Raw genomic sequence first — 288,358 nt, forward strand, 5'->3', positions numbered from 1 at the left:
AAAAACTTTTTCTATTTTGGATCTTTTATTTTTTTGTTTCAATTTTGTTTATTTCTGCTCTAGTCTTCATTATTTTTTTTTTCTGCTAATTTTGGGTTTGGTTTTCTCTTGTTCTTCTAGTTTTTTAAGATGCATCATTAGATTGCTTATTTGAAGTTTTTGTCTTTTTTGATTTAGGTACTTATGGGTATAAATTTCCTTCTCAGCACTGCTTTTGCTGTATCCCATCGGTTTTGTGTGTAGTGTTTCCATTGCCATTTGTTTCACAAAATTTTTCAACTTTCTTCTTAATTTCTTCATTGGTCATTCAGGAGCATATTGTTTAATTTCTAAATGTTTGTATAGTTTTCAAAATGTCTATATTGATTTCTAGTTGTATTACACTGTGGTCAGAAAAGATGCTGAATGTTATTTTATTTTCTGAATTTTTTGAATGTATCAGGAGTTGTTTTGTGCCCTAACATATATTCTATTCTTGAGAATGATCCATGAGCTGAGGAGAAAAATGTGTATTCTGTAGCTATTGGATAAAGTGTTCTGTAAATATCTACTAGAACCATTTGGTCTATAGAGTAGATTAAGTCCAGTGTTTCTTTGTTGATTTTCTGTCTGGCAGATCTGTCCAATGCTGAGGGTAGAGTGTTGAAGCCTCCAGCTATTATCGTATTGGTGTCTATCTTACTCTGTAGCTCTAATAATGTTTGCTTCATATTTCTAGGTGCTCCATTGTTGGGTGCATATATATTTACAATAGGTATATCCTCTTTAACAAAAAGATTGAAATAATTAAGAAGAATCAAGCAGAAATTCTGGGCTGGAAAAATGCAATTGATGAAGGTTCCAAGATGGCCGAATAGGAACAACTCCAGTCTGCAGCTCTGAGTGTGATTGACCCAGAAGATGGGTGATTTCTACATTTCCAACTGAGGTACTTGGTTCATCTCATTGGGACTGGTTGGACAGTGGGTGTAGACCATTGAGGGTGAGCTGAAGCAGGGCGGGGCATTGCCTCACCCAGGAACCACAAGGGGTCAGGGGATTTCCTTTTCCTAGCCAAGGAAAATGATTATACCTGGAAAAATGGGACACTCCCACCCAAATACTGCACTTTTCCCAAGGTCTTAGCAACCAGCAGACAAGGAGATTCTCTCCCATGCCCAGCTCAGCAGGTCCTATGCCCATGGAGCCTTGCTCACTGCTAGTGCAGCAGTCTGAGATTGAACTGCAAGATGGCAGCCTGGCTGGGGGAGGGGCATCTGCCATTGCTGAGGCTTGAGTAGGTAAACAAAGCAGCCAGGAAGCTCAAACTGGGCAGAGGTCACCACAGCTCAGCAAGGCCTAATGCCTCTAGACTCCACCTCTGTGGGCAGGGCTTAGCTGAACAAAAGGTAGCAGACAACTTCTGCAGACTTAAACCTCCCTGTCTGACAGCTTTGAAGAGAGCAGTGGTTCTCCCAATATGGTGTTTGAGCTCTGAGAATAGACAGACTGCCTCCTCAAGAGGGTCCCTGACCCCCGTGTAGCCTAACTGGGAGACATCTCCCAGTAGGGGACTACAGACACCTCATATAGGCAGGTGCCCCTCTGGGACAAAGGTTCCAGAGGAAGGATCAGGCAGCAATATTAGCTGTTCTGAAATATTTACTGTTCTGCAGCCTCCACTGGTGCTACCCAGGCAAACAGGATCTGGAGTGGAACTCCAGCAAACTCCAACAGACCTGCAGCTGAGGGACCTGACTGTTAGAAAGAAAACTAACAAACAGAAAGGAATAGCATCAACGTCAACAAAAGGGACATCCACACCAAAACCCCATCTGTAGGTCACCAACATCAAAGACCAAAGGTAGATAAAACCACAAAAATAGGGAGAAACCAGAGCAGAAAAGCTGGAAATTCTAAAAACCAGAGCTCCTCTTCTCCTCCAAAGGATTGCAGCTCCTTGCCAGCAACAGAACAAAGCTGGACGGAGAATGACTTTGACGAGTTGACAGAAGTAGGCTTCAGAAGGTTGGTAATAACAAACTTCTCCGAATTAAAGGAGCATGTTCAAACACGTCGCAAAGAAGCTAAGAAACTGAAAAAAGGTTAGATGAATGGCTAACTAGAATAAACAGTGTAGAGAAGACCTTAAATGATCTAATGGAGCTGAAAACCATGGCACGAGAAATTCGTGACACATGCACAAGCTTCAATAACCAATTCGATCAATTGGAAGAAAGGATATCAGTGATTGAAGATCAAATTAATGAAATAAAGTGAGAAGACAAGGTTAGAGAAAAAAGAGTAAAAAGAAATAAACAAAGCCTCCAGGAAATATGGGACTATGTGAAAAGACAAAATCTACATTTGATTGGTGTACCTGAAAGTGATGGGGAGAATGGAACCAAGTTGGAAAACACTCTTCAGGATATTATTCAGGAGAACTTCCCCAACATAGAAAGACAGGCCAACATTCAAATTCAGGAAATACGGAGAGCACCACAAAGATACTCCTCGAGAAGAAGAACCCCAAGATACATAATGGTCAGATTCACCAAGGTTGGAATGAAGGAAAAAATGTTAAGGGCAGCCAGAGAGAAAGGTCGGGTTACCCACAAAGGGAAGCCCATCAGAATAACAGCAGATCTCTCTGCAGAAACCTTACAAGCCAAAAGAGAGTGGGGGCCAATATTCAACATTCTTAAGGAAAAGAATTTTCAATCCAGAATTTCATATCCAGCCAAACTAAGCTTCATAAGTGAAGGAGAAATAAAATCCTTTACAGACAAGCAAATGCTGAGAGATTTTATCACTACCACGCCAGCCTTACAAGAGCTCCTGAAGGAAGCAATAAGCATGAAAAGAAACAACCAGTACCAGCCACTGCAAAAACATGCCAAATTGTAAAGACCATCAAGGCTAAAAAGAAACTGCATCAATTAATGGGCAAAATAACCAGCTAACATCATAATGACGGGATCAAATTCACACATAACAATATTAACCTTAAATGTAAATGGGATAAATGCCCAAATTAAAAGACACAGATTGGCAAATTGGATAAAGAGTCAAGACCCATCAGTGTGCTGTATTAAGGACACCCATCTCAAATGCAAAGACCCACATAGGCGCAAAATAAAGGGATGGAGGAAGATCTACCAAGCAAATGGAAAGTAAAAAAAAGCAGGGGTTGCAATCCTAGTCTCTGATAAGACAGACTTTAAACCAACAAAGATCAAAAGAGACAAAGAAGGCCATTACATAATGGTAAAGGGATCAATTCAACAAGAAGAGCTAACTATCCTAAATATATATGCACCCAATACAGGAGCACCCAGATTCATAAAGCAAGTCCTTAGAGACCAACAAAGAGACTTAGACTCCCACACAATAATAATGGGAGACTTTAACACCCCACTGTCAACATTAGGCAGATCAACGAGACAGAAGGTTAACAAGGATATCCAGGACTTGAACTCAGCTGTGCACCAAGCAGACCTAATAGACATCTACAGAACTCTCCACCCCAAATCAACAGAATATACATTCTTTTCAGCACCACATCACACCTATTCCAAAATTGACCACATAGTTGGAAGTAAAGCACTCCTCAGCAAATGTAAAAGAACAGAAATTATAACAAACTGTCTCTCAGACCACAGTGCAATCAAACTAGAACGCAGGATTAAGAAACTCACTCAAAACCGCTCAACTATATGGAAACTGAACAACCTGCTCCTGAATGACTACTGGGTAAATAACGAAATGAAGTCATAAATAAAGATGTTCTTTGAAACCAACGAGAACAAAGACACAACATACCAGAATCTCTGGGACACATTCAAAGCAGTGTGTAGAGGGAAATTTATAGCACTAACTGCCCACAAGAGAAAGCAGGAAAGATCTCAAATTGACACCCTAACATCACAATTAAAAGAACTAGAAAAGCAAGAGCAAACACATTCAAAAGCTAGCAGAAGGCAAGAAATAACTAAGATCAGAGCAGAACTGAAGGAAATAGAGACACAAAAATCACTTCAAAATATTAATGAATCCAGGAGCTGGTTTTCTGAAAAGATCAACAAAATTGATAGACCGCTAGCAAGACTAATAAAGAAGAAGAGAGAAGAATCAAATAGACGCAATAAAAAATGATAAAGGGGATATCACCACCGATCCCACAGAAATACACACTACCATCAGAGACTACTATAAACAGCTCTATGCAAATAAACTAGAAAATCTAGAAGAAATGGATAAATTCCTCGACACATACATCCTCCCAAGACTAAACCAGGAAGAACTTGAATCTCTGAATAGACCAATAACAGGCTCTGAAATTGAGGCAATAATCAATAGCTTACCAACCAAAAAAAGTCCAGGACCAGATGGATTCACAGCCGAATTCTACCAGAGGTACAAGGAGGAACTGGTACCATTCCTTCTGAAACTATTCCAATCAATAGAAAAAGAGGGAATCCTCCCTAACTCATTTTATGAGGCCAGCATCATCCTGATACCAAAGCCTGGCAGAGACACAACCAATAAAGAGAATTTTAGACCAATATCCTTGATGAACATTTATGCAAAAATCCTCAATAAAATATTGGCAAACGGAATCCAGCAGCACATCAAAAAGCTTATCCACCATGATCAAGTGGGCTTCATCTCTGGGATGCAAGGCTGGTTCAACATATACAAATCAATAAATGTAATCAAGCATATAAACAGAACCAAAGACAAAAACCACATGATTATCTCAATAGATGCAGAAAAGGTCTTTGACAAAATTCAACAACCATTCATGCTAAAAACTCTCAATAAATTAGGTATTGATGGGACGTATCTGAAAATAATAAGAGCTATCTATGACAAACCCACAGCCAATATCATACTGAATGGGCAAAGACTGGAAGCATTCCCTTTGAAAACTGGCACAAGACAGGGATGCCCTCTCTCACCACTCCTATTCAACATAGTGTTGGAAGTTCTGGCCACGGCAATCAGGCAGGAGAAGGAAATAAAGGGCATTCAATTAGGAAAAGAGGAAGTCAGATTGTCCCTGTTTGCAGATGACATGATTGTATATCTAGAAAGCCCCATCGTCTCAGCCCAAAATCTCCTCAAGCTGATAAGCTACTTCAGCAAAGTCTCAGGATACAAAATCAATGTACAAAAATCACAAGCATTCTTATACACCAATAACAGACAAACAGAGAGCCAAATCAGGAGTGAACTCCCATTCACAATTGCTTCAAAGAGAATAGAATACCTAGGAATCCAACTTACAAGGGATGTGAAGGACCTCTTCAAGGAGAACTACAAACCACTGCTCAATGAAATAAAAGACGATACAAACAAATGGAAGAACATTCCATGCTCATGAGTAGGAAGAATCAATATCGTGAAAATGGCCATACTGCCCAAGGTAATTTATAGATTCAATGCCATCACCATCAAGCTGCCAATGACTTTCTTCACAGAATTGGAAACAACTACTTTAAAGTTCATATGGAACCAAAAAAGAGCCTGCATCACCAAGTCAATCCTAAGCCAAAAGAACAAAGCTGGAGTCATCATGGTACCTGACTTCAAACTATACTACAAGGCTACAGTAACCAAAACAGCACGGTACTGGTACCAAAACAGAGATATAGACCAATGGAACAGAACAGAGGCTTCAGAAATAACACCACACATCTACAACTATCTGATCTTTGACAAACCTGAGAAAAACAAGCAATGGGGAAAGGATTCCCTATTTAATAAATGGTGCTGGGAAAACTGGCTAGCCAGATGTAGAAAGCTGAAACTGGATCCCTTCCTTATGCCTTATATAAAAATTGATTCAAGATGGTTTAAAAACTTAAAAGTTAGACCTAAAACCATAAAAACCCTAGAAGAAAACCTAGGCAATACCATTCAGGACATAGGCACGGGGAAGGACTTCATGACTAAAACACCAGAAGCAATGGCAACAAAAGCCAAAATAGATAAATGGGATCTAATTAAACTAAAGAGCTTCTGAATGGCAAAAGAAACTACCATCAGAGTGAACAGGTAACCTATAGAATGGGAGAAAAGTTTTGCAATCTACCCATCTGACAAAGGGCTAATGTCTAGAATCTGCAAAGAACTCAAACAAATTTACAAGAAAAAAACAAACCCATCAAAAAGTGGGCAAAGGATATGAACAGACACTTCTCTAAAGAAGACATGTATGCAGCCAACAGACACATGAAAAAATGCTCATCGTCACTGGCCATCAGAGAAATGCAACTCAAAACCACAATGAGATACCATCTCACGCCAGTTAGAATGACAATCATTAAAAAGTCAGGAAACAACAGATGCTGGAGAGGATGTGGAGAAATAGAAACGCTTTTACACTGTTGGTGTGAGTGTAAATTAGTTCAACCATTCTGGAAGACAGTGTGGTGCTCCCTCAAGGATCTAGAACTAGAAATTCCATTTGACCCAGCAATCCCATAACTGAGTATATACCCAAAGGATTATAAATCATGCTACTATAAAGACACATGCATACATATGTTTATTGTGGCACTATTCACAATAGCAAAGACTTGGAACCAACCCAAATGTCCATCAATGATAGACTGGTTTAAGAAAATGTGGCACATGTACACCATGGAATACTATGCAGTCATGAAAAAGGATGAGTTCATGTCCTTTGCAGGAGATGGATGAAGCTGGAAACCATCATTCTAAGCAAACTATCAGAAGGACAGAAAACCAAACACCGCATGTTCTCACTCATAGGTGGGAATTGAACAGTAAGATCACTTGGACACAGGGTGGGGAACATCACACACTGGGGCCTGTCATAGGATCGGGGGCTGGGGAAGGGATAGCATTAGGAGAAATACCTAATTTAAATGATGAGTTGATGGGTGCAGCAAACCAACATGGCACATGTATACCTATGTATGAAACCTGCACGTTGTGCACATGTACCCTAGACCTTAAAGTGTAATAAAACGAAAGAAAAATGCAATTGACACACAGAAGAATGCATCAGAGTCTTTTTAAATGTTTCTTTATTTTTTTCTGTTTTTCTTCTAAAAAAGGGACAGTGTCTTTTAATAGCAGAATGGATCAAGCAGAATAAAGAATTAGTGAGCCTAAAGACAGGCTCTTTGAAAATACATTGTTAAATTGTTAAAATTAAAAATGTTAATTGTTAAATTGACTTCTTTATCATTGTATGGTGACCTTTGTCTCTTCTTACAGTTTTTGTCTTAACATCTGTTTTTTTCTGATATAAGTATAGTTACTCCTGCTCTTTTTGGTTTCCATTAGCATAAAACGTATTTTTCCACTCCTTTATTTTCAGTCTATGTGTATCTCTATAGGTGAAGTGTGTTTCTTCTTGGTTACAGATAATTGGGTCTTGTTGTCTTATCTATTCAGCCAGTCTAGGTGTTTTGACTGGAGCATTTAGTTCATTTATTCAATGTTATTATTGATAAGTAAGAACTTACTTCTGCCATTTTGTTAATTTTTTTTTTTCTGGTTGTTTTGTGGTCTCTTCCTTCTTTCCTTTCTGCCTGTCTTCCTTTTAGTGAATGTAATTTTTCTCTACTGGTATGTTTTAATTTTTTGTTTTTTATTTTTTATGTATCTGTTGTACGTTTTTTGGTTTGAGGTTACCATGAGGCTTCAAATACTATCTTATAACCCATTATTTTAAGCTGATAACTTAATACTGTTTGCATAAATAAAGGAAAAGAAAAACTAATAAAAACTCTACACTTTTTAACTTTATCCCTTTACCTTTTAACTTTTTGTTGTTTCTATTTATATTTTATTGTACTTTTATGTCTTCAAAAGTTGTAGTTATTATTTTTGATTGGTTCATTGTTTAGTCTTTCTATTTAAGATACAAGCACCACAGTTAGAGTGTTATTCCATTTTTCTGTAGTTATTATTACAAATGAGTTTTGTATGTTAGATGACTGTTCATTGGTCATTAAAATTCTTTTCTTCCTGATTGAAGTATTCCCTTTTGCATTTCTTGTAGAACAGGTCTGGTGTTGATAAAATCCCTCAGCTTTTGTGTGTGTGTGTGTGTGTGTGTCTGGGAAAGCCTTTATTTCTCCTTCATGTTTAAAGGATATTGTTGCCAGATATACTATTCTAGAATAAATGTTTTATCCTTTGACACTTTTAATATTTCATGCCACTCTCTCCTGGCCTGTAAGGTTTCCACAGAGAAGTCTGCTAACAGACATATTGGAGCTTCATTTTATGTTATTCGTTTCTTTTCTCTTACTGCTTTTAGGATCCTTTCTTTATCCTTGACCTGTGGGAGTTTGATTATTAAATGTCTTGAAATAGCCTTCTTTGGGTTGAATCTGCTTGGTGTTCTATAATGTTCTTGTACATGGATATTGATATCTTTCTCTAGGTTTGCAACATTGTTATTTTGCATTTGCATAAATTTTCTACCCCTATCTCTTCTTTACCTTCTCTTTAAGGCCAATATATCTTAGATTTTTCCTTTTTAGGGTATCTACTAGATGCTGTAGGCATGCTTTATTGTTTTTTATTCTTTTTTTCTTTTGTCTCCTCTATGTATTTTCAAATAGCCTGTCTTCAGGCTCACTAATTCTTCGTTCTGCTTGATCCATTCTGTTATTAAAAGACTCTGATGCATTCTTCTGTATGTCAACTGCATTTTTCAAACCCAGAATTACTGCTTGATTCTTTTTAATTATTTCAATATTTTTGTTAAATTTATGTGATAGAATTCTGAATTTCTTCTCAGTGTTATCTTGTACTTCTTTGAATTTTCTCAAAACAGGTATTTTGAATTGTCTAGCTGAAAGGTCACATATCTCTATTGCTCCAAAATTGGCCCCTGGTGCCTTCCTTATTTCATTTGGGGCGGTCATGTTTTCCTGGATGTCACTATGCTTGTGGATGTTTGTCTGTGTCTAGGCATGAAAGAGTTAGATATTTATTGTATTCATTGCAGTCTGGGTTTTTAAAAGTCTTTCCGTGGATTTGAAAGGACTTGGGTATAGTGATGTAAGCCATATCTGCATAGGGGCACCTAAGTCCAGTAATGCTGTGGTTCTTGCAGACTTTTAGAGGAACCTCCTTAATGGTCTTGAACAAGATCCAGAGGATCTCTTTGGATTATCAGGCAAAGACTCTTGCTCTCTTCCCTTACTTTCTACCAAACAGTCTCTTTCTCTCTCTTTTCTGAATCACCTGGAGGTGGGAGTGGCATGACACTAGCATCTCTGTGGCCACAACCACTATGACTGTTCTGGGTCAGACCTGAAGTCAGCACAGCACTCGGTCTTGCCCAACACCTGCTGTAACAACTACCTAGCTACTGCTTATGTTCACCTATGGCCCTAGGGCTCTACAATCACCAGGTGGCAAAGCCAGCTAGGGTTGTGTCCTCCCCTTCAAGGTGGTGAGTTCCCCCAGGCCCTGGATATGTCCAGAGGTACCTTCAGGGAGCCAGGGGCTAGAGTCAAAAGCCTTAGAAGTCTGCCGGTTGTTCTACTGTACTGAAGCTGAGCTGACACTTAAACCAGGAGTTACAATTTTTCCCACTCTTTTCTTCTTTTTCCACAGGCAAAGATGCCTCTCCCCATGGCCATTTCCCCCACAAACACACAGGGAGTATTGCAAGGCTACCGCTAATGTTCCCTTAAGGCTCAAGGGCTCTTCAGTCAGCTGTGGTGAATGCTGCCTGGCCTAGGACTCACCCTTCAGGGAAGTGGGCTCCCCTCTGTCCCAGATCAGGTCCAGAAGTGCTGTTCAAGAGCCAAGTCCTGGTTCTAGGGATGCCAAGAGCCAGCTTGGTGGTCTATCCCCCTGTGGCCAAGCTGGTGCCTAAGGTGTAAGACAAAGTTCCCTTTACTTTTCTCTCCACTTTTCTCATGCAGAAGGAGTCTCTACCTGTAGCTACTACAGCTGGGAATGTGTTGAGTGTCACTTGAAGCCATCAAGTCTCAGAGTCTTACCCAAGTCCCATAGCATACTACTTGGGTATTGCTGCTAGTTATTCAGGACCCAAGGGCTCTTTAGTCAATAGGTGATAGGTCTTATCAGGACTGGGTTCTTCCCTTCAAAGAAGTGGGTTCCTTTCTGGCTGAGGGTGTGTCTAGAAATATTGTCCAGGAGTTAGGATCTGTGAAGGAGGCCTCAGGACTCTGACGGGTGCCCTATCCTACTGTGGTTGAGCTGATATCCAAGATGCATGAAAAAGTTCTCTTTACTATTCTGTCTCCTCTCCTTAAGCAGAAGGAAGGGTGTCTCCTTTGGAGCCCCGAACTATGAAGCCTGGGGTTGAAGGAAGGGTGGCTCAAGTGCTCCCTTAGCTGCCTCGGCTGGCATCTCATTAGGTCATGTGCCCCCTCAGTTCGCTGACTCTGAGCCCAGTTCTTCACTAGGATTCACCTAGCAGTTGTAGTCCTTGTGGCCTAGACTGACTTTCAAGTTTATTTAGAGCCTCAAAGCATTTTAGCCTGTGGTGGCAAGGCTTGCCAGAACTCAAGTTCCCATCACTGGGTTGGGTGATTCCCTTCTGGCTAAGGCTGCTTTAAATAATCCCTCTGTGGGCGAGTGTCCGCTGGGTTCTGCCCAGTTTTGCCTTCTGCTATGACAGAGCACCATTGAGGTAAATGCAATATCTGGCAATTGCTGCACTCTCCCAAGCACACAGATTCTTTCTCCACTGCATGGCTGCTGCCAGGGCATAGGAGATGGGTGATAGCAGTGATTAAAGACTGTCTCCTACCCTCCTCAGTGCCTTTTTGAGCCATTTGAAGTTAAAGCCAAGTACTTTGATTGTCATCTGATTTTTGGTTGTTATGAAAGTACTTTTCTTGTGTATAGATAGTTGTTAAATTTGTGTCCTCGAAGGGGGACAATTGGTGAATGCTTCTATTCGACCATCTTGTTCTCTTCCTGCCCATTTTCTAATGTAAGAATTTACTGCTATAAATTTCTCCTCTTACCACTGCTTTAGCTGCATTCCACATATTTTGATACTTCGTATTTTCATTTGCACTGAGTTTTATGTATTTTATTTTCTTTCAAGACTTTCTCTTTGACTTGTGGATTATTTAGATGTGTGTTTAATTTCCTCACATTAAAATATTTTCCTGTTGTCCTTCTATTATTGATTTCTCATTTGATTCCATTAAGGTTAGAGAACACACTCTCTATGATTTCAATCCTTTAAAATTTGTTGAAATTTGTTTTATGGCCCGTAACATAGTCTATCTTGGTGAATGATTCATGAGCACTTAAAAAATATGTATTGTTCTGTTGTCGGGTAAAACTTCCTATATATGCTAATTAGATCTTGTTGCTAGTTCTACATCCCTGCTGATTTTCTGTGTAGTAGTTCTATCAATTTCTACAAGTTGAATTGTTGAAATCCCTAATTATAATTGTGGATTTGTCTATCTCCCCTTTTAGCTCTATAAATTTTTTCCTAATAAATTTTGAGGCTGGTTTTGATGTGTATACTTTTGGGATCATTAAGTCTTGTTGGTGAATTGATTTTATTATCATATATAAAGATTTTCTTTGTCTCTGAAGTCTACTTCATCATTTTTGTATCTACTTCTCCTATTTTAAGAATTAATGCTTGCATGGTATATTTCTTTCCATCATTTTCTTTTAACATATCTATGCAATTGAATTTGAAATGAGTTGTTAGTAACCAGCACATGGTTGGGTTGTGTATGGTTTGTTTGTTTTTGTTTTTTCAGATTTATTTGGACAATCTTTGCTTTTTGAGTAGTGTGTGTTTAGACTATTTACATTTAAGGTGTTGATTTGTTAATGCTTAAGAAGTCTTCCATTTTATTATTTGTTTTCTGTTTATTTACACTGTTTCTTGTTCCTCTTAGTCTCTCTCTTCTTGCTCTACTGGAGGTTACTTGACCAATTTCCAAAATTTTATCTTAATTTATTTACCACATTTTTGAGCATATTAATTTGCATAGCCCTCTTAGTGGTTGCTCTGGGCATTGCAATATACTTATGAGATTTATTACAGCTGTCTGGTAGCAAAGTTTTACCACCTTGAGTGAAATGTGGAAACTTTACTTCCATTTAGGTCTCTGTATTGTACTTGCTTTAAAATATTGTCTGGAGTATCAGATGGAGTATTTTTTTATAATCATCATATAAGTTATGGGTTGAATTGTTTCCCCTCTCCAAATGTTGAAATACTAACTCCCAGTACCTCAGAATGTGACCATATTTGGAAATAGGGTCATTGTAGATGAGGTTATATTGGAGTACGCTGGACCCTTAATCTAATATAATTAGTGTCCTTAGAAGAACAGAAGAGAGACACAGAGACAGAGACACACACAGGGAGAATGCCATGTGATATGAAGACGGGGATTTAAGTGCTGTAGTTACAAGCCAAGGAACACCAGAGTCCAGAAAATCATCGGTAGCCAGGAAGAGACAAGGAAGGATTCTCCCCTATCCAAATCAAAGGGAATATGACCTTGCCAACACCTTGATTTTGAACTTCCAGCCTCCAAAACTGTGACATAATAAGTTTCTGTTGTTTCAAGGCACACAGTCTGTGGTACTTTGTTATGTCAGTCCTAGGAAGCTAATACAGGTTTTGGCTGCTGGGAAGTAAAACACCCTACTCTCTATTTCTCTCCTCTGAGACTGTAATGATATGCATATTGTATATTTTATTACTGTCCTTCAGTTCTCTGAAAGTCAGTTTATGAGTTGGGAGTGATAAGGGGAGGGGGAGAGGAAGTTTGAGAAGAGAAGATAAAGTGAGATAATTATTTTGGAGTATGGGAGAAAAAAATTTATTAGGGGAATATAGTGGATTGCTAGGAATGGAGTAGGGCAATATTAAGTATGCATTTGGTATTGTGGTCATGAAATTAATGACAGATCATATGCTATACCATGCATCTTGTACATTATGTCATGTATTATGTATGGGGTATTTGTGTGTATGTATGTGTGTGTGTGTAACACTTCAGACCCATGTATAACTAAGTACTTCAGGACTTAGAGTAATCTATGTTGTTTTTCTTTTAAATAATTCATTTCAATCCAAGTCAACCATAATTTATTAAGGCCTGTACTGTTTATTACAAGGCTATTTTATTTCATTTTCCAGGTGAAAGGTAGTAAGAAAATAATTTTTGTAATACCACACTATAATAAAAGTTACCAGAGCCTCCTAAAATGTGTGTTTCTTGATTCCCCAGATCTAGCTTTTGATTCATCCTCCCAGACCATCTTGGTTAAAGTCGGATCACCTAGTCAAAATGAGTCTTTGCAGAGCTCTTAATTGCTCATTGGTGACACACATGGGCTATCATCATAGAAGGTGGGCAGGATGATTAGATAGTTAGGTGCTATGCTATGTAATTGGACAGTCTTAGCTCAAATCCTGGCTCTGTCATTTATTATCTTTGTGACCCTAGACAGGTTACTTAACCTCTCTATACCTCGGTTTCAACATCTGTAAAATAGAGATAATAACAGTCCTGAACTCATAAGGTGTGAGAAATTAACTGATAATATGTAGAGGACTTAGTATGAAGCTTGTAAAACAGCTTACTGGTCATATTTGTCTCTCAAGGGCCACTTTTGTGTTTTATTTTATTTTATTTTATTATATATATATATTTTTGAGACAGAGTCTCACTCTGTTGTCCAGGCTGGAGTGCAGTGGCACAATCTCGGCTCACTGCAACCTCTGCTCCTAGATTCAAGCAATTCTCCTGCCTCAGCCTCCTGAGTATCTGGGATTACAGGCGTGTGCCACCATGACCAGCTAATTTTTGTATTTTTAAAAGAGACGGGGTTTCATCATGTTGGCCAGGCTGGTCTCGACCTCCTGACCTCGTGATTCACCTGCCTCGGCCTCCCAAAGTGCTGGGATTACAGGCTTGAGTCTCTGCACCCGGCCTTGTGTATTTCTTAGAGAGCCTCCCAGTAAGAATCTCTGACTAGCACCCCTGATGGCAGTGACTATTCTCAGGCTGCCCACTTCTTACTCCCTCCCTCAGCCTCAGTCCATTCCACATAAATGCTCTTTTGGGCTTATTTCACCTCTCTTGGGCATTATTACTTTTAAAAGTGATTGCCGTCTAGCTCCCTAACTCCTGGACAATGTCTGTTTCCTGGAAAATCACGCTTTTCAGCTCTGCTGTCGAACAGGCAGTGCAACCATGGCCCTGCACCTCTAGTCCTCCCATGTGTGAATTTTAAATACGAGTCCTTATGTTTTCTGCACCCCAGGGGATAATTGTTTTTGAAATGCTCCACACTTTGAGTCCCCTCTCGCTTGGCTGAGGTGAGAAAAAATATCCCATCTGATCCCTCATGAGAGACAGAGAGGGGAAACACTCAGTACACCAACAATTCTCCAAAGAAATCCTCCACCTATGACTCTCCAACCTCAACTCCTTAAATACATGGGAGTTGAGTGATGGTCTAATTCTGTTTCATCATTCTCTTAGCATGTCTTTTTGGGTGGCTTGGCATTTCACTTAAGGATATTTGCGGTGGTGGTAATAGTCATTCATATTCTTCACCAGATCTTTCCTCCTTCTTGGCACAGAATGGGATTACATATCTTTGCCTACAATGAAGTCAGATAAAGCCAAGTGACTTGTTTTGTCCAACGAAATGTGAGTGAAAAGCTTTTGGCCAGAAACTTTATTATGTATTTATTTTAGAGACAAGGTCTTGCTCTGTCACCCAGGCTGGAGTGCAGTGGCCTGATCATAGCTCACTGTAACCTAGAACTCCTTAGCCAGAAGCTTTACAAGTCACTGTTGTATGTTGAAATGTATCCTCCATAAGCCTGGGACTCTAAATGACAAGGATGAGCAGGGTGTCCTTGCTGATATGCATTGGTAATGTTGTGTGAATAAGAAATATAGTTTTGTGTGTCAACCACTCATATTTTGGGGTTGTTTTTATAGCAGAACCTAGTCCACCCTAACAGGAATATATTTGACATTTATTTGTACTGGTCTTTAGGTTCTCTGTGAAGTTCAAGAAAACGTAAGTGATAACATTTTATATTCTTGTTAAATTATTATTAGTAGTATTTGTTATGATTATCATATTTACATTGGAACTTGTGTGATTGTCACGTTTATGGGAAAGTGACTAATCAGAGAGACGAGGAGATAAAAAACATGATTTCACACCCTAGTTCTAACACTAATTTTATATAGCTAGGCCTTCTAAATTTTCCTCAAATATAAAACAGAGATATATACTTCCCCTGCCTGTTTCACTGAGTTGTCTTAAGCATCAGTGAGATCATGGATAAGAAAGTGCATTGAAAACTCTAAAGCAGACCACAAACATAACATACAAAATTGTGGTTCATATCCCAGGCTGTGCATCAGAACATTTAGTCAGACATTATTTCTGCATTTCTTTGCAATTATTTGTGCAGTGAAATGTATCAATTCCTCATTGGATGGAATAATCTATGGTAGCTTTCTAGTGATCAAAAAGCCTTCCAGTCACGTCTGTTCTATGTTCAGCACTATACCACGCCATTGGAGAAATGCTAGATAAGTCTAAGGTATGGCTCATAGCATCAATAGTGTATTCTTGAAAAATGTTTAGAGTGTGAATGTTAAGTGTTTTTACCACAAAATGATAATCAAATGAGGTAATGCATATGTTAATTAGTTAGATTTAGCCATTCCATAACACATATATACTTCAAAACATCATGTTGTACACAATAAATGCATATAATTTTATCTGTCAATTAAAAATAAATTTTTTGAGGAAGAGGAATAACAAGATTTTAAAAACTGCAAATGAAACAAAACCTATAATTCAGGCAGAGTGAAGACCTTGGCAAATTAACCACCTGCAAAAACAATGATAGGCTGGGCATGGTGGCTCATGCCTGTAATCCCAGTGCTTTGGAAGGCTGAGGAAAAAGGATTTCTTGAGGTCAGGAGGTCAAGGTTATAGTGAGCTATGACTGTGCCACTGCACCCTAGCCTGGATGGCAGAGTGAGAACCCATCTCAAAAAAAGCAGTAATAAACTGGTAAAATTATTGAAACAACAATTTCAGAACTCTGAACATTAAGCAGAGGGACACAGTAAATTGAAAAGCATTTATTCAAGAAAAACTACTGAATCTCAGTAAAAACAGTGGGATTTTTTTTAAGTTGAGGTTGCTCCCATCCCTCCTCCCCCTACCCCACCTACCTAATTCTGTGCTGCAGTATTTATGAAGACAATTAGCTTGGCTACTGGCTGGAGGTGGCTGATCTGACTTGGAGCTCTGCTGAAGTCCAAATGCCCAGGGATATTATTGAAAACAATAGTGACCAGTGCCAAAAAATTAAAGGCTAATGCCATAGCTGTCTGAGGCTATGATACTGGTTGAGCAAACTAGAGACCAACCAAAAATGATAAGTGGAGATCTGGGGAATGAGACAACTTTAGAAGGTTTTGAAAAGGCTGTCATATTCTTGAAGAATCCGGAAGTCTGTGTGCATGTGCAGGGCTAAGAACATACTGAGCAAAGACCAGAGAGGGCCCTAGTAATCTACTCACACCCAAATGATGGAGAGGCTCTGCATAAGCAGAAAGTAAAAGCCAAGGCAGCTCAATTAACTGGATTAACTTTGAATGCATGCCCCAACCCCAAAATCATCTCAGCAAAAAGTGGAAGCTTTATTCGCTCAAGGTCTTCAAGTACAACCTGTTTAACATTGACCAATATTTGTTGGCTAGTAAGCAATGCTGATCCAGGGATGATTCCTAGGAAGCTGTCTTAGTCTATTTGGGCAATTGTGACAAAAACGCCATGAAACAAAATGCATAACAAAAATGCCACAGACTGGGTAATTTATCAACAACAGAAATTTATTATTCACAGTTTCAGAGGCTGGGAAATCCAAGATCAAGTGACCAGTGGATTTGAAGACTGGTGAGGGGTCACTCTCTGCTTCAAAAATGGCACCTTCTCACTGTGTCCTTTCACAGTGTCCTCACATGGCAGGAAGGCAAAAGGGCTCCTGTAAGCCTCTTTTATAAGGGCACCAATCACAATCATGAGAGTGGAGCTCTCATGACCTAATCACCTCAATGTCCTCATCTCTTAATACTATCATCTTGGGGGTTAGGTTTCAGCATATAAATTTTGGGTGTACACAAACATGCAGACCATAGCAGAAGCCAAGCTTAAAAATAAAAACAATTAAGAAAAACAACAGATTAGACAATTCAGTGGTTGCACATTGGAGGGAAGACAAGTACTGTATATTTAGTCCAGGCAAATCATTAAATATACAAACAAAAAATAACAACATTAACAACAAGATCCTCCAGTAGCAACAGCAATCACTGGGAGGCGTGGGGAGAACATAATCGATAGTTGCTACAATATTTTATCTAAAATATATTCAGTTGTCAACAAAAATTTATGAGACATGCAAAGAAATAAGAAAGTGTGGCCCATACACAGAAATAAAAATCTACGAACAGAAACTGTCTCTAAAGGAGACCATATGTTGAACTTAGTTAAAAAAGACTTCAAGTATGTTTTTATAAATATGTTCAAAGAAGTAAAGGAAGCCGTGCTTTAAAAGTTAGGGGAATTGCACCACTGCATTCCAGTCTGGCGACAGAGTGAGACTCCATTAAAAAAAAAAAAAACAAAGAAAAAAATAAAAAAGTTAAGGGAAATTATTACTACAATGATTCATAAAATAGAGACTATCAATAAAGAGTTGGAAATTAGAAAAAAGGAGCCAAATGGAAATTCTGGAATTGAAAAGTCAAATAACTGAATAAAGAAATTCACTAGAACTGACACCTCACATGGCTGGGTACTCCTCTGAGACAAAACTTCCAGAGGAATGATCAGACAGCAGCATTCGCGGGTCACGAAAAACCACTGTTTGGCAGACACCGCTGCTGATACCCCGGCAAACAGGGTCTGGAGTGGACCTCTAGCAAACTCCAACAGACCTGCAGCTGAGGGTCCTGTCTGTTAGAAGGAAAACTAACAAACAGAGAGGACTTCCACACCAAAAACCCATCTGTACATCACCATCATCAAAGACCAAAAGTAGATAAAACCACAAAGATGGGGAAAAAACAGAGCAGAAAAACTGGAAACTCTAAAAAGCAGAGCACCTCTCCTCCTCCAAAGGATCGCAGTTCCTCACCAGCAATGGAACAAAGCTGGACGGAGAATGACTTTGATGAGTTGAGAGAAGAAGGCTTCAGATGATCAAACTATGAGCTACAGGAGGAAATTCAAACCAAAGGCAAAGAAGTTAAAAACTTCGAAAAAAATTTAGACGAATGTATAACTAGAATAACCAATACAGAGAAGTGCTTAAAGGAGCTGATGGAGCTGAAAGCCAAGGCTCGAGAACTACGTGAAGAATGCAGAAGCCTCAGGAGCCGATGCGATCAACTGGAAGAAAGGGTATCAGCGATGGAAGATGAAATGAATGAAATGTAGCGAGAAGGGAAGTTTAGAGAAAAAAGAATAAAAAGAAATGAACAAAGCCTCCAAGAAATATGGGACTATGTAAAAAGACCAAATCTACATCTGATTAGAGTACCTGAAAGTGACGGGGAGAATGGAACCAAGTTGGAAAACACTCTGCAGGACCTTATCCAGGAGAACTTCCCCAATCTAGCAAGGCAGGCCAACATTCAGATTCAGGAAATACAGAGAATGCCACAAAGATACTCCTTGAGAAGAGCAACTCCAAGACACATAATTGTCAGATTCACCAAAGTTGAAATTAAGGAAAAAATGTTAAGGGCAGCCAGAGAGAAAGGTCGGGTTACCCACAATGGGAAGCCCATCAGCCTAAGAGCGGATCTCTCAGCAGAAACTCTACAAGCCAGAAGAGAGTGGGGACCAATATTCAACATTCTTAAAGAAAAGAATTTTCAACCCAGAATTTCATATCCAGCCAAACTAAGCTTCATAAGTGAAGGAGAAATAAAATCCTTTACAGACAAGCAAATGCTGAGAGATTTTGTCACCACCAGGCCTGCCCTAAAAGAGCTCCTGAAGGAAGCACTAAACATGGAAAGGAACAACCGGTACCAGCTGCTGCAAAATCATGCCAAAATGTAAAGACCACCAAGACTAGGAAGAAACTGCATCAACTAACGAGCAAAATAACCAGCTAACATCATAAAGACAGGATCAAATTCACACATAACAATATTAACTTTAAATGCAAATGGACTAAATGCTCCAATAAAAGACACAGACTGGCAAATTGGATAAAGAGTCAAGACCCATCTGTGTGTTGTATTCAGGAAACCCATCTCACATGCAGAGACACACATAGGCTCAAAATAAAAGGATGGAGGAAGATCTACCAAGCAAATGGAAAACAAAAAAAGGCAGGGGTTGCAATCCTATTCTCTGATAAAACAGACTTTAAACCAACAAAGATCAAAAGAGACAAAGAAGGCCATTACATAATGGTAAAGGGATCAATACAACAAGAAGAGCTAACTATCCTAAATATATATGCACCCAATACAGGAGCACCCAGATTCATAAAGCAAGTCCTGAGTGACCTACAAAGAGATTTAGACTCCCACACAATAACAATGGGAGACTTTAACACCCCACTGTCAATATTAGACAGATCAACAAGACAGAAAGTCAACAAGGATACTCAGGAATTGAACTCAGCTGTGCACCAAGCAGACCTAATAGACATCTACAGAACTCTCCACCCCAAATCCACAGAATATACATTTTTTTCAGCACCACACCACACCTATTCCAAAATTGACCACATACTTGGAAGTAAAGCTCTCCTCAGCAAATGTAAAAGAACAGAAATTATAACAAACTATCTCTCAGACCACAGTGCAATCAAACTAGAACTCAGGATTAAGAAACTCACTCAAAACCACTCAACTACATGGAAACTGAACAACCTGCTCCTGAATGACTACTGGGTACATAATGAAATGAAGGCAGAAATAAAGATGTTCTTTGAAACCAACGAGAACAAAGACACAACATACCAGAATCTCTGGGACACATTCAAAGCAGTGTGTAGAGGGAAATTTATAGCACTAAATGCCTACAAGAGAAAGCAGGAAAGATCCAAAATTGACACCCTAACATCACAATTAAAAGAACTAGAAAAGCAAGAGCAAACACATTCAAAAGCTAGCAGAAGAGAAGAAAAAACTAAGATCAGAGCAGAACTGAAGGAAATAGAGACACAAAAAACCCTTCAAAAAATTAATGAATCCAGGAGCTGGTTTTTTGAAAGGATCAACAAAATTGATAGACCAGTAGCAAGACTAATAAAGAAAAAAAGAGAGAAGAATCAAATAGACGCAATAAAAAATGATAAAGGGGATATCACCACTGATCCCACAGAAATACAAACTACCATCAGAGAATACTACAAACACCTCTACGCAAATAAACTAGAAAATCTAGACAAAATGGATAAATTCCTCGACACATACACTCTTCCAAGACTAAACCAGGAAGAAGTTGAATCTCTGAATAGACCAATAACAGGAGCTGAAATTGTGGCAATAATCAATAGCTTACCAACCAAAAAGAGTCCAAGACCAGATGGATTCACAGCGGAATTCTACCAGAGGTACAAGGAGGAACTGGTACCATTCCTTCTGAAACTATTCCAATCAATAGAAAAAGAGGGAATCCTCCCTAACTCATTTTATGAGGCCAGCATCATTCTGATACCAAAGCCTGGCAGAGACACAACCAAAAAAGAGAATTTTAGACCAATATCCTTGATGAACATTTATGCAAAAATCCTCAAAAAAAATACTGGCAAACTAAATCCAGCAGCACATCAAAAAGCTTATCCACCATGATCAAGTGGGCTTCATCCCTGGGATGCAAGGCTGGTTCAACATATGAAAATCAATAAATGTAATCCAGCATATGAACAGAACCAAAGACAAAAACCACATGATTATCTCAATAGATGCAGAAAAGGCCTTTGACAAAATTCAACAGCCTTTCATGCTAAAAACTATCAATAAATTTGGTATTGATGGGACATATCTGAAAATAATAAGAGCTATCTATGACAAACCCACAGCCAATATCATACTGAATGGGCAAAAACTGGAAGCATTCCCTTTGAAAACTGGCACAAGACAGGGATGCCGTCTCTCACCACTCCTATTCAACATAGTGTTGGAAGGTCTGGCCAGGGCAATGAGGCCGGAGAAGGAAATAAAGGGTATTCAATTAGGAAAAGAGGAAGTCAAATTGTCCCTGTTTGCAGATGACATGATTGTATATCTAGAAAGCCCCATCATCTCAGCCCAAAATCTCCTCAAGCTGATAAGCTACTTCAGCAAAGTCTCAGGATACAAAATCAATGTACAAAAATCACAAGCATTCTTATACACCAATAACAGACAAACAGAGAGCCAAATCAGGAGTGAAATCCCATTCACAATTGCTTCAAAGAGAATAAAATACCTAGGAATCCAACTTACAAGGGACGTGAAGGACCTCTTCAAGGAGAACTACAAACCACTGCTCAATGAAATAAAAGACGATACAAACAAATGGAAGAACATTCCATGCTCATGGGTAGGAAGAATCAATATCGTGAAAATGGCCATACTGCCCAAGGTAATTTATAGGTTCAATGCCATCCCCATCAAGCTACCAATGACTTTCTTCACAGAATTGGAAAAAACTACTTTAAAGTTCATATAGAACCAAAAAAGAGCCCACATCGCCAAGTCAATCCTAAGCCAAAGAACAAAGCTGGAGGCATCATGCTACCTGACTTCAAACTATACTACAAGGCTACAGTAACCAAAACAGAGATATAGATCAATGGAACAGAACAGAGCCCTCAGAAATAACGCCACATATCTACAACTATCTGATCTTTGACAAACCTGAGAAAAACAAGCAATTGGGAAAGGATTCCCTATTTAATAAATGGTGCTGGGAAAACTGGCTAGCCAGATGTAGAAAGCTGAAACTGGATCCCTTCCTTACACCTTATACAAAAATCAATTCAAGATGGATTAAAGAGTTAAACGTTAGACCTAAAACCATAAAAACCCTAGAAGAAAACCTAGGCATTACCATTCAGGACATAGGCATGGGCAAGGACTTCATGTCTAAAACACCAAAAGCAATGGCAACAAAAGCCAAAATTGACAAATGGGATCTAATTCAACTAAAGAGCTTCTGCACAGCAAAAGAAACTACCATCAGAATGAACAGGCAACCCACAAAATGGGAGAAAATTTTCGCAACCTACTCATCTGACAAAGGACTAATATCCAGAATCTACAATGAACTCAAACAAATTTACAAGGAAAAAACAAACAACCACATCAAAAAGTGGGCGAAGGACATGAACAGACACTTCTCTAAAGAAGACATTTATGCAGCCAAAAAACACATGAAAAAATGCTCACCATCACTGGCCAGCAGAGAAATGCAAATCAAAAGCACAATGAGATATCATCTCACACCAGTTAGAATGGCGATCATTAAAAAGTCAGGAAACAACAGGTGCTGGAGAGGATGTGGAGAAATAGGAACACTTTTACACTGTTGGTGGGACTGTAAACTAGTTCAACCATTGTGGAAGTCGGTGTGGTGATTCCTCAGGGATCTAGAACTAGAAATACCATTTGACCCAGCCATCTCATTACTGGGTATATACCCAAAGGACTATAAATCATTCTGCTATAAAGACACATGCACACGTATGTTTATTGCGGTACTATTCACAATAGCAAAGACTTGGAGCCAACCCACATGTCCAATAATGATAGAGTGGATTAAGAAAATGTGGCACATATACACCATGGAATACTATGCAGCCATAAAAAATGATGAGTTCATGTCCTTTGTAGGGACATGGATGACATTGGAAATCATCATTCTCAGTAAACTATCGGAAGAACAAAAAACCAAACACTGCATATTCTCACTCATAGGTGGGAATTGAACAATGAGAACACATGGACACAGGAAGGGGAACATCACACTATGGGGACTGTTGTGGGTTGGGGGAGGGGTAAGGGATAGCATTGGGAGATATACCTAATGCTAGATTACGAGTTAGTGGGTGCAGCGCACCAGCATGTCACATGTATACATATGTAACTAACCTGCACATTGTGCACATGTACCCTAAAACTTAAAGTATAATAATAATAATAATAAAAGAAATTCACTAGAGTGGCAGAGCAGCAGGTTTGAGCTGAAATAGGAAATAATCAGTGAACTTGGAGACAGATCAATAGGGATATGCAGCCTGAAGAACACAGAGAAAAAAGAACAAAGAACAATGAACAGAGACTTAGAGTAATTTAGTACACTTTTGTGATGGTTAATGTTAGGTGTCAACTTGATTGGACTGAAGGATGCCTAAACAGCTGGTAAAATATTGTTTCTGGATGTGTCTGTGAGGGTGTTGCCAGAGGAGATTGACATTTGAGTCAGTGGACTGGGAGAGGAAGACCCACTCTCACTGTGGTTGGGCACCATCCACTCAGCTGCCAGCATGGCTAGAACAAATCAGGCCGAAGGAGGTGGGAAAAGCTAGTTTGCTGAGTCTTCTGGCTTTCATCTTTCTTCCATGCTGGATGCTTCCTTCTGTTCCTCCTGTCCTTAGACATGAGACTCTAGGTTTTTCAGCCTTTGAACTATTGGTTTGCTGGGGGCTCTTGGGCCTTTGGCCACAGACTGAAGGCTGCATTGTTGGCTTCCCTACTTTTGAGGCTTTTGGACTTGGACTGAGCCATTACTGGCTTCTTTTTTCCTCAGCTTGCAGACAACCTATCATGGGAATTTGCATTGTGATCATGTGAGCTAATTCTCTCCATTAAATGTCTTTTCATATATACATGTATCCTATTAGTTCTGTCCCTCTGGAGAACCCTAATACACCTGTTAAGCACACTAACATATGCATGATGGGAGCAGTGGAAAGAGAAGAGAGAAAAAAAGGAACGGAAAAGAATATTCAAAGGAATAATGGATGAGAACTCCCAAAATATGGCAAAAACATTAATTTGCACTTTCAAGAAGCTCAACAAACTACAAGTAGTGTAAACTAAAGGAAGTCCACACCTAGACACACCACAAAAAACTGTTGAAAAACAGACAATCTTGAAAGCAACAATACAAAATGACTCACAAAAATACCCTAATGAAGAATAGCAGCTGACCTCCCATTAGAAATCATGGAGCCAGAAGGCAATGGGATGATATTCAAAGTGTTGAAAGAAAAAAACTGTCCACCAAGAATTCTATCTTTCAGAAAGGAAAATGAAATAAAAACATTCTTAGTTAAACAAAGACTGAAAGTTCATTGCAGTCAGACCTGCCTTACAAGAAATTCCAAGTTTTCAGGCTGAAAAGATATAAAACCAGATGGTAACTTGAATCTGTTATGAAGAAATAAAGAACACAGGTAAAGTAATTCCATAAGTAAATATAATAGAATAAAGATATATTTAAATCTTCTCTTAGTTTTTAAAACATTGAATAAAATAATTAAATTGTGTAAAACAATTTAAAACTGTATTGTTGGGCATATAACATATAAAGATGTCCAGGTGTGGTGGCTCATGCCTGTAAAGCCAGCATGTTGGGAGGCCGGGGCAGGTGGACTGCTTGAGGTCAGGAGTTCAAGACCAGACTGGCCAACATGGTGAAACCTCCTCTCTACTAAAAATATAAAAAATTATATTTTTTGTATATATAAAAAATATATAAAATGTGGTGACAGGCACCTGTAATCCCAGCTACTTGGTTGGCTGAGGCGGGGAAATTGCTTGAACCCTGAAGGTGGAGGTTGCAGTAAGCCAAGATTGTGCCATTGCACTCCAGTCTGGGTAGCAAGAACGAAACTCCGTGTAAAAAAACAAACAACATATAAAGATATAATTTGTCCAAAAGCAATAGTATTGAGAAGAGATGGAAGGGAGCTATTGTGGAGCAGTTTGTATATACTACCAGAGTGAAATTAGGATTAATTCAAAGTAGATTATTTTAAGATGCAAATTATAATCCCAACAACAACCCTAAGAAAACAACTCAAAATATATTAAAAACAACAACAAAGGAATTAAAATGGTATATTAGAAAATATCTATTCAACAAAAATAGGTAGTAAAGAAAAAGGATAAGATTAATGAAGGCATGAGACATGTATGGAAAAAATACCCAGATAGCAGACATAAATCCAACTACATAAAGTTACATTAAAGAAATAAATTAAGGAACCCGGTGTAAACATAGATTGTCAGATTGGATAAGTGAAACACAGGATCCAACTATTTCCTGCCTGCAAGAGATTCGCTTTAGATTTAAAGCCACAAACAGGTTGAAAGTAAGTGGATGGAAAAGGATACACCATGCAAACAGTAACCATAAGGTAGCTGAAATTGCTATTTTAATATCACACAGAATAAGCTTTAAGACAAAAATTGTTACGAGACAAAGAGAAATATTTTGTCTTGATAAAATTGACAATTTGTTTTGAGACAGAATCTTACTCTTTGCTCAGGCTGGAGTATAGTGGTGTAATCTCAGCTCACTGCAACCTCCACCTCCTGGGTTCAAGCGATCCTCCTGCCTCAGCCTCCTAAGTGTTGGGACTAGAGGCATGTGCCACCACACCCGGCTAACTTTTGTATTTTTAGTAGAGACAGGGTTTTGCCATATTGTCCAGGCTGGTCTCAAATGCCTGACCTCAGGTGATCTGCCCGCCTTGGCCTCCCAAAGGGCTGGGGTTACAGACGTGAGCCACCACATCAGGCAGAAATTGACAATTTATCAGAAAGATGTAAATATTATAAACATGTTTGTATCTAACAACAAAGCCCTAAAAATACTTAAAACAAAGCTGACAGAATTGAGTAAAACAGACAATGTGACAATAATAGTTAGAAACTACAATATTAATAGAACTGCTAGATGGTTAATCTGTAAGTATTAAAGCAACTTGAAGAACTGTATTAATCAATTTGACTAACTGATATAGAAGACTGCATCTAACCACAGTAAAATTCACATCCTTTCAAAAGTGCACATGAACTATTCCGCAGGGTAGACTATATGCTATGCCTATATAAGTCTCAGCAACTTAAAAGGATTGAAACCATGCCAATTATATTCTCTGACCACAAGGAAATTAAATTATAAATCAATAGAAAGGCATTTGCAAAATCCGGAAATACTTGGAAATTAAACAATATATAGCCAAATAGTCCATGGATCAAAGAAGAAATCACAAAGAAGATTAGAAAGTATTTTGAACTGAATGAAAATGAAAACACAACATATAAAAGTTTATGGGATGTAGCTAACTTAGTGCTTAGGATAAAATACATAGCTTTAAATATCTGTATTACAAAAGAAGTTCTTCAATCAGTAATCTAATATTCCAACTTCAGAATCTAGAAAAAGAAGAGCAAAATAAACCCATGACAAAGATAGGGAGCAGGCGTAAATAAAATTAGAGCAGACATAAATAAAATACAAAACAGAAAAACAACTGGGGAAATCAATGAAACAAAAAAATTTATTCTTTGAAAAGATCAACAAAACTTGAGAAATCTTTAGCTAAACTGACCAAAACAAAAGAGAGAAGATACACATCACCAAAATCAGGAATATAAGAGGGGACATCAGCACTGAACGTACAGCCATTAAAAGGATTATAAAGAAATATTGTAAACAAATTTAATCCAATAAATTGGAAGACTTAGATGAAATGGACAAATTCCCAGAAAGGCACAAATTACCAACACAGACTTTAAAAGAAACAGAAAATCTGAATAGATCTATAACAACTAAAGAAATTGAATATATAATTTAAAATTTCTCATAAAGAAAACCCAGATGTGGGTGGCTTCCCTGGTAATTCAATCAAACATTTAAAGAAGAAATGGTGCCAATATTCCAAAATTGTTCATTATTAAAAGTCCCCTGCTATTATTGTATTGCAATCTATCTCCCCCTTTAGATCTATTAATGTTTGCTTTATATATTTGGGTGCTCCAGTGTTGAATGTGTGTAAATTTACAATTGTTATGTCTTCTTGCTGAATTGACCCCTTTATCATTATAAATTGACCTACTTTGTCTCTTTTTATAGTATATGACTTGAAGTCTATTTTATCTGATATAAATATAGATAATCCTGCTCTTTTTGGTTTGGATTTGCATGGAATATCTTTTTCCATCCCTTTACTTTCCGTCCATGTATGTCTTCGTAGGTGAAGTGAGTTTCTTATACGCAGTATATAGTTGGGTCTTTTGTTTTTTGTCCAAGTGCTTCAGAACATTGTTCGGGGCAAAGACTTTTTAAGTAAGACCTCAAAAGCATAGGCAAAAATGCAAAAATAAACAAACGAGATTATGTCAAGATAAAATCGTAGGTTGGTGCCAAAGTAATTGTGGTTTTTGCCATTAATGGCAAACAATTCAATAGCAAAATAACAAATAATCAAATTTAAATATGGCTAAAAGATATGAGTAGAGATTTCTCAAAATACAACATACAAATGGCTATTGGGTATATTAAAAATACTCAACATCACTAATCATCAGGGAAATGCAACTCAAAACTACAATAATGTAACATCTCACCCCTGTTAAAATGACTTTTATTAAAAAAACGAAAAATAACATATACTGGTGAGGATGTGGAGAAGAGGAACCCTCGTACCCTGTTGGTGGGAATGTAAATTAGTACAGCCACTATGGAATGTATATCCAAAAAAAAAAAAAAAAAAAAGGAAATCAGTATATTGAAAAGATATCTGTACGCCCATGTTTATTGCAGCACTACTTACAAAAGCCAAGATATGGAATCAACCTAAGTGTCCATCAACAGAAGAATGAAAAAAGAAAATGTGGTATGTATACACAATGGGATATTATTTAGCCATAAAAAAGTGAAATCCTGTCATTTGCAGCAACATTGATGGAACTGTAGTTCATTATGTTAAGCAAAATAAGCCAAGCACAGAAAGAAAAGTATCACATGTTCTCACTTATCAATGGAAGCTAAAACTGGTTCTCATGGAGGTAGAGAGTTGATTGGCAATTACCAGAGGCTGGGAATAGTAGAGGGGAGGGGAAATGAAGTGAGGTATGTTAATGGGTACAAAAATACTGTTTGATAGAAGGAATAAGATCTAGTGTTCTATAGTACAATAGGGTGTCTATAGTTAACAATAATATATTGTATATTTCAAAAAAGCTAGATGAGAAGAATTGGAATGTTGTCAACATAAAGAAAAGATAAAAGTTCAAGGTGATAGATATCCCAATTACTCTGATTTGATCGTGATCATTACAAACTGTATGCATGTATCAAAATATCACGTATACCCCCAAAATATGTACAAGTTATGTATCGATAAAAAAAGAAAAGAAGACAATCACTGTGCAGGGAAAAATTTTGCATATCATATTCCTGAAAAATAAGTTGCATTTAGAATATAAAATAACTCTAAAAATTAAATAATAAGACAAATAATCCAATTAAAAATGGGCAAAAAAATATTGGAATAGACATGTTTCCAAGGAAGATAAAGGAATGGCTAATAAGCACATGAAAAGATACTCAATGCCAGTAGGAGATACCACTCCACAATTACTGGAATGACTGTAATCAATGCAACAGACAAATGTTGATTGCAACGTGGAGAAACTGGAACCCTTAATCATTGTTTGTGGGAATGTAAAATATCACAGCCGCTTTGGAAAACAATGTGGCCGTTTCTCCAAATATTAAACATAGAGGTCCCAGTGACCAAGCAATTCCACTCCTGGCAATCTACCCAAAAGAACTGAAAACATATGTCCACACAAAAACTTGTAAGCAAATGTTCACAGCAGCACTATTTACAATACTCAGAAAGTGGAAATGACCCAATTGTCTCAATTGATGACTGGATAGACAAAATATGCTATAGCCATACAATGGAATACTATTTAGCCATAAAAAGGAATGGAATACTGATACGTGCTATCACATAGATGAAACTCAAAAACATTATGCTAATTGAAGCCAGACACAAAAGACTACACGTTATATGATTCCATTTAAATGAAATGTGATGTAAAGGCAAATCTATAGAGATGGAAAGATTAGTGGTTGCTCTGATATGGAGCTGGAAACAGGGATTCAATGTAAATAGGAATAAGGTATCTTTTTTTTAAAAAAATTTTATGTTATGTTCAGGGATACATGTGCAGGTTTGTTGAATAGGTAAACTTGTGTCATGGGAGTTTGTTGTACAGATTATTTCATCACCCAGGTGTTAGTTTTTTTTCATGATTCTCTCCCTCCTCCCACCCCCACCCTTCGATAGGCCCCAGGGTGTATTGTTCCCCTCTACATGTCCATGTGTTCTCATCATTTAGTGCCCCCTTATAAGTGAGAACATGCAGTATTTGGTTTTCTGTTCCTGCATTAGTTTGCTAAGGATAATGGCCTCCAGCTCCATCCATGTCCCTGCAAAGAACATGATCTTGTTCTTTTTTATGTCTGCATAGTATCCCATGGTGTATATGTAGCACATTTTCTCTATCCAGTCTACCATTGATAGCTATTTAGGTTGATTCTATGTCTTTGCTACTGGAAACAGTGTGACAATGAATATATGTCTGCATGTGTCTTTATAATAGAATGATTTATATTCCTTTGGGTATATACCTGGTAATAGGATTGTTGGGTCGAAAGTATTTCTGTCTTTAGGTCTTCGAGGAATTGCCACACTGTCTTCCACAATGGTTGAATTAATTTACACTCCCACCAACAGTGTATAAGTGTTTCTTTTTCTCCACAACCTCGCCAGGATCTGTTATTTTTTGGCTTTTTAATAACAGCCATTCTGACTGGTGTGAAATGGTATCTCACTGTGGTTTTAATTTGCATTTCTCTAATGATTAGTGATGTTGAGCTTTTTTTCATATGCATGTAGGCCACATATATATCTTCTTTTGAAAAGTGTTCATGCTCTTTGCTCACTTTTAAATGTTTTTTCTTTTTTTTGTGATTTTAAGTTCCTTATAGATGTCAGAAAGTAGACCTTTGTCGGATGCATAGTTTGTAAATATTTTCTCTGTAGGTTGTCTGTTTATGCTGTTGATAGTTTCTTTTGCTGTGAAGAAGCTCTTTAGTTTAATTAGATCCCATTTATCAATTTTTGCTTTTATTGCAATTTCTTTTGGAGTCTTCGTCATGAAATTTTTACCAGGGCACATGTCCTGAATGGTATTGCTTATGTTGTCTTCTAGGGTTTTTATAGCTTTGGATTTTATGTTTAAGTCTTTAATCCATCTTGAATTAATTCTTGTACATGGTGTAAGGAAGGGGTACAGTTTCAATCTTCTGCGTATGGCTAGCCAGTTATTCCAGCAGCATTTATTGAATAGGGATTCCTTTACCCATTGCTCTTTTTTTTTGTCAGATTTGTCGAAGATCAGACAGTTGTAGGTGTGTAGTCTTATTTCTAGATTCTTTATTCTGTTCTATTAGTCTATGTGTCTGTTTTTGTACCAGCACCATACTGTTTTGGTTACTGTAGCTCGGTAGTGTAGTTTGAAATCAGGTAGCATGATGCTTCCAGCTTTGCTCTTTTTGCTTAGGATTGCCTTGGCTATTTGGGCTCTGTTTTGGTTCCATGAATTTAAAAATGGTTTTTTTTTTTTTTCTGGTTCTGTGAAGAATCTCAATGGTAGTTTAATAAGAATAGCATTGAATTTATAAATTGTTTTGGGCACTATTGCCATTTTATTTTTTTCAGTTTCTAAAAGCAGAGAAAGTATGGCCATTTAAAAGATATTGATTTTTCCTCTCCATGAGCACGGAATGTTTTCCATTTGTTTGTGTCATCTCTGATTTCTTTGAGCAGTGGTTTGTAGTGCTCCTTGTGGAGCTCTTTCACCTCCCTAGTTAGCTGTTTTCCTATGTATTTTATTCTTTTTGTGGCAATTGTGAATGGGATTTTGTTCCTGATTTGGCTCTCGGCTTGACTGTTGTTGTATAGGAATGCTAGCAATTTTTTCACATTGATTTTGTATCCTGAGACTTTGCTGAAGTTATGAGCTTAAGAAGCTTTTGGGTTGAGACTATGGGGTTTTCTAGATGTAGGATCATGTCATCTGCAAACAGGGATAGTTTGACTTGCTCTCTTCCTATTTGGATGCCCTTTATTTCTTTCTCTTGCCTGATTGCTCTGGCCAGGACTTCCAATACCATGTTGAATAGGAGTGATAAGAGAGGGCATTCTTGTCTTGTGCCTGTTTACAAGGGGAATGCTTCCAGCTTTTGCCCATTAAGTATAATCTTGACTGTGGGTTTGTCGTATATGGCTCTGGAATAAAAAGGTATCTTATGGGGGTAATGGAAATGTTGTAAAACTGGATTATGGCAATTGTTAAATAATTTGGTAAATTTATTGAAAATTATTGAATTTTACACTTAGGTGGCTGAATTTTATGGTATGTAAATTATATCTCAATGCATGTTGTAAGAATCTATCATTCAGACCTCCATTTTTCAACCATCTAGTCAACAGGACAGAGTATACCATGACTATGAGGTTATGAACAACTAATTCTCCCAATTTTTTATTTTGTCCATTATAGAATCATGGGGAAATAACTCACTTCTCAAATAACTATTTCCAAATAATCAATGCAAAAGAATTTATTTTAAGAAAGGCAAACTCAGGAGGTTGAGGCTGCAGTGAGCCATGATCATGCCACTGCGCTCCAGCTTGGGCACCAGAGTGAGATCCTGTCTCTAAAAACAACAACCAAAAAGGCTGGGAGTGGTGGCTCATGCCTGTAATCCCAACACTTTGGGCAGATCACCTGAGGTCAAGAGTTCGAGACCAGCCTGACCAACATGGTGAAACCCTGTCTGTACTAAAAATACAAAAATTAGCCAGGTGTGGTGGTGGGCACCTGTAATCCCAGCTACTTGGGAGGTTGAGGTAGGAGAATCGCATGAACCTGGGAGGCAGAGGTTGCAGTGAGCTGAAACCATGCCACCGCACTCCAGCCTGGGCGACAAAGTGAGACTCTGTCTCAAAAAAAAAAAAAAAAGAAAAGAAAAAACTAAAAGAGGGTGAAAATTTAAAAGTTATTTTATTATACCATCAATAGGAAAGGCTAAATAGTCATGTGTTCTCCTCATCAACAGGACATATCGGGGAAGAGTTGGTAAGTCAATGCAAAGTTACTGATTTGCAGAAGAGTGGATGCTGCCTGATTTAGCAGATCTATTGTAAATCAACTTTCTCACTTTGGTAGTTTTAATACTTTAAAAATATTTGTAAGCAGTTTTAATTTAAACATGTGATAAAAGCTTTTGAGATTTGTAAAAGTGTACCTGCTTAACATGATCTCGTGTGGTGAGAATATAAATTTTCTTTGTTTAATTTTAAGCTTAAAACAGTACAAAGGAAAGTGTATTTGTTTTTTAAGAACCTGAGGCAAATTTAATTCCCAATGCTGATTTTCCTGTGGGGATCCAGTGATTGAGTTGTTAATTGAGTAACTCCTTTGTAAAATGCAACATGATGGGTATATTTCCTTTCTAGAACTTACTAAAGAAATGTACAGAAACAGATGCATATTTTTAAAATTTTAAGCTTCAAAATAGTTTGGCATATTCAGTTAGACTGATATAAGTTACTGTGCATTAATGGTTATGTATTTTATGGTTTGAAACAATGCCTGAGCTGGGGAGAATCTTGAAGGTCCAACTATCAGGGGATTAAAATTAGGGCCATCGAGATTAACTCAAAGCCAAAGACAAGTCAGGCTTGTCTGCATTTTATTTAAGGAGTGTGTGCATAAATAGTTCACATAATCCAAAGTTAGTATAATTCTGACAAAAGACAGAAGGTATTTCTATTTAATGACTAAAGTGACACCAAAATGTGGCAATAGCATAACACAGCTTATCTTTCACATACTTGCCCACTTTGAAATTAATTATGTTCTTCCTGATGATTTTTTTTACTTGAACTATTTCAAAAGTTGCATGCATAGTCAAACTCTCAATATTTTGTATTGTACTATCTTAAATTTGCATAGTTAAAATTCCATAAATTGTGACCAAATTGGAACGTGTAAAGCAGTACTCTCTGATCTCATCTCTCTACTCCTTTCCAGCCACACTGGCTGTCTTCTAGTTCCTTGAGTACTGAATACTGCATGCTTTTCCTACCAAAGGACCTTCACATGTGCTCTTTCTGGGATGTTACCCACTCTCATCCCCAACTTCTTCTTCACCTAGGTAAATCCTACTCATGCTTAGGGTGCCACCCTCAGTATCAGGTCAAGTTTCTTCATCAGTGGTTCTCATGAAAGTATATTCCTTCAGAGTTCTTATTTCAGTTTTAAATTATATACTTATAATTGAAGTGCGTTTTTGATTAAGTTTTTTTTTTTTTTTTTGAGACGGAGTCTCGCTCTGTTGCCCAGGCTGGAGTGCAGTGGCGGGATTTCCGCTCATTGCAAGCTCCGCCTCCCGGGTTCACGCCATTCTCCTGCCTCCGCCTCCGGAGGAGCTGGGACTGCAGGCGCCTGCAACCACGCCCGACTAATTTTTTGTATTTTTAGTAGAGACGGGGTTTCATCATGTTAGCCAGGATGGTCTTGATCTCCTGACCTCGTGATCCGCCCACCTCGGCCTCCCAAAGTTCTGGGATTACAGGCATGAGCCACCGCGCCTGGCCTTGATTAAGTTTTATAAGGAAAGAGTCAAAGTCCCATTTTGCTCTCAGTAGCTACCATGGTTGCTGACACACAAATGGTGCTTAACAATAATTTGTTGAATGAATTAATTGAATAATGAACAAATATATACATAGTTACTTCATTAAATTCTAATTCAGCTATGGCAACCCAGATAATAAAATGAATCATGGGTTTTATTTGTTTTTATTTTTATTTTTAGTTTTAGTTTTTGAGATGGAGTTTCACTTTTGTCTCCCATGCTGGAGTACAATGGGGTGATCTCAGCTTACTGCAACCTCCACCTCCCAGGTTCAAGCGATTCATGTGCCTTAGCCTCCTGAGTAGCTGGGATTACAGCCGCACACCCCTACGCCTGGCTAATTTTTGTATTTTTAGTAGCGACAGGGTTTCACCATGTTGGCCGGGTTGGTCTCAAACTCCTGACCTCAAGTGATCTGCCTGCCTGGGCCTCACAAAGTGCTAGGACTACAAGCATGAGACACTGCACCCGGCCCATGGGTTTTAAAAGGGAAGGACCCTTCAATATTATAATAGGTAATATTTATTGAGCCTTTTATACATGCACCAGTCACTATTTTAAATGCTTTTTGTGCATTATCTCATTTAATTCTCCCTCAAATCCTGTGAGATAGGCATCATAATTATTTTCACTTTACTGGTGAGGAAGTTGAGGTAGGTCTTATTATTATCAAGAGGAAAGCTTGGATTCAATCTGGGTAGGCTGACTTCACACTTTATGCTCTTAAATGTTATCTAGCCCAACCTCACCATTTCCCAGATGAGGAAATTGAGGCCCAGAAGGGAAGTGACTTGTTCAAATTCTTAAACAAATTTAGTGGCAAAGCCAGGCATAGAACCCAGGTAATCTGGATTAATAATGTGTAGCTTTAACTAGCTTATTTGGCTACTGATAATAAATTAACTCTAATAATAAATGTTCAATATAATGACTCTTCTAATTTTATCTTTAAAATGTTATCTTTCTCCAAATGAAGATCAAAGGCTCTTTGAGCCAGGAGTTTGCTAATTTTCTTAGATGAACACCTAATAAAAGGAGAAATATTTGGGGAAGGGAGATGGAGTTATTTCTAAGGAATCAAAATAAGAACTATTAGTAAAACACTTTACATCTACTAAAAAATAGCAAATGTTAATTATGACCTGACCGCTCAACTGGTGCCAAGGCTTTACAAGAAGGTCTTTGATCTTCCCAACAATCCTGTGGGAACAATAGTATTGTTATACTAGGTTTGTGTGTGTGTGTTTGGGGTGGGGGGGAGGGGGGTGGTGATTAGAGGCTCTGGGATATAGAGAGATTAAAGTAATTGGTCCTGGCCGGGAGCGGTGGCTCATGCCTGTAATCCCAGCACTTTGGGAGGCTGAGGCGGGTGGATCACGAGGTCAGGAGATCGAGACCATCCTGGCTAACACGGTGAAACCCCGTCTCCACTAAAAATACAAAAAATTATTCGGGCGTGGTAACAGGCGCCTGTAGTCCCAGTTACTCAGGAGGCTGAGGCAGGAGAATGGTGTGAACCTGGGAGGCGGAGTTTGCAGTGAGCCGAGATTGCGCCACTGCACTCCAGCCTGGGTGACAGAGCGAGACTCTGTCTCAACAACAACAACAACAACAACAACAACAACAACAACAACAACAACAACAAAGTAATTGATCCCAAATCACATAGCTAGTAAGTGATGGATCTAAGCTCACTCTCAACTCTGATTCCAAAATAGGGAGAAGGATGGAAGGTGAAATATTGGCTACTGACATTTTGTGACATTGTTCCCTCCATAACAATGGATGGAGGTTCTTTTCCTCTAAGGTATTTAAGGACAGCAAATCATTAGTTATTTTATATGTGATCATTTATCTTAAATTGGCCACTGGGTGTTTCTTAATTTAAACTATTAAATTATACCTGTCTGTTGTCTGTGAGCTCCTAGAGGGAAACACATGTGCTTTATATTTCAATTCTTTGTTTTCCTAGCATCTAGCACAATATCTGACACAGAGTGAACTATTTATTAATGGCTATTAATATTAATATTTATATTTTTGACATGGTATAGTTAATATGGTTATGCTGGAAAATGAATTTTGAGTTACAGACATGGGATTGTGGTAAGACAAACATAAAGGGCTTTGCCAGCTCTGGTGAAAGTCTTTGAAGATTAACAGTTGTGCAATCTTGAGGAAATTTACTGCACCAATCTTTGTCCCAATTTTCTTATATGTAAAATAGGGAAGATGCTTCCTTTGCAGGGTTGTTGTAAGAAATTGTAATTCATGTAAAATAACTGACACATAGTAGACAATAAATAAATGAGTTATCATCTTGGGTCAGTGAAGAGGAGATAGACTGAGATTCCATTATGATGTGGGGAAGATGTTTTAGGGAATTCATGACCCTAATATAGCAGTTTTTAATTTGTGACTTCCACAAAATTCTATGTAAAATTCTGAATATGTTTGTTTTTCTGGGGAGAAGGCCCACTGATTTAATTCGTTTCTTAAAGTGGTATGTGGCCTATAAAGTTTAATAACTATAGCTCCAATTACTTTTAAGTAGAAATCTGTATTAAAATAGTGCCATAATCTCCCCAAAATTAGGTCCATCAAAAGCTCAGTTCCAAGACAGATCAAATGCCTTTAGACAAAGGACCTACCATCTTCCCCCTAAGCTCTAGTATGATCTCAACTTTTGCCAGGGAAGAACAAAAAGGATGTGAAACCACAGGGAAAAGAATGGGACCACTCACTTACCCCAACTCTGCCACTAGTTTAGTGCAAGAATCTTTATCTAAGGCCATGTTCACCAGAATACACCTCTGAATCCTGCATGGAGTGAAGAATACGCATTTGGAATCTCTATCACATGTGAAACTTCTAGAACTTGGGAGAAATGAAGACTCAGAGCATTAAATAGGTCTGATCATAGGGTCTTTAACTGCTCTGCCCCTCGTTCTCCATCCTCTCCCACCGCCTTAGACGTGAAATTCAAAATCTCCTTCACTCTTTAAATTAATGAGTTGGGGGTTTGGTTTCAATGTCTTATGGTCCATGGTGAAGAGAAAAAGACAATACAGTACATATTAAACAAAGGACTATCTGATTGTCTTTTGGTGTTAAATGATCTTCTGTGATTTGATAACAAATGATTTTTTAAAATACTCCCTACTGAGCACAATAAAAAGCTGGCTACTATAAAGACTCTCCTTTCCATTTCTTTTTTCTTGTTAAAAAATTTCCAGGTCCAGCATGGGCAACATAGTGAAACACGGTCTCTAAAGAAATACAAAAATTAGCCAGATGTGGTGGTAGTACAGGTAGCACACCTGTAGTCTCAGCTCCTTGGGAGGCTGAGGTGGGAGGATCACTTGACCTGGGAAGTGTAGGTTGCAGTGAGCCAAGACTGTGCCACTGCAGTCTAGTCTAGGTGGCAGAATGAGACACTGTCTCAAAAAAAAACCCAAAATTTCCAGATGTGAAATCCAAGTCCAAAGGTCACTGAATTAGGGCAATGTTGCAATAGTCCAGGTGAAATACCATGAAAGCTTGAATTAAGGCAGTGGTAATGGTGATAGAAAGGCAGGAGAATTGAGAGTGGCCAGTTGGATGTGAGGTTGGAAGAGGCATGAGTTGCTGGCTTGGATGGATGGCAGCATCATTCACTGAGCTAGGGCACACTCAGAGGGTAAAGAGCTAGAGCACACTCAGACTTGAATAAATGTCTGAGGATGTTGCAGAATGTCCAAGTAGAGACAGCCAGCCTACAACTAAAAATATAAGCCAGGAACATGGGGGAGATTTGTGGACATCTAGATGGTAGCTGAAGTGGTAGAAGTGGATGAGGTTATCCAGTGAGAAGAGAGACATTTCCTCATGCACACTTTTCAATTTCTTTGAGCGGTGGTGTTCAAAACCAAAGAAGTGACTGTTGGCTCACGTGTGCCTCAATGATCTTGCTATGGTTAGCCAACACTCCAGGCTGATGGGTGACTCAAACAGTTTGGGCAATTGAAAACAAAGTTCAATTTTTCTAGACATAGCAAATACTTTGAAATACTGGGTACTGTAGGGACTGAGTTCGGGAAAGTCCTGAATAAAGGAAACAAGGTTCATGAGTGAGTGGTAAGTAACATGATGTAGGAACTGTAGGGAATTATGGAAAATCTGACATCTTTTGGGTACCAGGCAAATCAGCATTTATTACTTTCAATAAACAGCTTTAACACTTTGAGAGGACTGCATCTCTGCAGATTCCATCTGGATCACAAAACAAAGACACAATTTGTTTTAAGGTCTTTGAAGACTGGACACACTAGAAGATGATTCCTCAATTTGAGGGGCAAAAGAATCCCCTACACAAAACTCTAGCCCAGTGCTTCTCAAACTTTAACATGCACACAAAACACCTAGGGATCTTGTTAAAATTCAGATTCTCATTCAGCAGAATTGGTGTAGGGCTTGGAATTTCGCATTCCTAACAAGTTCCCAGATGATGGCAATGCTGCTGGTCTAGTCAAAGTATTATTCAAAGTATGATTAGAACCTTCTATGGCAATTTGACATTGATGAGTGGACTTGTCTCAAACAGGGTACCAACTTTTTGCAATTCGTTTCTTTCCCCTTATGTTATGTTTATCTCGAAATGTAATTTTACATGTTAAATCTAATACATTTGGGCTTTTATTTTGCATATCTTTTTTCCATTTAACTTTCTTAGAAATTCATTTTTGTTGTGTTTTATAATAGTATTGGTCTGTGATGGATTGCAAAAACTATTGGTCCCTCACCACAGATAGTTTGAGAAACACTGCTCTAGATGATAAAGAACGTTTTATTTGGGACATAGATTTAATTAGAAATGGTTTGATTTCTAATACATATGATTCTAAAGCAGTATTTTAAACTTTTCTTTTTATTTATTTCATAAACAATAACAAAACTCAGCTAGGTAACATTATGACAGTTTCACCGTACATTCAGTCACAAATATTTGAAACCTTCGCAACAAGAACAACAAAACCAGAAGTGTTACAAGAATAATTTACAAGAAAATCTATAAAACAGCAAGAAGCTCACAAATGTTCATTTTTTTTGCACAAGATCACTACACTCTTTCACAACATGTTTTGTGTTACAAAATTTCCAACAAAAGTGTATTTTTTTTCTTTGTATTGTGGTTTCTAAAACCAGAAACTTTGAAGTAAATATCCTTTTATTAGCACCTAGTGGTGCAGAAAAAGGAAAACTCTCACATACAGACACTTCACAGCACTTTTCTAAGAAAAATATACACTTACAAAATATGTTACAAATTGGCACACTTAAAAATATACAAGATTTTGTAGACGTCTTAAGAGTGATCCTTAAGCTTTAAACTTCAATTGATTCTACAGATTATTTATAAAGCTTAACTCTAAAAGAAAAAAAAAGGCAAATAATTTCCTAACATTTTTAAGTTGCAGTGTCATATGTCAAACAGAAACTTAGGTTACATTCATAAAAAGGGCCTCTAACGCTTTTATTTTAAATTTTCTTAAATGCTTAAGGGGCTTGGGGAAGAAGAAAAAAATGGGAATAATCATTTTCTTTAGCACCATAAATCAGCAACTTACTAAAGAGGTGCATTCAGTTCTATGGAAACTAAGGACTAGTACATTCAAAACTCTGTAGGCAGCAAACTCCAGTCAGTGCTACAGGTAGCCCAGTAGAGCATCTTAAGATTTCTACTCTCCTCACTGGGAGTGAAAAACAAAAGGCCTCTTCTAGTTTTCATTCTAAGCCTTTTTTTGTGCTGTAAATAACCAGTCATCTCTCAAACAGGCAGAATGATTTCAATATCTCTTTTCTTCTTTTTGAAATGGGATGTCATTCTGAGACTCAGAAACCCCTGAGCTTGTTAGATGGACAGACATCCTTTCCATCTTATGTGGATGAGTGTTTCTTCAGTGTCTTTAGTATCAATTTACCCAGATACTGATTTTGAAAGCCTCATTCACACCATAAACTTTGTTCTAAACCTCTGTCTTTTACATTGTCCTTCTCCAATGCCTTACCTCTTAGTTACGATTCTGAAACCAAGAGTACATCTCAAGTATGTAGCTGCAATGGGAGCTCTGCTTCACGACTGTAGCTAGTGTTTAATGCTGAGTAAAAAATGTGCCTTAAAGGGTAGCCTGAGTCCTGTCATCAAAATAATCACATGCTGGCTGAGGACCCTCAAGCTGATGACAGTGTTTCCCAAGTTAAACAGCCCAACTAAAATTTTTTTCTCCCTTATTTGGGTCTTTGAGAAACCTTTACAAAATCCCTGGCCTACATTGTGTTGACAAGATTCCTGTTTGTTACTAAAAGTTTGATTTTGGTACTAAATCTTCTAAATGTAACTATAGGCTTAGTGAATTTTATGATTAGAAAACAAACCAACCTCACATTAGTTTTATTTTATAAAAAGAACATATTTCTGTAGTGATGGGCAGTCATTAAAAAAATCCCTAAATGAAAATGGTTACTCCTTAAATTAGATAATTTCTCAATAATAAAGGAGAAAATAAACATTTCTATTTCTAGCAATAGTTAGGACTAGCTAGTGCTCCATTCTCCTCTTCAGCATAAAAACTTAGCTCTCTTCAATTCTTGGAACTGTTCTGAGAGCATCTGTAAGCTGAAGACATGTTGGATCTACATCACACTGGTCCAGCTTGGTAATAGCAAGCATGGCTAAAAGGTCCTTGGATATGGTTTTTCTCCTTTAGGCAGTAAATGCTAATTGAAACCTACTAAAACAGAAATTCACTAGAACTGCAAAACCTCACATAGGACTTAGGATGCTTGCTAGAGTTGTTTATAGCTTTTGAAGCATCCTTTTGCCTCTCTCTTACACACACACACACTTCCCTCCGTAGCCCCCTCACACACGCAGATGCTTCCCAGCAAGGAAAAAGTTCAGAGAAGGTGAAAGTTGTCACAAAAGCCCAGCTAGCACCAAGGACTTCAGTGAGATGGCTGAAGAAGTGATGATCAAAGTAATGCAGGAGGTTTGAAAACATCAGGAAAAGGTAAGGCCTTGACACATAGTTGCAGAGTAACAAGAAGTCAGAAGGGAAAGCTGGGAGGAAGCAGCATATGTGAAGAAGCTGGTATAAGAGACCTTGGCGAGGCAGAAAGGATGGTCACTGGTTCAAGCCAGTTATCACAGCCCAAACATGACCCCCAAAGTCTCAATACCCTTCTCCATATAATATAGCACCTAACCAGGGCAGGAGATGAGACCTATTCTTAACAGATCTTCAGGGAAAAGGAATTTCTAAGTTTCCTCAGTCATGTGATATAATTTGTCCATGTGGGCACGAGTGTGTGTTTAAAATTATATTTGAGGGATGAAATACCACCTATTGGGTACAATGTACACTATTTCGGTGATGGGTACACTAAAAGCCCAGATTTCAACACTAAGCAATATATCCATGTAACACAACTGTCCTTGTACCCCTACTCTATAAAAATTAAAAAAAATTTAATTAAAAAATTAGATTTGAAAATAGCCAAAGCAATTAAAGGCAATTAAGAATGGGAAGGTTTCCTTCTGAACTTCCAGAAGAAAGCAGCCTAAGATTGTTGAGCCCTGACAATTTGGGCAGGTGGGATATGAGACCATAAAAGAAAAATTCTAAGACCAAGGTCTGAGATTAAGTAAGAAGAATAAGGGAGGTTACCATTTCCAGGAAAGTAAAGATTAAATGGGACTCTGTTAGGGAGGCATTAATAGGAAACAGCTTCTCAGAGGGGGAAGGTTAGAAGGGAGCGGTAATCAGGAATTTCAGACCAAGGATAATATATATTTCTGACTTGAGATACCAGTGATAGGGCAAAACACTATTTTTATACTCTACTAAGGCAGCTGGTTATGACAGGAAGAAAAAGAACTGTGAGAGCAGAGACAGGACCAACAAAATGCTAAATGATGAACATCTCAGAACACAATGTACTGAGAGGAATATTAAATGCAATTAAGAGAATAAACATCTTCTGCCTCGGCCTATTGCTCATTTCTCAAACTCTGTTTCTTTTTATGTTTCAGTACAAAGTGACTGGTTATGCGTCACTAATTTATATATTAAAAACATATAATACACTGCAGGCCAATTAAAAAGGTACTTTAAAATAACAATTCTCTTTGGAGAAAGGGATGAACTATGCCCTAGAATTGGCCCTTAATGGGCTCCATAGGAGCAACTGAAAGAATATCCATTCCAAAGGACTTATGATAGCAAGTTCTCACAAGGAAATTGTTTCCAACAGTTTCAGGCTGTCCTACCCCACTCACACCCCATTCTCCAAAGCTGAACTGATACCGAAAAAAAACTGGGACAACTGCTCCCATATTTACTTTTATAAAAACACATTGTATTAATGGAACATTTTCTTTATTTTTTCATTAATTGCCACCTTTTCATTACATAGAAAGCACTCCACTCCTCTAAGCCAGCAGGTGACTCTGAGGTCTGGAGTCTTGGGGATCACAATACAGGCAGAGTTGGTGATTCCAAGCCAAAATTCAGCTGCAAAACAGAAAAATCAAAAACAAAAACAAAAACAAAACAAAGACCAGTTTCTAGGGACTGGCCATAGCATTTAGTACAGCTAGCTATCAGAATAGAGAAATAGAAGAAGGTTTTCCAGTTTGGTTATTTTCCCTTTTGAATGGTAGCTATGGGGCAGGAGACATGTTTCATCTGGTGCCTTTCCACTAAGTAATTTTCCAGGGCTCACTGCAAACAGAGCATTAAAGCCTAGGAATGGGCCTGTACCAGCCTCACAGAATGCTCCTCACCCACTCATCCCCACAGACACAAGAGACTGACGCTGGGAACACACATGATCAAGAACACAGGCTTGTTCATTTTACGACCCAGCTGTAAGGAATAGAGCAGGCTGGTGAAAGGAATCATGGACCGGGAAGTGTATATACTTATATACATGACAGGCTTCCTTCCATTTCTCTCTGACTACTTTCAAATGTTGCTTCTCTGTTTGTGAATACATTTAGGTGGCATTGACTAGGTAGGTTCATATTTTGCTTAAAATTTTCCTTTTGAAACATCTTCCCTTTTTTTGTTAAATCCCCTTTTTCCCTTCCCACTTATTCTCCACCCTCCCACCCCAGCCTATATATTCACAAGTTAATAGGTTAGTAACAATATTAATAAGAATAGTAACAACGACAACAACTAACAATATTAATAATATTAATCCCCTATATCTGTATAGCACTTTATGATCTACAAAGCGCTCTCACATCCATTATCTCATCTGTGCCATAATGCATCAGTCATCAGATGCACAGGCCTTCAATTGTGCAAAGAAAAGAGATCAAATGTTAGAAGTCAAGTGGTGAATAAAAGGGAAGAAAAAGTAGTAGTGAGGAATGTTGGGGCTGTGAAATTTTTTTTAAAAAGTAGGGGGAGTACTGAATAAAAAATGTGATTTAAAAATTTGTACTTAAAATTGAGATTTAAGTTTAGTGTGTGGCATCAAATATTGGTTATCCTCAGACTAAGGGTATATGGCCCAAATCAGTTGTTGCCACAAATTGTTCATCTTATCTGATAGTAAATGTACTTTACTCATAAGAAGAAAAATTTGGTTGAACTGGGATGCCTTAACATTTTCTTTAAATGACATTGGCATTGCAAGATTAAACACTGAAAGAACACTAAAGCCATGATATGAGTGCACTTTTGACAAAACTGGAATAAAACATTTAGGAAACTATTTAAATAAAAGCATTCTATATACTTCATTTATCATTAGTGTTGATTTTATAGCTATTTTTATAATTTATCCCAGACTATTATAAAATATATAAAACTGAGATATAAAGTATCAGCAATATAACTTTGCACTTTAAATAATTTTCAGCTACAGATTTTGCTTTTAGAAAACAAACTTTGAAAGCAGCTGTTTTGTTTCCTTGTAAAACGTTCTGTAAATGCATATACTTGGGTCCCTGATGGACTTAGCTGTTGTGGCCTTCAGACTTTTCCAAAATTTTAACCCTTACACAATGGAACAAGAAAATCTTTATTTTGCCTTGTTTAGCTGTTCATGTTTCCACACAGGACAGTAGAGTCTAAAACTTTAAAAGAACGTGTGTGTGTGTATATATATATATACATATATATACACACACACACACACACACAAACATATACATATATATGTTTGGGTGTGTATATATCCATTTAAAAATAATTAATGAGCTTTAAACTGTGGGTGAATCTGTGAGATGAGGTAAGAAAATTTGGCACATTTCAAACAGTATCCTTTAATTTTGGTAAATTGTGTAACACAACATATTTTTCCACCATGATCTACAGGTGCTATCCACATAAGTGGGGGTGGTTAATAGCAAGAATCACTGGAATGTTTCTAGTAAATTAACAGGGACAACTTCCCCAAATACAACCAAATGTTGATATAGAAGTAAAAATATATACAGTACAGTCACTTGTTTGTAGTTTGGCACAATGTTTTCAATTTTTTCCTTGTGGGTAAATAGTGCATAAACTACTTGTGCAACTGTATGACTTTTTAAGTCTTTTACATAGAACATGAGATTAAAGTTTGCTCCAAAGACGTATTCCCACAATTTAAAATTCTTTTCTTTAAGCACTTACATGTCAACATACATACCACAAGGCATATTTTGAAAGAAATAAAACACAAACATCAAATGTCTTTCTGGAAAATGCGAGTCTCTTCTTCAAACACAGGTAAAACCCAAAAGGTTGTTTCTGCTTTTAGGAGATTGTAGTCGGAATCCCTGCAGAAAAATCAAACAATTTATGCCATCTGAGTTAGTTTTAGTGTATGTCCCACAAAGGGATCATACAAGCTAAATTTGTTAACATCATACTAGATGCCGTATGATGTAGAAAAAGATACAAATAGCATGGGGCACTAGAAAGCCCTCCTATTTGCCACATGTTCAGATTTTGTTTTCCAGCTAATGCTCTTTTGTTTAAATGATCTTGGCTTTTTGTCTACATGACTTTTAAATTCTATTTTTCAAAATCTGTCTTACTGCAAAGCCTTTCACTTCCAAAAATCATTCAAGAGCATATTTTAATTCTATTTTCTTAATATGTAGTAACTAGTGATGAATAGCAGAAGAAGAAATAGCTTTGTTAGAGCTTATCCCTAGCCAAGCCACAACAAAATTGCCCAATCTTTTGGGTGGCTTAAAGGTATAGGGATTTTCATGCACTTTAAAATTTTCTTTTTACTTTGAAAAAGAAGGGAATGGGACAGTTTCTTTCATGCAAATTTTTGCTTTCAAGAGGGAAAAAATGAGGGACTGCGGGCTTAGTAGGTAGTAGGAGAGCTAAGGGTGCATCATCTCAGCCATACTGGTGCAGTATTACCTCAGTTTTTCAAAAGAAGCTGTCCCAGACTCATCCTTGTGGACCTGTTCTCGCTCCATGTGCTTTCCCTTACATTTCTCATCTCTCAGGGCCTTGGAGCTGGATTTGTGACGATACAACTTTTTGTGTGTCGGTCCGTTATTGCCTAAAGTGCTCATGTTACTATACTTTTTATCAAAGAAGGTAGAGCGAGAGTCCTCGTTATAACCAGGCATGTTTGCACGACCAGGATCACCTATTGCTGTTTTCCCATTGCTTTTGCTCACACCCTTGATTGACCTGTGATTCTTAGTGGCTCCTTGGGACCCACTGTTGATCTTTTTCTTAGACTCCTGTGGTGTCCCAGCCAATATTTTGAGGGTTTTTAATTTTAGACTATTGGACTCAGGGGAGTAGAATATGTTGGGATCCCCATGGTGCTCCATGGGTTCCCAAAGGGGCTCTATGGAGGCCATCATGAATCTCTGCACATCTGCCATACCAGAGGCAATGTTGGACAAGATATAGGAAGGCTCCTGAAATTCCCGTTGGTCATCATCCAGAAGGCTGTTGGTGTTGGTGCCCATGCTCATATCACTCCAGCCTGGGCTGCTCTCCTTCCCCAAGGCCCAATCTCCAGAAAGTCCCTTTTGACTTGGCATCTTCATAGAGGCCATAGGGCCACCATGTTGGATACATTCAGCCAATGTCTTCCCAGTGGAGGATATGGTGTTGGTTTGGCTTCCCCCACGGCCAATGCCAATTTGCATTTTCTCTCCATTGATGGCAGCCATGTATTTCCCTTTCTTTGTGGACTTAGGGACCTGGCGGGAGTTTTTGCCAGGTGGTTTTTCAATCCCCTTGTTGTTACCTTTGAGGGATTTTTTCCTGGTGTTTTTCTGAGAAGAGCTTTGGTTCATAGCCCCACTCTTGCTGGGTGAACTTTTCTTTCTTGATTTTGACACTTTGTTGTTGGTACTAATTTGACCAGATGGATCATTAAATGTTGACAGGCAAGGGTTTTTTTGGAGCAGGCTGACAGAATCCTCATCATTGAACATATGGAACTGAAACTGGTGATTATTTAAAGTAAATCCATCCTCCATTTGGACCTGCCGTGAAAGGGTACTGCAGTCCCACTTGATTTTTTCCACACTGTCCAATGGTCCTGGGACACCCTCTTGGAACCCCTTTAGTGTTCCTAGTGTCTTCATACTCTCACATCTGGTAATTTGAGGGGAAAGACTAGGGGTGTCCGGTGGGGACATCTCTGAAAGGGAAGAGTGGCGGAATTTGTCAGGGGTGAAGTTGGATATATCCAGGAGGTCAGTGGACTCCTTTAGTGGTGCTATCTCATCAATGCTTTGCTGGATCACCAGCTTAGGGCTGCAATGGGCCAGGAAGTCATCAGTGATATCATCATCGCCATCCTTTTCACAGGACTTCAAGCTTAAGGAGCAATAATTACTTGAGCTGACAGAGAGTGGGGCCATTGAATCAAAGCTAAAGAGCCGACCATCATCCATATTGACTGGCCCCTGCTGGAAAGGAAAGCAGATCTCTCCATTATTAAAGTGACATAATTGGTAAGAGTCATCAGATGGGAGTTGGGTATCTTGCATGGAGTCATACAGGACCTTGTTGCAATTACTGCCACCACTATTGAGACAGATTGGATTGTATGTTGTAGGTGTGAGGTTATTTTCCATGGAGACTACTTGGGAGGCTCCAAATTCACTGGATTGGGTTGGGGCTATCTCCCTTGAGACTTCAGCCATGAATTCCTGGGTGCCAGAAGTAGCCTTGTTGGGCCACACATTTCTATAGTTGCTTGATTCCATTTTGAAGTTATGAGATGACTGCTGCAGCTCAGAGTCAGAGGATGAGGTGAGCACACAGTCCTGGGTAGGCTGGAGGGGTACAAATGATTTTTCGGTTTGAGTGAGGCTGCCTTCATTTTGCTCTGGAGAATGGTGGCTGAAGTATGAGATACTAGTGTTATTTGACAAGTCAGAAGCATCTAACAATGTCTGCAGATACCCTCCCGGGATAACAGGTATATTAGTGGTAACATTAGCAGATGATAAAGGCATTTCAGAAGAGCATGTCGTTGGTAGAAAAGTGGAACTCTTAGCAGCCTTTGCCTCATGAAATTCAGATAGACGGGAACTGTTTGATGTCCCAGGAATAACTTCATTCTTTAAATTAGCCTTTGAGGATTGGTTTTCCAAGAGAGGGCTCATTTGAACAATTGGCTTGCTTTCTTGCCCAGCAGCTTTGACTTTCTTAGATTTTAACCTAGCTTCACTTTTAAATTTGATTTTATTGAGCACTTTCCTCTCTGGCCCCTTAAACTCTGTGTCTTGGGCTTTGACTTTCACTGAGTCAGGGCCTGTGATGTCATTTAAATGTGATCCATTTGCACAGCTAGGAGCACCCAGAGGTGCTGACTTCAGTGTACCTTTTAGGCCTCCATCTTCTTTATGATTACTAGCGTGCCTCTGATCATTACATAATGAAATCTGTTTACTACTTGCTGAAATTTCAATGGATGGGATTCTTTGAATCCTGTGCCTGTTGCCAAGTTTAGATTTTCGTTTGCGAGCAGGTGGCAGAAATGACACCTCAAAGCTACCTGGTTCAAAGCTTTGCTTTTGGGAAAAAGGTGTCTTGATGGAGTCCGTGTTGGTGTTTCTCTGCTTCTTCTTCTTTTGCCAGAAGCCTTTCAAGGGTGCCAGCTTGGCATATTTGTTGAGCTGATTCTCACTCAAATTCACTGTTGTCTCACTGGCATCCACCTTACCCAACTTCACCAGCATGTTCTTCTCACCTTTAAAGCGATTAATGATGATATATTTGATAATAACAGGGGGCTCCTTACGGGTTACTTTTCTTCTCTTTTTGGGACACCATTCATCATCATCTTCCTCTTTGGAACCAACTGGCAGCCATTCCTTCCTCTCATTTACTTTTTCACCCTCTAGTGAGTCAACATCATATAGATAATCTTCACTGTATCTGACTTTTCTCTTGGCTCGCAGCCCATAGTTCTGTTGGGAGGAGGAGCTGCCAGAATTAGTGTCCCGAGCCATATAGCGACTACAGTCCTTGATCTCACCCATAGCATCATATGAGATCTCAATGAAGGAACTATCATCACTGAAACTCCCTGATGTCTCCAGGGAATTAGCAAGATGGCCCTGCTTTGGATTCTTAAGTTGCTCTACTTCAGTCCCACTGCATGGTTTATTTAAGGCAGGCTTTTCTCCATTATCCTTTCCATCTTTCTTCTCTACACCTTTGTCTTCCTGTCCTTCCTCTTTGCCTTTCTTCTTGTCCAAGTTTTTATCTTCCTCCCCCCAGATGATGCTCACATCAGGGACCTTGAATTGGGAAAAATCACTGCTCTGCTTCAGGGCCCCACTCTTAGACTCTCGCTTGGGGCAGGTAGTAAAGACGCTGGGAAAAAAGTTGAATTGGGCATCTTCCTGCATCAAAAGAGTAGTCTTGTCTCGAACATTGTCCTGAAAGGATTCATATCGAATTTTCAGGGAGCAGACATCACTGCCTAGTGTTGATTCATCATCATCAAACATGTAGTTATCCACATCTTCTTCAGAGAATAGGTTGACAGACAGCTCATTTTTGGAACAGAGGTCAAGCAGTTCAATCTTACTTTCACTAATAAAAGTCTCGAAGTAACCCCAATCCTGATTGGAATTTGCAAGCAAAGCTTCTTCTGTATTGCACTTGTCTAACAGTAATGCCTCATAATAGCTTTTCTGAGCCGGATCCTCCAAGTCAATGTCAGGTTTCTCAGTTTCTCGTCTGTCTCCTGCCCTTGACTTATGCAGGGGGAAGCCTAGGAGCTGGTCTGAGAGCAGCTGCTCTCCATATTTCATATTTTCTCCAGCATTAATACACTGAATCCCTATATCAGAGACTGCACACGTTTCATAATCCCTATTTAGATCACCAACTTTCAGACTGATCCCTGGCTCAGGATCTACTGCATCCTTGGATTCCATGAAGCAGCCTAAGCAAGTCCGACTTGGCTGCATGAGACAGTCCCCATTCAGAGCTGACATGCCTGCAGGCTCCATTATGGCAAATGGAGCTTTCTCACATTCATTGGGAAGTGACCATGTGTTCAGGCCTTTTGCAATGCCAGATGTGAGGGAGATGGCATTCACAGAAGCACTATTAGCAGCATGTTCGGGTGCTTCAATCAGGCCCAAAGGAGAGGGCGGGCTCTGCATACAGGGCTTCTTAGAGGGTAGAGGCAGGAGACCTCTGGGATACATCAGGGTCTCTTTTTGTGCCACCGGTGTAGGCTGGATAGGTGCAGCAGCTTCTAGAGCTGCAAATGACTTCATTGCCACATCCTGGTCCTCTGAGTCTAGAAAAAAGGGAAAGAAATGACAGGAATAAAATTAAGAGTCTTAGACCAGACTCATTAACTCTCTTTCCCTTGATCAGTTTCTGGTACTTGATCTTATTATATAAGCTAAGCCTTCACATCTCTATCTTTACAAATAAAAACTACAACGTTAAAGAACAACGCTGATTTTATATTGAACATTCATGCAAATGAAAAATAATAATTATTTAGGCCGAGTTTCTTCCTCAGAAAAAGGCAAAGCTCTCCTCAGAAATGAGAAAAGAATTGGACTGCTTGATCAATTGGAAAGTCAAGGCTTTCAAGGGGAAAATGCTCAGATGGAACATTAATACTTTTGAGCTACGAGGCTCAGGCCTGTCCTCCAGATCCATGTTCTGGAAGCTCCTAGTGACTCTACAAGTTCCTTTTCTTTTCTTTTCTCTCTCTCTCTCTCTCTCTCTTCTCTCTCTCCTCTCTCTCTCTCTCTCTCTTCTCTCTCCTCCCTCTCTCTCCCTCTCTCCCTCTCTCTCTTTCTTTCTTGTTTTTGAGTCTTGCTCTATTGCCCAGGCTGAAATGCAGTGGCGTGATCTCGGCTCCCTGCAATCTCCATCTCCTGGGTTCAAGTGATTCTCATGCCTCAGCCTCCCGAGTAGCTGGGATTACAGGCACCTGCCACCACACCCGGCTAATTTTTTATATTTTTGGCAGAGATGGGGTTTCACCATGTTGGCCAGTCTGGTCTCGAACTCCTGACCTCAAATGATCTGCCCACCTCGGCCTCCCAAAGTACTGGGATTACAGGCATGAGCCACTGCGCCCGGCCACTCTAGAAGTTCTAAGCCTCACATCACAGCATATTTCTAATTCACTAGGAATTTTGAGGATCTTCATCTGGCAGATATGATTTGGGAGGGCAAAGTGGTCAGATTCAATGCCTCTTAGAGACTCTTATAGCCAAGTTAGATATTTGGTGGAATAAAGTTTACAATTAACATTCATTTCAGAGGCATCCTGGACTCAACCTGTCCCAACTTTGTGGGTACTGAAAATCCATAGTAATAACAGAGGACTACCAGGAGAGATATTAATATACTATAATTAAATTCCCTTACCATTTTCTTTGACCCCATTAATCAGAGTGTTTTCTCCGTTGGCTGAGGCAACAATAGCCTTATCTTGTTGGTTATCCATGAATATAACCTCTTATTGTTTCATTCCAAGTCCAAATGCTGTCCAACCTGCACATTTCAAATATATAATATCAGTCATTAAATTTGTTTTATTTTGTGTTTTATAGGTTATTTCAGCTAGAGGGGTCTTAAAAGGCTCACTGGGATTTACCTGTTTCCAGATTGACTTCATCACTGCTATTGTTTTTGTTTCACAATTTATACCTACCACATAAAGTCAGTTTGGAAACTCACACTCATTCATACATCCTAGATCCTTCTATCACCTCTGTGCCACAATATTATTCAAAACTGAAATCCAAGGAAGCAGACAAACGTATCCCTTCCTCCAAATAGTAATGCATTTAACCTAATCATGGTTGCCTGATTAAGAAGGACACAAAGCAAAGACAAGACTAACCTGAGATAAGGTGTGTTTGTATGTGTGTTTGTGTGTGGCAATTAACTTTATTTTTGTTTGCCTCATTTCTATTTCAAATGATCAGATGCTCTTCAAAAACAAGGCAATTCATATACATACACACATATACATCATATTCAGATTTTCTCTTTCTGTGCCTTAAAATTTGACTGCTAAGGATGAAGAAGGTAGAGAATTCCTTGGTTTCTCGACTTCCAGGACTTTAACTTGGACTTTGACAAGTATTCCTCCAAACTCACAGCAAATTTTTAAAAAATGTGACTACAAAGAAGATTAGATTTTCTGAAAAGGCCCCAGCATCATCTGATATTTTTAGGTCATAGGACATATATCTATCTGTAGCCCTTCATCTCCTGCCCACCTACCTGAGTGGTATTTATGTGCAAAATGATAGGAGATGAGATGGGGGTATCTGCCACATGCCACTACAACATCTAGCCCTCCCCCTGTCCCTAGACCTTCTCCCCAACTGAGTATCTATCCCTTTATTAAAAAGCATATGGTATTGATAGTCAAGCAGCTATTATAAGAATCTCAATTGTATAGTCATTTATCCTAATGCATGCAATATACTCTAAAAAGTAGGTTCAGCATTGAGAAACAGGAAGCAGTAACAGTTCCACGTGATTCAATCTATAAAATATTTTACCCATCTGGGCCTATTCCCTTATCTATAAAATACAAAGACTGTATTAGGCAGTCTCTCAGTTTTAAAAATGTTAGATGACTCTGGGTTTCCCCTAACACTTATATATTAGAATTGCCACATTTTCTTCTCATTTTATATGAGATCTGATTTGATGCATAGGCAATAAACCATGGGTGCCAGGGAAAAGAGAAAATATATGCTTACTTGTATTTACACAGAAAAGGGCTGGAGAGTTTTAAAAGATGGAGAGGAGTGGATAGCAATGTCCAAGTCCCCACCCTTTGTCAAGGAGGGCTCATTTGTAGTAGAACTGAATGAACAGATTGGATAGCTGCCTCTGCTTCAAAGACGACCCTATAAATCAGATGGAATCATATTGCCATCATGGATTACTCTGTGCATTTTTGTTTTGGAGTTCAGTAGAACTTCAGGTATCATTTACCCCTCTTTTGCCCCTCCACTAAGTCCATCTTGGCAGGAACTTGATAAGGGGCAAATTACTTTTAGATTTCAATAATTTAATGTCTTCTTATCCCTTATGTCTATAGTTAACTACAAGCAAGTCCATTTTTATCACCAGGAAGTCCAAGGTATGGAAAGAGAGACTATGACAGCCAAGGTTGTAAAACAACACAATGAGAGATCTATGAAAAAAACCCCCCAAGTTTCCTGACCAAGAGACTAGGTGTTTTTTCTTAAAACACAAAATGCCATCTCCATGATTCTTACCAACTCCAACCCCTGACTAAAACAGGGCTAGACAAATACAAGTTTCCACATGTTACTGATCTATACTTCTATACCCTTTCAGGTAGGAAAATACAGAACAGCTGCCACAGATAAGCATCTGTTATCAGTAAAAATTAATGTACCATGAAATATATATAGGAACAATACATTTAAGTATCAACAATTATCCAAACTTTTTTTTTTTTTTTTGAGACAGAGTCTCATTCCATCACCCAGGTGGAGGGCAGTGGCCCTTCCAGAGTTCAAGCGATTCTCGTGTCTCAGCCTCCCAAGTAACTGGAATTAACAGGCACGCACCACCATGCCCAGCTAATTTTTGTATTTTTAGTAGAGATGGGATTTCGCCATGTTGGCCAGGCTGATCTTGAACTCCTGATCTCAAGCGATCCAACTGCCTCAGCCTCCTGAAGTGCTGGATTACAGGCATGAGCAACTGTGTCTAGCCAATTATCCAGTCTTTTCAGGCAGGACAAGAACACTATGTCAGGGGACATATTAGTGCTGCTGTAACTTTACTCTGGGATGTTATTTCCCTAAGAACATAAATTGCCTCTAATGGAAAAATCTGGCCAAGCACCCAAGATTTATGACTCTGAAGTAAAGGGAATCTTATAAGGTTGAGAACAGAGAGGAGATACACTTTGGCAAAAGATAAAGAAGAGGTAGAGTGGGGACATGGGAGGTTGGATGTATAATTAATTACCTCATAAGTTTGGTTCTATTAGAGTCTATAACTTTTTTTGAAAAGGGAAAACTGAGTATCACAGATATTAACTTAGTGATTATCAATAATTTGGGCCTTTGTTCTCCAGAATTAGTAGGCTAGACCTTGAGCAGACAATCCTTTAGTCCTTTCCTATGATTTTTCAAATCTCAGCTATAAACAGGACAACTAAAGGTATATATTTTTCTACATACCTATTTACTTATACCTTGGCTGCTTATAAAAATAATTTTGGGGAGGAATTATAATTTCTTACAGTTACAATACAAACAACTCTGGGCTTGCTTTAGCTTTCCCCCACTGATCAGCATTTTAGGACAGTAAATTAGGTGGGGTTTTAAAATCTATTTTGAGCTAAAATTGATTAACACTTTTGGAAGAATGTACAACAAATTGCTTTGCTGATCACAGTAAATTACACAGTGTAATGGCATTAAAATAACATTAGCATGGAGATGGTATTTTGAAGCAAGGAAATGCTCCATTAGACTGGAAAAGCAATCCCTCCTATCTGCCCTTCCCCTCAGCTGGGCTTGAGAAAGGCTCATAGATCCTGTAGGCTGCTATCCTCTTCCCCAGCGGCCTTGAAGTCTAAGGTCTCAGAGTCTAGGTGACCCACACCAACATTTGTGTTGAGGATGTCCTTGGCTTTTCCCAACTGGTGAAAAAAATCAAGGCAAGAAAGTAAGTCCTGTTTTTGTCTATGGGTCTGGGGCAATATAGCCTTTGGAGTTTGAGTAGTGCCAATCTCTGGGATACCAGTTTAAATCAATTCATCAAAATTATTAGTACTACCTGTGATCACAGTATTCTATCAAGTACAGCATAGAAAAGACAGATAAATGAGGCTAGATCTCTGTTCTCAAGATGCTCAGAGTCTAGAGGGGGAAAGCAAGCTACAAACAAATTGTAAGTATAATACACTGAAAGAGGGGCAGAAAGTTGCTATGGGAATCCCAAATGGAGGGAAATTACTCCAATTCTAGAATTCTAGAGAGGCGGGAGATTTGGGAAGGCTTCACTAAAAGCAGCAACATTAAGGTGAACCTTGAAGGATGACCTTTCTGGAGGTGAGGATGGGGAAGTTCAGCGGAGAGAAAAGTATTCCAGGCAGAAGGACCTTCATGAAATGCTACAAGTCTCCCTCCCACTCCAGTCTATCTTCTAAACAACTGCTATAGAATCATAGCAAGTTGACAAGGTACCTTAAAACTTTGTTTTGCTTTGCAAAACACTCTCCTCAATCAATCCTCACCTTCTCCAGTTGTATCCTCTTTTCATTCTGTTCACTTCCCCCTATGTTCCTAAATATTCTAACCCTCTCCACTCCCTTAATATTAAACCATTTGTTTTTGCTTCCCTGTGTCTTGCACTTGATATTCTCTCTGTTTGGAATCTCTGTCCCCTTTTCCCATTCCTTCCCTTCCCCTTTCCCAACCTCCCTTTCACCTCTCTGTACTCTTCCCTTCTCAGTTTTTCCTTGACACATTCCTTGATTCCCCACTCCAAACAAAATTAGTCTCTGTCATTCTCTGTATTCTCAAAGAATTTTTATCTCCTCTGTGTTTATCATCTTATACAAGCTTTACTACTTTATATCTGATACCCCCAAAAGACTAAGCACCAACACCCCCAACTCCACAGGGCCTAGCTCACATAGTGCTTATAACATGGTATGTACTTTATAAAAACTGGTTAAACAATGATGTTGAATGGTAGGAAAAGATGGGAGAGAATTTAGGGAATAATGTTTGGCTGAAATAGGTACAAACAAGAAAATATAGTGGAAAGATAAACTGAAATATACTGTGGAGGCCAACTAAATTGTAATTCAGGAAGATGCTGAAGGGTTTTGAGTAGTGAAGAATATTAGGACCAGTGAAAGTGGGAGAGACAGAGGGGGGGAAGATAGGAAAAAATGTTCAGGTGTGAGATGTCAAAAAGATTAGAATTCAGGAGGAGGAAATAGGAATGGAAAGGAGATGTTAGATGTAAGTAGAACTACATAGGTGTGCTGTATAGACCTGAAAGATGATTTAGATGTGACAGGTAAGGGAGCAGTAGTCAGAATATAGAGAGAAAAGACAGATCAAAGAGTTAATAGATGACTGTGAAAGAAGAATCATGGGTGGTTGGATTCCAGACCAGGGTAGTCTCAGAAATATCGGTGCCAGGATCTTCTTGGGAATAAAGCAAGGCCAGTATGAAGACCCATTATCAGGTACAACATGTCTAATGAAGCTGACCAGGACCTTAGCTGTCACACTGGAAAGAAAGCAACTGACAAGCAAGCTGTTACAGATGGGGAATCTTCAGGTTGGGTTAGGGACTGTAATGAAGCAAGGAGATGGTACTGCTATAGCAAATAGGCCCACAGACAGTTTTCCAAGCTAGCCCAGCTAGCTCTGTCTAGTCTGATTCTTCCCAGTCTAGCTTTAGTCAGAATAATGGATGGCAGAATCAGCAACAGTACAGGGAGCACATTCTAATCCATAACTCTGCTTGGCTAATTCTATTTTCAGATATCTATCAGGATTTTAAGACCCTAAGCTAGAAATACGGAGGTATGATGATGTTAAGTACAGGAAACATGCTTAAATGAGCAACGATACAAGTTTTAACAATATTAAGGGTGAGAAAGACATCAAGAAGAGATTACTACAGCTACACTGTAAAGAATTCTATATATCTCAAAAGTATGGTATGACTCTATTAAATATTTCCTCTCTCATGATAAAGATTCCAAAATTCTGGCTGGGCGTGGTGGTTCACACCTGTAATCCTAGCACTTTGGGAGGCTGAGGTGGGCGAATTGCTTGAGCTCAGAAGTTTGAGACCAGCCTGGGCAACATGGGGAAACCCCGTCTCTACAAAAAATACAAAAACATTAGCCGGGCATGGTGGCACGTGCCTGTAGTCCCAGCCACTTGGTGGGCTGAGGCAGGAGGATTGCTTGAACCCGGGAGGTTGAAGCCACAGTGAGCCAAGATCGTGCCACTGCACTTAAGCCTGGAGGACAAAGTGAGACTCTGTCTCAAAAAAAAAATTCCAAAATTCAAAAGATATGCACAAAAAACTCATATAGAAGAGGGGATACTGTATAATGGACAGAGTACGATCATTAGCTAGGTGTCCTCAGACAAGCTCCCTCCCTTCTCTGGTACTTAGTTTTACTAGCTATACAATAAGGGAGAAAAACTAGATTATATCTAAGGGTTCTTTTAGTTCCTAACAATCTAGAATTCATTTAATTTTTGTCTCTTTCTTTCTTGCTTCTTTCTTCTCTCTGTCTCTCTCTCTTTTTTTTTTTTTGAAACAGAGTCTGGCTTTGTCACCCAGGCTGGAGTGCAGTGGCATGATCTCGGCTCACTGCAACCTCCGCCTGCCACTCAGCCTCTCGAGTAGCTGTGATTACAGGCTACCATCACGCCCTTCCTTCCTTCCTTCCTTCCTTCCTTCCTTCCTTTCCTTCCTTCCTTCCCTCCCTCCCTCCCTCTTTTCTTCCTTCCTTCCTTCCTTTCCTTCCTTCCTTCCCTCCCTCCCTCTTTTCTTCCTTCCTTCCTTCCCTTCCTCTTCTTTCCTTCCCTCCCTCCCTCTTCTTTCCTTCCCTCCCTCCCTCCTCCCTTCCTTCCCTTCCTTCCCTTCCTTCCCTCCTTCCTTCCTTCCTTTCCAGAGTCTCGCTCTATCCCCAAGGCTGGAGTGCAACAGCGCGATCTTGCTTCACTGCAACCTCTGCCTCCCAGGTACAAGCGGTTCTCCTGCCTTATCCTCCTAAGCTAATTTTTGTATTTTTAGTAGAGGCGGGGTTTCGCCATGTTGGCCAGTCTGGTCTGGAACTTGTGACCTCAGGTGATCCGGCTGTCTCGGCCTCCCAAAGTGCTAGGATTACAGGCATGAGCCACTATGCCCAGCCTATTTTTTCGTCTTTAAAAATTGAAACTAATTACATGTACTACAAAAAATTGACATGCAAGAATAAATTCTGATTTAAGTTTTGTGTGATACTGAGATGAGCCTGAGGGAACTCTTTAATCCCTTCCATCTCATGTCCTTTCCTGTATGCCTCTGATTTTTATACACACATACCCCAATCCTGTCAGGGGTAGCAAGTAGGGTGCTGCTGGCGGCGACAGGGCTCCGTATGTATCACCTGCCTTCATTTTTGGCAGCCACCAATCTAAGAGGGACCCTCTTTGCCATCATGTTCCTAGGCAGAAGTGATAGTGGCTGCATTTGTGTCCTAGCTCAGTGCCTCAACATTTGGGTCTCCCTTCCCTTTTCTTTCTCTCTGTACCGGTTTTATCTGTACCATTTTTTGTGACATCACTCTAAAGAAATTTTCAAGAAGAGTAGGTGCATAAGACGATGAATCAATGAGAAAGCATGTACAAATGCACTGTATATATTAAAGCACTATACAAATGCCAGGAAACAATATTCATTAAGACTGGAATTAGGGGTAGAAAGAACAAGCAGAGGCACTATTAGGTTCAAGTCAAGAATAGCCAGCCTCCTCACTAGTCTTAACTTTTAAACCTTATAACTATAGGTAGCTCAACTTCACTGACACATCTGAGTCCCTTTGCCTTTGTGAAAGAATTTTATTTTCAGGACTTCTGCCTGCTTTCTTTCTCAAATCTGAGGAAAGAGTGACAGAAGAGTATAATCACTGTTTCTCAGGTGGGGTATTTCTTTCTAAAGACAGTCACTTTCTCCTTGACTCTAGATCCAAATGGGCAGTATAATGGTATATTAGGAACAGAGAGATCAACCTGGAAGACCCATTTGTGTGTGGAAGATGGCGAGTCCTCTGAAGAACCACACCACTATAGCCTGGCCCTTTCTGAGAATGCATTTATATAAGGACTATATCCTAATCAAAGAGTGCTTTTGTTGCCAGGCAGCACTGAGTTACATTTAATGCTTGAGCGCAATAACTTTAGGCTAAATTATCTTTTGACTTTCTCCATATGGTTTCTAATCTATTTTCTTATTACTAATTTATCCTGTTAACTGCATTTTAAAAAATGTTATTACATTCTTTTCAGAAATGTAATCACTAAACCACAGGGCTGGAAGGATCTTGGAAGATAGTCTCATCCCAAACTCCCCATTTTACAAGTGGGGTAACCAAGTCCCAGAAAGGGGAAACTACTTGCCAGTGTTACATAGTGATTTGGTAACACATACACATTCTTGGATGTGGGATGTATGTTGCCTTCTAGTCCAGAAATATCCCCATAGCACCAAGTTACTTACCAAGTGGAATGTAAGTTATCAATAAAAATAACCACTAATCAGAGGGCTACTAACTTTTTGTTTGTCTTTATTGGAGGAAATGCTGTCAGAAATAAGAAAGCTGTTCTTACTTATCCCAAGAGGAGAAGTGAAAAGTAGAGATAAAGCCAAAATCCATCTGAGAAGTAGGCACTGCTCTTCCAGCCTCTGGTTCTAGAGCTCTGTATTGTCACCCCAAGGCATACCCACCCAAGCAACACATTTCCTCCTTACACACACACACGCACACACACACACACACACACACAGGACATTCATGTACACTCAAAAAAATTATGGTGACTTTCTTCTTCCATCATGGAAGCAGGATGCAATATAAAGGACTGGAAGTTGGAAGATGAAAAAAGCTGGGAATTCTTTGGAAGTGCTAAAATAAATTCAGCTATTTAATAATGACCAGTTAAGATACCATTTGAAATTTTGGGGGGAGAATAGAGGGACTAGGGATACCATGACAAGTACAAAAGTTTCTTTATTTTTTATTTTTTGAGATGGAGTCTCGCTCTGTCGCCCAGGCTGGAGTGCAGTGGTGTGATCTCAGCTCACTGCAACCTCGGCCTCCAGGGTTCAGGTGATTCTCCTGCCTCAGCCTCCCGAGTAGCTGGGACTACAGGCATGCACCACCACACCCGGCTCATTTTTGTATTTTTAGTAGAGATGGGGTTTCACCATGTTGGCCAGGCTGGTCTTGAACTTCTGACCTCAGATGATCTGCCCACCTCAGCTTCCCAAAGTGCTGGGATTACAGGCGTGAGCCACTGTGCCTGGCCCAACTTTCTTTCTTTTTCTTTTCTTTCTCTTTTTTTATTTTTATTTTTTTATTTTTTTTTTTTGTGAGACGGAGTCTCACTCTATCACCCAGGCTGGAGTGTAGTGGTGCGATCTCGGCTCACTGCAACCTCTGCCACCTGGGTTCAAGTGATTCTCCTGCCTCAGCCTCCTGAGTAACTGAGATTACAGGCGCCTGACACCACGCCTGGCTAATTTTTGTATTTTTAGTAGAGATGGAGTTTCACCATCTTGGCCAGGCTGGTCTTGAACTCCTGACCTTGTGATCCACCCACCTCGGCCTCCCAAAGTGCTAGGATTACAGGCGTGAGTCACCGCACCCAGCCTTCTTTTTCTTCATATATATACATATATAAAATTCCAAGTGATCATAGTTTTCTTTTACTCATTTCTGACTTCATTCTAACTTCCAAAGCAGAAAACAAGACCATAAAGAGATAAACATCAAATTAATTACTATATTTCAGAACCCCTAAGAATTATAGAACTATCTATTCATTTCCCTACAGATCAGATATTTTTAGGTAAGTACACAAGAATAATGCATAAATGGTTCCAAGTAAATTGAAGACAATGCATACTCAAATACAAAACATCCCATTAAAAAAAGTGATACTACTGTCCTGGCCCAGGAAACAATCTTGGTCCCACTGTAGTTTTCCCATGAGATACTGAGGTAGCTGTTACAGGTAACTGGGAGCCTCAGTTTTACCATCCATAAAATCTCTGGCCTTCCTTCTTAATATCAGGGTAGTTCCCAGGCCATCCTAACATGTGTACTTGAAACAGTGATACCCTTTCTATATTCTAAGCAGTGAAGAACAGCATAGTTCAACACTGAAGAAGGTCTGTGAATCTGGGGCTTACTTGAGCACTCCACTTCCTTACCTCTCTTGGCTATGTGGAAACAAAATACAAACAGCTTGCTGGAAGGCTGGGACTGTCACATGGGTGTGGATGTATGTTAAGTTTTTTCACATTTATTAAATACCTGTTTTATATGTTAGACTATGCCATGAGGAAAACAGAAGTGAGAAACACAAGCTGTAGCCTCAAAGCACTTACAATCTTAGAGAGGTAGGCATGTACTTGGCAAAGCAGGTATCTCTCAGTGGGACAAGTCTTAGATTGGCTCAAATATTTATTTCTGTATTTTGATTTTACTTTCAAAATATTCTCCTAGCCTTGTTGATCCCCAGATAGGTCTTCTAGATATTGGTTCAACGTGAATTTCTTTCACCAAGAAAAAAAAAATCCCTTTGGTTCACAGGCTTGGGCCCTACAGGAAAAATAAATAAATAAATAAATCCATCTCTGATCACTCCATGAAGATAAGTGCACTTCCCACTTAACTCTGGACTTGCTTTCACTAAGTACACAACTGCTAGGCAATCCATGCCAAGTGGTAAAACTACTGTTTCAGATCCCACCCTCATCACACTCCTTTTGCAGATATGCTTGTAGTGGAGCCCAGCAGTCATGCTCAAACTGATAGGCTGATAAATGCTTAGACCTTTTCACAGCCAGAAGACCTGTCACTGCCAAAGGTCAAAGGACTCAGGCATCCTCCATCAGTAAGTGAACTCCACTGGGGTAAATTTTAAATTAAAAATTTTTTTTTTGAGATGGAGTCTCACTCTGTCATCCAGGCTGGAGTGCAGTCACGCTCACTGCAACCTCTGCCTCCTGGGTTCCAGTGATTCTCCTGCCTCAGCCTCCTGAGTAGCTGGGATTACAGGCACGTGCCACCATACCCGACTAATTTTTGTATTTTTGTAGAGACGGGGTTTCACCATGTTGGTCAGGCTGGTCTCCAACTCCTGATCTCGTGATCCACCATACCCGACTAATTTTTGTATTTTTGTAGAGACGGGGTTTCACCATGTTGGTCAGGCTGGTCTCCAACTCCTGATCTCGTGATCCGCCCGCCTCGGCCTCCCGTAGTGCTGGGATTACAGGCGTGAGCCACCGCACCTGGCCTAAATTTTTAATTTTTGTGGGTACATGATAGTTATTGGCTACTTATATATGGGGAAAGTACTTTAAGATGACTTTGACCATCTGTACAATACTTTTACAACTGCTGTTTAATTTTTATTCAACAGAGGAAAGGAAAATTTCAATAATTCCACAAAAGCACCCAGGAACCCAAACACACGTGTTAATAAGGCCATGTCCCCCCACCCCCATTAGAAGCATTTTCTCATATTCCTTTTATTTGCCACATGAGACAAGGAATGGGCTATCCAGGAGCAAGGGAAAGGATACAGGGCTAAGAAGAGTGGAATATCAGAAAAGAAGAGGGGTTGGGCCTAAGAATAAGTATGTTGCCATTCTAGTTAGAATTCTGTAATAGCCTAGCAATCATTTATACTATTAACTCTCTATTCTGACCCCTCACAACTCATTACTGTTACCCATACCCAAGGCAGCAAAGAAGTCCTCAGAGCACCATAGTTTGAAATAGTTCACTAGGTAGCACCCAACTCAAGCCAATCCTGGCTGATGCCCAAAGCCATACACGTGGCATTCTGGGGGTGCTGTGCTCATTAAAGTCTGCATAGGAAACACCCATTGCACATGCAATTCCGAAGCCCACATTTCTTGAACAATAGTCAGCTCTGCAGGACTCCTCCCAAATCTAGCAGCCAAATCCACAGTAGGGGAGAACTTCTAGGGGCTAGCCTTCTGCAAGTTCACCTACTGATGGGCGAAACAGGTCCTGGAGAGGGCAAGGATGAACGCTGTTTCCTGCAACTACAGTGTACACTTACCTTTTCTGTGCCAGGATTTGGGCTCACTTGCAACATCCAATCTGTCCCCTCCAATATAATAGCCTCTAGTCATATGCAGCTACTTAAATTTAAATGTAAATTAATTAAAACTTCAGTTCTTCAGTAATACTAGAAAAATTTCAAGTGCTCAGTAATCACCTGTGGCTAGTGGTTACAATATTGGACAGAGCAGATACCGAACATTTTCATTATCACAGAAAGTTCTACTAGACAGCACTGTTATTCTTGTTTCCTAACTAACTTGTCTATTTGCATGGGATGGCCTAGGGTTTTATTTATTTTATTGGTCTCAGGTGCAGAGGTTGATGTCATCATATTCTTCAATTCATCAGTGATCCAAGAAAGGCTTCCCTTTTGCCATTATTCAGTTATTCTGATTTATTTCCACAGTCTTTCTTAGGTAACCATTCTAATGTGGTAAATTGCGGGTATCTTATCTCCATGGAATAGAGACTCTTGTCCTGTCCTTCAATATTCTAACTTACCAGAATTACTCTTTGCCCATTTTAGACCATTGTCCATTTTTTGCTTGGCTCTGATCCTGTATGAGGTTTCTTCCTTAATTTCAAATAATGGGTTTCCATCGGTCTTTGGTCTTGATTACCTAGACTCAGGTTATTAGCTCACAGAGTCCCTTATTTCTTTTGCTTGTTTCTGACTCTTCCTACATCTTCTTTTCTTTGCCTTTCTGCCACTCAAGATTCAGTGTGAAGGGTAGTTTCTTGACTAAAGTGTTCTCTGAGCGGTGGGGGTTAGGAACTTAATGGAGACAATGTTGCTAGACTGACAACCAGAGATGCCCAGTGCCTGATGGGAAGTTTCATGTTCTCTGTTAGCTTGACACACTAGGGAAATAACCTTTTAATCCAGTGCAGCATGTTTCATTTAGTCGTGTTAGCCAGTTCGAAGATGTTATGAAAAACATCCCCAGAGAGACTTAACATTTGAAAAACATTCTGAGTTTGAACTTAATTCAACTACTCCAGAAGGCTAAAACAATGGAAGATGACCTTTTAGGCACTTCATATGCCAGACACTGTTAGGCCAGATAATGTCATGCCAAATTAGAATGTCTGTCTCTTGGGGAAGAGGAGAGTGGGTGGGAAGAAGGGGTTGTAGGTATTATTTTAATTAAAATCATCTTTTAAAATGATCTAACATAAAAAATTAATAATCTACAGAGACACAAAGAAGGATTAAGCAGGGGAAACATGATGTCATTAAGATGGCAGGAACAGAATGAATATATGTTCTAATAAACTTTGATAAGTGATATAGACAAATTGGAACTCATTTAGATAAAAAGTCTAGAACAAGAGGACTCAAAACTGATTTAAAAAAAAACTTTTATTTTAGGTTCAGGGATACATATGTAAATTTGTTATATAGGTCATAACATGGGGGTTTGTTGTACAGTTTATTTTGTCACCCAGGGACAAAGATTAGTACTTAATCGTTACTTTTTCTGATCCTCTCCCTCCTCCCTCCCTCCACCCTCAAGTAAGCCCCAGTGTCTGTTGTTCCCCTATTTGCATCCATGTATTTGCATCATTTAGCTCCCACTTCTATGTGAGAACAAGTGGTATTTGGTATTCTGTTCCTGCACTAGATTGCTAAGAATAATGGCCTCCAGCTCTGTCCATGTCCCTGCGAAGGACATGACCTCGTTCTTTTTTTATGGTATTCCATGGTGTATATGTACCACATTTTCTTTATCCTATCTGCTACTGATGAGCATTTAGGCTGATCCCATGTCTTTGCTATTGTGAATAGTGCTGCAATGAACATATGTATGCATGTGTCTTTATAACAGAATGATTTATATTCCTTTGCATATATACCCAGTAATGGGATTATTGACTTGAATGGTAGGTCTGTTTTTAGCTCTTTGAGGAATTGCCACCTACTTTTCACATTGGTCAAATTAATTTACCCTCCCACCAACAGTGTATAAGCATTTATTTTTCTCTACAACTTCGCCAACATCTGTTATTTTTTGACTTCTTAATAATAGCCATTCTGACTGGCATGAAATGTCATCTCATTGTGGTCTTAATTTGCATTTCTCTAATGATCAGTGACGCTGAGATTTTTTTCATATGATTGTCTTCTTTTGAAAAGTGTCTGTTCATGTCCTTTGCCCACTTTTTAATGGGGTTGTTTGTTTTTTCTTGTAAATGTGTTGAAGTTCCTTAAAGATGCTGGATATTAGACCTTTGTCGAATGCATAGTTTGTAAAAATTTTCTCCCATTCTGTAGCTTGTCTGTTCACTCTGTTGATAGTTTCTTTCGCTGTACAGAAGCTCTTTAGTTTAACTAGGTCCCATTTGTCAAATTTTGCTTTTGTTATGGTTGCTTTTGGCATCTTTGTCATGAAATCTTTGCCTATTCCTATGTCCAAAATGGCACTGCCTAGGTTGTCTTCCAGGGATTTTATAGTTTTGGGTTTTACATTTAAGTCTTTAATTCATCTTCAGTTGATTTTTGTATATGGTGTAAAGAAGGTGTTCAGTTTCAATCTTCTGCCTATATCTAGACAGTTATCCCAGCAACATTTATTGAATAGGGAGTCCTTTACCCATTGCTTGTTTTTGTCCACTGTGTTGAAGATTAGATGGCTATAGGTGAGAGGCCTTACTTCTGGACTCCCTTTTCTGTCCCATTGGTATATGTGTCTGTTTTTGTACCAGTACTATCCTGTTTTGGTTACTATATCCCTGTAGTACAGTTTGAAGTTGGGTAACCTTGGTGCCTCCAGCTTTGCTCCTTTTGCTTAGGATTGCCTGGGCTACTTGGGCTCTTTTTTTGGTTCCATATGAATTTTAAAATAGTTTTTTCTAGTTCTATTAAGAATGTCCTTGGTAATTTGATAGGAATATCATTGAATCTATAAATTGCTTTGGGCAATATGGCCATTTTAATGATATTGATTCTTCCTATCCATGAGCATGGACTATTTTTCCATTTGTGTGTGTCATCTCTGATTTCTTTGAGCAGTGTTTTGTAATTCTGAGTGTAGAGATCGTTGACCTCCCTTGTTAGCTGTATTCTTAGGTATTTTATTCTTTTTGTGGCAATTATGAATGGGTTTGTGTTCCTGATTTGGCTCTCAGCTTGGATGTTGTTAGCATATAGGAATGCTAGTGATTTTTGTACATTGATTTTGTATCCTGAGACTTTGCTGAAGTTGTTTATTGGCTGAAGGAATTTTTGGGCTGAGACTATGAGATTTTCTAGACACAGAATCACGTCACTTGCAAATAGGGATAGTTTGACTTCCTCTCTTCCTATTTGGATGCCCTTTATTTCTTTCTCTTGTCTGATTACTCTGGCCAGAACTTCTAATATGTTGAATAGGAACGGTGAGGGAGGACATCCTTGTCTTGTGCCAGTTTTCAATGGAAATGCTTCCAGCTTTTGCCCATTCAGTATGATGTTGGCTGTGGGTTTGTAATAGATGGCTCTTATTATTTTGAAGTATGTTCCTTCAATACCTAGTTTATTGAGAATTTTTAACATGAAGAGATGCTGAATTTTAACAAAGCCTTTTCTGCATCTATTGAGATAATCATGGGGTTTTTGTCTTTAGTTGTGTTTATGTGATGAATCACATTTATTGATTTGCATATGTTGAACCTACCTTGCATCCCAGGGAAAAGTCTAGTTGATCATGGTGTATTAGCTTTTTGATTGCTCCTGGATTCAGTTTGCAAGTATTGTGTTGATGATTGATGCATCAATGTTCATCAAGGTTATTGGCCCTAAGATTTATTTATTTATTTATTTATTTATTTATTTATTTATTTATTTAAGATGGAGTCTCACTCTGTTGCCCAGGCTGGAGTGCAACGGCAAAATCTTGGCTCACTGCAACCTCCGCCTCCCTGGTTCAAGTGATTCTCTTGCCTCAGCCTCCCAAGTAGCTGGGACTACAGGCAGGCATTACCACGCCCAGCTGATTTTTTTTGTATTTTTAGTAGAGATGGGTTTCACTATGTTGGTCAGGCTGGTCGTGAGCTCCTGACCTCAAGTGATCCGCCCGCCTCGGCCTCCCAAAGTGCTGGGATTACAGGCATGACCCCCAATGCCTGGCCCAAAGTTTTATTTTTTGTTGTGTCTCTGCCAGGCTTTTGAATCAGGATGATGCTGGCCTCATAGAATGAGTTAGAGAGGTGTCTCTCCCCCTCAATTTTTTGGAATAGTTTTGGTAGGAATGTTACCAGCTCTTCTTTGTACATCTTGAAGAACTTGGCTGTGAATCGACCTGGTCCTGGGCAATTTTTCAGTTGGTAGACTATTTATTACTGATTCAATTTTGGAGCTTGTTACTAATTCCTTGTTCAGAAAATAAATTCCTCCCTGGTTCAGTCTTGGGAGAATGTATGTGTCCAGGAATTTATCCATCTCTTCTAGGTTTTCCAGTTTGTGTCCATAGAGGTGTTTGTAGTAGTCTCTGGTGGTTGTTTGTATTTCTGTGGTGTCAGTGGTAACATCCTCTTTGTCATTTCTCATTGTATTTATTTGTATCTTCTCTCCTTTATTATTTATTAGTCTGGCTAGTGGCTTATCTATCTTAATATTTTTTTTCAAAAAACCAACTCCTATTTACATTTCTCTTTTGAATGGTTTTTCGTGTCTTGACCTCCTTCAGTTCAGCTCTGATTTTGGTTATTTCTTGTCTTCTGCTAGCTTTGGGGTTGGTTTGCTCTTGCTTCTATAGTTCTTTTAGTTGTGGTGTCTAATTTGAGATATTTCTAGCTTTCTGATGTGGGCATTTGGCACTGTAAATTTCTCTTTTAACACCGCGTCCCAGAGACTCTAGTATGTTGTATCTTTGTTCTTATCAGTTTCAAGGAAATTCTTAAATTCTGCCTCAATTTCTTTCTTTCTTTCTTTCTTTTTTATTATACTTTAAGTTCTAGGGTACATGTGCACAACGTGCAGGTTTGTTACATATGTATACATGCATTATTGGTGTACTGCACCCATTAACTCCTCGCCATTTACATTAGGTATATCTCCTAATGCTATCCCTGCCCCCTCCCCCCACCCCACAACAGGCCCTGGTGTGTGATGTTCCCCTTCCTGTGTTCAAGTGTTCTCATTGTTCAATTCCCACCTATGAGTGAGAACATGCGGTGTTTGGTTTTTTGTCCTTGTGATAGTTTGCTCAGAATGGTTTCCAGCTACATCCATGTCCCTACAAAGGACATGAACTCATCCTTTTTTATGGCTGCATAGTATTCCATGGTGTATATGTGCCACATTATCTTAATCCAATCTATCATTGATGGACATTTGGGTTGGTTCCAAGTCTTTGCTATTGTGAATAGTGCCACAATAAACATATGTGTGCGTGTGTCTTTATAGCAGCATGATTTATAATCCTGTGGGTATATACCCAGTTATGGGATCGCTGGGTCAAATGGTATTTCTAGTTCTAGATCCCTGAGGAATCGCCACACTGTCTTCCACAATGGTTGAACTAGTTTACAGTCCCACCAACGGTGTAAAAGCATTCCTATTTCTCCACATCCTCTCCAGCACCTGTTGTTTCCTGACTTTTTAATGATTGCCATTCTAACTGGTGTGAGATGGTATCTCATTGTGGTTTTGATTTGCATTTCTCTGCTGGCCAGTGATGATGAGCATTTTTTCATGTGTCTGTTGGCTGCATAAATGTCTTCTTTGGAGAAGTGTCTGTTCATATCCTTCACCCACTTTTTGATGGGGTTGTTTGTTTTTTTTTCTTGTAAATTTGTTTCAGTTCTTTGTAGATTCTGGATATTAGCCCTTTGTCAGATGAGTAGGTTGCAAAAATTTTCTCCCATTCTGTAGGTTGCCTGTTCATTCTGATGGTAGTTTCTTTTGCTGTGCAGAAGCTCTTTAGTTTAATTAGATACCATCTATCAATTTTGGCTTTTGTTGCCATTGCTTTTGGTGTTTTAGACATAAAGTCCTTGCCCATGCCTATGTCCTGAATGGTATTGCCTAGGTTTTCTTCTAGGGTTTTTATGGTTTTAGGTCTAATATTTAAGTCTTTAATCCATCTTGAATTAATTTTTGTGTAAGTTGTAAGGAAGGGATCCAGTTTCAGCTTTCTACATATGGCTAGCCAGTTATTCCAGCACCATTTATTAAATAGGGAATCCTTTCCCCATTGCTTGTTTTTCTCAGGTTTGTCAAAGATCAGATGGTTGTAGATGTGTGGTATTATTTCTGAGGCCTCTGTTCTGTTCCATTGGTCTATATCTCTGTTTTGGTACCAGTACCATGCTGTTTTGGTTACTATAGCCTTGTAGTATAGTTTGAAGTCAGGTAGTGTGATGCCTCCAGCTTTGTTCTTTTGGCTTAGGATTGTCTTGGCACTGCGGGCCCTTTTTTGGCTCCATATGAACTTTAAAGTAGTTGTTTCCAATTCTGTGAAGAAAGTCATTGGTAGCTTGATGGTGATGGCATTGAATCTATAAATTACCTTGGGCAGTATGGCCATTTTCACAATATTGATTCTTCCTATCCATGAGCATGGAATGTTTTTCCATTTGTTTGTGTCTTCTTTTATTTTGTTGAGCAGTGGTTTGTAGTTCTCCTTAAAGAGGTCCTTCACATCCCTTGTAAGTTGAATTCCTAGGTATTTTGTTCTCTTTGAAGCCAATTGTGAATGGGAGTTCACTCATGATTTGGCTCTCTGTTTGTCTGTTTTTGGTGTATAAGAATGCTTATAATTTTTGCACATTGATTTTGTATCCTGAGACTTTACTGAAGTTGCTTTCAGCTTAAGGAGATTTTGGGCTGAGACAATGGGGTTTTGTAGATATACAATCATGTCATCTGCAAACAGGGACAATTTGACTTCCTCTTTTCCTAATTGAATACCCTTTATTTCCTTCTCCTGCCTGATTGCCCTGGCCAGAATTTCTAACACTATGTTGAATAGGAGTGGTGAGAGAGGGCATCCCTGTCTTGTGCCCGTTTTCAAAGGGAATGCTTCCCGTTTTTGCCCATTCAGTATGATATTGGCTGTGGGTTTGTCATAGATAGCTCTTATTATTTTGAGATATGTCCCATCAATACCTAATTTATTGAGAGTTTTTAGCATGAAAGGCTGTTGAATTTTGTCAAAGGCCTTTTCTGCATCTATTGAGATAATCATGTTGTTTTTGTCTTTGGTTCTGTTTATATGCTGGATTACGTTTATTGATTTGGATATGTTGAACCAGCTTTGCATCCCAGGGATGAAGTCCACTTGATCATGGTGGATAAGCTTTTTGATGTGCTGCTGGATTCGGTTTGCCAGTATTTTATTGAGGATTTTTGAATCAATGTTCATCAGGGATATTGGTCTAAAATACTCTTTTTTTGTTGTGTCTCTGCCAGGCTTTGGTATCAGGATGATGCTGGCCTCATAAAATGAGTTAGGGAGGATTCCCTCTTTTTCTGTTGATTGGAATAGTTTCAGAAGGAATGGTACCAGCTCCTCCTTGTACCTCTGGTAGAATTCGGCTATGAAGCCATCTGGTCCTGGACTTTTTTTGGTTGGTAGGGTTTTTATTATTGCCTCAATTTCAGAGCCTGTTCATTCTGCCTCAATTTCATCATTCACCCAAAAGCCATTCAGGAGCAGGTTGTTGAATTTCCATGCTATTGCACTGTTTTCTGTGAGTTTTTTTTTAGTCCTGATTGCTATCTTTGTTGTGCTGTGGTTTGAGAGTGTGTTTGATATGATTTTGGTTCTTTTGCCTTTGTTGAGGATTGTTTTATGTCTGATTGTGTGGTTGATTATAGAGTATGCGCCATGTGGCAGTGAGAAGAATGTATATTCTGTTGTTTTGGGGTGGAGCATTCTGTAGAGGTCTATCAGGTCCATTTGGTCCAATGTTGAGTTCACGTCCTAAATATCTTTGTTAACTTTTTGCCTTGATGATCTGTCTAATACTGTCAGTGGAGTGCTAAAGTCTCCCACTATTATTGTGTGGGAATCTAGGTCTCTTTGTAGGTCTCTAAGAACTTGCTTTATGAATCTGGGTGCTCCTGTGATAGGTGCATATATATTTATACTAGTTAGGACTTCTCGTTCAATTAAACTTTGTACCATTATGTAATGCCCTTTTTAGTCTTTTTAAAAGTCTGTGTTGGTTTAAAGTCTGTTTTGTCTGAAATTAGGACTGCAACCCCTGCATTTTTCTGATTTCCATTTGCTTGGTAGATTTTCCTTCATCCCTTTGTTTTGAGACTGTAGGTGTCACTGTATGTAAGTTGGGTTTCTTGAAGATGGCTTATCATTGGGTCTTGCTTTTTATCCAGCTTACCACTCTGTGCTTTTTAAATGAGGCATTTATCCCATTTACATTCAAGATTAGTATTCATATGTGCGGATTTGATCCTGTCATTATGTTGTTAGCTGGTTATTATGCCTACCTGTTTGTGTGGTTGCTTTATAGTGTCATTGGACAGTGTACTTAAGTTTGTTTACGTATTGGCTGGTAGCAGCCTTTCCTTTCCATATTTAGTGCTCCTTTCAAGATCTCTTGTAAGGCAGTTATGGTTGTAATAAACTTCCTCTGCATTTGCTTATCTGAAAAGGACCTTATTTCTCCTTTGCTGAGGAAGCTTAATTTGGCTGAGTATGAAATTCTCGGTTGAAGATTTTTTTCTTTAAGAATGTTGAGACTGGGTGTGGTGGCTCATGCCTGTAATCCTAGCACTTTGGGAGGCTGAGGCAGGCAGATTGCCTGAGTTCAAGAGTTTGAGACCAACCTGGGCAACATGGTAAAACCGCATCTCTACTGAAAATACAAAAAAAAAAAAAAAAAAAAGTAACCAGGTGTGGTGGCACATACCTGTAGTCCCAGCTACTCAGGAGGCTGAGTCAGTAGAATTGTTTGAACCTGGGAGACAGAGGTTGCAGTGAGCCGAGATCGCACTACTGCACTCCAGCCTGGGTGACAGAGTGAGACTCTGTCTCCAAAAAAAAAAAAAAAAATGTTGAATATAGGCCCCTAATCTCTTCTGGCTTGTAGGGTTTCTGCTATTAGCCTGATGAAGCCCCCTTTGTAGGTGACCTGCCCTTTATCTCTAGCTACCTTTAACATTCTTTCTTTCATTTTGACCTTGGGAAGTCTGATGAGTATGTTTCTTGGGATGATCATCTTGTGTTGAATCTTGCAGGGATTGTCTGTAGTTCCCAAATTTGACTGTTGGCATCTCTAGTAAGGTTGGAGAAGTTTTCACGTATGATATCTTGAAATATATTTTCCAAGTTGTTTGCTTTCTCTCCCTTCCTTTCAGAAATGCCAATGATTTGTAGCTTTGCCCTCTTTACATAACCCCATATTACTCAGAGGTTTTGTTTGTTCCTTTTTATTCTTTTTTCTTTATTTTTGTCTTATTTCAGAGAGCCAGTCTTCAAGTTCTGAGATTCTTTCCTCAGCTTGGTCTATTCAGCTGTTAATAGTTGTGACTGCATTGTGAAATTCTTGTCTTGTGTTTTTCAGCTCTATCAGATCTGTTAGTTTCCTTTTTTATACTGGCTATTTCATCTGTCAGCTCCTGTATCATTTTATTGTGATTCTTAGTTTCCTTGAATTGGGCTTTGGCATTCTCCTAAATCTGAATGATCTTTCCTACCCATATTCTGCATTCTATTTGTTATTTCAGCCAATTCAGTCTGGTTAAGAACCCTTGTTGGAGAACTAGTGTGATCATTTGGAGGACATAAGACACTCTAGCCATTTGAGTTGCCAGAGTTCTTACATTGGTTCTTTCTCATCTCTGTGTGTGGGTCTTCCTTTCACTGCTTGGCTGCCTCTGATTGAAGTGGTCAGGCAGGGGCAGGGTGGTTGTGCTGCAGTCCTAGGTCGAGTGGCCCTGACTAGTGAGAAGTGAGGACTGCGAACTGCATGGAGAACAGACTTTTCCATGAGGTGGGTTCTCTGTGCTAGGGGTCCAGACCAGTCTTTAGTCCTCATGGACTCTCCAAAGCCTGGAGACAGCGAGAGTGAGGGCTGCAAGACAGCAAAGAGGGCAACCTGCCCCTCCCACTGGGAGCTCTGTCCCAGGGAGCTGCAGAGCTGCTACTGGCTTGATAGGCCCAGCAGAGGGTGGCTGGAGGCCCAGGTTGGGAGGACTCACCCAGTGAGGAAATATAGGATTGAGGACCCATATAACAGTCTGGCCACTTTTCAATAGGGCTGAGATGCAGTATGCTGGGGGTCTGCTCCAGTCCCTAATCACTTCAGATTTTCCAGCACCTAAGGTATCGACAGTGAAGGCTGTGAAACAGCAAAGATGGCGGCCTGTCCCTCTCTCTGGGAGCTCCATCCCAGGTAGGTATGGACTTGTTGCTGGCCTGAACACACCAGTAAGGATGGTTGTAGGCTTCGGTTGGGAGATTCTGCCCAGTGAAGAGAAACGGGATCCAGCACCCATGTGAAAAGGCAGTCTGGCTGATTCTTTGTAGAGCTGCTGTACTGTGGCAGTTGACTGCTCTAGTCAGTCAACTGGAACAGCAAAGATGGCTACCCATCCCTCCCCTGGGAGCTCCATCCCAGGGAGGCTCAGAACCACTGACAGCTGGAAAACCCCGGCAAGTGTGGCTGGTGACCCCAGTCAGGAGGTCCCACCCAGTGAGGAGAAGTAGGGTGAGGGACCCATGTAAAAAAAGCAGTCTGACTGGTTTACCAAAGGGTGGCTGCACTGAAGGCAATAACAGCAAAGATGGTAGCTTGCCCTCCCTCTGGGAGCTCCGTCTTAGGGAGGTGTAACACTGCTATTGGTGGCTGGTTAAAGTTCCAAGCCAGTGGGTCTTATCCTGCAAGGTTCCATGGAAGTAGGGTCTGCAGACCATCACTGCTCAGCCTCCTGGATTCAGCCCCTTTTCTAGAGGTATGTATGGGAGGGGGGGTCTAACCTCCAGGTTTGCTGGAGTTGCAGCCTCTTTTGCTGGGAAGCCCGGATATCTAAAGCTCCCAGGGCTCCACGTGTGCCTTACCAGCTGCTCTGCCAAGACTCCACATAGCTTTGTGTGTCAGACTGCAGGCCCTGGTGGAGTGGGTTCACTAAGGGATCTCCTGACCCAAGGGTTGCAAAGATCCATGAAAAAAAGCATGTGTCTTCAGTGTTGCTCACTCATTCACCACTTCCCTGGGTGAGGGAGGTTCCCCTGGCTCCATGTCACTCCTGGCTGGATGGTCATCCTGCCTTGATTTTCTCCATTCTCTGTGGGTTGGATTGTTTCCCTGATAAATCCCAATGCATGTACCTGGATGTTTCAGTTAAAGGTGCTGTATCTACTTGCCACTTCTCTCCATGAAAGCAGCACGCATTAGCTGCTTCTAGTTGGCCATCTTGGCCAGCCTCCCCGAAACTGATGTTTTGAGAAAATTTAAGAAATGTGCTTTCTGTCTTCAGATCCTTAAAGAGCTATCACAAAAGAGTGAAATGAAATGTGTTTAGTTAGACCACAATGGAAAGTAACGTGAGGGAGGAAGACTGTAGCTCAACATGTAGACTGATAGATTTGTCCAAAGATGAAACGGGTGCTATAAGAAGAGCATAGGGAAAACAGTGAGCTCCCCATCAATAGAAGTACTAAAGCAGTGGCTGGGCAAAACTTCAGCAACATTAAAGAACAGGTTTAAACATTGGATGGAGAAGCTGGACTAGATAATTTTAACTCTATGTGACAGTAAGAAAATCACTTGTACAAATCTTAAACCAATTCAATGAGCTTTAAAAAAGACATAAAAGAAAACACAGCAAAGCTAATAAAACTGGGTCCCGCTCAGGCTACCCAGCCATGTGCGTGAGAAAAAGAAAAACAGAACACATTCGTACAGTCTGACACAAAGTACAGCCTTTAATATGGGCCCATAGCAACAAGGAGCATGGTCTTTGTATGGACTCAAGTCATGTTGGGCATGTTTTTATAAAGCACAGAGAGATTTGTCAGGAACAAGAGGCTTAGGGCACTGGAGGAATGCTGTAGGTTTTTGAAAATCTTAAAGAACTGATCTATAGTTTTTTTTTTTTCTCAGCCAAAATCATGATAGTGTCTCCAAAGCAATTAAGATACATGCAAACTGGCCTAGGAAGATGAGGGTTCATGCCCTTAGCACCTTGGCACCACCTCTTTCCCATCAAAACAAAAACAAAAACAAAACACCTGTGTTTCCTTTCAGAAGGCTCTGCCACATATCTCCAGGACTCGGTACAGAGTTTGAAAGCTGGATAAAATGACACTCTACTTGTCTGGATTTTATTGCCTGCTGTACTCTTCAATTTCCCTTCTAGCCCAGGTTCGATTACAATCAAGGTATGCAGAAGGCACACAACATGCAATGAACCTGCTACAGTGCCAATTAAGTGCAAATATAACCTGAAAATTAAAAGGAAAATCAAATGCCAACACTATGAAAAGAAACTACAGAGAAATAAAGGCAAAGAGTCCTTCCAGTGCCACTTGAGCTCCGGAGCACTGGCTCTGCCAGCGCTGAGAAACCGACCAATTTTGTAAAGATGTACTGCTGCAATGTGTCTGATGGGATATATTCAGTCACGGTATCCGAACTTTGTAAGACGAACTCTGTGGCAAGGCTGGAAAAGCACAAGAATTTGTTCTTAAATTATAGGAATCTGCACCATTTTCCACTGGAGTTACTGAAAGATGAGGGACTGCAGTACTTGGAGAGATTGTATATGAAAAGGACCTCCCTGACAACCTTGGTACAGTATTATACTATAAAAAAATCATTTATAAATGTGGTCCTGATCAAGATACACTGTATGTACCACCCTAAGATAGTCAAACCAAGACTTATATCCCCTGTTGTTATATACACAGGTAATATAAATACACACACAGGGGTTTCTCATTGGCTATGAATTTGTTATCCAAATCCCTGCTGCTATGAGGTTGCAGGAGAAATTGTGTAGGGAAGCAAAATATTCACTCTTGTACCACTTATAAAATTAGTCCCCGTTCATAAACCCCTCTTCATTTAGTGTGTGTATCTGTCCTGACTTGAAATTTGTTTGTATGTTAAGCTTCTGAGGTGATATTTGGATGTTACTTTGTATGACCTTTTCTGGCTATCACTTAACCTCATTTGAATCTTGTACTTGAATTCTAGTTCTTACTCATTTTAGATGATTTATTATATCTTATTACTTTGTGAATTCACCCATTCTTCATTCTGTTCTCTATATTGGATTTTCCTAAATATCTGGGAAGTATATCTGATTGGCTTTATGTATATGGCATATTTTCCTGGAAAAGTTTTATTTAATCTGTGAACAATACCTACAGTGGGTAGAAAGCATTACAAAATTAGTTTATCTTTGCTGTGTCTGGAAATAGAAAGTAAATAGATATGTATGTTTCTTTTTGTCATTGGCATATTGATATATATGTTCAGTGCCTACTTATATTTTTGAAATTAGATTTTTCAGTTTTCCAACTTGGAGAATCTATATACAGTTATACAAACCCTTTTTGCAAAGTCAGTATTGCATGATGTGCAACCATACTAGTACTTTTTAACCCTTTAGGCAAGAAGCAGTGTAAGAAATATCTTGTCAAGGATTATAGCCCAGATTTTCCCATGTTTGTTCTTTATGTATAAAGAAAAATTCATAAGATTACTTATTAACTATCAGTCATAGCCCAATGGGGTAGACTTTGTTCAAAGAATTGACCTTTGCTTATAAAAATTAAAATAAGCTTTTGGTCTTGTGGTAGTTTCTCAGCTTCAGTTTTTTATTTATGAAAATAAGAACCTACTATACAGTAGACTGATATTTATAATAGCTTATAGCAATATATTTTAATTCTCTGCAACCTTTTTAATCATCAAAGATTAAATTGTTGCATATGTTAAAAAATAAAGGCAAAGAGAATAAAAGAACCTGTTTTTAGCCTAGCAATGCAGCTCCAGTTTTGTTATATAACATTCTATCGTCCCACACATCTGCATACTCTATACCTTTATCAAAATTTGCATACTCTATACCTTTATCAAATTGGTTGTTTTAGTATATTTATAATCAATATGTCTTATAAAGTTGATTTCATAAATTTATTTAGTGGCATATGGCTGCTCTGGGTTTCTAAGACAACAAATGTACTTTGCCTTAGCCACCCAGTATCTCATGACTGGTCGCGATCTTCAGGTCTTGAATTTGGGTACTGACAGTACTGAGGTAGTTTTGGCCTAGGGAATGGCTCCAGCATGAAGGTGGTGGTGGTGGCTAACATTAGAGGTTAGTTTGAAATCCCTGATTTCAGCTGTATAATCTGGGCTGTGGAATAAAAAGTCTTAAATCAACCTTAGGGATATTGTCTAAAAGTAGCTACCTGTTACTGCTAAACATTCTCTCAGTGTCTAGTACAGGGCTTAGTAGTTTAGTTTCTTTCTCTCTACACCTATTTTGGTTCCAAAGGCATACGGTATATAATATAATAATAATAGTGAAAATGATAATAATAGCTAATATTTAAGTAGTGTTATCTTCTTTTGGAGCTGGGTAGAGGTGAGGGTGGGGAGAAAGGGAAATTAATCAGTATTGAATGAAATCACTAGGCTGCTTTCTGGTCTCTGTCTTCCACTTAGTAGCTATGTGATGCTGGATAAATCACTGAAACTCTCCAAGCTCCAGTTTCCTTATCTGTCTAATAAAAATAATAGTTACCTCATAGGCTTACATGGTTATACAATTTTTACATACAAATAAAATTTAACTCTCACTCTGTGTGTGTGTGTGTGTGTATGTGTAAAGAAGTACAGTACCTGGCTCATAGTGGGTCCACAAAAGTGGTAGTACTTATCTTCTTCTCCCTCTTCACCACTCAGAGTACCATTTAAAGAATTCCTGATAGGATACTCTTAAATTGTGAAGTGGAATCCCCAGGATCCTGTGGTAATTCAAGGAGGGGGACACAGAAACCAGTGCTCAAAGCAACTAAGCAGAACTACAAGAATGGGGAGAACTACCTGAATGGGGCAATCAGGTCCTTCCTTCATCTTTTCTGTTGATCTCTAAGACATTTTGTGGTGCCAAAAGCAATGGGAATGATAAAGTTCCTACAGCCTATATAGTGTCTGCAAATATTTGCTGAATGGAGACAGAGCCGTGGAACATTGTGGGATATGGTTTAGGATAAATTGAAAAACCTTGCCTTCTGCCATGCAGTCAAGCTCCTCCACTACAGTGTGGATGGTTTCACATGGCCCTAGTATAATCCTACTTTTTATCCCACCATTTTCTACCTCTCCCCACCAGGGCTATCCTGGAAGACCATATTTTGCTTTTCCCCAACATCTTAACAAACTTATTCTATCAAAACTCAAAACAGCCTGAAGTGGAATCCAGAATCCATTCAGGTTTTTAGGTGGAGAGGCAGGTCAGAGGAGAGAGGAACCAATGTTTTCTGCCCCTGAAAGCTGATGACAAAAGTCTCTGCTACTTTTTCTCTCCAGCCCCTCCTTGGGGAAAGAAAGAAACACCTCAATTTCCATGACCTGCTCCATTTAGTCTCCTTTAACCAATGACAGTTTCAATCTTGGTTATTACTCCATCCAGTTATGCAACAAGCAGAAAGCAGACCTTGATATGATATCTTTAGAGTCATCTGTTCCTTGCAGAAATGGTGGAAGCAGGACCTTCTGAAAAAATATATTAGTCATTAAGGCTTTTACTTTAAAGTCCTCAACTTCTTACCTCTTCAGGTATCCACTGTCCTCATGTCTTTCAAATGCTTATCCAGCTTCTTATTCAAATTTTTAAAAAGGCCCCTATTTCTTGGGGAAATAACTGGGGGGTGGGGGAAATCAAGCTACAATTATACTTTTTAGCAAGAAAAAAAGAAATCAGATGGTGATGAAATCTCAGGAGAAAACATAGATTAAAGTCTGCACTTTCTAAATCTGTTACTTAACTAAACACATCTGTTAAAAATGATGTCTGTGCTGCACATGTATATCTATAATAGTGCTAGCATTAGTATTCAGATAGGATGTAGGTAACCTGCCCCATTTTAAAGATATGCTCTCAGAAAAACTTTCTCCCAGAGTTGGGGACTGGGGGATTCTACAAGGATCCATCCACAAGCTCACCTGGTTACACTATATGTCCACAATATGGGAAGGAAAGATTAATGTTTATTGAGTGATCCTCTACTAAGCACTTTAAATATATTTATTACTTTAATTCAAACAATGGTCTTACAAGATAGTTATTACTATCTCCTTTAATATATAAGGAAACTGAGACTCAGTAAAAGTTAAGTAACTCTTTCAGGCCCACCTGCCTAGCAGGAGGGGAATCAGGATTCAAACCTAACATTGAGTTAGTACAAAGCTCATGGTCCTGCTATTCAATCACAGGCTTTTGAGATGTCTGGGCTGAGAGCTAGGGTTCAGTCTTTGGTGGGGCCATCAAGGTGGACTGACTCGCCCCAAGACTGGTAGGGCAACCTTCAACTCATTATATGCTGCTCTATACAATCAAGTTGAACTCTTTACATATAAAACATCCTTTAAAAGAAAAGTAATGGTCAGGTGCGGTGGCTTACGCTTGTAATCCCAGCACTTTGGGAGGCCGAGGCGGGTGGATCACCTAAGGTCAGGAGTTTGAGACCAGTCTGGCCACTATGGCAAAACCCCGTCTCTAACTAAAAATACAAAAATTAGCTGGGCATAGTGGCGGGCGCCTGTAATTCCAGCTACTCGGGAGGCTGAGCCAGGAGAATCCCTTGATCCTGGGAGGCAGAGGTTGCAGTGAGCTGAGATTGCCCCACTGCACTTCAGCCTGGGCGACAGAGTAAGACTCCGTCTCAAAAAAAAAAAAAAAAAAAAAAAAAAAATAAGAAAACGAGAGAAGAGGTTGCAGTAGGTTCTGAACTTGATGAACATCTGTAATTGAGAGCTGGCATTTATTTGAGGTACTTCTGTTGGCTCAAACTTATCAAAAGAACACAATAGTGTCTTATCTATGAACAGCTTTTTGCACATCTTAGAAAGTCATACTTTTTATTTTTTCCAATGCTACTTCTAACTAAAGTTAAGGAATTTATAAGTGAATATGGTAACAGGATTATAGAGGGCTTTACAGTTTAATAAAACTATCATATCCATCCTACCACTTGAAAATCATTACACTGTGAGAGGAAAATAATTATCATCTTGATTTACAGATGAGAAAACTAAGGACAAGGGAAGTAATAATATATTACTTTATCACCTTAGTAATGGCTTTATCACCTTAGTACGTGGCCCTGTAAAATAAAGATGAAGATCCCTGTCATTTCTACTTAACAGGGCTGTTGGGGGCTCAGATGAGAGAAATAATGAATGTAAGAGTGCTTAATGTCATCAGCTACTTTGAAAGAAATCAGACCTTTGGAGCCTAGAAGAGTTATAGTCAGTTTTAAATAAATATTCTGTGGATCATGCATTCTGTTGTCACTTATGATACATCGTCATATCAACTCAAAACATTCTTTGTGAAGAAATAAGATGACAGCTCACCTTAAAATGTGCTCTGTAGCTCTTTGATACTTTAGGTAAGTACTTTTAAAAATTAGTTGAGAATAAGATGAATGTGATGATATTGCTGACTATATTACATAGCCTCTTTCCTCTGAACTCTAAGGATCACTAGGGTCCAAAGGAAACAGCTTCATTTAAAGGCCAAGATACCACCAGTAAGAAGGCAGGAATAGTGAGTAAGATGATGAGTCAAAGGATAGAGAGGTGCAGCAAAATATCTCCTAACATCTGCCATTATGGGGTGAGGAATGAAGAAAACTGCACACTCACATTTTGATCTTTTCCCAGTGCCAGTGACAGCTTAATTACCACTCATTATATACTAAGATAAAAATATCATTATGTGCCTAGATCAAATGAGTCCACTATTAGGCCACCTATGGACTAAGCAGTGTCATTCTGGCCCCTGTTAAAATATTTTTTTGGGGGGAGAAAGGAGACTGTTATCCTGACCCACGTTGTTTTTTCCCCCACATCAGCTAATGGATAAGCAGACCCAAGTTGTTTTTATTCCTTGCTTCCTGCCTTATTCCTTTCTAGCTCCTTTTCATTTTTTGCTCCAATCATTTTCCAATTTTCTTGTCTCAACCAGTTCTGTACTGTCATTTACCTCTTCTCACAAAATGTTCCAGCATATTTACAACAATTCTGAAATAATTGCACCACACTCAGATATGGCATTCTCATCTCCACCTATTCCATAATATGTCCAAATTGATGTTTTTGCCAGGATACTGGGCCTTGAAAAGGTGAAGGCCAGTATTATTATAAAGACAGAGCCGTAAATATGATCAAGTAATTAAAGATCCAGAACCCCTATGGAGACTATCTAATAAAGGGCATCTTGCCATTTGCAAAAACATCACAGAATCAGTTTAGAGCCTGCTATTTTGTTGATGCCTTGAACACTACCAAGATTGCTCTACCAGAGAGGCAGTCTTAGGTTCTTGGAATATGAAGAACTGAGATTAAGGAGCTGGAGATTTCCAGCCAATGGGTATGAAGGGCTGAATATTTTTTAGGTGGGTTAACATGACAAAGTTTGCTGCTACTTCTTACCCCTAATCTCACCCAAGTGGACTAGGGTTCAATCCTGTTGCCTCAGAGCGACAGCTCTACCTACTGACACTAAAATCTGTGCAGTCACCCAAATTGTTGTCACCGAGAAGCCATAGAAAGATAAGGCAATATTGTGACTTGATTCCATTTTGATGGAGAGGTCACAGTAGGCTCATTGCTAAATTACTGTGAAGAATAGTGTGTCACCTTAGAGCCAATGATCTCCAAACATTTAATTGCAGCAAGTGATTTATTTGGTATTTTCTGTATGATTTATTTATACTGAAAACACATTTTATGTATTTACTTATTCATTTAACCATAAAAGTGATAAAGGACAAGGGGACAAGATATATAGAATTTTACCTGGAAAAGGCATCATGGCCTTTGTACTCCCTTTAGATAAAATTCTGGCCCTGTTGAACAAAGAAGGAAACCCATCCAAGTAGAAGGGGAATTTCTCCCAAAATGTGAGCATGTCATCATTTCTCCATGTACCTTAAGTAAATGAAGAATGTTTGTGTGTCTGATATGCATGAACAGGCGGCACAGACAGTGTTTGCAGGTGAATGGCAATAAACAGCTCTCATTATCAATGCCTCCCATATGGTATCTTTCATTCCTTCTTGAGCGTTTCCAAGTGAAGCTACACCATAATCAAGGTCCATGGGGAAATATAGGGATGAAGATGAATGAGTTAAACTGGAGTCACATCACCCTTAGGAGTGGGATCACTTTATTCCTAGAAAAGTAGGATTATCTTGGCCGGGCGCGGTGGCTCACGCCTGTAATCCCAGCACGTTGGGAGGCCGAGGTGGGTAGATCACCTGAGGTCAGGAGTTCAAGACCAGCTTGGCCAACATGGTGAAACCCCGTCTCTACTAAAAATACAAAAAATAACCTGGGCGTGGTGGCGGGCACCTGTAATCTCAGCTACTTGGGAGGCTGAGGCAGAAGAATTGCTTGAACCTGGGAGGTGGAGGTTGCAGTGAGCTGAGATCGCACCACTGCACTCCAGCCTGGGCAACAAGAGCGAAACTCAGTCTCAAAAAAAAAAAAAAAAAACAAACAAAAAAAGGAAGTAGGATTATCTTATATAACAATGAATGAGTCGACTTTTCAAGATTAAAAATATGGCATTTCCCCAGGACCAGTTATACGTTAGACTTACTAGTTACTGACCATTTCTCCAACATAACCTTAGCCCAGTTGTATGCAGTCAAGTAAACTGAAACCCAGGCTGCTATTTTAGCAGCTGCTGATGGGGCTGGGTTAAATTCTACACATTAGCGACTACTTAAACAACAAGCTGGGGGAAATGTTTGCTGCTTTTAGATGAGTGCAAGTTTAAGTTCCAACACTAAGTTGACCTATCCCCTCTAATGATAAGGATATTAACATCTATCAATTACCTGCTGTGTGCTAGAAACTTTATGTTGATATACATTTAACCCTTACAAAAACCCTGTGAAGTAGGTAGGAATTAGCATTACTATATTATAAATGAGAAGCTCTAAAGCTTCTCAGAGAGTTTAAGTAACTTGCTCAGAGTCACACAGCTTTACCATCATTATAGGCCAATATGCTCAGGTCAGAATAGACATTTTTGACCCTGTTTAAATTTTTAAAATTGATATATCATAGTTGTACATACTTTTGGGGTACACGTGATAATTTGATACATGTATACAATGTGTAATGATCAAGTCAGGGTAATTGAGATATCCATCACCTCCAACATTCATCTTTTCTTTGTGTTGGGAACATTACAATTTTTCTCTTCTAGATATTTAAAAATATACAATAAATTACTGTTAAATATAATTTCCCTACTGTACTATCGAATCACATATAGGCAGTTTAAGGAGGGAAGAGATGCATGTGTGTGTCAAAGTGAACAGCAGTTTCCTGAGTAACTATAAGAATACATTGCTACTTCAATATTTTTCTCGTTTTCCATGTAATTTCCCCTTAGTTTACAGTCTTTTTGTGCTGGTGTTTTGCTCAGTTTGTCTTTTGTACTGTTAAAATATGCCCCAACAGACAGATAAAATGGACTCCCTGTGGCTAAAATGAGACACACCAAAAACAGAATCTCATGGCCAGCAGGATTGGGGCTTAGTTAAGTATTTCTGTGTTATTAACTGCCATAAGCTTTTTCCCCTGTAATTAAGCAGAAACCAGCTCCCAAAAAGCATTACTGAAACAACTACAGCTGGAAAATTTCCCAGTTGACCGAGATAGACTGCCTGATGCCAACCTATTGAATCCACTGACCTCCACTCTCTATCCCAAGCCCCTGCCTTGCAGTCCCACCACAGCTCTGATTGGACAGAGGACCTGTCTTATGAACATTTTTTACTGATAAATGGCTGCAGACCTTGAGCCAGTTTCAACCAACTTATAAAGACTGTGCATGAACTTTGTGTCCTGTAGTTCACCTTTAGATGTAAAGAGCCAAATTCCACCTCATTTTAATACTAAAACCTCACCCCAAAGTGAACATGAAATGCATGCTACATACATGTTTACCCACTGTGCATGGTGCCTGATTCCTCTTATAAATATTCATAGATTTTTCCCAACCTAACTCAATTATGTATGGATGGCTGACCCCAGCTCCTTGCCCCTTCTGTGGGGCTTGTACTGAAGCTGCACTCCCGGATCTACAGATTGTATCTCCTCTGAAAATAAAGTCTCCTTTCCTTCCTCCATGGATCTCATCTCCCTTTCTCCCTTCCTCCCTTCCTTCCTTCTTTTCTTTTTTCTTTCATCTCGCTCTCTCGCCCAGGCTGGAGTGCAGTGGTGCAATTACCTGCTGTGTGCTAGAAACTTTATGTTGATATACATTTAACCCTTACAAAAACCCTGTGAAGCAGGTAGGAATTAGCATTACTATATTATAAATGAGAAGCTCTAAAGCTTCTCAGAGAGTTTAAGTAACTTTCTCAGAGTGACACAGCTTTACCATCATTATAGGCCAATATGTTCAGGTCACAATAGACATTTTTGTCTCACTTTTACCTTACATTACATTTTGTCTCACTGCAACCTCTGCCTCCCGGGTTCAAGTGATTCTCCTGCCTCAACCTCCAGAGTAGCTGGGATTACAGGTGCATGCCACCACATCCAGCTGGGGTTTCACCATGTTGGCCAGGCTGGTTTTGAACCCCTGACCTTAAATGATCCGCCCACCTCAGCCTCCCAAAGTGCTGGGATTACAGGCATGAGCCACTGTGCCCGGCTGATCTCATCATCTTTTAACAGTACTTCCTCAATTTCTTTTCAGAGACAACAAAGGCTTTCATTTTAACCCAGTCACATTAACACAAATGCTGGGTCCTCCAGCTCTGAGAAAGCCTGGAGAAGATTCTTGCACATTCTTGCTGCTGCAAATAGGTCAAGTTCAGACGCCATTCACCAATTCATCTCTGGGAACTTATATCTTAAGCCTATAAGCTAACCATTTAAAGTTAAAAATTTGTTTCCAACAAATAGATATGTTTTTCACTAAAATCACCTATGATGCCAGAGTTCTGACTGATTGAGTAAGACGTAATCTGACCTTCTAAGCCCCAGTGTTCTTATTGTTCTCTTTTCTTTGGCCATATCTTGTTTTCAATCATCCTCTTCCATGACTACGACCACATCTTACAATGGAAGCTAACAAATGGGTTTCTGGTAGTAGGTGTCTGTCTCTGTTCTAATTCACCCTGCATGCTGCTTTTTAACACACTACTTTTTCAGCAGTCTCCTGGCTCAAGAACTCACAATGAGTCACCACTGCTTACTATATACAGTCAAGTCTCCTTTGCCAGGCCTTCAGGGACATCTATAATCTGGCTCTATCATACCTCAGCAGTCTTACGTGGCACCATGCACAACACCTGACATGTTCTTTCCAACTCAGAGGCTCCTGCCCTTACTTTCCCAACATAGGCAAGATCTCCCTGCCTTCTTCCTCTGTCTTTCTTAAGCTGAAAGGCCCAGCCCACCTTGACCTCTACTTTTCTGAATGCCTTTTGCTCCACACTATTTGACACCTGATGCTATTTTGTCTTAGATTGTTTCATTTCTTCTAACAAAAGACTTAATTTTTCTGTTTTGTAGACCCAACCAGAATATGAGCTCCTGGAAAGCAGGCTTTTAGGATTTTACATCTACCACCATACCCTGCCCCTAAACACATAGCTGGGCTGCAATAAGGGATCACTAGATCCTTGCTGCTTGATTCCCTCAAAAATATTTCATTTGGTGAATCTGGGACACAGATTTATATAGTTTATACTTGGAAATGGCTGGGGGAATGTAGGTTCAATTATCATTTAAGTTTGTTACATTTTACTAATTGCCTTTATATACTTCCTCCGCCAAAGCCAGTCTGCTGTAATTATTCCTGGGCATTCGTTTGGGAACTTCACCAAAATACCAAAGGAAAATAAAATCTAACCACATTCAAGTGATGTAATTGCTACTGGTCTTTGTATCAAACACAGATAAAGGTTAGGTTTTTGTCTTTCCTAATGTTAACTTTAATCAGTGTTCAGATGAACTGAACCTAAGCAAATGTGGGTCTATAAATAGGCCTGGAACTCTATATACCACATGATCTAGTTGGAGGCATGGTTCATGGATGTAATAAAAATTGTGTGCCTTTTGACATTTGTTGACTAATCTGATAAAACCATCTTACTGTTTTTTTTTTTTTTTCTTAGAGATGGGGTCTGGCTCTGTCACCCAGGCTGGAGTGCAGTGGCATGAATATGGCTCACTGGGCTTTACCTCCTGGGCTCAAGCAATCCTCCTGCCTCAGTCCCTCCCGGGACTACAGGCGTGTGCCACCATGCCTGGCTAATTTTTTTTTTTTTGTATTTTCTCTAGAGATGGGGTTTCGCTATGTTGCCCAGACTGGTCTCTAACTCCTGAGCTCAGGCAATCGGCCCGCTGTGGCCTCCCAAAGTGCTGTGATTACAGGCATGAGCCACTGCGCCTAGCCCCATCTTAAAATTTTCACAGCACCTTATAGGCTATAAAATATTTCATATCTGTTATTTTATTTGATCTGTACAACAAAGCTATGAAGCATGTATTATCTCTTCTAGGGAAGATGAAACAAACTCAGTCAGAGAAGTTAAGAAACCTACCAAAGCCTCAAGGCTAGGAAGTGGTAGAAACAAGACATGAATCCAAGGTGCAGAGAAGTTGGGCAGGGAAGGGAGAGTACAGCACAGTGGGGGCCCTGGGGACTCACCTGAACATGAGCTGTGTGATAGGTACTGTCAGATGAGACAAATATGAGTGATTATCCTTACCCTAAAGGTACATAAATGTGTGAGAATATAGAAAGCCTGGGCAACTGTTAAGTCCAAAATGAGGTCTTCAGACCTATGGTCCTTCCATTATTCCACACTGCCTCCCACAGTTCTGTTGCTAGGGCCCAGCTCCCACTTACCACATTCTAGCTCTTCTCCTTTTAGCTTTCAGAGGCCAGCTTTTGGCATCGTTACAAAGTAGACTTTGATAAAGTTTCACTGCTCTCCGGAGAAATAGTAAGAGAATGTTAGCTGGAAATGAATATTGAGAGAGGTTGCTACGATCTCCTTTAGAGAGAACTGAATCAGGTTAGTGGCATAAATCGATGAGGGCAGGAGTTTTGTATTTTTGTCTATTGCCAAATGTGCAGTTGGTATGGAACAACAAACCATAACGTTTGAAAAAGAGAGATCAGAGGAAGAGTGGAGGGAGAGGTGAAGGAGGAGAAGAGGGAGAAAGAACAAGAGGGAAGCCTTAGGTTTCCTTAGGTGTATGTGAAGCCTTAGGTGTATGTGAAAGCCTTAGGTGTATGTGAAATTTATACTAAGATTTTCCCTCTTACCAGGGTGTGGTGTAGCTCAGTTTCGTGGAGGCCAGTGGTTTATGTGTATGTGAAATGTATGTGAAAGCCTTAGGTGTATGTGAAATGTATACTAAGATTTTCCCTCTTACCAGGGTGTGGTGTAGTTCAGTTTAGTGGAGGCCAGTGATTTATGTGTATGTGAAAGCCTTAGGTGTATGTGAAATTTATACTAAGATTTTCCCTCTTACCAGGATGTGGTGTAGCTCAGTTTAGTGGAGGCCAGTGGTTTATGTGTATGTGAAATGTATGTGAAAGCCTTAGGTGTATGTGAAATTTATACTAAGATTTTCCCTTTTACCAGGGTGTGGTGTAGCTCAGTTTAGTTGAGGCCAGTGGTTTTTCAATATTTGATATTCTGGAGGACAAGACAGGAACTGACTGACTGAATGACTGACTGAAAATTTGTTAAGTCCTCACAATATAGGGAACTAACCAGATGACACAGACATCTGAAGGGCTGGATGGTAGGCAAGAACTTGAGAGACCTGAACAAAACAGTAGCTGAATGACAGTGTTTCCCAGAGGATAAACCCAGAGATTTAAAAGGATGAGGGGTTGGTGGTTTAAGGACTCATACTCTCTCTCAGGAGCTACATTTACTTTAAACTTCTCTGAGTTAGAGTGCCAGAGAGACCTCTGGAGTTGGCAGCTTCTTCTAGGCCAGGCAAAATCCTTATTACCATGAAAAAGAGTTCTGAAATGCTTTCAAACTTGTAAGAGAGTTCCCTTTGAGCTCAGGTTTGGAAATTTGGCAACTAACATTAAATGCTAGTGAGCAAGTTAGAATATCTTAATAAAATATACTTCACATTCAGAGTTGACCAAATCAAGAGGCAGGAGGTTCAGGGTCTTAGGTCCCTGCCATGATTTCAAACTTCCAAAAGAGCCAGTAGACCAGAAAGCCCTAAGTCCTCCCTACTACAGACCCTTCCTTCATATAAGGCCTTCTGTATGGGGCCCTTACTTCCTGCTACAACACATTCCAACATTTCTGTATGGTTTTCAAGACTTGCCCCAAACAATTCTTGCTGCCCTGGTTCTTAGGCTTGGCCTCATTACTCTACAGACCATGTTCTTCCTCCCACCCTCTTTATGTGCTTTCACTGCTAATTCTGGAATACCCTTCGCTCTGCATTTCACTTAGTAACATTATACTCATTTGTCAAGGTCTACCTCCTCCTTAAAGCCTTTCCTGATTATTAGAGACTTAGCTAATTTCCTTCCTTCTGAAGAGTAAATGCTATCTGGCCTGGGTAAGGGAGGCAGTGTGGTGGAGAATTTAAGATAGCAGTACAGGACTAGAAGAAGATTCAAGTTCTAGGCCTTCCAGTAATTAGAGTAAATGAGAGGCAGTTATCTAAGCTTCAAGCATTTGTTTGTTTTCTATTCTATTTCATCTTTATTATTCATTGCTTGCCTGCTATATGTAAGTTGTTGATGAATCCTATCTAGATCTTGCCATTGAGGATCTTAGAGTCTAATAAATGATATATATATAAATAATTAGAATAAAAATAGGAAAAATGGTTAAAAACCACGAGAGCATCATGGAAAGTTCCTTAAGAGGTCAGAGGAAGTTAAAATTAATCTCTCTGTAGAAAATAGCATCTGAGCTTGGCCTCGGAGCATGAATGAAAATATGTAAGAATAAAATAATAAATAAGAAAGTGTTAGAAAAGTATAGAATGTGATACAAATGCAAGGGCTAGTATTTTAAATGGGGTGAAATGTAGGAGCTGTTTTAAGAAAAGATAAGGTAGGGAAAGGAGTGATTCCATCCCTCAATTCTAGGCAAAACCTGCCAAATACTTTATTTCAAAAGAAGCAATGAGTTCCCTTGATGGCAGGGCCACCATTTAATCTCTGTCATTTTCTGCTAGCACATTAAAGAGCCTACATTACATTGTATATGAAGTTTTTAGGGCCACCTGGAGCAGAGGGCTCAGAAAAAGTCTCAGATAGGGCTCAATAAAGTCTGGCAGCAGAGGGTCAATTTGAGGAGAACCATTGACATGGCTCCAACGTAAAGGGTAAAAGAACATACCAGGTAGACAAATGAGCCAGCTCTAGCTTACATGCAGAATAAAGGCAGCTGCCTTAGGCCCCATTCATGAGTTTGGGGAGAGCTACAGCAGCTCTGGGGGTATAAAGCAGACAAAGAGGCTTACAGCAGCTAAAATGCTATTAACAAATACTCCATTACCAAAGTTCCATCAGGAGGTTTATTGTCCATCTGTAAGATATGCCCACTTTCTCAAGCTGTTCTCCAGTCTACTTGGTGCCATTACCACCTGAGTTCAGGCAGTACAGGCTACCCTTGGCAAATGCTTTCAGTAGTTTTAGGTATGAGTATGTGCACTTCCTCAGGATGTTCCCCTCCACATCCTAGCATACAATGCCTGAGCTTCCTTTCTATAGTCATTTCCGTCATCCTTAGAGGGCAAATTTTTATAAAATGATTGGGCTAGGCTGGGCATCTAGTGCAGTATTTAGCTCAAAATCGTATTTCAATAGTATTTAGGTTCACATAAATTCACTTCAATTCAATTCAGACTAAAATTCACTGTTGGTATTAGTTACCACGATTATAGTATAATTAACCATAGTCTTTCATTGGGACTTGCTCAGGGTTTTCTAGGAAGCACCTGCCTATGCCTTCTGCAAAGGCTCAATTCTGCACTTTCCTTAAGAGGATCACATCCTTGCCAAAACTCCACAGTGCGTAGTGAAACAATTTGGCTTATGCAAAAATCCCAAGAAATATATAGCTATGATAAGAAAGTACAATGTGAAACTGATGAGGGACAGAATGGTAGTGGTGACGAAATTATCTCTAATCATAGAGAAAAATAAAATCCTCAGTGGGATTGTTTACAGCTTCCCCATTCATTGCCCTGGAGAGTTGTCTTAGATACTTCCATTCTTACTGCACTTAATCACACCCCAGAATAGCTCTAGCTCTCTTTACTCATATGTATAATAATCCCTCACATTTAATGTACTGCTTTATACTGTGTGTATGTATATGCAATATTTTATATATATATATATATACACACATACAATAATTTAATACCTATCTGTGAAAGAAAGAGTTAACCCAGCAGTCTTGAGTTGCTCAAATCGTATACATTTTTAGAAGGGCCCACTTGTGTGACTGGTCCTTGGCCAGCTCCTGGGAACTGAGGTCTTAGAATGTTCTCTATTCTAGTAACTGGTAAGGGCATTGTGTATGCCCTTTCAACCATGCTGTAACAGCCTGTCTAGGTATCTTGTGCAAAAAATATGATTTATGGTGAATGCATGCTTTCTTTCCAAGGGATATGGAGTTTCAGTCACTAGTTACCCCAATAAAAATCCTGGAGTTTCAGGCTCAAGTACGCTTCCCCGGCAGAAAACACTTTGCATATGTTTCTGAACTTCATTGTTGGAGGATTAAGCACAACCTGTGTGACTCTATTGGGAGAAGACTCTTGGAAGCTTGCACCTGGTATCCTCCGGTCTCTGACTGATGTACGTTTTCCCATTATTGATTCTGCTTTCTGTCCTTTTGATATAATAAACTGTAGCCTGATTGTAACAATTTATGAGTCCTGTGAGTCCTTCTAGCAAATCAGTGAACCTGGGGATAGTATTGGGGGCCACCAGTACATTGCTTTACAATGTCATTATGAGGATTACCACCTCCATTTTACATATAAAGAAACTGAGATCAAATGGCTTGAGCTGGAAGTAGAATTCAGTTCTTTCCAAATCCCATGTTCTTTCTACTATACTGAACTGCTCCCTATATAATCTTTTTTTGTGGTTAAGGGGTAGATAAAATGGTATCAGAGGTACCTTTTAGCTCTGACAGACATTAACTGTTTATGTCTAAAGTCCATATGAAAAAAAGGAGGATGTAAAACTAAAAAAAAAATTTTTTTTCAAGTTATCTCCACTCATTCCCCCTTTGCATAGTTCACTTCTATCTTAGGGTGTCAAGGGCTCTACTGAAACTCTACAAGAATGCATAGGCAAGGAAAATTACACTTTAAAGAATGATTAGTTCTATTATGCATGCCTTCCCCCAGGCATTCTGCTTAGTCTCTGACAAATAAAAACTGTACACATGGATTTGAGAAAGATCCTGGTTGGGTTTGTTCAGTGGCATTATTAGGGTAAAGATGAAAGGCAAAGTTTATAGCCTTGTCTGACCTGGCCTTGCCAACATAACCTTGCTGTGCTCCAAACGCCTAAAGGGCTGGCTTTGTCACTCAACACTCTGCATTCATCTGTGTAGTCTGTCTGACTAAGCCATATGTCCTGAGAATGGTGGAGGAAGAGACTGTGCTTAGATAAGGTAATAGACAAAACTTATGAAATAAATCTGCTTTCATGAAATTTGGTGTTTATGAAATATATGTTTTATATTTTATAGAGAACACTAAAGCAAATGAATGAGTTAGTCTACAGCCTTGCTTTTATCCCCAACACTAAAATCTCATTCGGTGGGTTTTAAGGCCCTGGGATGAGCTATTTTTTGTCATGGTGGGCCAGATTTTCCACTGAGCGAGGGAAATGGGCAGGCACCTGCCAGTGTAGCAATCAATCTTATCCTTGGCAATGGCTTCCTAGAGGGTTTTTCTGCTCAGGGTTTGGAATCAGCAAGTCCAGTTGTACTATAATGTGTGGGAGTTTTCATAGATTTATATCACACAGAAAAGAAGACTGATTGTCTATGCAGAGAATGTTGGGTTGGTTGTACAGTGTAGTGTGGAGGGTGGGTATACAAGTTGTCTTTTCAAGAGCTGGAAAAAACCCTTGATAAAGTGCTTAAAAAAGAGATAAACACACCAAGATTGGTTTTTATCATACATGGAAGGGAATATCTAAAGAGAAAGGAAGAAGAGGCAGATCAATTACCTACAGAGATACTTTCTGGCACAGACTAGCACACAGCATATCACATTAATAAAACTGAGCTCTGCAAGAAAAAAGGTAGACCATTCTCCCTCATTAAAAAGTTCCAGTTTTAAGCAACTATTACTATTCTGAATCCAGCACATTCCCCCACACACAATCACCACACACCTAGCCAAATGAGCACATGACATTCCTAAACTAAGGACACTCTTTAACCTAGCCTCCACTTACAAACTCAAAAAGGCACATATTGACTAAATGATTCTGACAGGAGAAGGGGAAAATATGTAGAATTTAGAGGCCAAAGAGAAGTAGATAACTGAAAACAAGGTTGTACACACACACACACACACACACGTGAGCACATGTGCATGTGCGTGTGTGCACACACACACACACACCCCTATCACTAGTCCCTCCCATGCCCTAAATTACATCAACTGTTTTCAGTTAGGCTAAGCCCCTTCCACTGGAGAAAAATAAAGATTGAAGCTATGGGCCGGGCACAGTGGCTCACGCCTGTAATCCCAGCATTTTGGGAGGCTGAGGCGGGCAGATCACGAGGTCAGGAGATCGAGACCATCCTGGCTAACATGGTGAAACCCTGTCTCTACCAAAAATACAAAAAAAAAAAAAAAAAAAAGAAAAAAAATTAGCCAGGCGTGGTGGTGGGTGCCTGTAGTCCCAGCTACTCGGGAGGCTGAGGCAGGAGAATGGCGTGAACCCAGGAGGCGGAGGTTGTGGTGAGCCAAGATCACGCCACTGTACTCCAGTCTGGGCGACAGAGCGAGATTCCATCTCAAAAGAAAAAAGAAAAAAAAAAAAGATTGAAGCTATGGGAATGACAGTGTCCCTTCTCTACTTGATCAATACCTTCTTTGGCTACTGTTAAGATGCACTCTCCGTGACCAGTAATAATAAAGCAAGACCTACATAGCTAATTAGTTGTTACTTTTTGGTCTGGGTTTCAGTTTCCCCAATTGTAAAATGAAGGGTAGAAACTGGACCTCCCACCTCAGGTCATATCCTATGATTCCCTGACTCTATTACAAACCATTGCATGTGTCACATGACAGATGCCAAGGATGCCTTCAAGCCTTACTTCTTACATACAGGCCCACACATACACATGGGGCCTTTCTTTTTGACTCTGACAGGCAGGGGAGCCCAGAGGGTTGAGACTTTCTAAATGCAGATAAATAAGCTGAAAAGATTACAATGAGTAGATTCTGTTTTCCCCAGCTTACCTCTTTGGGCGAGAGAGCTGTGCTGAGATGCAAGGGCAAGGTTGAAAAAAACCTGACAACAGTTATGGTGACAATGTTTTGATGATTATTGGTTTCTGCACTGCTGGGAAGAGAGAGTACACTCCTCAAACCTTGAAAGTACACTCCTCAAACCTTCCTTTAAGCTTTGAACCAGAGCAACTGCAGATGATTTCTAGGGTAAAGGTAAAGCCACCTCTATAACTGAGGTTTGCTGTCCCCTGGTACATACCAAAGGATCTGGATCCAGAGCACCAGAGTCAATCATGAGTACCAGTTGGAACCCAAAATAGTAACATCTACTGAATGTGCCAGTATTTACTTGGTAAATTGAAATAATGTGGATTTTATGAGGGTGAGGAATTACCCTATAAAATCGTTCAATCTGGAATCAAGTATTTTCTGTAACTGCTACACCAAAAATTAAACAAGTAGATAATAATAAATTACCCACCCACTAAGTTCTGAGGAAAATACTGCATCACTTCAGAGACTAAATATCTACCTCTCCTGATCAAGGTAAACAGATTGTATTTTTAAGTCAGATTTATTAATGTATGATGCCACCTAATATCAATAGTATTTCATATTCTATTTGGTTTGATCATTAATAATCATTCATATTTGTATGATGTTAAACTTATAAAGTCCTTCAATATATTTCACATTATGTATCTTAGGTTGATCTCTGACAACAGCCCTGTGAGCATGAATGGGCAGGTATTATCCTTATTTTAAAGATGATGAATATGAGGCCAAGAGAGTTGGGACAATAGATGGCTGGCATTAGAACCCAGGAATCAAGGTTCTATGCTTCCTTTACTTTGCAATGAGGTCAGCAAGGGGCACAAACATGACATGATGTTGCTTACCCCATTTCAGGTCAAAACTCATTATCTAACCTAAAGTTTACCATTACACAAATTTAGCTGTTGGGATACTTGCCAACATGAAACCCAAGCCTAACTTCCTGAAGCAGTATAAAGGTACATGCCAGGAGTCATAAATCAGGTATTTTATTTCCTGAGTGTGGCTAGAATATCCCTTTGCCAAGAAAAGGGAAGGGGGTAGAGTGATATAATTTTCAGTCTCCCACAATCTCCCAGACTTCCAGCTCAGAGTGCCAGCAAGTACCCCGCCATCTAATGGTCATTTGCAGAAACTTCATCTTCCAGGTAGGAGAAGAAGACATCCCATTGATATTCTTTTATTTATTTATTTATTTATTTATTTTTATTTTTTATTATACTTTTAAGTTTTAGGGTACATGTGCACATTGTGCAGGTTAGTTACATATGTATACATATGCCATGCTGGTGCACTGCACCCACTAACTCATCATCTAGCATTAGGTATATCTCCCAATGCTATCCCTCCCCCTCCCCCCACCCCACCACAGTCCCCAGTGTGATATTCCCCTTCCTGTGTCCATGTGTTCTCATTGTTCAATTCCCACCTATGAGTGAGAATATGCGGTGTTTGGTTTTTTGTTCTTGTGATAGTTTACTGAGAATGATGTTTTCCAATTTCATCCATGTCCCTACAAAGGACATGAACTCATCATTTTTTATGGCTGCATAGTATTCCATGGTGTATATGTGCCACATTTTCTTAATCCAGTCTATCATTGTTGGACATTTGGGTTGGTTCCAAGTCTTTGCTATTGTGAATAATGCTGCAATAAACATATGTGTGCATGTGTCTTTATAGCAGCATGATTTATAGTCCTTTGGGTATATATCCAGTAATGGGATGGCTGGGTCAAATGGTATTTCCAGTTCTAGATCCCTGAGGAATTGCCACACTGACTTCCACAATGGTTGAACTAGTTTACAGTCCCACCAACAGTATAAAACTGTTCCTATTTCTCCACATCCTCTCCAGCACCTGTTGTTTCCTGACTTTTTAATGATTGCCATTCTAACTGGTGTGAGATGGTATCTCATTGTGGTTTTGATTTACATTTCTCTGATGGCCAGTGATGATGAGCATTTTTTCATGTGTTTTTTGGCTGCATAAATGTCTTCTTTTGAGAAGTGTCTGTTCATGTCCTTCGCCCACTTTTTGATGGGGTTGTTTGTTTTTTCCTTGTAAATTTGTTTGAGTTCATTGTAGATTCTGGATATTAGCCCTTTGTCAGATGAGTAGGTTGCGAAAATTTTCTCCCATTTTGTGGGTTGCCTGTTCACTCTGATGGTAGTTTCTTTTGCTGTGCAGAAGCTCTTTAGTTGAATTAGATCCCATTTGTCAATTTTGGCTTTTGTTGCCATTGCTTTTGGTGTTTTAGACATGAAGTCCTTGCCCATGCCTGTGTCCTGAATGGTAATGCCTAGGTTTTCTTCTAGGGTTTTTATGGTTTTAGGTCTAACGTTTAACTCTTTAATCCATCTTGAATTGATTTTTGTATAAGGTGTAAGGAAGGGATCCAGTTTCAGCTTTCTACATATGGCTAGTCAGTTTTCCCAGCACCATTTATTAAATAGGGAATCCTTTCCCCATTGCTTGTTTTTCTCAGGTTTGTCAAAGATCAGATAGTTGTAGATATGCGGCGTTATTTCTGAGGGCTCTGTTCTGTTCCATTGATCTATATCTCTGTTTTGGTAACAGTACCATGATGTTTTGGTTACTGTAGCCTTGTAGTACAGTTTGAAGTCAGGTAGTGTGATGCCTCCAGCTTTGTTCTTTTGGCTTAGGATTGACTTGGCGATGCGGGCTCTTTTTTGGTTCCATATGAACTTTAAAGTAGTTTTTTCCAATTCTGTGAAGAAAGTCATTGGTAGCTTGATGGGGATGGCATTGAATCTGTAAATTACCTTGGGCAGTATGGCCATTTTCACAATACTGATTCTTCCTACCCATGAGCATGGAATGTTCTTCCATTTGTTTGTATCCTCTTTTATTTCATTGAGCAGTAGTTTGTAGTTCTCCTTGAAGAGGTCCTTCACATCCCTTGTAAGTTGGATTCCTAGGTATTTTATTCTCTTTGAAGCAATTGCGAATGGGAGTTCACTCCTGATTTGGCTCTCTGTTTGTCTGTTGTTGGTGTATAAGAATGCTTGTGATTTTTGTACATTGATTTTGTATCCTGAGACTTTGCTGAAGTTGCTTATCAGCTTAAGGAGATTTTGGGCTGAGACAATGGGGTTTTCTAGATATACAATCATGTCGTCTGCAAACAGGGACAATTTGAGTTCCTCTTTTCCTAATTGAATACCCTTTATCTCCTTCTCCTGCCTAATTGCCCTGGCCAGAACTTCCAACACTATGTTGAATAGGAGTGGTGAGAGACGGCATCCCTGTCTTGTGCCAGTTTTCAAAGGGAATGCTTCCAGTTTTTGCCCATTCAGTATGATATTGGCTGTGGGTTTGTCATAGATAGCTCTTATTATTTTGAAATACGTCCCATCAATACCTAATTTATTGAGAGTTTTTAGCGTGAATGGTTGTTGAATTTTGTCAAAGGCTTTTTCTGCATCTATTGAGATAATCATGTGGTTTTTGTCTTTGGCTCTGTTTATGTGCTGGATTACATTTATTGATTTGTGTATATTGAACCAGCCTTGCATCCCAGGGATGAAGCCCACTTGATCATGCTGGATAAGCTTTTTGATGTGCTGCTGGATTCGGTTTGCCAGTATTTTATTGAGGATTTTTGCATCAATGTTCATCAAGGATAGTGGTCTAAAATTCTCTTTTTTTGTTGTGTCTCTGCCTGGCTTTGGTATCAGAATGATGCTGGCCTCATAAAATGAGTTAGGGAGGATTCCCTCTTTTTCTATTGATTGGAATAGTTTCAGAAGGAATGGTACCAGCTAATCCTTGTACCTCTGGTAGAATTCGGCTGTGAATCCATCTGGTCCTGGACTCTTTTTGGTTGGTAAGCTATTGATTATTGCCACAATTTCAGATCCTGTTATTGGTCTATTCAGAGATTCAACTTCTTCCTGGTTTAGTCTTGGGAGAGTGTATGTGACGAGGAATTTATCCATTTCTTCTAGATTTTCTAGTTTATTTGCATAGAGGTGTTTTTAGTATTCTCTGATGGTAGTTTGTATTTCTGTGGGATCAGTGGTGATATCCCCTTTATCATTTTTTATTGCGTCTATTAGATTCTTCTTTTTTTCTTTATTAGTCTTGATAGCGGTCTATCAATTTTGTTGATCCTTTCAAAAAACCAGCTCCTGGATTCACTGATTTTTTTGAAGGGTTGTTTGTGTCTCTATTTCCTTCAGTTCTGCTCTGATCTTAGTTATTTCTTGCCTTCTGCTAGCTTTTGAATGTGTTTGCTCTTGCTTTTCTAGTTCTTTTAATTGTGATGTTAGGGTGTCAATTTTGGATCTTTCCTGCTTTCTCTTGTGGGCATTTAGTGCTATAAATTTCCCCCTACACACTGCTTTGAATGCGTCCCAGAGATTCTGGTATGTTGTGTCTTTGTTCTCATTGGTTTCAAAGAACATCTTTATTTCTGCCTTCATTTCGTTATGTACCCAGTAGTCATTCAGGAGCAGGTTGTTCAGTTTCCATGCAGTTGAGCGGTTTTGAGTGAGATTCTTAATCCTGAGTTCTAGTTTGATTGCACTGTGGTCTGAGAGATAGTTTGTTATAATTTCTGTTCTTTTACATTTGCTGAGGAGAGCTTTACTTCCAAGTATGTGGTCAATTTTGGAATAGGTGTGGCGTGGTGCTGAAAAAAATGTATATTCTGTTGATTTGGGGTGGAGAGTTCTGTAGATGTCTATTAGGTCTGCTTGGTGCACAGCTGAGTTCAATTCCTGGGTATCCTTGTTGACTTTCTGTCTCGTTGATCTGTCTAATGTTGACAGTGGGGTGTTAAAGTCTCCCATTATTAATGTGTGGGAGTCTAAGTCTCTTTGTAGGTCACTCAGGACTTGCTTTATGAATCTGGGTGCTCCTGTATTGGGTGCATATATATTTAGGATAGTTAGCTCTTCTTGTTGAATTGATCCCTTTACCATTATGTAATGGCCTTCTTTGTCTCTTTTGATCTTTGTTGGTTTAAAGTCTGTTTTATCAGAGACTAGGATTGCAACCCCTGCCTTTTTTTGTTTTCCATTTGCTTGGTAGATCTTCCTCCATCCTTTTATTTTGAGCCTATGTGTGTCTCTGCACGTGAGATGGGTTTCCTGAATACAGTACACTGATGGGTCTTGACTCTTTATCCAATTTGCCAGTCTGTGTCTTTTAATTGGAGCATTTAGTCCATTTACGTTTAAAGTTAATATTGTTATGTGTGAATTTGATCCTGTCATTATGATGTTAGCTGGTTATTTTGCTCGTTAGTTGATGCAGTTTCTTCCTAGTCTTGATGGTCTTTACATTTTGGCATGATTTTGCAGCGGCTGGTTCCGGTTGTTCCTTTCCATGTTTAGTGCTTCCTTCAGGAGCTCTTTTAGGGCAGGCCTGGTGGTGACAAAATCTCTCAGCATTTGCTTGTCTGTAAAGTATTTAATTTCTCCTTCACTTATGAAGCTTAGTTTGGCTGGATATGAAATTCTGGGTTGAAAATTCTTTTCTTTAAGCATGTTGAATATTGGCCCCCACTCTCTTCTGGCTTGTAGGGTTTCTGCCGAGAGATCCGCTGTTAGTCTGATGGGCTTCCCTTTGAGGGTAACCCGACCTTTCTCTCTGGCTGCCCTTAACATTTTTTCCTTCATTTCAACTTTGGTGAATCTGACAATTATGTGTCTTGGAGTTGCTCTTCTCGAGGAGTATCTCTGGGGTGTTCTCTGTATTTCCTGAATCTGAAGGTTGGACTGCCTTGCTAGATTGGGGAAGTTCTCCTGGAGAATATCCTGCAGAGTGTTTTCCAACTTGGTTCCATTCTCCCCGTCACTTTCAGGTACACCAATCAGACGTAGATTTGGTCTTTTCACATAGTCCCATATTTCTTGGAGGCTTTGCTTATTTCTTTTTATTCTTTTTTCTCTAAACTTCCCTTCTCGCTTCATTTCATTCATTTCATCTTCCATTGCTGATACCCTTTCTTCCAGTTGATCGCATCGGCTCCTGAGGCTTCTGCATTCTTCACGTAGTTCTCGAGCCTTGGTTTTCAGCTCCATCAGCTCCTTTAAGCACTTCTCTGTATTGGTTATTCTAGTTATACATTCTTCTAAATTTTTTTCAAAGTTTTCAACTTCTTTGCCTTTGGTTTGAATGTCCTCCCGTAGCTCAGAGTAATTTGATCGTCTGAAGCCTTCTTCTCTCAGCTCGTCAAAGTCATTCTCCACCCAGCTTTGTTTCGTTGCTGGTGAGGAACTGCGTTCCTTTGGAGGAGGAGAGGCGCTCTGCATTTTAGAGTTTCCAGTTTTTCTGTTCTGTTTTTTCCCCATCTTTGTGGTTTTATCTACTTTTGGTCTTTGATGATGGTGATGTACAGATGGGTTTTTGGTTTGGATGTCCTTTCTGTTTATTAGTTTTCCTTCTAACAGACAGTACCCTCAGCTGCAGGTCTGTTGGAATACCCTGCCGTGTGAGGTGTCAGTCTGCCCCTGCTGGGGGGTGCCTCCCAGTTAGGCTGCTCGGGGGTCAGGGGTCAGGGACCCACTTGAGGAGGCAGTCTGCCCGTTCTCAGATCTCCAGCTGCGTGCTGGGAGAACCACTGCTCTCTTCAAAGCTGTCAGACAGGGACATTTAAGTCTGCAGAGGTTACTGCTGTCTTTTTGTTTGTCTGTGCCCTGCCCCCAGAGGTGGAGCCTACAGAGGCAGGCAGGCCTCCTTGAGCTGTGGTGGGCTCCACCCAGTTCGAGCTTCCCGGCTGCTTTGTTTACCTTATCAAGCCTGGGCAATGGCGAGCGCCCCTCCCCCAGCCTCGCTGCTGCCTTGCAGTTTGATCTCGGACTGCTGTGCTAGCAATCAGCGAGACTCTGTGGGCATAGGACCCTCCAAGCCAGGTGCGGGATATAATCTCGTGGTGCGCCTTTTTTTAAGCCCGTCGGAAAAGCGCCATATTCGGGTGGGAGTGGCCCGATTTTCCAGGTGCCGTCCGTCACCCCTTTCTTTGACTCGGAAAGGGAACTCCCTGACCCCTTGCGCTTCCCAAGTGAGGCAATGCCTCGCCCTGCTTTGGCTCATGCACAGTGCGCGCACCCACTGACCTACGCCCACTGTCTGGCACTCCCTAGTGAGATGAACCTGGTACCTCAGATGGAAATGCAGAAATCACCGTCTTCTGTGTTGCTCACGCTGGGAGCTGTAGACTGGAGCTGTTCCTATTCGGCCATCTTGGCTCCTCCCATCCCATTGATATTCTATTTTCCGTCCACATGGAATATGGTGTGAGAGTGATCACTATTTCAGTCCAGCTCAGGAACAGATATTCTACTGCACCATACATACATACTCAACCCAGACTTCTTGGAAAGGAATTGTGTTAAAAGTTAGACCTACCATATGATACAGCAAATACACTTCTAGGTATTTACCCAAGTGAATTGAAAATTTACATCCACACAAAAACCTGCTTGTGGATGTCTCTAGCAACTTTATTCCTAATTTCTCAAAGCTAAAAACAATCAAGATGTCTTTCAACAAGAGAATGGATAAACAAGTATTCTTACAATGGAATACTATTCAGTGTTTAAAAGGAACTACTTACATAAAAGGAGCTATTGATTCACACAACATGAATGAGTCTTAAATGCATTTTGCTAGGAGACAGAAGCCATACCCAAAGACTACATATTGTATTATTCCATTCATATGACACTCTGGAAAATATAAAACTATAGGGATGGGATACTTATCAGTAGTTTCTGAATATTAGGGGTGGGGGAACTGGTTGATAACAGAGGGGATTCACAGAGGAATTTTGAGAGTGATGGAACTCTTCTGTATGGTATTGGGGTGGTGAGCACATGACATTATGCATTTGTCAAAACCTATAGACCTGTAATTTACAAAGAATGAGCCTTAACATATGCAAATGCAAACATCAACCAGATGTCAGAGGATCCCAGGATGAAATGCAGACTGTGACAAATGAATCTAACTGTATTACAAATGTGTGACATAAGTGCACTGAGGAAGGGGGTACGAAGCTGATTTAACTTTGAAAAATTGTGTTTTAGCTAGAAAGTATAAAGATAAAAGACAAATAACCATACATAAACACTGTACTGTAGTTGATAAAGCTGTTGTCATGGTGGTATAGATGAACAATTGTGAGACTGGTTTGAATGTACTGGGTTTGAACAAGTAAGTAAATGGATGGTGGGTAGTGGAAGCTAAGTTTGTCATTGTTATAGGGGGAAGTTACAGATAAAAAGAAAGGAAGGCTAGAATGAACCCTGTAGTATTGGATTAGAGTTAGAGACATCAATATAAACTCATGTTTAGCTTTATATATATTATATATATATTTATATATAATATATATATTATATATATACATATATATTATATATATTATATATATACATATATATTATATATATACATATATATTATATATATATACATATATAATATATATATATATACACATATATATTATATATATTATATATATACATATATATTATATATATTATATATATATACACACACACACACAATGGATAGACACACAAATGATTATAGATATATATGTATACAAAGGTTAGTACATAAACAAACATATATTACCCAGTTATGTCCACTGAGAAAGTCTGGAAGCAATGATAGCTTGGTAAAAATGACCACTCCTAGATCTTGGTTTCTAAATAACATTTTCCAATAAAAGGAACCAGAGTTATTTGGATAAATGGTTCATTCTAGGGCTAGGTCAGGGAAAACACAAGATGAGCCTGGAGTATCTTGTAGTACCAGAAAATTAGCAAGTACTAAAAAGATAAAAGGAAGAGGGCATGTGTTTAAAGGGACGCAGGAACCAACCTGAAATAATTCCTAATGGCTAAAGCAGGAGCATTTGAGTAACAAAATAGATAAGGTAGTATCGGATTAAAGCCCAAAGTATAAAATAAATAAATATTAGCCCACATATACAGCATAAATAAATGATCAAATAAATGCATAAATGGTGGAGAAAAGACATATCGTCCTAACAGAAGAATTCTAAATAATGTATGTAGATACTCCCCTTTCAAGGAGGTAGAGCTTGGGTGTGGGCTGGACTTACTTCCAAAGAATAGAGAATGAAAAAGGAAAAAGTAGTTGCTTTACACTGCAAAAACATGGCAAACACAACCTTAACCAAATGACCAAAGTTAAATGTGATAATTAGTAGTGATGTCTTGTTAAAGGCTATTATGTGCGCCTTGAAATAATGTAATGAAAATGGAACTTTACCTCTGTGAGATTCTTCTCCAAAATCTATAACCCCAGTGCAATCATAAGAAAAACATCAAACTACCACAAATTGAAGGACATTCTGCAAAATACCTGACCAGTACTCTTAAAAATCTTAACGTTATGGAAAAGCAGAGAAACTGCCACAGACCAGAGAAGACTAAGGACACATGATGATTAAATGCAATGTATTATCTTGGATTGGATCCTGATATTTTAGAAAAATGATAATTAATGGAAAAACTGGTGAAATCTGAATGAAGTCTGGAGTTTAGTTAATAGTAATATACCAGTGTTGATTTCTTAGTTTTTATAAATGTACCATAGTAATGTACAGATGATAACATTAGGGGAAACTGGGCAAACGGTATATTGGAACTCTTTGTACTAGCTTTGCAACTTTTCTGTAAGTACAAAAGTCATCTCAAATAAAGTTTAAAAATTAAACCATGTTCACACACACACACAGAGTTAATAGTTTAAACAGATGTCTGTCAGATTCTTCCTTAACATACAATTAGGGAGGAGAACAGTCTTCTGAAGTCAGAAGGTAACCATTATCTAACTGTGTGACCTTAAGCAAGTTCCTTTTTTCAACTTCAGGCTTGAATTTTCCATCTGTACCATGAGGAGTGGAACTAGATGGTGTTCAAATGCCCTTTCAGCTCTACCTAGACTGGGCTTCTTTTTGACTGTGTGGGAGGTGGGAACAGAGGCCAAAGCTTTCCTTGGGCTTTCTTAACAAAACCAGCTGCTTTACCAAGCTCAACGTAGAATGTTCCATGTGAATTCCAATCACCAGCAATCCCAGAGAGATGGGTTCAGTAAGAAGAAGGATGGAACTGTGCATGGCATAAGCCTCTTTTCCTGGGAAGTATTCAGTGTTCTCCGGGAAATGAGGGCAACGTGAAAGCCAATCTAAAGGTGGGGTTTAAGAAGAACAGAAAGTGAACAAAAACTTGAATTTCTATGGCCAAGAAATGTTACTTCTTGTCAAGCCCTGGCCATCCAGCCACACTGGCTAAGCAAGGACACATTGCCAGTAAACCCAAGTACCTTCAAAATGCCATTCTTGAGGGAGTGAGAGCATCAGGAAGAATAGCTAATGGATGCTGGCTTTAATAACTAGGTGACAGGTTGATCTATTCAGCAAACCATCATGGTTTGAAATCCTGTCTCAAAAACACCAAAAACCAAACCAAAACAAAAAACCAAAACAAAATAATAAAAGAGTGCCTAACTCAGAAAGGCACTCAAGACTATCACTGCAACCACCACACTTAGCTGTGCTTAAACCCAATAGCTGCTTTTATATTGCATTCTTCTCTCAATCAAAACTTATAATAGGCCAAACTATCCATATGGCACACAACCTGAGAAACTCTGGCTTTCCCGTAAAGTTCATAGCTTTGATGCCAAAGGGGCTTTTTGCAGAGATTGTTTCTTGGAGAAGAGTCTTGCTTTCATCTTTGTATTTAGATAATTCTAATAAAGAGCAAGGTGGACATTTGGGCCTAGCTACTATGCTTTTCTTATCAAGTAATTTTGGTTTACTTTTTTTCCAGTGCATTTTCTGCCAGCACAGAAGCTCCAATTAGATGGCAATAGAGTATAGGCCTTTTATTTTAATGTGTATATTTCTCCCACAAAGAAACAAAATTATAGTTATGTCTTCTATTAACATATCCCTATTGATGCTAACTTAAAATATTTAGTCTCACTGCCAGTGTCCAGTAATGCAACAGTCACAGGGTAAAGAGAATAATACAGAAAAGGAGAAATCAGAGAGAAAGATACATGGGAGGAAAGGGTAAAGAGAAGGGGAAGTAGAGAAGAAAAAAGGAAAGATGTAAAGAAAACAGGGAAAATAGAACAGTTGGAGAAAAACCAGAGAAAGAAAAAGGAATAAAGTAAAAAAAAAAAAAAGATGACAGTGAAACAAGGGAACAATGAAGAAAATTCTCAAATTGGTACTGCTTTATTTTTTATTTTTGTAGGGAGGGGGTCTTGCCATGTTGCCTAGGCTGGTCTTGAACCCCTGGCCTCAAGTGATCCTCCCACCTCAGCCTCCCAAAGTGCTGGAATTACAGGCATGAGCCATCACACCTGGCCACTAATGCTTTTTAATTTTATTGACTAGTTGTTGAGTCAATAAAACTAAGACTTCCTGTTGAGTGTGAAGTAAATTGGATTTCAATTGTTATCTGTGTGTAGCAGAGATTTTCACAAAGGCCTCAATAAAGACCTGGTCTCCTTCACAGTGAGTCCCCTGACTCATTCTCAACTACAAGATCTTATTAGAATAGGGAGCTTATGATCCCAATTTGTGCTGGTTTTAGAGCTGCCAGCAAAATAAATAAAGAAATACATGCATACATACATACATCAAATTAAAAATTAAAAAAAAGTTTCTCATTTTCCATGGAATTAAAGACCAAGTAGAGTAGCCCCACGCTATTTACCACACTGGTCAGCAGCACATGCATGCATGCACATATACACAAACAAATACATACTTCCTCAAATTGAGGGATCTAGCTCAAATAATGAACAATAATGAACTCTCAAAACAAGTAACAGAACATTTTTCTTTTTGGAGACAGGGTCTTGCTCTGTTGTCCAGGCTGGAGTGCACCGGCACGATCACGGCTCACTGCAACCTCGACCTCCTGGGCTCAAGGGATACTCCTGCCTCAGCCTCCCAAAGTGCTGGGATTACAGGCATGAGCCACTGTGCCCATCCAGGAACATTATACATTGATAAAAGAGTCAATTCATCAAGAAGACATAATAATTATAAACACCTCTCTTGTTAAGTACCTAACAAGAGAGGCCCAAAATATAAGAAGCAAAAACTCATAGTATTGAAGGGAGAAATAGGCATTTCTATAATAATAGCTGGAGACTTCAAAACCCCACTTTTAATGATAGACAGAACAACTAAATACAAGATCAATGAGAAAATAGAAAGCCTAAACACCAATAAGACCTAACAGACATACAAAGAACACCAGACCCAACAGCAGCAGAATACACATACTCCAAGACAAGCCATATATGTTAGGCCACAAAATAATTCTCAATAAATGTCAAAAGACTGAAACTACACAAAGTATCCACTAATTTGCATGTAACCTTGGGAAACTCCCTTCTTTCTGGGCCTGTTTCTCCCTCTGTAAAGTGAGGGTGCATGTAGGGGCTTTAGTGATCTTGAAGGACCCTTCTATCCTGAGTAATCTGAGTCTAAGTGAAACATTTGTTAACTGAAAATAATGCCCTTGCGTGCTGTGAGAACTTTCACAATTGGAAGGCTACTACTAGCTTTTTTTTTTATAAAAAGCTTTTTAAAATTCCCCATCCTATTTTTATTTACTTTAAAAATTACGCATAGTAAAAATAATTTTTCATTGTACAGTTCTATGAGTTTTTACAGACACATGCAGTGGGATAATCACTCCACAATCACAATTCAGAACAGTTCCGTGATCCCAAAAATTCCCTCAAGCTACCCCTTTGTAGTCAATCCCTCCCCTAGTTCTTAAGTAACAACTAACCTGTTTTCTGTCCCTATAGTTTTGTCTTTCCATAATGTATCATCCTTTTTTAATAGCTGCAAAATATTCTATTTTTAAAAAATTAAAATTAAAAATATATTCTATTGTATAGATAGGCCATACAATAGAATTTATTTAGTGAAGTTATTACTAAATTTTATTTATTTAGCAATTTTTTTCTTTTCCCCCACCCCAAACTAATGTTGATAGACTGTTAACTAAAGTCTATAGTTTATATTAAGACTCACTCTTTGTGTTGAATATTCTATGGGTTTTGAGGAATGTATAATGATATGTATCCACTATTACAGCATCATACAGAATAGTTACACTGCCCTAAAAATGCTCTGTGCTCCACCTACTCATCCCTCTCTCTCTTCCCCCAAAACACCTGGTAACCACTGAATTTTTTTTTGTCGCCATAGTTTTGCCTTTTCCAGAATGTCGTATAGTCGGAATCATACATTATGTAGCCTTTCAGATTGGCTTCTTTCATGTAGCAATATGCATTTCAAGTTTCTCCATGTCTTTTTGTGGCTTGATAGCTCATTTCTTTTCAGTGCTGAATAATATTTCATTGCATGGATATAACAGTGTATTTATCAATTCACCTATTAGAAGACATCACGGTTGCTTAGAAGTTTGAGCAATTATGAATAATGCTACTATAAACACTCGTGCAGGTTTTTTGTGGATGCAAGTTTTCCACTCATTTGGATAAATACAAGTAGCATGATTACTGGATCATATGGTAAGAATATGATAAGCTTTGTAAGAAACTGTCAAACTGCCTTCCAAAATGGCCACACCAAGGAGGGGTCAGAGCAAGATGGTGGATGACATTTCTAGACATCCACCAGATGTCTAGAAGGCCAGAAGGGAAAATGCTGCCTTGAAAGGAAGAACCCAGTCCTGGTGACATTCATCAGCTGCTAACTGAAGAGCCCTTGAGTTACCCTGGTACTACACTGAAGGTCTTGATGGGTCTCTGAGACTTGCTGGCTTCAGGAGAGACTCATCACATTCCCAGCTTTGGTGGCTGCAGGGCAAGACTCCTGCCTGAGAAAAGCAAAGGGAAAAGTGAAGGGGACTTTGTCTTGCACCTCAGATACCATCTTGCCCACAGGGGCATAGAGCATCAAGCCAACTATCAGGGTCCCCAATTACAGGCTCTGGCTCTTGGATGACATTTCTGGACCTGCACTGGGCCAGAGCAGAGCCCACTGCCCTGAAAGGAGAGTCTGAAACCAGGTAGTATTCACCACAAGCTGACTGAAGAGCCCTTGGGCCTAAGGGAACATTGGTGCTAGTCTGGCAGTACTCCCTGTGGGCCTGTGGTTGTGGTGGCCATGGGGTGAGGCTCCTCTGCCTGTGGAAATGGGAGGGAAGAGTGGGAAGAACTGTATCTTGTGATTTGAGTGCCAGCTCAGCTGCAACAACAGAACACCAGGTAGACTTCTAAGGTTTTGGACTCTAGTCCCTGGCACCTGTACAGCACCTCTGGACCTGCCTGGGTCCTGTGGGGAGCTCGCCACCCTGAAGGGTAGGACACAGGCCTGGGTGCTTTTGCCACATATTGATTGTGGAGTCCCAGGTACTCTGAACATAGGTGGTATCCAGGGAGTGGTTACAGCAGGCCTTGTGTAAGACCCAGTGTTGTGCTGGCTTCAGATCTGACCCAGCACAGTCCTAGTGGTGGTGGTCACGCGGGGTGCTTGTGTCAGTCTACCCCCAGCTCCAGGTGGCTCAGAACAGAGAGAGAGTGTCTGTTTGTTTGGGAGAAAGTAAGGGAAGAGAACAAGAGTTTCTGCTTGGTAATCCAGAGAATTCTTTCAGATTCTTATTCAAGATCACCAAGGCGGTACCTCTAAGAGTCTGCAAAAGCCGCAGAATTATTGGGCTTGGGGTGTCTCCTAAAGTAGATAGAGCTTAGGTGACAACACCTAAGTCCTTTTGAATATCTCGAAAGCCTTTCCAAGAAGGACAGGTACAAACAAACCCAGACTGCGAAGACTACAATAAATATACAACTCTTCAATGTTCACAGATGAACATCTACAAATATCAAGACCATCCAGGAAAACATAACCACACCAAATGAACTAAATAAGGCACCGGGGACCAATGCTGGAGCAACAGAGATATGTGACGTTTCACACAGAGAATTCAAAATAGCTGTTTTGAGGAAATGCAAATAAATTCAAGCAAACAGAGAAGAAATTTAGAATTCTATCAGATACATTTAGCAGAGATATTAAAATAATTAAAAAGAATAAAGTAGAAATTCTGGAGCTGAAAAATGGAACCGGCATACTGAAGAAGGCATCAGACTCTTTCACAGCAGAATTGATCAAGCAGAAGGAAGAATTTGTGAGCTCGAAGACAGGCTATTTGAAAATACACAGTCAGAGGAGACAAAAGAAAAAAGAATGAAAAACAATTAAGCACACTTACAAGATCTAGAAAATAGCCTCGAAAGGAAAAATATGAATTACTGGCCTTAAAGAGGAGGAAGAGACAGAGATAAAGGTAGAAAGCTTACTCAAAGGGAAAATAACGAGAACTCCCCAAACCTGGAGAAATGTATCAACATTTAAGTGCAAAAGGTTATAGAAGACCAAGCATATTTGACCCAAAGACTACCTCAAGGCATTTAATAATCAAACTGTGGGCCGGGCTCACGCCTGTAATCCCAGCACTTTGGGAGGCTGAGGCGGGCAGATCATGAGGTTAGGAGATCGAGACCATCCTGGCTAACACGGTGAAACCCTGTCTGTTCTAAAAATACAAAAATAAATAAATAAATAAATAAGTAGCCAGGCGTGGTGGCAGGCGCCTGTAGTCCCAGCTACTTGGGAGGGTGAGGCAGGAGAACGACGTGAACCCAGGAGGCGGAGCTTGCAGTGAGCAGAGATTGCGCCACTGCACTCCAGCCTGGGCAACAGAGCGAGACTCTGTCTCAAAAAAATAAATAAATAAATAAATAAATAAATAATACAAACTGTGAAAGGTCAATGATAAAGAAAGGGTCCTAAAAGCAGAAACAGAAAAGAAACAAACAATATACAATGCAGCTCAAATAGTGTGGCAGCAGACTTTTCAGTGGAAACCTTACAGGTCAGGAGAGAGTGGCATGACATATTTAAAGTGCTGAAGGAAAAAAAAAACACACACACTTTTACCCTAGAGTAGTATATCTGGTGAAAATATCCTTCAAGCACGAAGGAGAAATAAAGACTTTCCAGACAAACAAAAGCTGAGGAATTTCATCAACACCAGATTTCTCCTACAAGAAATGCTAAAGGGAGTACTTCAATCAGAAAGAAAAGGGTGTTAATGAGCAAGAATAAATCATCTGAAGGTATAAAACTCACTGATAATAGTAAGTATACAGAAAAAGACAGGATATTATAGAACTGTAATTGTGGTGTGTAAATTACTATTAAGTAGAAGACTAACAATGAGCAAATCAAAAAATAATAACTACAACAACTTTTGAAGATATAGATAGTACAATAAGATATAAAAGAACAAAAAGTTAAAAACTCGGGAGATGAAGTTAAGGAATAGAGTTTTTATTGGTTTTCTTTTTGCTCATTTGTTTGTTTATGCAGTGTTAACTTGTTATCAGCTTAAAATAATGGGTTAAAAGATAGTATTTGCAAGCCTCACCTAAGGTGCAAGACAAAGTCTGCATTACTTTTCCTTCCACTTTTCTCAAGTAAAAGAAGTCTCTTCCCATAGCCACCAGAGCTGGGAATGTACTGAGTCTTACCTGAAGCCAGCTAGTCTCAGAGTCTCATCCAAGGCCAATGGCATAGTACCTGGGTACAGCTGCTGGTTATTCAAGGTCCAAGGGCTCTTTCCTGAGCAGGTGATGGGTCATGCCAGCATTGTGTCCTTCCCTTGAAGGCAGCAGGTTTCCTTTTGGCCCAGGTTGTGTTTCAAAATGTCATCCAGGTGCCTCATGACTCTGCCTGCTGCCTTATCCTGCTATGGCTCAGGTGGTATCCAAGATGCTAGACAAAGTCCTTCCCACTCTTCCCTCTCCTCTCTTCAAGTGGACGGAATGGGTCTCTTTTGTAGCCACAAGCTGCGCAGTCTGGGGTTGAGGGTGGGGTGTTGCAAGCAGTTCCTTAACCACCCCAGCTGGTGTCTCAGTACTGCCCAGTCCACTGGCTCTGCGCCCAGTTCTGCACAAGGATTCGCCTAGGTGTTGCAGTCCTTGTGACCTAGGCTGCCTTTCAAGTTTATTTAGAGCCCCAGAGCATTTTAGCCTGTGTTGCAGAGGCTTGCTGGAACTCAAGTTCCAACCACTAGATGTGCGATTCCCCTCTCACTAGGATTAATTTAAATACTCCCTCTGTGGGTGGGAATCAGCTGAATTCAGCCTGGTTTTGCTTTCTGCTGTGATGGGGAAGCACTGAGTTCAATGCAATGTCTCACAATCGCTGTGCTCTCCCTCTTTCAAACCCCAGATTCTTCATGCCCCATGGCTGCTGCCAGGACATAGAGGAGGGGTCATATCTGCAATTCAAGACTGTATTTCCTGCCCTTTTCAGTGCCTCTTTCACCAATATGAAGTTAAAACCATGTACTGTGAGTGCTCGCCGGATTTTTGGTTCTTATGAAGGTGCTTTGTGTGTGTGTGTACATAATTGTTAAATTGGTGTCCTTGTGGTGGGGAATGATTGGTAAAGCCTTCTATTTGGCTATCTTGCTCCACCCCTCCCTTGCCCACTTTTTAATGGGTTATTTGCTTTTTGCGTGTTGATTTAAGTTCCTTATAGATTCTGAATTAGACCTTTGTGAGATGCATAGTATGCAAATATTTTCACCCATTCTGTAGGCTGCCTGTTTACTCTGTTGATAGCTTCTTTTGCTGTGCAGAAGCTCTTTAGTTTAATGAGGTCCCACTTGTAAATTTTTGTTTTTGTTACAATTGCTTTTGAGGTCTTAGCCATAAATTCTTTGCCAGTGCTCATGTTGACATGGGTTTTTCCTAGGTTTTCTTCTATGATTTTTGTAGTTTGAGATCTTGAGTTAATTTTTGTATGTGGTAATAAGTAGGGGTCCAGTTTCATTCTTCTGCATGTGGCCAGTTTTCCAAGCACCATTTATTGAATAGGGAGTCTTTTCTCCTTTGCTTATTTTTGTCAACTTTGTCAAAGATCAGAGATTACAGGTGTTTGGCTTCATTTCTTGGCTCTCTATTCTGATCCATTGGTCAATGTGTCTGTTTTTGTTGTTGTTGTTTTCTTTATCAGTACCATGCTATTTTGGTTACTGTAGCCTTGTAGTATAGTTTGAAGTTGGGTAAGGCGATGCCTCTGGCTTTGCTCTTTTTGCTTAGGATTGCTTTGGCTATTCATTTTTTTTTTGCCCATTTTTCATTGGGCTGTGTGTTTTCTTATTGTTGAGCTTTAACAGTTCTATATATTTTTTGGATACCAGTCCTTTATCAGATACGTGATTTGCAAATATTTTTTCCCACTCTGTGGTTTGTTATTTTATTCTCTTAACAGTGTTTTTCTCAGAGCAGAAGTTTTAAACTCAAATGAAGTTCAACTTACCGTTTTTTTTCTTTCATGGATCACGCCTTTGATGTTTTATCTAAAAAGTTATTACCTGGCAACAATAGACACTGGGGACTATAAGAGGTGGGACGGAGGGAGTGGGGCAAGGATTGAAAAACTAACTATTGGGTACTATGCTCAGTACCTGGGTGATGAGACAAGTGTATCCCAAACCTCAGCATCATGCAACATACCCATGTAACAAACTTGCACATGTACCCTATGAATCTGAAATAAAAGTTGAAATTATAAAAAATTCAGGAAATCTGACTACTCTATAGCTATTAATTAATAATAATGTTTCAATATTGGTTCCTTAATTGTAACAAATGTATCATACTATAAGGGAAACCAGGTGCAGGGTATATAGAAACTCTGTGCTGCCTGCTTATTTTGTTTTGTAAATCAAAAACTAATCAAAAAAATAAAATCTATTTTTAAAAATAAAAGTCATCACCAAGCCCAAGATCACGTAGATTTTCTCCTATGTTTTCTTCTAGTAGGTTAATAGTTTTAATTTTATATTTAGGTCTATGATACTTTTTATGTTAATTTTTGTGAAAGGTGTAAGGTCTGTGTCTCGATTCATTTATTTGTATATGGTTGTCCAATTGTCCCAGAAACTATTTGTTGAAAAGTCTATCTTTTCCTTATTGCATTGCCTTTGCAGCTTTCTGGAAGATCAGTTGACTGTATTTGTGTATCTATTCTGTTCCATTATCTATTTGTCTGTTGCCAATTCCACAACGTTTTGATTACTGTAGCTTTATAGTAAGTCTTATAATTGCATAGTGTCAGCCCTCCAATTTTGTTTTTCCTCTTCAACATTATGTTGGATATTCTATCTTTTACCTGCCCATATAAGCTTTAGAATTACTTTGTTGATATCCACAAAATAACTTACTGGGATTTTTATTTGGATTGTGTGGAATCTAAAGACTAAGTTGGGAAGAAGTGACATCTTGACAACATCGAGTCTTTTTATCCATGTACGTGAAATATCTCCATTTATTTAGATCTCCTTTGATTTTTTTCATCAGAGTTTTGTAGTTTCCCTCATATAGATTTTGTACATATTTTGTTAGATTTATACCTAAGTATTTCCTTTTTTGGATGCTAATGTAAATGGTATTGTTTTTCTTTTGTTTTGGTTTTGAGGGTCTCACTCTGTCATCTAAGCTGGAGTGCAGTAGTGTGATCATACCAAAAACTCCTGGACTGAAGCAATACTCCTGCCTCAGCCTCTTGAGTAGCTGGGACTATAGGCATATGCTACAGTGCTCAGCCTTTTTTTTTTTGACATGGAGTCTTGCTTTGTCGCCTGGGCTGGAGTGCAGTGGCGCCATCTTGGCTCACTGCAACCTCCATCTCCCAGGTTCAAGCGATTCTCCTGCCTCGGCCTCACAAGTAGCTGGGATTACAGACACGTGCCACCACACCCAGCTAATTTTTGTATTTTTAGTAGAGATGGGGTTTCACCATGTTGGCCAGGCTGGTCTTGAACTCCTGGCCTCAAGTGATTCTTCCACCTTGGCTTCCCAAAGTGCTGGGAATACAGGCGTGAGCCACCATGCTGACATTCTTTTCCTTGTCTTACTGAATTAGCTAGAACTTCCAGTACAATATTGAATAGGAGTGGTAGGAGTGAATAGCCTTGTCTCGTTCTCAGTCTTAGAGGGAAAGCATGTAGTTTCTCACCATTCAGTATACTTTTAGCTGTAGGTTTTTTTCTAAATGTCCTTTATCAAATTGAAGAAGTTCCCCTCCATTCTTAGATTGCTAGGAGCTTTTATTATGAATAGGTGTTGAATTCTGTCAAATGCTTTTTCTGCATCTATTGATATAATCTTATGATTTTTTTCTGTTAATATGATGGATTACATTAATTGTATTTCAAATGTTGAACCAGCCTTGTAAACCTAGAATAAATTCTACTTGGGGCTGGGTGCAGTGGCTCATACCTGTAATCCCAGCACCTTGGGAGGCCAAGGTGGGCAGATCACTTGAGGTCAGGAGTTCGAGACCAGCCTGGCCAAAATGGTACAACCCTGTCTCTACTAAAAATTCAAAAATTAGCCAGGTGTGGTGGCATAAGACTGTAATCTCAGCTACTTGGGAGGCTGAGGCAGGAGGATCCCTTGAACCCAGGAGTCAGAGGCTGCAGTGAGCCAAGATTGCACCACTGCACTCCAGCCTGGGTGACAAAGTGAGTGAGACTCTGTCTCAAAAAAAAATCTACTTGGTGTGAGGTATAATTCTTTTTGTACATTGTTAGACTTAATTTGATAATCTTTTACTGAGGATTTCTACATCTGTATTAATGAGAGATATTGGTATGTAGTTTTCCTTTCTTGTAATGTCTTTGTCTGGCTTTGGTATTAGTGTAATGCTGGTCTTATAAAATAAGTTAGGAAGTATTCCATCTACCTCAACTTTCTGGAAGCGATTACAGAGAACTGGTATAACTTCTTCGTTAAAAGTTTGGTAGAATTCACTGGTGATCCAGTCTGGGCCTGGTGCTTTCTGTTTTGGAAGGTTAATTGTTGATTCAATTTCTTTAACATATATAGGCTCTATTAGCTTTTACTGATAACATTCCAAAGCTATCTCACCTCTAAATAAAGATGATCCCTTCAACTTAAAATGGAATGGAAAGGAGCTTTAACGGCTGGAGGAGGGAAGCGGTTTTTGCATGCTATGATTTCAATGCTTTTGTTCCTTCCAAAATGCATGTGTTGGAAACTGAATCTCCAATGCAACAGTGTTGGGAAGTGGGGCCTAATAAAAGGTGTTTTGGTCATTGGGGCTCTAGGCTTTGCTCTCATGAATGGATTAGTGCTGTTATAAAAAGAGCTTGCAGGAGTGGGTCTGCTCTTTTCTGATCTTCTGCCATGTGAAGACACAGTAAGAAGGGCCTCACCAGAGAGCAGCACCTTGATCTTGGACTTCCCAGCCTCCAGAAGTGTGAGAAATGAATTTCTTTTCCTACTCAATTACCCAGTCTGGTATTCTGTTATAGCAGCACAGACTAAAACACTGCTTAAAAAAAAATAAGTCTTAACATTCCCTTGTCACACCCAGACCATTATTTCCATTAGGAATAAAAATAAAAAGTAAAAGTCATAATGCAATTAAAATTGTAGAACCATGTCTTGTGCCCAGATGAAGGCAAAGGCAACTGTCTACTTTAGGGAATATGAGCTGCAATCTGTCAAGCATGGAGCCTGGCTGATCCTGCACTCATAGGAAATCTGAACATGAAATCCCTAGACAAATTAGAGAACTGTCTTTGCATTGTGTTTCTTTATTCATTTACAAAACCTGCAGAGGAACTGGTCACCTTCAGAACTACAATGTTTAGCTTAAAAGTTTTGATGCACCCAACCAAGAATTTTGGGCCAATGTTGGCCCAAAAATTGCTAAGCAAAGACTTTAGTTTAGTAGCCTCACTTAATAGATGAAGAAACTGAGTCATATGACATGCTAGAGGTTGAATTCGTGTTTCCTGATGCCAAATCCATTGCTCTTTCTAGTTTACTATGATACAAACTGCTTCTGCAGCCCCTGCCAACACCCATACCCAGAGTACTTGGGTTTCAACACAGTCCAGTATCAATCATACTTGCATCTTGTGTGATGTTTAGCACACAGTAGATACTCATTATTTGGCTGAATAATGAGGGTGTTTGGTTTACTGCATGCAAAGGAGCAGAAATAAGAGCTGAGTAATAAACAGTGGAACCCGGGAAACTCAAAGGACCGTTATTAGTACAACTGGGTTTTAAATAGGATTACAAAATAGTTCTATGAGAGCAAGATCTACCAAGAGGAAGAAACAAAATATATTAATATGGCTTTGGTATTCTTGAAAAAAGGAAACTTCCACGTGTTTTCTTCTCTAGACAGAGTAAGATTAATGATTGCAAATTATAAATGGAATCATCCTTGTACTACTTGAAAGTTGCAATCCTTTGTAATTAGAATATTTTTTTAGCAAATTACAACTGCAGAAAGCTTATCTCAGGAGTAAGAAGCCTTTTTATTTATATTTAAGTTTTAATAAATGCTAGACTTCAAGGATAAAACATAGGGAGATGTAGGGATGGGGGCTTTCTAGTGGATTTACCATAAGTAACATACAACATTGGTATGTAAATTACTGTGTAGCCTAATCTTTTGTCATTCAAGTAGCTTTAACTTTAAAAGCTACACAATGTGGTCTACCATAGGTTTGACAGAAAAAAGTAAAAGTCAAAGTTACCTAAACTCCAGTTAAGAGTAAGAGCACTGAATTGGGAGTAAAAGCATTAAGAAACCTGGGTTCTAGGCCGGGTGAGGTGGCTCACGCTTGTAATCCCAGCTCTTTGGGAGGCCGAGGCGGGTGGACTGCTTGAGGTTAGGAGTCAGGGAGTGAGGGACCAGCCTGAGCAACATGGCAAAACCCTCCCTCTACAAAAAAAAAAAAAAAGGAAATCTGTCTGGGTTCTAGTCCTAGCTCTGACATTGTTACGTCACCTTAAGTAATCCATTTCCTGTACGGGCCTCAGGTTTTTCTTGTGTACAATGATCTTAACAACTTCGAAGAATCATTCTAAAGATCAAATGGAATAATATGAATGAAGGTTACCAACTGCTGTACAAATTGAAAGTGACTTAACGACTAAACAGAGAGCAACCTCATTTGTTTCTTCTAAAGCTCAATTACCAAACTGGAATCAAAGGGCTGTAATGAGGTCCAAGGATTACTCATAATAGCTACTATTCACTGAGTACCTACAACGCTAGGCACTGGACTTTATATATATTATCTCACTTAATATTTACAATATTTAGTATTAACAGCTATGCAAGGGAAATTACTACTATCCATATTCTACAAGAGAGAAAAGTGAGGCATTTGAAAGAAGGGGCAACATAGCTAAGAGCCCATAGTAAGTATCAGAAAGAGGACTTCAAAGCCAGGCTTGTTTAAACCCTAAAGCTGCATTATTCTACACCTTTTCAGTCCAGATCACAAGGCTTTCTCCAATTGTTTGTATATACAATGAAGTTTAGATCCCCTCAGCCTGGCAATAAAGGTCTTCTAAGATAAGGCTTACATTGTCTACCTTCCAATCTCATCTCCAAATATGACTTCCCCTTCCATTTTCCCTTTCCTTCCGCATTCCATCTGTAGGCTATGTGACGTGGGACTGGCTCCTTCCCATAAGAACATAAGAAAACGTCCCACTTGAAGTAAAGTTGAAGTCTGCATTTCAAGGTCTCATTGTTGATGGTATTCTCTTATGTCTAACATTAAAACCACAATTCACATATTTAGCGTAATCTTACAGACAAACCCAAATCCTTTATCAGCTTAAAATATTCACTTGTAGCTCTATTCCTTAGCTAGTAGCAACTGTCACACAGTCTAGACTGAAGAGACTAGCAGTCAGGAACGAGACTGAGTTTACCTGCTGTGGGCAAAAGTCAATCATTCTTCTAAACAAGCTGGATTTACCTAGCCATCTTTCTGAGCCTGTAGGCTATTACATTCTTTGAACCTACATGCCCTAAACTTGGGGAGGAAACCAGTTGCATCATAAAACTAGGTTCCCCCTTTCTGGGCTCCCTACAGCACAGTAACAAGATTCCCTTGTTCCTCACAGTGTCCCAGGATGCTAAACTCCTAAGTGACTGTAGACAGGAAATCTCTGTGTTCTTTGCCCTTGCCTTCCAGGCATGGAGAAAACTCTCTAAGTAAGGTGGGGTGGGTGGATATGATTTATTCCCATCTGAACATAAGAGGAAGAAAAGTCTAGCTTCAAAGAGAATATTTATGTGATTCAATTAATCTTTTCTCCTCTAACCAGGTTACCTGAGTTTCACAATTTGCTGAAAAATATGCTGCTGTGATTTAGTGAAGATTAGACAGAAGGCAGAATTGGACTCTGAGAATAATTAGGAAATAGAGTTTCATGCTATCAGTATTTCTAGCATTCAGCCTCAGTAAATAGTAACTAACACATCTTAGAAGTTATTTTATTCACTGTTAATCACTAGCAATAACTCATTTGGTACACACAATTTATATATCATATACAAACACTATCCAAACTTAATTGAAACTATACACACATATACATATATCTCTCCCAACACCAAATTAACACATAGTTTCCCTAGCTTGATGGCCTCTTCATTAAAAAAATTTATTTAAATAAACTTCTTTGTTAGTTCCTTAAAGTAAAATAGATTTTTACCAACTTATTTGGAATCTTTAATCTTCATCGTGTTTAATATTTTATATTCTTTCTGACAAGTAATCAATTAAGGTACTGTATCCTTTATAAAGATGCCAAATGAGGCTTACTTTCTCTTCATCCAAAGATAATGCAAGAAACTGATCAGATAAATATTACATAGGATAACATGATACCAATAGGAGGAGGGGCAGGCCAGAAAAGATAGTCAGGGCTGCAACAGACAGAGAAAGTCTCAGGAAGAAAAATAGAAGAAAGAAAAGCTAAGTACAAGAAAATCAGAGGAAAGAAGATGATATTAGAGAAAGATATCTGAAGAGTAGAAAAGTTTGAGAGACAGTTTCAAGAAAAGCTGGCATTTACCCAATTTTGTAGGATCTCAGAGACCTTAAATGCTTGTCCAAGGTCATAAGAGAGGCAGAACCAGGGGCACAGACCAAATCTTTTGATTCCAAGATCAGTGCAACTGCAGCCTTTTCTCCTAATGTGATTGGTGCTGAACTTGGAAAACCTGCTGTAGTGAAAAAAAGCACAAGTCTAAGAGTAACATTGACTGCTTTTTATCCCAGAGAATACTGGCCTAGCTGTTTACTTTCTTTATACCTTAGTTTCTTCTCTGTCAAACAGAAATCATAATAACAGGCACAAAATTCCTAGGGATGATGTGAGGTTAAAGAAGAGAGGTGAGAAAACACTTGGAAAAGAAATATTTTAGTTAATTGAGATTCTTTAAGGAGGTGGAATAAGTAGATGGCATAGCCTTAATTAAACAAAAGGAAGCAAACAATTTAGAGCCTCCACATTACTCTGCATTAAGTCCAACATTTAAATAAAACAAAAACAAAACATAAGGCAGATATATAAAATAACATGCTACACACAAAAAAGATATACCTATATCCAATATTCAATAAAAGAAAAGGAAATTAAGAAAAAAAACATGCTATAAAAAAGGGTAAATAATTGTCCCCAGGTCCTTCCTTTAGAAAAGAAGCTTTTCCAAGAGCTGCCCACAGTTGCCACCAAACAGAGCCCAGTGCAATTGTACGCATTTTAAAAATGTGTTTTGTAAACTCTGACAATGGGTAAAGTTGAAACCAGTGTTCTCTTCAAGACAATAAGCATCCTGTGAAAGCATCTAGGTAAGAGCATGTGCACACATGAATACCCATATACACATTTTCTCTCACAACTAGTGAGCTAGTAGCTACAACAGAACTAGAATCCAGGTTTCTTCACTCAGATTTCAATCCACCAGTATGTGAATTCCATGAAAGCAGAAATTTTCATCTGTATGTATCAATGATGTATTACCAGTATCACCAATACTCAGTGGTTTTATTGAACACATGTACTCATGTAGTATATATTAAGGACTCAATGAATAAGCTAAAGCTTTTCATGCATTTCTTTCAGTTGTGAGGGTCAAATGAGATAAGGGGTTGGGAAAACATTTTGTTTACTCTAAATGGCAATATATAATACACATGAAAAGGGATAATGAAAATTATAATCACAGAATTTTAGAGCTTGACAGAACTTTAGTATTATCATATCAGTCATGGATACTACTCCTCAGAACCAGAATTTCTGAATAGATTTGCAGAAAGATTCATTGTCATCCCTGTAGCACATTCCAAGAAAATGGACAACAGGTTACCTGTTCTCACTCCAAGGAACTGGTACTGCCAGGATATTGACATGATATTGTATTTAATCATCACAACAAGTTGCCGAGGTAGGAATTACTATCCCATTTTGCAGGTAGAAAAACTCTTGAGTCCAAAGAGTTTAATTGGTAGACACAAGTGGAAAAGCCAAGAACAGGCCATGAATCAGTTAGATCCTCTCATTTTAAAGATAAGTGTATGTTTCTACTTTCTAGTTTGTATCCTGAATGACTGTATACATTAACAGTGTCCCTGGAAACAACTCTATAAGGAATATAAAGTCATGCTACTGCTTTAAGTCAACATTCACAGTGCTATTGTGGAATCTAAAGTGTTTTAGGGGATCCACAATAGTACTACAGACCTAGACTTAAGTATTCTGAAATACCTTATTCTAGTTCAACACTCAAAACATGTGCCAGGTCTCTTGCTATTTCCTGGGGGAAACAAAAGAGAATCATGGTCCCTATCCCTGGGGAATTTCCAGTTTACATAGGAATGCTATGACTGATGCACATGAAACAATTTGACAACAATATAAGGAAGTATATGTAATTGACACAAGCGAATTGGCCAAAAATATACAACTAAAAATATAATTGATGAAAACAATTACAGAACAATGTGAGACTTAATATATAATTGACTTCCTGCTTTTTAACTCCCTGTTGGTTCACAAATGAAACCCCATACATTCTTGCATTGTAAGAGAACCTCAGGAAACTTTCCATTTGCTTAATTTCTAAACAAAGTAGGCTGAGCTCTGGGACTAGCTTGGCAATATTCCAGTCACTGCTGTCAGTGAGCTGCTTTGCTATTCCAGACAGACCCCCCAGAGGGCACAGAATCTTTGCATGAATGGAATAAATCATGTCAATTTAAATCACTAATCAGGAAGAGTCAATTTAATCAATATTTCTGTAAAGAATGTATACTTGTTTGATTTACCCTTAATACATATTCTTCATAACTCAGACAGATGTAGGATTTATTTTTAGAAGACACATAGGTATGTAATTAAAGTAGTGATTTATATTTTACATTATTTAGATTAATTTTCCAGCTTCATCAGAAAAGTGAATGATGAATTTTTTATTTTATGTATCAAAGCTAATTGAAATAAATCCTTTCAAGATCACTGGAGAATAGCTAGAATTAAGGTCACTATCTTATTTCTGTCAAAGGAATGGATCATGGGTTTTAAGTCTAAGTGACTGAGAGTCATCCTTAAGCTATTCCTTTTCCCCTAAATCTAGTACAGCTACCAAGTCTTATCTCTCTTGCATCTTTTTATTAATACGATGCTAGCAATACCCTATGTTATTCCCTCATTGTCACATTTGGGTTAAGGCAAGAACTTTCTAGTTGCTCTCCGTGCCTCCAAAACATTTTCCACACTGCCAGCAGAACACTCTCTTGAAAAATATTCCTTTCCACATATTCTCATTCCCCTATTAAAAAACCAGTGGTTCTTACTGCCTACTTGCATTAAAGCACTTCATGATCTGACCCTAGTATATTTTAACATTTTCTACAACTACTTTTTTTTTTTTTTTTTGAGATGGAGTCTCGCTCTGTCTCCCAGGCTGGAGTGCAGTGGCGCGATCTCGGCTCACTGCAAGCTCCGCCTCCCGGGTTCATGCCATTCTCCTGCCTCAGCCTCCTGAGTAGCTGGGATTACAGGCACGTGCCACCATTCCCGGCTAATTTTTTGTATCTTTAGTAGAGATGGGGTTTCATCGTGTTAGCCAGGATGGTCTTGATCTCCTGACCTCGTGATCCACCCGCCTCGGCATCCCAAAGTGCTGGGATTATAGGCAGGAACCACCGTGCCTGGCCTACAACTACTTTTTAATATGAATTCTTGTTCTCTAACAAACTGGTCCACTTACTGTTTCCCCCATATGACACTATTTCCATTCCTGTCCACAACTTAACACTGCTTATTAACTACATAGGAAATTCCATTCTTTTCCTTAAGTATTGGTCTTCCTTTACCATCTTGTTGAAATCCTACATTTCTCAAAAAGTTTTCTCCACTAACCTAGCTCACAACAACCTCTTTCTTTCTTTAAACTCCAGAGTACGTACTACCTTTGAACCTCATATATCTTAGTTACTTTATATTGTTTTTCTTTTTGTGTAAGTTGAGTCTTCCCAAGTGGACAGATCCTCACAAATTTATACTGGGAATATTCCTGTCATCAAAAACAATGCACACTTATGCTGTTTTTATTTAGAGCAAAATTATCTATGTGTTAGGTTAAATTAACACATCTTTGAATATTAAGAATCTAAGGTAAGTCTCTAAATAAAAAATTGAAGCCCAGTAAATATAAAAAGAAATGAAAATATTGGCTTTTGTAGTTAATTTATTCAACCATTTCCTTTATAGATTGAAAAAGATGAGTTGCTTCTTTTTTAATTCTTAAGTGATTTATTCTATTTAGAATGAAAAGATAATGAATAAGCAAACACTCTCTTTACACTCAGAGATAAAAGCATTGCTTTTAAAAGCTAGATTAATATTTTAATGCTTTTCAATAATCCTTATGCTTAAGTGCATCCCCTTCACATGGCATGACTTCCTTTAAAATCTCATCAGTAAACATAGATTCCTGAATGAGTTATCCTTAACCCTGAAATTTCTTACTTTTGTATGAAGGGATGACAGGAAAATACCCCTATCACAAGTAACTCCTTTTCTTCAGCAGTTGAGGACTTGGCAGGAAAATGGGTCTGAGATAGTATACCATCTGCTGTGATCTATTAAACTTTTCCAACAACTTAAATCATGTTATAATCTGTGAGTAGTAACATATTAAGAAGCATCTTACATAGATTTCTTACACAATGCATTTCAATACACTTGAAAGTCCAATTTGAAATCGGATTTCTCCATTTATACTATTGATTCTTATTCATCCACTCACCCTATTTTGTCTTCGTTTGCACTATTAGAATATGGAAGTTCACTGGTGTGAAATAAAAGGACTTGAGAGATTCAGATTTTTTTTTTAAGTAAGGCTTCTAACCTAGACAAAAGCCCTATGTGAAATGAATAATTAGTATTGGAAATAGCAAGCTAAACAGAAATTCAATTCTTGAATTTGAATTTGCTATTTTATGCCATTGGTCTTTAGCTACTTCAAAGAGCCCGACAAGAATGGAAGGTTACTATAGCATTAATGCCATGGCCTAAGTCTTAAACTGCCGGTTCCTATTGAAGGAGGCCCATTCTACACTAGCCATTGCACAAACTGCACAATCATGACCCATCTTCCGGAAGACTAAGGCAAGGCAACAAACACTTTCCAAACCATCATTTATGAATAGTGAAAAAAATACACTAAAGTTCTTTAAATACAGTCCATATACTAAAGGGTCAGGAAGACCTTAATAATCATCTAAACTAAAGTTGCATTCGATGTTAAAGTAACTTTAGTGAATACTACCATCCTTGCCTCCTGAAAATAGATTTCCTACCATCCCATTCCATTGCTCACCTATGTTGAGAAAAACTTTGTTTCCCTATAGCTTCTGCCTTAAAATAGAAGTATATTTACTCTTTTCCTTTAGGGCTTTAAGGTAGATAAAGGCAGTAATCATGCCACCTTCCCCTAGTCTTCTCTTCTCTGGGATAAACAATTCTAGCATCTCTAATCTTCCTACAATTCCATTTTCCTCATAATAGTCTTATTCTCTTTACTTCTAGGTGATTTTACACAGTAGAAATATTAACTTTCAGTCTGCCATGCTTCAGTAGCCAAAAATTAATAAAATACTTAGGAATACAGCTAACCAAAGAGGTTGAAGATCTATACAAAAAAATGACAAAATACTGCTGAAAGAAATGAAAGATGACACAAACAAATAAGAAAAACATTCCATGCTCATGAATAAGAAGACTCAATAATGTTAAAATGGCTATACTGCCCAAAGTAATTTAAAGATTCAATGCTATTCCTATGAAACCACCAATGACATTTTTCACAGAATTAAAAAAAAATTATAAAAAAAATTATAAAAAAAACTTATAAAATTCAGAACCAAAAAAGAGCCCAAATAGCCAATGCCATCCTAAGCAAAAAGAACAAAGCTGGAGGTATCACACTACCTGATTTCAAACTATACTACAAGGTTACAGTAACCAAAACATGGTACTGGTACAAAAACAGACACATAGACCAAGGAATCAGGTTAAAGAACCTAGAAATAAAGCCGCACACCTACAACCATCTGATCTTCAACAGTGTCAACAAGAACAAGCAATGGGGAAAGGACTCCCTATTCAAAAAATGGTGATGGGATAACTGGCTAGCCATGTGCAGAAGATTAAAACTGGACCTCTTCCTTTCACCATATACAAAAATCAACTCAAGATGGATTAAAGACTTAAATGTAAATCCTAAAACTATAAAAACCCAGAAAATACCATTCTGAACACAGGTCCTGGCAAAGATTTCATGATGAAGACCTCAAAAGGAATTATAACAAAAACAAAAATTGACATGTGGGACCTAATTAAACTAAAGATTTTCTGCACAGCAAAAGAAACTATTAACAAAGTAAACAGACAACTCACAGAATGGGATAAAATATTTGCAAACTATGCATCTGACAAAGGTCTAATATCTAGCATCTATAAGGAACTTAAATCAATGAGCAAAAAACAACCCCATTAAAAAGTAGGCAAAGAACATGAAGAGACACTTTTCAAAACAAGACATGCATGTGGCCAACAAGCATATGAAAAAATGCTCAACATCACTAATCATTAGAGAAATGCAAATCAAAACCACAATGAGATACCCTCTCAGACCAGTCAGAATAGCTATCATTCAAAAGTCAAAAAACAACCAATGCTGCTGGTACTGGTACCAAAACAGATATATAGACCAACGGAACAGAACAGAGGCCTCAGAAATAACACCACACATCTACAACCATCTGATCTTTGACAAACCTTACAAAAACAAGAAATGGGAAAAGGATTCCCTATTTAATAAATGGTGTTGGAAAAACTGGCTAGCCGTATGTAGAAAGCTGAAACTGGATCCCTTCCTTACACCTTGTACAAAAATTAATTCAAGATGGATTAAAGACTTAAATGTTAGACCAAAAACCATAAAAACCCCAGAAGAAAACCTAGGCAATACCATTCAGGACATAGGCATGGGCAAGGACTTCATGACTAAAACACCAAAAGCAATGGCAACAAAAGCCAAAATAGACAAATGAGATCTAATTAAACTTAAAGAGCTTCTGCACGGCAAAAGAAACTATCATCAGAGTGAATAGGCAACCTAAAGAATGGGAGAAAATTTTTGTAATCTACCCATCTGACAAAGGGCTGATATCCAGAATCTACAAAGAACTTAAACAAATTTACAAGAAAAAAATCAAACAACCCCATCAAAAAGGGAGCGAAGGATATGAAAAGACACTTTTCAAACGAAGACATTTATGCAGCCAATAAACATCTGAAAAAAAGCTCATCATCACTGCTCATTAGAGAAATGCAAATCAAAACCACAATGAGATACCATCCCACGCCAGTTAGAATGGCGATCATTAAAAAGTCAGGAAAGAACAGATGCTGGAGAGGATGTGGAGAAATAGAAATGCTTTTACACTGTTGGTGGGAGTGTAAATTAGTTCAACCATTCTGGAAGACAGTGTAGCGATCCCTCAAGATTCTAGAACTAGAAATACCATTTGACCCAGCAATCCCATTACTGGGTATATACCCAAAGGATTATAAATCATGCTACTATAAAGACACATGCACACATATGTTTATTGCGGCACTGTTCACAATAGCAAAGACTTGGAACCAACTGAAATGTCCATCAATGATAGACTGGATTAAGAAAATGCGGCACATATACACCATGGAATACTATGCAGCCATGAAAAAGGATGAGTTCATGTCCTTTGCAGGGACATGGATGAAGCTGGAAACCATCATTCTCAGCAAACTATCACAAGGACAGAAAACCAAACACCACATTTTCTCACTCATAGGTGGGAAATGGACAATGAGATCACTTGGACACAGGGTGGGGAACATCACACACTGGGGCCTGTTGGGGGGTGAGGGTTGGAGGAGGGATAGCATTAGGAGAAATACCTAATGTAAATGACCAGTTGATGGGTGCAGCAAACCAACATGACCCATGTATACCTATGTATCAAACCTGCACATTGTGCACATGTACCCTAGAACTTAAAGTATAATAATAATAATAATAATAATAACCTATGCTGGCAAGGTTGTGGAGAAAAGGGAAAGCTTATATACTGTTGTTGGGAATGCAAATTAGTTCAGCCATTGGAAAATCAATGTGATGATTTTTCAAAGAACTTAAAATAGAATTACCATTTGACCCAGCAATCCCACTATTGGGTATATACCCAAAGGAATATTAACTATTCTACCATTAAGACACATGCATGAGTATGTTCATGATAGCACTATTCACTTAGCAAAGATAAGGAATCAACCTAGGTGTCCATCGACGGTGGACTGGATAAAGAAACTGTGCTGTACATCATGGAATACTATGCATCCATAAAAAAGAATGAAATCATGTCCTTTGCAGCAACGTGGATGCAGCTGGAGGCCATTACCTTAAGCAAATTAATGCAGGAACATTTCTGTTCCTAATTTCCTAATGCAAAACCAAATACCACATATTCTCACTTACAAGTGGGAGCTAAACACATGGACATAAAGACGGGAACAATGGACACTGGGGCCTACCTGAGGGCAGAGGGTGGAAGGAGGGTGAACATTGAGAAACTACCTATCGAGTACTATGTTCACTGCCTGGGTGAACATGAAATAATTGGCAACTGAAACCCCAGCCACATGCAATTTACCAATGTAACCAACCTGTACATGTGTCCCCTCAACCTAAAATAAAACTTTGAAGGAAAAAAATAAGAAATAAGTAATTTTTTTTGCAGAGAGAGTCTCACTATGTTGTCCAGGCTGCTGTCCAGAAAAAAAAAATCTCTCATACTTTAGTAGAAAACAACTGTTTGTCTCTTCTGAGATGGACCCTTTCCTGCCCTCTCTTCTTATACCTCTCCCATTCCTTTCCAACATTATCTTCTTTCTCTCTCTCACCCTTTTCTTTTTCTTCTCTATCCTCTAACTACCCATGACATAAAAGTAAAGAACATTTCAATTATTTGTTATACTCACCTTGACTCCTGTTCTATATTTTAAAAATCAGGTGAGTTTGTCCCTGTGGAGGTTTTATGAGGGAAAAAAATCACAAAAACCTATAACTCAAATAGGTTCTTTTTGACTTTTATTTTGTCTCAGACTGAATTTTGGGTCAATGATTCCTGAAAGGGGAAAAAGTCCTTTGTTTCTGCCATGGGATATTTCTTTAGCACTATCAGGTTTTCCATTACTCCTATAGATGAACAATTTTCAGTATCCTAAGATGGGGGACAGAGAGAAAATGAATAATATCGACTGCATCAAAACTTAATTTAATTCATTAGTTTTCAATCTCCTCCCTTTCCCTCTTTTACCTAAGTAGCAAGATTAACTGGAAGCAAGGACAGAGGAATAATAAAAACAAAAAAGTTAATAAAATTTTAAGGGGTTGAAAATTGTGTGTGTGTGTGTGTGTTTCTGAGACAAAGATTTCTGTCAACCAGGCCGGAGCGCCGTGGCTCAATCCTGGCTCACTGCAGCCTCCACCTCTGGTTTAATCAAGCTAATTAACAGGATCAAGCTATCCTCCCACCTCAGGCTACCAAGTAGCTGGGACTACAGGCATGCACCACCACGCTCGGCTAATTTTTGCATTTTTTTGTAGAGACGAGGTTTTGCCACGTAGCTCAGGCAGGTCTGGAACTCTTTGGCTCAAGAGATCCTTCCGCCTCGGCCTCCCAGTGTTGGGATTACAGGAGTGAGCCATCACACCCGGTCTCAGTTGATTTTTTTGAGTGCCAAGATCATTCAATGAGGGAAAGAAGAGTCTTTTCAACAAATGTTGCTGGGAAAACTGAATATCCACATGCAAAAGAATAAAGTTGCACCCCTTCCTCACACCATACTTAAAAATTAACACAAAGTGAATCAAAGACCCAAACGGAAGAGCTAAAACTACAAAACCCTCAGAAGAAAACATGGAAGTAAATCTTCTTGATCTTGGTTAGACAATGGTTTCTTGGATATGACAACAAAAGCACAAGCACCAACTGTATAAATAGATAAATTGAACTTCAAAATTAAAACCTTTTTCTTTGAAGTTTCAATAAGGTATTTAAGAAAATTATTTCCAAAAGTAAAATCTTTTGTGCTGCAAAAGACACCACCAAAAATGGAGAAACAACTCACAGAATGTAATAAGGTATTTGTAAATCATATATCTGATAAGGAACATGTATCTAGAATATACAAAGAATACCTACAACTCAACAATAAAAAAGTCAAGTAAATCAATTAAAAATGGGCAAAGAGTCTGAATAGACATTTCTTCAAAGAAGATATACAAATGGCCAATATGCACATGCAAAGATGTTTCACATCACTGGTCAGCAGAGAAATGCAAATAAAAATGACAATGAGATACCACTTCATACCCACTATGATGGCTATTATAAAAAAGATAATAATGTTGGCATGGATGTAGATAAATTGGTCCCTCTGACTGGTGGGAATGTAAAATGGTGCAACTGCTTTAGAAAACAGTTTGGTAATTTCTTATAAAGTTAGGTTACCATGTGACCCAGCAATTCCACTCAGTTGAAAACATATGTCCGCAGAAACACTTGTACATGAATGTTCATAGCAGCATTTTTCACAATAGCCAAAATGTGTTAAAAACCTAAATGTTCCTCACATTATGAATAAATAAATAATGTAGCATACCCATACAATGGTATATTATTCCGCTGCAAAAAGGAACGAAGTACACACTATAACATAGGTGAACCTTGAAAACATTATGCCAACTAAAAGAAGCCAGACACAAAAGGCCACATATTGCTACAGATCCATTTATAAAATATGTCCATAATAGGCAAATATATAAAAACAGAAAGTAAATTAGTGGTTACCTAGGATCAGAAATGGTGGGGAGTAACTGCTAATGAGTAATGATTTTCTTTTATCGAGGACAAAAATATTCTAAAATTAGATTGTGGTGATGGTTGCACAGTCCTGAAAATATACTAAAGAACAATGAACTGTATGCCTTAAATGCCTTATACGAGTGAATTGTATAGTATGCTAATTACATCTTGATAAAGCTGCTAAAAATAACTGGTCTATACTCTTCAAAAAAGTCAATGCCTTAAAAGACAGACTGAGGAACTATTCTGAGTTAAAGGGCACTAAAACATTGTGACATCTGAATGCTAAACACAATTTGAGCTTTTCATTTTCTATAAAAACATAATTGTGACAATTGATGAAATTCCAAATTTTGATTGTAGTACCGTTGTTATGAAAGAGAATTATCTTGTTTTTAGGAAATATACACTATAGTATTGGGGACACTATGTATTTGTTCTCAAATGCTTCAGAAAAAAAAGGAGAGAAAGAGAGAGAAGCAGAAAGAGACAGAGAAAGACAGATAGATAGATAGATAGATAGATAGATAGATAGATAGATAGGGCAAAATGAACACTGTGTAAGACTATGAATGAGAAAATAGATGGGGGAGAGAAGGATAAAGTAAATGTAAAAAACGTTAACATTTGGGAAATCTGGGGAAGGTGTATACAGGAGTTCGTTTTACAATTTATTCTTGCAAATTTTCTGTAAGTCCTAAATTATTTCAAAATTAAAAATTAAAGGAAAACCAACTTATATCAACTGTATACATTTAGAGTTGTATTTCAGAGACTGTATTTGAATATCTAGAGAAATATTCAGTCTTCTCGACCAAAGTTTAATTGCTTCCCCTCCAGTTGGTCCTCATACCATTCAAGTCTCAGGGCAAGTTTCTATATTCAGTATGAAAAAAGTGTTCTGTTCAAGATGCAACAGCTCTCCAAGGAACAATAAAATCTAAGATGTATGTGTCTTAGCAATTTTGAAATGCACAGTATATTATTATTAACTATAATCACCATGATGTGCAATAGATCTCAAAAAAACCTGTATTTCTCTTACCTGAGACTTTGTGTCTTTTGACTATCATCTCCCCATTCCCCACAAGCCCCAGCCTGTGTAACCACCATCTACTATCTGATTCCATGAGTTTGATTGTTTTAGATTCCACAAGTGAAAACATGCGGTATTTGTCTTTCTGTGCCTGGCTTCTTTCACTTAGCATAACTCCAGGTTCATCTATGTTACTGTAAATGACAGCAGTTCCTTCTTTTTAAAGGCTGAATAGCATTCCATTGTGTATATGTACCACATTTTCTTTAGCCATTTATTCCTTGATGGACACTTAGGCTGATTCTATAACTTGGCAATGAACATGGGAGTGCAGACATTTCTTTGACAAACTGTCTTCAAATATTTTGGGTAAATACCCAGAAGTGGGATTGATGGATCATATGGTAATTCTGCTTTTAGTTTTTTTTTTTTTTGAGACAGAGTCTCACTCTGTCGCCCAGGCTGGAGTGCAGTGGTGCGATCTTGGCTCATAGAAAGCTCCGCCTCCCGGATTCACGCCATTCTCCTGCCTCAGCCTCCCCAGCAGCTGGGGCTACAGGCACCCGCCACCACGCCCAGCTAATTTTTTTTATTTTTAGTACAGACAGAGTTTCACCGTGTTAGCCAGGATGGTCTCTATCTCCTGACGTCGTGATCCGCCCACCTCGGCCTCCCAAAGTGCTGGGATTACAGGTATAAGCCCCCGAGCCCGGCCTAGTTTTTTAAGGAATCCCTATTCAGTTTTCCATAATGGCTGTACTAATTTACATTCCTATCAACAGTATACAAGGGTTCTCTTTTCTTCACATCCTCACCAATACTTGTTAACTTTCATCTTTTGGATAATAGCTATTTTGATGAATATGAGGTTATATTTCACTGTGGTTTTAATTTGGCTTTCCCTAACAATTAGCAATATTGAGCATTTTTTCATATCTTTTCTGTTGGCCATTTTTACAAGTCCTTTTGAGAATTGCCTATTCAGGTCCCTTGCCCATTTAAAAAAACTTTTACTTTAAGTTCAGAGATACATGTGCAGGTTTATTAAATAGGTAAACTCGTGTCATGGGGTTGCGTTGTACAGTTTATTTCATCACCCAGGTATTGAACCTAGTACCCATTAGTTATTTCTCCTGATCCTCTCCCTCCTCCCACCCCCCACCATCTGGAAGTCCTCAGTGTCTGTTGTTCCTCTTTGTGCCCATGTGTTTGCATCATTTAGCTGCCACTTATCAGTAAGAACAAGTAGTATTTGGTTTTCTGTTCCTGTGTTAGTTTGGTAAGGATAATGGCCTCCAGCAACCATGTTCCTGCAAAGTACATGATCTTGTTCTTTTTTTTGACAGAGTCTTGCTCTTGTCGCCCAGGCTGAAGTGCAAAGGCATGATCTCGGCTCATTGCAACCTTCACCTCCCAGGTTCAAGTGATTCTCCTGCTTCAGCTTCCCGAGTAGCTGGGATTACAGGCGCCCACCATCATGTCTGGCTAATTTTTGTATTTTTAGTAGAGATGGTGTTTTGCCATGTTGGCCAGGCTGGTTTTGAACACCTGACCTCGTGATCCACCAGCCTTGGCCTCCCAAAGTGCTGGGATTACAGGTGTGAGCCACCACCCGGCCATGATCTTGTTCTTTTTTATGGCTGCATATAGTGTATATGTACCACATTTCCTTTATCCTATCTGCCACTGATAGGCATTTAGGTGGATCCCATGTCTTTGCTATTGTGAACATGCTGCAATGAACATAGGTGTACTTGTGTATTTATAATAGAATAATTTATATTCCTTTGGTCATATACCCAGTAATGGGATTGCTGGCTGGAATGGTAGTTCTGTTTTTAGCTCTTTGAGGAATTGCCACACTGTTTTTTACAATGATTGAATTAATTTACACTCCTAACAACAGTGTATAAGTGTTCCTTTTTCTCTAAAATTTTGCCAGCATCTGTTATTTTTTGGCTTTTTAGTAATAGCCATTCTGACTAGCATGAAATGGCATCTCATTGTGGTTTTGATTTACATTTCTCTATCAGTGATATTGAGCTTTTTTTCATATGATTGCTGGCCACATGTATGTCTTCTTTTGAAAAGTGTCTGTTCACATACTTTGCCCACTTTTTAATGGGGTTGTTTGTTTTCTTCTTGTAAATTTGTTGAAATTCCTTATAGATTCTGGACATTAGACCTTTGTCAGATGCATTGTTTCTTGTCCATTTTTTAATTGGGTCATTTGTTTCCTGGCTACTAAGTTGTCTGAGTTCCTTATATATTTTGGATAATAACCCCTTATCGAATGTATGGCTTACACATATTTTCTCCCAATCTGTAGGTTGTTTCTTCACACTGTTAATTGTTTCCTTTGCTGTGAAGAAAGTTTTTAGTTTGATACAATCCCCTTTGTCCTTTTTTCTTTTGTTGTCTGCACTTTTGGGGTCAAATCCAAAAAATTACTGCCCAGACCAATGTATTGTAGTTTCCCCCTGTGTTTTTTTCAAGTAATTTTATAGTTTCAGGCTTACATTTAAGTCTTTATTCCATTTTGAGTTGACTTTTATAGCCATGCATGTTTTAAACTAAAGGATATTGGACTAGATGAATTTCTAAGGGTTCCTTTCAATTCTGAAGTGTTATGATTCTAATATTAAATTTATTGTTGGGAGGATTAATTCCTCTTGAAATATACTTAATAAATCCCTCTCCAAATATGGTACAGTATAAAATTAGTCAAAGACATAGACCTTGACCTACAGGGACTTATTTGCCAAGAAAGCTAAGTCACATCTTTGCCACTACAGACTATAGCTTCTACTTATCTACCCACTAATTATAAGTAATCACTTTTACATAAATGCAAATTAATGTCCACTCTAGCTTTTCCCTTTCACTGACAAGAACAGCTGAGGCTCAGACAACCTAAATGACCCCCAAGCCTGTCAGCACTAAAGCTGAAGTAAATACTAGTTTGCATATTTCATATCTAGTTCTTGTGAAGGGTCAGATGCACCAACCTCTACCAGCAAGTTGCTTGATAAATCAACAAGGGAGGTAGGCCTGAAACATGTAACAAGAGAATCTGGCTGCTGAAGGGTACAGTCAGTCCTGATTTCCACCTCACTACCACCTTCTAATTCCCACAGCTAAAGTCAAGCTCCAGCAGGTGGGCCCAACTCCATTCCAGTTGTTGGGTCATTTCATCCCCTAGGTAGGGTAAATAAGTATTCTTGGACTGAGAACTCAGAAGCATAGAACCAAAACAGATATAGTATTCCTCTGATCTACCATGATGCCTTAGTTTCATTGCCCAGGTTCTTGCCTAGTTGATTCCAACTGGACAGGTACTTAAGATAGACTTTCTTATCAAGACTAATTTTGAAACAGGCAGTAATATGCTGGTAAATGTTTAACAACAAGCCTGATGGGTGGGGAGCCCTTATTTGTTAGCTTTGCTGATTTCCATGGATTAAACAATTCCACCATGGTCAATTTCAAGCTACCAATCACTAAACATGAACTTGAAGTTGGGAAGAGATGTGTACAATTAGTTGTCAAAAGCCAATGCAAACCAATTCTAGTACACCACTGGATATAGAGCAGAAACAAATCAGAAAAGACCCCTCTCCAACCCACCCCATCCCTGTGAGAAAGAAAAGTGATTCCCAAGATATTTTTGTCTTGTTGCCTTCATGGGTGGAGAGCACAGGAGCCAGATGAAAACAGATATCCCATAAAATTGGTGCATATAGTTTCCTAATTATGTAGTGGAAAAAATAGCATGCCCCATACCACATCAATAAGGAGTTAAGAAGAGAGAAAGCAAACTACAAAGATAATGGAAACAAGGGATGAAGATGGGTCTAAATTACTGGCATCTTTCAGCATGGAGTAGAGAAAGAAGGTGGATGGGTGGGTTTGTAGAGAGAAAAATCATTATTTAATTGGAAAGGCTGTTCATTTGTTTAGGAAGAGACAAAAGGAAAAGAGGAGGGAGTATGATGAGCGAATAATCTCCAAGGGGAATTGGAAAAGAAAACAGGGCTTAAACTGCAGTGGAAGGTATTTGGAGTATTATGTTTGAATACATGATACAGCAGTTGTAGGAATACACACTACATAAAGTTCCAAGTACTACAACACTTCAAAGACTCCAACTCTATTGCTGTGCTACAGGTATCCAGTAAAAGTTAAAATATTCATGCTTATTATCATATAATTAACCATAAAATTGATCAACCTATCCAAGGTTTCAATAAGAAAAAAGTGGAAGTCTAGGTTGGTGTTGTCATAAAATGAATGTTACCAACTTGCTGTGCAATCTCAGGTCAGTCCCTTGCTTCTTGGCATAGGATGCCTTCTCAAAAATAGCAGACTTTAAGCAATAGGAATATGCTGTATCTTATTGATAAAATAGCCTATGATAGCTTCTGGTTTTAGTGGTCTTCTTGCCTACCAGGCAACCGTGAAACAACAAATTAAGTTGAAATCACTCAGGGCAACAAGTCACTGCTTGAAAGCAGTGTTACTTTGAGGTTTTGTCATCCTAGCCTTAAAAAAGCAAAGAAAATTTCATTTTCACTACAGCCTCTGAAATCTTCCCTTATCTAATCTCTTCTTTGCTCATTTGTGCTACGGAATCAGCAGTCAACAAACCTTATTAGGGGCCACATTTACTGCTTTGCATCTAAAACTAAAGCACTCATGACCGACAACACCTGCACATGCTGGGAATACACCTTGCACAGTTATCTAGAAAAGGCGATACATAATAGGTCTAAGCAGGACAAATTAATTTTCCTCCATTCTTCTACACATTCCAAGTTTTTAAATTTTTAAAATTTTTGTGGGTACATAGTAGGTACATATGTTTATGGGGTACATGAGATATTTTAATACATGCATGCAATGAATAATAATCACATAATGGTAAATGGGGTATCCATCCACTCAAGCATTTATCCTTTGTGTTACAAACAATCCAATTATACTCTTAGTTATTTTTAAATGTGCAATTATGTCCATGAGTTTAATCGTTTTGATTATTAGATCCCACAAACAAGTGACAGAACATGTGATGTTTGTATTTCTGTGCTTGGTTGATTTCACTTAACAAAATGACCTCCAATTCCATCTACGTTGTTGCAAATGGCAGGATCTTATTCTTCTTTATGGTTGAATAGTACTTCATGGTGTATATGTACCATATTTTCTTTCTCCATTCATCTGTTGATAGACACTTAGGTTGCTTCCAAATCTTGGCTATTGTGAACAGTGCTGCAACAAACGTGGGAGTGCAGATATCACTTTGATATACTGATTTCCTTTCTTTAGGGTATATACCCAGCAGTGGAATTGCTGGATCATATCATAGCCCTATTTGCATTTTTTTGAGGAACCTCCAAACTGTTCTCCACAGTGCTTGCACTAATTTACATTCCCACAACAGTGTAGGAGAGTTCCCTTTTCTCCACATTCTTACCAGCATTTGTTATTGCCTGTCTTTTGGATAAAAGCCATTTTAACTGGGGTGAGATGATATCTTCTCATTGTACCTTTGATCATCTCTGATGATCAATAATGTTGAGCACCTTTTCATATTCCTGTTTGCCATTTATATTTCTTCTTTTTGGAAATGTCTGTTCAAATCTTCTGTCAGTTTTTAAATCTGATTATTAGATTTTTTTTCCTATGGAGTTGTTTGAGCTTCTTATTCTGGTTATTGATCCCTTGTCAGATGGGTAGTTTGCAAATATTTTTTCCTAATCCGTGAGTTGTCTCTTCACTTTGTTGATTGTTTCCTTTGCTGTACAGAATCTTTTTAACTTGATATGATCCCATTTGTCCACTTTTGCTTTGGTTGCCTATGCTTGTGGAGTATTACTCAAGAAATTTTTGCCCAGACCAATGTCCTGGAGAGTTTCTCCAATGTTTTCTTGTAGTAGTTTCATAGTTTGAGGTCTAAGATTTAAGTCTTTAATCCATTTTGATTTCATTTTAGTATATGGCAAGAGATGGGGATCAAGTTTCATTCTTCTGCATATGGATATCCAGTTTTCCCAGCACCATTCATTGAAAAGACAGTCCTTTCTCCATTGTATGTTCTTGGCATCTTTGTCGAACACGAGCTCATCATAGGTGTATGGATTTATTTCTGGGTTCTCTATTCTGTTCCATTGATCAATGTGTCTGTTTTCATGCCAGTACCTTGCTGTTTTGGTTACCATAGCTCTATAGTATAACTTGAAGAACTCAGGTAATGTGATTCCTTCAGTTTTGTCCTTTATGCTCCAGATAGCCTTGGCAATTCTGAGACTTTTGTGGTTCCAAATAAACTTTAGGTTTTAAAAAAAAATTATGTGAAAAATGTCACTGGTATTTTGATAAGGATTGCATTGAATCTACAGATTGCTTTGGGTACTACAAACATTTTAACAATATTGATTCTTCCAATCCATGAACATGGAATATCTTTCCATTTTTTGGTGTCCTCTTCAATTTCTTTCATCAGCATTTTGTACTTTTCATTGTAGAGATCTTTCACTTCTTTGGTTAAATTAATTCCTAGGTATTTGATTTTATTGGTGGCTATTATGAAAGAGATTACTTTTTTATTCCTTTTTCAGATTATTCACTCTTGGTATATAGAAATGCTACTGATTTTTGTATGTTGATTTGGTATCATCCAACTTTACTGAATTTGTTTATCAGTTCTAATAGTTTTTTGGTGGCATCGTTGTTTTTTTTCAAATGTAAGATTATATCATCTGCAAACAAGGATACTTTGACTTCTTCCTTTCCAATTTGAATGCCTTTAATACCTTTCTCTAGCTAGGACTTCCACTAGTATGTTAAATAATAGTGGAGACAGTCAGCATCCTTGTTTTTTCCAATCTTGAAGGAAAGACTTTCTTTTTTTTTATGCCTTCAACTTTTATATATTTTTCCAAATTTCCCATAATGAACATTTTTTAAAATTATTATTATACTTTAAGTTTTAGGGTACATGTGCACAATGTGCAGGTTTGTTACATATGTATACATGTGCCATGTTGGTGTGCTGTACCCATTAACTCGTCATTTAGCATTACGTATATCTCCTAATGCTATCCCGCCCCCCTCCCCCAACCCCACAACAGTCCCCGGAGTGTGATGTCCCCCTTCCTGTGTCCATGTGTTCTCATTGTTCAATTCCCACCTATGAGTGAGAACATGCGGTGTTTGGTTTTTTGTCCTTGCGATAGTTTGCTGAGAATGATGGTTTCCAGTTTCATCCATGTCCCTACAAAGGACATGAACTCTTCATTTTTTATGGCTGCATAGTATTCCATGGTGTATATGTGCCAAATTTTCTTAATCCAGTCTATCGTTGTTGGACATTTGGGTTGGTTCCAAGTCTTTGCTATTGTGAATAGTGCCGCAATAAACATACGTGTGCATGTGTCTTTATAGCAGCATGATTTATAATCCTTTGGGTGAAGGAAAGACTTTCAGTTTTATCCCATTCATTATAATACTAGCTGTGGTCTGTCATATATGGCTTTTATTTTATCAAGATATGTTCCTTCTATCCCTAGTTTTTTGAGAATTTTTATCATGAAGGAATTTCAAATTTTAGCAAATGCTTTTTCAGTATCAACTGAAATGATCACACGGTTTTTGTGCTACACTCCATTCATATGATGTATCATATTGATTTGTGTATGCTGTACCATCCTTGTATCCCTGGGATAAATCCCACTTGGTCACAATGAATGATCATACTAATGTATTGTTGAATTCAGTTTGCTAGTATTTTAATGAGGACTTTTACAGCAATATTCATCAGAGATATTGGCCTGTAGTTTTCTTTTTCTGTTGTGTCTTTGTTTGTTTTGGTTATTAGAGTAATACCGCCCTCACAGAATGAGTTTCCCTCCTGCTCTTTTTTTCCAGATAGTTTGAGTAGGATTGGTATTAGTTCCTCTTTAAATACTTGGAATAATTCCCCAGTGAAGCCATCAGTTCCTGGGCTTTTCTTTACTAAGAGACTTTTATTATGGTTTTGATCTCATTACTTGTAATTGGTCTGTTCAGGTTTTGAATTTTTTCCTGGTTCAAACATGGTAGGTTGTATGTGTCTCAAAATTTATTTATTTCTTCTACATTTTTCAGTTTATTAGCATATAGTTGCTGATAGTAGCCACTGGTGATCCTTTACATTCCCGTGGTATCAGTTATATGTCTCCATTTTCATCTCTGATTTTATTTATTTGGACTTTCTCTCTTTTTTTATTAGTTAGTCTGGGTTACAGTTTGTCAATTTTATCTTCTCAAAACAAAACAAAATGAAAACAAAATAAAAAAAACCAAGGTTTGGTTTCATTGATTTTTTGTATTGTTTTCTTCATTTTCATTTATCTTTGCTCCGATCATTATTTCTTTCCTTCTAATTCTGGGTTTGGTTTGCTCTTGCTTTTTTAATTCTTTAAGATGCATTGGTAGGTTGTTTATTTGAAGTTCTTTTTCTTTTTTGAGGTAGTCACTTATAGCTATAAGCTTCCCTCTGAGTACTGTTTTCATTGTGTCCCACATGTTTTTGTATGCTGTGTTTCCATTATCATTGGCTTCAAGAAAATTTCCAATTTCCTTCTTAATTTTTTCACTGACTCACTGGTCATTAGGAAGAACATTGTTTAGTTTCCATGTGTTTGTATAGTTTCCAAAATTCGTTTTGTTCTTAATTTTTTGTTTTATTCCATTGTATGAGAGAAGATGCTTGACATTATTTTAATTTTTTGAATGCTTTAAGAGTTGTTTTGTGACCTAACATATGGTCTATCCCTGAGAATGATCCATGTGCTGAGAAGAATATGTATTCTGCAGCCTTTGGATGAAATGTTCTGTAAATATCTATTAGGTCCATTTGTTCTATAGAGAAGATTAAGTTCCATGTTTCTTTGTTGATTGTCTGGAACATCTGCCTAATGCTGAAAGTAGAGTGTTGAAGTCTCCAGCTATTACTGTATTGAGGTCTATCTCTCTCTTTAGCTCTAATAATATTTGCTTTATATATGTGTGTTCCAGTGTTTGTTGCATATATATTTACAATCGTTCTATCCTGTCACTGGATTGAACCCTTTATCATTATATAATGATGTTCTTTGTGTCTTCTTAGAGTGTTTATAGCTATTCCTGCTCCTTTTTTGTTTCCATTGGCATGAAATATCTTTTTTCATCCCTTTATTTTCAGTCCATGTATATCTTTATAGTTGAAATGTGTTTCTTGTAGGCAATGGATCATGGGGTCTTGTATTTTCATCCATTCAGCTATTTTATATCTTTTGATTGGACAGTTTAGTCCATTTACATTCACTGGTATTATTCATAAGTAGTGATTTATTTCTGTCATTTGTTTCTTGATTTCCAGTTGTTTTGTGGTCTTCTCTTCCTACTTCCCTTCCTTTCCTTTTAGTAAAGGTGATTTTCTCTGGTGGTATGATTTAATTGTTTGCCTTTTATTTTGTGTGATCCATTGCATGTTTTTTGATTTGAGGTTACTGAGAGGCTTGCAAATACGATTTTATAACTCATTGTTTTCAACTGATAACAACTTAACACTGATTACGTAAACAAACAAACACACAAAAAGAAAACTAATAAGGCTGGGTGCGGTGGCTCATGACTAATTCCAGCACTTTGGGAGGCCGAGGCAGGCAGATCACCTGAGGTCGGGAGTCTGACCGACATGGAGAAACCCCATCTCTACTAAAAATACAAAATTAGCCAGGCATGGTGGTGCATGCCTGTAATCCCAGCTACTCGGGAGGCTGAGGCAGGAGAATTGCTTGAACCCAGGAGGCGGAGGTTGCGGTGAGCCAAGATTGCACCATTGCACTCCAGCCTGGGCAACAAGAGCGAAACTCCATCTCAAAAAAAAAAAAAAAAAGAAAGAAAAGAAAAGAAAACTAATAAAAGTTCTACGCTTAAACTTCATCCTTTCCACTTTTTAACTTTTTGTTGTTTCTCTTTGTGTCTTGTTGTATTGTCTATGTCTTGAAAAGTTGTTGTAGTGTAGATATTATTTTTGATTGGTTCATCATTTCATCTTTCTACTTATGATAAGGGTAGTTAAAATACCATAATTATATCATTATAATATTCTGTGTTTTTCTGTGTACTTATTATTACCAGTGAGTTTTGTACCTTCAGACAACTTCTTTTTGCTCATTGACATCCTTTTATTTCAGATTGAAGAATTCCCTGTAGCATTTGTTGTAGGACAGGTCTGGTGTTGAAATGCCCAGCTTTTGTTTCTCTGGGAAGGTCTTTATTTCTGCTTCATGCTTGAAGGATATTTTCACCAGAAATACTCTTCTAGGGTAAAATATGTTTCCTTTAGCCCTTTAAATATGTCATGCCACTCTCTCCTGGCCTGTAAGGTTTCCACTGAAAAGACTGCTGCCACAGGTATTGGAGTTCCATAGTATGTTATGTTGTTTCTTTTCTCTTGCTGCTTTTAGGATCCTTTCTTTATCCTTGACCTTTAGGAGGTTTGATTATTAGATGCCTTGAGGTAGTCTTCTTTGGGTTAAAGCTGCTTAGTGTTCTATAACCTTGTACCTGAATGCTGATATATTTCCGTAGGTTTGGGAAGTTCTTTGATATTATCCCCCTGAATAAAATTTCTACCTCTATCTGTTTCTCTATCCCCCATCTAAATGCAATAGCTCTTAGATTTGCCCTGTTGAGGCTGTTTTCTAGATATTGTAGGTGTGCTTCATTGTTTTTCATTCTTTTTTCTTTCGTCTACTGTGTATTGTCAAATAGTCTGTCTTCAAGCTCACTAATTCTTTCTTGTGCTCGATCAGTTCTGCTAAGAGACTCTGATGCATTCATTCTTCAGTACGTCAATTTCATTTTCAACTCTAGAATTTCTGCTTGATTCTTTTTAATTATTTTAATCTCTTTGTTAAGTTTATCTGACAGAATTCTGAATTCCTTCCCTGTGTTACCTTGAATTTCTTTAAGTTTCCTCAAAACAGCTATTCTGAATTCTGTCTGAAAGGTCACATATCGCTGTTTCTTTAGGATAGGTCCTGGTGCCTTATTTAGTTCGTTTGATGAGCTCATGTTTTCCTGGATGATCTTGCTGCTTGTAGATGTTCACCGGTGTCTGAACATTGATGAGTTAGGTATTTATTGTAGTCTTCACAGTCTGGGCTTATTTGCTTCTGCCTTTCTTGAGGAGGCTTTACAAGTATTTTAAGAGACTGGACCCCAAGCCCAATATTTCTGTGGTTTTTGCAGACTCATAAGAGGTACCACCTTGGTGGTCTTAAATAAAATCTGGAAGAATTTTCTGGATGACCAGAAAGGAACTCTTGTTTTTTTTTGTCCCTACTTTCTCACAAACAGTCTCTGTCTCTGAGCTGAGCTGTCTGGAGGTGGGGGTATGGTGATGGAAGCACTCCTGTGGCCACCATCCCTGAGACTGCACTTGTTCATACCTGAAGCCAGCACAACACTGGATCTTACCCAAGGTCTGCTGAAACCACTACCTGGCTACCACCCACATTTACTCAAGTCCTTGGGCTCTACAACCAGCAGGTGGCAAAGTCAGACTGTTTGGTGTCCTTCCCTTCAGGGTGACAAGTTCCTCCATGCCACAAGCTGGTCAGGAGATGTTGTCTGGGTGCCAGGGATTGGAGTTAAAAAAACATCAGAAATTAGCCTGATGTTCTATCCTACTAAATAGATAAGTGGCTAAGCTGGTGCTAAAACCATGACATGCAGTCTTTCCCACTCTTTCTTCTTCTTTCCACAGGCAGAGAGGCCTCTCCCTGTCACCATCACCACCACTTGCCCATGGTGGGGGAAGGAGGAGGGCGGGCTTCTGCCTGGCCACTGCCAATGTTCCCTTAAAGCCTAAGGCCTCTTCAGTTAGCTTGTGCTGAATACTGCCAGGCCTGTGACTCACCCTTCAGGGCTATGGTCTGACCCAGGGCAGGTCCAGAAATGCCATCCAGGAGCCTAGGCCTAGACTCAGGGAACCCAAGAGCCTGCTTGTTGCTCTACCCCACTTTGGTCAAGTTGGTACCTAAGGTGCAAGACGAAGTCCCCTTTACTTTTCTGTCTGCTTTTCTCATACAGAAGGAGTTGTTTACTGTAGACAACACAGCTGGGAATGTGCTGGATCACATCTGTGGTCAGAACGTCTTAGAACCCAAAGCCCACAGCATACTACTAGGGTATTGGTGCTGGTTATTCAGGTCCCAAGAGCTCTTTAGTTAGCAGGTGATGAATCCTGCCAGGAGTGAGTCCTTCCCTCAAGGCAGCAGTTTCTCTTTTGGACCAAGGTATAGCTAGAAATGTTGTCCAGGACCTAGGCCCTGGAATAAGGGCCTCACGACTCTGCCTGGTACCCTACCCTATTGTGGCTTAGCTGGTATCCAAGATGCAAGACGAAGTCCTCTTTCATCTTTGTTTTCCTCCCCTTAAGCAGAAGGAAGGAGACAATTTCGTTGCTGTGAACTGCATTGCCTGGGGTTGGGGGGAGGCATGGGGCAAGCACTCCTTTAGCTGCCCTGGCTGGTGTCTCCCTAGGTCACGTGCCACCCTAGTCCTCTGGCTCTGAGCCTAGCCCAGCACTAAGGGCCACCTGGAAATTGCAGTCACTGTGTCCTAGACTGCCTTTCAAGTTTACCTAGGACCCCAGAGCTCTTTTGCCTGTGGTGGTGAGGCTTGCTGAGAGAGTGGAGTTCTGACTGATGGGATGGATGATTGATCCCTCTCTGGCTAGGGCTGCTGCAAATGCCCCCTCTGTGCACAGGTGCTGACTGAGCCCAGCATGGCTTTTTTCTCCACTGTGACAGTGTAGCACTGAAATCAATATAATGTCCCCAGTCACTTCACTCTCCCTCCTGAAAGTGCACAGACACTCTGTGCTGCATGGCTGCTGCTGGGGGATAGGGGAGGGGTGGATCTGGTGATTCAAGACTGTCTCTCTGACCCTCCTCAATACCTCTTTCAACAATATAAAGTCCGGTACTGTGATTGCTCACCTGATTTTTGTTTTTTTGTGACAGTGCTTTCTGTGTGCAGATAGTTGTTAAAATTTGGTGTTCCTGTGGGGAGTACTAACGTTGCAGGTTTGTATTCTGCCATCTTGTTCTGCCCCTCCCAATAGTTTTATATACCAGCAAACATAAGGACTGTCTTTCTCATCTTCCTTACACTAACCAGATACTCATTTTGGTTACCCAATAAGTAAATATTACCTCCTAACAGAAGACCGTATCATTATAATTTTCCTGTTCCCTGCTTTTGTCACATTTTACAATTCAGCCCCTCCAACAGAAGAGTAATGAATAGCAGAATAAGAATCTCTTCACTATCTTGTCCTGCTCCTCTTTATTCCTACCATTTCTGCATTTTTTCCAAGATTCTTTGTCATCTACAAAGGCAGAACTGCAAACACCAGAGAAGAGCTGAAGAGAAGAGACCACTGTTAGTAAAAGAAAACAAGAACAGCAATACAGGTCTGAAAATGAAAGGGTCAGGCTATCAGAAAGTAGTCATCAAGGGGGACAATTGTTATATGTAACTAACAGCTCAGATTCTTATAAGAAAGAATAAATCAGGCATCAAAAGGAAAAAAAACTGAGCTTATGAGAAAGGCGCAGTGATTTCTTATTTAAACGGCATAGCAGTTTCCTGTCTATAAATACGTATGTTTCTATGTATGTGTGTGTGCATGCATGTGTGTCTTTTATAAGTAAGTGGTGAAAAAGAAGAACATAGTGCCCATTGTGGATGGAGGAAATAATAAAAATAGGCCTCAAACAGCAAGTGCCCTGGACTTACAAGCCCTGAACCTGAAGGAAAAACTAGTTTCAGTCCAGAATAAATTGGAATCTGAGCAATTACAAATTTTTATTAAAAGAATAAAATATTGAATCCAGAAAATCCTCATGACTTAATGTAGGTATGTGTGTATGTACAATGTGCTAAGCCTGTATATGGGCGAACCTGATCCAAACAATCTGGGTGATAATTCTAACTACCCTGAACTTGGGGAAAGCAAAGGGTTTAGAACCCCCAACTTTTAATTTAAAAACATTTTAAATTGAGCTTTTTACCAAAGAAAAATTCTGATATTACTAGATATTAAGTTAAATAGAAAATTAGTTTGAAGCAACTGAATCAAAGTGGGGTAAATTTACATTAAATTTGATTTTTTAAATCAGGTTTTTAAAGCATACAATAATATCTTTTGATTACCATTTTATTATGCTCCCTGTGAAGTTTCCTCTATATTTGAACTGGCCAGCCTCATCAACCAGTTTGCCAATGGGCTTTTCCTTGAATGAGTGCTATTAACAACATATGGTAACAATACAGGGATGTCTTTTTAAACTTCAGGCAGTGTACACAGCTTTTGCTGTGCTCCAAGGTCCCTTCTTTTTATTTAAATTGTTGGTTTTTAAGGCTCTGCTTTAACCACTCAGTCTTGCTGAAACTGAAGATCTCTCCCCATCAAACTGCACCCTACCATCCCCAGTTATAAGGAAAACATGATTCTTATACATCATTTATTATCATCCTTGTACATCATTATGGTATAAAGAAAACATAGAATGAGAAAAATATATAATGAAAACCTGCAAATATGTGAGTATAAGCCTACAATTTTAATTCCTCTTTATAGTTTTATGGTAAAATTCTAGTAATCTGCTCAGTCCTTACTTAGGATATAAATTATTATCCTTTTCTCAAAGGAGTGCTGTCAATTGTCAGTGTGAACTAAGTTCAGTTGCCATTAAAAATAATTACCCTGGAAAAGTAAACATGCATCCCCTACCTTGTGATAATCTCACTTACTGAATCATTACAAATCACTCTTTCCTCTTCTCGCACCTTGTACCACTTAGAACAGTTAATACATTCTGCCTTCCATTGTTCCTTTATTTATCTTTACCTAAAACACTATAAACCAGTAGGTGGAAAAAGGGTGGGAATCCAGTTCATCACTGCATTCCACACAGAACTTTTCATATTGTAGGTATTCAATGCCTACTTAAAAATGACATTTGGTCCTTTCCTAGAGATATGAGAGAAATATCCCAGACCCATACTCTTCCTTAGGTGGTATCACTAGAAGAGCCTTCTAACTACAACTGTAGCATTTTTAATTGCCCAAATTGGGATTTTTAAAAACTTTTATTTTAGGTTTGGGGGTACATGTGATGGTTTGTTACATAGGAGGTTGTAACATGGGAGTTTGTTTTACAGATTATTTCATCACACAGGTATTAAGCCCAGTACCCAATAGTTATCTTTTCTGCTCCTCTCTGTCCTCCCACCCTTCACCCTCAAGTAGACCCCAGTGTCTGTTGTTTCCTTCTTTGTGTTCATAAGTTCTTATCATTTAGCTCCCACTTACAAGTGAGAACACGCGGTATTTGGTTTTCTGTTCCTGCGTTAGTTTGCTAAGAATAATAGCCTCCAGCTCCATCCATGTTCCCACAAAAGACATGATCTTGTTCTTTTTATTTCTGCATGGTATTCTATGGTGTATGTGTATCACATTTTCGTTATCCAATCTGTCATTGATGGACATTTAGACTTATTCCATATCTTCACTATTGTGAATAGTGCTGCAATGAACATTCAGATGCCTGTGTCTTTATGGTAGGATGATTTATATTCCTCTGGGTATATACCCAGTCATGGGATCACTGGATTGAATGGCAGTTCTGCTTTCAGCTCTTTGAGGAATCACCATACTGCTTTCCACAATAGTTGAACTAATTTACACACTCACCAATAGTGTATAAGTGTTTCCTTTTCTCCACAACCTCGCCAACATCCAGTATTTATTGACTTTTTAATAATAGCCATTCTGTCTGGGGTGAGACGGCATCTCATTGTGGTTTTGATTTGCATATCTCTAATGATCAGTGATTTTGAGCTATTTTTCATATGCTTGTTGGCTGCATGTATGTCTTCTTTTGAGAACTGTCTGTTCATATCCTTTGCCCACTTTTAAGTGGGGTTGTTTTTCTCTTGTAAATTTGTGTAAGTTCCCTATAGATGCTGATTATGAGACCTTTGTCAGATGCATGGTTTGCAAATATGTTCTCCCATTCTGTAGGTTGCAAAAAAATCAGAGAGGACACAAATAAAGGGAAAAACATCCCATGCTCCGCTGGGATGCTCAGCTGCAGGTTGTTTCTTTACTCTGTTGATAGTTTCTTTTGTGGTGCAGAAGCCCTTAAGTTTAATTAGATCCCACTTGTCAATTTTTGCATTTGTTGGAATTGCCTTTGGTGTCTTTGTTATGAAATCTTTGGCCATTCCTATGTCTAGGATGGTATTGCCTAGGTTGTCTTCCAGGGTTTTTATAGTTTTGGGTTTTACATTTAAGTCTTTAATCCATCTTGTTAGTTTTGTATATGGTGTAAGGAAGGTGTCCAGTTTCAATCTTCTGTATATGGCTAGCCAGTTATCTCGTCACTATTTATTGAATAGGAAGTCTTTTCCCAATTGCTTGTTTTTGTCAGGTTTGTCCAAGATCAGATGGTTGTAGGTGAAAGGCCTCACTTCTGGGCTTTCTATTCTGTTCCACTGTTCTATGTGCCTGTTTTGTACCAGTATCATGCTGTTTTGGTTACTGTAGCCCTGTAGTATAGTTTGAAGTCAGATAATGTGATACCTCCAGGTTTGTTCTTCTTGCTTAGTATTGTCTTGGATATTCAGGCTCTATTTTGGTTCCATATGAATTTTAAAATAGTTTTTTCTAATTCTGTGAAGAATGTCATTGGTAGTTTGATAGGAATAGAATTGAATCTGTAAGTTGCTTTGGGCAGTATGATAATTTTAATGACATTGATTCTTCCCAGCTGAGCATGGGATGTTTTTCCCTTTATTTGTGTCCTCTCTGATTTTTTTTGCAGTGTTTTGTAATTCTCATTGTAGAGATATTTCACCTCCCTGGATAGCTGTATTCCTAGGTATTTTATTCTTTTGTGGCAATTGTGAATGAATTTGTCTTTCTGATTTGGCTCTCGGTCTGGCTGTTGTTGGTTTATAGGAATGCTAGTGATTCTTGTACATTGATTTTGTATCCTGAAACTTTGTTGAAGTTGTTTATCAGCTGAAGGAGGTTTTGGGCCAAGACTATGGGGTTTTCTTGATGTAGAATCATGTCGTCTGCAAACAGAGATAGTTTGACTTCCTCTCTTTCTATGTGGATGCCTTTTATTTCTTTCTCTTGCCTGATGGCTCTGTCTAGGACTTCCCCTTACTATGCTGAATAGAAGTGGTGAGAGAAGCCATCCTTGTCTTGTGCTGGTTTTCAAGGGGTATGCTTCCAGCTTTTCCCCATTCCGCATGTTGTTGGCTGTGGGACTGTCATAGATGGCTCTTATTATTTTGAGGTATGTTCCTTCAATACCTAGTTTATTGAGAGTTTTTAACATAAACGGATGTTGAATTTTATCAAAGGCTTTTTGTGCATCTATTGAGATAATCATGTGGGTTTTGTTTTTAGTTCTGTTTATGTGATGAATCACATTTTTTTGATTTGCTTATGTTGAACCAGCCTTGCATCATGGTGATGAAGCCTGGTTGATCATGGTGAATTAGCTTTTGACGTGCTGCTGGATTCGGTTTGCAAGTCTGTTGTTGAGAATTTTTGTATCAATGTTCATCAAGGATATTGACCTGAAGTTTTCTTTTGCTGTTGTGTCTCCGCCAGGTTTTGAAATCAAGATGATGCTGGCCTCACAGGATGAGTTGGGGAGGAGATCTTCCTCCTCAACTTTTTGGAATAGTTTCTGTGAGAATAGTACCAGCTCTTCTTTGTAATCTGGTTGAATTCTATTGTGAATCTATCAGGTTCTGGGATTTTTTTGGTTGGTAGGCTATTTGTTACTGATTCAATTTTGGAGCTTGTTATTGGTCTATTCAGGGAATCAAGTTCTTTCTGGCTCAGTCTTGGGAGAGAGTATGTGTCCAGAAATTTATCCATCTCTTCTAGGTTTTCTAGTTTGTGTGCACAGAGGTGTTCATAGTAGTTTCTGATGGTTGTTTTTATTTCTGTGGGGTCAGTAGTAACATCCCCTTCATCATTTCTAATTGTGTTTATTTGTATCTTATTTTCTTCTTTATTAGTCTAGCTAGAGGCCTATCTATCTTATTAATTTTTCCAAGAAACAAACTTCTGGATTCACTGATCTTTTGATTTTTCATGTCTCAATTTCCTTCAGTTCAGTTCTGATTTTTTTTATTTCTTGTCTTCTGCGAGCTTTGGAGTTGATTTGTTCTTACTTCTCTAATTCTTTCAGTTGCGATGTTAGGTTGTTAATTTGAGATCTTTCTAACTTTTTGACGTGGGCATTTAGTGCTATTAGTTTCCCTCTTAACATTGCCCTAGCTGTGTCCCAGAGATTCTGGCATGTTGTATCTTGATTCTCATTCTTTTCAAAGAACTTCTTGACTTCTGTCTTAATTTCATTATTTACCCAAAAGTCATTCAGGAGCATGCTGTTTAATTTCCATGTAATTGTATGGTTTTGAGCAATTTTCATAGTTTTTATTTCTATTTTTATTGTGCTGTGGTCCTGAGAGTGTGTTTGGTATGAATGTGGATCTTTTGCAGTTGCTGACGATTGTTTTATGTCTAATTATGTGGTCAGTTTTAGAGTATGTGCCACGTGGCAATGAGAATAATGTACATTCTGTTGTTTGCGGGTGGAGAGTTCTGTCATGGTCTATCAGATCCATTTGGTCCAATGTTGAGTTTAGGTCCTGAATACCTTTGTTAATTTTCTGCCTTGATGATCTGTCTAATACTGTCAGTGGAGTGTTGAAGTCTCCCACTATTATTGTGTGGGAATCTAAGTCTCTTTTTATGTTTCTAAGAACTTGCTTTATGAATATGGGTGCTCCTGTGTTGGGTGCATATATACTTAGGATGGTTAGATTTTCTCGTTGAATTGAAACCTTTACCATTATGTAATGCTCTTAGGCTTTTTTGATCTTTCTTCGTTTGAAATCTGTTTTGTCTGAAATTAGGATTGCAACCCTTGTTTTTGCTCTGTTTTCCATTTGCTTGGTAGATTTTCATGCATCCCTTTATTTTGAGCCTGTAAGTGTCATTATGTGTGAGATGGGTCTCTTGAAGATAGCATACTATTGGGTCTTGCTTTTTTTTTTTGTTTGTTTGAGATGGAGTCTTGCTCTGTTCCCCAGGCTGGAGTGCAGTGGTGTGATCTCGGCTTACTGCAACCTCCACCTCCCAGGTTCACATCATCCTCCTGCCTCAGCCTCCCGAGTAGCTGGGACTACAGGCGCCTGCCAACACGCACAGCTAATTTTTTGTATTTTTAGTAGAGACAGGGTTTCACCATGTTAGGGAGGATGGTGTTGATCTCCTGACCTCGTGATCCGCCTGCCTCAGCCTCCCAAAGTGCTGGGATTACAGGCGTGAGCCACCGTGCCCAGCCGGGTCTTGCTTTTTTAATCCAGCTTGCCACTCTCTGCCTTTTAAGTTGGGCATTTAGCCCATTTGCATTCAAGGTTAGTATTGATATGTGTGGATTTGATCCTGTCATTGTGCTGTTAGCTGGTTATGATGTTGGCTTGTTTATGTGGTTGCTTTACAATGACACTGGTCTGTGTGTTTAAGTGTGTTTTTGTATTAGCCAGTAGCAGCCTTTCCTTTCGATATTTAGTGCTTCTTTCAAGATCTCTTGTAAGGCAGGTCTGGTGTTAATGAATCCCCTCAACATTTGCTTATCTGAAAAGGATCTTATTTCTCCTTCACTTAGGAAGCTTAGTTTAGCTGGATATGAAATTCTTGGTTGAAGATTTTTTTCTTTAAGAATATTAAATATAGGCTCCCAGTCTCTTCTGGCTTGTAGGGCTTCAGCTGAGAGGTCTGCTGTTAGACTGATAACCCCTTTGTAGGTGACCTGCCCATTCTCTCTAGCTGCCTTTAACATTCTTTCTTTCATTTTGACCTTGGAAAATCTGATGATTGTGTGTCTTGGGGATGATCTTCTTGTGTAGAATCTTGCAGGAGTTCTCTGTATTTCCTGAATTTCACTGTTGGCCTCTCTAGCAAGGTTGGGGAAATTTTCATGGATGATATTCTGAAATATGTTTCCCAGCCAACCTGGGATTTTAAATGATGATTAATCATTATACTCTCAAAACTAATGGGTTGTGCTTTGGGTTTTCAACACTTTCTCCATCTTCCAGGTCCCCTTACTCCTTGCACCACCATTTACCCCAAAAGAAAAAAGAACAGTTGTTTGCAGTAAACCTCCTCAACTCCCCTGGCGAGCCTCATGAACACCTAATACAGGGGGGCTAGAGAGGAGAGACTGAGGAGATTTCTAGTCCACAGGTGACTTGCCTGATTTCTCTTTAAGTGAGCTAAGGAGCCTCTGTTACTCATCTAAACCATAATAACAAATCGTCTCTATACTTTTGGCTTTAACTGTACCATAACTGCAAAACATTTTGGAAGAGGTAATGCTAATAATTGTGATACTTAAGTCCTGCAATCCAGCTCAATAATTCAACAAGCATTTTCAGAGAGCCTCCTATGTACAAGGTGAGAAGCAATACAAACATGAGAGAACTAGGATACTCCCTTAATTATATCTATTAATACATCCAACACCATTTTTTTCAACAAAACTAACTAGACATGGATTTTTTAACTGGGCTAGGGCTTGCCCTGATTGATTAGTGTTCACATATAGAGCAATGGGTTTAGCTAAATAAATAATGTTACTAAACAAACCCAACCAGGGAAGCTATTGGTAAAGAGAATTAATGATTATGTACATATATCACTTCTTAACTATTAGGTGCTCCTAGGCTCCAGGAAACAGAAGCCCTGAATTAGACCTTATTTGAGTATCTACTAGGTGCATGACTCAGTAATACATGCTGAGTGGCAGGAGTGACATAGAGTATTAGAAGCCATCTTAAATAAAGATGACTCCATCATAGTCTCCCCTGTGGAATAAAAAATACCCCACACACCTTGCACTGCCACTGTTATACTGTGTGTTGTTTACCCTTTTTAGAAAATAGTCTACTCTGAGGATACACATGGATCAAAAATAAACAAAAATAAAGGTGCTGTTTCCAAAAAAACAAATTCTCATTGTTCAAATAACTCATATTCTATGTCTTTGTTTGGGGTGGGGGTTAGAAACCCCAACCAAAAGATTCAAACATGTTGGTATACAATAGATATAGTTCAAGAACTCAAGGTATATTTACGGGAGGGTGCAAAGGAGACAGTGAGAAAGAAAGAAAGGGAGAGTGTAGATGCTAAGTACATGGGTTTATATGGCTAGTCAAATAATAACAAGTGAAGCAAGCTCTACTGCTCTCAGTATACATAGTGCTACTCTAATATACAAACCTATTTGTGATATAATTCAATAATTTAAGTGGACAATGTATAATGGCAACTTTTTTTGAACACTGACAAAAGTTGAGTCTTTCCTCCTACAAGTGAGCCACAACTTATTTGCCTTGAAAATAAACATAAAAATCCAAGAGAATTAAAAAAAAAACTATACATGAAGCCCCCAAGCCCTAATTATAACCTCTCTTAAAACATTTCCAATTATCAGCTCCTGAGAAAGGTATAACAGAAATGGAGGCACCAAGCACATTTCCTTATGCAACTGTCTTCCCACACTAGTAGTAAAGAAGATTCTTTATCAGCAGTGATTTAGTTACCCACCTAATGCTTACTTATTGTGTTTTCAGAAAAACCACTACAATAATTTTCAAATAGAAACTATTAGCATCCATTGTAATTAATATCTTCTTTCCCAATGCTAAAGGCTCTACTTTGTCAGAAACCACTGGTTCTTCTCCCAGCCACCCTCAACTAGTACAGCTACTTGCCGAAGGGCCCAGCTTTAAAGAGTGAAACCATCTTTAATTTTATCTCCTCCTTTTTGTTTAGGGTTTGTTTTAAAACCTTCATCTCCAGGAAGATAGAACAAATAATAAAAACACCTATCACTGTACTGGACTAAATTAAAAGGCCCTTTACCTCACTTAGGAGATCTATTCTAGTCTGTTCTCAGTCCTTCCAAATTCTACTTGAATTTTAAGGCCTTGCATAAATTCCACTCCCACCACTAAACCTTCTCAAGACCACTCTAGCCTATGGATATCCTGTCTATGGACTATTTAACTAGCTCTCAATACCACTTATTTCTCCCTTATCATATATTATTTAGTATTATTACCTGTTTCAAGTGTATCCTGTCTAGAAATCCTGACATATGAGAATGACAGAAGAACTTGAGGGTGCTTGGCCTGGAGGGGAGATGTTTCAAGGACACATTAGGTAAATATATTTTTAAACGATTGAAGCTTTGTCATATAGAAGAAGAATTAAGAATTAACCTTTGTTGCTCCAGAAGATAGAGTTTGAAGGAAGCACATTTTAGGGCTACATGAGCAGGTTATAAATATCTATCATGTATTTTACTATGTTCTATGTGCTATATTGGGCACATACCCATATCTTGTATCATTTAACTATAATAGGTTTTTCTAACAGTATAACTGATTCAAACAATGTACTAGTGTGTCTTATAAAGTAATAAGCTCTTTTCCTCAGAACTGTTGGAGGCAAGGATCCCATGCTGGGTGAAGGGGATGGAACTAGAATATTCAAAATGTCCCATTTTAATGCTGATGATATATGGGGTGTGCCCATTAAGTAATGACATAAATTCATCTTTAGAAAAGAAACCAATTAAGATCTGTGCAGGACCCAACCTGTACATGGTTTGGGGCTGCTATCTGCCTCATAAAGCAAAGTGAAGGGTTTGTTTTCTGAAAACACAAAGTCATTTTCTCTTCTGAAAAAGCCTCCTACATATTTGGCTTTGCAATTTTCCAGGAATAAGAGGGCAAGGATTGAGGCTTCATAAGTCTGGGTTTTCAGTTCAGGTTAAGAGAGAAGATGAATTGAAACCAGAAAATTCAGACTGGGAAGTAGGTCCCTCTAGAACTCATCACTGTTAACTCAGCCTGGGCTTCACGAGTCATAGAAGTGGATTCCTTGATAACAAAATAAATATAGTTTCTCCCCAAAAGAAGACAAACTCAAGTACATGCATACATATAAGCATTCTACTTTAAAGACGTTAACCTAGAAAATGTGAACTTAGTTCCAAATGACATAGCTGCTCCACCCTCAAAGGAAAAAGGACTGTCATTTCAAAGTAGGTTCTAAGCAACATACTGGAGGGTCTGGAGATGATCTCAAAAACACTTTTAAGTAACATCGGTTTTGTGAAAATAATGTAAGTTTCCTAAAGTAGCCAATTTGGAAAGGGACAGCATGAATTTTCATATGTAACTACTGATTTTTTAAAGCAAATATTTATTACTTTGTAATCGCAGCCCACATATGTTGTCTCTCTACCTCAATTATAAGGGCCTGTTGGCAAGGACATTTTCAAGTGGCAGCATGCAGTCTTTAACACCTTCTTCATTATTTTTAAAAAGTATCCATGTCAACTCAAGGCTGTGAGTTAATTAATGATAGTAATAATAATAATATTAAATTAAATTTTGAGTACATACTATGTCAGACACTTGCTGAGCATAAATATTCATCTCACTCATCTCATCAAATGACTCTTTAGTCAAGTAAATGGTCAGACCATCTAGTTAGAGGCTTGGCTGACTCCTCCCCCTTCTTCTAACTGAATTGATCAATTCTAAGGCACAATTATTTACTTGCCTTATAATCACTGACATACAGCTTATGTCTGGTCTAGACTGCTTGTTTACCAATTTTCTTCTGTATTCCCATAGACAAAAAAATCCCTCCTGTTGAATAGTATTCAAAGGTTATGATTATTCTCTATGCTTGATTTTTCTCCTTGGTCAAAAAATGTGTCCTTGTTTATTTAAAAAATGAAAATTACTTTTAGCAAAACTACTAGTTGAGCTAGTAATTAACACAAATGACCTACTCCTCCATGATAAACAAATGAATTTCAAGCTAGCTGGCAAGGAAGCCAGATGGTTAATATTGAACCTGTATTTGAATTGTATTCTCAAAACACCATGGATTTAAAACACATTAATAATTGTATTAGTTTTCTATGGCTGCTGTAATAAATTACAACAAAGTCAGTGGCATAAAACAACAGTAATTTATTCTCTCATAGTTAGAGAGGCCAGACTGTAAAATCAAAGTGTCAGTAGGTCTGTACCCTCCTCTGGAGGCTCTGCAAAGGCACTTTGTCCAAATAAGGTAACATTCACAGGTTCCAGGGATTAGGACATTGACAGACCTTTTAGAGGGCCACTATTCAGCCCACTACAATGATTAATACTTAAAACATAAAAACACTTATTAGAATATCCTATAAAGATCAAAATAGCTGAGAAATTAATAAGTAGGTCTTGGTAAAAAAAATGAATATTAAAAGAGCAGTTTGTGTCCCTCCAAAATAAATATGCTGAAATCTAATCCCCAATGTGATGGTATTTGAAGGTGGGGTCCTTTGGGAGGTGATTAGGACATGAGAGTGGACCACTCATGAATGAGATTAGTGCCTTCATAAAAGAGACCCCAGAGAGTTCTCTCATTTCTTCCACCACATGAAGAAACAGCAAGAAGGCATAGTCTGTGAACCAGGAAGTGAGCCCTCACCAGACACCGAATCTACTGATTTCTTGATCTTGGACTTGCCAGCCTCCAGAATTGTGAAAAATAAATTTCTGTTGTTTCTAAGCCAGCCAGTCTGTGGTGATTTGTTATAGCAGCCCAAACTGATGGAGAGAGGGCATAAATTTCATCTCTTCAGCCACATCTGCCTATAAAGATGGTACAACTTGGTCTTCCAGTATGTCTGTTCAAGGTGGCTGACTGGAAGCATCCGGTACTTGCCTCCTCCAGAAAGAGGAACCAAAATAGTATTAGAATCACACTTTGAATTGATCATCCAAAAGACAACACTAGAATTCAACAGAGAAGAGACAGGAAACACCTAAGGCAAGGAAGGAGAGGGAAGAAAGGCACTCTGCTCAGCCAGATTGGGTGGGAGCCCAGAGAGGCTCTCCAGTGCAGGAAAAGGGTATGTGAGAAACCCTCAGCAGTCCACATTCCCACTGCAGACTCCTGCAATCTCAGCCTTCAAAGAGCCCATCCACCCTCTTGGGTCCTGAGACTAACATAGGGATCTGCCTGGAGACTGCATGATGGCATGCTCCAGAGAGGGAGATCACACTGAGACCCACACACCCTCCAACTCCTAAGAAGCTGCAGCATGTCTCCATTTTGAAAGGCCAGGCCCCACCAGGCTGCATCCTGCACTGGAGCCCAGCAGGCCTTGCATCTCCACATCCCTGGAGCTGAATTCACATCATCCATCTGTAGCCACCACCACTGCTGTCTGGTGCATCCAGAGCAGAACCATAAGCCGTTGGCGTGACCCTGCTATAGGGTGCATTTTCCCACTCCCTGAAGACAGATTTCTCCATCTGCAGTCACTGCCACTGCTGGCTGATGCTGCCAGGGCTGAAGTGTGAGCTACTGGTAGTGACTCTGAGGACAGGCTACCCTGCCTACAGCTACCACCTGAGACCAAGGCATGTGCTCCACAGCTTCCTGCCTATTACTGCTACCAATGAAAGCAACCTTGCACGCTCCAACAGTAGAGCCACAGCACAGTCACTGCTGTTCCCATCCAAGCATTCCACTAGAAACTTTGGAATCACCCTGGCTCTGCCAACACAGCCAGTGCCCACACATATGACTGAGGATTGAGGAAAGGATGACCTGGTCCAGCTCTGTCCCACTCCCAGTGTCTGAGCATGCCACCTGGAGGCCTGGGGATTTCACTGTCTCATCTACCACCATTAGCACTTGAGCACTTCTCCCAGGGGCCTGAGGACAGACCCACCCAACCTGCCACAACTACAGCAGCTGACACTCACCTGCATGTGTGACTTGCAGACCTGAGACTGGCCCACCCAGCCTTCCACAGCCACTGCTAACACCAGCACAAACCATTTTGGGGCCAAAGAGTTGTTCTGCCACTGCTACTGCCATCACTCTTTCCAAGCCCACTGCCCAGGGACCCGAGGACCACCACTACCACTTCTGGCACCTGAGCCACATGGAGGTGCAACCATTGGCCTGCCAGGACCAACTAACATTGTTGCCAGCCTATGTTGCCCTGAGGCCCAATGACAGGTATGCTAGGCCTACCATTACCACAGTGGGCCTGATGACATTCCTACCTGGCATCCCAGTGCCCAGCAAAGCTTCACCACAGCCTTCACTAACAACCACACCCTAAGCTACTGAGGAAATCACAAACACTACTGAAGCTGTTTACAACTGAAGAAATCATATAGAGAATACACTATTGCACGTACCCAGAATCAAAGCCAAGGTGCCCTACCCAGCCAACACAACAGATACATCTTCAGGAAAAGTCCTCCCGTATGAAAGAAAATCCAAAATTTTGGAAGAAGCAACTGGCACACCAGATGTGCAGATATCAATGGAGGGACACAAGAAACATGAAAAAGCAAGGAAATATGACACCTCCAAATAAAAATAATTATTCTCCAGCAAAAGATCCCCAAAAAAAGAGATTTATGAAATCCTAGAAAAATTATTAAAAGTGTTGATATTAAAAACCTCAGTGAGAGACAAGAGAACCTCATAAACAGCACAAAAAAATCAGAAAAACAATTCAGTATATTAATGAGAAATTTATCAAAGAGATATTATTAAAAAAAGAAACAAACAGAAATCCTGGAACTGAAGAATTCACTGAATGAAAAAAAAATACATTCTAAAGCTTCAACAATAGACTAGATCAAGCAGAAGAAAAAATTTCAGGACTTGACGACAGGTCTTTTGAAATCACCCAGTCAGTCAAATTTTTTTTAAAGAAATAATTTTTAAAAATGAACAAAACCTACATGACATAAAGGAGACCACAAATTGACCAAATACTTGACCTTCAGTGTTCCAAAAGGTGAATAGAAGAACAAAGGGGGTAGAAAACCTATTGAACAAAATAATAGCTGAAAACATCTCAAGTCTAGCAGGAGATTTAGACATCCAGACACAGGAAGCTCAGAGATCTCCAAATACATATCGTCTAAAAAGGTCTTATCCACTGTGTATTATAGTCAAATTGCCAAAAGTCAAAGACAAAGAGATAATTTTAAAAACAGCAAGAGAAAAGCATCTAGCCACTTATAAGGGAACCCCTAACAGACTAACAGTTGGTTTCTCAGCAGAAACTTAACAGGCCAGAAGAGAATGGGATGACATCTTCAAAGTGCTTAAAGGAAAAAAAAAAAATAACTGCCAGCCAAGGATACTATACCCAGCAAAGTTAACATTCATAAACAAAAGATAAAGTCTTTCCCAGACAAGCCAAAGCTGAGGGAATTCATCAGCATAAGACCAATCCTACAAGAAATGTTTAAGGTAGTCCTACACCTGGAAGCAAAAGGACACTATCTACTATCACAAAAAGACACAAAAGTATAAAACCACTGGTAGAGCAAACAGACAAACAAGGACAAAAAAGGACTCAAATGTTATGACTACGGAAAACCACCAAACCATAATGAATAAACAATAAGACAGAAAGAAAGACACAAAAGATATACAAACAACAAGAAACCAAGTAAAATGATAGGAATAAGCCCTCACATATTAATAATAATCTTGAATGTAAACAAATGAGGCATTCCACTTAAAAGATATAGATGGGCTGAATGGATTTAAAAAAAAATGACCTATGTATAGAATCCCTATAAGAACTCATTTCACCTGTAAAGACACATATAGATTGAAAGTAAAGGGATGAAAAAAAGATATTCCATGCAAATTGAAATAAAAAAATGAGCAAGGGTAGCTATGTTTAAATAAGACAAAAGATACTTTAACTTGAAAACAATAAAAAGAAACAAAGAAGGTCAATATATAATGATACAGAGATCAATTCAGCAAGAGAATATAACAATTCCAAATACATATGCACCCAACACCAGGCCACCCAGATATGTAAAGCAAATATTTTTAGATCTAAAGGGAGAGATAGACTCCAATACAATAATAGTTGGGAACTTCAACACTCCGCTCACAGCATAAGACAGATCATCTAAACAGAAAATTAATAAAGAAACATTGGATTTAAACGGCACTTTAGACCAAATGGACCTAACAGACATTTACAGAACATTTCATCCAACAGCTACAGAATACACATTATTCTCATCAGCACATGGAACATTCTCCAAGATATAGGCCACACAACAAATCTCAACAGTTTTTAAAAAATCAAAATCATATCAAGATCACAATGGTCTGAAACTCTAAATCAATAATAAGAGGAACTTTGGAAACTACAAACACATGGAAATTAAACAACATGCTCCTGAATGACCACTGGATTAAAGAAAAAGTTAAGGAAAAAATGTTTTAAAAATTTCCTGAAACAAATGAAAATGGAAACGCAAGACACCAAAACTTACAGGACACACAAAAGCACTGCTAAGAGGGAAGTTTATAGCAATAAGCATCTAGATCAAAAAAGCAGAGAGATTTCAAATAAATAGTCTAATGATGCACCCCAAGTACTAGAAAAGCAAGAACAAATCAAACCCAAAATTAGTAGGAGGAAGGAAATAATAAAGATCAGAGCAGAACTAAATTAAATAGAGACTAAAAAATTTACAAAGCATCAACAAAATGAAAAGTTTTTTTTCAAAAAAAGATAAAATTGATAAACTGCTAGTGAAATGGCTCCATTTTCTGGGGTATATACCCTGGTTCTTTGTCACAGTTGAGAAAGAATTCAAGACATGGACACACACAAGGAGTGGATTTAGGAGCGGAAAGTTTAATAGAAAAAGAAGAAAGAGAAAAAAAGCTTCCTCATGCTGAAAAAGTGGGTCGCCCAAAAGAGGGTCTCTAGTTTGTGGCAAAACATAATCGGTTTTGTACAGAGGCTTGAGGAGGCAGTGATTGATTTACATAGGGCTCAGGGGATTGGGTTTACCAGGTGTGCCATTTACATAGCTTGCAAAAAGACTGGCCCTCTGACCCTAGTCTTTTATTATGCAAATGCGGCCTCCACCTGGTGGAGGCCATGATGCCTGTACACACGGTTTTACCTGGAGGCTGCCATGATACCCATTAACATAGTGACAAGCAAAAGAGGATGGGAGATGCCACATTGAATGTACCTGGCTTCCAGGTACAGCTGCCATCATTTACATATAAAAGCTCCTAGTTTGCATATCTATGCCTGACTTCTCAGGCTGCTTCCTGTTAGAGAAGAAATGGTTTGGGGACTGCTTTTTATTAAAGAAAAATTACACTGGGAGTTTTCACCCTTTCTAGCTGCCTAAAAATAATTTCTTAATAACTCCTGTATTACTAGTTAAGCTAACCAAAAAAAGAGAGAGAAGACTCAAAATCACAAATAGAAAAGGAGATATTACAACTGATAGCACAGAAATATAAAAGATCATCAGAGCCTATTAAGAACAACTATACATTAACAAACTGGAAGACCTAGAGGAAAAAAATAAATTCCTGGACCCATACAACTTACCAAGATTGAATCAGGAAGAAGTAGAAAACCTTAACAGACTAATAACGAATAATGAGATTTAATCACTAATAAAGTCTCTCAACAAAGAAAAGCCCAGGACCAGATGGCTTCACTGTTGAATTCTACCAAATTTAAAAAGAACTAACATCACTTCTCCTCAAACTATTCAAAAAAATTGAAGCAAATGGATTTCTCCCTAATTCATTCCATGAGGCACCATTGCCCTAATACCAAAACTAGACAAGTATACAACAACAACAAAAACTACAGGCCAATATCCCTGATGAATATAGATGCAAAACTCCTTAACTACATACTAGCAAATCAAATCCAACAGCACATGAAAAAGATAATACACCATGATCAAATGGGATCTATCCCAGGGATGCAAGGATGGTTCAACATATACAAAACAATAAACACAATACATCAAATCAACAGAATGACGGACAACAATAATATGATAATCTCAATAGGCACAGGAAAAATATTTGATAAAATTCAACAGCCCTTTATGATAACAGCACTCAGAAACTGGGCATAGAAGGAACATAACTCAACATACTAAAGACCGTATGTAAACATAATAAAGAGCACAGGTAATGATATGGGGAAAAGCTGGAAGCCTTTCCTCTGAGAACTGGAGCAAGAAAAGGATGCCCACTTTCACCACTCACCACTTGGCTAGGTCTTTCTGTACCTAGCCAAAGCAATCAGGCAAGAGAAAGAAATAAAAGGCATTCACATTGGAAAAGAGGAAGTCAAACTATCCACCTCTGCAGACAACATGATCTTGTATCTAGAAAAACCTAAAGACTTCACCAAAAACTCTTAGTAAAGTTACAGAACACAAAATCAACACACACAAATCAGTAGTATTTCTACACATAAATAATCAACTAGCTGAGAAGAAATCAAGAAGGCAATCCCATTTACAATAGTTATAAAAAAGAGTTACAAAAATAAAATACCTAGTATTATATTTAACCAAGGAGATAAATGACCTCTTTTAAAGAAAACTACAAAACACTGATGAAAGAAATGAAACAGAAAACAAACAAATAAAAATACATCCCATACTCATGGATCAGAAAAATTAATATTTTTCCAATGACCATACTGCACAAAGCAATGTAAAAAATAATTTCAGTCCCTATCAAAATATCAATGTCATTTTTCACAGAAATGGAAAAAAAACCCTAAAATTTATATGGAACTCAAAGTAGTCCAAGTAGCCAAAAGAATTCTGAGCAAAAGGTACAGAACTGGAGGCATCACACTATCTGACTTCAAAATATATTACAAAGCTGTAGTACCCAAAACAGCATGATATTGGTATAAAAACAGACACACAGATAAATGAAATAGAACAGAGAACCCAGAAACAAAGCCCATATTTACAGTCAACTGATTTCTATGAAGGCACAAAGAACGTACATTGGGGAAAAATACTCTCTTCAATACATGTTGCTGGGAAAAATGGATATTCATATGTAGAAGAAGGAAACTGGATCCCTATCCCTCCAGTGGCATTTGCTGAAAACAATCAGTGGCAATTGTGTATTATCATGGCTGTCTGAGGCAATGCATAATAGATGGGGCCAACAATAGGTTAACCAAATAGCTTAAAGCTGAGGAATGAAATTTCTATGGGGCGATTTGAAAAACTCACATATTCCTGGAATTCTCCATGGCCACATGCATGTGTAGGGCTGTGTTGTTGCTCGAGGCTGGGTGCATGCACAGGAAATACCTGAAAAAGGCCTAAGCTCCCACCTGTGACTGACCCTGAGGTTCTAAGCAAGTGGGAAGTGAAGGCTAAGGCAAAGCTGTCAACTACCTGCCTGAGCATTGAAGGCATACTTCCAACATGCACACAGAGTCCCTTCACAAAGACTGGGAGATTTATTGGTTCCAGGTGCTTAAAGAAATCTCTGTTCATTCATTAGCTGACCACTAACCTAACCAAGCAAAGATTTCAGTGGACACATATGACAAAAGAATACAGACTTTACAGAATTAGTTCAGGAAAGTCACTAAACAAACTACAGGAGCAACAAAAAGACCTGGGGAGATAGGAAAAGAATCTGATTTGCAGATATGCTACATTGTATTATTCAAAATATCTAGTTTTCAACAAAACACCATTATGAAACATGCAAAAAACAAGAAAGTATGGCCCAAACACAGAAAAAAAGCAATCAATAGAAACTGTTCCTGAGGAAGCCCAAATATTGAACTTACTAGACAAACACTTTAAACCAGTTATTATAAATATGTTCATAAACTGAAAGAAACCATGTCTAAAGAACTAAAGTAGGAAAACAATGTCTCACCAAATACAGACTATGAATAAAGACACATAAGTTGTAAAGACAAAGTAGACATTCTAGACTCAAAAGTATAAATCATATGAAAAATTCACTAGAAGAGCAAGATGACTGCACATTTCAGCAGGTAGAAGAAAGCATCAGTGAACTTGAAGATATATTGATTGAGATTAACCAGTCTAAGGAACACAGACAATGAAGAAAAACAAAGAGAGCCTAAGAGAACTGTGGGAACCATCTAGTGCCCCAACATACACATGATGATATGCCCAGAAGCGGAGGAGAGAGAAAAAGGACGAAAAGAATACAGTAATGCACTGCGTAATGTTTCAGTGAACAATAGACCACATATACAACAGTGGCCACATAAGATTATAATGGAGGGGAGAGGGCAGAGCAAGATGGCTGAATAGAAGGCTCTACTGATCATCTCTCCTATCCCACAGGAACACCAAAACTGACAACTATCTACACACAAAAAAGCACCTTCATAAGAGCTGAAAATCAGGTGAGCCCCCACAGTACCTGTTTTAACTTAATATTTCTGAAAGAGGCACTAAACAGGGTAGGAAAGACAGTCTTGAACCACTGACATGACCCCTCCCCCATTCCCCCAGCAGTGGCTGTGTGGCATGGAGAGAGAATCTCTGTGCTTAGGAGAAGGAGAATGAAGCAATTGTGAGACTGCATTAAACTCAGTGCTGCCTTGTCCCAGTGGAAAGCAAAACTGCACTGAATGCAGCTGACACTTACCCATGGAGAACGCATGTAGAGCAGCCCTAACTAGAAGGGAATCCCATTTCCCAGCAGTTGGAATGTGAGTTCTGGCAAGCTTTGCCATCATCTGCTAAAGTGCTCTGGGCTCTAAGTAAATTTGAAAGGCGGTCTAGGACACAAGAACTGCAACTCCTAGGTGAGTATGTATGCTGAGCTGGGCTTAGAGCTAGTGGGCTTGGAGGGCATGTAACATACACAAGCCAGGGCAGTGAAGGGAGTGCTTGCACCACCACTACCCAAATCCCAGGCTGCACAGCTCATGGCTCCAAAAGAGACCCCTTCCTTCCTCTTCAGGAGAGGAGAGGGAAGAGTAAAGAAGACTTGGTCTTGCATCTTGGCTCCCTGCTCAGCCAAAGCAGAATAGGGCACTGGTCAGAGTCTTAGCACCCCAGTTCCAGGCCCTAGCTCCTGAACAACATTTCTAGACACATTCTGAAACAGAAGGGTACCCGTTGCCTTCAAGGGAAGGACCTGGTCCTGGAAGGACCCATCATCTGCTGACTAAAGAGCACTTGGGCCCTGAATAACCAGTAGTGATACTCAGGTAGTACACTGTGGGCCTTGGGTAAGACTCTGAGATGTGCTGGCTTTGGGTGAGACCCAGCACATTCTCAATTGTAGTGGCTATAGTGAGAGACTCCTGCTTGAGAAAAACAGAGGGAAAAGTAAAGGGAATTTTGCACTTTAGGTACCAACTCAGCCACAGGGGTGTAGAGAACCAACTGGGCTCTTGGGGTCTCCGATTCTAAGCCCTGGCTCTTGGATGGCATTTCTGGACCTGCCCTGGGCCAAAGGGAGGCTGACTTCCATGAAGAATGAGTCCCAGGCCTGGCAGCATTTGCCACAAGCTGATTGAAGAGCCCTTGGGCTTCAAGTGAACATTGGCAGTAGCCTGGCAGAACTCCCTGTGGGCCTGTGCTGGTGGAAGCCATGGAGTGAGTCTCTTCTGCCTGTGAAAAGAATAGAGTGGAAGAGTGGGAAGAAGAACTGTGTCGCCTGATTTGAGTGCCAGCTCAGCTGCAATATAATAGAACACCAGGTAGATTTCTAGGATTTTTGACTCTAGTTCCTGGCCTGGATGGCATCTCAAGAGCTGCCTGGGACCTAGAGAAACTTGCTGCCCTGAAGGGAAGAACAAAATTGTCACTCGATTTGCCACCTGTTGACTGTAGAGCTCTGCGACCTTAAGAAAACACAGGCAGTAGCCAGGCAGTATTACAGGGGACCTTGGGTGAGACCCAGTGCTGTGCTGGCTTCAGGTCTGACCCAGTGGAGTCCCAGTGGTGGTGGCCACAGAGGTACTTGTGTCACCTCATCCCAAGCTCCAGGCAGCTCAGCACAGAAAGAGAGAGACTCCATTTGTTTGGAAGAAAGTAAGGGAAGAAAACAAGAGTCTCTCTGTCTGGTAATGCAGATAATTTCTGTGGATTCTTATCCAAGACCAGCAAGGTGGTACCTCTATAAGACTACAAGAGTCACAGCATTACTGGGTTTGGGGAGCCCCCTGATGCAGATACAGCATGGATCACAACATGCAAGTCCTTTTAAATACCTGGAAAGCTTTCCCAAGAAGGATGGGTACAAATAAACGCAGACTACGAAGATTACAATACACACTTAATTCTTCAATTAGTAGACACGGATGAATGTCCACAAGCTTAAAATCCATCCAGGAGAAACATGAAATTACCAAGCAAACTAAATTAGGCACCAGGGGCCAATCCTGGAGAAACAGATATGTGAACATTCAGACAGAGAGTTCAAAATAGCTGTTTTGAGGAAATTCAAAGATAACACAAAGAAGAAATTCAGCACTCTATCAGATAAGATTAACAAAGAGATTGAAATAATTAAAAATCAAGCAGAAATTCTGGAGTTGAAAAATGCAATGGACACACTGAAGAATGCATCAGTCTTTTAATAGCAGAATTGATCAAGCAGAAGAAAGAATTAGTAAGAATGAAGACAGGTTATTTGAAAATACACAGTAAGAGTAGACAAAAGAAAAAAATAGAAAAGAATGATGCATGCCTATAAAATCTAGAAAATAGTCTCAAAAGGGGAAATCTAAGAGTAATTGACCTTAAAGAGAAGGTAGAGAAAGAGGTGAGGTAGAAAGTTTATTCAGAGATAATAACAGAGAACTGCCCCAAACAGAGAAAGATATCACCATCCAAGTACGAGAAGGTTATAGAACACCCAACAGATTTTACCAAAAGAATACCTCAAAGCATTTAGTCATCAAACTTCCAAAGGTCAGGGATAAAGAAGGATCCGAAAAGCAGCAAGAGAAAAGAAACAACACACAATAAAGCTCCATTACATCTTGCAGCAGACTTTTCGGTAGAAACCTTACAGGCCAGGAGAGAGTGGCATGAAATATTTAAAGTGATGACAGAAAATAACTTTTACCCTAAAATAGTATATCCCGTGAAAATTGCCTTCAAACATGAAGGAGAAATAAAGACTTTCCCACACAAACAAAAGCTAAGAGATTTCATCAATACCAGACCTGTATACAAGAAATGCTAAATGGAGTACTTCAATCAGAAAGAAAAGGACATTAATGAGCAATAAATAATCACTTGAAGGTACAAAACTCACTGGTAATAGTAAGTATACTGAAAAACTAGAATATTATAACACCATAACTGTGGTGTGTAAACTACTCTTAAGTAGAAAGGCTAAACAATGAGCCAATCAAAGATAATAACTACAACAACTTTTCAAGACACAATACAATAAGATATAAATAGAAACAACAAAAAGTTAAAAAGCGGGAGGATGAAGTTAAGGGGTAGAGTGTTTATTAGTTTACATTTTGCTTGCTTGTTTGTTTATGGAAACAATGCTATGTTGTTGTCAGCTTAAAAAGCCTCGTGGTAACCTCAAATCAAGTAACATATAATTGATACACAAAAAATAAAAAGAAAGGAATTAAATAACACCACCTAAGAAAATTACCTTCACCAAAAGCAAGACAGGAAGGAAAGAAGGAAGAAAGAGAAGGCCACAAAACAACCAGCAGAGAAGTAACAAAATGGTAGAGTAAGTTCCTACTTATTGATAATAACATTGACTGTAAATGGACTAATCTCTCCAGTCAGAAGATAAGGAGTGGTTGAATAAATTTTTAAAAAGGCCCAATGATCTATGACCTACAAGAAACATACTTCACCTATAAGAAAGTCAGTATAAAATGATAAAGGGTTAATTCAACAAGAGGATATACCAATTTTAAATATATATGCACTCAATACTGGAGCACCCAGATATATAAAGCAAATATTATTACAGCTAAGGAAAGAAATAGACTCCAATACAATAAAATCTAGAGACTTCAACAAATCACTTTCAGCATTGGACATATCTCCCAAACAAAAAACGAACAAAGAAACATCTGATTTATTCTGCACAATAGACCAAATGGCTCTAACAGATATTTACAGAACATTTCATCCAATGGCTGCAGAATATATATTCTTTTCTTCAGCACATGAATATCATTCTCAAAGAGACCATATGTTAGGTCACAAAACAAGTCTTAAAACATTCAAAAATTGAAATTATATCAAGCATCTTCTCCACCACAATGGAATAAAACTAGAAATAAATAAGAATAATTTTGGAAACTATACAAACACATGGAAATTAAACAACATGCTCCTGAATGACCAATGGTCAATGAATAAATTAAGAAAAAATTCAAATATAGAGTGAAAACAAATGATTATGGAAATACAACATATAAAAACCAATGAGATATAGCCAAAGCAGTGCTAAGAGGGAAGTTTATAGCTATAAGTGTGTACATCAAAAAAGAAGAACAACTTCAAATAAACAACCTAATGATGCATCTTAATGAACTAGAGAAGAGCAAACCAAACCCAAAATTAGTAGAAGAAAAGAAATAAGAAAGATCAGAGCAGAAACAAATGAAACTGAAATAAAGAAAACAATAACAAAAGATCAACAAAACCAAAACCTGGCTATTTGAAAAGATAAATGAAACTGACAAACCTTTAGTTAGAATAACTCAGAAAAAGAGAGAACGCACAAATAAACAAAATCGGAGCTAAAAAAGGATGTCCTAACCCAAAGCAAAGATGCTAAGAACGATGATAAAACATTATAAGAGCTGTTAACCAGAATAACCAGTTTAAAGAGGAACACAAATAACTTGATAGAGCTGAAAACACAACATAAGAACTTCATAATGCAACCACAAGTATCAGTAACTGAATAGACCAAGTAGAAGAAAGAATTTCAGAGCTTGAAGACTATCTTGCTGAAATAAGACAGGCAGGCAAGATTAGAAGAAACAGAATAACAAGGAATGAACAAAACCTCTGAGAACTATGGGATTATGTAAAAAGACTGAACTTACGACTAATTGGGGTACCTGAAAGAGACAGAGACAGAACGGAAATAAGTTGGAAAACATACTACAGAATATCATCCAGGAGAACTTCCACAACCTAACAAGACAGGCAAACATTCAAACTCAGGAAACCCAGAGAAACCCAATAAGATACTCCATGAGAAGATCAACCCCAAGACACATAATCATCAGATTGTCCAAGTTCAAAATGAAAACAAATGTTAAGGGCAGTCAGAGAGAAAGGCCATGTCACCTACAAAGAGAAGTCCATCAGACTAAGAGTGGATCTCTCAGCAGAAACCCTACAAGCCAGAAGAGATTGGGAGCTAATATTCAACATTCTTAAAGAAAAGAATTTCCAACCCAGAATTTCATATCTGATCAAACTAAGCTTCATAAGTGAAGAAGAAATAAAGTCCTTTTCAGACAAGAAAATGCTTAGGGAATTCATCACCACCAGACCTGCCTTGCAAGAACTCCTGAATGAAGCACTAAATATGAAAAGGAAAAATCAATACCAGCCACTGCAAAAACACACTGAATTACAAAGACCAATGACACTATGAAGCAACTACATCAACAAGTCTGCAAAATAACCAGCTAGCATCATGATGAAAGGACCAAATTCACACATAACAATATTAACCTTAAATGTAAATGGACTAATGCCCAAATTAAAAGACACAGAATGGTAAGCTGGGTAGTCAAGACCCATTGCTTTGCTGTATTCAAGAGACCCATCTCACGTGCAAAGACACACATAGGCTCAAAATAAAGGGATGGAGGAAAATTTACCCAGCCAATGGAAAGCAGAAAAGACAGGAGTGACAATCCTAGTTTCTGACAAAACAGACTTTAAAACGACAAAGATAAAAAAAGACAAAGAGGGACATTACATAATGGTAAAGGGATCAATTCAACAAGAAGAGTTAACTATTGTAAATATATATACACCCAATACAGAAGCACCCAGATTCGTAAAACAAGTTCTTAGAGACCTACAAAGAGACTTACACTCCCACACAATAATAGTGGGAGACTTTAACACCCCATTGTCAATATTATACAGACCATCGAGACAGAAAATTAACAAAAATTTTCAGGACTTGAACTCAGCTCACCAAGTGGACCTGATACATATCTACAGAACTCTCCACCAAAACACAACAGAATATACATTCTTCCCTGTGCCACATGGCGTTTACTCTAAAATTGATCACATAAATGAAAGTAAAAAATTCCTCAGCAAATGCAAAAGGACTGATATCATAACAAACAGTCGCTCAGACCACAGCACAATCAAATTAGAACTCAAGATTAAGAAACTCACTCAAAGTCACACAACTACATGGAAATTGAACAACCTGCTCCTGAATGACTACTGGGTAAATAAAGAAATTAAGGCAGAAATCAAAAAGTTCTTTGAAACCAACGAGAACAAACAGATAACATATCAGAATCTCTGGAACGCAGCTAAAGCAGTGTTAAAAGGGAAATTTATAGCACTATATGCCCATATGAAAAAGCTAGAAAGCCAGGCACAGTGGCTCATGCCTGTAATCCCAGCAATTTGGGAGGCTGAAGTGGATGGATCACTTGAGGTCAGGGGTTTGAGACCAGCCTGGCTAACATGGTGAAACTCGGTCCCTACAAAAAAATACAAAACTTAGCCGGGTGTGGTGGCATGTGCTTGTAGTCCCCCCTATTCGGGAGGCTGAGGCATGAGAATCACTTGAACCCAGGAGGCAGAGGTTGCAGTGAGCTGAGTCCATGCCACTGGACTCCAGCCTGGGTGACAGAGCAGGACTACATCTCAAAAAAAAAAAAAAGTCTCCAATCAGCACCATAGCATCACAACTAAAAGAACTAGAGAACCAAGAGCAAACAAACTTCAAAGCTAGCAGAAGACAAAAAATAACCAAGATCAGAGTGAACTGAAGGAGATAGAGACACAAAAAACTGTTCAAACAATCAATGAATCCAGAGGCTGGTTTCTTCAAAAAAATAATAAAATAGATAGACCTCTAGCTAGACTAATGAGAGAGAAGAATCAAATAAACACAACAAAAATGATAAAGATATCACCACTGACTCCACAGAAATACAAAAAACCATCAGAGAATACTATTTAATATAAACACCTCTATGCAAATAAACTAAAAAATCTAGACAAAATGGATAAAATCCTGGACACATACACCCTCCCAAGACTGAACCAGGAAGGAGTTGAATCCCTGAATAGACCAATAACAAGTTCTGAAATTGAGGTAGTAATAAATAAAAGCCCAGGACAAGATGGATTTAGAGCTGAATTCTACCAAAGGTACAAAGTGGAGCTGGTACCATTTCTTCTGAAACTATTCTAAACAATTGAAAAGGAGGGACTTCTCCATAACTCATTTTATGAGGCCAGCATCATCTTGATACCAAAACCTGGCAGAGATACAATAAAAAAAGAAAACTTCAGGCCAATATCTCTCATGAACAGCAATGCAAAAATCCTCAGTAAAATACTGGCAAACCAAATCCAACAGCACATCAAAAAGCTTATTCACCACAATCAAGTCAGCTTCATTCCTTGGATGCAAGGCTGGTTCAACATAAGCAAATCAATAAACATAACTGATCACATAGACAGAACTAAAGACAAAAACCACATTGATTATCTCAATAGATGCAGAAAAGGCCTTCAATAAAATTAAACATCCCTTCATGTTAAAAACTCTCAATAAACTAGGTATTGAAAGGATATACATCAATATAATAAGAGCAATTCATGAAAGCTGGAAGCATTCCATTTGAAAACTGGCACAAGACGAGGATGTCCTCTCTCATCACTCCTACTCAATATCGTATTGGAAGTTCTGGCCAGGGCAATCGGTCAAGAGAAAGAAATACAGGGTATTCAAATAGGAAGAGAGGAAGCCAAACTGTCTGTTTGCAAATGACATGATTCTATATCTAGAAAACCCCATCGTCTCAGCCCCAAAGCTTCTTAAGCTAATAAGCAACTTCAGCAAAGTCTTAGTGATATGGTTTGGCTGTGTCCCCACCCAAACCACATCTTGAATGTAGCTCTCATAATCCCCATGTGGGAGGGACCCAGTTGGAAGTAATTGAATCATGGGGGCAGGTTTTTCCCATGCTGTTGTTATAATAGTGGATAAGTCTCAAGGGATCTGATGGTTTTATAAAGGGCAGGTCCACTACACATGTGCTCTTGCCTGCTGCCATGTAAGACGTGCCTTTACTCCTCCTTTGCCTTCCACTATGATTGTGAGGCCTTCCCAGCCATGGGGAACTGTGAGTCCATTAAACCTTTTTCCTTTATAAATTACCCAGTCTCAGGTATTTCTTTTTTTTTTTTCTGAGATGGAGTTTCGCTCTTGTTGCCCAGGCTGGAGTGCAGTGGTATGATCTTGGCTCAATGCAACCTCAGCCTCCTGGGTTCAAGCAATTCTCATGCCTCAGCCTCCTGAGTAGCTGGGACTATAGGCACCCACCACCACCTCCAGCTAATTTTTATATTTTTAGTAGAGACTGGGTTTCACCATGTTGGCCAGACTGGTCTTGAACTCCTGACCTCAGGTGATCTGCCCACCTTGGCCTCCTACAGTGCCAGGATTACAGGCATGAGCAACCATACCCGGCCATCAGGTATTTCTTCATAGCAGTAGGAAAATGGACTAATACAGTCAAATGGTACCAGTAGAGTGGAGTACTGCTATTAAGATACCTGAAAATGTGGAAGCAACTTTTGTACTGCTTAGTAAGTAGAGGTTGGAACAGTTTGGAGTGCTCATAAGAAGGTAGTAAGATGTGGGAAAGTTTGGAACTTCCTAGAGACTTGTTCAATGGCTTTGACCAAAATGCTGATAGTGATATGGACAATAAGATCCAGACTGAGGTGGTCTTAGATGGAGATGAGGAATTTGTTGGGAACTGGAGGGAAAGTGACTGTTGTTATGATTTAGCAAAGAGATGGGTGGCATTTGGCTCCTGCCCTAGAGATCTGTGGAACTTTGAACTTGAGAGAGATAACTTAGGGTATCTGGCAGAAGAAATTTCTAATCTGCAAAGCATTCAAAAGGAAGAAGAGCATAAAAGTTTGAAAAACTTGCAGCCTGCCAAGAAAAACCCATTTTCTGGGGAGAAACTCAAGCCTCCTGCAGAAATTTGCATAAATAACAAGGAGCTGAATGTTAATCACCAAGACAATGGGGAAAACATCTCCAGGCCATGTCAGAGACCTTCATGGCAGAGCCTCCCATCAAAGGCCTGGAGGCCTAGAAGGGAAAAATGGTTTCTTAGGTCAGGTCCAGGGCCCCTCTGTTATGTGCAGCCTAGGGACTTGGAGACCTGCATCCCAGCCTCTCTAGCCATGGCTAAAGTACAGCTTGGGCCATGGCTTCAGAGGGTTCAAGCCCAAAACCTTGGCAGCTTCCATGTGTTGTTGAGCTTGTGGGTACACAGAAGTTCAAGGATTGAGGTTTGGGAACCTCTGCCTAGATTTCAGTGGTGGTATGGAAATGCCTGGATGTCCAGGCAGAAGTTTGCTGCCGGGGTGGGGCCCTCATGGAGAACCTCTGCTAGAGAACTGTGGAAGGCAAATATGGGGTGGAAGTCCCCACACAGAATCTCCACTGGGGCACTGCCTAGTGGAGCTGTGAGAAGAGGGCCACTGTACTCCAGAACCCAGAATGGTAGATCTGCCGACAGCTTGCACCATGTTCCCGGAAATGCCACAGAAACTCAAAGCTAATCGGTGAAAGCAGCTGGGAGGGGGCTATATGCTTCCAAGCCACAGGGATGGAGCTGCCCAAGGCCGTGGGATCCCACTGCTTGCATCAGTGTGACCTGGATGTGAGACATGGGGTCAAAGGAGATCACATTGGAACTTTAAGGTTTAATGACAGCCTGATTGGATTTTGGACTTCCATAGAGCCTGCAGCCCCTTTGTTTTGGCCAATTTCTCCCATTTGGAAGGGGTGTATTTGCCCAATGCCTGCACACCCATTGTATCTAGGAAGTAACTAACTTGCTTCTGATTTTACAGGCTCATAGGTGGAAGGGACTTGTCTTGTCTCAGATGAGACTTTGGACTGTGAATTTTAAGTTAATGTTGGAATGAGTTAAGACTTTGGGGGACTGTTAGGAAGGCATTATTGGTTTCAAAATGTGAGAACATGAGATTTGGAAGGGGCCAAGGGTGGAATGATATGGTTTGGTTGTGTCCCCACGCAAATCTCATCTTGAATTGTAGCTCCCATAATCACCATATGTGGTGGGAGGGACCTGGTGGGACATAATTGAATCATGGGAGTGGGTTTTTACCATGCTGTTCTCATGATAGTGAATAAGTCTCAAAAAGCCTGTTGGTTTTATATAGGGCAGTTCCCCTGAACATGTGCTCTGGCATGCTGCCATGTCAGATGTGCCTTTGCTCCCCCTTCACCTTCCGCCATGATTGTGAGGCCTCCTTAGCCATGTGAAACTATTGAGTCCACTAAACCTCCTTGCTTTATAAACTACCCAGTCTCGGGTATGTCCTTATAGCAGCATGAGAAAGGACTAATACACTCAGAATACAAAACCAATGTGCAAGAATGACAAGCATTCCTATACACAAACAATAGACAAGGGGAGAAACAAATCATAAATGAACTCCCATTTACAATTACTACAGAGAATAGAATACCTAGGAATACAGCTAACATGGGAAGTGAAGGACCTCTTCAAGGAGAAATACAAACCACTGCTCAAAAAAATCAGAAAGGACACAAACATGAAAAAACATTCCATGCTCATGGATAGAAAGAATCAATATCATGAAAATGGCCACACTGCCCAAAGTAATTTATAGATTCCACGCTATTACCATTACACTACCATTGACATTCTTCACAAAAGTAGAAAAAACTACTTTAAAATTCGTATGGAACCAAAAAAGAGCCCGTATAGCCATGACAATCCTAAGCAAAAAGAGCAAAGCTGGAGGCATCACATCATGCCACCCAACTTCAAACTATACTACAAGGCTACAGTAACCAAAGCAGCATGGTACTGGTACAAAAACAGACACATAGACCAATGGAACAGAATAGAGATCTCAGAAATAAGACCACACATCTACAACCATCTGATCTTCAACAAACTTGACAAAAACAAGCAATGAAGAAAGGAATCCTTATTCAATAAATGGTGCTGAGATAACTGGCTAGCCATGTGCAGAAGATAGAAACTGGACCCCTTCCTTACACCATATACAAAATATGCTGAAGATGGACTAAAGACTTAAATGTAAAACCCAAAACTATATAAAACCTGGAAGACAACCTAAGCAATACCATTCAGGACTTGGACACAGGCAAAGATTTAATGACAAAGACATCAAAAGCAATGGCAACAAAAGTAAAAATTGACAAGTGTGATCTAATTAAACTAAAGAGCTTCTGCACAGCAAAATAAACTATCATCAGAGTGAAGAGACAACCTACAGAATGGGAGAAATTTTTTGCAATCTCTCCATCTGACAAAGGTCTAATATCCAGAGTCTACAAGGAACTTAAACAAATTTATAAGAAACAGAAAATCCCGTTAAAAAGTGGGCAAAGAACATGGACACTTCTTAAAAGAAGACACTCACATGGCCAAGAGACATGAAAAAAAGCTCAATAGCACTGATCATTAGAGAAATGCAAATCAAAACCACAATAAGATACCATCTTATGCCAGTCAGAATGGTGACTATTAAAAAGTCAAGAAACAACAGATACTGGTGAGGCTGTGCAGAAATAGGAACACTTTCACACTGTTGGTGGGAATGTAAATTAGTTCAACCATTGTGGAAGATAGTATGGCAATTCCTCAAAGACCTAGAAACCAGAAATACCATTTGACCCAGCAATCCTGTTACTGGGTATATACCCAAAGGAATATAAATCATTCTATTATAAACATACATGCAGGCATGTGTTAATTGCAGCACTATTCACAATAGCAAAGACATGGAATCAACCCAAATGCCCATCAGTGATAGACTGGATAAAGAAAATGTGGTATATATACACCATTGAATACTATGCAGGCATAAAAAGGAACAAGATTATGTTATTTGCAGGGACATGGATAGAGCTGGAAGCCATTATCTTCAGCAAACTAACACAGGAACAGAAAACCAAGCATCACATGTTCTCACTTATAAGTTGGAGCTGGACAATGAGACCACATGGACACAGGGAGGGGAACAACATGCACTGGGGCCTGTTGGGGGGTGGGGGGGAAGAAGAGCATCAGGATAAATAGCTAATACATGTGGGGCTTAATACCTAGGTGATGGGTTGATAGGTGCAGCAAACCACCAGGGCACATGTTTACCTATGTAACAAACCTCCCATCCTTCACATGTATCCCAGAGCTTAAAATAAAATAAAATTAAATTAAAATTAGAAAAAAAAGTAATGAGTTCGAAGCCATAATAAAAAGTCTCCCAGCAAAGCAAAGCCAATGACCCTGATGGCTTCACTGCTGAGTTCTACCAAACATTTAAAGAAGAACTAATACCAATACTACTCCAACTATTCCAATAAATAGAGGAGAAGAAAATACTTCCAATCTCATTGTACAAGGCCAGTATTACCCTGATACCAAAACTAGACAATGACACATCAAAAAAGAAAACTATAAAACAATATGACTGATGAATATTGATGCAAAAATCCTCAACAATATACTAGCAAAGTTCAACAAAACATTAAAAAGATCATTTATTATAACTGAGATTTATCCCAGGAATGAAAGGGTGGTTCAACATATGCAAATCAATCAATATCATACATTGTAGCAATAGAATACAGGACAAAAATCATGTGATCATTTCCATGGATGCTGAAAAAGCATTTAACAAAATTCAACATACCTTCATGATAAAAACCCTCAAAAAACTGGGGATAGAAGGAACATATGTCAAAATAATAAAAGCCATCTATGACAGACCAAAAGTTAGTATCATACTGAATGAGGAAAAATGGAAAGCATTTCCTCTAAGATCTGGAACATGACAAAGATGCCCACTATCACCACTGATATTCAACATATTACTGGAAGTCCTAGCTAGAGCAATCAGACAAAAGAAAGAACTAAAGGGCATCCAAATTGGAAATGAAGAAGTCAAAATATCCTTATTTCCAGATGATATGATCTTATATTTGGAAAAACTAATGACTCCACAAAAAACAATTAGAGCTGAAAAACAAATTCAGTAAAGTTGCAGAATATGCTATCAACATGCAGAAATCAGTCATATTTTTATATGCCAACAGCAATCTGAAAATGAAATAAAGAAAATAATTCCATTTACAATAGCTATAAATAAAATTAAATACCTAGGAATTAGCTTAACCAAAGAAGTGAAATATCTGTGCAATGAAAACTATACAACGTTGATGCAAAAAATTGAATAGGACACCAAAAAATGGAAAGATATATCCATGTTAATGGATTGCAAGAATCAATAATGTTAAAATGTCTATACTACCCAAATAAATCTACAGATCCAATGCAATCCCTATCAAAATACCAATGACATTATTCACAGAAATAGAAAAAAAAATCCTAAAGTTTATCTGGAACCAAAACAGACCCAGAATAGCCAAAGCTATCCTGAGCAAAAAGAACAAATCTGAAGGAATCACATTATATTAATTTCTCAAATTATACTACAGAGCTATAGTAACCAAAAGAGCACTGTATTGTCATAAAAAACAGATACATATATCAGTGGAACAGAATAGAGAACCTCAAGAAAATCCATACATCCACAGTGAACTCATTTTTGACAAAGGTGCCAAGAATATACATTGGAGAAAGGAGAGTATCCTCAATAAACGGTGCGGGGAAACTGGATATCCATATACAGAAAAAGGAAACTTGACCCCCCATCTCTCATCATATACAAAAATCAAATCAAAATAGATTAAAGACTGAAATCTAAGACCTCAAGCTATGAATCCACTAAAAACCTTGAGGAAACTCTCCAGGACATCAGTCTGTGCAAGGATTTCTAGAGTAATACCCCACAAGCACTGACAACCAAAGCAAAAATGGACAAATGGGGTCACATCAAGCTGAAAAGCTTCTGCACAGCAAAGGAAACAATCAACAAAGTGAAAGGGTAACCCACAGAACAGGAGAAAATATTTGCAAAATACCCATCTGACAAGGGATTAATAACCAGAATATATAAGGAGCTCAATCGACTTTACAGGAAGAAATCTAATAATCTGAATAAAAAATGGGCCATAGATCTGAACAGACATTTCTCAAAACAAGACATACAAATGGCAAACAGGTACAATGGCTCAACATCATCAATCATCAGAGAAATGCAAATCAAACTACAATAAGATATCATCTCACACCAGTTAAAGTGGCTTTTATCTAAAAGACAGGCAATAACAAATGCTGGTGAGAATATGGAGAAAAGGGAATCCTCTTACACTGTTGGTGGGAATGTATTATATATTAGTACAATCGCTATGCAGAACAGTTTGTAGGGTCCTCAAAAAACTAAAGATAGAGCTACCACAAAATCTAGCAATCCCACTGCTGGGTGTATACCCAAAAGAAAGGAAAATGGTACATCGAAGAGATATTGGTACTCCTGTGTTTATTGCAGCAGTATTCACAATAGCCAGGATTTGGATGCAACCTACCTGTCCATCAATAGATGAATAGATACAGAAAATGTATCGGGGGAACCAGCCCCCAATATTTCAATGTAGGTTCTTTTCTATTTTCCCTAAGTGTCGGCCGGTCTGAGAAATAAACAAAAAGAGTACAAAGAGAGAAATTTTATAGCTGGGCCTCCGGGGGTGTCATCACATATTGGTAGGACCATGATGGTGACCTCAAGCTGCAAAATCAGCAAGTTTTTATTAGGGATTTTGAAAGGGGAGGGGGTGTACGAACAGGGAGTAGGTCACAGAGATCAGATGCTTCAAAGGGCAATAAAAGATCAAAAGGCAGAGGCAAAAATTAGAATTACTGATGAAGGTCTGTGTCCCACTGTGCACACATTGTCTTGATAAACATCTTAACAGGAAACAGGGTTCGAGAGCAGACAACTGGTCTGACTAGAATTTACCAGGCTGGAATTTCCCAATCCTAGTAAGCCTGAGGGCACTGCAGGAGACCAGGGCGTATTTCAGTCCTATCTCAACCGCATAAGACAGACACTCCCAGAGCAGCCATCTATAGACCTACCCCCAGGAATGCATTCCTTCCTGAGGGTTACTCCATGCTGGGAAAATAATTCAGCAATATTTCTCCTACTCGCACATCCATCTATAGGCTTTCTGTGAGAAGAAAAATATGTCTCTATTCTGCTCGACCCCACAGGCAGTCAGCCCTTATGGTTATCTTCCCTTTTTCCCTGAAAATTGCTATTATTCTGTTTTTTCAGGGTGCACTGGTTTCATATTGTTCAAACACCCTTGTTTCACAATCAGATTTCATATTGTTGAAACACACATTTTACAAACAATTTGTACAGTTAACGCAATCATTACAGGGTCCTGAGGTGACATACATCCTCAGCTTACAAAGATAATGTGATTAAGAGATTAAAGACAGGCATAAGAAATTATAAGAGTATTAATTGGGGAAGTGATAAATGTCCATGAAATCTTCACAATTCACGTTCAGAGACTGCAGTAAAGACAGGCCTAAGAAATGATAAAAGTATTAACTTTGGAAACTGCTAAATGTCCATGAAATCTTCAAAATTTATGTTCTTCTGCTACAGCTTCAGCCGGTCCCCCCGTTCAGGGTCCCTGACTTCCCGCAACAAAAATGTGTTACATCTACATAATGGAGTGCTACTGGGCCATAAAAAGAATGAGATCCTGTCATTTGCAACAGCATGGATGGAACTGGAGGTCATTCTATTAAGTGAAATAAACCAGGCACAGAAAGACAAACTTCACATGCTGTCACTTATTTGTGGAAGCTAAAAATCAAAATAATTTAACACATAGGGATAGACAGCAGAAGGATGGTTATCAGAGGATGTTAAGGGTAGTGTGTGGGTGGGGGGTGGTGGGGGGAAATGACAGTTAGTGGTTACAAAAAATCAGAAATAATGAATAAGACCTAGTATTTGCTAGCACATCAGACTGACTATAGTAAAAAGTAATTTACTATAGTCACTTAGTAAATATAGTAAATATTGTGACTGTAGTAAATTATGTTTTACTACAGTCACAATATTTACTATATTTAAATGTACATAATTATACATTTTAAAAATAACTAAAACAGTATAATTAAATTATAACACAAAGGATAAATGCTTGAGGTGATGGCTAGCCCATATACCCTGATGTGGTTATTACCCACTGCATTCCTGTATCAAAATATCTCATGTAACCCATAAACATATACATACCTACTATGTGTCAACAAAAATTTAAAAATAAACAATTTTTTAAAAATATTATAATGGAGTAGAAAAATACCTGTCACCTACTGACACACTAGCTGCCATAATGCTGTAGTGCAATGCCTTATTTTTTTATTTTTTATTTTTTTAGTTTTTATTTTTTTTAAAATTGTTTTGGTTTTTTTTTAATTAATTAATTTATTATTATTATACTTTAAGTTTTAGGATACATGTGCAAAATGTGCAGGTTCATTACTTATGTATACATGTGCCATGCTGGTGCGCTGCACCCACTAACTCGTCATCTAGCATTAGGTATATCTCCCAATGCTATCCCTCCCCCATCCCCCAACCCCACAACAGTCCCCAGAGTGTGATGTTCCCCTTCCAGTGTCCATGTGTTCTCATTGTTCAATTCCCACCTATGAGTGAGAATATGCGGTGTTTGGTTTTTTGTTCTTGTGATAGTTTACTGAGAATGATGATTTCCACATTCGTCCATGTCCCTACAAAGGACATGAACTCATCATTTTTTATGGCTGCATAGTATTCCATGGTGTATATGTGCCACATTTTCTTAATCCAGTCTATCATTGTTGGATGTTTGGGTTGGTTCCAAGTCTTTGCTATTGTGAATAATGCCACAATAAACATACGTGTGCAAGTGTCTTTATAGCAGCATGATTTAAAGTCCTTTGGGTATATACCCAGTAATGGGATGGCTGGGTCAAATGGTATTTCTAGTTCTAGATCCCTGAGGAAACACCACACTGACTTCCACAATGGTTGAACTAGTTTACAGTCCCACCAACAGTGTAAAAGTGTTCCTATTTCTCCACATCCTCTCCAGCACCTGTTGTTTCCTGACTTTTTAATGATTGCCATTCTAACTGGTGTGAGATGGTGATCTCATTGTGGTTTTGATTTGCATTTCTCTGATGGCCAGTGATGATGAGCATTTTTTCATGTGTTTTTTGGCTGCATAAATGTCTTTTTTTCAGAAATGTCTGTTCATGTCCTTCACCCACTTTTTGATGGGGTTGTTTGTTTTTTTCTTGTAAATTTGTTTGAGTTCATTGTAGATTCTGGATATTAGCCCTTTGTCAGATGAGTAGGTTGCAAAAATTTTCTCCCATTTTGTAGGCTGCCTGTTCACTCTGATGGTAGTTTCTTTTGCTGTGCAGAAGCTCTTTGGTTGAATTAGATCCCATTTGTCAATTTTGTCTTTTGTTGCCATTGCTTTTGGTGTTTTAGACATGAAGTCCTTGCCCATGCCTATGTCCTGAATGGTAATGCCTAGGTTTTCTTCTAGGGTTTTTATGGTTTTAGGTCTAACGTTTAAGTCTTTAATCCATCTTGAATTGATTTTTGTATAAGGTGTAAGGAAGGGATCCAGTTTCAGCTTTCTACATCTGGCTAGCCAGTTTTCCCAGCACCATTTATTAAATAGGGAATCCTTTCCCCATTTCTTGTTTTTCTCAGGTTTGTCAAAGATCAGATAGTTGTAGATATGTGGCATTATTTCTGAGGGCTCTGTTCTGTTCCATTGATCTATATCTCTGTTTTGGTACCAGTACCATGCTGTTTTGGTTACTGTAGCCTTGTAGTATAGTTTGAAGTCAGGTAGCGTGATGCCTCCAGCTTTGTTCTTTTAGCTTAGGATTGACTTGGTGATGTGGGCTCTTTTTTGGTTCCATATGAACTTTAAAGTAGCTTTTTCCAATTCTGTGAAGAAAGTCATTGGTAGCTTGATGGGGATGGCATTGAATCTGTAAATTACCTTGGGCAGTATGGCCATTTTCACGATATTGATTCTTCCTACCCATGAGCATGGAATGTTCTTCCATTTGTTTGTGTCCTCTTTTATTTCCTTGAGCAGTGGTTTGTAGTTCTCCTTGAAGAGGTCCTTCACATCCCTTGTAAGTTGGATTCCTAGGTATTTTATTCTCTTTGAAGCAATTGTGAATGGGAGTTCACTCATGATTTGGCTCTCTGTTTGTCTGTTGTTGGTGTATAAGAATGCTTGTGATTTTTGTACATTGATTTTGTATCCTGAGACTTTGCTGAAGTTGCTTATCAGCTTAAGGATATTTTGGGCTGAGACGATGGGGTTTTCTAGATATACAACCATGTCATCTGCAAACAGGGACAATTTGACTTCCTCTTTTCCTAATTGAATACATTTTATTTCCTTCTCCTGCCTCATTGCCCTGGCCAGAACTTCCAACACTATGTTGAATAGGAGTGGTGAGAGAGGGCATCCCTGTCTTGTGCCAGTTTTCAAAGGGAATGCTTCCAGTTTTTGTCCCTTCAGTATGATATTGGCTGTGAGTTTGTCATAGATAGCTCTTATTATTTTGAAACATGTCCCATCAATACCTAATTTATTGAGAGTTTTTAGCATGAAGGGTTGTTGAATTTTGTCAAAGGCCTTTTCTGCATCTATTGAGATAATCATGTGGTTTTTGTCTTTGGTTCTGTTTATATGCTGGATTACATTTATTGATTTGCGTATATTGAACCAGCCTTGCATCCCAGGGATGAAGCACACTTGATCATGATGGATAAGCTTTTTGCTGCGCTGCTGGATTTGGTTTGCTGGTATTTTATTGAGGATTTTTGCATCAATGTTCATCAAGGATATTGGTCTAAAATTCTCTTTTTTGGTTGTGTCTCTGCCAGGCTTTGGTATCAGGATGACGCTGGCCTCATAAAATGAGTTAGGGAGGAGTCCCTCTTTTTCTATTGATTGGAATAGTTTCAGAAGGAATGGTACCAGTTCCTCCTTGTACCTCTGGTAGAGTTCGGCTGTGAATCCATCTGGTCCTGGACTCTTTTTGGTTGGTAAGCTATTGATTATTGCTACAATTTCCGAGCGTGTTATTGGTCTATTCAGAGATTCAACTTCTTCCTGGTTTAGTCTTGGGAGAGTGTATGTGTCCAGAAATTTATCTATTTCTTCTAGATTTTCTAGTTTATTTGTGTAGAGGTGTTTGTAGTATTCTCTGATGGTAGTTTGTATTTCTGTGGGATCGGTGGTGATATCCCCTTTATCATTTTTTATTGTGTCTATTTGATTCTTCTCTCTTTTTTTCCTTATTAGTCTTGCTAGTGGTCTATCAATTTTGTTGATCCTTTCAAAAAACCAGCTCCTAGATTCATTAATTTTTTGAAGGTTTTTTTGTGTCTCTATTTCCTTCAGTTCTGCTCTGATTTTCATTATTTCTTGCCTTCTGCTAGCTTTTGAATGTGTTTGCTCTTGCTTTTCTAGTTCCTTTGTGATGTTAGGGTGTCAATTTTGGATCTTTCCTGCTTTCTCTTGTGGGCATTTAGTGCTATAAATTTCCCTCCACACACTGCTTTGAATGTGTCCCAGAGATTCTGGTATGTTGTGTCTTTGTTCTCGTTGGTTTCAAAGAACATCTTTATTTCTGCCTTCGTTTCATTATGTACCCAGTAGTCATTCAGGAGCAGGTTGCTCAGTTTCAATGTAGTTGAGCGGTTTTGAGTGAGATTCTTAATCCTGAGTTCTAGTTTGATTGCACTGTGGTCTGAGAGACAGTTTGTTATAATTTCTGTTCTTTTACATTTGCTGAGGACTGCTTTGCTTCCAAGTATATGGTCAATTTTGGAATAGGTGTAGTGTGGTGCTGAAAAAAATGTATATTCTGTGGATTTGGGGTGGAGAGTTCTGTAGATGTCTATTAGGTTCGCTTGGTGCAGAGCTGAGTTCAATTCCTGGGTATCCTTGTTGACTTTCTGTCTCGTTGATCTGTCTAATGTTGACAGTGGGGTGTTAAAGTCTCCCATTATTAATGTGTGGGAGTCTAAGTCTCTTTGTAGGTCACTCAGGACTTGCTTTATGAATCTGGGTGCTCCTGTATTGGGTGCATATATATTTAGGATAGTTAGCTCTTCTTGTTGAATTGATCCCTTTACCATTATGTAATGGCCTTCTTTGTCTCTTTTGATCTTTGTTGGTTTAAAGTCTGTTTTATCAGAGACTAGGATTGCAACCCCTGCCTTTTTTTGTTTTCCATTTGCTTGGTAGATCTTCCTCCATCCTTTTATTTTGAGCCTATGTGTGTCTCTGCATGTGAGATGGGTTTCCCGAATACAACACACTGATGGGTCTTGACTCTTTATCCAATTTGCCAGTCTGTGTCTTTTAATTGGAGCATTTAGTCCATTTACATTTAAAGTTAATATTGTTATGTGTGAATTTGATCCTGTCTTTACGATGTTAGCTGGGTATTTTGCTCGTTAGTTGATGCAGTTTCTTCCTAGTCTTGATGGTCTTTACATTTTGGCATGATTTTGCAGCAGCTGGTACAGGTCGTTCCTTTCCATGTTTAGCGCTTCCTTCAGGAGCTCTTTTAGGGCAGGCCTGGTGGTGACAAAATCTCTCAGCATTTGCTTATCTGTAAAGTATTTTATTTCTCCTTCACTTATGAAGCTTAGTTTGGCTGGATATGAAATTCTGGGTTGAAAATTCTTTTCTTTAAGAATGTTGAATATTGGCCCCCACTCTCTTCTGGCTTGTAGAGTTTCTGCTGAGAGATCTGCTGTTAGTCTGATGGGCTTCCCTTTGAGAGTAACCGACCTTTCTCTCTGGCTGCCCTTAGCATTTTTTCCTTAATTTCAACTTTGGTGAATCTGACAATTATGTGTCTTGGAGTTGCTCTTCTCGAGGAGTATCTCTGGGGCGTTCTCTGTATTTCCTGAATCTGAACGTTGGCCTGCCTTGCTAGATTGGGGAAGTTCTCCTGGAGAATATCCTGCAGAGTGTTTTCCAACTTGGTTCCATTCTCCCCGTCACTTTCAGGTACACCAATCAGACGTAGATTTGGTCTTTTCACATAGTCCCATATTTCTTGGAGGCTTTGCTCGTTTCTTTTTATTCTTTTTTCTCTAAACTTCCCTTCTCGCTTCATTTCATTCATTTCATCTTCCATCACTGATACCGTTTCTTGCAGTTGATCGCATCGGCTCCTGAGGCTTCTGCATTCTTCACGTAGTTCTCGAGCCTTGGTTTTCAGCTCCATCAGCTCCTTTAAGCACTTCTCTGTATTGGTTATTCTAATTATACATTCTTCTAAATTGTTTTCAAAGTTTTCAACTTCTTTGCCTTTGGTTTGAATGTCCTCCCCTGGCTCGGAGTAATTTGATCGTCTGAAGCCTTCTTCTCTCAGCTTGTCAGTCATTCTCCATCCAGCTTTATTCCATTGCTGGTGAGGAACTGTGTTCCTTTGGAGGAGGAGAGTCGCTCTGCTTTTTAGAGTTTCCAGTTTTTCTGTTCTGTTTTTTCCCCATCTTTGTGGTTTTATCTACTTTTGGTCTTTGATGATGGTGATGTACAGATGGGTTTTTGGTGTGGATGTCCTTTCTGTTTGTTAGTTTTCCTTCTAACAGACGGGACCCTCAGCTGCAGGTCTGTTGGAGTACCCGGCCGTGTGAGGTATGAGTCTGCCCCTGCTCGGGTGTGCTTCCCAGTTAGGCTGCTCAGGGGTCAGGGGTCAGGGACCCACTTGAGGAGGCAGTCTGCCCGTTCTCAGATCTCCAGCTGCGTGCTGGGAGAACCACTGCTCTCTTCAAAGCTGTCAGACAGGGACATTTAAGTCGGCAGAGGTTACTGCTGTCTTTGTGTTTGTGTGTGCCCTGCCCCCAGAGGTGGAGCCTACAGAGGCAGGCAGGCCTCCTTGAGCTGTGGTGGTCTCCACCCAGTTCAAGCTTCCTGGCTGCTTTGTTTACCTAAGCAAGCCTGGGCAATGGCAGGCGCCCCTCCCCCAGCCTCGCTGCCACCTTGCAGATTGATCTCAGACTGCAGTGCTCGCAATCAGCGGGACTCCGTGGGCGTAGGATCCTGCGAGCCAGGTGCAGGATAGAATCTCCTGATGCGCCGTTTTTTAAGCCTGTTGGAAAAGCGCAGTATTCGGGTGGGAGTGACCCGATTTTCCAGGTGCCGTCTGTCACCCCTTTCTTTGACTAGGAAAGGGAACTCCCTGACCCCTTGCGCTTCCCGTGTGAAGCAATGCCTTGCCCTGCTTCAGCTCGCGCATGGTGCGCGCACCCACTGACCTGCGCCCACTGTCTGGCACTCCCAATGAGATGAACCCGGTACCTCAGATGGAAATGCAGAAATCACCCGTCTTCTGCGTCGCTCATGCTGGGAGCTGTAGACCGCAGCTGTTCCTATTCGGCCATCTTGGCTCCTCCCTCGCATTATTTTTTATCTTTTTATATATGTTTGCACACACAAATACCACTGTGTTACAATTTTCTACAGTATCCAGTACAGTAACATGCTGTGAGGTTTGTAGCCTAGGAGCCATAGGCTATACCACATAGCCTAAGTGTGTAGTAGGCTAAATCATCTACGTTTGTGTAAGTACACTCTATGATGTTGGTACAAGGGTTAAATTTCCGAAGAACACATTTCTCAGAAAGTATTCCTATTTTTAAGTGATGCATGACTGTATTGAATAATAGCCAAACTTTCAAAATTTGATGACAAACATTAATCTACACATCCAAGGAGCTCAACAAATTCCAAGTAGGATAGATTCAAAGAGATCCACACCTGAACACGTTATAATTATCATCTATGATGAATTCATCTGGAATTATTTTATTTATATGTTAATGTAAGAATTAGAGAAAAGAGGTTACTGAGAATAAAGCAAAGAGAAAAATAAAGGGGAAAAGTTAATACATTTGGACAATTTGTCATCATTTAAAGATCAAGGCTGTGGTATTTAATATACAAGAACACCTGGAAGCAAATTTCAGGAAAGGTGTACAAAGCATACATAGTAAAGACCACTCCCATTTCAAGAATGTACTGACATTTGGAATGGGGGTCTGAAACTGAGCTGTTGCCGAACACTGGTCTTAACATTTATAGGCCACCTAATTGAACTATTCACTTTTCAGAATGTTTTCCTTTGTGGACTATTTGATATAATTACTTCATATTTTCTTTTTAACCTCACTATGACTTTCCATAGTCTGTTGACATATATAGGTGAACCTCAGTTAAAAAAATCATAATAAAACACTCAAACTTGATAGAAAATATTTTAAAATCACCTAACGCTTGGGATTATTTGTACTACTGCTTTTTTCCATTGTCATCGATAATGGGGAAATGATCATACATTGATACTCAAACGCATTCTCTAATTAACATACCAATGACATATCCCCAATATTATGTATACATGTATAAACTCGTAAGTACTCACCATTGAACTGTATCACATTTGCTAATGGCTGCCAGGCTCAACCATACCTCCTGACCTTTAGGAACTTAAATGCATCTATTTCCAATGGCATAGTTTTTATGTAAGTCACTCTATAATTAGAGGACTACTCATTTCCACATCACCTTACGTTACACTTATTGTGAATAAACACTCTCTACACCCCAGTGGAGAAACTCCACACAAAGTCAGAGGGATGAGCAAAGGAGAGGTGGAAATCAAACATAACTTCCACAGACAGACTGAACCACCCTCTTTCACCAGCAATGGAACTCGTAGCTCAGCATTGTGCCACTCATGAATTTCATGTGACTTCATGATGATGGCCTAAGAGAAGAGGGAAGGAGGAAACTGGGGCCAGTTTTCCAGGACTTTACCAACACCTGCCCTTGGTTATAACATTTGGTAATTCTCAGAGCCCCACCCCTACATTACAAACGTTACAATTCTGTGCACCATAAGTAGAGGCTTTACAAGGGTTCACAATTACTTTAGGGCCACAATGAATGCAAGCAATTGTTATCCCAGTCTTTGTTTCTACTCAAATACCAGCATTTTGGTAAAGCCTAATGGAATGAGCATCACTTGTTATCTCTAATGTCAAAGTTGAAGATTAATCACCATTAGTCAATGGAAATTAGGTGTAGAAAAGAAATTATTTATCATACAAAATGAAAGGGGCTTGAATTGGAGCCAAAATACAAAACTGCAAACACATACCCAGATGCTCAGACATTCCTTCTGCACATCAAATGGCTGTACTTCTTCTTCCCATATACACTGCTCTCTCCTTAGATCCCTCACATTCCCAACATCAGTGACTGGGTTTGTCACAGTATCCTTTGACACATAAGAAATATGACAGTTGGAGAAGAGCCTAAACAACGATCATGAACACTGTCCCTCATCCTTCATCTCAGCTCCACCTATTTAAAAGAAAGAACCCAAGCCATCCTCAAACCCCAAAAGCACTTCTGCAGACAGCTTTGAGGCACTTCTCGCCAGATGTATGCCCTAAAACTGACAGTAACCCCTGCTGCTCACTCCTCAAGTAAGAATTGAGGCCTATAAAGTTTGGAAATTGCTAGAGAAAAGAAAGATAGAGACAAAAAGACACACCCAGGTGAGTGTTGGCAGATGTTTCTGTGTTTTCAGGCATGTGTGCTGTACCTACAACCTTTGGGGAGCCTGGTACCCCAAGTGAATCTCCCCTCAAGTTCACTGTAAAGCACAATCATTTCTTCATAGCACAGTGATACTCTTAAGGTACTCTGAGGGCTTTCCTACATTTACTTAAATGGATAAATTCCAACACACACACACACATACACATGCACACACACACACACACACACACACACACACAGAGCAAATACAGGGGAAAAAGGCAGAGACTAAATACAAATAATTCTCTGAGACCCAGGCTTCTTCACTTAAACCAGTGTTTCTCAATCCAGGTACTGTTGACATCTTGGGTCAGGTACTTCTTTTTGTATGTGTGGTGTAGGGAAGAGCTGCCCTGTGAATTTTAGGAGGTTTGGAAGCATCTGTGTCCTCTACCCATTAGAAGCCAGTAGCACCCCCCAACCCACTTGTGACTAAAAATGTCTCCAGGCATTGCCAAATGTCCTAAATGGCAAAATTCTCCACCATGAGAACCATGGCCTTAGACCAAAAACATTCCCACAGCCTGGCTCCAATCAGCATGTAAATTGCCACATTACAAAAATAGATGCAGAATTAACCAGTTTCACTTAGCAGTGCTTCTAGTACACAGTCAAGGAGGAGGTTATGGGTTTTCACGACTAGAAGTCCCTCTGAGCAACAGGAAAGGGCCTCTGCCACCTAGTAGTGAGTCTTTTCCGTGATGGTCTAATCTAGGATTGTTGAAATCTAGGATTTCAACATAGTCTCCCATGTAGTGTTCAAACACAAAGTGACCCAGTTGGGCCCTTCCATGTGTGATTTCCTGCCAAACCATTTTGCACACTTCCTCTCTCAGCAAATTTTCATATTTGCTAAGAAAATTCCTATTCACAATAGCAAAGACTTGGAACCAACCCAAATATCCATCAATGATAGACTGGATAAAGAAAATGTGGTGGGGTGGAGCCAAGATGGCCGAATAGGAACAGCTCCGGTCTACAGCTCCCAGCGTGAGCGACGCAGAAGATGGGTGATTTCTGCATTTCCAACTGAGGTAACGGGTTCATCTCACTGGGGAGTGCTGGACAGTTGGTGCAGGACAGTGGGTGCAGTGCACCGTGCGTGAGTCGAAGGAGGTCAAGGCTTCGCCTCACCCGGGAAGTGCAAAGGGTCAGGGAATTCCCTTTCCTAGTCAAAGAAAGGGGTGACAGACGGCACCTGGAAAATCGGGTCACTCCCACCCTAATACTGTGCTTTTCCAACGGGCTTATCAAACAGCACACCAGGAGATTATATCCCACAACTGGCTCGGAGGGTCCTACGCCCACGGAGCCTCACTCATTGCTAGCACAGCAGTCTGAGATCAAACTGCAAGGTGGCAGTGAGGTTGGGGGAGGGGCGCCCACCATTGCTCAGGCTTGAGTAGGTAAACGAAGTGTCCAGGAAGCTCGAACTGGGTGGAGCCCATCACAGCTCAAAGAGGCCTGCCTGCCTCTGTAGGCTCCACCTCTGGAGACAGGGCACAGAAAAACAAAAGACAGCAATAACCTCTGCAGACTTAAATGTCCCTGTCTGACAGCTTTGAAGAGAGTAGTGGTTCTCCCAGCATGCAGCTTGAGATCTGAGAATGGGCAGACTGCCTCCTCAAGTGGGTCCCTGACCCCTGAGTAGCCTAAATGGGAGGCGCCCCCTAGTAGGGGTGGACTGACACCTCACACAACTGGGTACTCCTCTGAGACAAAACTTCCAGAGGAATGATCAGGGAGCAGCATTTGCGGTTCACCAATATCCGCTGTTCTGCAGCCACCACTGCTGATACCTAGGCAAACAGGGTCTGGAGTAGACCTCCAGCAAACTCCAACAGACCTGCAGGTGAGGGTCCTGACTGTTAGAAGGAAAACTAACAAAAAGAAAGGACATACACACCAAAAACCCATCTGTACGTCACCATCATCAAAGAACAAAGGTACATAAAACCACAAAGATAGGGAAAAAAACAGAGCAGAAAAACCGGAAACTCTAAAAATCAGAGTGCCTCTCCTCCTCCAAAGGAAAGCAGCTCCTCACCAGCAACGGAAGAAGCTGGATGGAGAATGACTTTGACGAGTTGAGAGAGGAAGGCTTCAGAAGACCAAACTACTCCGAGCTAAAGAAGGAAGTTCGAACCAATGGCAAAGAAGTTAAAAACTTTGAAAAAAAATTAGATGAATGGATAACTAGAAAAACCAATGGAGAGAAGACCTTAAAGGACCTGATGGAGATGAAAACCATGGCATGAGAATTACGTGACGAATGCACAAGCCTCAGTGACCAATGCAATCAACTGAAAGAAAGGGTATCAGCGATGGAAGACGAAATGAATGAAATGAAGTGTGAAGAGAAGTTTAGAGAAAAAAGAATAAAAAGAAACAAACAAAGCCTCCAAGAAATATGGGACTATGTGAAAAGACCAAATCTACGTCTAATTGGTGTATCTGAAAGTGACGGGCAGAATGGAACCAAGCTGGAAAACACTCTGCAGGATATTCTCCAGGAGAACTTCCCCAATCTAGCAAAGCAGGCCAACATTCAAATACAGGAAATACAGAGAACGCCACAAAGATACTCCTCAAGAAGAGCAACTCCAAGACACATAATTGTCAGATTCACCAAAGTTGAAATGAAGGAAAAAATGTTAAGGGCAGCCAGAGAGAAAGGTTGGGTTACCCACAAAGGGAAGCCCATCAGACTAACAGCGGATCTCTCTGCAGAAAATCTACAAGCCAGAAGAGAGTGGGGGCCAATATTCAACATTCTTAAAGAAAAGAATTTTCAACCCAGAATTTCATATCCAGCCAAACTAAGCTTCATAAGTGAAGGAGAAATAAAATTCTTTACAGACAAGCAAATGCTGAGAGATTTTGTAACCACCAGGCCTGCCCTAAAAAGCTCCTGAAGGAAGCACTAAACATGGAAAGGAACAACCAGTACCAGCCACTGCAAACACATGCCAAATTGTAAAGACCACCCAGGCTAGGAAGAAACTGCATCAACTAATGAGCAAAATAACCAGCTAACATCATAGTGACAGGATCAAATTCATACATAACAATACTAACCTTAAATGTAAATGGGCTAAATGCTCCAATTAAAAGGAACAGACTGGCAAATTGGATAAAGAGTCAAGACCCATCAGTGTGCTGTATTCAGGAAACCCATCTCACGTGCAGAGACACACATAGGCTCAAAATAAAGGGATGGAGGAAGATCTACCAAGCAAATGGAAAACAAAAAAAGGCAGGGGTTGCAATCCTAGTCTCTGATAAAACAAACTTTAAACCAACAAAGATCAAAAGAGACAAAGCAGGCCATTATATAATGGTAAAGGAATCAATTCAACAAGAAGAACTAACTATCCTAAATATATATGCGCACAATACAGGAGCACCCAGATTCATAAAGCAAGTCCTTAGTGGCCTACAAAGTGACTTAGACTCCCACACAATAATAATGGGAGATTTTAACACCCCACTGTCAACATTAGACAAATCAATGTGACAGAGAGTTAACAAGGATATCCAGGAATTGAACTCAGCTCTGCACCAAGCGGGCCTAATAGACATCTACAGAATTCCCCACCCCAAATCAACAGAATATACATTCTTTTCAGCACCACACCACACCTATTCCAAAACTGACCACATTCTTGGAAGTAAAGCAGTCCTCAGCAAATGTAAAAGAACAGAAATTATAACAAACTGTCTCTCAGACCACAGTGCAATCAAACTAGAACTCAGGATTAAGAAACTCACTCAAAACCACTCAACTACATGGAAACTGAACAACCTGCTCCTGAATGACTACTGGGTACATAATGAAATGAAGGCAGAAATAAAGATGTTCTTTGAAACCAACGAGAACAAAGACACAACATACCAGAATCTCTGGGACACATTCAAAGCAGTGTGTAGAGGGAAATTTATAGCACTAAATGCCCACAAGAGAAAGCAGGAAAGATCTGAAATTGACACTCTAGCATCACAATTAAAAGAACTAGAGAAGCAACAGCAAAAAAATTCAAAAGCTAGCAGAAAGCAAGAAATAACTAAGATCAGAGCAGAACTGAAGGAAATAGAGACACAAAAAACCCTTCAAAAAATCAGTGAACCCTGGAGCTGGTTTTTTGAAAAGATCAACAAAATTGATAGACCGCTAGCAAGAATAATAAAGAAGAAAAGGGAGAAGAATCAAATAGACGCAATAAAAAATGACAAAGGGGATATCACCACTGATCCCACAGAAATACAAACTACCATCAGAGAATACTATAAACACCTCTACGCAAATAAACTAGAAAATCTAGAAGAAATGGATAAATTCCTCGACACATACACCCTCCCAAGACTAAACCAGGAAGAAGTTGAATCTCTGAATAGACCAATAACAGGATCTGAAATTGTGGCAATAATTAATAGCTTACCAACCAAAAAAAGTCCAGGGACCAGACGGATTCACAGCTGAATTCTACCAGAGGTACAAGGAGGAGCTGGTACCATTCATTCTGAAACTATTCCAATCAATAGAAAAAGAGGGAATCCTCCCTAACTCATTTTATGAGGCCAGCATCATCCTGATACCAAAGCCGGGCAGAGACACAACAAAAAAAGAGAATTTTAGACCAATATCCTTGATGAACATTGATGCAAAAATCCTCAATGAAATACTGGAAAACCAAATCCAGCAACACATCAAAAAGCTTACCCACCATGATCAAGTGTGCTTCATCCCTGGGATGCAAGGCTGGTTCAACATATGCAAATCAATAAACATAATCCAGCATATAAACAGAACCAATGACAAAAACCACATGGTTATCTCAATAGATGCAGAAAAGGCCTTTGACAAAATTCAACAGCCTTTCATGCTAAAAACTCTCAATAAATTAGGTATTGATGGGACGTATCTCAAGATAATAAGAGCTATCTATGACAAACCCACAGCCAATATCATACTGAATGGACAAAAACTGGAAGCATTCCCTTTGAAAACTGGCACAAGACAGGGATGCCCTCTCTCACCACTCCTATTCAACATAGTGTTGGAAGTTCTGGCTAGGGCAATGAGGCAGGAGAAGGAAATAAAGGGTATTCAATTAGGAAAAGAGGAAGTCAAATTGTCCCTGTTTGCAGATGACATGATTGCATATCTGGAAAACCCCATCGTCTCAGCCCAAAATCTCCTCAAGCTGATAAGCTACTTCAGCAAAGTCTCAGGATAGAAAATCAATGTACAAAAATCACAAGCATTCTTATACACCAAAAACAGACAAACAGAGAGCCAAATCATGAGTGAAATCCCATTCACAATTGCTTCAAAGAAAATGAAATACCTAGGAATCCAACTTACAAGGGATGTGAAGGACCTCTTCAAGGAGAACTACAAACCACTGCTCAAGGAAATAAAAGAGGATACAAACAAATGGAAGAACATTCCATGCTCATGGGTAGGAAGAATCAATATCATGACAATGGCCATACTGCCCAAGGTAATTTACAGATTCAATGCCATCCCCATCAAGCTACCAATGACTTTCTTCACAGAATTGGAAAAAACTACTTTAAAGTTCATATGGAACCAAAAAAGAGCCCACATCACCAAGTCAATCCTAAGCCAAAAGAACAAAGCTGGAGGCATCACGCTACCTGACTTCAAACTATACTACAAGGCTACAGTAACCAAAACAGCATGGTACTGGTACCAAAACAGAGATATAGACCAATGGAACAGAACAGAGCCCTCAGAAATAATGCCGCGTATGTACAACTATCTGATCTTTGACAAAGCTGACAAAAACAAGCAATGGGGAAAGGATTCCCTATTTAATAAATGGTGCTGGAAAAACTGGCTAGCCAGATGTAGAAAGCTGAAACTGGATCCCTTCCTTACACCTTATACAAAAATTAATTCAAGATGGATTAAAGACTTACAGGTTAGACCTAAAACCATAAAAACCCTAGAAGAAAACCTAGGCATTACCATTCAGGACATAGGCATGGGCAAGGACTTCATGTCGAAAACACCAAAAGCAATGGCAGCAAAAGCCAAAATTGACAAATGGGATCTAATTAAACTAAAGAGCTTCTGCACAGCAAAAGAAACCACCATCAGAGTGAACAGGCAACCTACAGAATGGGAGAAAATTTTTGCAACCTACTCATCTGACAAAGGGCTAATATCCAGAATCTACAATGAACTCAAATTTACAAGAAAAAAACAAACAACCCCATCAAAAAGTGGGCGAAGGATATTAACAGACACTTCTCAAAAGAAGACATTTATTCAGCCAAAAAACACATGAAGAAATGCTCATCATCACTGGCCATCAGAGAAATGCAAATCAAAACCACAATGAGATACCATCTCACACCAGTTAGAATGGCAATCATTAAAAAGTCAGGAAACAACAGGTGCTGGAGAGGATGTGGAGAAATAGGAACACTTTTACACTGTTGGTGGGACTGTAAACTAGTTCAACCATTGTGGAAGTCGGTGTGGTGATTCCTCAGGGATCTAGAACTAGAAACACCATTGACCCAGCCATCCCATTACTGGGTATATACCCAAAGGATTATAAATCATGCTGCTATAAAGACACATGCACACATATGTTTATTGCGGCACTATTCACAATAGCAAAGACTTGGAACCAACCCAAATGTCCAACAATGGTAGACTGGATTAAGAAAATGTGGCACATATACACCATGGAATACTATGCAGCTATAAAAAAGGATGAGTTCATGTCCTTTGTAGGGACATGGATGAAACCATCATTCTCAGCAAACTATCACAAGGACAAAAAACCAAACACGGCATGTTCTCACTCATAGGTGGGAACTGAAGAATGAGAACACATGGACACAGGAAGGGGAACATCACACACCTGGGACTGTTGTGGGGTGGGGGCAGGGGGGAAGGATAGCAGTAGGAGATATACCTAATGCTAAATGAGGATTTAATGGGTGCAGCACACAAACATGGCACATGTATACATATGTAACAAACCTTCACGTTGTGCACATGTACCCTAAAACTTAAAGTATAATAATAATAATAAACAAACAAACAAAAAAAAAAAGAAAATGTGGCACATATACACCATGGAATGCTATGCAGCTATAAAAAAGGATGAGTTCATGTCCCTTGCAGGGACATGGATGAAGCTGGAAAACATCATTCTCAGAAAACTAACACAGGAACAGAAAACCAAACACTGCATGTTCTCACTCATAAGTGGGAGTTGAACAATGAGAAAACATGGACACAGGGAGGGGAACATCACACACCGGGGCATGTTGAGGGGTGAGGGGCTAGGGGAGGGATAGCATTAGGAGAAATACCTAATGTAGATGACGAGTTGATGGGTGCAGCAAACCATCATGGCACGTGTATACCTATGTAACAAACCTGCACCCTCTGCACATGTATCCCAGAATCTAAAGTACAATAAAAAAACTAAAGAAAACAAACAAACAAAAAGAATGATGTCAAACATTTTCAAGTTTTAGCGAACACATATTATTCACATAAACAAATGGATGCAGACATACACTTTTACTCACCTAGACGAATAGTTCATTGTTCCCAAAATTTATATACCAAAAAGAAAATTCCTATATATACTCAGTTTTCAAAAAGTAGCAGGAAAAAAATTTGGCCATGGAACTGATGGTGGAAGAAGTGTAGTGAAACAAATTCATCTAGAAACTTTATTGGTTCTTCCCTTAGTTAGCTATATGGCCTTGAGCTAGAATGGGGTAATAATCCATGCCCTGCTTATATAGTGAGGTGTGGAGAGGATCACTCAAGACAATGGATGTGAAAATACCTTGAAAATTATAAAGCACTATAAAATTATAAAGTGCTTATTATTTCCGTTAATGCCCAGATCTGCAAAATTGAGAGGCAGAAATAAGCTGTGAGGGACAGGATGCAATATTTAATTTCCAAGGCCAAAGTAGAATGGTAGAAACAAAAGGAATGGGATGGGGAAGCAATGTATTGTGCTTTGAAAGTGAAAACCACAGTGAGATGAATGAACACCAAGTACCGATATTAGGTACTAAAGGTTTTCTTTTGTCGCAGCATAGATGTGGCAAGACCAAATGGGGATGGAAAGGCAAATTATAATGAAAATATTGTTTGATTTAAAGGCCTCAAGTCCTCTAAATTTCAGTAATAGTGTTTCGCAAACCTTAGAAAACTTTTTATTTATTTACTTATTTATTTTAATCCTTGTTAAAATCAGATTGAGAAATGTAACACTCAAAGGATTTCAGAATCAGAATGGACCATAAAGAAAGTATGAGTCACTAAGGTGGTTTCTAAGTGGTTCATGGTTGCATGGTGTACAAATACAACTCAAAATAGTAAATCCATCTTCCCAGAGCACTGATAAAATTCTTCCTGAGGTGGCATATCTAGTTATGGGCTCCAAAAAAACCATTAAAAAGAGAGCTAATAAGGACTGTGAAAGTGATAAAAATTCATTAAAGGAATGAGTTAAAAGATCTACACTGGTAGGTCTGTTGTGCACTGAGATATACACTGTGTACATCTCAGAGATAGCTTAATAATAACAGAAAGAGCAATAAGAATGGTTTGGTGAATAGCCATAATCAAAGACACACTGCTCTTCAGTCTGCTTTAGTTTTCTTCTTTTTGTCTGATGTTTCAAGGTTCTTCCTAACCTAATCCTAACCTAATCTGTCTCTCTCTCTCTCTCTCTCTCTCTCTCATTCTCTCTCATTCTCTTTCTCTCTCTCCCTCTCTCTCTCTCTCTCTCTGCCCCTCTTTCTCTCTACCAAATCGGTACTTAGTTTCTTCCTTCTCCCTGTAGCTCAATACAACACACATTCCAGTTCTTGTCCCATGAGCCTCTATCCCCATTTTGGTTGCATTTCCAGTGACTCTGATCCTGTTCTAGGACTTTGATCCTAGACCTACATGTTTCTCTCAACCAACTACAGGAGAGATATGCATTCAATGTAACAAAGATGTTCCTAATAGAGAAAGTATGAGTCATACTTTATAGACAGTATTAAAACTGAATACCTATATACCTTTATTAATTAGGTACAACTTTATTTTGAGGAAAAATCATGAACTAGAAGAGAATGAGGGCCAGAAAAGGCCAAGAAAACCCAATAGCTCTATTTTAAGGCACTTGGAAATTGACAACTGGTCTGAAAGAATATTAAGGAACCCAGGCACAGGCACTCTAAAGAGTCCTAGACAAAAATAAAAAAACTTAAAAAGAGAAACTCCAATATTAAATAATGCAGGTGTGCCCTAAAATGCGCTATGAATTATGTACATATCATCAAACATATTCTTAAATCCTAAGTAGACATTTTAATATTTTTGCAAAAATACTCAACAGAACCCGCAGCCACATGGGACAAATACACCCTCCATGGCTACGCTTGGGCATTTCCAAACTTGGAAACTTAATCTTCAACTCTTTCAGGCCATATGTCAGAGGGACAATGCCTAAATACTGAATGGCCAAGTGTGAAAACACAAGAGATGGTGAGAACTGTGGCCACAGTCATCATTTGAAACTTTGACCCTGCTCACCAGACCAGGGAGTGGCACACGGGAGGAGATCAAGCAGAACAGTGACAAGGCTCCACACTGTCACTGCATCCTGCAGTAGACATGCTGCCACTGCTACAAAGTAAATAAGGGGAGAAAAAAATCCCTTTCTCAAAACAGACCTAGAGTGGGTGTGTGGCTTTGATCTGACAGTCTCATTTTACTTCAGTGCTTTTGGAGAGGATGGAGAGGAGAAAAGGGAGCGAGGAGGAGGTGAGAGAAAAAACAGAGCCATTTTTGTAATTAAATTTCAGAATCTTTTCATTATGCAGTTTCAATTCATTGAAAGTTTTTTTCCTTCCAGCCCCGCTCCTTCCTTAAAACTCTTGCTCCACTTACTACCCTCTCCTGTGTGAACACACACACATACATATGCACACATACAGTGTTGCCCTTGATAAGAATCAAAGCAGGCAGAGCAGCTCCGCCTCAGTACTGGCCTTTGTAACCAGGGATGTAAACAATATTCAGGAGGGTTTTTTTTTTTTTTTAGACTTCAGAACAGTTTAACAAAATGATGCAGTTCCACATTTACTAGAGAAAAGCCTAAAGGAAACTAAAATGCTTAAGAGGTACAAATATTGTGTTTCTGCTACAATCAATAAATAATGCCAAAGTGAAAGAATGGCAGTGCATGGCAACATACTGAATGATGTTGCTTCTGGTAATCTTCCAGTGAAAGGCGTTGTGAAGTTTTATGCTGCTAATCACATTAAATTGACCTCTGAGGGCCAGGACATAATGTCCTGTTATTATTGTTGTATTTGTTTGTTTTGCTATTTAATGGCTCCCATTTTTAAGTTTAACTTAAATTAGGGGGTGGTTCAGAAAAAACCAAGCAACTCAAGGTCTGACTTGATGAATCCATTTAGGAAAGAGTATGAGATTTGGACACAGATGCTTAGGCTTCTGGCCAAGGAGAAATTATTGCTGTGGAACATGAGACTAGAGAGGCCAGGGCTTCAGTTTTGAATTAATCAAGCTATGTTCTCTAAACATTTGATTCAGTCTCTTCTACTTCTCCGACATGGCTCCTTTCCCCTCACCCTTTCACAGCTCAACCTGGAGGGAAGTCATAAAGAATACAACAGAGAAATGTGGGGGATGTTCTCAAGCCGGGCTATTACAAAATATTTGCACAGGGTCAGCAACGCTGGCATTTACAAGGAGACATTTTAAGAAAAGTTTTACCAAGTCCTAAATATGTATTTTTTTTTCTCTCAGAAATTCTATGAAGCAAAATTCGTTGACTTGGCCACAGGCAATAAAGCCTAATTAGTTCTGTAAGGTTGTTTAATGTTTAAGCCTAACTATCATTGGACAGCCCTACAGACCCAAAGAAATATTCTCAATTCAAAGCCTCAATGCAGAGGGACAAAAGCTAAACACAAGATGGAAAGAAATCAATTTCTCTTTAACCTGGGCACCAGGGGAAAACAAAAACCTGACAAGGGAAAAGAGAAATTTGTTACAGGGCTTCCAAGACTTTACAGGGCTCTGGGGAACTAACCAAAGATCTTGCGTAGGTCTAATAAAACATCTAAATTTTTCTTTCTGGGTGCTCAGGTCACTTTACAGATATTATTTTCCTCATTCTCCCCACAGCCTGGTAAAGCAGGAGAGGCACGTATTTTTATACCCGTAAACCCTAATATAGTCTTAGAGGCTTTGCCCTCCTGTCAGTCTGAAAGGTTTCACTACTGAGTTATAGATACATATATACTTATTACTTAAACAGAGTTGAAATGCTGCCTCTAATTCAATTTCTTCATCAAAGCTCAGATCCACAGAACAATGATCAACTTTGCATTCATTTTCCAACATCAGCCACCTCATTTGAATGACACTATTTTAATGACAATAAATGTTGCATGGGCACCATGAAGTGAGAAACATCACCCTGCATTAATACGCCATCTGCCTGCCATCTCCCTAAGATCCCAAGGCATGTTTCAAAGTGAGCATAGGAGAATTTACCCTAATTAAAACCACAGGGGGAATGGAACGTCAGAGGCAGAATTTACTTTCTTTCTACGAATTAGAGTATTTTTGAGGCATCAGACTAGTCTGTCTACCAGACTTGCTGAGAAGGAAAGGATGGAGAGAGAGAGAATATGTATGTATAGAAAAAGAAATGGGCAAGGATGGGGAGCTAGACAGTAGTTTTTAAAAATAAGGATACTGACTTAGGTCTTAAGGAATTAAAGTACTAGAAAATAGACTGATTTCTGTCCCTATAATTTTGTTTCCTCCTACATGCCTACACCCTATGACTGCTCTTCCAGTAGAATCAGAAAATATATTTTAAAAAGCTTTGGAAGAAGTGACACCAAACAGTTAAAGGATGAAGAAACAAGAGTCTAAGTAATCCATAAAGCAGACTACTTCAGATAACAGAAAATTGAAGGTATCTTAAATTATCATTCAAGAAGCTAAGGTACAAGGAGGAAAATGACCTTGTTTTGTTTCCTTCTAGTTTACTGTCTATCTTTGCCACCTGCTTCTTAGTTCTCATGCTGCAGAGCAAATGGAGAGCTGAAAATCTAAAAGAGTTTTCTTGTTTTTCATCCTCACCTTTTTTAAAGACTCAAAGGGTTCCTCTGATGAGGGAGGTAAGTCCTGTACAGACTGTCTCATGCGTGGCCTTAAAGTCACAGCTAAACAAGCCATTTTATTTTGTGTGCAATGTAAAAATTGTTATATTTAATCTTGTTTCCTCAACAAACATAGGAGAGAAAGAAGAGATAAAAGAAGATGAGGTGATTAAGCACCCAAGATGGAGATGGAAAAACTCTATTTAGGCAAGTTGTAAGATTTTAAAAATATTCAGCACACATGTACACACAGTGCATGGATGATGTGGAAGGTTTTTCTGAAAGTCTAATATTGGAATCATAAGACGCTTTGCAGAAATTATAGCATCCTAAATTTATGCAAAGCTGCCCAACCACCAGGATCAGACAGGGCCATTTGGACCTGGAGTCATGACCTGGCTTTCCCATTAACTGAGATACCCCATCTAGGGAAGAGTATGTTAATTCAATTTACAATGAATAATCCTTTTGTGGGTGAGGGAGAATTAAAAAGTTCCAGTTTCCAAAACAGTTGACTTTTTGAAAAATTAAGCAAAATAGACAAACCATTAGCCAGACTAACTGAGATAAAAAGAGCCAGGCTATGGTGGCTCACGCTTGAAATCCCAGAACTTTGGGAGGCTAAGGCAGGCAGATCACTTGAGTCCAGGAGTTCAAGACCAGCCTGGGCCACAGAGTGAAAACCCTTCTCTACTAAAAGTACAAAAAAAAAAATATATCTGGGCATGGTGGCACGCACCTGTAGTCCCAGTTACTTAGGAGGCTGAGGGAGAGGATCACTTGAGCCTGGCAGGCGGAGGCTGCAGTGAGCCAATCACAGCACTGCACTCCAGCCTGGGTGGCAGAGCGAGATTCTGTCAAAAAATAAAATAAAATAAATTAAAAAGAGAGAAGAGCCAAAGAAATACAATCAGAACTGAAAAAGACGGCATTACAACTGATACTTCAGAAATCCAAAGGATCATTAGTAGCTACTATAAGCAACTATTATCAATCTTACTCAGACTATGCCAAAAAATAAAGGAGGAAGGAATACTTCCAAACTTATTCTATGAGGTCAGTAATACCCTGATACTGAAACCAGACAAAATCACATCAAAAAAAGAAAACTACAGGCCAATATCTCTGATAAATATTGATTCAGAAATCCTCAACAAAATACTAGCAAACCAAATTCAACAATACATTAGAAAGATCATTTATCATGACCAAGTGGGATTTATCCCTGGGATGCAAGGATGGTCCAACACTCACAAATCAATCAATGTGATACATCATATCAACAAAATAAAGGATAAAAACAATATGATCATATCAATCTATGCTGAAAAAGCATTTGATAAAATTCAACATTCCTTCATAATAAAAACCCTCAAAGAAGGAACATACCTCAACATAATAAAAGCCATCTATGACAGACACACAGCTAGTATCACACTGAATTGGGAGAAACAGAAAGCCTTTCCTCTAAGATCTGGAACACTACAAGGATGCCCACTGTCATCACTGTTATTCAACATAGTACTGGCAGCCCTAGCTAGAGCAATCAGACAAGAGAAAGATAGAAAGGGCATCCAAATTGGAAAGGAAGAAGTCAAATTATCCTTGTTTGCATATGATATCATCTTATATTTGGAAAAACCAATAGAAAACTGTTAGAAATAGTAAACAAATTCGGTGATGTTTCAGGAGACAAAATCAACATACAAAAAACAATAGCATTTCTATATGCCAACAGTGAACAATCTGAAAAAGAAATCAAAAAGTAGTCCCAATTACAACAGCCACAAATAAAGTTAAATACCTAGGAATTAACCAAATAAGTGAAAGTTCTCTACAATGAAAAATATAAAGCACTGATAAGAGAAATTGAAAAGGACACCAAAAAATGGAAAGATATTCCATGTTTGTGGGTTGGAAGAATCAATATTGTTAAAATGTGCATACTACTCAAACAATTTACAGATTCAATGCAATCTCTATCAAAATATCAATGACATTATTCACAGAAATAGAAAAAAATCCTAAAATGTATATGGAACAACAAAAGACTCAGAATAGCCAAAACCTTCCTAAGCAAAAAGAACAAAACTGGAGGAATCACATTACCTGACTTTAAATTATACTACAGAGGTATAGTAACTAAAAGAGCATGGTACTGGCATAAAAAACAGGTGCATAGACCAATGGAACAGAATAAAAAATCCAGAAACAATTCCACACACCTACAGTGAACTCATTTTCCACAAAGTTGCCAAGAACATCACATGCTCTTACTTATTTGTGGGATTTAAAAATCAAAACAATTGAAGTCATGAAGACAGAGAGTAGAAGGATAGTTACCAGAGGCTGGGAAGGGTAGGGGGTAGGGGTGTGAAGCGGGGGCGGTGGCTACTGTGTAAAAAAAAAAAAAAACATAGAATGAATGAATAAGGCCTAGAAATGAATTTGAATGAGAAAAAAGTTCAAGTTTCCAAAGGACTTAGTTTTTCTCCAGTAAAAGGAATCTTATCTGCTCAATTCATATTCCTCATTCAGTTCATCCCAGAACTTTTAGGTGGCAAAGAAACAAAGTACCTAGGTTCAAATAAGTAAAAGCCTGCCCCGTTTCCCCTTTTTCCATAGCAGATTCAACCACTTAGTCATGCTTCCTAGGTTCTTCTGTCAACTCTCCATCTCAGAGATCCAGAAAGTATTAATGCTAAAATTCAATATAAAGCAATAAGTCCTTCTCCTCAGCAACCACCACTCTCCAAGTAAGGATAGTGTCTGTTCCCACTTACTCCTCCCCATCCTTGTCACCAAAGTTGAAAAGCTCTCAGCCCCTTTGCTGCCTTCTTCCTTATCTAGATACCATACTTCCCCTTCCTCAACCCTGAAATTCAACATTTGCTAACTAAACTTCAGACCACTTTCTCCATCCCACTCTGGCCAGTAGGTAATGCCACAGATATCTGACTGTTTCTTTTCAACTGATGACTCCTTAAAGGCAGGAGGCTCTTTGGGTATGGAAACCATTCATCCCAGAAAGTTGTGACTTGAAATATTCTGTACATACTACAATTTCTGGTTTGCACGAACTGGTTTTAAGATTGAAGGAGTGGTCAGGTAGTAAGAGAGAAAAGTTTTCTAGCTCTTTCTTTTCTCTCCTGCTCAGTTTATAAAGGAATACATGAAAAGGCTCCCACTAATTCCTTACCCTGGGTGTGAATGAGCAGAGACAGCCCAGGAATAAAAACTGGTGCCATCTGCCAAATCTAGTGCAGTCTCTGCAACCTCCAAAATAGAAGAGCAGAGACTGGGCACTGGAGTGTGTATGTGTGACAGGATATTACTGTATAAATTATTTGGGGATTATACACTGTTTGGGATTAGCCACACCTCAGCACCTTTCCATTAGAATTTGATAAGTGCTGAAAAAGACACAAAGCTAGCTGCCTAATATCCGCAGCAAGCAAGGACAATTAGAAAATATTCATTTTTGTTCTGTTGACACTTCTGTTCCCAAAGCTAACCATATGCTTTCTAAGTTCTGGCTTGATCACCCAATTGATATCTACTAGCATACAAAAATGATTTTGATTTCTAGAAACATTTCTTAAGTGTTTGCATTTCAGACTTACCTTTCATATCTCATATTATATTGGGAGGCTAAGTTCGGCTCAAAAGAAAATGTATTGGCAATTCTGATTAATGGTTGAGGGTCTGACAAACAAAAATTAGCCTACACAGTTAAAGTTTAAACCTAATTTTAAGGTTACTGGAGTAAGAGTCAAGAGAACCCAGTCTGTCTAACTCATATGGTGACTTTGGATAAGGCACCTTCTCTGGGCTTTGGCTTTCTGGGCATACCACTAACTGCCCTACCTACCTCCCACATGGGTTAGGAGAGTCAAACTAATAGTTTCCTAAATAGCTTTGAAAAATAGTAAGCTCTGCACAAAATGGAAACATATTTCTCCTCTAATTTCTAAGGGTCTTAATTCTAATATGGGGATAATTTTTTTCATTCAGTGACACAGCCTGGGTACTATTTACTATCATACATAGTTTCTAGTAGAAGAACTACCTTTGATTTCTCTTAAATTTTATAATTGTTGTGGAGGGTAAGGAGAGTGAAAGGAGGTATTTCAGGTAACTGACAAAATGGAATGTTTCCAGAAGAAAGCTGCTAGATGAGTAAGGGGTCAATAAATCTGTCACATGAGGAATGTGTAAAGGAATGAGTGGGAAATGTTTAGTCTGGAGAACACTAGAGGGGGTAATGGTGGATGTTTTTATAAATCTGAAGGGCTGTCACATGCTGGAGAGCTTAAGTTTTTCATGGCAGAAGGCAAAACAAAAATCAATCTCAAAAGAAAAAACAAATTAAACCACATGGTGAAGGTATGTCAAAGGGACACAGGAGTCAACCAAAAAAAGCTCCCAATGGCCAAAGCTGAAACAATTTGAGAAACAAAATAAAGCAGTATTGGACTATAATCCAAAGTTTAAAATAAATATACATGATATACATGTGTACATACTTATATAAATAAATGATTGAACAAATAAATAAATGAGCAGGAACAGATACATCTCCAGTGCACAAGAATTCCAAATAATGTAGGTGGATACTCCATCCTCAAGGAGGTGACACATAACTCCCCAGTCTTAAAGTATGAACTGCCCAAAGTGATTATTTCCAGAGAGTACATTATGGAAATGAGAAAAATGTAACTTTACCCTGGAGAATCCTGATAAACACTACCTTAGCCAGATAATTACAGTCAACATCAACAGTGTTAAAGTCGTGTTGATAGCATGTATCCTTAATACAATGTAATGATAAGGGCACTTTATTCCTGTGGTCTTCTTCAAAACACATTACCCCAGTCTAATCATGAGAAAAACATCAGGTGAATCCCAATTAAGGGACATTCTACAGAATACCTCACCATGAATCCTCAAAGCTATCAAGGTCATCAAAAACAAGGAAAGCCTGAGAAACTGTCACAGTCAAGAGGAGCCTAAGGAGACGTGATAGCTAAATGTCATATGGTATCCTGGATGGGATTTCAGAACAGAAAAAGGACATTAGAAGAAAACTGAAGAAATATAAAGTATAGACTTTAGTTAATTATAATATATCAATATCAGTTCATTAATTGTGACAAACGTACCACACTCTTGGAATATGTTAATAATAGGAGAAGATGGTGTGGGGTATGTGGGAATTTTCTTTATTATCATTAAAATAATTCTGTAAATGTAAAACTGTTCTAAAATAAACTGTTCTATTTTTTAAAAATAGGAAAAATCCTAATGATTCCACAAAAGACTGTTATAACTAATAACAAATTCAGCAAAGTTGCAGGATACAAAATCAGCATCAAAAATTAGTTGCATTTCTATAAACTAACAAGAAACAATCAGAAAAGGAAATGAAGAAATCAATTCCATTTATAGTACCATCACAAACAATACTTAGGAATAAACTTAATCAAGGAGAAGAAAGACTTGTACACAGAAAAGTACAAAATGTTGATGAAAGAAATTAAAGAAGACACTAATAAATGGAAAGACATCCTGCGTTCATGGATTGGAAGACTTAATGTTAAGATGTAAATACCACCAGAGAGACCTTACAAATGTAATGCAATCCCTATCAAAAACCCAATGATGACAAGCCCACAGCTAACATCATACTCATCAATGAAAAGCTGAAATACTTTCCTCGACAATCAGGAACAAGACAAGGACGCCCACTCTCACTACTTCTTTTCAACATAGTACTGGAAGTTCTAGCCAGAAAAATTAGGCAAAAGAAAGAAATAAAAGGCATCAAATAGGAAAGAAAGAAGTTAAATTGTCTCTCTTTGCTGATGACATGATCTTATATATACAAAACCCTAAAGATCGTCCCCCAAAAAAAACTGTTAGAACTGATCAATGAATTCAGTGAAGCTGCAGGACACAAAATCAACATACAAAAACCAGTTGTATTCCTATACACTAATAATGGACTACCCAAGAAAGAAATTAAGAAAACAATTCTGTTTATGATAGCATCAAAAACAATAAAATAAGTTAAGAATAAATTTAACCAAGGAGGTGAAAGATCTGTACATGGAAAACTATAATACACTGATGAAACAAATGGAAGAAAACACAAATAAATAGGAAGATATCCCATGTTCATGGATTAGAATAATTAATGTTGTTAAAATGTCCATACTACCCAAAGTGATCTACAGATTTAATGCAATCCCTACCAAAATTCTGATGACATTTTTCACAGAAATAGAAAAATACAATCCTAAAACTCACATGGAACCACAAAAGACCCTGAATAGCCAGAGTAATCTTGGGGGGAAAGAACAAAGCACAGGCAGCCAAAGAAAAAATAGATAAATTGGAGTATATAAAAGTCTAAGACTTCTGTGCATTGAACAACATTATTGTGAAATAACATTGTAAAAGGGCAATGTAGAAAATGAAAGAAAATACTTGCAAATCATATATCTGGTAAAGTATTAATATCTAGAATATATAAAGAGCTCCTATAACTCAATAACAAAAAACCTAACACCCTAAGTTTTAAAATGAGCAAAGGAGTCAAATAGACATTTCTCCAAAGAAGATATATGAATGGCAAATAAGCACAAGAGCAGATACTCAACATCTCTAGTTATTAGGGAAATGTACATCAAAACCACAATAAGATATCACCTTACACCCATTAGGATGGCTACTATTGAAAAAACAGGGCCAGGCGCGGTGGCTCACGCCTGTAATCCCAGCACTTTGGGAGGGTGAGGCAGGCGGATCACGAGGTCAGGAGATCAAGACCAGCCTGGACAACATGGTGAAAATCCCGTCTCTACTAAAATACAAAAAATTAGACGGGTGTGGTGGTGCATGCCTGTAGTCCCAGCTACTCGGGAGGCTGAGGCAGGGGAATCGCTTCAACCCAGGAGGTGGAGGTTGCAGTGGGCCAAGATCATGCCACTGCACTCCAGCCTGGCAACAGAGTGAGACTCCGTCTCAAAAAAAAAAAAAAAAAGAAAAAGAAAAAGAAAAAGGAAAAACAGAAAACAACAAATGTTGGTGAGGATCTGAAAAAATGGAAACCCTTGTGTACTACTGGTGGGAAGGTAAAATGGTGTAACCACAATGGAAAGCAGTGTGGAAATTCTTCACAAGATTAAAAATAGTCACCATATGACCCAACAATCCCACTTCTGGGTATATACTCAAAATTATTGAAGGCAGGGTCTTGAAGAGATATTTGTACACCCATTGTCATTCACAATAGCCAAAAGGTGAAAGGAAATCAAGTATCCATTGATGGATGAATGGATAAACAAAATGTGGTATATATGCACAATAGAATATTATTCAGCCTAAAAAGAAGTAAATTCTGACACATGCTACAACATGGATGAAACTGAAGAACATTATGGTGATGAACATAAGCCAGTTACAAAAAGACAAATACTGTATGATTCCATTTACATGAGGTATTTAGAGTCATCAAATCCATAGGGATAGAAAATAGAATGCTGGCTGCCAGGGGCTGGGGAGAAGGGAAAATAGGGAGCTGTTGTTTAATGGGTACAGAGTTTCAGTATCACAAGATGAAAAGAATTCTGGAGATGGATGGTGGTGATGGTTGCATAACAGTGTGAATGAATTTAATTCCACACAACTGTACACTTAAAAGTGGTTAAGATGGTAAATTTTATGTGTATTTTACCACAATAAAAATAGTAAAAGAAAATATAAAGAATGGGCTTTCTGGCATGGATTGCCTTTAGAGGTAGCTGCCTGTCTATGGATATTTCTAGGCAAGATAATCTAACAAAAGTAATTAATGTTTCAGATAAAGATGGTTTAGATGATCTCCTAGGTTGTTTCCTGGAGGTAGAAAACAATTGCAGCTAAGATGTCAATGTGAGGTTTAATGATAAACATATAAATAGCCAGGATGGTAGTGCTTCTAAATTTTGTTGTAATTTGTTGCACAAAGCACCTGTGAGGCACAACTTTCACCACTTGTTTTCTCCTCACAGTTAGAAATGGTACAGTTGCTGGTTTACTTGGTTCCATTATACATCTTTCAGTTCCAGAGAATTCTGCTGGACAAAGTGTTACATGTGCAATTTACTACTGAGGCATGCGCTGTTTTATGCCTTGCCATAGAAATAGTCCTGTGCACATATATCTCCCTAATAAAATATAGTTTTCCTGAAATGGGGGCTGTTCTACTAACCCACTCCTCCATTGTTACTCCTACCCCTTCCCTTCTCCCAGCTATGATAGCATCTCACACTTAGTAGGCACTCCCTAAGTACATTTTATCTACAAATGACTTACAGCTCCAAATAAATGGAGAGAGCTCCTTTAATACCTCTACCAGAAATTGAAGTCCTGTCTCAAATCTCAAGGCAGTTCCAAACCACCATATGTGCCTTTAATATATATTAAAGACCACTGCCAAAAGTATCATTCAGGACATTTTTTAAAATTAATCATGGATGAGTCAGATTTATAGCTCAGAAATGTCGTAGGGGAAACCAAGTGAAGGGATGCAAACTGGCTCCCAGTGGGATGAGTTTTAATCCCAGCTCAAAGACTAACTTTCTATTTGGCCAAAATTTGCCTTACATTCTGACTCAAAAATAGGGAAGAGGAGTTAACTAGATCAGTAGTTTCCAACCTGAGGACCCTGGTCATCTTAACAAAAAAAAGGTAATAAATGGGATCCTCAAACCATTTTCAGTATTTCAGAACTTTAAAGAAAATGGAGAGTTTTTTCATACAGCTGCCCCAGTTAGCTAAATGTTTTTACCTTTCCCTGGAATTATAGCAACCAAGCAGAATAACATTGGCTCTCTGTGCTGATCAGCTCTGATGCATGTATGTTTATGTGTGTGTATATATATACATATATATGTATATATATTACAGTTTTATGTATGCATATGTATAGGAACACAGAAAAGCTATTATTTAATAAGTGCAGTTTTCAGGAGAAAAAACAACTCTTCAAAGTTGGGTCTTACAAAAAAAGGTAACAGAAGGATTGGGGAGGGTACAAAAAGACTGGGAAGTGCCTATCTAGCTTATCTGTAAATGAGGTCCATTGTAGCTCTTCTGGGCTCATGTATCTCCTTGCCCCTCTTGTCTTTTCCAGTGAGGACTGCAATCTTCACTTACCTGAGACACTGGAAACAAATGAATAATGGACTTCTTGGCCTGCCATCCTCCTGGGTCTGAGGACAGTTGTGAGCTTTCTGTAGTGCCCCTCGCTTACCCCTTTCACCCATGCATTTGCATTCAGACCTGTTTAGGTGTGGGCCTTTGGATAGGCAAAAAATGGCAAGGTTTCCCATAGCCCAACTGGCCAGCATGCAGGCAAGTTCTCTGGAGGTTAGATTGCAGTAAGTGCCACTTCACATTTCCCAAAGCCTGTGTGATAGGTGTGGCAGGCTCAGACTCCCCACAGAGAAGTTGTCTGCCCAGTTTGAAGGGTAAATGCTACTGCAGTGCCTAAGGCCACTCCTTATTAAGGGCAGCTTTAGCTCAGCTGCCTTTGCAGGAAGGAGGGAAAATAGATGTGGAAAGGAGCTCCCCTGTATTGAAACTTGAATCTGGAGGTAAACACAGCTGGGACTTGTTTCAACATTGGTTTCTACAACCTGGAAGCAAGAGCACCCTATGGCCTAGCAAATACACGTTCACTGAGGCTTCACTGCCTATTTCTAAACGTTAATCAACTGCAGAAATCATTAAGAAGAAAATCATTTGGCAGGGGAAAAGGTTTCTTTATAGAGGAATTTGTTCAATTATTTCAATTCAAAACCTTGAACATTCCCAGTCCTGGAGTCCTCACTGATTCTCAGGCATACACACACACACACACACACACACACACACACACACACACACACACACACACACACACACAGACCTGAGCAAGTTTGGGTCATAGATACAGCTGGCCACTAGTGTGACTTGTGGCTTTCTAGCCCTGTGAGAAAGAATAGAGCCTGGAATTGAAAAATTGAAACTGGCAAGCACTTCAGAACAACTACTGCAAATTGGTATTTGGCCAATGCAAAGAGAATCAAAGGTGGCAAGGGCAAGCTAGCAATGAATTAAACTGATTAAAGCAGAAGTACAGTGAGCTTCAGCAGGCTAAGGCCCAGCTTTCAAGACCCAAGACCAAGAATAAGGGTGTTTTCATTTTTTATTTGTTAATCTCAGCATCGTTACTTTTTTGCTGTGTGACTTTGAGCGAGCAGGTTAATCTCTCATTGCTTCACTGTTTCAAACATGTTGAACTGACTAGAATAATAAACCGTCACTTTCCTTTCTCCCAGCAAGCCTTCATAGTTAAATGCACTTTTGCACTATTACAATTAAACAATGCAACCAAAACTGTAGGCAACAATTCTAATCGTGTGTGTGTGTGTGTGTGTGTGTGTGTGTGTGTGTGTGTGAAGTGGTGTGGCTTTGTTGGGAATGGATGTCTTGCCTCTCATAGTAAGTGCTGAAGAAGTTTTAATGACTGTCACTGTCTTTGTGCTCAGGCTCTGGAAAAATTGAGCACCCCACCTCACTCCTCACTCCATGGACTGGGGAAACTACCACAGTCTTTTCCTCAGGGTCAACTTCCATGACCCAGGTAGCTCCAGAATTGGCTCCCTTTGGGCCCCAAGGGCAACACTTGCCCTTGCCTTGTAAGTGGAGGGGAGTATATTAGAGTGACCCTTGGTCACACCCTAGGCCATTTGAGAGAGTAATGAAACTTCTCTGAATGAATACTTTAGTAGCAGGAATCCTAGAAATGTCTACCTAGATCTTATTGTTATTGTTGTTTTGTTTTAGAAGAAAAAGATCTAGCCAAAGGACAGGAACAAACTTGCTGGAAAATATCCCACGCCATTGTTTTCCTCTCTACACAATTCCCTGCCTATACCATTTTAAATGGCTAAATAGCAAATATGTGCCTTAAAAATATTTACTGTCAAGATTTCAGTGTAGAAGTCTGCTTTTTGAAAAAGATGTGCATTATGACATTATAAAGTTAAGTGGAAAAAAGCAAGATAGGGTACAATCAAAGAAACAAAAGTTGTACAAGAAAAAAGATCAGAAGTTCAAAATAGGAAAATGGACAATTCTTGATATCTTCATTTTTCTTACTCTTCTGTATTTCCCATGCTTTATTAAAATGGATAATTTTTACGATGAAAAATTGCAGTTCTAGGTTTCCTTTCCCTCTCTCCCTCTCTCTCTCTCCCCACCGCTCTTTTTTTCCTTGGAAACGTTTCAAGTACAAGACAGGGATCCAGAAATCTCGAGTACAATATTCAATGAATGTGTGCCCTTGTTAAGTCATTTTCCTTCTCTGGGCCTCTGTTTTACTACTTCATGGAATGGGGTAACAGACAGGCAAGGAAGTGTCCCTAGAGACTTCCAATTTTGCTCTTCAGTATTTTACAGGCAGAACCACTAGGTTAGCCCAGCTGCCTAGAACCTTTGCAAATCAAGTCTACAGTAGGACACTGAGCTCTCTGGTCCTAAGAGCCATCAATTGGTTGGATTTTCCAACTTTCCTGTAATGTGGTTACATATTATTTTTATCATAAAAATATGAAAAAGTAATGTACATGTCATCAGCTCCAGGGTACAGTTTGAGTAGAAAAGGGGAATGTAAAAAAGAGAATAGAATAAATTCCAAAACAAGATATTGGGTAAAAACAAAACAAAACAAAACAAAAAAACTTGTTGCAGAATGACACATACATTAAGGTATTACTTACATAAATTTTAAAAACACACAGACAAGCTCTATATATTATTTATGGGAAGAGGGGAGAGGAGAGACATACTTTCATGCAAAAGTATAAAACAAAATGGAAGAATACATACCAAGCTTATCTTAGTGCTTGCTTCTGAAAATGAATGGAGAGGAATGTGACTGAAAATAGGGGATATAATTTAACTTGTCTGTAATGTTTTATTTCTCCAAGTAGAGATCCAAGTATTTCTTATATTATTCCTAGTCTTTTCAATACTTTTATAATTATTCAAAATAAAGACAAACGTCGGGCACAGTGGCTCACACCTGTAATCTTAGCACTTTGGGAGACCAAAGCGGTCAGATCACTTGAGATCAGGAGTTCGAGACCAGCCTGGCCAACATGGTAGAACCCCGTCTCTGCTAAAAATACAAAGATTTGCCAGGCATCATGGCGGGTGCCTGTAATCCCAGCTACTTGGGAGGTTGAGGAATGAGAATTGCTTGAACTCAGGAGTTGGAGGCTGCAATGAGCCCAGACTGCACCACTGCACTCCAGCCTGGGCAACAGAGCGAGACTCCATCTGTCTCAAAAACAAAACAAAACAAAAAACAAAAACAAAAATAAAGACACAAATAATTTCTAAAAACAAAACGTTGAACTATTTCTTTTCCCTATTTTTCAATATTTGTGAAATTTTCATGGATTCTTTTGATAAATGATAAATGAATTTATTCTTAAAATGAGAGAAATAGGAAAAAAAAGGCTGGGCAGGGTGGCTCATGCCTGTAATCCCAGCACTTTGGGAGGCTGACGTGGAAGGATTGTTTGAGCCTAGGAGTTTAAGACCAGCCTGGGCAAGATGACGAGACTCTGTCTCTACACAATTTTTTTTTTAAATTAGCCAGGCATGGTGGCACACGCCTGTAATGCCAGCTACTTGGGAGGCTGAGGCAGGAGGATCCCTTGAGCCCAGGAATTCAAGGCTGCAGTAAACTGTGTTTGTGCCATTGTACTCCAGCTTGGGTGACAGAGCAAGACCCCATCTCTTAAAAAAAAAAAAAGGAAAAGAAAAGAGAAATGAAAGAACGGGTAAGAGGCTGTGGACTGGGATAAGATAGAAGCTCTGGGTGCCTGGGGACCTTTTTGTTCCAAGGAAATGAACAAAATCCTGTTCTAGACCATAAGCCAGGAATTTAACAAGTGGACCTATTACAAGATATGGGTTCCTGGGTGTCCCAGACTTCACCCTCCACCATGTGTTTTTAAGCTCTTCTCTGGTTCATTTATTTTCTCCGGACAGAAATTTCCAGTGAGTCTCCTCCAACTGCCTAGCCTTTCAGGGACAAATTTTCCATCTTGGCTTCCAAGGCGGCTGTTATAACACCACAAATCACCTTCTGCCGTCCCTTCTTGAGCCAAATTCCTACTGGTTTCCAGGAATCATATGGGGAATATGGTTCTCTGAATTTATTCCCTCACAGTACTTAGCTTGCATTTCTTAAGCTAAATATCTTACTACAAAAGCTGAACTTGCTGAAAATAAAGCTTTTCATTTTTCCCCTACTGCCCTCTCCCAAGATAAATCCCTGTCACAGTCATAAATGCCATGTTTATCCTCCAACTCCAAAGAAATCTCAGGCATCCTAGCCTCTTTGCTGCATATTAATTGATCATTGAATGTATTTGCTTTCATCAACTCACTGTCTGATTTCCCCCATCATACCTTTGTCCAGTCCTTTTTCCCCAGCCCTAATCTACAGACCCTCCTTGCTTTTTCAGGGCACCTTATAATATGATGTTTTTGAATGTCTCTTCTCACTTTGACCCCCTGCCACACCCAGGAGGCACAGCCTCTCTTTCCTGATGTAACTGAAGTGCTGGTTCCAGACTTTACTCTCTAAGGGTAGCAATGACTTTGCATCTAGCCACACAATACACCAGGAAAACAGCTACAGTCAAACAAGATATGAATCCCGAGGAACATCAAGGGAAAAGTTGAAGGCCCTGCTGATGAGTGACAGGAGGTAGTTTGGGAAGGTGGTCAGGTGAGGGGAGAGTGTTAAATGAAACAGATAAGTAAAGCCCTTGTGTGTTCAGAAGCAAGAGCACCCCCCCCCCCGCCCCTTACCTCACTGTTCAAAGAGACCACTAATAGGGCAAGCTAAGGGAAGGGATCATGGCCTGGGCCTGTAATCATCACTCTGTACCTGATAGAGAGTGTAGTTGTGTCCAACTCACTTTAAAGTGTCTGAGACTTAATTCCTCCACCTGGAAGATGTTGCCACCATAGAAACTGTTACTGTGGGAAACGACCTTAGAGATCATCATCTCTAGACCAAGCCTCCATTTCACAATTTGAAAATTCTGAGGCCCAGAGAGAGAGAAAAGCTTGTCCTACATGACTATCAATATTTACCTTTCCTAAGTCCATGAAGATGTTTGTGAGGCCAAATGAAATAAAATATAGGAGTCCTTTGAGTCCTTTAGAAGGAGCTATAGGATGATCAGGTATTATTATTGGCAGCCTAAATGCCTATGGTCCCTTAACATCAATCTGTCGCCTGAATCAAAAAACACCAGTATATGATTTTACTTCCTCAGGACCACTGAACAAACAACTGTCTCCCTCAGCTGGCCATCTCAACAACCAATGGAAATGGCAGCTCTGACCTATCATCCACTGCTCCTTCTCCCACCTCAGGCTGTCTCAGCTGCTTGAGCACACCCTCTACCTGAGGATCTGGAAACAGGCTGCTTCCCTCGGCAAACATCCTCCTCTGGGCCCCTTGTGGTCACTACTACCTTATACCATGTGACACCTGGTATTTCAGTGCCATAAGTAGATGACATGGAACAGAGCCTCCTAGAGGGTTATTGGGAGTGGGGCCTAGAGCCATACAGATCAGAGAAAGGCTGAGGAAACCCAAGAGGACAGTCCAAAAGGCAAAGTAAAGAGCATACCTAGGAGCACACTTTTCCTTTCAGTGCATATTATGCCAAAATAGGCTTTCATTTCAAAGTGTAATCTGAGAGTGCTCTTGTCTAGTATATGGCCTGGTTGTCTGAGGCAGGCCTGTGGATTCTTCAGTCTAATAAACTATAAACTGAATTTTCAGAAAACAAAAGGAATTCCATTCCTGGTGTTAACTACATCCACTCTGGCCTTCCCTTAACCAATTCTACTCAGTGCTGGAAGATATTGAAGTCATATCTAAGGTTATAATATTAAAGGTGAAAATCAAAGGGAAGAGATTAATTCACTTACCTGCTTTTCAACTTTCAGTGATTGTCTAGAAGTATCCTGGCCTTAATGAATCACAAATCATGGCAGTCAGCAATGTCATGGCATCCCCACTATTTCGACAATAAACAAATGGGTTTTTCTGTTCATTCAGGTGCTAAATCCATGTAAGTATAGCTAACAAAGCATTACTGAATTAGGGAGAAAAATGTGCACATGCACGTGCACACACACACACACACAACCACCCACCCCACAGTGGCTGATATGGTTTGGCTCTGTGTCCCCACCAAATCTCATCTTGAATTATACTCCCATAATTCCCACATGTTGTGGGAGGGACTCAGTGGGAGATAATTTGAATCATGGGGGCAGTTTCCCCCATACCGTTGTTGTGGTAGTGAATAAGTTTCATGAGATCCAATGGTTTTATCAGGGGTCTCCACTTTTGCATCTCCCTCATTTTCTCTTGCCACCACCATTTAAGAAGTGCCTTTCACCTCCCGCCATGATTCTGAGGCCTCCCCAGCCATGTGGAACTGTAAGTCCAATTAAACTTCTTTTTCTTCCCATTCTCGGGTATGTCTTTATCAGCAGCATGAAAATGGACCAATACAGTAAATTGGTACCAGCAGAGTGGGGCATTGCTGAAAAGATACCTGAAAATGTGGAAGTGACTTTGGAACTGGGTATCAGGCAGAGGTTGGCACAGTTTGGAGGGCTCAGAAAAAGGAAAATGTGGGAAAGTTTGGAACCTCCTAGAGACTTGTTGAATGGCTTTGACAAAAATGCTGACAGTGATATGAACAATAAGGTCCAGGCTGAGGTGGTCTCAGATGGAGATGAGGAACTTGTTAGGAACTGGAGCAAAGGTGACCCTTGTTATGTTTTAGCAAAGAGACTGGTGGCATTTTGCCCCTGCCCTAGAGATTTGTGGAACTTTGAACTTGAGCAAAATGATTTAGGGTATCTGGTGGAATAAATTTCTAAGCAGCAAGGCATTCAAAAGGTGACTTGGGTGCTGTTAAAAGCATTCCCTTTTATAAGGGAAACAGAGCATAAACGTTCAGATAATTTGTAGCCTGATGATGCAGTAAAAAAGAAAAACCCACTTTTTGAAGAGAAATTCAAGCTGGCTGCAGAAATTTGCATAAGTAACAAGGAGCCACATGTTAATCCCCAAGACAATGGGGAAAATGTCTCCAGGGCATATCACAGGTCTTCATGGCAGCCTCTCCCATCATAGACACAGGAGCCTAAGAGGAAAAAATGGTTTTGTGGGATAGGCCCAAGGTCTCCATGCTGTGTGCAGCCTAGGAATTTGGTGCCTTGTGTCTCAGCTGCTCCAGCTGTTGCTAAAAGGGGCCAACGTACAGCTCGGCCCATGGTTTCAGAGGGTACAAGCCCCAAACCTTGGCAGCTTCCACGTGGTGTTGAGCCTGTGGGTGCACAGGTGTCAAGAATTGAGGTTTGGGAACCTCCACCTAGATTTCAGAAGATGCATGGAAATGCTGGATGCCCAGGCAAAAGTTTGCTGCAGGGGTGGAGCCCTCACGGAGAACCTCTGCTAGGGCAGTGCAGAAGAAAAATGTGGGGTTAGAGCCCCCACACAGAGTCCCTACTGGGGCACTGCCTAGTGGAGCTGTGAGAAGAGGCCCACCATCCTCCAGACCCAGAATGGTAGATCCACTGAAAGCTTGCACCATGTGCCAGGAAAATCCACACTCAGTGCCAGCCTGTGAAAGCAGCCAGCAGGGGTGCCATACCCTGCAAAGCCACAGAGGTGGAGCTGCCCAAGACTATGGGAACCTACCTCTTGCATCAGCGTGACCTGGACATGAGATATGGAGTCAAAGGAGATCATTTTGCAGCTTTAGAATTTGACTGCCATGCTGGATTTTGGACTTGCATGGGCCCTGTAACCCCTTTGTTTTGGCCAATTTCTCCCATTTGGACAGATGTATTTACCCAATACCTGTACCCCCATTGTATCTGGGAAGTAACTAGCTTGCTTTTGACTTTACAGGCTCATAGATGGAAGGGACTTGCCTTGTCTTAGATGAGGCTTTGGACTGTGCACTTTTGGGTTAATACTGAAATGAGTTAAGACTTTGGGAGACTGTTGGGAAGGCGTGTTTGGTTTTGAAATGTGAGTACATAAGATTTGGAGGGGCCAGGGATGGAATGTTATGGTTTGGCTCTGTGTGCCCACCCAAATCTCATCTTGAATAGTATTCCCATCATTCCCTCATGCTGTGGGAGGGACCTTGTCAGAGATAATTTGAATCACGGGGGCAGTTTCCCCCATACTGTTGTGGTGGTAGTGAATAAGTCTTGCAAGATCTGACGGTTTTATCAAGGGTTTCTGCTTTTGCATCTCCCTCATTCTCCCTTGCTGCAACCATGTAAGTAGTGCCTTTCACCTCCCACCATGATTCTGAGGCCTCCCCAGCCATGTGGAATTGTAAGTCTAATTAAACCTCTTTTTCTTCCCAGGTATGTCTTTATCAGCAGCGTGAAAACAAACTAATACTGTGGCTTATAGGAAAATGGTAAGATCAATGGCAAGAAAAGGTGATTCCAGGTTCTCTTCTTAGATTTGTATAAGAGTATCCTGACCCTTTGGCCCCTCAGCACAACTAGTGACCACTGTCTTCAAAAGTAAGTGGCAGCCGGATGTGGTGGCTCACACCTGTAATCCCAGCACTTTGGGAGGCCAAGGCGGGAAGATCACCTGAAGTCAGGAGTTTGAGACCAGCCTTGACAACATGGTGAAACCCTGTCTCTACTAAAAATACAAAAATTAGCCAGGGGTTGTGGCGGGTGCCTGTAATCCCAGCTACTCAGGAGGCTGAGGCAGGAGAATCACTTGAACCCGGGAAGTGGAGGTTGCAGTGAGCTGAGATCATGCCACTACACAGAGCAAGACTCCTTCTCAAAGAAAAAAAAGTAAGTGGCATATTTGGAGCCTTCTTAAAAGACAAAGTGACAAATTGGGATTTTGCTCCCATGATACCATCTCCATATCTCTGAGTAGCAGACCAGCAACACTCACCTCCTCCCCACATATACACATACTGGAAGGATCTGGGTGAGCCATAGTCTAGGGTTTTAAAACCAACACCTTGGCTTTGGGTTATAAAGCATGTTTATTTTCTCTTTACAGCCTAACTCTGAAACTGCTTCTTTCTCAAATGAGTGTGTATTTTTGTTTCATTTTAAGTCAAACGACATAGATGTGAAAAATCCCACTATAGCCCTGGCTCAATTCCCTTTTCTTTCACCTATTCAGCCAAGTGGATTTGACTGTGTTATGAAATATCTTAACATGTCAAAGCCACAGCTTTGCACATACAGGTCTTGCTAAGGGAAAAGGTCATGTGACCTGTATACTATACAAACAATACATATTCAATAGACACTAGGTATTCCTTTTCCCTTGCCAAGAGATACAGTACACAGGCAGTCCATAAATACAAGCACATTAGGATGTATACACACATAGAGCCAGTAAGGGAAAATATAACGAACTGCCCCAAGGGGAGATTGAAAACACTGAATCTACATTAAGTACACCCCCACTAATCTAAGCAAAGAGAGACTTGAGAAGGCAACAGTTATTTCAGTGTACAAAGAAGCTGTGTAACAGGGTCCACTAACTCTTTGGGACTTGGACAAAAAGTGCCAACAAGTCAACACAGAGCTCAGTGAAGGACAGAGTTCTTACATAAATGCTCCCCACCTGGCTAAGCATGCTGGAAGTCTCAAGGATTAGAACATTAAGGCCACCAAGATGCCAAAGAAACCCTAGATCCTATAAACTAAATGAATACCCTTTTCACAACTCACTCTTTTCTGTTAACGTTTCCTCAATCAATGGTTACCTCAGTCATGGAGGTCAAGTATGTTGCTACAAATAAGCAAACTAACTGCCATCTAATAGGGAAGACTTTCCCTCTACTCAAATAGAGTGGTACTAGGATCTGCAGCATGCCACACCATGTCTTTTACAATGGCTGAGAGGACAAAACTTAGTTAATACTATGGATACTAACTCTGCCCTACTGGATCCATATTAACCAGATGAGTTCTCTGTGCCCATATTTCTCTAGATAGAACTCACAGCACCTCAGGTTTTGGAACCAAACCCTAGCCATGGACCTCAGATACAATAACTAGATCCTTGTCTTATTCCATCTGTGCCAGTTTTCCCAAACCCCAATTCCTGTAGTGCCAAGCTCTTTTACTGCTCCCTCCCCCAACCTCAGTCTTCCTAGAGCAGTGACAGAAATGCTCTACATATATGTTATCCAATATGGTAGCCACTAACCATACATGGCTACCAAGCACTTGAAATGTGGCTGAATTCCAACCCCTAACAAGCAATAATGAGAAGTCCTGCCCTCCAACTGTCAACAAGCAAGCAGACTTCTACTACCATCTGGCAGTAACAAGACAGCAACTCCCTTCCCCAGGAATTGGAGGTCCTGGAGCTAGAGCAGTGCCAGAGAAAGCCAGATAAAACAGAAAGTTTAAATAAGATCCAAAGTCTCATGACATACCACAAAACGTATATATTTCTATAAAAATCACTTATCATACCAATGACCAGAAAGATCTCAAACTGAATGAAAAAAGGCAATTGATAGGTGGCAAAACCAGGATGAAAGAGATATTAGAATTATCTGACAAAGATTTTAAACCAGCCATCACAAAAATGTTTCAATAAGTAATTAGAAACACTCTTGTAACAAACGAAAAATAGAAAGTCTCATAAATATAATAATCAAAACATAAAAACTCAATGTATGGTCTCTACAACAGAATGAAGAAGATGGAGAAAAGAATCACTTAACTTGAAAATATAATGATAGAAACTATCTAGTCTGAACAACAGAGAAAAAATAGACGAGAAAAATGAACAGGCCTCGGGGACCTGTAGAACTACAAAAACAAGATCTAAGTTTTCTCTCATCAGAAGAAACCATGAAGAATAGAAGGCAGGACAGAAACATTATTTGAAGGAATAATACTTGAAAACTTCCAAAACTTGGCAAAAGACATAAACCTTCAGACATAAGAAGCTTAGCATATACCAAACCAGATGAACCCAAAGAAATTTTGCCAAGGCACATCATAGTCAAACTTCTAAAGACTAAAGAAAAAAAAAAAAACCTTAAAAGCAGCAAGAGAGAAATGACACCCTAACTACAAGTGTAAAACAATTCAAATGAAAGCAGATTTCTCATCAGAACCCATGAAGACCAGAAAGAAATGGCACATTTTTCAAATGCTTTCAGGAAACAACAACAACCTGTCAACCAGGATTTCTACATCAGGTGAAAATATCCTTCAGGAATGAATGGGAAATCAATAAATTCTCAGAAGAAGGAAAACTAAGATAATTTGTTGCTAGCAAACCTGCATTAAAAGAATAAGTAAAGGAAGATCTCTAACAGAAAAAAAATGTAAAAGAAGAAATCTAGAAACCTCAGAAAGAAACAACAACAGAAAGAGTAAAAGGGTAAATATAATTGACTTTGCTTCTCCCATTGGGTTTCTCAATTATGTTTGAGGGTTGAAGCAAAAATTGTAGCATTGTCTAATGTAGTTCTAGATATATGTAGAGAAAGTAAGGCAATTATAAGTGGGGAAGGTTAAAGGAACTTAAAGAGGGGTAAGGTTTCTATAATTTACTCAAACAGGTAAAATGTTGATACTAGTAGACTATAATAAGTTATGTACTTACAGACACTTTGGAAAATAGATTTTCAGTTTCTGAAAAAACTGCAAAATCAGTTTTTAGTTTAAAAAACTAAAACATACATTTACCATACAATGCAGCAATTGCACTCCTGGGAGCTTTTCCCAGAGAAATGAAAACTTATGTTCACACAAAAATGCTAGGCCAGGTGCAGTGGCTCATGCCTGTAATCCCAGCACTGTAATTCCAACTCTGTAATCAGAGGCTAAGGCAGGTGGATCACTTGAGGTCAGGAGTTTAAGACCAGCCTGGCCAACATGGTGAAACCTATCCCTACTAAAAATACAAAAATTAGAAAAATTGACCAGGCATGGTGGCATGCGCCTGTAGTCCCAGCTACTCGGGAGGCTGAGGTAGGAGAACTACTTGAACCTGGGAGGTGGAGATTGCAGTGGGCCGAGATTGTGCCACTGCACTCCAGCCTGGGCAACAGAGAAAGTCTCCGCCCCACTCAAACAAACAAACAAACAAAACCAACCAACCAAACAAAAAGCACCTGTATGCTAATGTTCATAGCAGTTTTATTTGTAATAACCAAAAACTCCAGACAACCAAAATTTCTCCCTACAGGTGAATGATTAAATAAATTGTGATACACTAATACCATGTAATACTGTTCAACAGTAAAAAGAAATGAATTGTTAATGCCCAAAACAACTGGAATAGATCTCAGGGCATTACGCTGAGTGAAAAAAGCCAACCCCCAAAAGTCACATACTCAATGATTCCATTTATATAAAAATCTTGAAATGATAAAACTTTAGATATGGAAAATATATTGGTGATTGCAAGTTTGATATGGCAAAGGAGTGGGGGTGAATTACAAAGACTATAAAGGTGTAGCACAAAAGAGATCTCTAGCGGTGATGAAATAATATTTTATCTTGATTGTGATGGTGGATACACAAATATACATGTGTGCTGGCTGGGCACGCTGGCTTACACCTGTAATCCAAGCAATTTGGGAGGCCAAGGCAGGAGGATTTCTTGAGTCCAGGAGTTCAAGATCAGCCTGGGCAACACAGTAAAACCATGTTTCTACAAAACTAAAAATAAATAAAAAACACAAATATACACATGTGATAAAGTGATACAGAACTACACAGAACTATTATGCAAAATGTAACCATTGGGGCATTGGGAGAAGGATACACAGGGCCTCTCTGTCCTTGCAACTTCCAGTGATTCTATAATTATTCCAAAATAAAAAGTAACAACAAAAAAGTCAAGTCACTGTGGTAGGCAGAATAAAGGCCTTCAAAGATGTTCACATCCTACTCCTAGAACCTGTGAATATGTTAGGTTACATGGCACAAGAGGAATTAAAATTGCAGATAGAATTATGGTTGAAAATCAACAAATCTTGGGATGGAAATATTATCCCAGATTATCCATCCAGATAGACCAAATATAAGTAGAGGGGTCATTATAAACAGAAGAGGGAGGTAGAAGAGTGAGAGTCAGAAAAGGAAATGTAATGATGGAAGCAAGATTTAAGTGATGCAGTGTGAGGAAACAATCTCCCATCTCTGGCTTGAATATGGAAGGGGACCATGAGCTAAAAAATTCCAGCAGCCCCTAGAAGCCAGAAAAGCAAGAAAATGGAGTCTCCACCCAGAGACCCCAGAAATAAATATAGCCCTGCCTACACCTTGATTATAGCCTAGTCAGTGCCTAGTTCAGACAATCTCTGACCTTCAAAACTGTAGAAATATAAATTTGTTGTTTTAAACCACTAAGATTTTGGAAATTTGTTACAGCAACCATAGTAGAAAACTGCTAAAGCTACCAAATAGGGGTTAAAAATCAACTCACTCAAAGATGGACAGCTGGCTTTTTGCAGAGTACATTCAATTCATTAGTCAGAATCAACAACTCCATACTATAATTTTAAGGCAGTAGTCAATACATCACGGCTAATGATATTTGCAATTCCACATCACCAATGATAGCAGTGATAGAAATGTTGCCTCAGAATCACAGGGAAACAATCACATTATTCCCTATTAAATGGGGCCTGCTAAACTAATGCAAGGATAAGAAAAGAAGCATTTTTGCCATAGGGGCTGGAAATCTTGTCTCAACCCAGCTAGAGATACCTATTTGCCAAGAAACTCCCTGAGGTTTGATTTGTCTCCTCCAAAACTCATTTTGAAATTTAATCCCTGATGTGGCAGTATTGAGAGGTGGAGCCTTTAAAAGGTGAATGGATTGATCCATTCATGGATTAATGGATTAATAGGTTAATGGATAAATGGGTTATCACGGGAGTGGGACTGGTAGCTTTATAAGAAGAGGAAGAGAGAGACCTGAGCTAGCACATTCAGCCCCCTTGCCATGTGATGCCATGGTACTGCTTCAGGACCCTACAGAGAATTCACCAGCAAGAAGGCCCTCACCAGATGCAGCCCCTCTACCTTGAACTTTTCAGCCTCCATAACTTTAAGAAATAAATTCCTTTTCTTTATAAATTACTCAGTTTCAGGCATTCCATTAAAAGCAACAGGAAACAGACTAAGACATTTACCAAGGGGTAGAACATAGAAACAATAGAAGAATGCATTGAATTAGGAAAATAGGGGGGTAAATTCATGCAGATGGTAAAAAGACCCAGCCAGGAGCAAAGCTAATTCCCTATGAGACAGAAAAATTCATTTTATTCTTTTATCTGTCCCCAATATCTCAGGGCTTAGCACAGAGTAGATGTTCAATAAGTGTTTGCTGAATTGAATCAGTAATTATCATTAATGGACCCCTCCAGTCTTAGGGTTCTATTAACCCACATGCTCTACAGTATTCTAAACTACCAAGACAACAAGCAATAAACATTTATTCATGAATCTGAATACCACTTGATATGGTTTGGATTTGTGTCCCTGCCCAAATCCCATGTTGAATTGTAATCCCCAATGTTGGAGGACAGGCCTGGTGGGAGGTAGTTGGGTCATGGGGGGCAGATTTCCCCCTTGCTGTTCTCATGATAGTGAGTGAGTTCTCATGAGCTCTGGTTGTTTAAAAGTGTGTAGCACCACCTCCTTTGGTCTCTTCCTCCTGCTCTGGCCATGTAAGACATGCCTGCTTCCACTTCTGCCATAATTGAAAGTTTCCTGAAGCCTACCCAGCCATGCTTCTTGTACAGCCTGTGGGACCATGAGCCAATTAAACCTCTTTTCTTTGTAAATTACCTAGTTTCAGTTATTTCTTTATAGCAGTATGAGAACAGACTAATATACCACCTATTACTACCATCCCAACTGCAAGGCGCAGATGTGGCATATATTTGTGTTTGCAGAGCTTAAGGAACTTTGCCTTTAATATATGATGTTAGATATCCAGGATGAAATACATTAACTCTCTCCAAGATGTCTAATACTCCAAAAAGCTCATGTGTCTCAAGGTCCCCATGAAGGTGTCTAGACACCATCTCCCTCTCTGACTCCATCACCATACCTAATGATTGGTGCTAGAAAGAGTTCCCCACATTTGTCAGAACCTTGGCTAAGAGAAATATATAGAGTGAGAGAAACAGATGAAACAGAGAGAGGTAGAGGCAGATGAAATGTGAGTGAGCTTTTATGGAATATATTTTATATATTAATGATGAACTTGTGTGTGGGGTGTGTGAAAGCTGAACAGGCATTTTGAAGAATCAGAGAGTTGACAAGTCAATAATTTGGGGAAACTAGTCTTGACGTTTTTGGTGAGAATGGTAATGTAAAAGTGAGTGCTAAGTGGCTCTTCTTCATAATAAAAAAATGTCTGTGAAGGCTAATCAGAAAAATGCTTGTACGGTAGCTGAGGGATGTGGCCCATAAATATACTAATAACATGTTTTTTGAGAGAGACATTTAATGGCTTCCATTTCAAGCTACCATGACCATGACAGCCATACAACAAGAATTCTGTAACAGCTAGGGAAAGGCCAGCACGGAGGTTTAAACTCACAATATATGGCTGGACTTCCTGAAAATGTATGCAAGTGTTACATGTGTAAATATGCACTTTTCTGAAGAGAGTATCCTTGGCATTCACTGAATTTTCACAGGGGTTCATGCCAAGGTTAGGGACTATTGGCTAGATGGTGATGACCCACTTTTTCTACTTCCCTACTTAGTAAAACAGCACATCTTCAGGATGTGTTCCAGTTATTTAGTAACTAAAGACAAAGCATGTTCCTATTCAAGCAATTTGCTGAGATCTAGTCTCTGGGTTAATAAATCATATGCATGTCTGGAATAACATGACAAATATTGGGGAGGAAGGCATAAAGAATTTAGTGGCACAACAAAATTTGGATTACTCACCTAGGCAGGAAAGAAAAAATAGCTATTGACATTTTGACTCAAACAAAAAAATCCATTTGTGGATTTCACTTTTCGGGTCACCCCCTGCCACTCTACCAGGCTCTGGACAATCTCCAAACACTAGATATGAGCTGAAATATAATCATGAAATGTGGACTCATCCTAACATTGAACTAAATGAAGCTCAATTAAGAAGAGGAAGCCTGAAAATGTTTGCAGAAGCAACTCTAAATGGCTCCATTTTTTTTCTTGTCTGCATTATTTCTTTTTCCATGGCAGGCCAGATTTGGCCTGTGGGCCATAGTTTCTTTTAACTCCTGCCCTAGATCGATGAAAGCCAATCATGGATACTGGGAGGAATGAGAGGTAGTTGAAAAGATCATCGTGTCCATTATGGAAAAGGCAAATTGAAAAACTATATACATAAGAGTAATGACCACATACAAACTATTTGAAATAGAAAGTTGCCTGTGCACTTCTCAAACCTATTCTGAAAAGAATTAACACTTCTCTTGGTGCTATGCCCTTGTATCTCACAAATACCATGGTCAGGATGTTGCTTCTAAACCTAAGTTTCTCCTGATAAACTTTAAACTTATTAATTCTTACCAGTCTTTCATGAAAGTTAGAGCAGCCATTTTCCAGCATGCAGACATCACCTCTTTATGTGCATGTGTATGTGCAAATACAAACAGGCATTTAGGAGAGATGCCTTTGGAGCCAATAATCCAATTCTGTTGAGCCGAAACCCTGAATCATTTCAGGGGTTCTTCTCCAGAAAGATCTCTTAACTAGGAAAAAGATAGGTTGAGCTGGGTTAGGGGACTATAATGTCTCCAAAGCTCATTATACCCTCAAGTTTTGCAAATATAATCACCTCCCCAAATTGAGAATCATGGTTTCTTTCAAAGGTGGCTTATACTAAGGTGATCACAAAATTCTTTTCCAAACTGGGACATTTTTGAGGGTAAAATAAGTATGCTGGAGCAACAGGCATAAACCACAACATATGGTCACTCTACTTATAGTCCTCCATAGAGGAAATGTTTTAACTTCCCCTAAATAAAATGAATTGCTACACCTGTTCTTTTTTTTTATTATTATTATACTTTCAGTTTTAGGGTACATGTGCACAATGTGCAGGTTTGTTACATACGTATACATGTGCCATGCTGGTGTGCTGCACCCATTAACTCATCATTTAGCATTAGGTATATCTCCTAATGCTATCCTTCCTCGCTCCCCCAACCCCACAACAGTCCCCAGAGTGTGATGTTCCCCTTCCTGTGTCCATGTGTTCTCATTGTTCAATTCCCACCTATGAGTGAGAACACGCGGTGTTTGGTTTTTTGTCCTTGTGATAGTTTACTGAGAATGATGATTTCCAATTTCATCCATGTCCCTACAAAGGACATGAACTCATCATTTTTTATAGCTGCATAGTATTCCATGGTGTATATGTGCCACATTTTCTTAATCCAGTCTATCATTGTTGGACGTTTGGGTTGGTTCCAAGTCTTTGCTATTGTGAATAGTGCTGCAATAAACATATGTGTGCATGTGTCTTTATAGCAGCATGATTTATAGTCTTTTGGGTATATACCCAGTAATGGGATGGCTGGGTCAAATGGTATTTCTAGTTCTAGATCCCTGAGGAATCGCCACACTGACTTCCACAAGGGTTGAACTAGTTTACAGTCCCAGCAACAGTGTAAAAGTGTTCCTATTTCTCCACATCCTCTCCAGCACCTGTTGTTTCCTGACTTTTTAATGATTGCCATTCTAACTGGTGTGACATGGTATCTCATTGTGGTTTTCATTTGCATTTCTCTGATGGCCAGTGATGATGAGCAGTTTTTCATGTGTCTTCTGGCTGCATAAATGTCTTCTTTTGAGAAGTGTCTGTTCATATCCTTTGCCCACTTTTTGATGGGGTTGTTTGTTTTTTTCTTGTAAATTTGTTTGAGTTCATTGTAGATTCTGGATATTAGCCCTTTGTCAGATGAGTAGGTTGCAAAAATTTTCTCCCATTTTGTAGGTTGCCTGTTCACTCTGATGGTAGTTTCTTTGGCTGTGCAGAAGCTCTTTAGTTGAATTAGATCCCATTTGTCAATTTTGTTTTTTGTTGCCATTGCTTTTGGTGTTTTAGACATGAAGTCCTTGCCCATGCCTATGTCCTGAATGGTAATGCCTAGGTTTTCTTCTAGGGTTTTTATGGTTTTAGGTCTAACGTTTAAGTCTTTACACCTGTTCTTGACAGAGGATGACTTGGCACTACTTTAGCACTCAGGCCCAAGGTATAATTAATCTTGGTCTCAAACCTCTAAACCCCTTCAGAGTAAACATCAGGAGGAACTTCTTGTTTAAGCTAGTGGTATAACACTTAAAATGGGCTACTGAGGGTGAGAAGCTGAAAATTTTTTTAATGGGGCTTGAGGGTGCTAGAGAAAACAGTAGATAATTGTTTACATCAAAATTATCACACTGGGGATAAATAAGATGACATATTGAAGTGCTCTTTGGAAAAGTAATAATTGTGTACATAGTATTAATAGTTGGTCATGAAGACTTCAGCTTCTTTTCCACCAGAGAAGATGGTAGGGAAAGAAATCAGATCATAGTGCTTACCTGCAGAAAAAGACCAAAATGAGCACGTTCCCTAGCAGAGGCCTGTGAATCACTGTGGGCAATGAGGGACTGAAGGGAACAGAGACAATGAAGGTCCTCACGCCTACCTGTAGCTGGTCCATAAAAGACTCTATCATCACTAAAAGGCAGCTTTCCCCAACCCTCCACTTTCCCAACTGACGACACCCCAGACCAGATTTCCCCAAGGTTGTGATGTACTTACAAACAGAGCCACTTGTTGTTTGAGAAGACACGAATGTTCACCTCTGCCTAAAAAGAAATTTTCTGGGCAAGAGAAAAGGTGTGAACTTAAAGGTAGCTCCAAGTGATGCAAACTTGTCTGGTGCTCTTTGTTTTTGTTTTTGTTTTTCTAATTCTTATGGGTACGTAGTAGGTGTATATATTCTTTGTTTTGTTTTCAAGCAGCCCTGGAGAAGTGCCATAGAGAACGTAACAAGTGCTTTGTGTCTGACCCTATGACCTTGGGTTTGAAAAGGTGCTCTGGTGGAGAAACTGTCCATTAGGGAGCTGGTGGCCAACTTTTCAGAGGAAGTAAAAGAAAAAAAAAATGAATAATGTCCAAACCAAAAATCTCTTAAGATGGGAAAAACAAGGAAGCCAAATGACCTACTCCTTAGTCAATCATTCCCCTTCCCTTTCATCCACTTTGGCCCTTTTCTCCTTTTGCTTACTCCTACCGGGAACACTTATATATGTGCCATCAGATAAAAGATTAAAGATAATGTAACAGTCGAATGCCATTTAGAATCTATTTTTCTCCCCTTACTAAGGGATATACAGAAGAAAAAATATTATTTACTAGAACTGGATTTAGGAACAGAGAAACTGCAACCAATGCTTCTCTGGATAGGCCAGTCCTTCTCCTATGCAAATACACTATGGTGGTCCGTGAGACGAGGACCTCCATAGTGACCGTGTCCAGGATCCATGAACCCATCTTTGTGTGCTCCAACACTTAGCACTTTTCTCATCTTCTCCCACCTCCTAAACACAGGCAACACCACCTCACCTTTAGTTCTCTCTGCTCACCAGGTAGCTTACAGGTAACCAGAAGATTGTGGAAAAAAGAAAAAGAGGGAAAAGGGACAGACTTGAAGTAAAACAGAAAGTGGCAGTACTGCAGTTGTTTGACTTTGGCAACAGGGTGTTATGGGTGTGTGTGTGTGTGTGTGTGTGTGTGTGTGTGAAAAAGCACTGATGCATCAAAGATTTATTCACTGAACAGGTTGATTTATTTAACAGACTTGACATATGTCAAATTCTGCCATGTACTTACATAATTGTTACCAATTTATCAGAGCTGTTATTTAGGCAAATATTTGCTTTAAAAATATTTTCCTTTAAATGACTTTCTCTAGCTTACTGCACAATCAATCCGTGGTTCATTTAAATTATGTTATGTTAACAATAGCTATTTGGTGAAGGTCTCTCAAATCTAATCTTCCCGGAGCCATTTCATCTCTACTCAAACTCTATCCCTCTTTTTTCCTAGTAATAAATTTCTGGCTAAAATCACACCATAGGGAAAACTTTAAATATATGTACAATGTATTTTTATGTCATGGTATTTTACACTTACGATTTACAAAAAAAAGCAGTTTATCAGTATATTGTTAAAATCACAGATCTGAATGCTGTTAACCTTAAAAACTGTCTAAAAGGAAAAAAGCATGTGTTTTTGTATGAGTTTATGTCTGGGGGGGCCAGTTGGGACAGCCAGGTAGAGAATTCATCAGAATAAGAGAAAGTAAATAGAGAAATTTCAAGTCTTACAAATTTTGTTCAATCACCCTACCCCATGTGCACCAAAAAATTATATTTTTTTAACTAGCATGCATGCAATCTATCTAGATTTTCGGGGAGGTGAAATATTGGAAAGTATTTCTAAGAGACAAAAATGTCTAATCACTAGCCACCAGGGCTAGTTTCAGTTCCTCTATTGTAAATACGCTATTTGCAAAAACAAGAAGCTCATTTTTGACCTCCCAGGTTACGCAGTGTGGGGACTATGAAAGACATGGAGGAAGAAAGGGAAATACCACCACCACACAGTAAATTTTTGACCTAGTAAGCAAATACGTTTTTGTTGTTACTGCTGGGTAAAATGTATGTCTTCCAGAAATTAGACACTGTAATAAAAATGTACCAGCCCAAATTTAAATTGCTCACTAGACAGATGGTTAATTATATTCACAGCCACATATTTCACTGGGATAGAGTTTCAGACACTCAGCCAGTTTTATTTGATTAGCCGGTTTCCCAGTTAATATGTAAAATGACAGTTACTTAGGACTTTTTTGTTCCCTTCTAAAAATATTTTTTCAATAAGTGTAAATTCTCCTCAGCCATAAGAACGTCACTGCTGTAAATAAAACGTTTGGTCATATGTTACCTCATGTGTAAAAGATGTAAGGGAGATTCACCCCTCCAAAACACAAATGGTCGTAAGGAGTTCAGAGAAGACCATTACAGCACCTTTTCTCACCAAGCAAAATATTCCAGGAACTCCTCCACCAAAAACAACCAAGGATATATTCAAATCCCGGGATTAAAGTGCTTTAGACATTTTTAAAAACAGCCCTGCCAGCCCTACAACACAAATCATGTCTTTTCAGATAACAGTCTAGAAAATGCAACATTAGAAAAAGGCCACATATCTAAATGTAGTGCTGTGCACAGCATTCAACAATATGCTGGGAGCCAAGATCCAGAAGCAAAATATGAGACCCACTTATTCCAAAATGCAACCAGAAGCTTGATAAAAATCAAGAGTGCTGTTGTCGAAATGGGGATGCCAATTTTTTTTTAACTTCGAAAAAGACAGAAAACCTTGCGCGGGTGATTCGGTCCCTCACGAATCAGACAGACAGAAGCAGTCATGCTGAAATCGCTGAATTCCTCAGCGGAACGGCGCCAACTCAGCAGCGCGGTTTCCACACTTTCCCGGAGCGGGACTCCGCTCCCCGCGCCGGCTCACGGCCTTCCCGCCCTACAGGGTGTACAAGACGCGAGCCGACGTGTGCTGCGGGGCGCGGCAGAGAGAAGCGCCAGAAGCCACACAGAAAAGCGTCAATTCGACCGCCACCGAGAGCGCGAAGGGGCCACAAGCCAATTTCCGCAAAGGAGATGAGCTGGGCGAGGCTCGGTCTGGCCTCCAACTTAAACCTGTCCGCAGCCTCGGCCGAGTGGCGCGTGTCCTGGGGGCGCTCTGTGGTCGCCACGGCCGCCCGGCTTCGCACCTTTGCGGCTTTGGTCCGAGCGCCCGGCCTCGGCCGCCGCGTGGGTTTTCCCGCTCTCGCCGAAGCGTGCCATGCCCATGCCCCATTCCCTGGCCAGGCTCTACCCTGCACCAGTCCGAAAGGAGGCGGCACTCTGCCGAGCTGCGTGCGTGTAAGCGCGGCGGCTCCGGTCCGCTCGCTTCCCCTCCCCCCGCAACCCCCTTCCTACGGCGCAAGCACAGAGGCCTTTCCTAGATTGCAGTGCCTGTCAGGGCGAGCCGGGATCTCTCGCCCTAGCGGCCTCGCTCCCTCATACACAGACACACACATTCGCATACAGACGTCCTCCGTTCCGTTTTCCCTTCCTTCTCGTCTAGCTCGACTTACCCCAGTTCATTCCACCCCCTGCGGCCGCCACCCCGAGCCAGCCGGGGAGCCGGCGAGAAGGCCAGGAAGCTGTATGGCAGCGCTCCTACTCACCTCACAGGCCGACTCCCGAGGCGCACGTCGCTGGCGGGCTCAGGCAGCAGGCGCTGTAGCTAGCGCGGTCGCAGTCAAGGCTGGGCTGTCGCCGTCGCCGCAGCTGTTCGAGCTGCCTTAGCCGCCACCGCCGCTGCTACTGCTGCCGCCGCCGCCGCCGCCTCTGCCTCAGCTCCATACGCTGGGCCCGCCAGGTGGACGCGCCTCTCTCCTCGCTCGCTCCCTCAGGCTCCGCCGCCGCCGCGCTAGATGGAGTCAGAGCTGTCGGGCTCTGGCCCTGAAACTCAGAGCCTCCGCGGCTGCCCGGCTGCTCCAAGGGTCCGTGCTTCGCTTACACTGTCGCTCGCCCCGGCTGGAGCTACCTAGCGAGCGGGCTGCGCGCTCGGCGCCTGGAGCCCGCTCTGTGCGGTGGCTGCGGCCGTCCGCGAGAGGGAGAGAGGAGGGCGGCTGCTACTGTCGCTATAGCTGTTAAAGCTATTGCTAAATGCTGCTACTGCCGCTAATGCTACTGCTGTGGCGGCGGTGGTGGCGGCGGCGGCTGCTGCTGCTGCTGCTGATGCTACTGGTTTTCCTTCCCAGGTTCTTCCCCTGCCTCGTCCCCCCTCCTCCCCCTTCCTCCTCCTCCTCCTACTCCTCCTCCTCCTTCTCTTCCTCCTCCCTCTTCTCCTCCCTCTGCCGCTTTTCTCAGAGCCTCTGCAGGCACTGCCTGGTCCCCTCTTCTCCCGGAGCTGTCTCTGCCCATTCAGAAAGGTGCCCAGAGTGGGGCCGCCTCTGCTGCCACCATCGCTGTTGCCCCTGCCATTGTTTCCTCCAACACGGCTGTTCTTGCTGGACGCCTTCCCCCCTCTACCCTTCTTCCCCACCACAGCTCTCCCTTTCCCTCCCGCTCTCCTTACCCTCTCTATGGTCCCTTCCTTATGTGCCCCCCCAACTCTGTCCGTCTGTCCTTCCCTCCCCTCGGGCGCCCGGGAGCGCGCACTGCGCGGCCACCTGTCATAAAGGGCGCGCACCCCCCTTCCCCATTCCCACCCCGCCCCCCACTCGCGTTCCTGCTGCCCTTCCAGTCCACTACGCCAGTGGTGCGTTCTTCCCCTGGCAGACACGCAACCGGACACCACTCTCCCATGCCTTTTAGGGCAGTTGTGTGTGCGGAGAGGGGCACTCTGAAGTTTGGGGAAGAATATTTGAATGGTTTCATCCACCAAGCATCTAACCATTCAACCTTTACCTACTCTTAACTTAAGGGCCTGGGCCCCCAGGAAGGTGGGTCCTTTTTGAAGGGTTGGATGAAGGCAGACAATTGGGGAGTGACGTTTGGGGAATAAAGGAAAGAAGGGAAGCTGAATATGGCCAGGAAGGAAAACAGATCTGCCTGATGGCTGTCATTGAAAAATCTCTTAGGTGGTCATTTTCCTTCAGACGTCCTGGGAACTCAACAGGAAACAGCAAAACGATTGGAGAGCAACTCAGGAGGGACCATTTAGTACTTCTGGAGTCCTGGGTGCAAGGTTGAGGCCTGAGCCTCGGGAGATTTGTCACCACTAGGAGCCAAGGCAAGAGATGAAAAGGTTGGTACTAGAACAGAAGGGGTAAAAGTAGCTACTTTGTGTGCACTTGCTCCAACATCATTGCCAAAGCACAGCTTCTCCAGTCAGGCAGGGCCTCATTTCAGATTTCTTTGCTGCCACAGCTACAGCGTCATTTTGCTACGAGGGCTCAGGCTTTGAGATCTGATGTGTGCAACTTCTCACCATCACCTGTCACACAATCCCTCCCCAGAAACAGTGCAGAGGCGGGGGTATATTTTCTTTTCCCTGGCAAAGTACAGGAGATAAATGTTCCAGATATCCCATTGACAATAAGGTCTGGGTCACTTTACCAAGTTTGAGGCGCTCTACCATGGGTCTTTCATTCCTGGACAATAAACTGTCTGTATGGCTTTTACAACTCCCCATCTCTGTGCCTTTGTTTCTGTCATCCCACTTGCTTGAAACACTCTTGTTATTTCTCCCTCTCATTTTATATCTATGAAACTCATCCATAAATAATAGCTCATCCTGAAATAATTATACTTATTGGGTCCTTACTATGTGCCAGACACTGTGCTAAGCAATTTACATGAATTATTTAATCTTCACAACAAACACAATTTTACTATCTCCATTTTACAAATGAGAAAATCGAGTCACAAGGAAGTTAGGTATATGTGTCCTGAGGATAGGGATGATATGTTATTTATCTTGCATTTGTGAGACACTGTGCAAATATATTTGCATCTTTCAGGCACTGGAATAAATAAGAAGACAAAATTTGGCCTCTGTTCTCAAAAGCAAAAACAAACAAACAAAAAAGGTTAAACATGTAAAATGCCACCCATCTATTGGCTGGATCTCAATATCCAGAATGAATTGCTCTTTTTCCGTTGTCGGAAAGCACATTGTTTTCACCTGTATTAACTACATATGCTATTCTTCCTTTATAAAGTTAGTTGCTTATTTGTTACCAGTTATAATTTTTGTCAATGCCCTCCAGCCAAAAACTACCAGAAACACAACTGTAGTTGAACAATTTGGGTTTACTACTTGTTAGAGTGAGGGAGAACACACACCATGGGTGTTATGGGCTGATTTGCATTTCCCCAAAAATTCATATGTTGAAGCTCTGACTATTCCCAGTACCCCAGAATGTGACTGCTTGGAGATAGGGCCTTTGCAGAGGATACTAAGTTAAAATAAGGCCTTGAGAATGGGCCCTAATCTAATATGACTGAGGTCCTTATAAGAGGAGAAAATTAGGACACAGACAACACAAAAAGGCCATCTGCAAGCCAAGGAGATGGTGATCTCAGGAGAAACCAGACCTACTGACACCTTCATCTTGGACTTTTAACCTCCAGAACTGTGAGAAAATAAATCTCAGTTGTTTTAATCACTCAGTCTGTAATATTTTGTTATGGCAGCCAGAGCGAACTAATAAAACAGGAAATCATGGGGTGTCTCAGATAAAAGGTGGTAGAAAGGACTTATAGGATTTGGATTTTGGTTGGGTAATTGGGGGAGGGTTTAAGAAAGTGGGAATTAATTCTACATTGAATGCTCTCAGAAAGCAAGGGCAATTCTGTGACTGGGCATCTTAATAAATCTTATCTATTGGGAGGTAGACTAAAGTGGAGATAAGGCTTTTGTGGGTTTTTTGTCTGTGCTTAGACAAAATTATGAAGAGGCCTTGTTTTGTTTCATTTTGTCATGTTCTCAGTGTAACATTGTCTGATGTCAGTATTTTGTGAGAGTGTTTATGTCCATCAGGAGACCAGCCATGGCCTACCTGTGAGTGCCAGGTCATCTTCCAGGTGGCTTTTCTTCTTCTTTAAGACAGGTTTAAGTGTGACTACTTAACAATGTCCATTAGTTGTGTGGCTTTGGGCAAGTTACTTTACTTGTCTGTGCTTCAGTTTCCTCATTTATATTAATAATTGAGAAAAAAAATTGTGTTAACCATGGAGTTGTTATGGGAACTAAATGAAGGAATAAATATAATGTCCTCAGAACACTGCTTGGCACATAGGCAGCCTTCACTGAATGTGAGTTATTATCCATGTCTGTTTTCTCCAACAGACCATATAGCTTAAATTGCATATTATTATAGTTATATATTGGTACTTTCTCCTTTGCTAGGCCATGAGCTCCTTGAGGGCAGGGACAACGTGTACTGGCATGGTGATAATAGCTAACTTTTACTGAATGTTTTCAATGGGCCAGGCACAGATATTAACTGTAGTTACTCCATGAAAACTTTTGAGGGCCCATCCCTACCTTTAGACTAGCCTGGGCATTCTCTCTGTGCTCCCATAGCATTTGGGTTTACTGTAATCATTACACTTAGTATATGATACTGACACTGTCTGCTTATGTGTCTTCTTCCCTTTCTAGACTGTTCATTTATGAAGAGTAGAGCAGATACCTTCAACTTTGATGTCCATGTCTGAGCACAGTGCCCAGAACAACAGAGGCACTCAATATAAAAACACTGATTGGATTTTCAGTACGTTCTTTGCTTCTTCTAGAGCGGAACTCAAATCAGGCCTATCTTAGCCTCCATCATCCCTTTCCCTGGGGTTTTATTGTCTAAAAACATAACAGAGAATCTCAAATAGAGTGGTCCTCCCTGTAAGGCAGATCTAAAGAAGAGAATCACTGTGAGACTTCAATTCAAGAAGGTGCCATTTGGGAATAATTGGTCTCTGCTATTTAACAGTCAATGGTAGCATATCCATTAGACCAAAGGGGGGTAATGAAGTATGAGACCTGAACCTAGAATCTTGGGTGTTAACCTTAATTCAGCCATAAACAAACTGTGTGATGTTTAGAAAATTACCAAACCTCTCTGAACCATAGTTTTTCCATAGGGGGCATGGAGAACATAATCTCTCCACTGGCTAATAGATTAGATAACAAAGATTAAAGAGAGTTTACTGGAGTTTCTCTTTGGGAAAAACATTTCATTCCTCCATTACTTCCATGTTACATGCCTGCAAGATTCTCAGCCTCTGTAACTGGTATCATAAAATGGCTACATTCTTTCAGATGCCAGCCAAAAGCCAAGGGAGTTGTGGTTTTTGGCTTGCCATATCACCTCCCTATCGGCCCCACAACTCAGCCTGCTCCCAAAGAAGGGAGCTACAGTGTCTGTATATTTCTGGGGCATAACAGATGTTGACATTCTGGAGATAGATCCAGAAAGTTTCTTTCTATCATGCTGAGGCCAGACACAGGATGTCTTTCAGCCCAAACGTATGTTTTTAGCCCAGAAGGATAAAAGAAGGTGAATGACAGAAATAACATTATTATGGTATCATATGCATATACAAAAACTAGCATATTACTTATGAAAGAAACTACCATATTACTTTTCATATAATGTACCACTATTGTGCCCAGATACTATATAGTAATTATACTAATGGCCTCTGGCTGGGAGTTTATGGTGGCTTTCCCTGGTGAATTTCAAAGAATGGCCCAAAGGAACTGAAAGGAGGTTACAGAACTGAGAGGTCAACGAATCAAAATCAAAACAAGCATCGGCTGTTCCTCTTGTTTGAGGGGCAGCACCCAGGGCTCCATTTAAATACAGTGGAACTGACAAGCTGGCTCAATAATTCTCTCTTTTGTCCTAAACAGTATTAGAAAACTATAGCTTTCCTGACAATAGACAGATGTCTCATTTTTTCCCCTTACAGCAGCCCTTGGAGGGGTAAGGGGATCCCTATTCTATGAATTATTCGGCTAGTGTTTGATTTAGGCCCTGTATTAGGTCTCAGGAGGAGAAAACAGAGACAATTAAAGACACTTTTTTTTTTTTTTTTTTGCCTCAAAGGACTTTATAGTCTAGAAGGGGAAATGGAAACACAGGAAGGCAACACTCTCAGGCTGTGCAGATTCAGGGCTGAAAGAGAGGTGAGAAAAAGGGCTTCAGGATACCAAAGGAGTTTGGGAGTCCCTGAGCCTGCCCCAGGAGTGGTAGCCCGGGAAGAGAAGTATGACTGTACTAGGCAGTAAGGAGAAGAGCATATCAAGCATGAGGAAGAGCATGAGCTGAGGAAGTGCTGAGGCAGGATGATGAGCAATGTGTTTGGGAGTCGGTTGACATGTACAGCATGTCTGGAGCCAAGGGCTTGTTCAGTGGAGCAAGCAAAATTTGGAGGGGTTGGATGGGGCCACACATGAACGGCTTTGGAACTCTAGGATATATTAACCTTAAATTCTCACTCCGTACTTTATAAATGTGGAAAAGAAAGGTCATGGTCACACGGTAGATAGGTAGATATCTGAGAAAGTTACCCTTGATGTTCAGACGATAGGCAATGAATAACATTTATGATTTCTGATATACTTTCACACACATCATGTCTTCTGTTCATGACAATCTATTGAAACAAAGTGCCCCATAGCAGATATTCCCTTTCCTCCTACTTCCTTGAAGCCTTATAACAAACAAACAAACATAACCTGTTGATTGCACTCATTGTCCTATGGAGGTGGATCTGAGTTGTTGAGAGAGGAGGTAAATAGTAGGGCTCACAAATAGAGCCCAGATGAGCAAAGTGCTGGTTCCCAGAGTGTCTGGGGTGTCCTGCCCCCATTTGTCCAACATGCTCAGGTGCCTTGGCTGCTGTGTTCAAAGCTAGCCTGGACAAGGACAGCTCCTGCACTTGAGTACTTCTCCTCTCGGGGTGAGCCTTTGAAACATGCTGGGACAGGGTTGAGTGACTCAAAGTTTGGGAACTGAGATCTGGAGAAAACCACTTCCATCTTTAATTGCCAACAGCCATTGGAGAAGCCCCAGATGAAGCCAGGCCAAACAGCTCAGCACACAAGGCCCTGTAACACAGTTCTAGCCACAAGCCAAAGATGTTCGTGGCTTTGGCAGCACTGAGCAAGGTGGGAGCTGTGGTGGGTGTAGTGAGGAAATGTGTCCAGCCTTAGGACAGTACCATGGACAGAGATCAGCAGGCATCTTTAACCGGTTCCCACAGTGAAGTGCAGCCCTCCATCATGCAGCTGAATGCCTGGGTGACACTGCAGTTCTGTGGGTAATATATGGAGTGTGTGATGTGGGTTTTGGGCTTCTCAGAGTTGAATACCACCAGAGCACCCTGTACAGTGTGAGCTCTCTCTGTCAAGCACAGACTTACAGGCCTTATTCACTGTGGGAAGTATTAGTAATGGCACTTTCAACAGTGCCACTGTTGAAGATTTCAATGTAGTCTCATGGTTTGAGGAGGAGGCACACACTGAGCTCACCTAGCTCCAGAATCATCTGGTCCAGGATTTCTTGGACATGGTAACCTCTGCTCCCTTAAGTAAATGACCTCAAAAGACTCCTCTTCATGTGAAATCCAGTGTCTCAGAGTGTACCTCACTCCCCCATCCCCATCAAGCCAGGTAAAGGGGAGGAGGATTGAGCTGTATTATAGTAGAAAAATGCTAGAAGTGGAATTAAATAACATGGGGTTCTACCCTTTACTAATGTGATCCTGGGTGCGGTGGCTCATGCCTGAGATCTCAGCACTTTGAGAGGCTGAGGTAGAAGGATCGCTTGAGGCCAGAGGTTTGAGACCAGCCTGGGCGGTGTAGTGAGACCCCATATCATAAAAATAATAAATAAATAAATCCATAGTATTCTAATCTGTAAAAAAGGGGCCAATGATAATAATCCTATCTTACAGAGAACATGTGAGCAGTTCATGAGTTAAGGTGTATGAAAACGCCTGCAAAAGGCTTATATATAGAGGTATATAATAAATGTGTCTATTCATGCATATATTCCAGAAGCTCCTAAGATTTCCCATCCTGCAAGAAGGGTTTCCTAATTCATTGATGGAGGTATGTTTCCTTCTATCTATACTAGCAGTTCCTATGATATTCTCCTTTTACCCTGTTAAATAACTGCTGTTCCTGCTTATGTTGACAATGATGGTGATAGTGATAGTATAATGTGGATAACAATGACTGGCTGAGACCATAGAATACATAGTATGGGTAAAAGATAGTGAGAGAAGAAGAATACTTTAGGAAGGAAACAGAAGCTCTGGCTTGTTTGGAGGTCTGATCTTCCCTAAACTAGCCTCTTTGGGTCCATCTACATAGGCATTCATGCCAAATCCCTAAAAATATTGCACCAAAGATTCTTCAGCAAAAGGCATCCTAAGAAGCTTCTACCCTGAATAGGGGGTGTATTTCAAAAGTGAATGCATAACAAGCCAGGAAAAGAGATGATTCCATTAATCTAAAACAAATGCTTCCTGAGCATCTTTTTTGGCTACATACAAACCAATCCATTGGCATCTAGAAAATGTAGAGACAACATATACCCAGTGTGACTATCTGTTCAGAACAGTCCATGTGTGTCTTCAACTTTGCTAAATAACACATGGACACTCTCTACTTTATATCCCCATGTCTTTTCTCAGGAAATATCCTGCAAAGACCTTTGCACAAGTTCTTTGTTCTGCCTAGAATGTCCTTTCCTCCTCGGGTGATCTGCCCCTCACCTGCCAAAGCTTCGCTTGAATGCCACCTCCTCACTGAAGTGTTCCTTGACTTCCTACCCTTCCAAGAAGAATGAGTGGCTATTTCTTCTGGTCTCTTATGCATCTTGCATAAATCTCTATTAAAGAACTTATCTTTGTGTATTATATGTATTTGGGCATGTGTCTGCTCCCACATTGGACTGAGAATTTCTAGCTCTTGGAGGGTAGGGACCTTGCTGCCTTCTCTTTATCTTTTCATTCTTTAGGTACTGCCAGGCACTTACATTTGAAGAATAAAATGTCTTAATAAGTGAATGAGCTGGAGATTTCGTGCACACTCTTACACCAGCTATGGCCCCAAAGATGCGTGCTCCTAAGACATGTCTTTCAAAGAACAGTGGGGTCTTTCTTAAGACTGGCTTTGTCAACATATTCATCAAAATCTGGATGAGGTTGGGTCAATTGCCAGTCTCCTCATCCATTATGAGATGACCCTGACGAGGACCACTGTCTCTGCAAGAGGTTCATTCAGTTCTAGGATTGGTGTGACCCTGAAGAAACCTGAAGATGCCCTCATGTCCCCCTGACTGAACTCAGATGGTTCTAGAGTGGAGAGACATTTGCAGGATAAACAAGAAGAGAAAAAAAAGAGAGTAGAGAAGAACAGAAAAAGGAAATGAGGGGGAGAGATGGGAAGGAGAGAAAGAGCTAGAAGGGAGGGGACAGCAGAAAGAGGCAGACATGCCACCTTAAATCAGATGGGAGACATTGTAGGAGTTGGAAGATGACAGTTAATTGGTACCATTTTCATGTAAAATCGTATCACTGAGTTTTCACAGGCATATAGCTAATGCTTATGGTCACACACTCTGACCCATACGATACCAACAACAAACACCTGTACCCTTTACATTCCACAAGAATGGAAGCAAGGTGTAGTAGACACAGGGTCTGGTGTGAGGCAGATGTGGATTCAAACCCTGAGTGGTGTGCCTTTGATCAAAGAACAACTCTCTGAGGCTTATTTTCCTTTCCTGTCAAATGAAAATAATATTTGCCTTGTAGAGTTATCTATCTTATGAAGATTAGTGGTACTGTTCATAAAGCGTTTGGTAAATAGGCAGTCAACAAATAATAGCTACTATTATTACTGTGCTATCAGAATACTGCATAGTGAATAAAAGCAGACTTTGGAGTCAGACTTCATTTGAATTCTATTTCTGCTGTTTACTAGTTAGATTTTATACCCAGCTTCTGAGAAATTAGCTCCCCTACCCTTAGAATTGTTACCTAGGCAGTGTAGTGTAAGGGCATGATCTCTAAAGTTTTAATCGTGGCTCTTTCATTTACTGTGTGATGCTGAATAAGTTATCTGACATTTCTGAGCCTGTTTCCCCAACTGTAAAGTGGGAGGATAATAATAGTATCAGTTCCCTAGAGTTGTTGTGAAGATTAAATGAGTTAATTTATACTTAAAACTATAATGCTTAAATGTGTATCTGGAAGATAGTAAGACCTCAATAAAAATCAGCTCTTTCAGTATCCTGAAATACTTTCCAAATTCATTGTTTCATTTATTTCTTACAATACCCTGTAAAATGTATATTCTCATTCTAATTTTATAGATGAGGAAACTGAGGCTTAGACTGGTTCAAGTTCACATAGGTAGCAATTGACAGGGCCAGAACAAAAGGTGTTTGCTGAGTAACTATATGCAATGTCTCTCTCTTCTCCACTTTAAAACAGATATCTAGACTATTTCTCAGTGCTTTTCCTTGAATGTCATGCAATGTGTCAGGTGTGTCAGGAACGCTTTCTAAAAATGCAGTATAGCCTCATTATCAGCAAACATGCTGGATGGGCTTTGAATTGCGTACTTGTTCTTCTGAACACTTGCTTCTGAACACTCAGCTACATATCACCTCCTATGAAAGGCAGATCCATCGTTCTCTGCTTTGCAGATCACTTAACATTGCCTTTTCTTGGAATCAGAGTTCTTCCTTTGCACATTTGGTCATTCTGGCAAAATGCTTCTCCCCTTTGTCTGACCTAATTAGCTAGAATTTACAGCTCTAAGGTATTAATTTCCACAAACACATTTTTGACCCAGCAAAGTTGGCTAAAAACACATTTCTGTAAAGAGAATCCTAATTCTCTAATTCTCTATTGACTTTCGTTGTAAAGTTGCAGGCGTGTTCCCATGGAAACTGTCCCCACAACACGCTGAATCAAAAGCTTTTGGTGAAGAAGGGTCGTCTATGCTGTTCTGGAAAGGACTGGGCAAGACTGGGCCGTGTATGAAATAATGTATATGAAAACAAAGTGCTATATAAATTGAAGATAGTACTAATAGAAGCAGCAGGACAAGAATCCACTCTCAGTCCCACAGCCATGCTTGCCTACTTTCATCATCTGGAAGGTATTAGAAGTCACCCTACCTTAGATCTTTGCAAACTGCACTCCACACCCCCTCCCCACACCTATCATCAGCCCTCCCTATCACCCTTTGTTGCTTTAAAAAAAAACCTCCATAGCACTAAACACCTACTAGCATACCAATTATTTTACATAGTTATTGTTTATTTTTGGCACCTTCCCCCATTAAAATGTAAGCAACATGAGAATATGAATTTTGTTTGTTTTTCACTACTGTATCCTCATCACTTGGAACAATACCTAATATATCATAGATGCTCAATAAATACTTGTTGAATGAATGCATGAATGGAGGTTGTTTGCTCTGCCTGTAAAGCTCATTTCTCTGCTCAACCTCCTCCACCTGGTTAACCTCTTCACAGCCTTCGGAATACAGCTGAAATATCACTTCCTCAAGGACACTTTCCTGTTGCCTTAGCCTTGGTTGGATCCTCCTATCATATCTTGTAACAGCAGCCTATGCGTTTTTCCTATAGAGCACAATTAAATAATAAGTCATGTAATTTCTTGTTGTCTATCCCCTTCAGGACAGAAGCTCCATGAGGGCAGGGATTGCATTGGGTTCACTTCTGAGTGCCTAGAATAGGGCCTGGCACATGACAGGTGCTTAGTAAATAAGGTATGAATTGCTAAATAAAGATTGTGTCAGTTATGGGATGGAGCTCAGGTGGGAGGGTGGTCTCAGCTTGAGCACATACTGGTTAGCATAAGATTCAGACATGTTTAGAGGACTGACAGGATGGTCTTTCAAGGGATCTATTTAGATGAAGGATTGAGAAGCCTTCTGGGAAAGAATCCAGTTAGAAAAAAAAAAAAGAGTGGAGGCTCACAAGGTTGGATCAACAGCAGTACAGCAGTGAACAGCTTGAGAGAGAAAGGTAAAACTCAACAGGGCACTGATTGCAGTGTCTGTCACTCAGCTTTTTCTTTGGCCCTGATCTTGGGGCACTCAAGCCTGAGTTTTAAAGACAGTGTGACAGGAGGAAAAACAAGTAAATCTCTTCTACCAAAAAGAGCAGATATAAGAAATATGAGACAGACCTGCTTTGGGAGCTTTCTTGTTAAATATAGCTTAAAAATGAAGGCATAACCTGGCTCAAAGAAGATCCACAATGCAGACAATAAAGCCCTCAACATTAGTTCCCGGTGGCAGCACCATCTTTGGTGGTGGTGACAGTGGCTAGGGCAGTGGCAGCAGCATCTCTGGAAAACCAGAGGCTGGCACCTAAGCACTACAGGGAAGAAGAAAATGGTGGAAGACAAACTTCAGCTGAGAGAGCTGTGCTTGTGAAAATGTTTCCTAGCAAATGCTTGGAAAGAATTAGGTTATGGTATTCTCATCTTTGTCCAGTAATTTACTTTGTAGAATAGAAGTTTGCCAACTCTGATATATTCTCTCTCCTTCTGTAATCAAAAGGATCACCTAGCCTCAGTGCCATGGTCACTCCAGCAATTTTCAGCAACATGCACATCTCTCTTTCTCTCCATACTTCCAATTGGTTATGTTACTTTTAGTTAAATATAACAGATTTATTGAGATGTAATTTGCCTACCAAACAAGACACCATTTTAAAGTATATAATTCAATTGTTTTTGGTACATGCACAGTTTCACAACCATTACTACAATCAATTTTAGAACACTGTCATCACCCCCAAAAGAAACAAAAAACCCAGTACCCACTAGCGGTAACTTTCCATCTATTCCCAACATTCCCTCTCCAAGCCTAGGCAACTAATAATCTACTTTCTGAATCTATAGATTTGTCTATTCTGGATATGTCATACAAATGGATTATACAATATTGTGACTGTCTTCTTTTATTACTTGCCATAATGTTTTCAAGGTTCATCCATGTTGTACCATGTATCATCAGATCTTCATTCCTTTTTACTAATGAATAATATTCCATTGTACAGATATACTGCATTTTATTCATCATTTGGTGGACATTTGGGCTGTGTACACTTTTTGGCTGCTATAAATAATGCTGCTATAAACATTAGCATACAAGTTTTTGTTTTCAGTTCTCTTGTGTATATACCTGGGAGTGGAATTTCTGGGTCATATGGAAACTCTATTTTACACATTTGGAGTAACTGTCAGACTGTTTTCCATAGAAGCTGCACCATTTTACATTCTTAACAGTAATGTATTAGGGTTCTAGTTTCTCCACATACTCATCAACACTTGTTATTATCTGTTTTCTTTTCTTTTTTTTTTTACTTTTATTTTAGGTTGAGGGGTACATGTGCAGGCTTGTTCTATAGATAAATTGCATGTCATGGGGATTGGTGTACAGATATTTCATCATCCAGGTAATAATCATAATACCAAATAGGTAGTTTTTTGATCCTCTCCCTCCTCTCACCCTCCACCCTTAAGTAGACCCTGGTGTCCATTGTTTCCTTCTTTGTGTCCATGTGTACTCAATGTTTAGCTCACAGTTATAAGTGAGATCATGTGGTATTTGCTTTCCTATTCCTGTGTTAATTCACTTGGGATAATGGCCTCCAGCTCCATCTATGTTGCTGCAAACGATATAATATCATGGTGTATAGGTACCACATTTTCTTTATTAAGTCTGCCGGAACTAATGTTGAGGGCTTTTAGGTTTATGGGCATTTAGGTTGATTTCATGAATTTGCTATTGTGAATAGTGCTGCAATGAACATATGCATGTGTGTGTTTTTATGGAGAACCATTTGTATTCCTTTGGGTATATACCCAAAAACGGGATTGCTGAGTTGAATGGTATTTCTGTTTTAAGTTCTTTGAGAAATTGCCAAGCTGCTTTCCACAATGGCTGAACTAATTTACATTCCCATCAGCATTGCATAAGCAACCTAGCCAGCATCTGTTATCTTTCAACTTTTTAATAATAGCCATTGTGGCTGGTGTGAGATGGTATCTCATTGTGGTTTTGACCTGCAGTTCTTTAATAATTAGTGATGTTGAGCATTATTTCATATGCTTGTTAGCTGTGTGTATGTCTTCTTTTGAAAAGTGTTTTTTCATGTCCTTTGCCTATCTTTTAATGGGGTTGTTTGGTCTTTGCCTGCAAATTTGTTTAAATTCCTTACAGATTCTGGATATTAGACCTTTGTCACATGCATAGTTTGCTAATATTTTCTCCCATTCTGTAGGCTGTCCGTTTAATCTGTTGATAGTTTCTTTTGCTATGCAGAAACTCTTTAGTTTAATTAGATCCTATTTGTCAAATTTTGTTTTTGTTGCAATTGCTTTTGGCATCTTCCACATGAAATCTTTGCCAGATCCTATGTCAAGAATGGTATTTCCTAGGTCATATTCCAGGATTTTTATACTTGTAGGTTTTACATTTAAGTCTTTAATCCATCTTTAGTTTATTTCATTGTATGGTGTAAGAAAGAGGTCCAGCTTCAATCCTTTGCATATGGCTAGCCAGTTATCTCACCACCATTTATTGAATAGAGCATTCTTTCCCTATTGTCTGGTTTTGCCTGCTGTGTCAAAGATCATATGGTTGTAGGTGTGTGGCCTTATTTCTGGGTTCTCTGTTCTGTTTCATTGGTCTATGTGTCTGTTTTTGTACCAGTATCATTCTGTTTTGGTAACTACAGCCTTTTAGTACAGTTTGAAGTTAGATAATGTGATACCTCCAGCTTCGTTCTTTTTACTTAGGATTGCCTGGGCTATTCTGGCTCTTTTTTGGTTCCATATCAATTTTAAAATAGATTTTTCTAATTCTTTGAAGAATGTCATTGATAGTTTGATAGAATAGCATTTAATCTGTAAATTTCTTTGGGCAGCATGGCAATTTTTAATATATTGCTTCTTCCTATCCATAGGCATGGAATGTTTTTCCATTTGTTTGTGTCATCACTGATTTATTTGAGCAGTGTTTTGTAATTCTTGTTGTAGTGATCTTGCACCTCCCTGGTTAGCAGTATTCTTTTTATGGCTATTGTGAATAGGATTGCATTCTTGATTTGGTACTCAGGTTGCATGTTGTTGATGTATAGGAATGCTACTGATTTTTGTACATTCATTTTTGTATTCAGAATCTTGCTGAAGTTGTTTTTCAGATCTCAGAACTCTTGGGAAGAAACTTTGGGGTTTTCTAGTTATAGAATTATATCATCTGCAAACAGGGATAATTTTAATTCCTTTCTTTCTATTTGGATGCCATTATTTCTTTCTTTTGCCTGGTTGCTTTGTCTAGAACTTCCATTACTATGTGGAATAGGGGTAGTGAAAGTGGGCATCCTTGTCTTGTTCCCATTCTCAAGGGCAATGCTTCCAGCTTTTTCCCATTTGGTATGAAGTTGGCTATGGGTTTGTCATAAATGGCTCTTATTATTTTGAGGTGTGTTCCTTCAATGTATAGTTTGTTGAGGGTTTTAACAAGAAAAGCTGTTGTAATTTATCAGAAGCCTTTTCTGCATCTATAGAGATGATCATGTGTTTTTTGTTTTTAGTTCTGTTTATGTGGTGAATCCTATATATTGATTTCCATATGTTGAACCAACCTTGCATCCCAGGGATAAAGCCTACTTAATCCTGGTGGATTATCTTTTTGATGTGCTACTGGATTTGGTTTGCTAGTATTTCATTGAGGATTTTTTCATCTATGTTCATCAAGGATATCTGCCTGAAGTGTTTTTTTTTTTTCATCTCTGCCAGACGTTGGTATCAAGATGATGCTGGCCTCATAAAATGAGTAGGGAAGAGTCCCTCCTACTCAATTTTTGGGAATAGTTTCAGCAGGAATGGTTCCAATTCTTCTTTATATATCTGGTAGAATTTGGCTATGAATCTATCTGGTCCAGGGCTTTTTTTCTGGTTGGTAGGCTTTTTATTACTGATTCAATTTTGGAACTTGTTACTGGTCCATTCAGGACTTCAATATCTACCTCGTTCAATCTTGTGATGTTGTATGTTTCCAGGAATTTAACCATTTCTTCTAGATGTTTTAGTTTGTGTGCATAGAGATGTTCATAATAGTCTCTGAGAGTTTGTTGTATTTCTGTAGGGTCAGTGGTAATGTCCCCTTTGTCATTTCTGATTGTGTTTATTTGGAGCTTCTCTCTTTTGTGTTTTTAGTCTAGCTATCCATCTCTCAATCTTATTTATTCTTTCAAAAAACAAACTACTGGATTCGTTGATCTCTTGTATGATTTTTTGCATCTCAATTTCCTTCAGTTAAGCTCTGATTCTGGTTATTTCCTGTCTTCTGCTAGCTTTGTGGTTGATTTGCTGGTATTTCTCTAGTTCCTCTAGGTATGATGTTAGGTTGCCAATTTGAAATCTTTCTAACTTTTTGATGTGGGCATTTAGCACTGTAAACTTCCCTCTTAACAGTGCCTTAGCTGTGTCCTAGAGATTCTGGTATGAAGCCTCTTTGTTCTCATTAGTTTCAAAGAATTTCTTGATTTTTGCCTTAATTTGCTTGTTTACCCAAAAGTCATTTGTTAGTAGGTTGTTTAATTTCGATGTAATTGTATGGTGTTGTGTGATTTTCTTAGTATTGATTTTTTTTTGAAATACACTGAGTAATTTTTATTTATTTATTTATTTTTTATTATTATACTTTAAGTTCTAGGGTACATGTGCACAACGTGCAGGTTTGTTACATATGTATAGATGTGCCATGTTGGTTTCTATTTTTATTGCATTGTGGTTGGAGAGTATGCTTGGTATGATTTTGATTTTTTTTGAAATTTTCTGAGGATTTTTTTAAAAGGCTGGTTGTGTAGTTGATTTTAGAGTATGTGGCATGTGCAGATAAGAAGGATGTATATTCTGTTGTTTTGTGTGGAGAGATCTATAGATGTCTGTTGGGCCCATTTGGTCAAATGTTGAGTTCAGGTCCCAAATAGCTTTGTTAGTTTTTCTGCCATGATGATCTAGTACTGTCAATGGAGCATTGAAGCCCCCTAATATTATTGTGTGGTTATCTAAGTCTCTTTGTATTTGCCTAAGAACTTGTTTTATGAATCTGGGTGCTCCTGTGTTGGTTGCATATATATTTAGGTTATTTAGGTCTTCTTGTTGAATTGAGCCCTTAACCATTATGTAATGCCCTTGTCTTTTTTGATGGTTGTTGGTTTTAAATCTGCTTTTTTTCTGAAATTAGAATAATGAATCCTGCTTTTTTCTGTTTTCCATTTGCTTGGTAGATTTTTCTCCATCCCTTTACTTTGAGGCTATGGGTTTCACTGTGTGTGAGATGGGCCTCTTGAAGACAGCATATCAGTGGGTTTTGTTTCTTTATCCAACTTGCCACTTTGTGACTTGGGCATTTAGTCAATTTACATTCAAGGTTAGTATTAATATTGATAAATATGAATTTAATCCTGTCATCATATTGTTAGCTGGTTATTATGCAGACTTGTTTGTGTGGTTGCTTTATATTTTTCTCATCTGTGTGGGCTGATGTTCCTTCAATCTTTGAAGTTGTCCTTTGGATGGGTTTTTTTTTCTTTTAATTTCTTTGATGCCCTTAAGTGTTTGATTGCCATATAAACTGGGTTCAGTCTACTGGCTTTGATTTTAGTGTGCTCCTGGATCTTGGAGGAGCCCCCTTCAATTACTGTCTGCATGCCCATGTTTCTTTTGTTGGGTGTTCTGGTCCACAGCGCTCCTTTTGGTAGGATCTGCTGTTAGCAGACATACTATATCCTTGCCAAGGTGGTGCTGATTTGCTGCCTGAGTGCTTCCTGCAGGGGGACATGGGGTTGTGCCTGCTTGCAGAGTTCAGACAGAAGGGGAAACCTTGGACTGGAAGCTCTTATAGGTGTGGTCTATCTGGTTACAAGGGGCAGGAATAGGTTGAGTTGCCTGAGATGTCATCTGAGTGTTTCCAGGAAAACACGAGGTGGTGCCCCTCAGCAAATTCAGGCAGAGGTAGGACCTGTAGGCTGGAATCTCCAGCAGGCATGCCTCACCTGGCTATGAGAGGCAAGGGTGGGTGGAGTCACCAACCCTGCTGTCCAGGTGTTTCCCAGGACAACAGGAGGCTGTGCCCACCAGCTAAATTCAGATAGAATTGAGACTGCTGGGCTGGAAGCTCTAGCCAGCATTGCCTTCCTGTCTACCAGCAGTGGGGATGGATGGGGTCATCTGTCCTGCCGTCTGGGTGTTTACCAGGATAACAGGAGTCTGAGCATACTAGCTGGGTTTAGGCAGAAGACAGATCACTGGGCTAAAAGGTCTAGCAGGCATTACCTGTCTGGCTACCAGTGGTGGGGGTGAGTGAGGTCACATGCCCTGCTGTCCATGTGCTTCCTGTGACAGCAGGAGGCTGCATCCACCAGGTGAGTTCACAGACAAGTGGGACTGCTGGGACAGAAGCTTTAGCAGGCATTGTATGCCTGGCTACCAGTGGTGGGGTTGGGTGGGGTCACCAACTCTGACATTTGGATGCATCCCAAGACAACAAAAATTGCTAGATGAGTTCAGGCAGAAGTGGAACCACTGGGCCAGAAGCTGGTGCCAAGCCCCATCTGGTGAGGGGGGATGGAACAATCTTTCTGTTCCCAGCACTGCAAGTGCAGCCTCTACTGGGGCTATGGCACTAGTGCTGGTCTGCTCCAGGGTCCAAGGATTGTAGAGCCCCCACCCCAGGACTCAGGAGTTGCCCCTGCAAAATGTCTAGGTGGCTCTCTGGCTGAGTCTAGAAGTGCAGTGGGGAGAAGTGCAGGGGGTGAGGGGAATTTTCCCATTCCCAGTCTTGCACAGGTCCCTGTGGAGAGCATGAATCCCCCAGGGGTATCTCACTCACTCACCCTTTCACATGCTGGAGAGGTTCTCCTGGCCCCCTGCTTAGCCCAGAAAGGCTGGTGCCAAGCTTCACTCCTCTCTGCTCTCTGTGGCCCCCTACTGCCTTGATGGATCCCAACGTGGTGTCTGAGATGATTGTCCTGCAGTGTCAGTGTTCACTAGCCCTATTGTTTCCTCTCCATGAGAGCAGTGAACAGGAACTGCTTCTAGTCTGCCATCTTGACCCCTCCCCCCTGCCTTTTTTTATTATAGCCATCCTAGTGGGTGTGAAATGGTAGATCACTGTGGTTCTAATTTTCATTTCCCTAGTGGATAATGATGTTGAGCATCTTTTTATGTATTTATTGGCCATTTGTATATATTCTTTGGAAAAATGTTTATTCAGATTCTTTTTGCATTTTAATTGACTTATGTCTTCTTATTATTGAGCTGAAAGTGTTCTTATATATTCTACATTAAATTCTTTTGGCAAAAATGTAATTTGCCAATATTTTCTCCCATTCTTTAGGTTCTCATTTTACTTTCTTGACAACACACAAAAGACCTTAATTTTTATGAAGTCCAATTTATCTATTTCTGCTTTCTCCCCTTGTGCTATTGATGTCATATCTCAGAAACTATTGTCTAATCCACAAAGATTTATGTATATGTTTTCTTCTAAGAGTTTTATAGCTTTAGCACTTACATGTAAGTCTATGATCGATTCGACTTAATGTTTTTACAAGGGGTGAGGTAGGCATCCAGCCACATTATTTTGCAGATGAATATCCAGTTGTCCCAGTACCATGTGTTGAGAAAAAGACTTGTTTCTCCATCAGATTGTCCTGGTACTCTTATTGAAAAGCAAATGACTCTCAATTGCATTCCACTGATTTATATTTCTATTTTTAAACCAGTACCACACTGTCTTGATTACTGTATCTTTGTAGTAAATTTTGAAATCAGGAAGTGTGCATCCTCTAGCTTTTTTCTTTTTCAAGAATGTTTTGGATTCTTGAATTTTCTTATAAATTTTATGATCAGCTTGTCAATTCATGTAATGAATCCAGCTGGAATTTTGATGGGGTCTATAGATCAATTTGAGGAGTATTGCCACCTTAACAATACTAAAATTCTTGATCCATGAACATGGGATGTCTTTTCATTTATTTAAGTCTTCTTTCATATTTTATAGCAATTTTAGAATATAAGTTTCACACTTCTTTTGTTAAATTTCTTCCTAAATATTTTACTATTTTTGGTGCTATTATAAATGGAGTTGTTTAATTTCATGTTTGGACTTCTCATTGCCAGCATGTAAAAATACCAGTGATTTTTTTCTTTTTGATATTGTAGCCTATGATGTTGTTGAATTTGTTTATTAGCTCTAATAGCGGTTTTTATTGGGGTGGGTATTCTTTTTTTCCTTAGATACAGGGTCTCATTCTGTCGCCCAGGCTGGAGTGCAGTGGCACAATCATAGCTCACTTCAGCCTTGAACTCCTGGGCTGAAGTGATCCTCCCACCTTGGCCTCCCAAAGTGTTAGGATTACAGGCGTGGGTTAGCACACCTTGGCCTTAGGTGTGGATTCTTTAGGGTTTCTGGAATTTAAGATCATGTCATCTGTGAATAGAGATAGTGTTACTTCTTGCTTTCCAATTTGGATGCTTTTATTTATTTTTCTTGCCTAATTGCTATGGCTAGAACTTCCATTACAATGTTGAATAGAAGTGATGAAAGTAAACATCTTTGTTTTGTTCCTGATCTTATGGGAAAAACTTTCACAGTTGCACAACTGAGTATGATGTTAGCTGTGGGTTTTCATATGTGGCCTTTATTAATGTTGAAGAGGTTCCCTTCTATTCCTAGTTTACTGAGTATTTTTATCAAGAGACAGTGTTGGATTTTTGTCAAATGCCTTCTTTTTATCAACTGAGATGAAATAAAAACTCCAGAAATAGAAGAAAATGTTTTTTTAAAGAAAAGAAAAAGAGACACTACTTGCTCTAAGAGCAAGCACAACAGCCTAGGTCACTCTTTCAGCAGACACATTCTTGCTTTGAGACCTTCCATCACTTACAGAAAAAAGAAAAATAAGAAAAGTTTTTTAAAAAGCAGAAAAAGGTATAATCAGTGTGGTGGATATTAAGCACACTAATGACCCTGGTACTTTAGCTACTATAAGTAGAATTCCATTCTCCCAAAATGAAGGCAAAGTCTATATGACACAAGCATTTCTAAATTAATACCAATAGTCCATTTCTTACAATGAAATTGTAAAACAATAGCTTATAAAGCTGAAGTCTGTGTGTGAGAATTTCATCTTGGCATAACCTTAAGTTAGAAAGACAGTGAACTCTGCTTTTCAAAACTTACTCAGTCTCCTCCTAAATCTGAGTTAAACTCTGGGAGAATAGGGAGATGATTTCAATATTTGAGAGATCTTAGAAAGGTCTCTGTATACTTCTCACTAGGCCCTGACCATTTTAGGGGAATGAGACTAAATCTTACTGACCTTGATACCTCAACATCTAATACAGTTCCTAGCCTAGAAAGAAGGCACTTATCTGATAAGCACCTAGGAATCAATGTATGTGCATTGAATGCTTTCTGAGACTCATGTGGTATATAAATGATAGTTCCTAATTACCTAGAGTAAAACACCTTGGAAAAGTGTTCTCAGCAGATCAGATCAACAGGTCTCAAAGGTTTACAAAGTACCTTCACACTGGAGCATGTAGCTCTGTCTTTCTCTGAGAGATTTTTCAACAGTTGGTTCTAGTCAAAGCTGAAAGACAGAATCTGACATAAATGTCCGCAAGCATCTTGGCATAACACTACCTGGAATATATTTCCAAATCAAATAAATACGCCAATATGTTCTCTCTACCCAGCTATTCTATAGGCACTTCAAACTGAACTTTTTACCTTCCATGCAATTCCATTCTGTTCCCTGGAAATCTGAGTCACCCTTGCATCTCTCATCTCCCTCGTCCAAGTCTACTTTATGTAAAATATCTCGCATGAATATACACTTTTCCCTTTTGTTCCTACTTCTACTACTCTAGGTGAAACCCTCATTCTCTACCACTGTAGAAGCCTCACCAGTTTCTCTACTTTCAGTCTTGTTGACTCTATTTAATCTTTCATAGCACAGCTGTTGTGATCTTTAAAAAATACGAAACTGATCCTATTATTCCCTTGCTAAACAAACATTAATGGCATCTCAAAACTACAGGGAAAGCATCTTCTCTGATCCATTCTTTCAGCCTCATCTCCTTCCACTTAATTTCCACACATGTGCCCTCTAATCACACTAACCTTCTTAAGATATCCTGAATAGGCCATGCTCAGTCATACACTTATGCCTTCACACATTTTATTCTCTTTGCTTGGAATGTCTTTCTATTCTCTCTGACTGGTAAGCTCCTATTTATCCATTAGTCTAATTCATAAGTCAGTTCCTTTGTGAAGATATCTCTGACTTCCTAAGGCAGGGGTAGTCAATTTGTGCTCTATGTTCTGTATATTGCACTATTGTTGCTTTCATTTAAACATCTCTGGCTCCCCCAGTAAACTTAAGGTTAGGGACTGGTTCTGGGGTGGAATAATCTTTATATCCCCAACCCCTTGCAAAGCACTTGGTACAAAGCAGGTATTCTGAAAATATTTGTCAATGATCAATCCTTCAACAATATAGTCTTGCTATTGAGCCTGTCAGCAAAGTGACACTGCAAATGAATAGAAACCTTATAAACACATGGATTCAGATACCCACAGTGATGGATCTTGGTTTTAATTCAAGACCCCTTTTTGCACAGATAAAGGGGTAATGTTTTCTCCCATTAGACAAATTCATTTTGAGTTGAGAAGAATTTTGAAATATATAAAATATAATATTAGTCTTTCTCTTCAAATTTACAAACAAATAGGAAGCCGAAGATGAAAACTCACTTCTTTAAGTAAATTACTTTTAGTTTTTGGGTGAAAAGGGACTTGATTTTTATTTAAAATTATGGTTACTACACATACACTTATCACTAAGTAAAAACACTTTGAAAGTTCATATTCGTGTCTTTTTAAAATAATTATATATGTTTTAGCAAAGGAAAAATTCCTAGAATAAGTTGGTCATTTTTGTTAACATAAAACACCATCATTCTCTTTTTAAATACAGTCTGGCAAAAAATAACTCAGCAATATTCATGACTAGCCAACTGAATAGTAAATGACATGTCTCCCAATGACCTCACAAGTATCTACTTCAATTAGCTCTGGCAAATTTTAAGAAACCATTACTTAGTTTCCTTATGTAGATGCAAAATTAATCTGAAGGGTAAAAAAGTGAGTCATTGCTTTAAATTGTACTATTATGTACCTTCTAAAATGAAGCCTAAATCTACTGCTGAGTTGAATAACTTGCATTAAGGCTACAGCAAACAACAAGAAAGCACTTTTCCAAGAAAAATGTCAGGGATGTAGTTAATAATCTGAGATGGAGGGTCAGTCTCAATGACCTCTAATTTCCCTTTCAATGCCAATATTTTATGGTTCTAGGAAATCACGTCTTCCTAACCTGTGATTTGAATATATTTACTTTAAACAAAATCTGCCTTACCATGAAGCACATTTGTTAATCAAATCACATTTTCAATGCCTTTCATTACAAAACCAGAAATGGCTTCTCTAATAGGAAGAATTGGGACCAAATGACAAATTTTAAAACACACACTTAATAATGCAGGAACTCATTTAAAATGACAGAGTTACAGGGGAAAAACAGGTCATTTTCTGATAAGTATTAATAACAATTCTCAGTACAAATCAAAAAGTACAAAGAGTACCCTGTGTTGAAAAAATGAGCGTGAGATCAGAAATTAAGTATCTCTAGTAAACATCCTTTTGAAACAAAAAGCTATTGGTCTCTTTTTATGTAATCAAGGATTTTTGAGCTGTTTATAATTTAAGCTACAATCCCTTTTAATACAATGAGGATGAAGTTTTCCTTAAAAATCATTCCTTAACTTATGATTTCTTTCACGGCCAATTTCCCCACATGGTGGCTTTCTCTCAGGTATAGAAAACCTCAAACAAGGCTTTGAGAGGAATATAACATAGTTAGTGGAGGTTACTGGCTCTGTTATCAGTTAGTCTTGGGGATTCAGATCCCTCATGACCTTAGACAAGCTCCTTAAAGTAACCAAAACTGTTTCACCAGCTATAAAATGGATTGTAATAAGGATTACATGAAACAACTGTTTTCAAATAATGTGATCAATAATTATTATTATTAGGGTGAACACCAAAAATGATCATTAACATTTGGACTGCTTGAAACTGTTAACAGGTAGAGTTCTTTCAATTAAAAATATTCATTAAAAAAACTTTTCCATACAACTTTGTTTCTTGTTCTTACATAAAGAGATAAACAGAAAAGGACAGAGACTTTTATTTTTATCATACTTTAAGTTCTGGGATACATGTGCAGAATGTGCAGGTGTGTTACATAGGTATACATGTGCCATAGGTATACATGTACAATGGTATACATTTGCTGCACCCATCAACCCATCATCTAGGTTTTAAGCCCCGCATGCATTAGGTATTTGTCCTAATGCTCTCTCTCCTCTTGCCCTCCACCCCCCAACAGGCCCTGGTGTGTGATGTTCCCCTCCCTGTGTCCATGTGTTCTCAGTGTTCAACTCCCACTTATGAGTGAGAACATGTGGTGTTTGGTTTTCTGTTCTTTGTTAGTTTTCTGAGAATGATGGTTTCCAGCTTCATCCATGTCCCGGCAAAGGACAAGAACTCATTCTTTTTTATGGCTGCATAGTATTCCATGGTGTATATGAAGGGCAGAGACTTTTAAAGGTCACAAATGCCATCCAATGAGAGTTGCTAGAGATTTTAGCTGTCCACTTAGATTTACGAACTTAATTTTACTCTATGATTAATTTTTTACTATAGGAAGGGGCAATATGGCCTTCCCATTTCACTTAACAAAAATAGGAAACACAATGAAAATCAGTGGTTTAAGTTATAACCAATAAAAGCTGATTAATTCACAGAACGAGTAGTTATTAATCCAGTGTTTATTATGTGCAAAGTCCAAGGCAAATTCACCCCAAAGAGGACTCAAATGAGAAAAATGTCCTGTTTGCCCTCAAGGAGCTTATAGTGTAGTAATCTGTGAGATAAAAAAACACAACTTTAGTGCAGGGCCTAATGTGCTGAGTGCAAATAGATTAGCACAAAGTGTGATAAATTTTTCCTAATGTCTTGAAACATTTTCTGGATGTAGCAAAGATTCTTCAGTCATTTAAAATATTAATCCATGTATCTTAACTAAAGATTCAGAATCTTTCTACCTCTTACTCATTTGCAACAAAAACAGCTGAGGTCTGTCTTTAGTTTTCCATGCAAATTGGGAAGGGCAGAATGTTCTCACATAAGGTAAGGTCTCACTTTTTGTTATGGTTTTAACTGGTTTCCCACAACGTTCTATTGTTTCATCTTATTATTTCTACAGAGAGCCAAATGGGCTGTCAATTTTCTGGCAGGTTCAGTCTGCCTCTTTGAATGAAACTAGGCAGATTAACAGGTTTCTACCTCTCTAAATCAGGAGTCCCCAACTCCCAGGCCACAGAAGAGTACAGATGTATGTCTTGTTAGAAACTGGGCCAGGCAGCAGGAAGTGAGCAGCGGGGGAGTGAGTTCCGCCTCCTGTCAGATTAGTGGCGGCATTAGATTCTCATAGGAGCAAGAACCCTATTGTGAACTACACATGTGAGCGATCTAGGTTGCACACTTCTTATGAGAATCTAATATCTGATGATCTGAGGTGGAACAGTTTCATCCTGAATCCATTCCCCCCATCCCCCGCCACCGTCCATGGAAAAATTGTCTTCCAGGAAACCAGTCCTTGGTGCCAAAAAGGTTGGAGATCACTGCTCTAAGTGATGTAATTAAGGTGGTGATTTGTGGTGGTAAGAACAAGGACAGTATTGGAAACCTGGGTTCGAGTATTGGTTCTATTACTAACAAGCTATGTGACCTTAAAAGACATTTCCCTCTCTATGCCTTCATTTCCTCATCTATCCTTTTTTTGGTGTGATGAGAACATTTAAGATCTATGTTCTCAGCAATTATCAAGTATATATCATTAACTATAGTCACCATGCTATACGTTAGACCTCTAGAACTTATTCATCCTGTTAAATTAAAATTTTGCACGGTTTGACCAACATCTCCCAAGTCCTTCACTCCCCCCAGCTCCCGGGAACTATCATTCTACTCTCTGCTTGTATGAGTTCCACTTTTCTAGATTCCACATATAACTGAGATCATGCAGTATTTGTATTTCTGTGCCTGGCTTATTTCACTTTGTATAATGTCCTCCAGGTTCATCCATGTTGTTGCAAATGACAGAATTTCTTTTTAAGGTTGAATAATGTTTCATTTTATATATATATATACACACACACACACACACACACACACACACACACACAATCGATGGACACTTAGGTTGATTCCATATCTTGGCTATTGTGAATAATGTTACAATGAACGTGGGAGTGCAGATATCTCTTCAACATACTGATTTCATTTCCTTTGGCTATAATCCCGTGAGTGGGATTGCTGGATCATATGGTAATTCCATTTTTAAGTTTTTGAGGAACCTTCATACCATTGTCAATAATGGCTGTACTAATTTACATTCCGACCAAAAGCATGCAAGTGTTTCCTTTTCTGCACATCCTCACCAACACTTGTTATAGTTCATCTTTTTGATAATATCCATCCTAACAGGTATGAGGTGATAGTTTATTGTGTTTTCTTTTAAATTTAATTTAATTTTGTCTTATGTTCTGGGATACATGTGCAGGACATGCAGGTTTGTTACACAGGTAAACATGTGCCAAGGTGGTTTGCTGCACCTGTCAACCCATCAACTAGGTATTAAGCCTGGCATGCATTAGCTACTTATCCTGATGCTCTCCATCTCCCTGGAGATGACAGGCCCCAGTGTGTGTTGTTTCCCTCCCTGTGTCCATGGTCATTGTGATTTTAATTTGCATTACATTTGATGATTAGTGATGTTGACCATTTTTTCATATACCTGTTGGCCATTTGTATGTCTTCTTTTGAGAAATATCTATGCAGGTCTTTTTCTCATTTTTAAATTGGCCTGTTTTCATCCTATTGAGTTCTTTGTGTTCCTCACAAATTTTAGATATTAACCCCTTATCAGATGTATGTATGTATGGTCTGTAAATATTGTTGGGGTCTGTTGTTATCCAGAGTGATGGTATTCTTTAATAAATTGGGATTGTGATAATCCTAAACGAAGCTTGCAGATTCTTAGCTAAAGACTTTTAGTTATATCATCTGGATGAAATATTCAAGGTTCTTGTAATCACCTCTTCTAACTTCACTCTCTCTTTACAAAATGATAAAATTTCCACTAGCTTAGAGGTGGGGTTTCCGGATAGCATAGTACAAGAGGGAACAAGAAGATGGTGATGATAAATAGTGTTGAAGATGTCTAGGGAATTTAGGAAGTAAATTGATATAGTCCAGCTTCCTCATTCTACAGTTTAGGAAAGAGAGCCTGACAATGGAGATAAATTAAGATAAGAATAACAACAGCTAGCATTTACAAGTTGCCGACTGTGTGCCAGGCACTGTCCTAAGTGCTTGACATGCATTATCTCATTTAATACCCACAATAATACTCTAGAGTAGGTACTATTATACCCATTTTACAGATGAGAAAACTGGAACACAGGGAGGTTAACTTGCTCAAGGTCACATAATTAGAGGGTAATAGAAACTAAATAATGCAAAAAAAATCTCTCTGGCATATTTTTCCTTCTTTTTTTATGTTTCATGTCTCTTTTATTTATTTTATTTTTTTTTATTATTATACTTTAAGTTTTAGGGTACATGTGCACAATGTGCAGGTTAATTACAAATGTATACATCTGCCATGCTGGTGTGCTGCACCCATTAACTCGTCATTTAGCATTAGGTATATCTCCTAAAGCTATACCTCCCCCCTCCCCCCACCCCACAACAGTCCCCACAGTGTGATGTTCCCCTTCCTGTGTCCATGTGTTCTCTTTGTTCAATTCCCACCTATGAGTGAGAATATGTGGTATCTGGTTTTTTGTTCTTGCAATAGTTTACTGAGAATGATGATTTCCAATTTCATCCATGTCCCTACAAAGGACATGAACTCATCATTTTTTATGGCTGCATAGTATTCCATGGTGTATATGTGCCTCATTTTCTTAATCCAGTTTATCATTGTTGGACATTTGGGTTGGTTCCGAGTCTTTGCTATTGTGAATAGTGCTGCAATAAACATACGTGTGCATGTGTCTTTATAGCAGCATGATTTATAGTCCTTTGGGTATATACCCAGTAATGGGATGGCTGGGTCAAATGGTATTTCTAGTTCTAGATACCTGAGAAATCACCACACTGACTTCCACAAGGGTTGAACTAGTTTACAGTCCCACCAACTGTGTAAAAGTGTTCCTATTTCTCCACATCCTCTCCAGCACCTGTTGTTTCCTGACTTTTTAATGATTGCCATTCTAACTGGTGTGAGACGGTATCTCATTGTGGTTTTGATTTGCATTTCTCTGATGGCCAGTGATGGTGACCATTTTTTTCATGTGTTTTTTGTCTGCATAAATGTCTTCTTTTGAGAAGTGTCTGTTCATGTCCTTCGCCCACTTTTTGATGGGGTTGTTTGTTTATTCTTGTAAATTTGTTAGAGTTCATTGTAGATTCTGGATATTAGCCCTTTGTCAGATGAGTAGGTTGCAAAAATTTTCTCCCATTCTGTAGGTTGCCTGTTCACTCTGATGGTAGTTTCTTTTGCTGTGCAGAAGCTCTTTAGTTTAATTAGATCCCATTTGTCAATTTTGGCTTTTGATGCCATTGCTTTTGGTGTTTTAGACATGAAGTCCTTGTCCATGCCTATGTCCTGAATGGAATTGCCTAGGTTTTCTTCTAGGGTTTTTATGGTTTTAGGTCTAACGTTTAAGTCTTTAATCCATCTTGAATTAATATTTGTATAAGGTGTAAGGAAGGGATCCAGTTTCAGCTTTCTACATCTGGCTAGCCAGTATTCCCAGCACCATTTATTAAATAGGGAATCATTTCCCCATTGTTTGTTTTTCTCAGGTTTGTCAAAGATCAGATAGTTGTAGATATGCAGAGTTATTTCTGAGGGCTCTGCTCTGTTCCATTGGTCTATATCTCTGTTTTGGTACCAGTACCATGCTGTTTTGGTTACTGTAGCCACCCTGTGTGAGCAGAAACAGGGCGAGGCATTGCCGCACTCAGGAAGTGCAAGGGGTCAGGGAGTTCCCTTTCCTAGTCAAAGAAAGGGGTGACAGACGGCACCTGGAAAATCGGGTCACTCCCACCTGAATACTGCACTTTTCCGATGGGCTTAAAAAATGGCACACCAGGGGATTATATCCCGCACCTGACTCGGAGGGTCCTACACCCATGGAGTCTCACTGATTGCTAGCACAGCAGTCTGATATCAAACTGCAAGGTGGCAGCGAGGCTGGGGGAGGGGAGCCCACCATTGCCCAGGCTTGCTTAGGTAAACAAAGCAGCTGGGAAGGTCGAACTGGGTGAAGCCCACCACAGCTCAAGGAGGCCTGCCTGCCTCTGTAGGCTCCACCTCTGGGGGCAGGGCACAGACAAACACAAAGACAGCAGTAACCTCTGCAGACTTAAATGTCCCTGTTTGACAGCTTTGAAGAGAGCAGTGGTTCTCTCAGCATGCAGCTTGAGATCTGAGAATGGGCAGACTGCCTCCTCAAGTGGGTCCCTGACCCCTGACCCCCGAGCAGCCTAACTGGGAGGCACCCCCCAGTAGGGGCAAACTGACACCTCACACGGCCGGGTACTCCTCTGAGACAAAACTTACAGAGGAACCATCAGACAGCAGCATTTGTGTTCATGAAAATCAGCTGTTCTGCAGCCACCGCTGCTGGTACCCAGGCAAACAGGGTCTGGAGTGGACCTCTAGCAAACACCAACAGACCTGCAGCTGAGGGTCCTGTCTGTTACAAGGAAAACTAACAAACAGAAAGGACATCCACACCAAAAACCCATCTGTACATCACCATCATCAAAGACCAAAAGTAGATAAAACCACAAAGGTGGGGAAAAAACAGAGCAGAAAAACTGGAAACTCTAAAAAGCAAAGCGCCTCTCCTCCTCCAAAGGAATGCAGCTCCTCACCAGCAATGGAAAAAAGCTGGACGGAGAATGACTGACGAGTTGAGAGAAGAAGGCTTCAGACGATCAAACTACTCTGAGCTACAGGAGGAAATTCAAACCAAAGGCAAAGAAGTTGAAAACTTTGAAAAAAATTTAGAAGAATGTATAACTAGAATAACCAATACAGAGAAGTGCTTAAAGGACCTGATGGAGCTGAAAGCCAAGGCTCAAGAACTACGTGAAGAATGCAGAAGCCTCAGGAGCCGACGTGATCAACTGGAAGAAAGCGTATCAGTGATGGAAGATGAAATGAATAAAATGAAGCAAGAAGGGAAGTTTAGAGAAAAAAGAATAAAAAGAAATGAACAAAGCCTCCAAGAAATATGGGACTATGTGAAAAGACCAAATCTACGTCTGATTGGTGTACCTGAAAGTGACGGGGAGAATGGAACCAAGTTGGAAAACACTCTGCAGGATATTATCCAGGAGAACTTCCCCAATCTAGCAAGGCAGGCCAACATTCAGATTCAGGAAATACAGAGAACGCCACAAAGATACTCCTTGAGAAGAGCAACTCCAAGACACATAATTGTCAGATTCACCAAAGTTGAAATGGAGGAAAAAATGTTAAGGGCAGCCAGCGAGAAAGGTCAGGTTACCCACAAACGGAAGCCCATCAGACTAACAGCGGATCTCTCGGCAGAAACTCTACAAGCCAGAAGAGAGTGGGGACCAATATTCAACATTCTTAAAGAAAAGAATTTTCAACCCAGAATTTCATATCCAGCCACACTAAGCTTCAAAAGTGAAGGAGAAATCAAATACTTTACAGACAAGCAAATGCTGAGAGATTTTGTCACCACCAGGCCTGCCCTAAAAGAGCTCCTGAAGGAAGCACTAAACATGGAAAGGAACAACCGGTACCAGCCACTGCAAAATCATGCCAAATTGTAAAGACCATCGAGGCTAGGAAGAAACTGCATCAACTAACGAGCAAAATAACCAGCTAACATCATAATGACAGGATCAAATTCACACATAACAATATTAACTTTAATGTAAATGGACTAAATGCTCCAATTAAAAGACACAGACTGGCAAATTGGATAAAGAATCAAGACCCATTAGTGTGCTGTATTCAGGAAACCCATCTCACATGCAGAGACACACATAGGCTCAAAATAAAAGGATGGAGGAGGATCTACCAAGAAAATGGAAAACAAACAAAGGCAGGGGTTGCAATCCTAGTCTCTGATAAAACAGACTTTAAACCAACAAAGATCAAAAGAGACAAAGAAGGCCATTACATAATGGTAAAGGGATCAATTCAACAAGAAGAGCTAACTATCCTAAATATATATGCACCCAATACAGGAGCACCCAGATTCATAAAGCAAGTCCTCAGTGACCTACAAAGAGACTTAGACTCCCACACATTAATAATGGGAGACTTTAACACCCCACTGTCAACATTAGACAGATCAACGAGACAGAAAGTTAACAAGGATACTCAGGAATTGAACTCAGCTCTGCACCAAGTGGACCTAATAGACAACTACAGAACTCTCCACCCCAAATCAACAGAATATATATTTTTTTCAGCACCACACCACACCTATTCCAAAATTGACCACATATTTGGAAGTAAAGCTCTCCTCAGCAAATGTAAAAGATCAGAAATTATAACAAACTATCTCTCAGACCACAGTGCAATCAAACTAGAACTCAGGATTAAGAAACTCACTCAAAACCGCTCAACAACGTGGAAACTGAACAACCTGTTCCTGAGTGACTACTGGGTACATAACGAAATGAAGGCAGAAATACAGATGTTCTTTGAAGCCAATGAGAACAAAGACACAACATACCAGAATCTCTGGGACACATTCAAAGCAGTGTGTAGAGGGAAATTTATAGCACTGAAGGCCCACAAGAGAAAGCAGGAAAGATCCAAAATTGACACCCTAACATCACAATTAAAAGAACTAGAAAAGCAAGAGCAAACACATTTGAAAGCTAGCAGAAGGCAAGAAATAACTAAAATCAGAGCAGAACTGAAGGAAATAGAGACACAAAAAACCCTTCAAAAAATTAATGAATCCAGGAGCTGGTGTTTTTAAAGGATCAACAAAATTGATAGACCACTAGCAAGACTAATAAAGAAGAAAAGAGAGAAGAATCAAATAGACGCAAGAAAAAATGATAAAGGGGATATCACAACCGATCGCACAGAAATATAAACTACCATCAGAGAATACTACAAACACCTCTATGCAAATAAACTAGAAAATCTAGAAGAAATGGATAAATTCCTCGACACATACACTCTCCCAAGACTAAACCAGGAAGAAGTTGACTCTCTGAATAGACCAATAACAGGCTCTGAAATTGTGGCAATAATCAATAGCTTACCAACCAAAAAGAGTCCAGGAGCAGATGGATTCACAGCTGAATTCTACCAGAGGTACAAGGAGGAACTGGTACCATTCCTTCTGAAACTATTCCAATCAATAGAAAAAGAGGGAATCCTCCCGAACTCATTTTATGAGGCCAGCATCATCCTGATACCAAAGCCTGGCAGAGACACAACAAAAAAAGAGAATTTTAGACCAATATCCTTGATGAACATTGATGCAAAAATCCTCAGTAAAATACTGGCAAACCGAATCCAGCAGCACATCAAAAAGCTTATCCATCATGATCAAGTGGGCTTCATCCCTGGGATGCAAGGCTGGTTCAATATACGCAAATCAATAAATGTAATCCAGCATATAAACAGAGCCAAAGACAAAAACCACATGATTATCTTAATACATGCAGAAAAGGCCTTTGACCAAATTCAACAGCCTTTCATGCTAAAAACTCTCAATAAATTAGGTATTGATGGGACGTATCTGAAAATAATAAGAGCTATCTATGACAAACCCACAGCCAATATCAGACTGAATGGGCAAAAACTGGAAGCATTCCCTTTGAAAACTGGCACAAGACAGGGATGCCCTCTCTCACCACTCCATTCAACATAGTGTTGGAAGTTCTGGCCAGGGCAATGAGGCAGGAGAAGGAAATAAAGGGTATTCAATTAGGAAAAGAGGAAGTCAAATTGTCCCCGTTTGCAGATGACATGATTGTATATCTAGAACACCCCATTGTCTCAGCCCAAAATCTCCTTAAGCTGATAAGCAACTTCAGCAAAGTCTCAGGATACAAAATCAATGTACAAAAATCACAAGCATTCTTATACACCAACAACAGACAAACAGAGAGCCAAATCAGGAGTGAACTCCCATTCACAATTTCTTCAAAGAGAATAAAATACCTAGGAATCCAACTTACAAGGGACGTGAAGGAACTCTTCAAGGAGAACTACAAAGAACTGCTCAATGAAATAAAAGAGGATACAAACAAATGGAAGACCATTCCATGCTCATAGGTAGGAAGAATCAATATCATGAAAATGGCCATACTGCCCAAGGTAATTTATAGATTCAATGCCATCCCCATCAAGCTACCAATGACTTTCTTCACAGAATTGGAAAAAACTACTTTAAAGTTCATATGGAACCAAAAAAGAGACCACATTGCCAAGTCAATCCTAAGCCAAAAGAACAAAGCTGGAGGCATCACGCTACCTGACTTCAAACTATACTACAAGGCATATTTTTCCTTCTGAAAACCATACTGCCTACTAAAAGCAATTTAAACTTTTAAATATGACATTTAAGACCTTCCATGATCTGATACCAGCCTATCTCTCAGCGTTGTTTCTTACAATTCATATTCATGTATCTTGCACTCCAGAAAACAGTTTGCCTAATATGCCACATGCTTTCCTCATGTGTTGCCTTGGCTGTGATACCTTCTGTTTCTGCTCTTGCCATCTCTACAAGTCCAAATGTTGCCCATTCTTTAAGATCCAGTTCAAATGTCATTCTGTTCACTTAGAAGAATCTTCAACCTCCTCTGTGCATCTGAAGCTCTTCAAACTGACCTCCTGCCCAGGAATGGCTTTTATTCTGGTTTAGCTGGGGAGAGGGGATGGTAAGAGAACCTATGCGCTTGTCAGTTTCCTAGATCCCTGCCTGCCTTATAAGCTTGTCATAAGGATGCAATGAGAAAATGGATATAAAAGGGTTTTTGAACTGTAGAGCACTGTAATGGTCATCATTGCATTTGGAGTATCTCTTTATTTTTCCAGGTTTGGGAAACCATAGTCTTTTCAGGGTGTGCCTATTTTAAGGAGGGCAAAGTTCCATTTCTGATCTATATTTTTGAAAATGTCAAAAGTTGAATAAGAAAAAGGGCAAGTAATAAAAGGTAACATGGAGAAATACAAATATTGACTTTTATTAGATGATGAGAATGTGGACAATTATGGTATTACATTTCTGTTGCTTTTATAATAGAGGAACATGAAAAGATGAGAAAAGCAAGGATAGCTGCTTGGAATTAATTGTGTATGCTCATAGCTTTTGTTCGATTTGCAAAATCTGTGTTCATTTAAAAGCCCTAAGAGCAGGCTTACGCTCTTTACTGATAGAATGATAGGGCCATAGTGCTATAAAATGAAGGGTGGCTACAGGCCCAGGTTTTATTTATGTCTATATGTGCATGTATAAAACCCACCTCCATGCTAAAGGATGACACTCAAAAGCCTTTAAAGAGACAGTGACATCTGCTATGGGGGAGTCACACTGGGGACAACTTGATTGACCATTTTTGGCATATGCTGGTCTAAATACCTCATCTATTGGCTAACAATCTTTTCTGAATTAGGTCCAACTCTCAGCAGGCACATTTCCATCTGGTTAAGTTTAGAACTCAAGCTGTTTTTAAAAACGACCTTACAACAATACTAGCCTAGGCAAAAGGTTCTTATGTATATCACCCCTGCCCTTCTCTAAAATACATTTTCATTTCTCTTTGTTTTAAACCAGGGGTGAGTGACATGGTTGTTGGGGCTCTTGGAGCCTGGATTTTGATGAAGAGCAAGACTGTTTTTTTTAAAAAAAACAAAACAAAACAAAACACAAAAGGAGATAGGGAGAAAGAAAATGTGTACTCCTGGAAAAAAAAAAAGACTAGAGTGCTTGCATGGTAAAACAGGAAGCTGATATGTTGGATGCCTGCATTCTCTCAGTTGAGGGAGGTAACCCTGATGAACAGCTGCTTAGTGTAGACAGAACCTTCTGCTACATGGATCTCTCATTGTTTCTACATCATGCACTAGCCTTTGGGACAGTGCCTCATATTATCAACTCTCACAGATGATTAGAAGAGAGGTGACAAAAAGCAAAGCTATGTGGTGTATAACATGTACCAGCAGGACAGTAAATCAAAAGCCTGAGGGCTTTGTCTTGTAATTTCCTCAATAATAATGCTGCTCACCTTTCCTTACCACTCTCTGCTTCTCACTTCTGGGTATAAGTTCCCATAGGAGAGTTGACTGGTTTAGGGATGGAAAGAGAAGGGCAAGTTAGAGGATTGAGAGATATGGTTAGTATTTCTTCAGAATGTGTTTACAGCCCTGATATTAACATAGAAGCCTGAGGTAGAGCCTCTCATATCCAGGTGCTCTGTGATTCTGTCATAGGACTGGGGTTTAGCAGGTTTCCTAGTTGTTAAAACTTTGTGTAAAAATACTTTTCACGTAACTCCTAGTCTGGATCAACTTCAGAAAGCAATGTTTGGATCCCTGATGAATATCGATGCAAAAATCCTCAATAAAATACTGGCAAACCGAATCCAGCAGCACATCAAAAAGCTTATCCACCATGATCAAGTGGGCTTCATCCCTGGGAAGCAAGGCTGGTTCAACATACGCAAATCAGTCTATGTAATCCAGCATATAAACAGAACCAAAGACAAAAACCACATGATTATCTCAATAGATGCAGAAAAGGCCTTTGACAAAATTCAACAGTCTTTCATGCTAAAAACTCTCAATAAACTTGGTATTGATGGGACATATCACAAAATAATAGGAGCTATTTATAACAAAACCACAGCTAATATCATACTGAATGGGCAAAAACTGGAAGCATTCCCTTTGAAAACTGGCACAAGACAGGGATACCCTCTCTCACCACTCCTATTCAACATAGTGTTGGAAGTTCTGGCCAGGGCAATCAGGCAGGAGAAGGAAATAAAGGGCATTCAATTAGGAAAAGAGGAAGTCAAATTGTCCCTGTTTGCAGATGACATGATTGTATATCTAGAAAACCTCATGGTCTCAGCCCAAAATATCCTTAAGCTGATAAGCAACTTCAGCAAAGTCTCAAGATACAAAATCAATGTACAAAAATCACAAGCATTCCTATACACCAATAACAGACAAACAGAGAGCCAAATCATGAGTGAACTCCCATTCACAGTTGCTTCAAAGAGAATAAAATACCTAGGAATCCAATTTACAAGGGATGTGAAGGATGTCTTCAAGGAGAACTACAAACCACTGCTTAATGAAATAAAAGAGGATACAAACAAATGGAAGACGATTCCATGCTCATGGGTAGGAAGAATCAATATCGTGAAAATGGCCATACTACCCAAGGTAATTTGTGGATTCAATGCCGTCCCCATCAAGCTACCAATGACTTTCTTCACAGAATTGGAAAAAACTACTTTAAAGTTCATATGGAACCAAAAAAGAGCCCGCATCACCAAGTCAATCCTAAGCCAAAAGAACAAAGCTGGAGGCATCACACTACCTGACTTCAAACTATACTACAAGGCTACAGTAACCAAAACAGCATGGTACTGGTACCAAAACAGAGATATAGATCAATGGAACAGAACAGACCCCTCAGAAATAATGCCGCATATCTACAACTATCTGATCTTTGACAAACCTGACAAAAACAAGCAATGGAGAAAGGATTCCCTATTTAATAAATGGTGCTGGGAAAACTGGCTAGCCAGATGTAGAAAGCTGAAACTGGATCCCTTCCTAACACCTTATACTAAAATTAATTCAAGATGGATTAAAGACTTAAATGTTAGACCTAAGACCATAAAAACCCTAGAAGACAACCTAGGCATTACCATTCAGGACATAGGCATGGGCAAGGACTTCATGTCTAAAACACTAAAAGCAATGGCAACAAAAGCCAAAATTGACAAATGGGATCTAATTCAACTAAAGAGCTTCTGCACAGCAAAAGAAACTACCATCAGAGTGAACAGGCAACCTACAGAATGGGAGAAAATTTTTGCAACCTACTCATCTGACAAAGGGCTAATATCCAGAATCTACAATGAACTCTAACAAATTTACAAAAAAAACCAAACAACCACATCAAAAAGTGGGCAAAGGATATGAACAGACATTTCTCAAAAGAAGACATTTATGCAGCCAACAGACACATGAAAAAATGCTCATCATCTCTGGCCATCAGAGAAATGCAAATCAAAACCACAATGAGATACCATCTCACACCAGTTAAAATGGCAATCATTAAAAGTCAGGAAACAACAGGTGCTGGAGAGGATGTGGAGAAATAGGAACACTTTTACACTGTTGGTGGGACTGTAAACTGGTTCAACCATTGTGGCAGTCAGTTTGGCAATTCCTCAGGTATCTAGAACTAGAAATACCACTTGACCCAGCCATCCCATTACTGGGTATGTACCCAAAGGACTATAAATCATGCTGCTATAAAGGCACATGCACACATATGTTTATTGCAGCACTATTCACAATAGCAAAGACTTGGAACCAACCCAAATGTCCAACAATGATAGACTGGTTTAAGAAAATGTGGCACATATACACCATGGAATACTATGTAGCCATGAAAAAGGATGAATTCATGTCCTTTGCAGGGACGTGGATGAAGCTGGAAACCATCATTCTCAGAAAACTATCACAAGGACAGAAAACCAAACACCACATGTTCTCACTCATAGGTGGGAATTGAACAATGAGATCACTTGGACACAGGGCAGGGAACATCACACACCGGGGCCTGTTGCGGGGTGAGGGCTGGAGGGGGGATAGCATTAGGAGAAATACCTAATATAAATGACCAGTTGATGGGTGCAGCATACCAACATGGCACATGTATACATATGTAACAAAGCTGCACGTTGTGCACATGTACCCTAAAACTTAAAGTATAATTTAAAAAAATTGGAAAAAGAAAAAAAAGAAAGCAATGTTTGGGATGGTGTCAGAAGTCTAGGGGTGTCCAGTTCTTTTTTCAGTTAAACATTTTTAATTTTGAAATAAGTTAAGACTCATAAGAAGTTGCAAAACAGTAGAGAGTTCCTGTGTACCCCTCATCCAGATTTCCCCAGTAGAAACATCTTATGTAACCATAGAACATTATGAAAACCAGGAAATTAACATTGGTACAATGCTATTAGCCAAACTCTAGATCTGATTCAGATGTTATTAAGTTTTATATGCATTCATTTTTGGAGGTATTTCAAATGAAATTTCATCACTTGTAACTACCATCACCATCAGGGTACAAAACTGTTCCATTACCAGAAAGAAGCTTCCTCATGCTAACCTTTTATTAAAAATGAGTCACACTAGGGGTGCTTAAGATTAACTAAGTTTAAACCTATCCGAAGTGGCCCCTAACAGGAAATACTTTCCTGAAGCCTTTCTTCCAGCTTAAACCATCATGCGTGACCTCCAGAGGAACACTATTTTCATATTAAATCTCTGGCATGAGTGTGAATAATTTCCTTATTGCTTGGTTTCCCGTAGCACAGCTGTAAAAGGTTGAAATTTTTTTAAGACTTGAAAAAATGTGAATGAAGAACACAAAGAAAATAAAGAAGTACAAGACACATACAAGAAAACCAAGCTTCCAAATATTTTTTTTTGCCAATTCCACACTAGTTAACTTGCTTATAGGACTCTTAAGCCATGTCCCATGCCTTATTCTGCCTCCTTAGCTACTTGTGCTTCAGCCCCCAGGTACTGGCCAATACAACTTCCCAGGCACCTTGACTTACCCATTCTCCAAGTCTCCATATGACAGGAATCAATGTATTTCCTATTACTTATAAGACAGCTATTCCTTCCTTTTGCTTCTTCCATCAAGTACCCACACCTCTAACCCTATATGGCCATCCATTCAGTGATGACTTCCCATCTGACATTTTATCCATAATTGATTGGTGACTGACACAACTAATATTCTCATCTTTTAGGTGAGACTCTCACAGTAGTAATACAGTAGTAATATAGTAATATAGTAGTTACATAAAGTCTTGTTAAGGTCTTTTCATTATAGACTCCCATAAAGTAACCGCTTAGCCTTGTTATCACACGTTTATCTCTAAGAGGGTCTCTATAAATCTGAACTCATCAGAGAAAGGGACTATATTAGTTTTTTAGGGCAATGTAATAAATCATCACAAACTTAGCTGCTGAAAAAAAACAACAATTTATTACCTCACAGTTCTATGGAAGTTGAGGAATGCTATAGCTGCATTTTTCTGCTCAGGGGTTTTACTGAACTAAACTCAGGGTGTTGGCTGAGGTGCATTCCTTTCTGGAAACTCTAAGGAATAAATTAATTCAAACCTCATTCAGGTTGTTGGAGAATTCATTTCCTTCCAGCTGTAGGACAGAGGTCCCTATTTTTCTGCTATTTGTTGGCTAGGGAATGCAATGCTCTCAGCTCCAGAGGCTACCCCTCTCCATTGGCAGTTCACACTGTGGGTGTTTGCTTTATTCCAGGCCTGATGGATAACCTCTCTCTGACTTACTCATCTGCTCCCAGTTGGAGAAAACTCTATTTCTAAAGCACTTATGTGATTAGGACAGGTCCACTAGATAATCTCCCTGTCTTAAAATCATCTGTGCTACATGATATAACCTAATCATAGGAGTAAAATGCATCATCTTCACAGCCCTGGGGATTATTCAGGGAATGCACACAAGGGAAAGGGAAATACTGGGGGACACAACACCTTATATTCTGCCTACAACATGGAACACTGTTTTTCCTTTTTAAACAAATCCCTTCAGTGATTGCTTCTCCATCCAGAATAAAGGCTGGATGAAAAATAGCCTAGGTTCTAAATTGATGTACTAAGAACAGGTAACAAGTAAGACCAGTTATTGATTCCTTCAACCCTTATGAAGATGAGTCAGAGCCTATGGTGACATGAGCCCCTAAGCCCAATGGACTCAAGTTGTGAGCCACCTTGGTCACATATCCCAGAAATCTGTGCAAATACTAGAACTTTCTATCTATGCTTGATATGAAAAAGTTCAGGAACATAACTTTAGTGCTTCAGGAAAATGAAAACAAGCTATTCAGGCCAATGTGAAATGTGCTTAGAACTCAGATCTGATGTCATTCTATTCTGACAAGGTCACTGTGATATTTAATGGTGCCTTGAATGTGCAAAGTGCTATTTAGAATACATACAGACACGCTACTCAAAATTTACGTGTGGAATGGGCTTTATATTTCAGTTGAAATGGATTTTTCTCTATATGATTTAAGAGAACAATGCATAAAACAATATTTATAAATCAGTGTTGATGGGCACACATAATGTATAAAATGTAATTTGTGATAACAACATAAATGGGAAGGGAGGAAACTATATAGGAGGAGAGTTCTTGTATATGATTGAAGCGAAGTTGGTATTAATTCAAACTAGATCGTTATAAGTTTAAGATGTTGATTGTAACCACTAAGAAAATAACTAAAAATATACAGAAAAGGAAAAGAGAAAGTACAATACAAAAAGTCAACTGAACACAAAAGAAGGCAGTTATATTGAAATTGAGGAATAAAAAGCATGTAAGACATGCAGGAAACAAATAGCAAAATGGCTGAATTGAAGTCTTCCTTATCAGTATTTTAAATGTAAAGAGACTCTTCAGTTAAAAAGCAGAGATTGGTAGATGAATGAAGAAATATAATCCAACTATTCACTGTCTATAAGACACTCACTCCCCATCATTTTACCCCAAAGCCTCCAAAATTGTCTCAGTGTTTGCAGTCTTAATCTCCTACAAACTATTTCCCAAAATCAGAGTAATCATTCTAAAATAATTCTCATCTAAAAAGTCTCCTTCAGTGGCTTTCTGATGCTTAAAATAAATAAAATCCAAGTACTGTACCATGGCTTATAGGACTCACCAAAGATTTGCCACTAGTTCTTAATATTCACCTCCATCTTTCTCATTCTACACTCCAACCGTAAACTCAACTGCTCGCTCTTTTCCACTCTAATTTTCATTTTTTGGGCTTTGTGTGTGTGATAATTCCTTCTCCATGAGCAATTCTTACTCATGCTTCAGTTAACTGTATCTTTCAGAAAGCCGTCTCTGACCAAGGCCCATTGCTCCCCACTCCTGAACTGTGTCTACCCTGATAATATTGAAATTTCCTGTATTTTTGTCCTTATCTCCCCATTGGGTGTAATTATTATTGGCTATTCTGCTGCCTAATGACCTCTTTGTTTTTATTACTGTTAAGGAAGCCACAAGGACTGTTGTACTACTAGCTAAGTTCCCCACTGGGTGCTCTACACTTGAGTTCATTGTAGACACTTGGGTTCTGAGTAAGTTTTGTTTGAAAACAGCCAACATGATTGTTTCTTTTTAAAAGGCAAGAATCTGACTGGCTTCTTTTAGTTGTACCTTGTTATCTGCCTCTCTAATAAGTAATATATTCTCCTCACTCACCTGCAAATGTCATGTCTATCTTATCTGGCACTGTAATTTCCCATTACCTACAATAGGATCAGATATTTCATAAGTACTTAATTGATATTTTTGAATATCTAAAAATTTGCAGTGTTATCCAGCCAGGATTATTTACTGATGAACTGCTTGATTCCAGAAGGGAAAAGAGTGAAAAAGGGGTCTATGAATGCAAACCTTTAGACTAATATTAATAACTCAGGTGAGATGGGTGGAATCTGGGCATCATCCTATTAAGGAGGAAATTTGAATGCTGAGTGATAAGGTGGAGGAATTAACTTGAACAAAGTCCATAGGTAAGCCTCATCCTTACCTGTGGGAAAAATTGGAGATATGGGTAAAGCACAATTCAGGATATCACAAGTCAAGTTCTACTAACACATGTGTTAGGACCAGGAAACACTGAGAAGGAGACACTGTTGAAGATTCTGTACCTTAATAATTACAAACACAAAAACACATGCTCTTTAGAGACCCATATATGCCTAATGACTTTCATAGTACTCCCTCAAAATGTGTGTTTTAAGCCTTTTAACCTTCCCCAAAAAACACGAAGTAGCAAGGATTATCCATTTGCTTGGCATAGTATCGCCTTGACCAATAAAAGCCCAGTGTTGATGAGCAAGAACTTCTAGACTGGTACTCCAATTTTTCTGACCCAAACTTTATTCAACATTTACTGAATGATACCAAGTATATTCAGTGCAAATATTGCACTGGGTGGTGCTGCACGGGAATCATTCAGTAAGACAATTTCTTAAGGTTACAGTAAAGCAAAGAGTGACACAAATACTTATGTCCACAAGTCCAAAGTGTGAAGGGAGTATACAGTCAGGAAAGATGAATTTAAACTGGGGTTGGATTTGGGAAATATAAGTTTTGTGAAGGGTATAGGATTTTAGTTGAACCTTCTTTGAAGAACGGATAAATCTTTCAGGTAAGGGGGAGTAGAGCACTCTATGCAGAAGTAATAACTTAAACAAGGGGTCAGAGGTAAAAGTAAAAAAAAATTGGGTGATGGTGATAAAATAATGTACATGTAAGATTTGTGCGTTCAAATCTGAAATGGAAGATGATACTGGGCACTCTAAATTGGGGCTTATTTTGGAGGATCTTGGATGCCAGGCTGAGCAGTAAGGATTTTATTAAGAAGTGAGCTCAAGCTTAGATATGTGTTTTAGGAAGATAACTCTGATGGCACTGGGGAAATGGGGAGGGAATGGACTAGAAAAGAATGGACTGGAAAAGGAATGGGGAAGGAATGGCTTGCAAATGAAAATTTTCCATTTGCAAGTAATGAATGGGCCTGGTGATTTCAAGTAATAAGAGCCTAAACTATGGAGGTGCAATGAGAATGAAGCAAACTGGAGATATCTCAGGAGCAAATGTCTGTTCGAATGAATTAGCAAGAGTAAACTAATGGACTTTGACAAAATGTTGTTTTTTGAGGGATTCTGAAGATATTAGTGGGAGACTAGGACAACAGAGTGACTTTAATCAAGATAAAAAAGAAAAGAAGGAGCTGTCTTGTGAATTATTCACATATCTGACACAAAATGTTGCTTTGGGAGTTCCAGATATGTTCTAAGTTGGCCTTCAGGCGATCAGTGGAAGAATAGTAGATGCTAGAGTTTAAAATAAAACAGGCTTCACACTAGAGTAAGTCAGGCACTTCTTAGGTTTCCCTTGAACCTTTCGTCTTAGAGTTGCACACAGAGTTTTTTCCTACAAAGGTCAAATATCATTTTAGAACAGCTTCTTAGTTCAATTTATGATAGTAAAAGTCTGATGACATTTTAAACTTGCAAAAAGTAACAGAGAGAACAAGCTGGAAATAGAATTATATGAAAGAACAAGTAATCCTGAGCCTTATTTGTTCACTGGAGGTAGGGAGGCCAGAAGAATTAAAAGGTAAGAAACTCTACAAGCAACCTTACGCTGAGAATCTATTCACCAAGCACACATTTACTGAATCCCATGAGCAAGGGCCTTACTAGATACTGTCGGAGCTACAAACATGAACGAAATGGTTCTTGCTCTCCAGAAGCTTACAGTTTGGTGTGCCATAGACAAGAAGAAAAAAAAGCCACACACACACAATGATTACAAGCCTGGGTAACTAACTGGAAGGGTGGCTGGTGCCATAATAGAAGTAAGGGGGAAAAAGCACATTTGTTTTTATATTGGACCACCTGCTTTTTGTTGGTCTTTTTGGGTTTATTTTTGGTCAGAATCTATGGTTTATTACATGTGTTAAACATTACACTTTGTTTATTGTAACAACCCTTAAAGCGTGTAAAGGAGTGGAAACGGAGCATTTTGGATGGAAAAATAGAAGATAACTTTATTCTTAAGTCTAGCTGTAGCATTTAATTTTTATATTAAGGAGCTCAATATGTTTTCACATACATTCTCACTCTCATATAATTCCTGTGAAGCACAGGGAGACAGAAATTATCCAGAGTATGCAGCAAGTCATCTCTCCAGGGTCCCTCAACAACAATCAATAGCAGAGCCAGGACTGGAATGTAGGTTTCCTAACTCCCACTTTAAACCCCACTAGTTTAAACGCCACTCCTTCACAAGATAATACTTTTTTAAAAAGTTAAGTAAAATCCTCTACATTAGGAACTGTCAACTCTAATTTGTTTATAACTTTTTTTTTTTTTTTTTTGATGGAGTCTCTCTCTGTCGACCAGGCTGAAGTGCATTGGCGCGATCTTGGCTCTCGGCTCACTGCAACCTCCACCTCCCTGGTTCAAGCAATTCTCCTTTCTCAGCCTCCCGAATAGCTGGGACTACAGGCACACGCCACTACACCTGGCTAATTTTTTTGTATTTTTAGTAGAGACGAGGTTTCACCATATTGGTCAGGCTGGTCTCAAACTCCTGACCTCAGGTGATCCACCCGCCTCAGCCTCCCAAAGTGCTGGGATTACAGGCGTGAGCCACTGTGCCCAGCCTATAACATTTTTATTCATTCCAAATCTTAGTTCCTGAAAACACTAAAAAGAAAGACATTGCATTGGAATTTACTGGAGATGGGCTCTTGAGCCTTGAAAGACTTCATGAAGACTGTAGACTGAGTTCCCAATAAGCTCAACCATTAACAGGGACTTTTGAAAGAAGTCTGAAGTGTATGATATTCCCTGTAAATTCATCAAGGGGTGAGGCAAAAAGTAACCTTGGTATCTACTTTCCCTTAAAAATTAGAGCCCATTTTATACAGGGAAGTATTACATCCAGATGCCTTTGTTAATATTCCTATAAGATTAGTCATTCAAGCAACAAAGTGAGCTCCTATTACATCCTGGGCATGGCATAAATTAGAATTTTACCCTTTCTTATAATAACTGGGCCAGGATACCTATAAAAATAAAGTAATTGGGAACCTATATCTAGGTTACTAGACATTGACCCTTTCTTTAGGCTGTAAGTTCTTGAATGTGGTGTGTGGATAATTATAATTCATTTATGTGTGTGTCTGTGTGTGCGTATACATATACACTTATATATATATATACACATATACATGCTTATAAAAGTACATTTGAAACGTAGTTTCTGATGAAAAGTGATTTTACTGCTATGACACAGGTGGAAAAAGACTGAACTCAACAAAGTTGTACTTCTTCTTGAAAATCTAAAAGTCCCAGTAAGAAAGACCAATAGGGTTACTAGGAGGATACAGTATAACTTTTCCAGTGGTTTTCTCCTATTCTTAAAAGAAGTAGGGGGACACTCTATATCTTAAGATAAAAGCCTAGAATTAGCCTTAAATTACCAAAAACTTCTTTATTATGAATAAATCTTTCCTGCTACTGTAATTGAAGCACGTTTACTCTTTTTCTATATTAATATAAGGAGGCTGTGTAAGAGTATGAGAATACAGGACTCAGAATACGGAGTCCTCATTTCTCCAAGCTCTGTCATAGATTTATTGATTCACTCACTCACTCATTTAGATATGCACACCTCAAATAGGTATTGAGTGTCTACATAGTGTTAGTTACTGTGGATGCAGTGAACAATATTATTCAGGAATCAACCTAAATGCCCATTAACAATAGACTTTAGATAAATCATCTCTCTTCTTGAGCCTGAAATTTCTCATCTATAACAAAAAGTATGGGTCTTTATCTTTTTTTATTTTATTTTATTATTATTATACTTTAAGTTTTAGGGTACATGTGCACAATGTGCAGGTTAGTTACATATGTATACATCTGCCAAGCTGGTGCGCTGCACCCATTAACTCGTCATTTAGCATTAGGTATATCTCCTAAAGCTATCCCTCCCCCCTACCCCCACCCCACAACAGTCCCCAGAGTGTGATGTTCCCCTTCCTGTGTCCATGTGTTCTTATTGTTCAATTCCCACCTATGAGTGAGAACATGCGGTGTTTGGTTTTTTGTCCTTGTGATAGTTTACTGAGAATGATGATTTCCAATTTCATCCATGTCCCTACAAAGGACATGAACTCTTCATTTTTTATGGCTGCGTAGTATTCCATGGTGTATATGTGCCACATTTTCTTAATCCAGTCTATCATTGTTGGACATTTGGGTTGCTTCCAAGTCTTTGCTATTGTGAATAGTGCCGCAATAAACATATGTGTGCATGTGTCTTTATAGCAGCATGATTTATAGTCCTTTGGGTATATACCCAGTAATGGGATGGCTGGGTCAAATGGTATTTCTAGTTCTAGATCCCTGAGGAATCGCCACACTGACTTCCACAAGGGTTGAACTAGTTTAAAGTCCCACCAACAGTGTAAAAGTGCTCCTAGTTCTCCACAACCTCTCCAGCACCTGTTGTTTCCTGACTTTTTAATGATTGCCATTCTAACTGGTGTGAGATGGTATCTCATTGTGGTTTTGATTTGCATTTCTCTGATGGCCAGTGATGGTGACCATTTTTTCATGTGTTTTTTAGCTGCATACATGTCTTCTTTTGAGAAGTGTCTGTTCATATCCTTTGCCCACTTTTTGATGGGGTTGTTTGTTTTTTTCTTGTAAATTTGTTTGAGTTCATTGTAGATTCTGGATATTAGCCCTTTGTCAGATGAGTAGGTTGCAAAAATTTTCTCCCATTCTGTAGGTTGCCTGTTCACTCTGATGGTAGTTTCTTTTGTTGTGCAGAAGCTCTTTAGTTGAATTAGATCCCATTTGTCAATTTTGGCTTTTGTTGCCATTGCTTTTGGTGTTTTAGACATGAAGTCATTGCCCATGCCTATGTCCTGAATGGTAATGCCTAGGTTGTCTTCTAGGGTTTTTATGGCTTTAGGTCTAACGTTTAAGTCTTTAATCCATCTTGAATTAATTTTTGTATATGGTGTAAGGAAGGGATCCAGTTTCAGCTTTCTACATCTGGCTAGCCAATTTTCCCAGCACCATTTATTAAATAGGGAATCCTTTCCCCATTGCTTGTTTTTGTCAGGTTTGTCAAAGATCAGGTAGTTGTAGATATGCAGCGTTATTTCTGAGGGGTCTGTTCTGTTCCATTGATCTATATCTCTGTTTTGGTACCAGTACCATGCTGTTTTGGTTACTGTAGCCTTGTAGTACAGTTTGAAGTCAGGTAGCGTGATACCTCCAGCTTTGGTCTTTTGGCTTAGGATTGACTTGGTGATGTGGGCTCTTTTATGGTTCCATATGAACTTTAAAGTAGTTTTTTCCAATTCTGTGAAGAAAGTCATTGGTAGCTTGATGGGGATGGCATTGAATCTATAAATTACCTTGGGCAGTATGGCCATTTTCACGATATTGATTCTTCCTACCCATGAGCATGGAATGGTCTTCCATTTGTTTGTATCCTCTTCTATTTCATTGAGCAGTGGTTTGTAGTTCTCCTTGAAGAGTTCCTTCACATCCCTTGTAAGTTGGATTCCTAGGTATTTTGTTCTCTTTGAAGCAATTGTGAATGGGAGTTCACTCATGATTTGGCTCTCTGTTTGTCTGTTATTGGTGTATAAGAATGTTTGTGATTTTTGCACATTGATTTTGTATCCTGAGACTTTGCTGAAGTTGCTTATCAGCTTAAGGAGATTTTGGGCTGAGACAATGGGGTTTTCTAGATATACAATCATGTCATCTGCAAACGGGGACAATTTGACTTCCTCTTTTCCTAATTGAATACCCTTTATTTCCTTCTCCTGCCTAGTTTCCCTGGCCAGAACTTCCAACACTATGTTGAATAGGAGTGGTGAGAGAGGGCATCCCTGTCTTGTGCCAGTTTTCAAAGGGAATGCTTCCAGTTTTTGCCTATTCAGTATGATATTGGCTGTGGGTTTGTTATAGATAGCTCTTATTATTTTGAGATATGTCCCATCAATACCTAATTTATTGAGAGTTTTTAGCGTGAATGGTTGTTGAATTTTGTCAAAGGCCTTTTCTGCATCTATTGAGATAATCATGTGGTTTTTGTCTTTCGTTCTGTTCATATGCTGGATTACATTTATTGATTTGCACATATTGAACCAGCCTTGCATCCCAGGGATGAAGCCCACTTGATCATGCTGGATAAGCTTTTTGATGTGCTGCTGGATTCGGTTTGCCAGTATTTTATTGAGGATTTTTGCATCAATGTTCATCAAGGATATTGGTCGAAAATTCTCTTTTTTGGTTGTGTCTCTGCCAGGCTTTGGTATCAGGATGATGCTGGCCTCATAAAATGAGTTCGGGAGGATTCCCTCTTTTTCTATTGATTGGAATAGTTTCAGAAGGGATAGTACCAGTTCCTCCTTTTACCTCTGGTACAATTTGGCTGTGAATCCATCTGGTCCTGGACTCTTTTTGATTCGTAAGCTATTGATTATTGCCACAATTTCAGATCCTGTTTTTGGTCTATTCAAAGAGTCAACTTCTTCCTGGTTTAGGCTTGGGAGGGTGTATGTGTCGAGGAATTCATCCATTTCTTCTAGATTTTCTAGTTTATTTGCATAGAGGTGTTTGTAGTATTCTCTGATGGTAGTTTATATTTCTGTGGAATCGGTTGTGATATCCCCTTTATCATTTTTATTGTGTCTTTTTGATTCTTCTCTCTTTTCTTTATTACTCTTGCTAGCGGTCTATCAATTTTGTTGATCGTTTCAAAAAACCAGCTCCTGGATTCACTAATTCTTTGAAGGGTTTTTTGTGTCTCTATTTCCTTCAGTTCTGCTCTGATTTTAGTTATTTCTTGCCTTCTGTTAGCTTTTGAATGTGCTTGCTCTTGCTTTTCCAGTTCTTTTAATTGTGATTTTATCTGAAAAACATTTCTTATCTTTTTAATTTTCTAAAATTTTTGTGGACGCACAATAGGTGTATATATTTATGGGGCACAGAGATATTCTGATACAGACATGCAATGCATAATAGTCACATCAGGGTAAATGGGGTATCCATCCCCTCAAGCATTTGTCCTTTTTGTTACGAACAATCTAATTATACATAGTTATTTTAAAATTACAATTAAATTATTTTTTACTATACTCACCCTGTTGTGTAGCAAGTACTAGGTCTTATTCATTTTTCTAAGTATGTTTTGTACCCAGTAACCATTCCCACTTCCACCCCTACCCCTACCATACCCTTTACATCCTATGGTAGCCATCCTTCTACTCTCTATCTCCATGATTGAATCATTTTAATTTTTAGCTCCCACGAATAAGGGGGAACATGTGAAGTTTGTCATTCTGTGTCTGGCTTATTTCACTTAATATAATGACCTCCAGTTCCATCTATGTTGTTGCAAATGACAGGATCTCATTATTTCTATGGCTCAACAGTACTACATTATGTACATGTACTACATTTTCTTTATCCAATAATCTGTTGATGGATGCTTAGGTTGCTTCCAAATCTTGGCTATTGTGAATAGTACTGCAATACCTATTCACAATAGCAAAAACATGGAATCAACCTAAATGCCTATTAACAGTAGAATGGATAAAGAAAATGTTGTGCATATACGTCATAGAACACTATGTGGCCATAAAAAAGAATCAGATCTTGTCTTTTGCAGCAACATGGATGAAGCTGGGGGCCGTTATCCTAAGTGAACTAATGCAAAAACATAAAACCAAGTACCACATGTTCTCACTTATAAGTGGGAGCTAAACAATGAAAGCACACAGACATAAGGAGGGGAACAACAGCCACCAGGGTCTAATTGAGGGTGGAGAGTGGCAGAAGGGAGAGGATAAAAGACTACCTATCAGGAACTATGCTTATTACCTGGGTGTTGAAAAAAATCTCTACACCAAACCCCCATTACATGCACTTTACCTTTATAAAAAACCTGCACGTGTACTCCTAAACCTAAAATAAAAGTTGAAAAAAGAAAATAAATTACAGAGTAATGCTGCTTTAAAAAAATGTGCTATAACAAACATGGGAGTGTAGACGTGTTTTTGATATATTGATTTCCTTTCTTTTGGATATATACTTAGTAGTAGGATTGCTGTATTATATAATAGATCCCTTTTTCGTTCTCTGAGGAACTTCCAAACTGTTCTCCATATTGGTTGTAATAATTTACATTCCCATCCACAGTATACAAGGGTTCCCTTTTCTCCATATACTTGCTAGCATTTGTTATTGCATGTCTTTCAGGTAAAAGCTACTTTAACTGGGGAGAGATGATGTCTCACTGTAGAACTGATTTGCAGTTCTCTGATGACCAGTGATGTTGAACACCTTTTCACATACCTGTTTGCCATTTCCATGTCTTCTTTTGAGAAATGTATATTCGGATTTTTGCTCTTTTTAAAAAATTGAATCATTAGTTGTTTTTTTCCAGTGGAGTTGATTGAGCTTCTTATATATTCTGGTTATTAATTCCTTGCTAGATGGGTAGTTTGAAATATTTACTTGCATTCTGTCAGTTGTGTCTTCATTTTGTTTATTGTTTCCTTTGCTGTGCAGAAGGTTTTTAACTTGATGTGATCCCATTTGTCCATTTTTGCTTTGGTTGTCTTTACTTGTGGGGTATTGCTCAAGAAATATTTGCCCAATCCAAAGTCCTGGAGAGTTTTCCTAATGTTTTCTTTTAGTAGTTTCATAGATTGAGGTCTTAGAGTTAAGTCTTTAATTTATTTTGTGTGTTTTTAAAATATTTTTTTATTTTAAAGCATCTACAGGGACTTTTTTTTTCAGTAGGATTTTGGGGAAAAGGTGGTGTTTGGTTACAGGAATAAGTTCTTTAGTGGTGATTTTTGTGATTTTGGTGCATCTATCATCCAAGCAGTGTACAGTTTACCCAATGTATCGTCTTTTATCCCTTACTCCCTTCCCACCCTTTCTCCTGAGTCTCCAAAGTCCATTTTATCATTCTTATGCCTTTGTGTCCTCATAGCTTAGCTCCCACTTTGTTTTGTTTTGAAACAGAGGCTTGCTCTGTTGCCCAGGCTGGAGTGCATTGGCATGATCTCAGCTCACCACAACCTCTGCCTGTCAGGTTCAAGCGATTCTCCTGCCTCAGCCTCCCGAGTAGCTGAGAATACAGGTGCCCACCACCATGCCCAGCTAATTTTTGGATTTTTAGTAGAGATGGGGTCTTGCCATGTTGGCCAGGCTGATCTTGAACTCCTGATCTCAAGTGATCCACCCGCCTCAGCCTCCCAAAGTACTAAGATTACAGTCATGAGGCGCCACATCCAGCCTTAGTTCCCACTTATAAGTGAGAACATATGACGTTTGGTTTTCCATTCCTGAGTTACTTCACTTAGAATAATGGTCTCCAATTCTATACAGGTTGCTGCAAATGCCATTATTTTGTTGTTTTTTTATGGCTGAGTAGTATTCCATGGTGTGTGTGTGTGTATATATATATACACACACATATATTTCACATTTTCTTTATCCATTCGTTGATTGATGGGCATTTGGGCCGTTTCCATATTTTTGCAATTGCAAATCGTGCTGCTATAAAAATGCCTGTGCAAGTATCCTTTATGTATAATGACTTCTTTTCCTCTGGGTAGATACCTAGTAATGGGATTGCTGGATTGAATGGTAGATCTACTTTTAGTTCCTTGAGGAATTTCCACACTGTTTTCCATAGTGGTTGTACTAGTTTACGTTCCCACCAACGGTGTAAAATTGTCCCCTTTTCACCACATCCTTGCCAACATCTATTATTTTTTTATTTTTTGATTATGGCCATTCTTGCAGGAGTAAGGTAGTATTGCCTTGTAGTTTTGATTTGCATTTCCCTGATAATTAGTGATGTTGAGCATTTTTCCATATGCTTGCTGGCCATTTGTCTATCTTCTTTTAATAATTGTCTATGCCATGTCCTTAGCCCACTTTTTGATGGGATTGCTTGTCTTATTCTTGCTAATTTGTTTAAGTTCTTTGTAGATTCTGGGTATTAGTCCTTTGTTAGATGTATAGATTGTGAAGATTTTCTTCCACTCTCTGGGTTGTCTGTTAACTCTGCTGATTATTTCTTTGGCTGTGCAGAAGCTTTTTAGTTTAACTAATTCTCATATATTTATCTTTGTTTTTGTTGCATTTGCTTTGGGTTCTTGGAAGTTTTGTTCATTTTTAAAAATTCTTCTTTCATTGTCTTTGATGAATTTGATTAATTCAAAATTCTTGTCTTCAAGCTCTGAAGTTCTTTCTTCTGTGCGTTTGATTCTATTGTTGAGAATTTCCAGTGCATTTTGTATTTCTCTAAGTGTGTCCTTGATTTCCAGAAGTTGTGGTTGTTTTTTATTTATGCTACCTATTACATTGAAGATTTTGCCTTTCATATCTTGTATCATTTTTAAAATTTCGTTAAGTTGGACTTCACCTTTCTCTGGTGCCTCCATGATTAGCTTAATAATCAACTTGAATTCTTTTTTGGCATTTCAGAGATTTCATCTTGGTTTAGATCCATTACTGGTGAGCTGGTGTAATCTTTTGGGAATGTTAAAGAACCTTGTTTTGTCATATCTCCATAATTTTTTTTTTCTGGTTCCTTCTCATTTGGGTAAACTATGTCAGAGGGAAGATCTGGGACTCAAGGGGTGTTGTTCAGATTCTTTTGTCCCAAAAGGTGCTCCCTTGATGTGGTGTTCTCCCCCTTCCCCTAGGGATGGGGCTTCCTAAGAGCCGAATCACAATGATTATTTTTGCTCTTCTGGGTCTAGCCACAAGCAGAGCTACTGAGCTCCCAGGCTGGTACTGGAAAGGGTCTGCAAAGAGTCCTGCAATGTGATTCATCTTTAGGCCTTTCAGCTGTGGATACCAGTACCTGCTCCAGTGGAGCAGGGGAGTGAAGTAGACTCTGAGAAGGTCCTTGGTTGTATTTCTGTTTAGTGTGCTGTTTTTGTGTTGCTTGGCCTCCAGCCAGGAGGTGGCACTTTCAAGAGCACATCAGCTGTGGTACTATATGGAGGATGCAAACTTGCCCTAGTGTTGCCTGGTTAAGTATTCAGGTTTCTCAGGTGGTGAACAGGGCCATAAAACTTCTAAGAGATTATGTACTTTGTCTTTGGCAACCAGGGCAGGTAGAGAAAGACCACCAGGTGGGGGCAGGTATAGGCGTGTCTGAGCTCAGACTCTCCTTGAGTGGGGCTTGCTATGGCTGCTGTGGGGTATGGGGGTGTGGTTCCCAGGCCAATGGAGTTATGTTCTCAGAGGGATTATGGCTACCTCTGCTGAGTCATACAGGTCTCCAGGGAAGTGGGTGAAAGACAGCAGTCACAGGCCTCACCCGACTCCCATGCAGCACCGAGTCTATTTCCAGGCAGCAAGTGACCAGGGATGAGAACTTGTCCCAGACCACCAGCCTCTCTGCTGAGAAAGGGAGCTGACTTACAGCTTTCTGGCAACTCAGGGAACCTGCAGCGGCAATCCAGTTTCTCAAAGCGTCTGTGAATTCTCTCAGGTTTCCTTATGTGTTCCTCCGGTAGTTCTTGGAACAAAAGTTTATGATGTGAGTCTCCACATGCTGCTCTCTCTGTCCAGGAGCTGCGAGCTAGTCCTGCCTCCTATCTGCCATCTTAATGTATCAGCTTTAAGTCATTTTGATTTTATTTTTGTATATGATGAGAGATAAGGGTCTAGATTCATTCTTTTTCATTTACATATCTAGTTTTCTGAGCACAATTTATTGAAAAGACTGTCCTTTCCCCATTGTATGTTCTTGGCACCTTTGTCAAAAAAGAGTTTACTGTAGATGCGTATAGTTATTTCTGGATTATTTATTCTGTTCCACTGGTCTATGTATCAGTTTTTATGCCAGTACCATGTTGTATTGGTTACTATAGCTCTATAGTATAACTTGAAGTCAGGTAATGTGATTCCTCCAGTTTTGTTCATTTTGCTTAGGATAGCGTTGGCTAATCTGGGTCTTTTGTGGTTTCATATAAGTTTTAGGACTTTTTTTTTCTATTGCTGTGAATAATGTCATTGGCATTTTGATAAGGATTGCATTAAACTGGTAGATTGCTTTGGGTAGCATAGACATTTTAACAATATTGATTCTTCCAATCCATAAACATGGAATACCTTTCCATTTTTTGGTGTCTTTGTCAAGTTGTTTCTTTGGTGTTTTATACTTTTCATTACAGAGATCTTTTACTTCTTTGGTTGGGTTAATTTCTGGGTATTTAATTTCATGCGTAGCTATTGTAAATGGGATTACTTTTACAATTTCTTTTTCAGTTGTTCATTGTTGGCATATAGAAATGCTACTGATTTTTGTATGTTGAATTTGTATCCTGAAACTTTAGTGAATTTGTTTATCGGTTACAATAGTTTTCTTGTGGAGTCTTATGTTTTTCCAAGCATAAGATTATACCATCAGCAAACCAGGATAATTTGACTTCTTTCTTCCTAATTTGAATGCCCTTTATATCTTTCTCTTGTCTGATTGCTTTAGCTAGGACTTCCAGTACTATGCTGAATAACAGTGATGACAGTGGGCATCCTTTTCATGTTCCAGATCTTAGAGAAAAGGCTTTCAGTTTTTCTCCATTTACTATGATACTAGCTGTGGGTCTGTCATATATAGCTATTATTATGTTAAGATATGTTTCTCTTATCTCAAGATTTTTGTGGATTTTATTATGAAGCAATGTTGAATTTTATCAAATGCTGTTTCAGCATCAATTAAAATGATCATATGGTTTTTGTCCTTCATTTTGTTGATGAGATGTATCACATTGGTTGATTTGCGTATGTTGAACCATCCATACATCCCTATGATTAATCCTACTTGATCATGATGATAATCTTTTTAATGTATTGTTTGAATTTGCTTTGCTATTACTTTGTTTAGGAGTTTTGCATTTATATTCATCAGTTATGTTTTCCTATAGTTTTTTTTTGTTTTTTGTTCTGTTTTTTTTTTTTTTTTTTTTTTTTGGTATGTCTTTGTCTCATTTTGGTATCAGGGTTATACTGCTCTTGTAGAATGAGTTTGAAAGTATTTCCTCCTATATTTTGGGGAATAGTTGGAGTAGGATTAATATTAGTTCTTCTTTAAATGTTTGGTAGAATTCAGGACATGGAGCAAAATGTTAGAAGAGAAAGGTCCACTGATTGACCCCCAACAAGGACACCAAGTTAACAAATATCTACACAGAAGAAAATACTTTCAAAAGAACAAAAAAATTAGGTGAGCACTCATAGTACCTGGATTTAACTTCACATCACTGTTAGAGGCACTGAAGAGATTTAAATAAACCGTACGGAATCAGCAATGCCATCCCTCTCCCACCCCCAGCAGCAGCTTGGTGCAGAGAGCTTCTGTGGGCACTGCGGGAGGGAGAACACAGCACTTGTGAGACATTGAACTCAGTGCTGTCCTGTTAGAGCAGAAAAGTAAAACTGGACCAAACTCAGCTGACACCTGCCTATGGAGGGAACATTTAAACCAGCCAGAGAAAAATGGTCAGTTTCAGTGGTCTGAACTTGAGTGCTTGAAAACCTTACCACTGAGGGCCACAGCACTCTGTGTCTCCAAGTAAACTTGAAATATGGTCTAGGCCATAATGACTGCAACTTCTAGGTGAGTCCTAGTGCTGAACTAGACCAAGAGACAGTGAACTTGGGTGGGGGTCATTGGAACGCAACATACTGAGACATCAGCTGGGGCAGCCAAGGAAGTGCTAGCATCACTCCTCCCTCAACCCCAGGCCACACAGTGGCTCCAAAACAGACCTTTTCTTCCACTTGAGGGAAGGAGATGGAAGAGTAGGGAAGATTTTGTCTTGCATGTAGGATACCAGCTCGGTCACAGCAGGACAGGGAACTAGTCAGTCATGAGGCCCTAGTTCCGGGCCCTAAATCCTGGATGACATTTCTAGACAACCATATGCCAGAAAGGAACCCACTGCCTTGAAGAAAAGGACTCAGTCCTGGCAACATTCATCACCTGCTAACTGAAGAGCCCTTGGGCCCTGAATAATGAACAGTGATAGCTGGGTACCACATCTAGGGACTTGGGTAAGCATCTGAGACTTGCTGGCTTCAGATGAGACTCAGTACATTACCAGCTGTGGTGGCTATGGGGAAAAATCCCTTCTCCTTCAGAAAAGCAGAGAGCAAAGTAAAGGGGAGTATGTCTTGCACCATAGGTACCAGCATGGCCCCAGGGATATAAAACACCAAGTAGGCTCTTGAGGTCCTCAAATCTAGGACTTGACACTTGGATGGCATTTTTAGTCCTGACCTGGGCCAGAGAGGAAATCCTGCTGCCCTGAAGGGTAAGTCACAGGTCAGGCAGCATTCATGACAAGCTGACTTAAAAGACTTTGGGGCCACAGGGTGAAAGAAGCTCGTAGCTGAACTTTGTAATGATTTCAACTGAGCTTGAACTTTCCTGAGTAGAATCTGGGGAGGGGGCAAATGACAAATGCAGACACAAGCACAGAACTGCAGCTGAAGGTGCAGACAGGTGGGGAGGCAAGGCCTGAGAACCCTGCTTGCTTTCTCAGCCAGGAGGCTTGTAGCCTGGGGCGAGATCTCAGCCCTGCTCACTAGCTGCCTGGATATAAACTCAGTGCAGTTGGGGAGGCACAGCTGGAGTGAGATTGGCTTTGCTGGCTGTGTGGGAGCTGGGTGAAGCATGTCATTGCTGGCTTTCCCCTACTTCCCTGACGAAGTGTACGACACAGCAGAGGTGGCCATAATCCTCCTGGGAACATAACTCCATTGGCCTCACAACCATCCCCCCATCCGCCAGTGTCCACAGTAAGCCCTGCATCCATCACCTAAGAAACCCGAGTACTCATCTTGGCCAATGTAGGGCAAGATTATATTCCCCTTGTATTACTGCAGCTGGCACTCTCTTGAAAGCATCACCTCCTGGCTGGAGGCCAACAAACTCACGCCATTACAGCAACTTTGAAGCAGAACAACCCTGCTTCAAAGAAGGAGAAAATGAAAGCTAATTCAACGGCCTGCAACACCCTGGCTAACCAGAGGTCCTGAGTCTGTCCACATGGCAACTTCACTCCTAGCATAACGAGTATTTGAGAAAACCAGGACACTAAAGAAAGCAACAACCAAGGATTTCCACAGAGTCCACTTCACTCCCTTGTCACCTCCAAGCAGGTGCTGGTATCCACAACTGGGAGACCTAAAGATGGGATCACATCACAGGACTCTGCAGATATTCCCCAGCACCAGCCTGAAGCCTGGTAGTCCCACTGAGTGGCTAGACCAAGAAGGGCAATAACAATCACTGCCATCCAGCTCTCAGGAAACATTATCCCTTGAGGAAGAGGGAGAGCACCACATTAAGGGATCACCCTGTGGGACAAAAGAATCTGAACAGCAGCCCTTGAGTTCCAGATCTTTCCACTGAAGCAGTCTATTCAAATGAGAAGGAACCAGAAAAGTAATTCTGGTAATATGACAAAACAAGGTTCTATAACACCCCCAAAATATCACACTAGCTCTCTGGCAATGGATTCACACCAAGAAGAAATCACTGAATTGCCAGAAAAAGAATTCAGAGGGTTATTAAGCTACTCAAGGGGGCACCAGAAAAAGGCAAAAACCAACTTAAAGAAATTCTAAAAAATATAGAATTTGGATGACAAAGTCTCCAGAGAAATAGACATCATAAAGAAAAGACAATTACAACTAGTGGAAATTAAAGACACACTTAGATAAATGCAAAATACACTGGAAAATTTCAACAACAGACTCAAACAAATAGAAGGAAGAACAGAGCTCAAAGACAAGGCTTTCAAATTAACCCACTAAAACAAAGACAAAGAATATGTAACTAACCTGCACAATGTGCACATGTACCCTAAAACTTAAAGTATAATAAAAAAAAAAAAAGAAAACACTCGGTAGATGAAGAAAAAAAAAAGAAAAAAGAATAAAAAAAGAACAAAGCCTCCAAAAAATTTGAGATTATGTCAAGTGACCAGGCACTTGTGTTCCTGAAGAAGAAGATAAATCTAAAAGTTTTAAAAACTGATTTGAGGGAATAATCAAGGAGAACTTCCCTGGTCTTGCTAGAGATCTAGACATCCAAATACAAGAAGCTTAAACAGAAAGAGGGAGATAATCTGTATGTTTAGAAGAAAGTAAGGAAAGAGAACCACAGTTTCTGCCTGGTAATTCAGAGTATTCTCCTGGAACTTGTCAAAGACCATCAAGGCAGTCCCTCTAAGAGTCTGCAAGAACCACAGTGTGATAGGTCTTTGGGTGCCCCCTAAAGCAGATACAGCTTATATCAAACACCCAAGTCCTTGCAAATATCTGGAAAGCCTTCCCAAGAAAGATGACTACAAATAAGCCCAGATAGTGAAGAATATAACAGACACCTAACTCTTCAATTCCCAGACACTGAAGAACATCTAGTATCATTAACACCATTCAGGAAAACATGACCTCATAAAATGAACTAAATAAGGCATTAGGGACCAATCCTGGAGCAACAGAGATGTGTGGCCTTTTAGACAGAGATTCAAATTAGCTGTATTGAGGATACTCAAAGAAATTTGTGGTAACACAGAGAAGTAATTCAGAATTTTATCAAATAAATTTAACAAAGACATTGACATAATGAAAAGAAATCAAGCAGAGATTCTGGAGCTGAAAAATGCAGTTGGCATACTGAAGAATGTGTCAGCATCTTTAATAGCAGAATTGATGAAGCAGAAGAAGGAAAGAGTGAGCTTGAAGACACGCTATTTGAAAATACACAGGAGACAAAAGAAAAATGAATAAAAAACAATGAAGCATGCCTACAGAATCTAGAAAATAGC

At 39.3% G+C, this 288,358-nt stretch overlaps 1 protein-coding gene across 1 annotated transcript, besides 7 other annotated features; it reads right to left on the reverse strand.

Moving 5' to 3' along the window:
- Nucleotides 601-1,800: an enhancer, noted in NCBI's record as "BRD4-independent group 4 enhancer chrX:73915317-73916516 (GRCh37/hg19 assembly coordinates)". NCBI's record gives its function as "activates an origin of replication core promoter dependent on BRD2, P300/CBP, MED14 and CDK7 cofactors, and independent of BRD4, by STARR-seq in HCT116 cells {active_cell/tissue: HCT116}" and the evidence as "EXISTENCE:reporter gene assay evidence [ECO:0000049][PMID:35650434]".
- NEXMIF (neurite extension and migration factor) lies at nt 37,975-230,571 on the reverse strand. The gene is made up of 4 exons (NM_001008537.3): nt 230,002-230,571; nt 50,691-50,816; nt 45,219-49,596; nt 37,975-44,617 (listed from the first exon to the last, which is right to left on the reverse strand). Exons 2-4 carry the CDS (start codon nt 50,767-50,769, stop codon nt 44,524-44,526), a joined length of 4,551 nt encoding a protein of 1,516 aa, NP_001008537.1. The 5' UTR covers nt 50,770-50,816; nt 230,002-230,571; the 3' UTR covers nt 37,975-44,523.
- Nucleotides 84,601-84,680: an enhancer, noted in NCBI's record as "active region_29768". NCBI's record gives its function as "activates an Ori minimal core promoter by ATAC-STARR-seq in GM12878 lymphoblastoid cells {active_cell/tissue: GM12878}" and the evidence as "EXISTENCE:reporter gene assay evidence [ECO:0000049][PMID:35858748]".
- Nucleotides 183,209-183,752: an enhancer, noted in NCBI's record as "H3K4me1 hESC enhancer chrX:74097925-74098468 (GRCh37/hg19 assembly coordinates)". NCBI's record gives its function as "activates a minimal SCP1, AML or CMV promoter by ChIP-STARR-seq in naive H9 embryonic stem cells {active_cell/tissue: H9 hESC(naive)}" and the evidence as "EXISTENCE:reporter gene assay evidence [ECO:0000049][PMID:30033119]".
- Nucleotides 183,753-184,296: an enhancer, noted in NCBI's record as "H3K4me1 hESC enhancer chrX:74098469-74099012 (GRCh37/hg19 assembly coordinates)". NCBI's record gives its function as "activates a minimal SCP1, AML or CMV promoter by ChIP-STARR-seq in naive H9 embryonic stem cells {active_cell/tissue: H9 hESC(naive)}" and the evidence as "EXISTENCE:reporter gene assay evidence [ECO:0000049][PMID:30033119]".
- Nucleotides 195,814-195,943: a silencer, noted in NCBI's record as "silent region_20906". NCBI's record gives its function as "represses an Ori minimal core promoter by ATAC-STARR-seq in GM12878 lymphoblastoid cells {active_cell/tissue: GM12878}" and the evidence as "EXISTENCE:reporter gene assay evidence [ECO:0000049][PMID:35858748]".
- Nucleotides 228,145-228,204: an enhancer, noted in NCBI's record as "active region_29769". NCBI's record gives its function as "activates an Ori minimal core promoter by ATAC-STARR-seq in GM12878 lymphoblastoid cells {active_cell/tissue: GM12878}" and the evidence as "EXISTENCE:reporter gene assay evidence [ECO:0000049][PMID:35858748]".
- Nucleotides 229,450-229,609: a silencer, noted in NCBI's record as "silent region_20907". NCBI's record gives its function as "represses an Ori minimal core promoter by ATAC-STARR-seq in GM12878 lymphoblastoid cells {active_cell/tissue: GM12878}" and the evidence as "EXISTENCE:reporter gene assay evidence [ECO:0000049][PMID:35858748]".

The sequence above is a fragment of the Homo sapiens genome, chromosome X (genome assembly GCF_000001405.40).
Source record: "Homo sapiens chromosome X, GRCh38.p14 Primary Assembly".
In the NCBI taxonomy this organism is placed as follows: Eukaryota; Metazoa; Chordata; class Mammalia; order Primates; family Hominidae; genus Homo; species Homo sapiens.

Coding starts and splice junctions, on each gene's coding strand:
- NEXMIF (NM_001008537.3), bottom strand. CDS start 50,769: ATGGATAACCAACAAGATAAGGCTATTGTTGCCTCAGCCAACGGAGAA. Junction 49,597..50,690: donor TAATGGGGTCAAAGAAAATG/GTAAGGGAATTT, acceptor CCTTTTTTCTAG/ACTCAGAGGACCAGGATGTG. Junction 44,618..45,218: donor GCTTCTTTTGAAAAACTGAG/GTAATACTGCAC, acceptor ATTTTTCTGCAG/GGATTCCGACTACAATCTCC.